Here is a 262,366-nt window from a genome sequence, read left to right as displayed (position 1 = left end):
TGATTTCACCTTCTTTCCTCCTGCCTCAGTTTACAGGATAGCTTATGTTGATATGAAGAATGATCAAAAGAGAATTTAAAATATAATCCCCACCACTAAGTAACTGTATAATATTCAGGAATAGGCAGGAATATTTTCCAGTATCATTCACAAGGACATTAAATGGTGTTTTGTCCCCAGTATTGACCTTTTGGGTGCTCCATTAGTGAGTATCCCAGGTGGACTTGTGAATACTGCAGAATATTGAACAGAAACCAGTTCCTGATATGGAACCCCTGGCAAGACTTACAAACCTGTCATGAGAATTGTTTTCTTTGTTCTCAGTGAGGGTGGATTGTGATATTTGCTCTCAGACAACAGCGCTGAATTGCCATGAGGCAAGAAAAAATCCTTAAACTCGGCTAGTAAAACAGATCCCAAAGGAATACTAAGTAAGTTTGCCGATGACCCTAAACTGGGAGGAGCTGTCAACTCCCTGGAGGGCTGAGAGCCCGCAGGCACTGAAGTATTACACAGCATCCAAAGGGGACACGAGGATGGGGAAGGGTCTGCAGGAGAAGCCGTGTGAGGAGCAGCTGAGGGCACTTGGTCTGTTCAGCCTGGGGAAGAGGAGACTGAGGGGAAACCTCACAGGGGTCTTCGACATCCTTGTTGCCAATCCTCTGAAATTGTTGGGATAAATAAAACTCTCTAACTACGCGTTTTTAGTGTTAGAAAGCAAGGCATTAATTTTATTCAGAGCAGGGGTGTGTATGTAGCTGACCAAAATCCTGCTTGCATATGGACACTTTTTCACCTATTTATACATTTTTGACAGACAAAAGAAATTAATGTTCATTGGTCCTTAATTACATAATTCTCTTTCATTAGTTAGTATCCTACCTCTTATTGATTATTAATTTCTTGCTTTCTATGCTAATTAAGTCCACACTTTTAGTCTTTTTAGTATCTTTTTCCCCTGTAGGGACTTTGCAGCATGTATACTGAATTCTTTGTTAATTCTTTTCTTTATGACATAAAATCTTCTTCCTTCCTTCCTCCTCTTTTCCTTCCTTTTTCCTTCCTTCCTTTTCTTTTCCTTCCTTCCTTCCTTTTTCTCTTCTTCTTCTCTCTTTCTTCCGTCTCTCTTCTTATTTTCTTTTTTCTTTTTCTTTTTCTTTTCTTTCTTTTCTTTTTCTTTTTCTTTTCTTTTTCTTTCTTTTTCTTTTTTCTCTCTTTTTCTTCCTTTCTCTTTTTTCTCTCTTTTCTTTTTCTTTCTTTCCTTTTTCTTTTCCTTTCTCTCTTGCTTCTCTTTTCTATCTCTTTCTCACTTTCTCTGTTTCTCGCTTTCTCTGTTTCTCGTTTCTCTTTCTCTGTTTCTCTTCTTCTCTTTTCTCTATTTCTTGCTGATATGGTTTGAAGCTGGCTCCCTGCCAAGTCTCCAAACCTTACCACAAGAAGTCCTCCCCCCCCAAACCTTAGGGAGAAGAGGGAGGAAAAACAACCAAGAAAGCCCAAAACGAGAGAGAGACAGCTAAAGCAATATATATATATATTTACACTTATATTACAGTTATATACAATTGAATATATACAATTTCACAAGAAAAAGGGAAGGGGGAAGGGAAAAGGAACAAAACCAAAATAAAATATATATATATCCCGATTAGTAGCCCAATATCTAGCAACTAAAAAAATTGGCTAAAAAACTATCTACCTCTCTCCTTGGGACAACAGAAAGTCACACTGGAACGACCGCTGGCAGCCTCCCTCTCCCAAGGTCGACAAGGCCTTACCAGGCCTTGCTCCCCAACCCGACAGACTCAACAGCAGGGAATCTGCACCTCCAAGCAAGGAAAGAGAGCGAAGGCCTTTCCTCCTTTCTTCTTATAGCCTGGCTTACGTAAAAATCGTACGGAATGCTGGGTAAATCTGGACCCTTCCTTGGTTATAAACTGGTCACCAAGGAAGGCCCAGACCAAACTACTACACTCGCTTCCTCTGTTTCTTTCTTCTTTTTCCTTTCTTCTTCTTCTCTTCTTTCATCTTCTTCTCTTCTTCTCTTTCTTCCTTTCTCGTTCTTCTTCTTCTTTCTCTGCTCTTTCTTCTTTCTTCTTTCTTCTTCTCTTCTTTCTTCTTTCTTCTTTCTTCTTCTTCCTCTTCTTCTTCTTCTTTCTCTTCTTCTTTCTTCTCTCTTCTTTCTTCCTTCTCTTCTTCTCTCTTTTTCTCTTTTTCTTCTTTCTCCTTTCTCTTTCTTTTTCCTTCTTCCTTCTTTTCTTCTTCTTCTTTTCTTCTTCTTTCTTCTCTTCTCTTCTTCTTCTTTCTTCTTTTCTTTCTTCTTTTTCTTCTTTCTTTCTTCTTTCTTCTTTCTTCCTTCTTCTCTCTTCTCTCTTCTTTCTTCTTTCTTCTTTCTTTCTTCTCTCTTCTTTCTTCTTTCTTCTTTCTTCTTCTTTCTTCCTTCTTCTCTCTTCTTTCTTCTTTCTTCTTCTTCTTTCTTCTTTCTTCTTTCTTCTTTCTATCTTCTTTTTCTCTCTTCTCTTTCTTCTTTCTTTCTTCTTTTCTTTCTTCTTCTTCTCTCTTCTTTCTTCTTTTTCTTTCTTCTTTCTTCCTTCTCTTTTTCTTTCTTTCTTCTTCTTCTTCTTTCTTCTTTTTCTTCTTCTTTCTTCCTTCTTCCTTCTTCTTTCTTCTTCTTCTTTTCTTCTCTTTCTTCTTCTCTTCCTTCTTCTTCTCTCTTCTCTTTCTTCTTCTTTCTTCTTTTTCTTTCTTCTTTCTTCTTTCTTCTTCTTTTTTCTTCTTTCTTCTTCTTCTTCTTTCTTCTTCTCTTCTTCCTTTCTTCTTTTCTCTCTTCTTCTCTTCTTTTTCTTTCTTCTTTTCTTTCTTCTTTCTCTTTCTTTTTCTTCTTTCTTCTTTCTTTTCTTTCTTCTCTTCTCTCTTTTCTTTCTTTTCTTCTTCTCTCTTTCCTTCTTCTTTTTCTTCTTCTTTTTCTTTCTTCTTCTTTTTCTTCTTTCTTTTTCTTTCTTTTTCTTCTCCTCTTCCTTCTTCTTTTCTTTCTTCTTCCTTCTTTCTTCTTTTCTTTCTTTTTCTTCTCTCTCTCTCTTCTTTCTTTCTTTTTCTTCTTCTTCTTTTTTTTTCTCTTTCTTCTTTTCTTCTTCTTTCTCTTCTCTCTTCTTCTTTCTTCCTTCTTCCTTCTTCTTCTTCTTTCTTCTTTTTCTTCTCTTTCTTCTTTCTTCTTTCTTCTTTCTTCTTCTTCTTTCTTCTTCTTTCTTCTTTTCTTTCTTTTCTCTCCTCTCTCTCTCTTCATTCTTCATTCTTCTACCTCTCCCCTCTCTCTCTCCTCTTTTCTTTCCACTGCCTCCTCTGGGTATCGCGGGCTGCTTTTATAGTGGATCCAGGCAGGACCCTTTGTGATGCCAGAGCTCTCTGAGGTCACAGTGGCCACCCTGATGCATCACAAAGGGGGTCCCACAGGTGCTCCGCAGGAGCCGATCCACCAGAGCTCTCTGAGCCACCGTCATCAGCGAGGTCACAGTGGCCACCCCCGATGCATCACAAAGGGGGTCCCGCGGGTGCTCCCGCAGGAGCCGCCCGCTGCCAGGCTGGATCCCTGATGCGGGCCTAGCTCTGCCAATAAAGCACAGCAAGCTCCATCAGATGAGGGTGTCAATGGTCCCTGGGTCCCTGTGCGCCAGCAGCGACTTGCTTAGGGCCCGCGTCTCTGCTGCCTGGGCTTTCCCTGGCTTGGGAGAGCCCCCTGGACCCACTTGGAAGTGCTCTGCTGGAGATCGGGCCTCTCACAACCGGGGCCCTATGCCGGGAGTGCATCCCTTGGGACCCAGACCGCTCCAAAGCTTTGTCCTTGCTTCACCTGTGCCAAGAGTGACACGCGGGACACGTTTCTGCCAGATCAGCATGTGCAGAGCTAAACTTCCAGTGCCCTTTCTGTTCAAAGCCTTTGGAGGCAAAAGGGGGGCTGGGGTGAGGGGGAATGCCAGTAAATGGGAGCTTAAGTATTCAAGAAAAGAAAGGACCAGAAAAAGACAGCTTCAAATATGAGATAAGTAACAACAACAACAACACAAGGCGTTACCAATTCTGGAACTTTTTCAATAAAAACATGGAACACTAACTTATATAATCTTATAGGAAATAGCCTTAAGTTTTAAATAAACAAGTGACTGTTCAATACTAACATATATATCTTAGAGGAACTCATCTTCCATTTTAAATAAATCTGCAGTCGAACCTGTCAATAGGCAACAAAAGGAGCACATGCTTGAAGGCTCCCTTTGGGACATCGCTCACACTGCTGTGCTTTCCCAGATGAAGGACACACAGAAGCCTGAGGTTCTCAGCATTTAATTTGCCTCAGCCTTTACAGGCAGAGTTTGCTCTCAGGCATCCATGTCTAATGGCAGAGTTTGGAAAAGGCAGGTACTACCCACAGCTGAAGAGGGTGATGCTGGGATCACTTAAGTAAACTGGAAATATACAAATTCATGGGACTAGATGGGATGAAGCTGGGCTAGGCAAAGGAAGAAAACTCTCAGTAGTGAGGATTGTCAGGCACTAGAGCAAGTTGCCAGAAACTGTCTGCAGTTTCTATTCTTGGAGGATTTCAAAAGCCAGCTAAATGAGGCCTTGAGAAACTTTCTGTTTCATTAAGCAGAAGATTGCATGAGATTCCTGCAGAACTCCTTTCCAACTATTTTTCTCTATGATTCTCAATAAGCAACTGAACGTAAACTTAAGATCCCCTGGAGATGTGCCTTAAATTGTGTAACGCTGAATGTAGCATGTTGTAAATGCCACACAGACCCCAAATCACCCATGAGACATGGGAATCTAAAGGAGAGGGTAGCAGTGGTGGTCCAGGGACTGGAGCTTCTAGAGAGGTCTCTAAACTGTGGTTGTGAGGATTAGCAGGGTTTAAACAGTGTTTTCTGCTGCTCCACTCCAATCAGTCACCCTTTAGGTGTGCTGTAGGTGCTCCAGGACTTCCTGTACTGAACCTCCTAGTGCTCACTCAGTGTATTGGTGTCACACTCTCCAAGGATTTCACGACCCAACAGATCACTCAAAGAAATGACCCTAACAGATCTCGCTAACAAGAGTCCTGTGTGGGCTGAGACCTTCCTGAACACTGAGTTAACATCAACATGATCAACTGTGGCAGCTCGCAGTGGATCTGTTCTCGTTTCATGCTGTTGGCAGAACTTACACTAGCAGTAGAGTGGTGAAGTCTTGCCACTTAGGAGTTACCAGCAGACAAGATCTCTGAACATACCTAAGCAGACCTGGGTTTTCTTGTTATGCTTTACCTTGTCCTGAGTGGCTGCTGTCAGATGTGCACAGCTGCTGGTTCAGCAGGTCATACACACAGAAAGGCTACTGTAACCATTTCAGGTTTAATTTAGGTTTAATCAGTGTTCTGGACATGTGAACATTTTTTATTTCAACACTATTTCAGAAAAGTTTTGTTGGAGGCTCCTGAATCCTCTGGAGACTTCTGGTTGGAAGCACAAGCAAATTTTTCCAGGCCTGTAGCAGCAGACAGTGTATCTGAACAAGCAAGACACTTCATCCCCTGCTGACTGAGTACATGGAGCCATGAATGTCCTGGAGCAAAACCCAGAAAATTTCTGAAGCTTCGGTGTGAATGATGAAATCCTGGGGAGTAAAACCCTACAAGAACCAAGCTTAACTTTGCAGTTAGGATGTAACTTTGAACAGCACAAAGTTGCACATACCTATAGCAATGAAAGAGACAATTTAGATCATCTCTTTAAACAGTAGCCCTTCTGCTTGATGTTGAGTCTGAACTATTGTCTGATGACGGTCCAAATGTGAGTCCCATGTATAACCTTTCAGAAGTTGTATGACTCTGGAAAGGTGAGAAAACCCTGCTGAGAGTATGTCTGCATTAAATAATGGGGTTTCTGTGCAATTCTAAGTGTTCATTTCCAATCAGGCCTCAATTGCTGCGTTAATGTCTCTTGGCATGAGTAGAATTAACATAAAATCAGAGAACTATTTATTTTTTTAGTTTTATACTTCCTTTGCACAGTCAGAAACACCTGAGTGTTGTGACTAGAATACCACACAAGAGGGGACATTCTGTTCAAAGAAGGCAAAACTGATGTACAACCACTGAGCAGAGGGTTGTAGCAAAGCAGAGAAATCATGTAAAATCCAGGATTCTAGCTTAATATCAAGAGTAATTTACTGCTTAAGTGATTTACATGTAATACAATAAGCCCTGCAGGATAAGAATTGTGTCAGGGTTGGTTTTTTTTTTTTTTTTATTGGAAAACATCACTGAAAGATTTCTTTCAAAATAACATCACTGTTTCTGGGGAGAGCAAAACAGATGAATTGGCTCTGATTTCTGGATTTCTCCCATTATCTAATTTAAAACAGAACAAAGAAAAAAGGAATCAGTGGAATAGCAACCTCATAGAGCAGAAGAAACATAATTCAAGTGTTAAGAGGACATTTACAAACACCATTATTAATGCCAAAACATTGGTTTATCTTTTCAGTGAGTTCTACATGTCAGTTTTTGTTAGTTACATTTAAGGTCAGAAACTTGTCCATATACTGTATATTGAGAAAATACTTCTCTGTGGTTTCACGTTCTCATCTGAGGTATCATCCAAGCCAAACTCATCCTTTGATGAATTAATATCAATGGAGTCACATGCCAGGAGTGCAGTTCTTTCAGTACTCATCAGTCTAGTATCAAATGGGTATTTAATTGGTCCAGTTTGCAGAACTGACCCCTGGCTCTCACTCAAGCCACCCCCTGCGACACAACATGGGTATTATGGACCTGTTGCATCCTTTTTTCCCCTCACTGTCCCAAGTACCCACAGACCTTCCCATCCAAACTGGTGAGATACATTCAGGTAAAATATGCCACTTGGCTTAGCCCAAATTTTTGTCATGCTTCTGCTTCTCAGTCAGATCAGCCGTTTGTATGTTTTAGTTCACTTGTGCCATCCATAAACTTCCTCTGGGTGTGCAGGGCATGGCTGAAGCCCCCACTTGGGGCCCTGTAAGGGGGCACTGCTGAAGAGACCCTGTGGCTGCAAGGGAGGGAGAGAGAGAAGAGTCCATATGGGTGCTAGTAATCTTGGCTGGGACCTTCATAGCTGTGAGAATGTCGGCAGATGTTGGATATGGAGCACTGCTACTCCCAGTGTACTTGCAAGTGGGTCCCAGCTCCTCAGTGTCACCATCTTGGAGGGACAGAGAGGAGCCCCATAGCTTCTGAAGTCACACGTGCTTTTGCCTTTTGGGGGAAGAAGGACCTTGGCTGGAAACAGCCAGCACAAGACAGCCAATGGAAGGTACTTTCAGTGAACAGCACGAAGTTATTTTGGTCTCACACTGTGCACTACCTTTGCTATTTATCCCGAGTGTCTTTCTAGCACTGTGTTTATTTATACTCACACAGCTATAGCCCCTCAGTGACAATGTCAGTAATTCTCAAGGCAGTGGCATTTGTAGTGGTGAGCAAAAGGCAAGAGCTGGTCCCATCAGTGGCAGGGTGACCAGTGACGAAGGCAGTATGTCACAGACAACTTTGGAATTCTTGGCTTCCTCTCACCTAGAAAAGGAATGGAAAGAGGGAAATGGAGCTCAAAAAGGCAAGATGCAAAGGCATCTCCATAGAGGCTTAGGGGTTTTGCCAAGAGAATTAAAAATGTTTTACAAGGAATCAAGTAGGTTTATAGGAAATCTGGAGATCTATGTATGCCAAGGGCTTCTCATTCTTCCAAGGCAAAGCTGTTAGCACGGCACTTTTTAAAGTTACTTCCTGAGATATCCCAGCTCAACTCACTCAATTCATGCTCTAGTGATGGTATTGCAGATTGGCAAAAGGGAAATTCATTGTGTCCAAAACCTTGTAATTTTACTCGCTTTAGGAAAGAAGTGATTCTGTGAGAGAGCAGATTCAACATACTCAGCTATTAACATCAAAGAAATGAACTGGTTCTTTTGATGACCTTGGAAAAATGCAACTTGATTTGTTTGAGCAGGGCATTTTAAAGGTTTTTAAAAATCCTATTTGATAATATTATGCAATAATCAAGGCACACACAGCATCTGGACCTGCATGTTCTGTTGGCAAGTGTGCCTGCCTGTTCAGAGGGGCACAAATTTCCTGGCACTGATGAGAGTGATACCTCAGGGCTTTTTGAGGATTAAGCCTTGATTCCCTGTACTGACATTCTCCATAAAGGTCAGTTAGCATTTCCCATGTCCGCTGTCAAACTCACTGACACTGAGCCTCTCGCTAAAGATGATTCAGGCCTTGGAACATGCCCTTGACTAAGGAGCTATTTTGGTTTCAGAACCAGCTGTTTCTCTGGTGCAAATGGTCAAAGGAGGGGAGTTTGACAACCTTAGCTGCTTTGCCAGTATATCTGTTTTGGCAAATCCTCCTAGCAGAAGCACAGCTTATATCCACAAGAGAGTGCTTTGAGTGGTAGGTCTGCTTGCTCCCTGTGTGAAGGGATGCAGAGAGGAAGAGGCTGCTTGGCTGACATAACAGTGCCAGTACAAGGCTTTATCTGCCATGACTATGGGTGTTTCTCTTGCAATCATGATGGAAAAGGCTAGTCTGGCAAATCCTTCGAGTGTGGGCCAGGCCTGAGGACTGGCTGTATATTTAGATGTCCTCTACTGTCATTTTCAGTCTGTGTGCTGAAACATCTGTGGGCTTCTCTGTTTGGCATTATCTCCTTGATGTGAGGTCTCTTAAACCACCCTCTCCTTCTCTTGCTGCCCTCCGTGCCTTCCCAATGTGCGAGCTGCAGTGCTGTCAGTCATAGCTTTTCCTTGTAAAACCTGCACCTTCCTCCAGGCAGGTCTGTCCTCCCTCCCTGCTAATGCTCCTGACAGCTCAACAGCAATCCCTGTCCTGCCAGCTCCACTCCATGCCATCTGCGTGGATGAAGCCTCTCCTTCAGCCCCAGGTCAAACCTGTGCTTTGCTTGTGTCTTGGATCAAGTCACATTCATCATCTCCCTTCCTCATGGCCAAAGAAGTCTCTGCCTTTGTCCGTGTCTCTATGTAAGGATACAGGAGAGCCAACCCAAAAAGCAGTAGAGTGCTTTATTAATCATATCTCCATTGTATAGCTGGATAAATTGAGGCCAGCAATATCTGGTGGGTAGCCCAAGGTCATAAAGACAGTCTGTGTCAGAACCTGCATTTATATCCAGCATTTCTGAATCCCAGACCCTTATCTTAGTCATTAGAGCACCTATAACAGCTCTCTGCTACACTTTTCCCTGCATGTACTAATGAATATTTCCCCTTCAATACTGAACACTTTCAGTCATGAACTCTTATTGTATACCCAGATGCAGTGTGACAAATCCATGTTTTCCCTTTACTAAAGCAATGGAAGCATATACTTCTGATGAAATTTGGCTTCAGCTAAAGAACCAGCAAAGTTTTTTCTGTTGCTGCATTTTCCTTAGTTCTTGAAATCAGTGCTGAGACAAGTCCACTTGTGTGACATCTGCTGATAAACTGGGATCATGAATATAAAATCCAGACTTCTTACATCAGTCTGAACATACCAGACATTCTCTAGGTCAGTATTTGGAAAAAGCTATCACAGGCAGCTTATGGGGCAGGAGTGGATTTCATACATATGACTTATACTCTAGTTTTAGCATAGAAATATCTGAAGCATGTATCAGTGACTCATTTGTTAAAATATTGAATCTTGAAGCAAGGAAATTATCTTGCTGACTGTGTTTCTGTACTTTCTAGTATGTGTCATGGAAAAAACTGGCTATCATGCCAGACTACTGCCTCCGAGGAAGGTCATATTCCTTTAGCACCTGTTGATTAACACAATACCTTATTAATTATTAAGCATGATTGAAGCCTCTGTGGGTATTTCCAATAGTTGCTGGAATGCTGAGATAGTGGATATTTACCTGTTCTGGCCTGCTGGGCTGGAAGAACCCAGAAGGAGTCATTTGTTTACATTAAGATTCCATTCTGATGAAGTCTGCCCCAGAAGACTCCACAGCTGGAGGGTGCTATATCTGCTGATCCAGATCAGTGCTGTGCTGCTCTTCCAGACCTCCTCAGGGCTGGCTAGTTTTTGTCATTTTGGTCTCTCAGGACCTTTTCTAGTAAAGAGATAATGCAAAGCCTCTGACACCCAGGAGGAAATGTCAGCTCGGTGGGATTAGGTGACAGTGATGAGGCAAAGTGGCAGTGTTGTGGATGGTGGGAGACTCTGATGGGTCATGGTCTTGTGGCAAATAACAGGTTGAAAACAAAGTATGAGCTAGCCAGTGGAATTATGGAATTAGATGACATCTCCCTAGCCTGGCTTTCTCTCCAAGACCCGTAGTGCAGAGGCAGCTGCACCATGGATCATGGTGCAGGAGGGCAGTCAGGCAGAAGGAAAGGGGACGTGCTGTGGTACCATGGGTACATGCGCTATGAGCTCGTCTGCGAAGGAGTTTGGACGTAAAGGTCTCACCTTCAGGTCACAGGATTGGATGGGTTGGATTGGTCTGATGAAGATATGCAAGGGACCCAGAGTAAGCCATGCCCTTCTGGATGCTACATGTCAGCATCCTCCCCCGTGTCAGCAAAGAAGAGCTCTGCTGACGTGGAGAATACGTGTCTGAAGCCAGTTACATCAGCTCTGCCCCAGCTCCAGGCATGTTGTAGCAGAAACGCAGGATTTCAGCAATGCTGTTCAAGGTTCATGGGCTTTTCAAGAGAATTGTCAATGCAGACCAGTACTGTTTGCACTGCAACTGAGTGAAAAATGTTGTGCACGGAACATAAATCAGCAGGTTAGGATTTTATTTTTGGGCTGAAAATAGAACATTTCTGCCTTGTGATTCCCGGCTTAAACTTTATGTGGACATTGCTCAATTTTTTTTCTCATTATTGCTATAATTTAATTGTGGGATTTAGTCTTTGGAAACAACCAAACAAACTGAAAAAAAAACAATCAACCATCCAGTTCTGTTATTCAAAAGAAAATTTGTTAGCAGGATATGTGCACTTTTAAATTAGAATGTTTATTAGTTGCTCATTTACTCCTTCAACTATGAGAGGAAGCTCTCTCTTGTCTCCCAATCTGCTTCTGTCAGGGAAAGCTGATAATATCTGCTTTTAAACTGCAATTTCTCCTGTTTTCAGCAGACTTGATGGTTGCAAATGAAAAGTGACCACAGAGGGAGTGGCTAAAGTGTCACTGTTGAACAGGTGATGATTATTAGTCATGGTATATATTGGGAAAGGCTCTTCATAATTTTATATGCCATAAAAAAATTTGGTTTTGCTCCGAGTCCACTAAACTGCTGTTTCAGTGGATATTGTTGCAGCTTGCTGCATTACAAAATCCTTGGTCATCTGGATAGTATTTCTGTAGCAGGGGTGAGAAGTCATGGTAGCAGCTCTAAAGCTTTATTAGGAAGAAAGTTCTATGCTTACTGTTTAGCATGGGCTAGACTAGGAAGGGAAGATAGTTTGTTAGAAATGCCAACATTGTAATTTTATTTTTTTTGGACATCTTTTCTACTTACGTAATTTATAAAGCCCCTTTCAGTAGGGGCTTCATGTAAAATATCATAGGCAAAAAATGTATGGGAACATCCTCTTCTAGCTCTCCCTTCCAAAGGAGAACATGGAGTAGTTAAGCTTTACGTTTTCTGAAATGCTGCATGCATGTGGCTGTGGAATTGAACATGCTTAGAGCTCTCAGAAATACTTCTCATGCTGCTATAAAATACACACTTTACTAACAACTTGCATTATTGGCAACATTGTTGTCTACTGTACTCATTTCAAAAATAATGGTTTTGTGTAATTCTCAGCAATATGATACAAACATAACCCCTGTAATGAAAAACTGGTTCAAAAAGGGACTGAAGACCTCATTGTTGGTCGAATACATAATCTGCTGACTGCTCTGTTCAATTTGGGCTGCAGACTGGTAAACTCCTGGGTCAGGTTTTTATAATCTTGGTGTGAGCTGACTGATTGAAGCACAGACAATGGAAGGGCAAGCCAAAGGCTCCAGATCTTACTGGCAATTTGTTTTATCAGATTCCCACTTCTAATTTACTGGAAAAAAATATGTGTTTCACTCATAAGAGTGGGAAGGAAGACTCAAAAACTGTGATTTAATGGGGACATAGTGGTAGTCTGAATCTCCAGCAGCTGGAAACAGAGAGCCAAGAGATGTGAACCAACTGATCTTCCAGGGTAGTGCTAATTCCAGACCATATCCCTCACTCAGACCATCAGTGCTGCGGCTCCCATTTCCCAGTTGGAGGAAGGTGACCTGTAAAATACAGAAGAGAGAGAGATCCCAGCCCTTTCTGAGTAACGCAGAGATGGGCATGGCCACGGTGACAACATTCCCCCCTTTGTGCTACTGAGGTGGCTTTTTTCTGAAGAAATGGCAAGGTTTACTGCTTTGGGGGATGGATCCTGTTTTGCTTGTGGAGGTTAAGAAACTTCCTACCTTGTGGTGAGAGCGGGGAAGGAAAGATGTGGCTTGCACTGCACTAGAATTGTTCTATTTAAAATGTTTTATAATTAAAAAAATTTATGCGTTCGCTGAGATCTAAACTGATTATAAACGTCTCATTTTGAAAACAGTGCAGATTTTAACCCTTTTGATAATTCCAGCAGAAAATATTAATATTTTCTTTTCTTTTTTTTTTTTTGTTTTTTGGTATATTTAGGCTGACTCAAATTATGGTATGAAACAGCTTGATTTAGGTCCAAGCTTTTTTATGGCTGACCCTCTGAAAAATGTATTTGTCTAATTTATTCAAACCAATTCAAGCGAGGAATCTGCCAAATGTCTTGAAAATTCTCCAGTGACAGGAAATTACTATCCTGTGACTTCTCTAAGTCTAATGTTGTTTCTATGTAGTCTGCTCATAGCTTTGGTAGTGGACAACAACTTGTAATATTGACTGATGGTTTCTTTGGCACTGGGTTACTTTGGCATATTTGAGGTACTGGGACTCTCCTGTCAGAAAAGCAGGGCAGTGACACACAGATCATTCAAAGGACAATTCTTTGATGTCTTTATGACCCAAACAGGAGAGAAACTGGCCTCACCCCAGGCCAGCCTGTATTTACCAAGCTGCTTGCGTCCATCATAACTCCCCCGGTTGCTAACGGGCTGTGTGAAAGAGGACACCGTGTTCCCTTACCCTGCTTCCATCCTCTCCTCCATGCTGGCAAAAGCAGAGGCTTGAGTGTGGCTGCAGTGATATTCTCTCTTTCTCTGCAGGTTTCAGGTTGAAGGGGGCCCCTGATGGCCAAAGGACTCGTGACATTAAAAAATACCACACTTTGAGTCTGTGTTGACACATAGGCATTTCATGGTCTTAAATAACACTTGACTGGTATGTTCTTTTTTGACTGCCAGCTTCACTCATTCTGATCATGGCACACTTTGCCTATGAAATGACAATAAAGAGAGTTTGGACTATTGATACCACCTGTTGACAGTAGGATTTTTCATTGTCCTGCTCTCATATAGCTAGTGAACTACTGTTTAAGTGGATGTCTTTTCTCCTAATCCTATTTGTAACTTGTCAGGTATAATTTGTAAATGCTCAACACTATCTTAGGTACTTTACACAGTTTATAATGTTATTTTTAACTGCCTTGGATTACTTCGGTGCAAAGCAGGTGATCAATTATTGTACAGCTGCTTTTCCAAATTTATTCTTCAAAACTAAAGGAGACTCATATTTACTTTTGGCATGCTTCTACAGGTTCCAACTCACTGCTGTGAATTTCTGGCTCATAGTCCAAATCTGGGAAAACAAAAGCAACTATCAGTAGATGTATGGTTGCTTCTGCATTTGAGGTGCAGGTCCATCCAGGTAATGTCCCTGTTTTTTTTCCCTTGCACATCAATATCAACATTTAGTGACAGCTTCATTTCAGGCTATATAGAAAACAGTATTTGCACCAAGTATCACCATCAAGTTTGCACACAAAAATGGCACCTGTAACCAGGCATTTCCTCACTTCAGTTCAATTTTTGCTTAAACAGGCAGTTGGATGACTGGAGAATGGTTCTCTGATGCTGAGTGATGAATCCATTAATGTTTAAATGAACAACACTCAGAATATGAGAACTGCACACAAGTGGAGTTGCATTTTACAGGAATTGCCTGTAAGCATTGCCTGTGCTTGCATCCCTAAGTGATGGAGGGCCTGCAGTTACTCAGTGCAGCATATAACCAATATTTCTTTAAAAAGGGCTTAATCTTAAACAACTTCCTGAACAGATTATTTGTTTTAGAACTGTCTGATTAGCATTGCTACTTACCTGCAGAAAGATTTGCTCTTGTGAAGTGATCCTGCCTGAGAGAAGCTGTAAAACAGCTGTAAAAAAATGCTGAATGACATGAAAGAGGTCATGATGGTGTGATGGGGTCAACACTTCACCACTACCACAAGAACTCAAGATTGCCAACTGAAATGTTTAGGCCATTTTAAACTTTTTTCACTTGCCACCCCAGCTAAAGTGTGATACACCTCAAACCACCAGATGTGGATCTTGAAAGCATACACAGATCAAACCTGGTTAAACAGATAAAAGTCTGCTAGCAGGTATGAGCCTTCAGCTAGTGAATCCTTAAGTTGCAGGTTGCTCGAAGCTAGGAGGCCACATCTATTTTACCATTGCTTACATCTTTCTTAAAAGCACCCACTGATAAGTCATGCATCTTTGAGTGGTGTGTTGGCAGGAGGAGATGTTCAGATCAAAAGAGCTGCTCCCAGCTTCCAGCGGATGAGATACTTCTTTGTATCTTTGTGCTCAAGATCCTTGGATTTTCCCTCTGCTATTTCTTGGCAAATTTTCTAAGTAATAGTATTTGTGCTTTCTGCTGTCCTCCTGTACCAAGAATTGTACCAGGCACAGATTCTGGGAAGCTAAATGGGAAAGCCATGGGGTCTCTGCCACTTACTCAGGGGTCGAGGCTCAGCTGTGAAGTGCTGTCTCTGGACAGGGCTGATGTGATTTAATAGGTGCCAAAACCTTTTCTTCTCAGAATGTTCCCTCAGAAGCTTTTCAATTACCACTTATTGATGAACGTCATGAAAACAATGGGAGGAAATAATTAGAAAAGACCAAAAAAAAAAAAAAAAGAAGAAAAGGGAAACCACATGGAAAATCAGCCTAGTCTTTGGGAGCATTGCAGCTCCTCGACGATTTCATTTCCTGGGTGCCCCCTCGTGTCCATCACTAGCGTAGCGAAACGCGTCTGGACTGACCCCCCCAAAAAAAAAGTATCCACTTGCTATCACCTTATAAGGTTAATTCGTTTCAAAATCCTTTGTCCCCCCCCCCCCCCCATTTAGTACGCCTATGACTTCATCTCTAAAGAATCCATGTGCAAATTTTCAGGTTGAATGGCGTAGTTTATGCCTTTCTGGACAGTCCAAAACCAAAGAAGGATTCCTCTGCTTGTGTTTTGCCCCAAGTTATGTGCACTTTCGAACTTCTCGAGAGATTTCATCCACACTCCTAGGCATGATTTTAAGAGGGAGCAATCCAGCTGAAGGCCAGAGAGCTGAGGATGCTTACATCATCTGATCAAATCAAGGAGTTAAACTTTGTGCCTCTAATTGAAAGTATTTCCCACATGGGCTGGTGTGTTCAGAAGGTTGAATTATGACCAAAAAGCCAGAGAGTCCCTGGCATTTCTGCCACATGAAATTAAAGTATCTGTTTTAAACCATATAGTCATAGAAGAGGATCCATCTGTTGTGGAAGTACAGTAATATGTCATCAGCTTGCTCTAGTATGTTCCCTGCTGTGCTGCTTAGATTTGCAGGAGCAGAATAGGATTCCCTCACGATCCAGTCTGGATTTGTACAGCAGATTTGCATTCTTCCCGCTGTCGGAAGAGCAGTAGAAAAAAATATTCTGATTATCAAGCCAATGAGAACAGTTCCTCTCTTTGAAACCTCAACAACTGAATGCCAAAAATGCACACACATAGGTGGGTTATATTCAGGGTTCTTGGAGGCACAGCAGGAAGGAAATTGGTCAGTCTGGGCTAACAGACATCCTGCTCACCACTTTTTGGCACACTTAGGAGTGAAAATAAGAGGTATTAATTATGACAGTATGTGAAATGGAAAACAGGTCCTTTCCTCCTCTAACTAAAAGGGCAAAATAATGCAGGGAACGGAGCTTGTCAAAGAGAAAATTTAAACAATCAGGTCTTACTCTTAGGCTTCAGTCAATTTACTGAAATGTTATTGTTTCGGTAGCCTATGTGAACTGAGCTCATAGAATCATAAAATCGCAGAATGGTTTGGGTTGGAAGGGACCTTAAAAAATAATCCAGTTCCAAACCCCATTCCATGGGCAGGAACACTTTTCACTAGATCAGGTTGCTCCAAGCCCCATCCAACCTGGCCGTGAACATGTCCAGGAATCGGCATCCACAACTTCTCTGGGCAACCTCTGCCAGTGCTTCACCATCCTCTGAGTAAAGAATTTCTTCCTAATATCTAATCTAAGCCTAATTTTTTTTTTAGTTTGAAGCCCTTCCCCCTTTGTCCTGTCACTATATGCTCTCGTAAATAGTCTTGCTCCATCTTTCTTGTAGGTTTCCCTCAGTTCTGGGTTATTCATTCAGTAGATTCAATGTTATTGGTCAAAAAAAGTTTAGTTAACTCTCTTGCAAGCAAAAAGGGTAAAGAACTTACAGAGGTGAAAAATAACTTACATTTTCTCCGCCAAGAAAATGGTCCTACAGAAATATCTAAGGGGTATGTATATGAAAGCTTTCTGAGCAGGAGGCAAAGGACTGAAGTCTTCAGGACTGGAAATCCATTTTCTTTCACAGCACTAACCTCAACTTATAAGAAGATAAAAATTAAAACACACTTCGTCCTTCATTATGACATTAAATGAGCTTTTCTTTTAGACAGTAGCTTTATATTATGCTCTCACGAGGGCCCTCTGCTGGTCACATTCAAAATGAAACGCTCCGAAACAGCACTAGTACTTTCAAACGGATGTAAAACTTAAGTCCTTGTGGATCAGTACGACATTAGTTTCTATCTAAATAAGGTAAGAAAAAACTTTGTAATGGAAAAGTATTTTAAAACTGCTTGCTGCAGGATTTCTTGTGTTTGTGGCTGGCCTCTGTCAGAGGCTATCAGCAATTGTATGTTTTCCCCTGATATTATCTACAAGGTGTGTAATTTTGTGAGATCGTGTTTGGCTGCTGTGGCACTCATTACCTCACCAGCAGCAGGAGGAACTTCAGGAAGGAAACAAACTCCAGAAGCAGAAGGAATCTGAAGGAAAACCAAAGTTCTTGTTTTCGCAAATACATCCTTGAGACAAGAATAAAAAGAAAGAAGACAACTTTCTTTTATATACTGCCCTTTATATAGTAACATAATCTCCACTACAATAATGCTATTTTCTTTTTGCAAAAGCCCAGAACCTGCAAATTTTAGGCATATGACATATGGTCTGGCCTATGAGATACTCAGCTTTCTGGACGGAACATATATGCTTTAGTATGTGCCCCTAAATGTGCAAGTCATTTTGTGCCAGTATCCGGGTGAGTTCACAGAGATCTGTACCTGATACCTGGCTGCATTCTGAGTCATTTGGTGGAAGACAGATATTGACAGTAGTGAGTTTGTAAGAAGGTGAAAGTTTCTGCTTCTGCATTAATTGTGTATTTCAAAAGCTGACAGATGGAAGTCTGTACAAACATCCAGCTACAGTAGCTATTCTGCTCAGCTTCCTTCCCATCTGTGTTATGGTGCTAATTTACTACATGTGGGTTGAGTGCTAAAGTGAGCAATAACTTGGATGAAAACTGAGTTCTTTGATTCAGGGACTAATACAAATTAGGACACCGACCTGTTGGAGCGAGTCCAGAGGAGGGTAACCAAGATGATGAGAGGGAGGGAGAACCTCTCCTGTGAGGAAAACATTGGGAGAAATGTGATTGTTCAGCCTGGAAACAGACAGCTTTGGGGGTGCCTTCCAGTACTGAAGGGAGGCCTACAGGAAAGATGGAGAGGGACTTTTACAAGAGCATGTAGTGACAGGACAAGGGTAATGGCTTCAAACTGAAAAAAAAGTTGGTTTAGATTAGACATTAGGAAAAAATGCTTTACTCTGAAGGTGGTGAGACACTGCAATAGGGTTGCCCAGAGAAGTGGTTGGATGGCCCCTCCCAGAAAGTGTCCAAAGCCAGGCTGGATCTAGTGTAAGTGTCCTGCCCATGGGCCTGGGCTTGGAACTAGGTGGTCTTTCGTTGTTCTTCCACCCAAACCATTCTGCGATCCTATAATAAACAAAAAAAGCACTAGATTTCAGTGTTGCGACACCTTCACCAGGCAGGGCTCAAGGCTTTGCCGAAACCGATCCCTAGGCCTCACAGAACTTTTAGTTTCAGCATTTCAGAATGACCGACTACATCTGCTTGATCAATTTCACTGATGTCTAGAGGGTTGGCGAGGCATTGGAACGGGTTTCCCCGGAGAACTGTGGCTGCCGCCATACCTGGAAGCGTTGAAGGCCAGGGCTGGGGGCGCTTTGAGCCACCCGGTCCAGCGGAAGGTGGAGGGGGGCTGTTAACCGGGGGCAGGCGGGCGGCACGCGGGCGGCACGGCAACCCCTGAGAGAGACGCGGGCCGGGGCGGGAGCTGAGGGAGAGCCGGCAAGAGGGGCGGGGCGCGGCGGGCGAAGCCTCGCGCGAGCGGGCGGCGGCGGCTCCTCCCCGAGCCGGTGCCGGCGAGCGAGGCCTGCGCCGAGCCCGGGCCGGGCTGTGCCGGGCGGGCCGGCGGGAGGGAGCGGAGGAGAGGAGGCGGCCGGGGCCCGTCCCGGCGCTCCCCCGCAGGATGCCGGGCGGGCGGGTGTGCGGCGCCTGCGGGTGCGCGGAGATCGAGGTGGACGCGGCGCGGGGGGACGCGGGTGTGCACGGGGCTGCGGGTCGGTGCTGAGGACAACATCATCGTGTCCGAGGTGCAGTTCGTGGAGAACAGCGGCGGCGGCCTCCTCCGTGGGGCAGTTCGTGTCACTGGACGGTAAGTGCGGCCGGGAAGGGCCGGGGCGGGGCGGGGGCGGTGTGTGGGGAGGGGGTCTGGAGGCACAGGGAACGGGGTGTGGGGAATGGGGGGGCGGTTTGTGGAGAGAGGGTTGTTGGGGGTCGAGGGGGGGAGAGGGGTTGGGGGACAAGGGGACGTGGCATGAGGGGGTGGGTGCTGTAAGGGGTGCGTGATCAGAGACAGGGTGAGGGGGCTGTGGGCAGTGTGGGGTCAGGTACAGGGTGATGGAGCTGTGGGCAGTGTGGGGTCAGGGACAGGGTGATGGAGCTGTGGGCAGTGTGGGGTCAGGTACAGGGTGATGGAGCTGGTGGGCAGTGCGGGGTCAGGGACAGGGTGAGGGGGCTGTGGGCAATGTGGGGTCAGGGACAGGGTGAGGGGGCTGTGGGCAGTGTGGGGTCAGGGACAGGGTGAGGGGGCTGTGGGCAGTGTGGGGTCAGGGACAGGGGTGATGGAGCTGTGGGCAGTGTGGGGGTCAGGGACAGGGGTGAGCTACCCAATGGAAAAGGACCTGGGTGTGCTGGTTGACAGCAGCTTAACAGGAGGCAGAGTGTGCCCAGGTGGGCAGGGAGGGCCAGTTGGTATCCGGGCTGTACCAGGAATAGTGTGGCCAGCAGGACCAGGGAAATGACCTCAGTGCCCCGTGCTGGGCACTATTCAGGCCCACACCTCAAGTGCTGTGTCCAGTTCTGAGCTCTCCAATTAAGGAAGGACATTGAGGTGCTGGAGCAAATCCAGCAGTGAAGCTGGTGAGGGTCTGGAGCACAAGTCCTACGAGAGCAGGCTGAGGGAACTGGGGCGGTTTAGCCTGGGGGAGAGGAGCTGGGAAAGGGGGTGACCTTAGCACTCTACAACTACCTTGCAGGAGGGTGTAGCCGGGCGGGGCTCAGCCTCTTCTCCAGGCAACAAGTGACAGGATGAGAGGACATAGCCTTAAGCTGGACATAGTCTTAAGCTGTGCTGGGGCCGGTTTAGGTTGGACATTAAGAAGAATTCTTCGCAGAAGGGGTGATTAGACTCTGAATGGGGTTTGCTCTGGGCAGTGGTGGAAGGTCACACCATCCCCAGGGGGGTTTAAAGGAAGGACTGGATGTGGCACTCAGTGCCGTGATCTGCTTGACTGATGGTGTTTGGGTCACAGGTTGGACTCAATGAACTCAAGGTCTTTTTCAGCATAATTGGTTCTGTGATTCTGTGGGGGTCAGGGATAGGGCACAGGGGTGAGGGGGCTGTGGGCAGTGTAGGGCAGGGATGCTGTGCCAGAGGGTGGGGTTATGGGGATGCTGCATGGAGGAGTGTGTGCTGGGAGATAAGGACAATGTGTAGGAGGACAGAGTGCTGTGCAAAGGGATGCAAGGGAAAGACTGTGGAAAAGTGCGTTGTACAAAGGGTGGAAAAGGATGGTGGAACTAGTGCTGCACGAGTGGAATGGGAGAGTTAGTTCATGGATAGGAGGACAGCGTGCTGTGCAAGGTGAGACAGAAATGGGGTAGGGGGAGGCTGAGAAGAATGGGGGAAAAGAGCTGTGCAGGATGGGAGGGATACTCTGGATATGATTGAGTTAGTGCATGAGGGACTGCAGCTCTGCATGATGTGGGGCAGGTGTGTGGGGATGTTTGTGGTTGTGTGTGGAAGGACTGGGTGCACAGGGAATGAGGAGGTAGATGAAATTATTTGGGTAGAGGACAGGAGAGATTGGGGTGTTTAATGGATAGAGGGAATATGTGTAGGCCAGAGTGGTGGAGAAGAAGGAGGCTGGAAGTGAAGGGTCAGGAGTCTCCTTCTGTCAGATGAGTTTGGGGTGTTTGTGTGAATGCCCTGGAGGATAAGACATGGAAGAAGACCCCATGAAGCAGATGTAGTGTTTGAAAGGGGAGACATGGCAAATGGGTATGAGGAGTGTGTATAAGGAGAAAGAAGCATAAGCAAAAGCCTGGGAAAGAACTTAGCAGTGAATCAAGAGGGACTGATGGATTGTATGGCTGTGGGGAAGGAAGAGAAACTGTGTGGAGAATGCAGCACTGCATATTGGAGTTTGGGAGTTTACTGTAGGCTAGGATTTGTCTGATGCCATTCCTGTCTTCCAACTCAGGGTGCTGGCATTATTTTTTTTATAGCTTATAAGCAGCTCTTATATCCCTCACTTTTTCCTGTTGTGATGTGGAGACTACATATTTAAGAGCTTGTACTGCTTTTTCCCTCCCACCCGAAATTATGCAGGACAGATGGCATGCAAACTAGAGCACATTTTGGGATGCCTTTATCCTACCAAAAAAAAATCAAAAGGAAGAGAGAGAGACCTGCACCAGACTGAGGCTTTTTTTCCATCTCTGGATGAATTGCACCGTACTTTGCTAAGTTCCTTAAGGGACCCTTTCCCTTTTGTGTAAGCCTTGAGATGTTGCTGTTGCTAATTTTATTTTTTTTATGGGTAGTAAATTAATGCTTTGATCTTGCATAGCTAGTTAGTTACCTGTTATATGTTACTCTTAAAAAACAAATTCTAGGGGCCCATGAGGAGGGATAATCACCCTAAGGATAGGTGTGTGTTTAAAAGTGAAAATGTAATTGCAGCACACTCTAGCATGGTCGTGGTGGCTTTTTCTGCCTGGCACAAGGTGGTGGCTGCAGGGGCTTCACTGTATGTTCATACTGTGATCTTCTAGCAAGTCCCATGTGCATTGATGTACTTTGGTGAAGTCATATTGTGGAAACTACGAACAGGACTTCCAGAACAATGCTGTTTGTAGATTTGTTAAGTTACTGCAAAGAAGGGGTGAGGTTGAAGCACTATGAGGGTGGTGAGGGACTGCAACAGGTTGCCCAGAGAAGTTGGTGGATGTCCCATCCCTGGGAGTGTGCAAGGCCAGGTTGGATGGGGCCTGGAGCAACCTGATCTGGTGGAAGGTGTCCTGCCCATGACAGGGGTTTGGAAGTAGGTGATCTTTATGGTCCTTCCAACCCAAACCATTCTGTGATTCTATGAGTATAGGCCCTGTTCACACCGTATTTAAGGAAATTAGGATGTGGGTGGCTTATGCTCGTACAATTCTTTATGTTTCAAAACAGATGCTTCTGTTGGAATGTTTATTTTTTTCTTGACTTAAAACTGAGTGATGCAAGCTAGTCTGAAAAGCTGTATTTGTGCTGCAGTAGCAGTGTCTTCATGATGTGTGCTTGTCTATTATGTGCATATGACACAAATGATTTAAGTCCTCAGGAATGGGGAGAAAAGTCCTTTCCTGTGTAAGAAAGACTTAGTATTTCTAAGTGTTGTGCTGGGCAGAGAATTTCCAGAGGAATGTATATTTCTTTTTAAGTCAGAAAAACAGTACTTGGTGAAAGCAACTTTTTCTGGTAAGTTACATCTCTCAGTGACTTCTGTTTACATTAGCAGATTTCCCTCAGAGTTCCCTGTTTTTAACACCTTTTCCTGTCATCTTTGTCAGCTCTTTAGCTCTGTGGCCCTGAGAGATCCCTTGTGTATGAAATGCTTTGGGCTGAGGCTCCTTGGGCTGAGGCTCCTTGGGCTGAGGCTCCTTGGGCTGAGGCTCCTTGGCCTTTGTTCTGGTGATCTCTGGCAGTCCTAATGTGTGGAGCATTTTAAATGACAGAGGTGCCTGGGCTGCTGTTTTGAGCCCCTGGCTCACAGTCAGTAGGGCTGGGTGACTCTGAGAAGGTTTTCTAGGTTTTGCAAAGGATGAGGGATGTCTGGGTTGTCTCTTAGAGGGCTGGAAGTTGAACGGCGCTCTTGGTGTTTGTGGAGTTCAGAGCTTCTTCTTGTGAAACAAGATTCCCCAAATCCTTCCAAGATCCACAACTGCTTCTATTTGTGTGTTAATACATGTTGAATAGTTATAGATGCCTTTATGAATAATTTATTTTCATCTTCATCATAAAGAAATAAAAGGGAATGGAAAGCATGGAGATACTGTTAGTGATTTCTGTTTGTTACACGTAGACAGATCTTTTATTTTGCCAAGTTGCATGTTAAGATTTCAGAATCTTGTATCTGTTTGCTGAAGGAGGAAGAGAGTCCTGCACTTCTCTATATTAATACAAAGTGACCTCTCTAGATCATGCCAAGGCCTTGCTAATAAAGTCCGGCAGAATCACTATAAAACATGTGAAATTCCCTCTTTTTATTCTCTCAGGTTGGAGGAAGATGTGAGATCACAAATTTTCCCAGGCAGTATTTACATTGAGCTGTTATTATTTTGTTATTTGTTTGTTATTGTTATTGTTTTTGCTTTGCTGCTGCGTGAAGATTTGGGAAAACCCAGGCTAGTAAGTGTGCTGGAAAAAGGGTAGAATCATAGAATCATTTAGGTTGGAAAAGACCTTTAAGACTGAGTCCAGTCATTAACCCAGCACTGCCAAATCCACCACTAAACCATGTCCCTGAGTGCCACATCTACATGCACAGATAAGCTGACAGGTAGAAATAGGAAGGACAAGTTAGATATCTGTACAGGTAAATAGAGGGTAACGCTGCTTTTTGGCAAAATGGCTTGCCTTGCAGATCCTTTGGAACTTTCTAAGGAAGTTGGTAAGTGAACAAAAGCAGAGGGTTGGATTTTCAAAGGAAGGTCAGCAAGATCTTCACCAGAAGCTTTTATAGAATCTGAGGCTGTCATGGATAAGGGAAAGTCCATACCCAGCAGAGTGGCTTCTCGTATGATAAGAAATATAGTCTGGAAATAAATAATATGTCTCCTGAAGGAGGTGCCAGTGGAATTCCATGGAATCTGGGCTGATGATCTGGAAAACAGGTGAATGGTGAGTTAATGAAGTTTGCTGGCAACACTAAATTATTTGGGGTAGTAAAGACTTTAGAAGGACCTGTTGTTTTTAGTAGCTAGGAGTAAGATACAGATGGGAACAAGAGCTGCTGGGAGAGGTAGGATTGTTCTTTATTCTACATGCAGGGTGGTTTCTTTTTCTACATCTGGATGGGTGAGGATAACTCCGGAAGGAGATCCCTAGTCTTAATTGACAGCTCTGTAAAAACATTGAGCTGAATGTTCATTCATGGTACAAAAAAAAACCCAACACCAGAGTGGGGAGGGGAATGTTAGGATTTATCAGGAAAAGAGTACAACAGCATGTCCGTACACTGTCACGTATCCACAGCCCTACCTGTGACTGAAGTGCTGTGTGCACTTCTGGTGGGTTTCTCTCTTTTCTCCCCCTTTCTCAAGAAAACCTCTAATAGAACTGGAAAAGATATAGAGAGGACAATGGGGTGATTAAGAGGAGAGCTTCTTCAAGAGCTTCTCAGCTAGAGCGACTGAATAGGCTCAGCCTCTTCAACTGGGAAAGAGATGATTGAATGGGGCCGTAGTAGAGAGTCTGTAAATGCAGTAGAATAACACAGCAAGGATGAGTGGCTGCTCAGTGTCACATAATGCAAAAACTAAGGAATGCTAAGAAATCTAGCAGCCAGCTTATTTCAAAGGTAGTGAGTAGGAGGTTCAGAAGCATTAGGTGGTTTTGTTTGGTTCATTTGGGTTTTTACAGAAAAAAGCTCCATGTGAATCTGAAGTTGTGGATGTTGAAAGTTTATGTGAGTTTAAAATGACTGGGCAGCAGAATAAAATGTGTCATGGCCATTAAAAAAATCCTTGAGCCACAGATCTGTGGAGACTGGAGGTTGTGAGAGAACTATCACAACAAGCTTTCCTCCTGTGTTTTGTGTTCACTTGTAGGGTATGTATATTAATGGACTTTACCTTTCAGAGATAGGATACTGGACTAGATAGTCCCTCCATCTGATCTGGCACAGCTGTTCTTTTGAGTTGTCACAGGAAGATCATGTTCTTTGAGCTTTACAGAGATGCTTTGAGGGTTTTGACCATTCTTTTAACCCGATCTAGGAATCAGGGGACTGGTTGTGTAGCATGAAGTGTAGGTGTCCTTAGGTATTAATATGGGGTTTCTTTAGACTGTATTCTGGAAAGTGGTGAACACAAAACTCATCTGGCTTGACAGTTATATAGATACATTTTTTCCTGAAATGCTTAGTTAATTCTTCTGATCTTGTGAGAAATAGGTAGTAGAGATATTTACAGTTGTGAGAGTCTGTGATGAGGTGTCCAGAGACTGCAAGGTGAAGGTTTAAAGTAAGGTTTCTGAAGTTGCATATGCAATACTGTGTAATAAGGACCATGAAATCTTCCCTGATGGTAGTTGGGGAAAATAAAAGGAGAGAGCATGCTTATAGAAATTCACAGAGAGAGAGAGAGAGGGAGAGAGACGAGAGAGAGAGAGACAGAGAGAGGGAGAGAGACAGAGAGAGGGAGAGAGACAGAGAGGAGAGAGACAGAGAGAGAGAGAGGAGAGGGAGAGAGAGAGAGAGACGGAGGGAGAGAGAGAGAGACGGAGAGAAGAGAGAGAGAGAGGGAGAGAGAGACGGAGGAGAGAACGGAGAGAGAGATACGGAGAGAGAGAGAGACGGAGAGGAGAGAGAGAGACGGAGAGAGACAGAGAGCGAGTGAGAGAGAGAGAGACGACGAGAGAGAGAGAGACGACGAGAGAGAGACGAGACGGAGAGAAGACGGAGAGAGGATAGAGGGCAGAGAGAGAGAGGAGGGGCAGAGAGAGAGAGGGGGCAGAGAGAGAGAGAGAGAGAGGGGGCAGAGAGAGAGAGAGAGGGGGCAGAGAGAGAGAGAGGCAGAGAGATCATTATGATGAGACACATTTTGGAGATGGGCATGACCTGGCTGTCTCAGCATAACACCACCAATGCTCTTCATTGCCGTGGTCTTGGTGGCAGTGTAAAATATGGTTGCAGGTTAGCCTGATCCCACCATTCCTTTTAATGCTGTGTATCTCAAGGAGTGGCAAGTCAGCTCTTCTCGTGAGGTGCCTGTCACTTGCTGGGTCATGAGCTGGTAAGTTCTTTCACTACCAATGGAATGACCTCTTCATGTTCTAGAGGGGATAGCTGTGTATCATCCTGTTGACCTTTTGAGAGGAAAGTCCTCACAAAGCACAACCTAGTGAAAGCTCTGGTAGGTTCTGTGCTGGTCCAGTTAGTTCTGTTTCTTAATTGGGAGTCATCACAGTCAGATAAGAGTACAGCCTCAACACTTAGCCCTAGCTGTGTTACTGTCTTGAAGCTTATAAAGGACCTGCCTTGAGATTGGGTTTCTGGTCTTGCCTGGTTTGACCCCGGATAAGTCAGATACTAGTGGAGAAGGGTTGTCATGCACATTTGAGCTCCAAGGAACTTTGTAAATTGCACACAAAGTGTTTGAGGCGTGTGCTTTTCTTAGCTGAGTCTAGTTTTGAACAATAGCTATTCACTTCATAATTGACAGCCAGTTCAGACCATCTCAAACTAGCCAAAAGAAGTTGTTCTCTGTGACTTCTCACCAAATTTGGAGAGCATTTGAATTAAAATTCCTCATTCTGCTAATTGGAATGAGTGTGCTTTGCTTTTATTTTTCTTCATACCCAAGTTCTTAACAGATGCCTGTCAGTCATAACATTTGAACACATCCCAGCAGGAAGCACAGCAATACAGAGTCTGAGAGGGAGCTACTTTCCCCTCTCTCTGTTATACTGTAATTGCATCCTGGAAGATGGAGTTCCACGGAGCTCTTTGCCAGTTTGCACTGACTTGCTGGCAGCTGCTTTTCTAGAAAGGCAAGCTATGAGTTGAGTGTCTGAAGATGTGGAGTCCTCTGATCACTTTTTCACTGTGTCTGGGTGGGAGTCCCCTGTCTTGTGGTAGTTGTTGGGAGAAACTGTTTTCATAAGTATTTTCCTTGTAGCGGACAGGAGAAAAACCAAATAAGAAGCTGAAGAGAGTGAAAGGAAGAAAGCTGAGCACAGAGCAAACCCTGACAGTCCAGATCTCTCTTCAGGTTTTTGTTTAAAGAAGCTGAGAAAGGTAAAGTCTGGGACTTCTGACACTGATCAAAGGATAAGAAAACAGTCTCACCTGAGAAGGTTGATGTGCCAGCAGTGCAGCAGCAAGCTGGAAGATGTAGCTGAGAAATGCAAGACAAAGAAAAGGCACTGCAAGGAATACTGAGCTTGTGATCCTGACACATACTGTGTCTGGGGAAGCTCAGATTCTTTTGTTCCAGAAATTGCCTTTAAATGCTCAGTAGTAAGTTGAGAAAAACAGCATCTGATAAGTATCTTTGGCATAAACCAGACACTGCTGGCCCTTGCTGTCCCTGACCAGCTTCTCCCTGGGGTTCCCCCAATGCTGCCCATGGCCCTGAGCCCCATCTTGAACTCCAGGGATGTCAGTCCCTACCCCAGAGACTGTGCAGCAGTGCTGTTCTCCAGCTCCCCAGAGCCTTGGGCCCTGTAGAGCCAGGCCCATGTCCTGCCTGGCCTCAGCCCATCCCTGTGGCCCTCCTGGGCCATCCCAGGGCTTTATTTGACCTTGTTCCCCTTGCTGGGCCTGTCCCTGACCCCCACATGCAGGCTGACATCCTGCCTGGCCTCAACCCATCCCTGAACCCACGGAGGTGCTCAGTGCCCTCAGCTCGGCCTGTCCTGCTACAGAGTTCAGTCACATCTCTAGTAAAAATTTAAATCCGAATTATTTTTCAGAAACTTTTGTCTGGTTTTAACTTTGCATGCATCTTGCCCATCCAGCTGCCTGTTTTTACAAAACCAACAGAAACTTTGTAGTTTTGAGGCTGCTGTCCCCCTCTCAGGTTTGTCTGAAACTGGCAGAGATAGCAGAGGTGTGCAGGGCTGCTGTGTGTGCTGTTTTCCCGGGGAAAACAGGATAAAACGTGGAAGTTAGCATAGTGAAATACAGCCCCCACAGTCTGAGGCAACAGAACGGTGGGATGGAGAAGACAAGTTGGTGGAGCTAGGGCCATTTGTCAGCTCCAGATCAGACTTCCAGAATCCTCAAATGCACACTGTGGGAAGCCTCACTAGGAGGGTTATGGAATGACTAGCCTGGCCACCAAAATGGGATTCTTACCCTGCAGGATTTACCCTGCTTTTGGGATCTGAGGTGAATGAACATTATTTGTGTGTCCTTGTGAGACTGGGCAGTGTGACTGTCTTGAAACAGGTTTACTGTTTGCTGGTTGTTTGCTCCGAATTCCTATTTGTTTTGATGGCTTTTGATTTAAAAATATATTATAAACTAAATTAAATGTGCATAATTTTTCTTTAAATGCTAGGCAGGCATTTATTATTCGAGATTTACAATAAGCTGTGTGAATTAAAGTCTTTTAACTTACTGTTACTTAGTGACTAAGCCTGGAGGTTTTAGGGCAGTGACAAACACACAGACATGGTCATAAAAATGGAAGACTGCAGGCAGCATTGAAACTGCAGCACCAAGTCAGGATGATGTAGAGCTTATGGCTCTTGTACAGCAAACATACATTAAGGCTCTCCATCTGCAAGTCTACATGAGTTTGCAATACACTAATTTGAGGCTGATGGGAAGAATGTTGCTTGTGGGAAATTATCTGATTGCTTTTGCACCTAGGGAGAAAGGGAAGTTGTAAACTTAAAGCATGAAGAAGCATTTGTTAAAATTTTTAGTGCAGGAGTAGGCTGCTTCAAATATTTGAATATCAAGAAAAAGTTTCTTTCTGCTAATGTATGATTTTTTTGTTGCAAGTAAATTATAAGCAGCTTATTGCAGTGACCCATTTGTGCTGCCATGAATGCTGAATGTGTACTCTTAGTTTGTAGCATCCTTTGACACTTTTAATGCACCTTTTTATTTAGTAAAGCTGTGTTTCACACGTGCCTATGGAAGATTACTGAAATATTTTATGTACTATTTTATCTTTAAAAACTTCTTCATGCTTTTACATCGAGGCGCTTGAGCTGCACTGACCTCGAGGGCAGAACTTGGTGGGAGTTTGTCTTGATCTAAGTATTTCAGTCTTTTGGGGTTTGTGGAAATGGAAAGTTATGGTCAGCAAACCGGAAAGAAGAGAAAGACTAAATACAGGGAGGAGAAAGGTTGCATAAAATTTGAGCTTAGCTTACTGGTCATTCATCTTCTGTGACTTTTTGTCCTCTAGAACCTTGTTGGACGGACAGTTACTGTCACAGTGGGTGCTTGTGAGACAGTTGGGAAGGAGGATGTGTCAGATTCTGTGCTTTTGTCTACTCAGTTGTTATCTACAATAAAGGATTCTTTTGTATTTTTTAATACTACAAAAGTGGAAGGAGTAAGGGTTATGTTTTTAATTTGTAGTTGTTAATTGGTTTTGATGTAAAATGTATTGATAGACCAAGTCCTGACATTAAATTTGTTTTACAGTGCAGCCTCCAGAAGTCCTGGAGTGGGTTCTGCCAGTAATACAGATGCTGAACTTGAAATGAAAATGCTGGGTACTGAAAAGGGAAAATAAGATTAATACCAGCAAAATTCCTCCTATTTGTGGCCCAGATTTCTAGAGATGACACTAATTCATGGTTAATTTTGAGTTATGCAGAGTAATTTGCAATACAGAAAAAGAAAGTAGAGATATGCTGGATTTCCAGACTTTTTGAAAGATATCTAGAAGAGTATTGCCTGTTTTACTCTGTGTTAGGTTCTCTCATTGCAAAACTAGTTCATAATCATGCTGTGTTGGGAAGGAAGAGGGGAACTTGCATCTAAAATAATTATCTGCTGTTTTAGTGAGATGAACTGAATCAATCTGGCTTTTCTCCTCAAATCCTCCAGGTGGCAGTCGTGTACCAGAGTTAATGTGAGGGTTTTTCTGGCGTTGAGTCTTTCCTTACTGTCCTTGGGATGGCAACAGCTGCTTGCTGAAGTGCCGCAGAGGGTACTGCTGTCAGCTGTGGCAGTGCAGCTGAGCACGTAACTTGGACCCAGACTGGTTTCATAGACTTGTGCAGCCCTAAACTGGGATGTGGTGGACACAACAGTATATTTATCTCTTCAGTTGTTAGTTATGAAAAACCCTTGAAAACAAGCTGTGATGGAGCAGATTTAAAGTTGTCGGTTTAAGCTTATGTGGCAGTGCCTGCAGACCTGTTAGCTTCCCTGTAAAAATGGCTGAGAAAAAAATTATTTCAGTTACAAACTTCTGTGGTTTTGTGCATTCAGAAATCTTTGATCACATCATTTTGCCATTATATATTATATGAATTATAACGGGACATTTACTTACTCTCCTTTTGACTTTTATGGTCTAACTTAAGTAGGAAGCTCTTTAATTTTTTTTATATTAGATTATCTAGTCTTCCCTCATTATGAAACCATTGTGATCCAGTCTGCATTCTTTACCAGACTGAGACTTTATGCTGGGTCTGTAAATAACATGGATTTGGAATTGAAGTTTTCCCCCTACCTTGTGCTGAAGAAAAAACTGGTGGTTTTTGGATTCAGTTTTATGGGGAAGGATTTTGGTAGGATTGGTCCTATCAGACAGCAGAGACTCTTCAGTTCAGGTGGCAGGCTGCTTCATTCCCTGTCTTCACTTTCTCACTTATGTAGAGGAAACAAAATCCGTAATACTGGGACTGTATCTCTTTCTTCTCCAGGTGTTGAATCTGAAACTCCTCATGTCACTACCTGGCAGAAAAGTGCCCTGTAAGCTGCACTTGCCTGAGTGGCTGCTCTTTGCCTCTGCTGTATGGAGGGATGTGATAAGTGCTCTTCCTGTTATGTGTTGTCTTTTTGTTGCTGTTCAAGGTTACCACAGACTTCAAGCTTTGCTTGCGCCTTTTACAGCTTGAGGAGCATTTTTGTAGAGAAGCAGAGTGCTGTGACTTCCTTTTTTAGGAAGTTGGTGGAGCAAAACAGAAATGGCCGAGGTGCCTGTGCTGTGAGGAGCAGCTTGAGGATGGCTGCTCTTGGCTGATGGAGGGACAGTCCCTGTGGAATCATAAAACCATTTAAGTCAGGAAATACCTAAGACCTTTAAGATTATCAAATCCTCTCATTAACCCAGCACTGCCAAGTAGTTCAGCTCCTACGTAATGGGGGTTATGGGCTGGGTCTGGACCTGTTTAGGCTTTGACCAAGTATCATCAAGTTCCCAGGTATGTGATCTGCATCTTCAATTCTCTTCTTCTGTTGTCACTGGGGCACTGTAGCCCACTGAGAGGACTGCAAAAAAATGGAGTAGGTGTACTTTTGAGCTGCCTTACACATCTCTCCACACCTTCTGTTGTCCAGAATTTCATATAAATGTCCAAAGCTAACTAGAAGTGGAGGCTTCAGTTATGCAAAGCTGCAAATCTGAGTTGAGTTTCTAAAAATAATCAGTAGGTGACAATGTACCTCAGTAGATGACAATGTACCTCACGAAGGAGGGTATTTGGGTTGGCTTAGGGAAATGTTAGCGTTAATGCTGAAGATTTGGCAGGCAGTACTTGAAGACACCAAATACTTCTCGGCCATATTTTTATATGTCTTGAAAGCTGAATGTGAAAACCCAAAAGCCTGTTTAATTCGCTTTTGAAGTTGTAGAGGGAAAAATGGAAAAGGTCAAGAAATGTAAAAATTGCAGTTAATCTGGGATGTTAATTTGGTTGTGCCTAGCGATTGCTGTTCCTTTTCTTTGTACTTTTTAAATTACTAGCTTTGTAGGGATTTTTGTCTTTAAATGAATTTGATAATTTCAGTTTTATTTTTAAAAGAGTTTATCTTTTTATTACCCAGCTGAACAGTTATGTTAATGAGTTTGATTTGCATTCTGCTTGTAAGATTAAAGTTGATGGTGAGACTACATAGTCAATGGCAACATTAGTTTGCAGTTCTGAGAGTTTAAGTGCTCAACAGACTAGTTTTCTGTCAGTTTTCAAAGCCAAATGCTAATTAGAGATGTTCAGTCTTTCCAGTTAACTCGCTGAGAAATGGGCACATGAATTCTGATAGCAGAATATGTCTTTCAGAAAGCTCTGCTGGTATCTGCTGCAGTCTCTATTGCTTGGAAAGAAATGACTTTTATGTCTGATGGTATAGCTTGATGTCTAATGAAAAAGAATCTTAAAGAACAAAATTGCTGAAGTCTCAGCTTAATTTCAGTTTGTTTGTATTCTTTGTGGAGTTTAGCTTCTGAGTAAGCTAAATCATTTAGTTATTAGTATTGCTTATCACCACCATAGGATTGTTTTTGTGCAAGCTTTTTTGGTAGTAACAGGGAAACCTGTAAAAGAGCTGTTTTGCCTGTGACAGTCCAAAGCAGTCCAGTATTGTGATGTCTGCAAAGACAGAGGGGATTGGAAAGTGGAGCCCTTGTGCAGAAGAGGGAGCAATGGTGCCTTTGAAACAAACACTGCCTTCCAGCCTGCCCTGTTTGCTCCTGCTCTTCTCCTGCAGTCGGAGTCCTGTACTGATGCTCGAGTGTGTGCTTTCCTGCTCCAAATCAGACTACTGAGGAAGCCTGTGGTAAAGCAAACCTTAAAAGAACAAAAACAGGGAGGGTGGGAGGCAGAATTTCTGAAGAAAGTGAACATAAAACTATTGCCACCATTGATATGATTTTTTTTTCCAAGCGAACCGTTCTTTCTAAATGTACACCAGAAATGTTGTGTGTGCTGTGATGGTTTGGTAACCTCTCTCTGTTTTGCCTCATCAATCTGTTTTCAAGTGTTTGTGGAAATACGAGGCTGTACTTGTAAGAATGCCAAGGAGATGTTGCTGTCTGTAATAGTCAAATACAGAGTTGGGAGAGTTACCTCTGTACCCAGTGAGGAGGTCACTGTTGAATGTTTTTCACTTCTAATTAGGGTGTTGAACTGAAGTACTTATCTGTGGGGCATTTGAGTGAGAGTTTGTTGAAAGGATCTGTTAATGAAGTGAAAGTGAAGTTAGTTTCTCATGTGGAAACCTAATTTAAAGGTTGTATGGAAAAATAAGCTTTGAAGGCTGATAGACAGTAATTCTTGAGGAATGTTAGCTTTTCTGTTCTGGTTTTTCTTTCCTCAATATAGACGTACATTAAGTGTAACTGAGAGGGGACCAGAGCTAAAAAAGTCTGGCAAGTGGGAACAGTTTAGGTCACAGTTTCTTGTAATTTGTATATGCTGTGGAAGTATCTTATTCAGGTGTGTAGGAGAAATGTCCTGAACTGATGTCAAACGCCAGTTCATTCCTCTCTATGTGTCTGTCCCAAAGCCTTCCTAGTTTATTCTGAAGAGCTGGTGTAAGAGGAGAAAACAGCTACAAGAACTTGAGGAAAAGCTGTAGGCATCATAGGCAACAAGATGACTTTTTTCTCTATCCTGAAGAGCAGACTACTTGAATTAAGTAGAAGTCCAATTACTAACAAATTGCTTGTGTTCTATCCTGTGCAATTTAGCTTTTTGGTTGCACTTGCTGCTAAGCTGATAGGTTCGAATATCCTGCTTGAGGTAGCCTGATTGTTTTTTAAAAAACTTTCCTGCTTTAGTGGAGGCTATTTCTGTCCTGGGTAGTTTAATTCCATGTTCTGCAAGATTGGTTTGCATGAGTAGTTCCATTGACTCCCAGCAGACTCTGCATTCAGGCTGCTCAGCATTGGCACAGATGCATAAACCAGCCTCTAGTTTATGCTAATTTACAACTCAGACATCTTTTAGTCTCCAACCTTTCAGGGTGTAAAAGTAGCAGTTCCAGACTTGCAGTTTTTGTAGCCTAAGTGTTGCTCTGTGTGCCTAATGACAAACTGAAGTTATTTTAGAGTAAGTGCTATTTCTGCAGTAGCCAACACAGTTGTTGTTGAATGCTAAACAGGTTTTATGTTCTGTAGTGCCAGTAATTAGCTATTAAAACTCTACACTGAATATTCTTCAGACAAAATATATTAACTAAGTAGTTTTTCATCATTTACTTTGAGAAATATTTTACAGTGTTGATTTTCTTATTCTGCCTAAAATAGGCATCGAGAGATTTTTGTACTTCCTTTGGAGCTGAGATTGGGAGGGCTTATGGAGCCATGTGGTTCTTACAGTATCCCAAGGAAGAAATAATTTGCACAGCATTGGTACTTGAGGTCTTAAGTCCTTTAAGCCCTTCTTAATGTAATTTGACATGTTGTAGATTATACAGATACTGCATATAGTGGCACAATAAGTTTTATTTTAATTAAGCTATTGCCTTTGACATGTTTGGTGTTTTTTTCCCCTAATAGGTGCAGGCAAAACACCGACTTTGGGAGGAGGATTCCACGCCAACCTGGGAAAGGAGTCACGCGCACAAACTCTGCAGAACGGTACTAGCAAGTTTTAGTCTTATTGATATTACCTTCTTTTTATTAATATGATTGATTACAATTAATTTTTAGTTTTGAATGTGACCTTAAAACCTTGGCAGGCCCCTCGTTCAGTGGACAAGTCTGCCTGGTGCTGATTTTACATTGTGCTCTCATTTGGCTGCTCCACCTGATTGATGAGGTCAGGTAGCTGGCTGACAAAGGGTAATGGCACCTGACAATGCTACTGTAGTTTAAAAGGTCTTTTTCAAGGTTGACATGCCCACTGCACCTTTTTATTGTCTGTTAAACCTGTTGTGGCCTTTTATTTTGTCAGTTTTCGGGGTTCTTGAAATGCTTTACACATATTTATCTTTAAGTATAATTCTTCCAATGTTTTTGGTTTTAAGCAGTACAACTGTGAGATAATGCATATATTTATGCACACTTCATAATAATCAGGTGCTTAATATGTGATTGTTGAACAGAGAGAGGAAAAATGGAAAAAAGGTTTCAGTGCACAGACGATATTTAAATAAATATTCTCATTACATGCTTTACGTTTTAATTGAGATCTACATAATCTACACTCTTTAAAGAGAGCTAATAAAACCAGCTTTTATTCCAGAAGCAGAATGGTCTTCCAGTTTCAATTGCTGTTACTCATATCAAGGGACAGGAGTTGTCATTTTTTGGCTAATTAATACTCCTGTCTCATGTCTCTTGGAGATGACAGCTGATGGACTGTCATAGCAAAGTCTCAGAAGCTGACAGGTAATTAACCAGGGATGTAGATGGGTTTTACTGATAAGGTACTCATTTGGGGGGGATATTTTAGAAAAAGGTATTTTCCTAAATTAGTCTCACACTTGCAGCTCAAACACAGAAAATCTTAACTGCTATTATGCCTGCATAAGTATAAAAAATAAGATTGATATTATATCTCCATAGGCATAGACAGGTTAAGATTGATCTTTGTTATTGAATTGTAGTCAGATTGCTTTACTCAGCTTTATTCAGCTGATTTAGATACAGATTGTTTTATATACAGAATGTTTTATTCAGCTGTGTGTAGTGAAGACTACTGAGCCTTGTTTGTTTGGCAGAGTAAAGCTTGCACTTTAGGTGAACTAGTTTCAGTGTCAGGCCCGAAGTTACTATCTCATGAGTTTTAAAAACGCCTGTATAATGTGTGACATATATAAGTAGTGGAATAAAACCACTAAAAAACCTTTTACAGTTAGTGAAGTTTGGTTTTCAATTTAGGCACTTTAATCAAAACTGTAATTTTGCACAGGCATTTTAAAAATAAGTTGGCTTTTTGTGGATAAGGACTGCCCAGTTGTCTTTAATTGTAGAACAGTAAAATGCTGATGGAAGAAAATCTGTCTTCATGCTTCTTGGAGTGTTTGAATCCTTCAAAAGCCCTTTTGGTTATGCTGAAAGGTAATCACAAGTAAAGGCAGTGTAGGCGTTTTTCTGGAATCTAAACACAGCTCCTTTCCTGGATGAGTGTTTGCTGGGGAATATGTCTGAGCATCTTCCTTCCCCACAGCTTTTGTGTGTGGGGCCTCCCTGATCACACACAGTGATTCTGACTTGGCGGAAGTATATCAGCATCATATACAAGAAGTTATACTTGCCTTAAATGGACTTATCTCCCAAACAGTAAAATAATTTCTCTTTTCACTTACACCTCTCTGAGGCTCTTTGCAGGTTTTCTTCTCTTTCTTTTTTTTTTTTTTTTTTTGTGCCTATCCTTTATTTAAGGAGCAAGTATTTGGTCTTTGATTTCTGTAGTCAACCTACATTTGTCATGCTGCCAATCTGTCTCTGGGAAAGTTCTTTTCAGTGAGCTAAGTGATGTTCTTGCTTAGTCCCAGGCATGACAACAGCAACTGATATTTCAGGTAGAGCAATTGGTGTTTGAAAGGCTTTTCTTTCTGCTGCTGTATAATGAGCTGGTTGTCTGCTGCTTTTAATCACACTTTTAGCTTTACATAGCTTTTAATTGCAAATTGAGCTATGGCAGTGAGCTTACAAAATCTCACCCTGTCACTGTGTGCCCATGATCATGTCTTTTTTTTGGGGGAGGGGGTGTGAAATTATGTTAATATCCATTGTGGTTAGACTTCAAAGTGTAGCAAGGTGAATGAACTTACTGTATGTATCTTAGAGGAAAGGTATGGAGTTCTTCATTGAAACTGAAGTGCACTGATAGCTGACTGTACTAAAAATGAGCAGTTATCCTTGGATGGCTATGATGGCTGATCAGAAAAAATTTCTTTATTTGTGAGTGCCACAATGTTGGCATTTCCAGAGTTAACTGAGCTGCAAAAGCACTGCTGAAATGAGCTCCCGTTGGGATGCTGGTACAGCACAGCTCGAGAGCACCTTCAGCTCCTGCGACTCGCTCGCGGCTCCTGCGTCAAGGCTGCCGCTGCCTTCCAGGGGTGTGAGCACACGGTTTTCTCCTGTATACTGCTCCATGCAGGCCATGGCCAAAGGGAAGAGCCAGGCTCTGGGAAGCAGGGGTGGTTGGCGGATGGAAGTCATCCCCAGAGGATTCGAGAGCAGCTGAGAGCGTGTGTGTGGTCTGAGAGCGCTGGCGGGTCTCGCTCTGCGCCTGCTCTGCCTGCCAGCAACCTGCAGGCTTGACGTGGTGGGGGAAGAGTCCAGCAACAGAGCAGGGGCTGGCTGGTTTTTAAAAAACAACCACCCCCCCCTGCCAGCAATCCATCCCCCCACTCCTTCCCCATGTAGTTTGGGCCAAATTCATCCTTACTGTAATGTCTGTGTTTTCCGGGGAGGTGAAAGGGAGGTGATATGGGCTCACTGTCTCTTATTTAATTACCAGTGAAGCAGCTGGGGTTGGCTGAGTGTATGATGCTGCTGTTTTTTGAGGCTTTTAGTGAAAGGATGTTTAGAATTAGATGAAAAACAATTTTTCATTAGAATGCCTAAGGTAATAACTTTATTTATTTTTTTTTCCTGCATTCTAAAGTGAAGAAATGCAGAAATAAAATCTCCCAACAACTGCTCAACAGTTCTGGACTCTTCTAAAACATCATTTTGTGCACTGATGGTTTTATATATAAGTGTGTATATATATATGTGCTGTAAACAGAGCCATGAGCAAATCCTGAAGGTTTTTTAGTTTCCAGGTTTGTGTGAGAGTGTCTTTTATACAGAACTAGTCTCCTTTATCACATGTGCCTTTGCTGTACGTTTCCTCACTATTTATAATGCGGTGGGACACGGCAGTTCATGGTTCCTCCCTTTCTTTGCTGAACCAGCTGATGTTTGTGTGTGTTTGTTTGGGAATTGGCTGCTTACAAAAATGGGAGTCTTGTTTACACTTGCTAAAATATTTATGCAGGAAAGACTTAATACTGTTGTATTTGTTCATAATCAGTTTGATTTTCAGTGTGCAGTACTATGCTAATTGAGTGTGTGAAGCTCCATGAGTTCAACAAGCTCAGGTCCACAAAATGCTTTGTATCTGTGCACATAGAGTTCATTTTTGTAGTAAAACCCTGCACACCCATGAGATTTTTCGGCTTCAACTTTGTTTCAAAGGATTTGGAAAAATAGCTAAATATTGCTGTTTTTTTTGAGAAAGAAGAATTATCAATAAAATATTAGCTCAGAGGGGAGACCCTTTGACAAGACTTCTTCCTCTGTGTCTGGGCCTCTTCAAATTCCTACAGTATTGGTTAATTCTTATGGTTACCTATTGGCCTGATGGGCAGAGTGCTGTCTCTTTAAATCTCATTTTACAGCTCTGTGCTGCATTACATAATCTCTCTAAATAGCCAGTTTATTCTTGTTTCCTTGCAGGCAATCTGCTCTCACTGTATCCGTGTCAGAGTCGTAGTTACAAGGGAGTTGTTCTTGACTTGGAGCTCTGATACTTTCAATAGTCCTCAGTGACCAAAAAGAAAAGGGAGAGGAGAAGGAAGGTCAATGGCATGATTATAACTTGAAAGCTTCAGTTGCAGATATTCAAATTTGGTTTAAACTAAGTTTGAAGATTGCAGCTGCATCTAGCTTAATCCAATTTCTGAACTGTTGTGCTGTGTTTTTAATTATTTCATGAAATGAATGTGTGTTTTCCCTCAGTCCTCTTAAATACCAAAACATAGCTAACAGTATTTTAATGCTAAATGGGAAGACATTTCTGAAGATGTTCTGTAATGCATTTTTGACTGTTTACATTTAAACTATTTTCTTAATTCTTTAACCTGTGTCGTCATCACTAATTTCATAGGTGGTTTATTACAAGTGATTGTGGAGGGCCCTACTTCCTCCCAGAACTACACATCATGAATTAGACCAGGACAATATATTAAATGCGTGAAGAACAGAAGTATCCAGAAGGGAGGAAGAGAAAACGCTGTTTAACAAAACTAAACCAACAAGGGAGGAGAGGATAGTACAATCCTAAAATAATTGAAACTGGAAGAGACCTCTGGAGGTCCACAAAGTGGTGGCTTTGAAGTTGCATTAAGCTGCTCAGGGCCTAGTGCAGCTGAGCTCTGGTGATCCCCAAGGAAGGATATGATACAGTCGCCCTGGACAACCTGTTCTCTAATGGTTGACCACCCTCACTGTGAAGAATTTTTCCCTCATGTCTGGTTAGAACTTACTTTGATGAAATGTGACCCTTGTCCTTTTACTGTGCATCTCTGATGATTCTGGCTCCATCTTTATAACCTTCCACTGCGTAGCTGGAGATACCAGTGAGGCTCCTCCCTCAGCTTTCTTGTCTTAAGACTAATAAGCAAATTCATCTGTCACCTCACACAATGTGCTCCAGTCTCCTAATCATGTTAGTGACTCTCTTCTGGATTTGCTCCAGTATGTCAATGCCCTGTCTTGTGCAGAGGAGTCCTGAACTGGACAAGGTACTCTAAATATAGTCTCAAGTGCTGAACAGGGGATAATAATCACTTATCTTGACCTACTGGTTGCAGTCTTAATAATGTGGCTCCGGGATGAAGTTGACCTTCAGCACTGTGATTGGGTGCTGCTGTGTCATGTTCATCTTTTTGTCCATGAGGAATCTTGATCCTTTTCTGCAAATCTACTTTGTAGCCAAACAGTCCCCAGCCTGTATTGTTGCCCTGCAGTTCTTCTGTCCCAGGTGCAGAAAAATTGCGTTTGTCTTGTTCACAAGGCTTCTGTCAGCTCGTTTCTGCAGCATCTTCAGATTCCTCTGAATAGCAGCTCTGCCCATCAGTGTACTGACCACTGTCCTGATGGGATGTCATCTGCAGGCTGGCAAAGGGAATCTCCTGGCCCATTGTTCATGTTTTTAATGAAGGCATTGAACAGTATTGACCCCAGTATCAATCTCACTTGTAAGTCTGAGGGTGAAAGTCCTGACCACTACCCTTGGAACCACACTGTTTTTTCACCCAAGTTGCAGTTCACCTGTCTAGTCTAGATCTCCTCAGTTTGGCTACCAGGGATAATGACGAGATGGAAGGAGGGAAGAGCTGTGGTTACAGTTTACCTTGACTGCATTCTGGTTGTTATTGCAGGTGGGCACAATCTGCCCCCATTGAATCTGTGCTAGCAGTTCCTAGTAACCTTCTTGCCTTTTGTTTGTCTGGAAATGGTTTCCAGGTAGACTTTTTCCATAGCTTTCCAAGAAACTGAGGGGAGGCTGACTTGCCCCTAGAGTCTTACTTATTTCCCTCTGGAAGAGGAGCCTGATGCTTGCTGCCTTCAAGTCAGAGGGAACTACTTCTGATTCCTGCAACTTTTTAAAGACGGCAAAGACAGCTCTTTTTCACAGCCCCCTTGGCATCCTCAAGTGCATCCCATCCAGTCCAATTAACTTGTGTGTGGAGATTTTTCTTAAGCGAGCCCTTGTTCAGTTTTTCACTGCCACAGAAAATGCTTCATTTCCTCCAAACACACATAAAGACCTGAAAACAAACACTGCAACAGAACACCAAGGAGACTCATGAACTGCTGTAAAGGCAAGCTGCCAGATACCCTGTCTGCTCAACATCCTGCACATCAATATGGAGTGTCCTTTTGCTTTGGGGAGACTCTACTTCTGGCCTCTTTGGCCTTCACAGCAGTACCTCAAGGGGTCTTGCTTACCTCTTCTCTGAGCAAACTGAAGTCTTCCCTTTGAAATCCAGGGTTGTAATTATACCATCCATCTTCCTCACACTCACAGAATCACAGAATATTCTAAATTGGAAGGGACCCACAAGGATCATTGAGTCCAGCCCTGAAGTGACACCTCAAGATCTTGCTCATCTCTGGGTTGCTGCAACCAAGCCTGCCATCAGACTTTACACTCTCCGCTTCTTCCTTTCTAGGGGTGGTAGGTATATAACAGTGCTTCTGCTTGACCTGTTCCTGACATGCCCTGGAAGTCCACTGGATTGCCTGTGCCCCACTATGGTTCTTCTCCTTTTCATTTGGGATGATACTACATGTCTTTTGTGTGTGGATGTGTTTTGTTTTGTTGGGTCCTGGGATTTTTGTTCTTGTTGGTTTTGTTTGGTGATTGTTGTTTGTTTTGTTGGTGATTGTTGTTTGTTTCAAGTACAACCTTTTCCTTTGACAAACGTCTTCATTCTCAACTTACCTTTTCCATCTAGTGCCATGCCATGGCTGGAGCTAGGGTGCCAAAATTTAGATGTCTGTGTGAGCTCTTCATTCTCAACTCCTTTCAGAGTCTCTGCATAGAGACAGACAGATTTAGGGTGTGATTAATTTAATCCGAAAGGAAGTCAAATGACTCATTCTCTGAAGGTCTGTTTCTCTTCACTCACTGAAAGGAAGTCTATATTGACTAAGCTCAGCCACTCATCTCTGAAGATAAGGGTGATGAATCGTAGGCTTTGGTGTCTGCTGGATCACTTTGCATTTGTGGATCTCCTTGTTGACACAGACTTAGCATGGCCAAAACTGAACTAGGAACTGCATCCAACTGCTCTGTCTTTTTGGATGTTAACAAGTTCAAGCTTCTTCCCACTGAGGCCACTCATGGCTTTCCTTCCTCCTGTCTTGTAGATCCACCCTCCCCAGCATCTGCGAAAACATGGATGTGTCCTAGCCATAACACTCACGTATTTGTTTCTTGAATAAGTGTCTCTTGACTTTCATTGCTTTTTCTCTCTGATCAGAACATGCTCCAGAGCCAGGAAAACAAAAGTTGTGACTTGGAATGCTAAACCTCTGGTGCCTTAACCTCTTCATCAAAGGATTTTTGAAGGAATGTTGTTTTCCCATCCTATTTGCCTGTTCACATGCGTGATCGCTGTTACTTATCTCGTAACAGTTCAACAGGGAACTTTCCTGGTGTTACGAGGCTGCTGTGTCTGAGTTCCAGCTTGCTGGAGCACTGTGCTTCTGAGGCTTGTTTGGGTGTCAGTAGGTGTGGGCTTTCCTGTTTCAATGCAGGCTCTGGTAACTCACAGCGGCACAAGCCGCAGCTGACGCTGGAGCCCTTGGTGACTGAACCTTCAGGGTGTCTCAGTGCCTTACTCACCTTTCTCAGAGCTCCAGCTTCCACGGTTTGCAGGCAACTGCACTAATCAGCAAGGACCTGAAGAGACAGGCAAAACACTTATTTAAGGAAAACAAACAAAAAAACCTCAGAGGCAGAAAACCCACTCTTTAGCCAGCATAAGTTACTCCAAGAATTTGGATAAAACCAGAAGATTTTATTTCCTTGCCTGTTTCTGTATTACTGTTGGAGACCCGTGGAGTTTGATTCAGAGGCCTCTGAGGAAGCCTGGATCCTTCTGGTACTTCAGCTTCTCCTTCAGCACATGGAGAATCTCTTCTTTCTTAGATGGCTAATGAGACCCTGTGTTTCATCATCTCCAGTTTTCTTTGTTAAAAGTTCATCAGCTGATCTGGGACAACCTTTTGGTTATACATGGATTAGTTACTCGAGTTGGAATTTGAAAAATTTTATTGTCTTAAGCTTTGTCTGTTGCTAGGGAATGATGAATAAAGTACCTGTTGTGGAGATGCTTTTGATGTGCTGCTTATCCTTACAGGGACAGCATAATGGAAAAGAATCCAAGTCTTCTTTAATGAGATCTGTTACTTTTATAAAGAAGATGATCTGGGATCCTTTAAGTAAAGAGTAGATGATTTGCTGGAGATAATGTAATGGTAGGATTTTGCCCAGAGACTGATTGACAACTTAAAACTTTGAACACAGCATTCCACTGGGTTGAAATACATGAGTCAAGCTTTGCTGGTCTTCCTTACTCTGTTCCTGTGTTTGCTTAGCCAGAAAAGGGAAAAATTAGAAAAGGCATTTCTAAAATTCCTTGAAGGTGTTGATTCAGTCTGTATGTGTATGACTACACCGGGAGATTGTCTGAGGACAGTCTCTGTTGTTTCTTTTAATTTTGAAGATTGTCTCTGAAGTTGAAAAAAAAAATTGCACTCTTGATCAAACGAGTTAACACGATTCCTCTTGTCTTAACTAATAACAAAATATTTGCATGTTCAGCCGCCTTGAATTGGCCTGTTTGTGACTGTGGAGTCAAAGGTGTCTTTCATGATTCCTTTGCTCTGTCTCCTCTCCTGTCTCTGCTCTGTCTCTTGGTTTATTAGCTGTCTGTGGGCAAGAGAACTCTCATACAGGGAAACACAAACCTCTGCTTTGTTTTGTCAAACAAAAGAAGAAATGCCCTCTAAAATTCTGCATGCTTGTGAAATTTCTTGCCCGGATATTGAAGTTTTGACCTGTTGTATCTCAAAATTTCTCCCTGTTGACTTTGACAATTTCTGTGTGACACAGAGTGGGACGATATATATCATGCTTGTGGAATTCACTGATGGAGATTTATTGCCCTACAGCCTTGTGTAGGTAATTGGAAGCTGTCATTTCTCTTGAGAGCAGTTGTTTACTTAAAGACAGTTTATCTAGTGGGCTAATGTTTTTTAAAACATTTGCTTTTTATAGTACCATTCACAAGGAGATGAACTTGGATATTAATGGGTCTATCTTCCTTCTCGTACAGTGTGGCACAAAATAGGCAACTGCCTCTCTTCACCTTCCTCACCCTCTACTAATGTCTATAAATTTCAGTGCTAGTAATCTGCCTCTTCTAACAGGCATATGAATTAAATAATTTTAGCTTTGGAATGCTGTTTGACAAGCTTAAAATATACTCCAGGTAACATAGCTTTGGTTTAAGTTCCATGTAACTGCTGCTCTCTTTTTTGATAGTGAAAAACATGTACGTCACTTATATGGCATAGGACTGCCTTTTAAACATTGAAACATGAGTTTTGAAGTGTTTGTGTCATTTTGTAGGCACCGTGGCTCAAAACTTGAGAGGGAAAAGGTTGTTGTTGCTTTTTAATGCTGTGTTCTCTGATAGTGCCGAGTTCCTTTTCATGTGTCAAAAGTGCCTTCTTGTTTTGCTCTATAAAATAAATTGGAGAGTGATGTGACACTGCAGGGAAGCATTCCCTAAGCCCAAGGGTTTGCAAGTGTGATTTGCTTGTGCAGCTATTGCATTTTTCTTGGGAGATGGCTTTTCTGAAATAATGTCTGCAGCACTAAACTTCTGGACCCTCTGCAGAAGTAACAACAGAAAAAATTCAGTACCTGTGTACCCTGTTTTTATAAGGAGACTGTGATTTATATGCTTTGTTCTCTTTTTGCCTGCACTTTGCAGCAGAACACAAGTTAGTTGTGATCCCATCTCCTCATGGCTGGTCTTGGAGGAACTAGAATGGATCTGTTGTTGTGGGACACGAGTGACATCTGTCAAAATGTGTCTGTGAGAGGATGTGCAGGCACATTGTATTCCTGTTGTAGGGCTGTAAGAGCACCTATCCATGCGCATCTGGCACAGTTTCTGTCACAGGCATCCAGCAGTGGCTGAGGGAGCACTATCAGAACAGTATCAGCAGTGCATGTGATGATGCTTCTCCACAACATTACCACCTCATTCCCTGTGCAGAAGTGCATGTGCAGCTTTGATTGTCCTCTTGCCTTCCCAGGTGTGTGAGGTGTCCTCCCAGATGCACAAGCACACCATCGCAAAAGACTGGCTCCTGCTCGATGCCTTTGCTTGCAGCAGCATTTCCCAGGCAAGCAGACTGCACTGGTGGAACACCCAAATGAAAGGGCAAACAAAAAGAAACACAGGCTTCTGTAAAGGTACGAAGTGTGTGTTCAGTTGGAGGGTTCTGTGCCCAGTACAGCCACACCAGCAAATTTATCAGCAGACTGACCTATGTCAACCCCTTGGTCAAAAGAAGACCACCAAGAACCTCAAAGCCAAACCCTGGTTCCAGCCTGAACAACAGCTCTGTGCACTCACACAAGTGATCCCTGACCTGGGTGATTGGAGTGCTGGGATTTGCTGCCCTCCCAGTACCAGCTCCCTGGAGTCCATTTCCATGATAAGCATCTCCCAACAGCAAAGCCAGTTTGATCCCAGCCTTTCCCATCCCTCAACTTTCCCATTCCCTTCATCCAAATATGCTGCACCTTGGCTTGGGCAATGCATCTGTTTACTGGTACAGTGAAATGATCTGAGTTTCACAAGCAAAATCAAAAATTAAAAAGAACCAACCCTTTTTTTTTTTCTTTTCCTATTTTCCTTTGATCACTTCGCTCCTCCACATGCCACCACAGAGTGGAGGAGGGAATGGATGACGTAGGAATGAGCAGGAGCCTCTTAAACCAGCTTTGTAGCAGAAGAGGCTGAATGCAGGGCTGCGTAGCGAGCTCCTCTCTCTTTTTCTTTTTTTTCTTAGTTTTTTTTTTTTTAACATTTATTTATAACCCACTGTCCCGTTACGTTCAGTCCTGCACAGTCAGAGTGAAAGGAAGGTGTTTTCTGTTCTTTTGGCTTGACTTGCAGTGAGTGGGAAGAAATTTTAGAAATGTTCTGTTCATTGACTGCTGCTGGCAGATGGATGCTCTCCGCTTGAAGTGCCTCAGGCCTTGATATCTTCCATTCTCTCCCCCTCCCTCCTCCCAGCACACACCCCCTCCCTCCTCCCAGCACACACCCCGGAGTGTGCAGCCTGTGCTAATTTAGTCGCAGCTTAAAAAGGAGCGATGAGGAAGAAATGCTCGACTCTCAGAGAATTCTTGTCGCTCGCGACATCTTTAGGGAGAACATTTTCATTTCAGGATCCCTAAGGATTTTTCCAGCAATATGTATTAGGTGTTCTGCGATGCTTTGATGGGGCAGCAGTAAAATTCTTAGTGCATTTCAGGACCAAAATGCTGATTCTGTTTATATGTTAATCGGTTCAGAATATATAGCATACATGACATCCAGTTTGATTTTTTGTTTTTTGAGTATTTTGGTGACTGAGGCTTGGGTGTTTCTGGTTCTGAGGTGGCCTTTCCATCTATGTGGACTACAAAGCAAACCTTTAAGCAATCAGTTTGTTAACCTGGTATGTTAAAACATTTCAACCAATTGCTGTATTTTACTGAACTGGCTGTTCCTATGTCAAGAGCTTTCACCACTTACCATCACTTAGAAGTTGAGTGATGCCAGCTCTGAGGACTTTGATTCAGTTTTTAACAGAAAAATGTTACGATTTTCTGGTTCAAATTTAATGGAAAAAAATGGAAAAAATGGCCAAATTATACACAACTAGGACTAAAATCTGTTGTTCTATGCTGATTACTACGCCTTAACTTAGTGGATAGCTTCAAAATACTGTGCAGCTACAATCACCAGGTGGTGCTGTTGCACACTGCTGAAAACGCCTCTGGAAAATAAGTTTCAATTCTGCCATTACCGTAGTTTTTCAACTTTAATTTCATGGGAGGAGTGGTGAGAAAGATAATTTCTTTCTTTAATCATGTCGTTAAAGTAGAGCCTTTCCTGAGAATTTTGGGTGTGCTCTTCTGATAGCTGCTCAGAGTGGATTTTTAGTTTGTGATCATCTTTGGTGTAGAAATGGTGTATGGGATAATTTAGGAGATTGGATGCTGGGTGTACGGGACAATATCTGAGCTGTAGCCTGAGTCCTTCTTAGGTGCTGAGTTTATGAAGGCTCGCATTAAGTTAGCAAAGGTGAAAGGTTGAAAAGTGATGTCTCTCCATAAGCTGAACATAACCTCTTTCATGAATGTCATGTAATTTAACCTTGCAAGTTTTGAAGAGCAGGAACTCCATCCTACTACAGAAGGACACTCTTTGAAAAAAACCATCCAGGCTCCTAATGCACAGTTTCTTTTCAATGTCTTCAATAAATGTAATGTTTTTCTCTTATTTAGAAAAAAAACTTTAGATCATACATATAAAATGAAGTAACTTTTTTTCTCTCAACAGTTGTAAAGTAATTGGAGTTGTAAAGAAAGTTGCTTTTTTCCCTAAGGCTTTGCAGAACTGGTTGTTTATGGATGAACTGTGGAATGGGAAATCATGAATTTAAAGTTCCAAACTATTCCTTTAGATGAAGATTTTTTTTCCCCCTCTTTGTACTCAAATAATTGAATCATTCTAGACAATAAAGACAGCTAAGTACTCATCTGCTTAGATTAAACCTAGGTACTGTCAACCATGTAGATAGAAATGTAGGAAGTGTAAGTAATTGCAGGAGGGGGAAAGAGTTCTCAAATGCCTACCCCTGCTGAAGGCATTATTATTGCTGTAATTTTAGATGTAATTCCTACATTGAAAGCTTAACACTTGAAAAATGAATGTAATTATTTCCTACATGGAGATTTTTCTGTTAACTTTGTTTTCCAATAGAAATTATAAGCAAATGACACGTAAAAAGTAGAGAGAGAAGTACAGTGTTGTCTTCTCAAACCCAGGCTCCAGGGTGGCAAGGAGTTGGGTTCAGCTTAAACCTGGATTTTTGATCCATGCTGTGTAGACCTGCCCTGGGGGAGCTGTGTTTGCTTGGCATTATTGTTTGGGACCCCAGATATGTACCTAGAAGTTGGCTTTAATCACCAAGATTTAAAGCCTTCATGCTGTTTCAACAAAGGTGTCCCAAACAAACACAGTGTAAATTAAGTGGAAAGGTGATTGATTGCTTAGGTGTTTAAAGTCAGTTCAGAGGATTCTTGTGTTTTCAACCCAAAGAAGCTTCTCTTAAGTTTGAACAATAGAAAAATCAAACACGGATCTTTCTTCAAAGAAAGGTCATTAGCACTGAGTGCAACAACAGAAGTGGCTAATTATATTCAAATGTGTGACTCCCTAAGAACTTATATTATGCTAATGAGCATATAAATGATTTTTTAATAAATCAATTAGGAACAGGATTCTTAGAAGAAAGCTGTATATTCTTCCTTTATATGCCCTAATACCACACAGTTGACTAGTAGTACCTTTGGGTGGTATATTATGAAAAGCATATTATCAAGAAAGCAGTTTAGGATCACAGTTCCAGTTTCTGGAGGAATACACAGAGCTGTGTCTGTAGAATTGCTTCAGATACACAGGAATTATACTCCCACCCTCTCCTTTATGGTCATTCATTAGAGAGGATATATATGAATAGTATTTCCTTTGGACCTTAGATATGCTATTTGATTGCTCATATAAATCAGTATTCAGGGAAAGCATTCTGTGCATTTCTATGGTAGGAATCATGAACTTACTACTTTGCTTTGTAGTCCCTCCGTTTAGGATGAATTTGTGAGAATGGGTCGCTCTGCAGACGTTGGTCATTAGGTCTGGTCTGAGGCTTGAGGGTTTTTTTGGTAACAGTGTAGAGCACAAGGAAGCTGAGGTCACTTGTTTCCTGTCCTTGCAAAATTGATGGATAAGACACAGCCATCTTCAATCTCCGTCCTTTTTAGAAAGCATCACATTATCTTGTCTAAAAGAGAGACATAAACACTGCAGAGTTTCCAGCCACACTCTCATGGGGTAGCACAGGTGCTAAAGCATGGGTAATCATTCTTAGAAGTCATCCCAGTACTTATTTCCAGAGTTTGGCAGAGCCAGTTGATGCATTTCTGGTTCCTTTGGGCACATGTGGATATACATAGAAGCTTAGACGGATGCATAGAAATCCTTTTACATGGGAAAAGACAGTTTATAAATCAGGTTAGGAGATTGATGCCTTTGCTTATGGAATACATATACTATGTGTTTTGAGAGAGGACAAGGACAGCTGTAAACTTCTGCTTTCAAACTCTGTGTAGCATCCTTGTAGCAGAGAAGGACATGGAGCTGATGGAGTGAGCCCAGAGAAGGGCAGGAAGATGCTCAGAGGGCTGGAGCATCTCTGCTGTGGAGACAGGCTGAGAGAGCTGGGCTTGTTAAGCCTGGAGAAGAGAAGACTCTGAGGAGACGTTATAGCACCTTCCAGGCCTAAAAGGGGCTAGAAGGGCAGAGAGGGACTTCTTACAAGGGCATGCAGTGACAGGACAAGGAGGAATGGCTTTCAGCTGAAGGAGGGCAGATTTAGATGAGATATAAGGAAGAAACTCTTTACAGTGAGGATGGTGAGGCACTGACACAGGTTGCCCAAAGAACCTGTGGATGCCACATCCCTGGAAATGCTCAAGGCCAGACTGGACAGGGCTTTGAGCAACCTGGTCTAGTGGACGGTGTTCCTATCCTTGACAGGGGCTTGGAACTAGATGGTTTTTAAGGTCCCTTCCAATCCAAACCATTCTATGACTCCATGATGATTCTACCGCCTCAGACAAAACATAAAAGTTGTGTGTTACTGATGAGCTGCTCTCAAGGTTTGTGGCTGCACTTCCTGCCAGGGCTTGTCTCATTTCTCTTTCTTGCTCTGGCCAATGCCTGTAGAAAACTGACTGCTTTGTCTTTTTTCCTTGGTTTCTGTCTCATCACAAAAGAGCACTGGAAGTTGGTGCGAGGGGTGATGATGGGATGGATGGAAGATGTTGGATTTCCTCTTTCAACTGTCTCTGGCAACTTCATCCTCTGATATTTTACCTGAGTTGTTACAAAAGAAAAAAGTAGATTTCTTCTAAACACAGGAAGATTGGGAAAATACTCTTACAGAAATAAAAATTATGGAAAGTACAGCTCCAGCTGGTCCAGTTGAATCCAGTCTTCAGGCTGAGGGTTTTGTGTGTTCTCTCTGGCTTCTTATCCTACATTTGCTGTGGAGTGAAGAGAGTAAAGCAGACTTTATACAAAAAAGCAGTAAATCACTTAATAGCTCTTAATTTATCATTCCCTCCTCTCTAACTACCAACCTCCATTTTAAATGTGAGGTGAATCCTCAGTATTTGCTAATCCAAATCCATCCTCATTTTCAAAGGTGAGGATGAAGCTGTCTTCCTATCGTCAGCAAATCAGCAACTGTAAATGTGGGAGATTTTAGAGGGGTTGCCTTATTATTCTGAGCCCCATGCAGCTTGCCAAATCCAAGCAGGTGTTATGTTTGCTTACTTCCCTGGCCATGAAAGCTCTGTGAGCACAGGGAAATAGCTAGAAATAAAATTATTGGATGTCAGCAGAAACCTTGTAAATGATTTCATAGCAGTACTAATGTGGGTGTATAGCTTTGCAAATACAGTCCCTTTCCACCTTAAAAAAATATTTCTATATCTAAAGGTTTCTTCTTTTTGGAAGGTGGGAGGTGGGGAAATAATCAGACATATTTAGCTGCATGAAATTTTTGTTTTTAAGCTTAAGTACAGGGAAAATAATTTACAAGGTCGCTTAGTGATACCGTGGGAAAATGTGTATCTTGAGACTATTCAAAGCCATCTCAAAGTAGATTTAGAAACTATGGTTCCTGACATGCACTAGAAGAAAAAAGTACTGCTTCTGGTGCAAGCTGAATCAGTCCTTGAGTGTGTCAAGAAAGAATACCACTTTTCAAGTGATTTTTGGAACAAATCCAGGGTGCTTGTGAGGTGACGTTTGTTGTCTGAGTGGTCTGTGTTATTCCAGCTGGCCCTATACTAAAAGTTAACTCTTGCTTGCTGCCAGCTTCTTTCCTGAGAGCAAATGGGCATCTCTAGCTTTGGTCAAAATAAAGTTGTTAGACATCCTGTGGATCATAAACATACTTCTGTCTCTTTGTGTTCTCTGTCCATGGTGAGTCCACCATGCATTGATGGCAGACTGTCTCCTCAAGGGTAGTTTGCACCCTATTTCATATCTGGGGGAACTGGGAATGGAAATAATGTTCATTTTGCAGGATTGCAGTAGTACTCAGATGCTCCTTTTGCCATTGACTGTAGACAGTTTTCCTCCTGCATGTGTGGGTAGTTTTGTCCCTCAGCTCTGCTCCTTACTTTTTGATCCGACATGTACAACAAATTTCATTCCAACATCTTTGCAGTGTTTGATTCCAGCTTTAAGAAGAAAAGGAGGCTTGACGTTGATCAAGGTCTTTGACATAGAGGAAAGAAAAGCTTTGAGATTGTTTTGAATTTCTGAGAAACTCTGATTTGTTGTGCCAGCTAAGTCAAGTTGTGGGATTGTGGTGACACTGAATGCTAAATACCAAATTTAATATCCTAAGAAAACTTCAGCAGAAGACAAAGAGGAGCATAGAGGAGTGTAAGAGATTACATGGAAGCAAGAATCGAGTTCTTCAAAGGGTACATTTGGAGTGGTTTGTCTCCTCTGCATTGCTCAGCAGAAGTCAAGGGCTGCCACCTGCCTCCGTGGTTCCAAGTGGGGAATTGTGTGTGGTTTTCCCCCTCCTCCAGGCTCACTCTCTCACTGTTAAGCCAAGAAGGATCCTTATGTCAGATATCCATTCCTGATTTAATCTGTAGGAAGCATAAAAGGGAGACGACATAGTAACAGCCACTTCCAACAAGATGCTGTTGAAGTTTGAGTGCTGTGATTTCAAAATGATAACGGGCACCGTTACCAGAGGGTAAAACTGCAGTTGATTTGGGGCCCTCGGAAATATTTGACTGTGCCAAGTTCAGCTTCCCATCTATTAAGAAATGTGAACTCTGGTGTGTCCTGTTGCTATTGTAGCTGCCGGGGCCATGGATGTGTGGAGGTAAGTTTATCTTGCACAAAGCCAGGCAGAATTTCATCAGCCTGTCTGCTTTTCCCAGCACTAGAGTAAAATACAAAAGGTAGGAAGGGCCAGATTATAATTGCTTTTCAGAGGAAAAACAGGGTCCTTGAGGTTGATTAATGTAGCAGTAGAACTTCTGAGGCCTTCAATGAGGAGCTGCTGGTAGCATAAACAGGTCTGAGGCAGGCAGTTGATTGAAGTGTTTGTTTATTTTTGTGGGTCTTAAAAAAGGTCAGTAAATAGAATTTGCTCCGTGGACTCTGCTGAAGCAATATGTTAGTCAGGTTCGAGATGATGCTGATGTTGTGTGATTCCTTAGGGCAGCTTCCTTGATTGCAGCTCCACCAAGTCACAGTAAAAAACCCCTCATTTTGTATTTACGGCACCTGCCTGATTGAAACTCTGAGGCAGGTAGTGTTTTATAGTCAGCTTATTTAGAAAGAAAGAAAAAAAAAGAAGATTCTTCCAAACACTGTCACTAATCAGAAAAATGCAATGAAATTGAGACCTGCCTGTAGTCAGACTTGGGCAATATTAAACTCAGATAGATCATTCTCTCAACTGGTCTCAGAACTATTTCTGGGATATGTTGCAATCAATACTCTTTCTTGTGTTGAACATCAGCATCTGCTCTGTAAGAGCAGTGACAGTATCAGGGGAGAAGAATCCATGTCTCCTTTAATGAGATCCGTTAGGTTGCTGCATGGAAATCGTCACATAAATCCACTGACTTCTGTTTAAGTCTTTAGTCAGTATGTTCTCTGGTAGCTATTTTTCACCATACCATATTACCTAGAGGAAAATGAATTAATAATGCATTTAGTCTTGGATACGTATGTTTAATGGATGATCTCACATCCTATCTGGGAGTCATACTGCACAGAAAAAGCCCTGTTGTAATTGATCTATGAGGTTCAGCACATGAAGAAGAAAAAATGTAATTGTGCTTGCCTGAAATTTTCTTTAACTACTAAGGACTGGCACACTGGAGGCAAGTGGATCATCTAGAAGAGCCAAGGAAGTTGATATCTAAAGATTTGTCTATAGACAAAATTCCTCAGACTTCGAGGTTTTTTTTTTTCTTTTTTTTTTTTTTTTTTGGGTGTGGTTTTTTTGTTTGTTTGTGGGTTTTTGTTTGGTTTTTTTTGTTGATGTTTGGGTTTTGGTTTTTTTTTTTGTTTTTTTTTTGTTGGGATATGCCCTTAATACAATATTTGATTTAGGAAAACTAGAATGGAGTGGTGACTATGGAAAAAAAAAAATTAAGAGGTGGGAGCTTGTGTAGGTGGGTCTTTGCTGGTACAGGGCTGGCTGGTCTGTCTGACTGACAGTGGGTCTGTGGTGATCTGCTGTCAAACTGAGCAGGATGAAGGCTGTTGTACCCAGTCAGCAGAAGTGAATCTTAGGGGAGGAAAGAGTAGGTGGGATTTTTTCCCTTGTTCTGTACACTCAGAATACAGAATGATTCTGTCGTGCAAAGCAGCCTCTCTCTTCAGATTACAGTTTTGTAAAAGTGTAAGAACTCCCTTTAACTGAGTAAATCATCTTAGCCCGTTTTTCTTATATGGGATCACTCCATATCATGCATTTTTCTTGTGTTGTTCCATTCCTGGATTCATATGTTAAGCAGTGGGAGATTCCACCAGTTCCCTTGGGAAACTATTATGAGGTCCAGTGGAGTTTTGTTGTAAGGTCCTGTTAACATAGCACTTATATTTTCCTTTAATTTCATGTTATTAGTCCTTAGGCATGAACTCTTTATGGCTTAAACTTCTGTCATCTTCCAGAAATATACTGATCTTGTGCTCTTCTCTTAACAAATTTGCAGAAGGCTGCAAGTTCAGTCTCTGCGTCTTTAAACACTCTCCCCTGATATCCTAGCTGTGCTCTCCATCTTTAATTCTAGGGTGATCTGGGTTTCTGAGGAGGAGAACAAATCCTAGTGCAAATTCCTTCCTCCCAGAACAGTTGCTGATGGATGACATCCCATACGTAAAACGTAGCCTCATACAAATGGAGGGGACCGCAAGCAAACAGATATTATCCAATGTGTCAAATATTTTCCAAGAGGGCTTCATTGGCTCTCTGGAAATAACATAGATGGCATTGTAATTTTAATTCTTCACTGGAACAGTCTGTACATCTGACTTATATAAATGTTATTGTTTAAAGAAATATAAGGCTGTTCCTGAAAAACGTGTATTCTCTCTTCAAACATAAATCTCCTTCCAACTCTAGGCTGAAGTAGATAGCACGAGAAACTGACTTGATAAATAGCATCACTGATTCACTACATTGTTTAGCTGAGATTTGTGGCAACCTTCACTTAGGGTCAGTTTAAAAAGGAAGGAAATGCAAGGTTGAGGCTGAAGCCCTCTCCAAAATGTCCTCCATCATCTATGGGCAGTACACAGGTGCAATTACTGGGGCAGCCGTAGCTTTGATCTAAACAGGCTGTTTGTGGTGGTAAAGGAGAGCAGCTCTTGTGGGATATCTTTGGCTGATGGACTCAGCTGCCAGGGACAAACTAAGGGCAGAATTTAATTCTTTAGCTGCAGCCCAGATAAAGACTGATGCTGTCTTACCTAACTGCCAGCTTTCTTATCCCTTCTGTATAAAGGAAGAAGTATTTGACCACTCGTCAGCTTCATATAAAAATACCTTAAGTAAGTATTAGCCTAATACAGTCTTTCTTGCTTTTGTAATGGCTCTGTGCCTCTCCCGGCTTGATTTCAATTCTTCTCCCTTTCTGCTTCCATTTTTAGATCATGTTTTATCTCTTATCCCTTTGATTTCTTTAATAACTCCCTCTTTTTCTTCACCTCCTCAACTACTTCTCTCTGCATCCTTTTTCCCTTGATGCCTTCTCGCCATATTTCCATTTTTTGAGATGATTTAAGAAATTTGCCAATTAGATGATATTTATGACATTTTTACTACTGAAATGACAGTGTCATCTTTGATTGCCCTTTGGGTAAGGTCTGGATGGGGAGAGAGTGCACTTTATTATATTTGCATGGAGAACTAGAGGGGAAGGAAAAGAAAAAAAAAAACAAACCCAAAGCCCAAAAAACAAACCCCACAACCAAAATCAGAGTTCCAAAGGAGTTTTGGGCTCACAGGCCTTTTTCTGTCCTCAGGAAGCAGCAGAAACCTTAAGTCAAGTAGAGGCTGAGAGCAGAGTGGGTATTAGCCTCTGTCCACAAGGCCCTTCCTGCCTACACAGTTGGATGATGGAGAGTGGGAAATAACTTACCACAAACAGTTATATTTTTGACAGAACAACTGGCCTGCAGAAGAGCAGGGCTGAACTCTAGGGGAGGATAATTGTTCTGCACGTATCTGAGGACAAGTAAATTCTCAGACATATTATAAAAGGTGAGTATTAAAGGTGGACAAGGAAAAGTAGGAAAAGGATCACATGGATATACAGGGGCCTCTTGGCAGGAAAAGGGAAAGGCTGGACTGGCTTTTATAGCAGGGAATTTGGATTAAACAGGAAGGAGGTTTTCTTGATTTTTTTAAACAATCCTAGTATGTGTGACCTTATCTAACAGTTGCTGCAGTGCAGCTGAGAAGTGGTGATTGTTCAGCTGCAGTAATTCAGTTACTTCTGCTCTTGTCCCTGTCCCTTGGCCTCAGTGGCAGCTCTCTGGCCAAGGGATCCCATCAGCTCCTGCATCCGCCTCGTCCATGTGAAGCACCTCGACTCCCACGGCTCCCGTCTGCTTCCATGGTGTCTGCAAGACTGAAAAATGGCTCCTGTCAGTTTTCACTCTTCTTTGCCTGGTGAGAGCCCAGATCTGCAGGGAAGGCACAAGAACTTGCTGTCAGCGAGCAGATAACACTGTGCTGATTTATATGCTGCTCGCATCTGTAAAGTTTTCCATTGCAGCAGTGGATCCCTTTGTGCTCAGTCTTCATTTTTGTTTTGTTTTAAAGCTTTTGAGAACTTTTACCAATAGGCAGTGGATTTTTTTCCTATATTGTGCTGTATTCGTGAATTTTTCTAGCTGTGTAGATTGATGACAGTTGCTTGCTAGTTAAATGCTTTTTGCTTTGTAAAAGTATGAAATAAGTTCTATCTCTGATAATGCTGCAGGTTTTTAAAACTTTAAAAAAGTGATCTCTTCAAAACTGTCAGATTATGTCATGAGCAAATCTTTTTTTTTTCTTGCAGTGACGTAGAAATTATTTTGGGTGGTTAGAGGTAGTGCTTGGATCAGCAGTAATGCTGTCTGACAGCAGAAATGTTCCATTTTTTGTTGTGACAAGAGTAACAATTGGTAATTGATAAGTGTAGGGGAATAAGCTTTATTTGTATATAGATACAGAAAAATCTCTAAGAATAACTGTCATTTAAAATGTAATTTAAAAAAAAATAAAATCGCTGTCCAAATAATACAGAGGAAGATTAAAGCAAGGCCTAACTAGTGGTGCTTTCAGAAGGAAATCTTGCATGTCCAAAAGCTACCAACCACTACCTGAAAGTTCTTGGTATCTTAAATTTTTCTTTCCAATTCCCTTAATGTCAGACAGGTAAGGATTTTGCCACATTAATCATACATATTCTCACACTTCTTGCCAGTAGTGCAGCTTTCCAGCTGTTTCGACTTTGAAACAGCTGCAAATCTTCTGCGAGTAAAAAAACTCAGTTGACTAAACTTGTGGATACAAAGAAGTCTGTATTTGCTTTCTCCCAAAATTAATCTGAAGCGACCTGAACCGTTCTAATATACACATAACTGAGGAGCATGTTAGCATTTGTTTGAACGGCAGTAAGTCAGACTTCAGTGTGAGCTCGTTGGTATGGGAGGAGCAGCGAGGGCTGGGAGCAGTAGCGGGGAAGGGGGGGAAGTGTAGGGATAGAGTGTACTTTTCTCTTTGACCCATTTAGGCTGCAGTCTCCCATTTGCTTTAAGTCAATCCACGTGTGCTTGGCTGCTGACAGCATTTCTCCTCACCCCAGCCACATTCTGCTGCCGGTAGGGCTTGAGAGGCTGCGTGTTGAGTTATAGGAGGGAACTGGTCCAAATGGAAATTTAACTTAACTTTTTTTGTTGTTTGGATTGATTTTCAGCAGAGCAAATTCCCTCATCTGTATCCGCATGTGGCCATGTAAATGTCGAGTTGGAGGTGGGAACGCTGTCTGCAGGAACAGCCTGGGCTTTAGCTTGACTTAAAACAGTCGTGATCCAATTCCTTCAGATGCTGGTGAATCAACAGATTTGTGGGGTTTTCTTGCTTTTGTTTTTTTTTTTAATGTCAGCATTGACTGTGGTTTTCCAGCATGACATCAGAAGTGAAGTTCAGTAAGGACTTTATGAGCAAGCAGTTCTTTAGCTGTGCTAAAAAGAATAATTGAGCAGGGCTAAGAAACAAGCAAGCTGCTGTCTTAAGGATGATGGGGAGGGAAAGAAAGGTTAGGTGCAGCCCCTGAATAAACTGTATGGCATCTAGTCTGTTGCTGAAGTGGGAGTAGCAGTCAGCTGGATAATGGGAAATGCCACCTGTGAGGGAAGCAGAATTCCAGGAACTGAACACAGAAAGTCAGAGGAACCGCTTACGATGCCAAATTTTTCAGACTGGGTAAGACAAATTAATTCAAATGGCCAGTTGCTGTATATGATAAGAGGCTGTCCATGTGGGAGTGGTGTCATAGAATCGGAGAAAGGAAAACAAGCTTGAGGAGGGGGATGGGGGAAGTTACGTGGGCACTTTGCAGGCCTGCTTTGGCATTAATTAATACCAGGGCCAATTTTGAGGGAACGAGTACTTAAAGAAGTACGGGTAAGTGCTGAGAAGAGATGTTAACAGCAGATTTTCTAGGTGAAAGAAAAGTAGCTTAGTATCAAATATTTAAGAAGTGGTTGGAGCAGTGACCACCATCTGAATTTTTAAGCCATTAATCTTAAAGATGCATGGTCGCTCTCTGTAGCTGAATGGGTGGATGAGCCTTTGACATGCAATGAAGGGGCTTTACCAGGAGAGACAGGGAGCTGCACCTGGTAGATGGGGCGCTCTCATGGGAGGCAAAATGGATGGGTTGGATTGTTGTCAACAGACAGAGAAATTGAATACAGGTCTCTGCACTGAGATAGTCTGGGTCTGGCCCTGCAGAGATAAAGTGGAGGCATCAATCCTTCAGTAAATAGGTCTGGATTAAGTTCTTTATTTCACAAGGTTATTTTTAACACGGATCAGTTTACTGGTTTGGTTTGCTGTCCATTGCCACAAACAAAAGTTGTGCTGGCGCAGCTGGTGGAATATCACAGGAAAAGGGCCTGGAACAGTTTTATTCTGCTGAGATAGCAGGAACAGAGTGTACCCTTGGGCAGTCCCTGGAGCCAGGTCTGCCAGGTGACACAGGCACCAGGATGCATCAGTCGGAGAGGGGCCAAGTGTTCACGGGCTCCAGGTTGCTCTGCCTCGGGACTGGGACATCCCATGGAGGAACAGGGGTGTTCTTGTGTGGAAGAGTCTCAGTCTGGGGTCGTGGGGTGCACCCACAACTAGATGGTGGCAAGATAGGGATTTGGAGCCAGGCTGAAGTTAGGCAGAGCCTGGGCATGAGGCCAGCATGTTCATCACTTTCCTCATGGGCAATTAGGTGTTACTGGGAATAACTCTTAGCTATCCTTGATAAAATTAAAGTAGTTATTGTGCTGGCTCAGCACTGCTGCAATGTCCTGCTGTGCTGCTACTTTTACTGTTCGTTGGCCTTTTTCCTTACAGGCTCACAGGGGTAAAGCTGCTCCTTGCTCCCAGTATTGTGTGTGTGGCTGGAAATGCTCAGTGTGATCCCTGCAGCCATCGCCTTGCTTCCCTTCCTGCCTCCCCACATCGCTTGGGCTTTAAATGTTTTCTTGTCTTTGATCATGGGACTCTGCCCTTGATTAGGCTGCTGGGACCAGCCTTCAGTAAGAGTAGCTCCACTGATGCTCCTGGACTTTCCCTGTTGTGCCTTTGTTTGTTTGTTTTACTGATTTGTAATACAAATAACATAGAAGCCTGGCATGGAGCAAAGAGCAGGAAATTCATTCAGGCTTTGAGCTGGGACTTGCTGAAATTGAAAGATGTGACAAAGAATACAGGGATGCTCACATATAAAAACTGCTCTTTTTTCCCTTTTTCAGGAGCTCTTTTGGGTAGCTTTTTCAAAGAAAGTAAAGGACTGAAAACCCAAATGCAGAATAAAATCTGCACATAAAATTCAGTTGGTAAAGTAATTCAAATGCTGGAAATAAATACCCAAGTGAAAACCATCCAAAATGTTTCCTTTAATAGAATCTAGTGTTTGTTACCATAACAATCATTTTTGCAAAAAAAGGATTAGTGCTGTTAACATGACTCTGTTCCCCGTTTCAGGTAGCGCTCGTTTCCAGGGCCCCTCGAGCAAATCGCAGAAAGGGGGGAAAATCCATATGCCTGGGTTTTGATGATGCAGTTTAGTATCATAATAGCAATTCACTCAAGTTCTGGCTGCATACTGCCTGTTATTCCCCTAGAAACTAATGCTCTGTACCGACAATGCTGCTATGAAATAGCAGCGTCACAGTCTCTGTCAGACTGAGGGAAGGGCTGCAGATGAGCAGGCAGAAGCCAGATAAGAGTAGCATAGAGCTGTAGCTGCTTAACATTACTGACTTTTAAGGGATCCAATAAAAAAGTATGATTCCTCTTCCATAGGGGAAAAGAACAAGATGTTTCTGTAGTAACGACATCATAAAAGAAAGAAAATTGCTCATAAAGAATGGGTCTGATTTTCCCTCTTTTTCTGTTTTGCTTCTATTATAACTTTAGCTGCAGTTTTGCTATCAACTGCCTCTTGTGTAAGCATTTAATGTTACCAAGATATTCTGCAGATCTGTTTTCGTGACAGTGATTTCTGGCCTACACATTTTGTTTTGTAATAACCACTGTTTCCTCTGTCAAAAGAATGGAAATTATCTGAAATAAAAGGATAGTAGCGTTCAGTGGTCCTATCTGAACTTGTCACTTCAGGTCTGCTGTGCCAGTTCAAAGCAGTGAGGTTGGCATCAGATGAGAAGATGATGGTGTTTCTTTCAGCAGGCTGGGAATAGATGGGTAGAAACACTTTTTTTTTTTTTAGTAGGCTTGGAACTAAAAGCTGAAAAGGGTCTTTTGTTTTTTGATGCAGATTCAGGAGCGTGATAAACTTTACTACTTGGTAGCCTGGGAACTTGAATTTGTGTGTTGCTTACAGAAATACAAGCTTCTCTCTCTCTTTCTTTCTCTCTCACTTCTCCCCCTGCCTCCCCCTCCACCTTGATGAGCCTTTGAGAAATAAATGGGAATTGCGTGGTGTGTGTCCTGTACGTCACAAAATTTCTATAGTTTCTAGACTTTTATTCTTATGCTCTTTAGAGAATAATTTATTACTGTTTTACTGGTGAAGGAAGGGGGAGAACTTTTGAAACCTCGCTGCTGAGCTTGTCCTGCCTTTTTAAACAGACACTGTTCCTTGTCCTTTTCCCAAAGACACTTAGACACCACTTTAATGCCATCACTAAATCGCAAGGCACCGTGAAGTGTAAGCTTTGACCTTAAAGGTGCTATTTCCTGTGGTTTAAAAAAAGAATCCCATGACCTGTCAAAAACCTTTAAGGCCCAAAAAGAGGCAACTCATGTTGCAAGTTACTAATAAAAGATTCACCTAATAAGAGATTTGTTTTATCCCTGTATATTTTGTCTTATTTGTTGTACTTTTGCATAGCAGCTTGGAAAAAAATGCAATACCTAGTTCTGGCTGTTCCACACGATGATATTCCATTTTAGTACTGAGAGAGTAGCTGCAAGGTTTTACAGCAGCGTCACATCCAAACTTTTTTAAAAGCTGTTCTACTGGATGAAATGGATAAGGAAGTCAGGAAGCTGTGCTCCTGAGTGTTCTGTAACCCAAAGCATGGCAGGGTTTAAAGGTGTGTTCTTCTCTGTGCAGTAGAAGTTCATTGCAGTTTGTAACACTGCGATGGAATCTGGTGAAAAGCGAGTGGACCAGATTGCTAATAAATTGCATCGTAATGTTGGATATTCCCGCTGTTTTGGCTGAGATCATGGGATCATAAGGCTTGTTGCACCCTTGCAGTGAGCTGGACCGGCTCCCTGCTCACTGGCACCATATGGTCAGACTGGCAGTGAGGGCATCAGCTGGCCGTGGGGGCTGGGTGGAGCCACGCTGGTCATCAGAGCAAAGGCTGGAGGCAGTCGGGAGATAAACAGCAAGTGGAAGGTTATGAAATGCCACCCAGCTAGCGAGGAGCAGTGGGAGTGGGAGGACGTTAAGGGCTGATCGACATAATGCAGTGCTGTAGGTCTGCTGGAGGGAATTGCTCATCTTCCCAGCCCTGGAGCTTGCAGCTGCTCGGCAGCTCCTCCCTGCACTGACCCCAGTGCTGGGGGAGCAGCATCCCAATGCTTAGCAAGGTTTTTGGAAGTTAGGAGGACTTCTCATGTTCAGGACTGGCAGTATGAATGAATATTTGGTCTCTGTTCATGTTTGTCAACAGTAACTGGAGCACTGGATAGATTTGTTTTGATCAGTTGTTTTCGTAAGCCCAGTTCCTCTGTGTATGAACAGCTGCCCTTCAGATACCAACTGATTAAATCACTGTACTTATAGTTAAAGAAAATACTATGGAGATGACTTTTTCAGACCTGGAAATGTCAAATTGGTGAGATTGGCAGAAAAGGTGGGAAGTCACAGAATTACATACTTTTGGGTGTCACCTGACTGGGATGAGGGCAATCTATAGTGGTTTGGTGCCATTCTGCAGTACTGGGGTGACAGCCATCTAGCTGATACCTGCCTTTTCTTGGACTCTGTGAAGTAGCTTCCTGAATCTGGGAGGGAACCAGTAGGAGTGCAAGGTATCTCGTGTTCTCTGTGGAGAAATCTGGAGGCACAATTGCTAATGCTAACTTTTCCAGCTATTTTTTTTGTCAGTGTTACATAAGATGCCAGAAACATAGAATTTCGGTGTCATGTTAAATTCAGGGGGTGGAGGTGGTGATGGGGAAACAACAAAGCTTTTGATCTTTCTTTAGTAAATAGGAGACTGGTTACAGAATGTAAATGTTTATTTTAGATGATGCTGTAAGCAGTACATTTCTTTCTCTCTGCTCACAGATGAGGACAGAACCAAGTTAGTCGTCAAGATGCACGTAATTTTTAGGATGCTTCTTGTCCTGCGTGAAGTTGTTCATTTTGGGAATAAGCAGCAGTGTAACAGTTGTCTTCTTTTTCCACGGACTGTATCACTGACATAATACCACAAAGCAGCTTGAGGGAGTCCTAGCACAGAGAATTAAAGCCTTCACTGGTCTGCTGAGGGTTGAGTAAAACCTTGTAAGAAGTAGCATTTCCTAAGTGGACAAGTACCCTTCTGTGCTCTTAGATCTCTTTTGTCAGTAGACAATGACTGGTCACCCCTAAGGTAATTCTATTTTAAAATATTGATGGTGGATGACGAGCCCAGCTAAAAATGCATAGATTACTCAAACAAGCATACTGTTTACTTAGGATGAATTATGATGAATTAATTATTAATTATATTTCAACATCTGAAATTAAGAAAAGGCTAAATACTCAGAATATTAATGGTAGCTTGGGGATGGGACCAACTCAGTGGTGAAAATAGCTTATGAAAGATATGAATTTCAAGTATCTTCCCTTTTTTCCTCTTATGGTATGCTCTTTGTTTCTGAAGTGCCCTTTGAGGTGGAGCCCTGAATGAGAGCAGTGTTCTGGGAGAGGGATTACCTGGTAATGCGGATGGGCCAGGGGAATGCTGGGGAAGAAAGCTCATGGATGCTTGTCCTGTTCTTACTCTGCATCTCCAGCTCATTGGGCTGTTCTCTCGTGTGCACCAAGAGCTACATCAGCTGCTGCTGTGCTGGTGGCCTGGGAAGCTTCCTCATGTCTCTTCTTGTTTGGTGGCCTGTGCCAACCTGGTCCTTGTGGAGCCAAGTGGGCCTTGCATCCCAGTTCCATCTTTAGCCCAAGAAGCATTCAGGAGTGCACGTGGCTCTTCCTTGGCGTAGGAGCCACTCTTCTACTTATGTTTTTTCAAAAGCTTTACTTAAATGCAAAATTTGGACAACACTTGAAACTGCTGAAATTGTTTCTTGTTATCATCTGCCTTTGTGATTTTTGGGACACTGAATTAGACCATCTTACTCAAAGGGAATGCTGTGTACTGGCTGCTCCAGAGATTCCAATCTGGATCTCACTATGGCTGAGAGAGAGAGACACATAGGCATGTCTGTTTATTTTTTTGAATGGTTGTACATCTGCATGTAGTGCCTGAAATCTACAGATGGCTGTTCTTGGCGTCTCCATCTCAGCAGCCATGCATAGCAAAATACAACCAGATAAAATATGATAAGAGGATGATAGGCTAAAACCAGGTAAAATAGCTTAGGTGATGGGAAGAGGTGATTTTCCATAGCCTCCCTGATGCATGCCGGCCTCTGGGGTGGACTTCTTTGGGAAGTGGTTGATCAGGGAAGCTGCTTTGCTGCCACTGCAAAATGAGTTTTTATTTAGTACTCAAGTGCAATTTTTTCACCCAAATGAGTACAAACTGATTCTTTCTTAGGGACAGAAGAAACAGCATACAGGTTGAGAAATGAAATAAAATTCAGGGGAGGGCAGGTGCTGGTTAGTATCTTAGTTTTAAGAAGGTGTAGTATTTATATTTGAGGCTGGTGAGTGCCAGTCCAGAGCCTGCTGATGGCAATGGAAAAACTATTCACCTAATGGGCTTTGGATTACTCTTGAGTAGCTTACTGTGCCCACACCTCCCTTGGAGAGTGGTGTATCCTTCCTCTGCTCTTACTTCTTCATACAAACATGTTCCACCTGGTTGACCAACGTGCCTTAAAAGAGATCTCAGTGGTGAGTGTGCTGATTTCCACGTGTGCAGGAAGGAGAAGCTGTTCCTTTGTGGCAGCTCCTGTTTGGCCGGAATCCTGCTGACCCCGGCTGCCTGGCTGGAGTCACTCCTTGTTAAAGCCGCGTTGAAGCCGCATCTTTGGCAAGAGGTTGTTTGGAGGTGAAGCATTTTTACCGTGTTATTAGCGATGAAGATGTAGGGATTTGCATGAAATTAAGATGTGTGGTCTGTGCTGGGGCTGGTGGTGTTCTGGTAAGCATCCTGTGGTTGCCATCGCTTTCTGTGAGCGGTGGTGGCTGAGGGCACAGCAGGCATCGTGCCCCCTTCCGCAGAGCTGCTCATGACATCTCTGAAGGGAACAGATGAGTGTTTCCTGTGAATACACGTGCAGAAACATCTGCCCGGCACATTGAATTAAAGGATTTTTCTTGATGTGCTGTCTGACCCCGTATGCTGAGGAACTTGAGTGCTCTGTTTTCCTCATGACTTCCCCCATCTTTTTCTTAACTGTCTTTTCGGCACACTCTTCCCGAAGCTGGAGCTGGACCTTGCTTCCCGCATCTGTCCCAGCAGCTGGACCACTTCCTGCCATGAATCATCCAAAACACACTTTTTTCTTTTTATTGTTTTATTTAAGGGTGAAGGCACATTTGTTCTCCCGAAGCCACAAGCTAATCGAAGTAGTCTGGCAGCCAAGCCTTAAATGAAGGCTGGGGTGTGAAAGTGTTCAGAGGGAGGAAGTGCCCCCCATCAATGGGGGTCATGGGCAACCTTTCCTTGTGGAAACAGAGCTCCTTTCCTTGTGGGCTTGGGTTGTGGTCAGAGGAAGAGCAAACTCCATCACTTCTTGGAGAGCTGCAGCAAAGCGTCTTCTCTATTTGCACGTCAGTGTCAAACAGGCTGGGACCTCTGGCTTTTGGAAGTTCATTGCTACAGCCAAACAAGTGCTAATTGTCAAATGATGTTAAGGGAGGGGGTCATAGTCTTTTGTCTGACAAGTCTTGGCTATGGTTTGGATCCTCTCTGGGGCTGATGTTTGTGGCTTAGTTTTCCGGGGCTCATTGACTGCATGTGTTTCAAGTCTAGCAGTGCAAAACAAGGCTTTTTTTTTTGTTTTTGTCTTGAGAAGCTGAGGCTGAATAGTTCCTGAAACTTGAGAGCTCACTGTATTTCACAAAGAGATGGAATCCGAAATCCTCCTCCTAAGTGTTTTGTCTTTAAAAAAAAAACCAAAACGAACCACCAAGAGACTCCAACCCAAAAGCACATTAACTGCGCAGTTGTTAAGCTTTTCTTTTCCTTGTTAATTTTTCTAGGGAAGCGTCAGATTCACCACCTGGGAAACCAGCTTCAACTCAATCAGCACTGTCTGGATACCGCCTTTAATTTTTTCAAGATGGCTGTGAGCAAACACCTAACCCGGGGGAGGAAGATGACCCACGTAATTGCTGCGTGTCTCTACCTGGTGTGTAGGACAGAAGGAACTCCTCGTATCCTTTCACATTTATAAAACACAAATAAATAAAGGACATAATTTTAGCAAGTCAGCTATCCCAGTTGGACCTTGTTTCAAAATGTGAAGAGGTAAGTGTTTAAGAGCTAACTTGATCACTGCTGTTTTTGTACAATGAAGTGAATGGGAGTGTTTCCTGTGGTTCAAGTACGTTTGTTCCCTTCCTAAATGTACAATACTTAGTATTTAATGCTATAAATGTCACTCTGCCTCCCTTCAGTAACTCTAAATTTCTTCTTTTTCAACATTTTCTTCAAGTATAAAATTGCACTTTCCCTGTGCTTTGCTTGGAATTATTATTTGTGGACTATTTTTTTGTTTATTTTGTTTTTCATTTAAAACCAAATGACAGTTAACCCCAAACATCCTGCAGTGCCAACATCAAAGAACAGAATAGAGTTTCAGTGGGTTTTCCATCAACATATTTGGATTTCCTTCTTTTAATACTTAAAGGAAGGATTTAGAGGTATCACTTCTGTTTTAAAGATGTCTGATAAATTCTGAAATTTGCTCAAGGATCATACAGGAAATCAGTGGCTGAAAGTGGAACTGCACACAGGGCAGATTTGCACACTCCTTGCTCTGCCATCCCTATTTTTGTCCTGGAGAACTTCATTAAAATCCATATAAGCTTTAAATACTGTTGACCATCCAAATTAATTTATTTTATATATTTTTATTTCTTTTATGTTGTGTTTCAGTTCCTGGAATTCAGGGTTTAGTAGCAAATAATTACTTCTGTTGGATGTGGCTCTGGGTGACCAGGTCTAGTGGAAAGTGTCCCTGCCCACGGCAGAGGGTTTGGAATGAGATGATCTTTAAGGTCCCTCTGAACCCAAACCATTCTATCATTTTATCATTCTGTGATAAATATTCTATGAAAAATATTCCATGATTCTGTGTTATTTTAGTTATTTTCTACTTTAAAGCACTATGTGCATATCATCAGTATTCTCTTTGATTCGATGCTTTTTCTAGATTGCTGCTCTCATTCTACATTTTTGCAGTTGGACAGCTTAGCTTTCCTTTTAAGACTGAGATGATTTTTTGGTTGTTTCAAAAACTGTGTTCAGTATTCTATAATTAATGCTTTCTGATAGTGTTGTGGTCATTGCATTTGGGTGTTTAAAAAATGCGGTTTTGCTGGAATAATGGAATTAAAAGGAAGGTTTGCCTGTTACCCTGGTCTTTCCTGATATAAAGTCTCTGTGTGAGTTTTGAACAGTACCACTCCGTCATTACCATAAAGACAGTGTCGATTTTAAAGTATTGCAAATATTTTGGTAATACATTTTTCAGATAACTACCTGAAAGAGGATAGGTTTAGATTAGGTATTAGGAAGAAATTCTTTACTGTGAGGGTGGTGAGGGACTGGCACAGGTTGCCCAGAGAAGCTGTGGATGCCCCATCCCTGGAAGTGTTCAAGGCTGGGCTGGATGGGGCTTTGAGCAGCCTGGTCTAGTGGAAGGTGTCCCTGCCCGTGGCAGGGGGGTTGGAATGGGATGGTCTTTAAGGTCCCTTTCATGTTCTGATTTTTTTTTTTTTTTATGCCCATGTCACATTTTTAAAGTAATTTCTTTATAGTTGTCATTTGATATTACTGAATGATAGCCCAGCCATAATATGCAAATCCATTTCTTCCCACTGATAGTGATAAAACAGCATTTGAAGCAGCGCAGGCTGTAAGAGGCAGATAGGTACCCTGTAATGCACAGCCATCTGTGCAGCAAGTGTGGCTGACATTCCTAGCAAACAAAAACTATTTGATTGGGTTTTATCCTTCTTTTAAGCATTTCAGCATGTATCTAAGTTATGTGCAAGATGTACTGTCTGGTTGACACTTCATAAATACCTAAATTAATTTCCCAGGTTTCTTTGTTAAATGGAGGTAATATCCTGTGTGATACTTCACATTAAATACTAGGAGTAAAGTACGAGTAAGACTGCAAAGACAAGCTCTGTCTTTCTATATGAGTATCAAAAAGTACTCTACCCTCACTTGCATGTGCTGTGCTGCCTGGGAATCAAGAAGTTGAAGTGCATGACCATACGGCTCAATTTTTTTAGTGTTTACTTTTTAAAAAATCCATTAGATAAACTTAATTTTGTAGCTGATATTAAGAATTTAACCATGTCACTTTGAGAGAGGGAGTTGAGTCAGCCTCTGCCTGTGTTCAGCTGTGGGTTTGGGGTTTTTTGTTTTGTTTTCTATCAGTATTTAAAGTCCAGTATAGTTTGAAAAACAAACCCCAAATAAGTTACAGACTCTTGAACATTGAAATATAAGTTCCTTTTTCTGGTATCTTATCCTTTCATGAGAAACTTGAAAACCTGAGGGCTACAGATGCACGTTGCTGACCTTTGAGATTAGAATACATTCAAAGCTCTGTAGATTAACTATGATGATCGTTATCAGCGTATTATATTTGGTCCCAGCTTAATTCTGTCAATAAAGACATGCTACAGGAGGCAGGGGTGACCCCAGGGCCTTTGGGGCAGAGGGACTCAGAGCAGGTGTAGAGGACAGGCACGTGACAAAGTGCTTTAACAAGAATGAAGATGCTTGTTCAGGGTGATAAACTTGCCATTGGTTTTGGTCTTGTGGAGGAGCTTCCAAAGAGAGCTTGAAAAGAGGAGCAATGCACTGTATAACGCTGTACCAAGGATGTGCAGTATTTGTAACAGTTGAAGATTTATATGCACTGCTCAGTAGATATCCTGAGTTTAAAGTATTCGTTGTCATTGTGTTTGTTCTAGAACTCTAACAAAGAAATTTGTGAGAAATTTAGAAAAGGAGGTTAAAGGCTGAAGATTGGAAAATGTATTTTAGAGGAAAGAAGTGACATGGAAGAAATGGCAAAGGGCAGCAGCATCCTCAGAGCTCAGAGACAGCTCACAGGCTTTGGGTGGCCCAGATAAATTGACAGAGTGGCTCGGGAGTCAGAGAGGCAAGAGTTGTAACCTGGGAACAAATTAGTCTCTGAAATAGAAAACATCATGTTTCTTAAAAACCAGTATGGTAGAGGGAGCAAAGAATATATGTGGCCTGGGGAGGTGCAGTGGGATGTAGTCAGGGACCAGAGTGGCAGGAGATGTTGTATTCTTGTGGCAGAACCGAAGGAGTGGGAAGCATTTCCAGAGGGAAAACAGAATTTAATTGTGTCTGCAAGTTCAGTTGGAGGGAGTGATTATCTGCTTATTCTTCTTTTTTTCATAATGTGCATGTCGCCAGCCGGCCTCTGTGAAAATGTGAGGAATATTGTAGCCAAGTCTACTGGTGCAGTATGAATTATGCCTGAATAAACCTCAGCCTGAAATAGGAAAACATTATGTTCTCCTTGGTTCTTGTGCGTTATTTAATTAATGCAAAAATGCAAAATATTCTGGTAACGCAAATTTTTTTGATCTGAAAAAGTGGTTCTGGAACTTGAAGAGACCATAAAAGTTGGTTTATCCGAAGTGCGTCTTTTATTTACAGACCGTTAGAAAGTTTTATATCCATTATTTGAGATGTGAATTGATTTATATCAGTTTATGGTTTTTATTAGTTTATGTGACACAAAACCCCACAATGCAGCAACTTTGGCATAGCTTTTCATTTGCCTTCTTATATTACTTGTCAGTGTTAATGGTTTCGAGGGAGAACGGCTTACAAACCATTAGGTGAACTGGGGAGGTGTTCCATCATTTTGATGAGTTACCTATAAAAACTTTGATTTATTATTCTCTTTCTAGAAAGTGTCTATATTATCAGTGTCAGAAGTAAAGATATAATGAAAAAAATACATCTGAGGGAGATAGTGATTTTTAAAATCCTCAGGTTTGATGGAACCTGTTGAACCTGTTGTCCCCTTCGCAGGGACTGAGCAGTGCTGAGCATTTCCAGTGATGTCTGACTTCATCTGGCACTGCCAGCGCTCCTGGTATTTCAGACTCTGGATTTTAATTTGTTTCTTGGAATAGTAACAGTCCTCAGTTGTTTCTCTTTAATGTTTTGAACAGCTTTTCCACACCTACATATGTTTGAATGGAAACAAAGGGCTCTTTAGCTGGTCCCGCTGTTCCCGAGAGAGAGAACTTGGGAAGAGCCAGGCAGGGTGTTTGAGTGACTTATGGGCTCAGCTGTAACCTGTGGCTGCCCCAGGGTCACTCAGGAACAATGAGAGCCTGGCCAGGATTTTCCAGGTGGGATATCAGTTTGTTTTAATCAAGGAACATTTCATTCTGTTTGTAATCCTTTTACTATACACAACCGTTAAAAAAACTGTACAACTGTCCACTATTCTGTGTAATATTTTCCAGCATTACCACCTGGGGTCTTTTATAGCAGCATTTTACATGGTAAATGTCTTTTATCCCACACATGTGCACCTTTTTTATTTATTTATTATTTTTCTTTGAAGCTCTCTGAAAAATGCACCCTTAGTTGTAAACCAAATCCTGTCTTCTTAGAGCACAGTAAATAAAACCTTTTCCACATGAGTAGAGTCCCTGCAAAGTTCCCTCACCAGCTATCCTGTATAAATATCCCTCTGTTTGCCTCTGGGGGTAAATTCAGGGCAGGTTTCCCCACCACCACTCCCAGTAAAGCTCATCAGTCTCAGTGCTGGAGGGGCTTGCTGAGCCCTTCCCTCCACCTGGGGCTGTGCAGCCTCCTTAGTCTGAGGCTGAGTGACTCAGGTGGTCTTCAATGGCTTTGTGAGGAGTTGAAGGAGAGAGGTGGAATCCTCCCAGGGTCAGGCCAAGGCAGCCAAGTGAGGCCCCTCTTCTGAGCTGCTTGCGAAAGAACATTTCTTCTAAACGTCTAAGAAAAATAACCTTGAATATGGGCGTTGGGAGCAGAAGGCTGTCAGGAGAACGTTTGGTGCCTGGAAGTCTTTCAGATATAAACTTGCTCTGGGTGGGAAAGCAAAAGGCCCTTTTCCTCCCCGGCTTCCTCTGCCCTGTGAACCTCCCTTTTGTTTGAGGGAAGATCATGAAGGCATTGCTGGATCCCAACAGGCAAGAAGGTTTTGGAAAAAAAAAAAGGGCATCTGAATGGGGCAGCACTTTGTTATTTCCTATCTGTCTGCAGTACTTGTACTTTATTGCCAAGCTATTTGAAAGTCTCCTGGTTTAATGTGTTTATTTTCATGTCACAGTAAGGGAAGTTGAGAGTATTTATCTTCATTTCCAGGTGCAGGACTGAGGCTAAGTGACACATTCAGAGTTACCCAGAAAATCTGTGATGGAATAAGGAACTGGTCTCTTTAATCCTTGGTTAGGCAGCAGCTACTGAGCTTTTCTGCTGTGTTGGTCTTTGCAGGAGAAGTTCAGCTAATTCCCTCTCGAGCATTAGGAGGCTCTGTTGGCTGCCATGGTGTCCTGGGCAGCTTTGTATAGCCTTGCCATGAGAACCTTTGGTGGATACATTCTTTGTTTCTCTACTAACACTTCAAGGTCTGTCTTTGCGAGGAAAAGGGCAAGACTTCCTTTTTTATTAGAAATGAAAAATTAGATCTCCAGCAATCTTTTGACCTCCACTAAAACTTCCTGGAGCCAGCAGGCCCTAGTGTTACTGATTAAAAAGTTAACTTTTGAAATGAGGCTTTAATCAAGAAAATTTCAGAGCTGTGGCTAGGGAGGTTAATAAAACCATCTTCTATTTCTCTTTGGTTAAGGACTTTCTCTTTAGTGGCTGACCTTTTACTTTTTTGTCATTAACTACTGTTGCATTGAAAATATGTTGAGTGTGACAAGGAGATAAAAGAATAAAAATGGATTTTAAATTGTGTAGTTAAAATACGTATAATGTTTACTAAGGCAAGTTACTTCGTTTCAATAATTTTGTTTTGGTGTGAGGTAAAGGATGCCAAGATCTTACTTCATACAAAGTTGAACAGAATATATTCAGTTGGAAGGGACCTACAACAATCATCCAGTCCAACTGCTTGACCAATTCAGGAATGACCAAAAGTTGCAGCATGTTGTTAAGGGCAGTGTCCAAATGCCTCTTAGACACTGACAGGCTGGAGGCATCAACCATCTCTTCAGGAAACCTGTTCCAGTGTTTGACCACACTTGAAGTCTTGGAAAAGCATTGTCCACTTAATTTCAAAATGAAGTTTTAAAATTGCTGTGTTTTTGAGTGGATAGATTTTAGCTGGAAGAGTTTCAATCTCTTAATAAAAAATTGCTGCCTTAAATAGGGTGTGGCTGTTGTTGCCCCATGTTATTTGCATCGATTTCCAAAGAGTTAGGTGTTTGGTAATGCTTGGCTTGTGTGATCATTCCTATTTGGTACCACAGGAGAAAATACTGGAGATGCAGGGAAGAGGGCAGCCAGGGACAACAATAGAAATTAAGTTTCTACACCTTAATTTCTCCCCACCACCCCCTCCTCCAGCCAGGGCTGGGATTGCTGGATTTCAACAGCAGGGCTCATGACCTAAAGCCTGCATATCCAGTCTCCCTTTCCATGGAGTGAGGGAGAATCATCTCTTTCCCTCTCAGTAATGCCTTACACATTTTTTCCCTATAAAGCGATACGTATAAAGCAAGTGTGGTGCTGAGAGAATGAGGTGTTTTGTGTTGCCAGTTGGTGGGAAAGTAAATTTTCCTTTCCATGTGCTTGTTGACGTTGTTTGCTCCGTTGCGTGTCCCTTTCTCTTCCCTGCTGCATCCCCTCGCTGCCAGGGCTGCTCCTGGCTGCTGCCCCGTGCTCATGGATGGGTGAGGCAGGAGGACCCGGGGCTGTGTCACTCCCAGGTGTCTCACCTGGCCTCCAGCTGTATTGCAGAAGAGCCTGTGTTTCCCCAGATCCCGTGCCATATCTCAGTCTGCTCTGGATGTCTTTGTAGTGCCTGAAGTGGTGCTGGGGTACTTGAGTGGTTCCACTTGTGTCTGGTGGTTTGCAGTGTCTTCTAAAGAGAATTCTCTCTGGAGTAGAAAATAGCCTGAAGCATTTCAAACTGGTTGTGTGGCCCTGCACCCTGGGGGACAAGGCTGGGGAGATGGTTAGTGGCTGTCAGGTTCTCCTCTTGTCCCTTGCGGGGGAGGGGGAAAGCCATAGACCTTCATTGTGCATGACTCAGATGTGGCAGGAAAACAGTGAGTGTGATTGCTGACTGGTATTATCCTGCAGGGTGCCCTGCTCTGGAAGTCATCGAAGCTTTCCACTGGGAGACTGTAATTTTAATGTGGAGATTCTGTACTTGGGTGATTTTCTTTGTTCCTTTAAGATTCTGAAAATACAAAAGGGGAAGGGAACTTTACATTGTGGTGTGTGTCAACTCAACATCTGACTGTTTAAATCCTTGTGCTAAATGCCCATTATGGATGCTGCAGGGAGGGAGGGGAAAAGCTGCTGTAAGTGCAGTAGTGATAATTGACCCACTTAAGAGAGCTGCTCTAATTTCGCATGTTACAGCATCCTGGAAATTCAGATAAGAATGTTGATCTCTCCAGCTAATAGGATTTCTAAATATATCATCCAAAAGAAGCAGGAGGACTGTAATTTTGTGTGTATGTGTGTGTGTTCAGGCTAATGTTTTGTTTAAGAACTGCACACTCTGAAAATCTGCTTTTCTGTTCACTTGTTACTAACTCAGGATAAAATAGAACTTGACCTCTGGTGCTGGGAAGGGGAGACCTGATCATGCCCCATTGAATTCACTGACGAAATTCTCCCCAGCTTTTGTGTAGAGGGGTGACCAACTTTTTCCTTTCAGGATGTTGGTACCCAGCAGGTGGCTCAAACTGTCAGCTTTTCCATACTGCAGCATTAAACAAAGCATCTGCAGAGATAGAGAGGGGGACAAGGTCACAAGATGGCCTAGCAAGATTACAGATTTTGGCTGGTTTTGATAGCTTTGTTTTTCCTCATTAAAGGGAAATTTTGAACAGTAAAGGTCAAAATAATCCTCTTCTGAAGTCTGTCTGCAGAAATACTTCATTGCTTTGCAGAACAGTGTGTTTCAAGTCTCCGGACAATTCTTTCTCAAAGCACATCGATGGGTATGACTGCTCTGCTCTGCACTGGTATGGCCTCACCTCGAGTCCTGTGTGCAGTTTTGAGTGCCACAATATAAAAAAGATATAAAGCTCTTAGAGAGCGTCCGAAGGAGGGCAACGAGGATGGTGAAGGACGTTGAGGGGAAGCCGTATGAGGAGCGGCTGAGGGCACTTGGTCTGTTCAGCCTGGAAGAGGAGACTGAGGGGAGACCTCACTGCAGTTACAACTTCCTCCTGAGGGGCAGAGGAGGGGCAGGCACTGATCTCTTCTCTGTGGTGACCAGTGACGGGACCCAAGGGAATGCCCTGAACTTGTGTCAGGGGAGGTTTAGGTTGAATGGTAGGGAAAGGTTCTTCACCGAGAGGGTGGTTGGGCACTGGAACAGGGAAGTGGTCACAGCACCAAGCCTGCCAGAGTTCAAGAAGTGTTTGGACAGTGCTCTCAGGCACATGGTGTGACTCTTGGGGTGTCCTGTGCAGGGCCAGATGTTGGACTTCAGTGATCCTTGTGGGTCCCTTCGAACTCAGGATATTCTATGACTGCTGAAAACCCTGGGGTTTGCAGTCAATAGAACTGCTACACCTACACTGTTATAATTCTGGAGATCCTTTGCTCTTGCCCATCATACCTTTCTGTGTTGGGACAAAACCAGGCATTACCCTAACCCTTTGAAATGAAGGGACAGGCCTTACTCTGTAGGCTTCTGGATTGGGTCCACTGAAGCCTTTTTTGCTGTGGGCTTGAATTATACGATGGGTGGGTAGGAGAAGTGTTTATTGTTTGGCAGCCCTGTGCTCCATCACCATGTCGGGCCTTGTGTAACCCAGCAGAAGCATCTGAGCCAGATTTCTAATGCATGCAATAGTGGTCTGTTATTGCATGCATAAAAATAATAATTAATGAAATTAATTGCATGGTCCATCCTCTTAGTCATTAGGTTGCAATTTGGGGTGTCTGAAGTGATGAGACATTCTCATGGCAAAGGTGAAACAAGAAGCAGAAGCGGGGAACTGGAGAGCTACAAAGGCATCAGTAATACCAGATTAAAAATACGAGGGACAGCCCTCAGTGGCAGCACTGAGAGAGGGTGATGCTTGAAACGTGGTGGCAGAGACATGGGGAATAACGATGGGAACAACGTCAGGATGAGTTCTGGGTGATGGATGAGGGGAGGGAAATGTGATGGCACAGAGGCCTCCTTCCAGGGAAATAAGTACAAAGGAGGGATGATAAGGAAGGGATCACACCTCTCATGTCTTTGACCTTCAGCAATCCTTGCATGCTTGTGAAAATAAATATTTAACAATCTTCTTAAAGCTTGTTTGAAAGAGGAAATAATTAGGTTGGCTGTCTGCTTAATATGGAGGTTTATCTGTGCATCTGAATTTTGGGGCTTATGTCAGCAAAACCAGCATTATGACTGGGTGGTGTTTTGGGCTGATGGGAGCTAATATGTTGCTAACACCAGCTAAATAAAAACCAGTGTGGTACAGCCGGTCATTGTGTAGCACATTCTTGCTTTTGTCAGAGGATATGTGGGATATGCTCTGGGATGTGGAGGAGCCGCTTCCCCTTCCTTCCCTGCATCCCCACCCCTCTCTTAAGAAAAGAAAAAAAAAGAAGAAAGAAAAGACAAAAAGCGTTACCTGATGCTTTGTTTAAATAAATCCTGATAGCAAAGATGATGAATTATGCTTGATGTTTTTGATCCAATCACTAAAAATATTCCTGGTTGTAGCCATCACTAATATTTTATGCATTTTAATACTTTAGAAGTCAATTAGAAAATTAAATGCTCTCCTTCATTAAAGTAGAAGATTGTGTATTTGAATTTTAATGCAGTAAGAACACAGCCTTAGAACACAAATTCATATTATTAGATTAATTAAGATCAGTAATGCAAAATAGGGTGAACAAAAGCCAGTGCGTTGAGACCTATAAGCCCTTCTGTGCTTGCTATCTGCAAATATTTTAGCTTGAGGTCTTCACAAATTGTGTCCATGTTCATCATATTCTTAAGTCTTATGCAGCTTTTTCTGTCTTGCAGTTTTTGATGTCATAAGAACAAAGTGAAGGTATATCAGAGAAACAATATTACCCATCAAATTTGTTTTGTAAAATCAGGATTCATTCTCACACCTGGCCTGGCCTCATATCTTGAAAGTGGTCTTGATAGGGATTTCTCACATCCTAATGAAGTATAAGCCTTTTAAATTCTGGTGAAAGTACATCTGAAGAGCTCTCTTATTTTCTTTAGATGTTTCTCACTGGGATTTTGTTTGCATGACGTAGTGTTTGTACACAAACCTCAAACTGGAAATGCTTTTCAATGAGAGATTTTTAGCGTTTTGTAATCTCATGCCAAGTAAAATTGTGAGCTGAGCCTTTTCTAACCTTTTCCCTGTTAGTCTGTCTTTACAGCAAGTCCATGTCCTTCCTCGAAGGCAAAAGAAAATGTCTTTTAAGTTTAACTGCCAGACTGGCTCAGTATTGTTGTAAGTATGAATGATGTAATACTCAATCACATGGTGGTATGTCTGCTATTTTCCTCTCTTTGAGAGAGAGAATAATCTTTCCATCTTATCCAGTTTCAGCAGTCTGGGAAAATAGCAGCCTTAAATGAGACCCAAAACAACCAAAATCTTGATTTCTTCCAGAGCTTTGCTTTTGAAGCCAGATGTTCCCCATGTCTTCTTTATTTTGACTTGCTAATTGGAATTAAGATGTTGAAGATAACGTGTGCTTTGAAGCCTGTGTATTGTGTATTTTATTTAGATTTAATCCTTTAAACATTTGACAATAAAACATAAATTGCGGAGCTCTCATCTTTAGATCAGCTGTAAGCGAATCATTTAAGTTTTCAACATCCTTCCAGTTTGAGAGAAACACAGTAGTCTCAGTGATGTTTTGACTGCATGTGTTGGTAAAGTGCTATGAGATTTGCTAATCAGTATTTTTAAATGGAGATATATAGCTGTTTCTTCAATGAAGGAGCAGCTTGTCTGCCAAAAATAAAGTCTTGGCTTATGCCTTGACAGGGAGTAGAAATTGGAATGCTCTTCAGATTCCTTTTGTATTGGTAAGCAAGGAGGAATAGTGAACAATATATTTTAAGTTGTCATATGTCATGACACAAAGCAAAATTTTGAAAGAGGGAAAATATATAGACTGAAAAAAAAAAGCATTTTAGTGTGAACAAAAAATAGCGTGTAACTTACAATAGGCTATGATCTTTTTAATATGAAGAGAAAACTGCAGGTTTTTATATGCAGTAAAACTGCATATTCAGCAACATGACATTCTGTTAGTACTAACAGAAATGGGAAAGCCTTTATTAAATAAAAACCAGAACCCCAAACATTATCTCTGTCTTATTGTCAGGAAGAATTCTCAATTTATCTGTTTTACAGTATTTTTCCTTCTGCAATTGGTCCTTTTAACTTTTTATTGTTCTTGTAGTGGCCTTGCAGTTTCCAAGGGGAAACAAAGTTGTCATTGTCATTTCAGGTAGTGTAATGTGTGGCACTACTCTGGGACAAACAATGAGCTGGTGTTTCAAGTCAGACTGCAGAAAATTTGAGAGGTTACCTGAACCTGCTTGTTTCTGAGAAAGCACCAGTGTGTCCTCACTTTCCAAGGCTTTTGCCCCCTTCTAGTTGCATTAAAAATACACTTTTTTCTCTTCCCTAATGAATCCATGGCTTCAGAGTAATGAAGTTCTGCCTGTTCAGCTCCAAAGGCTGTGAGATTATAGATGTTTTTCTGTGACTTTTGCTGTTGGACGAAAGAGCTGGGCTGTCTGAATTGAGACCATTTCTTTTGAAATTTGCCATTGAAATTACCACTAGACCATCCTTGACCTCCAGGGAAATGAGGAAAGAAATGTAAAATAATTTTTTGGTCATTACTGAAGAAGTCTTCTTTTAAAGAGACATTGGGAGTTTTCAGCTGCTGCCTCTCACTTGGTACCTGGAATCAGAGAACATTCTATTCTATTCTTGTCTGGAGTTGAAAGTTTGGTTTTCCCACCTGAGTACTGTTAACTTCTGCAGAATCCAGGTTGAATTTTCTTCTCTATTTGAAAATTTTTGGTCCTTAAAGGATCAGTCTTCTAGAGGGTGCACCAGATGGACTGCATCTGTGCTGCAGAGTCCCTCTGAGGGACTCCCAAATCACTGCATTCTTGTCACATCTGGAGGACCCAGTTCATTGCCAATAATTATTTCCAGCGCATATTCAGATTATAGTTTTTCAGTTGAAAAATATTTTTGTCAATGTTCAGCTTAATATTTATTATCATCCACGTAGACTCTAAGCTTTTACTGTGGCAGAGGAAAGCAACTCAAGTATTGACTGCTGCTGTACTCATTCCTCAGACTTTGAATGGGTGGCTTCAGTGTCTGGGCTGTTTCTCACACTCATTCAATGGTGAAACAAGAGAATGCTCCAGTCCTTGGTTTCTGCTGATCATGTTGGCAGCTCTCCCAGCAGAGCTGTGAACTGGTCACTTTTCTCCTGTTTCAGCAGGAGAAGTTGAGAGCACAATCAGGACCCAGGACCGTCGGCTGAGAGGTCAGAACATGAGGACAGCTTCAGAAAAAGAAGCTTCAAAGAAACGTAGCTTGAGAGGAGTGTTTCACTACAACAGTCCTTCCTACTGAGAGGTTCTAGTATGGGAGGAAAGAGAATGCAGAGCATTGTCCACCAGCTATCCAGCAGCCAGAGAAGGCGTGATACATACACCCTTTTCCATGGGGACCTCCACCTCCTTTGTGCAAAAGCTGTTCCTTGCCTGGTCAGTCCCAGCCTGTTCTCTGTTAAGTGTGTGAGGCTTTTCAGGAAGTTCAAAGACAGGTGTTGGCCTGGTTCTCCAACCTTCTGAGATCCCTCAGAGTGGCAGCCCCACCTTCTGACGCAGGACTGCTCCCCCAGATTGTTGCCACCTGCAGAGCTGCCCAGGGAGCCTCTGCCTGGATGCTTTGCTGCTCATGGAGACAGTGCTGACCCCGAGAGACACTTTTAGTTACTCTCTGCTAGTTGGACTTTGTACTATTAGTCACAGCCTTTCAAACCTGGCAGTCCAGCCAATTTTATGCTTGTCTTCTAGACCAGCAAGGCAGGCCATGATGTCTCAACAACTTGGCTTTAGGAGCACTGCTGCAGACCATGCGTTCAGCTTTGCTGAAGTCAAGATGAGCAGCATCCACTGCAGTGCCAGTGGCCCTGAGCTGGTGTTGGTTGGGATGCCACTTTGCACAAGGGTGCAGCTGAACTGTCAGTCCACAGGGCAGTTTTTTTGGCTTGTGCTCTGGATGAAGAATTTCTCTTTGCCCAGAGTCCAGAGTGATCTGTCTTTGTAATGGGCAACACGACAGGTGCTCATTGATTTAATTTAAGGGTTTTTTTAAAGGAGCGGTGACTAAACGCTCTTCCTGACTTGCACAGACCCCAGATTCGCTTCCATAAGGGGAGTTCAAAGCCGAGAGGGTAGTCAGGGCAAGATCCTGCCTGTTCTCCTTTTGAAGCTGTTGTTGCTGTGCAGTCTGAAACGCAAGAGCTGTGGGGCCGGGAGAAAGGCAAACAAGTGGAAGCTTTTGTAGGTGAATGGCCAGGCTTAGAGAGGGTGTATGCCTAGTTCAGTTTCTTCCTCTAAGGATACTCCTGTGTGTTTCCTTTCTTACTAGTATGTTTATTATATATGATTCTATTGACCTGATATGTAAACAGTCGTGGCAGCAGGACTGTAACTCCAATTTGCTTCCTCCCAGCTCAGTCTGCTGGTGATGGAGGTGTAGAATTTATGGCATTTTATGGAGCAGGTTGGTATTGCAATCCTTGTCTTCTGACTGGAGAAACTGAGGCACAGAAGGAAAGCAAAACGACTTGTTTATCCAGTGTTGATATGTTTGTGTCCCATGTGGATCTATACTTCTTACTGTTGCCTCCCATACTGTAGCAGCCCTGTTTTACATATTACTCTTCTTTAATTTTGCTAAGGCACTGGAATGTACTTTTCAAGGTATATTGGCTAAACCCCTTGCAATTTTAAGCTGAAATTGGGAAGAGGAGTGAGTTCTGCAGGCTCACTAGCTCTGGTATTGCCTTGAACTTGTTAGGCAAAATTCTAGGCTGAATTTATAAATCTCAGTGGTGGGAAAAAAGTTATCATTTTTCTTGAAAGCTTTGCAAATATGACACAATCAGTGAACAGCTGTAAACATGAGACTCACAATAGCATTCTCAGTTGTTGTTCAGAACAGAGCTGTATTTTAGGAGCTTGCCATCAGCATACTGGAGAATGTTATTTGCAATTACACTGCTAGGTTACAATAAAACTACTGCAAGACTGTGTGAAAGGCGTCTAAGGAGATCTTTCCCAGCATATCACTGGCAGTTTTTATTTTCCCAGAGGCAGATGATATGTACATCATTACTGGCTTGTTTTTTGCTTTCTCTCATGAAGAATTCCAGCAGCTGAGATAAGTTTACAGCTCCTTAAAAACTGATAATGACAGAGAAGTCTCTGTGCTGTAAGAGAGACGTGAGATAAGTGCTTGCCATTGCTACGGCATTCAAAAGAAGATAATACAGGGATAAAAGTTTAAAATGACACTTCAGGAAAATACCACATTTTCCATCTTGATTAAAGCCATCTAATGAAAGTTGTTAACTTTTAAGAACGTGAGAAATGCCATTTGCAAGTAAATTAGTTTCAGTTTGTTCACTAAGTGATGCTGTGCAGCATTGTTTCGGGATGCTTTGTGAGTTCCTACCTAAGTAAAATAAATATTGACAGTAATGCCAACAGAATTGCAGTATCTGTGACAAGTGAATTGCACCAGATTGCTTACTGAATACCTGAGTTTTCAGTAGGATATTGGTGTATATATTCTGGCCCCTTCCTACCCTCTCTCCCCACACACCTTGCCCCAGTAAAGGGTTTTCCTTTTATTCCTTAAGGATCCTTTCATAAAGATGAGTAACCTATAACAAAGGAGCTGACACTTGCTTTATCTTTTTTTAACAATGAGAATTGATATGTGTATTTACAAAGTGATTTTAGAGCAAATTGGTGCAAAATGTAATTAAGTATTAACCTGAATAAAGGATTTTAAAGTTCTTATAGGAGGAACCTAGGTATATATGTTGGATAATAGAGGCATGAACATTAGGACTGTCATGCTTTAAAGGAAGGGCTCAATCTGTGATATCTCTTGGATCTCTTTTTACTATAAGGAGCTGAGGATGTCTCTCAGCTCTTAAGCTCTTTTTGCATGTTTTGCACAGGGGGACAAATTTCTCTGTTGATTTGCATATCATAAACTCATTAGTTAGAACAGGATGTTGTATTTAGACAGGATGTAGCTTGGGTCTTTCAAAGGCGGGGAGATGGTCTGAAAAATAATTGTTGACCATAAAGTTAAGTTGTCTGCTGAGATATTATAGCTGAAATACATTTGGAAGGTTGTTTCTCTGATCTTTTGGAGACACTTGGGAACCTCAAAGTCAAAATGTGTGTTACAATAGTAAGATAATCAGAATATTTCAGAGCATTTTACTAAGGAAGGGGAAACTGTTGTCTTCATTATAAAAACATGATAAAAGATGGAATGTCTTTTGTCGGGCAGTGGCAAAAATGGAAACAGAAATCCAGTGTCCTGAGGCACAGCTGAGAGTCCCTCTGGGCTATGCCTTTCAGTTTCTTGGGAAAAACAGATTCCCAAAGGGAATCATTTTTTTCCCATCCTTTTGTGTAGATGAAATGCAAAGTGTATCAAATGCCTGTGACTGTATTTTCCCTGTTTAATAGATCATCTCAAAGATTTATTCTCGTAATTGAACTGTCTGAAAAGTTAGCTGCCTTTAAAGCTTCAGATTTGTTGTCTTTCTTCTGTGCAATGCAAGCTCCTCCCTCCACCTGGTTTTTTAGGCTTGTTCAAGGACCAAATTTAATCTTGTTCTATAGACCACTTTTTAAGACATAAATTTGTTTTAACTTTAAAATACAGTATATTATGTCCTTGATGGGGAATGTGTCGTGTTGAGAATTGTATTCATTTTAAGGTATGATGAAATGTCCCTTGCCCTGAAAGGTGTTTAAAATTAGTATTTGATATTTTGAAAGTTAGAAAAGCTATTGCAGTTCTTTTTCTGTTTCTTTTTTTTTAGTTCTTTTTAAGCAAGTATCTTCTCACCCTGCCAATGACAGCTAAAGGCAATATCTCCCTTGTGCATTGCTGGGAAGTAGAAGTGAAGACATGTTTGTATCTTGCATCTTGTCCACAGGTTGGTAAATTCAGACGTGCTAACTCAGTTGCTTCTGTCTGTTCATATCCCAAGATACCTGGGTAACTGTCCAAGGAGGTAATGTGAGTTTTCTACTTCCATATTGTCAAATAAACACTCCTTTGAACACTCTCCCAGTGGTACTTTAAAGTGCATGATGCATTATTCTATAATTTGGTAAAATGCTTTATTAGTAACTCATTTGGGATAAGCTGCTATTTATGAACCATAAGGCAAGCCCAATTTAGATAATATGGCTATATTTAATAAAACCCAATTTCAGTATAAACCCCAAATTTAGTATACCTCTGTGCTGTTATGGCTTATGTAGGTTTCTGCTACAATGAACATGTAGGAATCTTTTTTATATTTAGTGCAGGCATTTCTCAAGGTGAAAGCATGGGTCGAGGATCTTTTAATTCACCTATGCAGCACCTCAGTTTAGCTCCATGTTTTCCCATTCATTTTATTAAAAATATCTAAACCAGACTGCTTTGAGGAGTTCAGCCAGTGTGAAAGTGGCCTGTCATCCTGACTTCCAAACAGTGCTGATAAACTAATCCTGAGAGGCCAGTTTTCAGCTCCGTGCTGCGTTTATGTTCTGTAACAAACACAGGTGATTGGGGAAGCTACTGTGAGTTACTGTAATGCTTTTAAACAAACTTGCTTTGATTACTACAAGAGTAGTAATTAACAGTTTGGTAGCATCTGTAGAAGCGTTGCTCCATCCGTTCCCCGGGAGAGAGCCAGACGCATCCATGGAGCCATTACACCTGCTCTTTTTCCAGTGGAGTGCTGTGGGTGTGAGGCAGGGTGGGAATGCAGAGAGTTCTCCCACCTGCCTGGGTGAGGTTTTCTGATCAGCAGGAATAGACCATCAGGGGCAAAGGTATTCCTGTAGTGCCCCCTTTCAGAATACAGAGCTCCCTTTGGTGCAGTCCAGGTAATGAAATAGGTTCCTGCAGGTGCCCCCGGGCATCTGATACAGAAGGGTTTGTTCTGTCATGGTGTTGGGTGACATGTGCTGAGATGACTCTCTTAAAGGCCTTTGAGAGTGAGAAATTTAACACATCCAATTGTTGTACTTCCCACCAAAGGCCATTAAGGAGTCAGCCACCTCAGAAGGGCAGGGATGCAATTCATTCCTTTTGAAGCCCTATTTTCCCTTAAAACAAAGGCTCTAGTGTCACAGATTTTTTGCTAAACGAGTGACAGTGTTGTACGTGTGTGATATTAGATAATGGCTATGCATGGATAAATCAACTCCACTGATACAGGCAGGAAAGCAGCAGCATCTGAGTTTCTGTGCAAACTCTGCCGTGTCCCAGTGCTGGGACAGCAGCTGCTGCTCTCCCGCCCCAGAAAAGGTCTGCTGAGATAATTCTCCGAGGAGCAAGTGCTAATACCAGTGCATTAGCCTCAGTATGGGTATGAAAGCAAAGATGTAATACTTGGCTTCTGGCATGGGAAATGTAGGACACTGTGTCCACAGATTTGGTTTTATTCTGGTTTAATTGAGCACTGTAATGCTAGTTTTTTCAAAAAGTATAACTGAGTGTTTACTGTGGGTAAAACCAGAGCAGTGCTGTGATGAAGTCTCACACAAGGAACTGTGTATGTACTTAAAACAGCTGTAATCAGTTTTGAAAGATTTTGGGTTACTATAAAGAAGTTACTCTGCAGGCTTTTGTTCCTTATTTGTTTTGAGGTTTGTCTTTCAGATAAGGTAGGTCTTTGTGTTTTGCAGCAAGCTGGGGAAAACTCTGCAAACTTTAAAGAGAAATTTGAGAAGGTGGGATGGGTGACTGAGAGATTGTCTCAGGCTCTAGTTTTGATGAATGCTTTAAGCCAGTGAGAGCTGGCGCGGCTTCAGAAAGAAGTTATCTTGCTTTGCCCTTGCCTGCTCAGTCCTCCCCCAGTCCATCCCCTGCCTTCTATCAGCCCAGGTGTTTGTGCAGTTACATGAGAACTGGGGAGTTAATCCAGCTGAAAACAGGCAAAAAAAAAAGAAAAATATTTTTTTCAGGCAGTTCCTTCGGCTGGTTTGCCACGTTACTGCACAAATGGCAGCCCAGGGAAGGGGGTGGTAATGGACTAGAATCAAACTAGTTAGGGCAGGGATATTTTTCTTTTTTAATTTCTTTACATCTTTCAAAACTCTTCCATTTGGAGTTTTCTGAAAAGGCAGAGTGTCAGGCTCATGACAGTGCTGGTTTTCCTTTGCCACCTCTGAGCAGGCAGTGATTTTCCTCTGCTCCTTGTCTCTCAGCCAGCTGCTTCACGTTTCCAAACGTGTGCACTGCTGCTGGGCTGAATACTGGAGTGTCATCTCAGAATAGTTCTTCCAAATCTGCACCTCTGAGTTCTTGTGAACTTTTCTTTCACTGTTGGTACAAGAGTCATAACCTTTATAGCCTTTGTACACACGAGAGAGAACTGAACTCCTTTACATTTACTTAAATCTTCACCATCAATGTCCTCCTTCCCAGCTGCTTTTTTTTAAGCCTATTTTATTATCAAATGGTCATTCTGTGCAGATATTTGGACTGCAGTTTCATGCCTGCTTGTGTTTTCTGCAGCGATTTTACAATTTATTCTGGTTTCTTTTCCCCTTGCAGCTCGAGCTTTGCTCCTTTCCTGGTGCCTCTCTCCCATTCTCATCTGCCAGCCCTGCTCTTCTTTTAAGTTCTTCCATAGACCTTGCTTCTCCTAGCAACCTCTCTTGTTTTCCCTCACGAGCACTTGTTCAATTTACTGTTCAGGGGACGGGGTCTCTGTTTCTTGTTTGGAGACTTCTTGTTGTTTGAATACAGCCAACTGTTATTTATACACGGCCGCATCATTCAGGTTGAAGATTAACCTCATGTCTCTCACAACTTTTAAATTAATATTTACATTTTCATTCTATGCCTAAATTTTCTTTTCCCTAAGTAAATATACTAACTAGATTATCTTTCAGGAGCTTAGTATGGATATTCTTTGCATATTTTATCCCTTTGATACCCTGAATAATTGCGAGTTGACTGTACAAGCATTTTGAGACAAGAAATGTATTTTTTACTCTTTTTTTTCTTCTGTTGTGTTGCACTGTGTTATAAATTTACATGCAACTATGTAAATACTTGGCAATACCCCACAAAGCAGGTTTTTCACTAGAAGTCAGTAACACCAGGAACATGGCCTAGCCCCAGTCCTTTGAAGAGCATGTTCTCCAAGGGCAGCATTTTCAGAAGGGCTGAACGCTCGCCGCATATTCAGCCAGCCTGGCGTGCTTTTGAAAATGTTCCTCTAAATGGCAGTGACTCTGAAGACAATTATTAAGAAAAGCTGCAGCATTAATTTAGCAAAGACAGAGCTGTACATGCACTGGAGTCTGGAGGCTGAGGTAGCTCGCAGGCGTTGGATCCGTCCCGCCCGACCGGCTGCGGCGCCGGCAGCAGCCCAGTCACCCCGGATTTTGTCTGCAGCTGCTGGAGATAGAGGAGTGGAGAGCTGGTGTCAAAAGGCTAATTCAGGTTTTAGGTGAGCCAGAAAGCCACACCTCTAACCCTTTCAGTTAATGCCATGGAATCAGGCAGGCTGAAGGCAGCCAGAAATGCCTGTCTCCTTTTTTAATCTGCCTGGTGGTTGTACGATGCTGAATTACTGCTGCTAACTTTGTGTTAACTATGAGGATAGGGAGGTTGCATGAGCTGAAAGGGAACTGCTGGAGAAATGTCCTGATAGACCTGGGGAAGGAGTGCAGCACTGCTTTTTGTTCTTAAGTTGGGGATTTTAGAATACAGCATTTAGAATAATATGCTTTTATGAAACACAGCCATGCAGCTGTGTGCAAAGAAGGGAAAAAACCCACAGACCAAAATGCACTTCTTTTTATCATGCGTTAATCTACACATAAATATAATTTTTTTAATAAAATGCATTTGTGTTTAGCAGTTTTATTTACTAAATGCTGTTTTTATTTGTGTACTTAAGTGCAGCCTATGCTACGTGGACTTCTTTGCACAGACAGAATTGGAAACTGGGGAAACTTTGGAAACTGGCTCTGTAGGGTTTAAGCCTCAAGGCAAAGCTTTCTAAAGTTGTCAGAAATGAGTTTTCTACAAAAGAATTGGGTTTTGTCATTATTTTCTAATTGTTTAGTTCAGTGTCATTGGGAAGAGAAACGTTTACTTTAAACAATTAGTATTGTCAGTCAGTTTCAATAATGGATAATTAAAATGGGGAAAGTTTGTAAAGCAGCAGAGGTACAACCATGATAAGTCATAATCATAAATCATGTGATGTATGAGGGAAGGTCGTGAACTGGATGTTGAACTGAAAGGTCAAAAACTGGATTCTGGGCCAGCCAAGTACTGTCACTAGTTTTTCACCCTGGACAGTTTTCACCAGTTCTCTGTCCACCCTCCCTTTTGTGTTATCTCCATGTATTTGTTACTGAAATTCCTTCTGGGAAATTCCCATTTCTTATGTAATTTATCCAGAATCTTAAAACTGAAATTGTAAATATTTCTTTTTATTTAGAACTTGAGAAAATTTTGTTTTAACATCAGAATTATTTTAATTTTTTTTTTGCTTTTCAGCCACCTTTCCTACTAAGCTTTGTTTTTCTGATTGCAGCTAGCTGAATTGCTGTTGTTGAGTACAGAGAGTGAGTTTATGTTTAAATATTTTATATATTTAATGGATCTGCTTTTAGTTTTTGTGAGAAATAGCATTTTAGCTTAAGGTGAAAAAAGGTGACACTTCATTATGGGCAGCAGGGCTCTTATGGATGTCAAATTTCTTCTGAGTGGCTTGCAGTCACGATTCCTTGGCATTAGTTCTCCTTCCATGGTATGGCTGCTTTAAAATAAGTAAAAATGTTCTGAGAGTAACTTATGAAAACTAACTAACTAAAATAAATACTAGACTCTTTGTCTTCTCCCTGCTTCCTATATATGCCTGTGTCTCCCAGATATGACATCCTACATAGTGGAAGAATTTTTACTCAGTAGCTTGAAATAATCTCTTTGAAGGTTTCCTGATTATTGTAGATTGTCAGGCACTAAAATAAAGATTTATATTTTTTAAAATTTATTTTTAGTAGGGGTAACAACTCTATTGGAAATGATAGTTGTTATTTTAGCAGCATCTTCCACAATTTATTCCTGCATCTCTCTATATAACTTTGCAAATGGCAGATTTGCCTCCTGGTAAATGTTGCTATTGAAACAAAAGGTGATTTTGCTGCACATTAGTACTTTAGGATTGCTGGAATATGTAAAATGTAGGTCTGTCTGAAGCACAAATGCATGCTTGTTTTGGTATTTTGGGGTTTAGGTTTCCGGTACTATTCATTTCATCATGAACTTTTGTTTCCTCTGGTGCTGAGAATGAGATCATTATTACTGTGATTCATGGAGCTCTCACATTATCCACAGATTACTGGATTATAAAGGCAGAAAGGGAGCATTCTGGCTACTCAGTCTGACCTCTTGCATCACGTTGGTGAAATGATTCCCTTGAATTTAATATTTTGCTGTAAAGCTTGTAGATTCATCTCATCTTGATTTAGATATTTCTAGTGATGGGCAGTCAGTTGCATACCTTAGTGAAATTTGCTTAAAGAATGAATAGCAAAGGAAAAACAGTTAAAACTGTTAGTGCATTTGCTTTTTCTTTTCCTTTTTTTTTTAATTGGGTGCATTCATAAACTAAATCCCCTTGTGCCCTGTTATTTTGTATGTGTATATTTACAATATCAGTAGCTGTCTATCCCTTTGAGAGCCTTTCCATGTGGGTAGCAGTCTCCATATGTAACATGAACATTGTTTTCTTTCAGCCTCAAAGAAAACATTTATCTTATGATTGTATAATTTTTGAATACATATTAAGTATTATCTGCTGTTTTCAGCTGTTGTTGTACGTTCTCCTGAACTGTTCCAGCTCTGAAAAGGAGTTTGAAAACAACGGCCTGTTTTTACAACCACTTCCTGCTGATAATCGTGCCCACAATATTCATAGTAAAGGCCAACCCAGTGCTACTGCATGACTCAAGTTTCCCCTTTTGATTTAATGTAGCAGCTACACATCTAATCAGGGAGAGAGATTGCTGGAGGCTACCTTAAATGAAATCCAGAAACGCCACATTTTTACTGTGACCTTTGCTTGCAGTTTCAATGGACACTTGAACTAACTTCTCTAAGGAGCAAAGGCACTGTATGTTAAAGCATCTGTGGTGTAGCTCTAAATTGACTCAGAGCTGCCTGAACCCTGCAAGTGAATTTCCCAGCTCCTTAGCTCTGATCTTGTGTCACTGTAAATGCATGCAATGCTTTCTGTTTCTTCTTGGACAAAAAGGTGGGGTTGTTTTCCTTACAGTAATAAAGTCTGAGCACTTGTACTATGTTAATAAGTTTAGATATTCTGCCAAAGTGTGTTTAACAGTTTGAGGGGGATGAAGAATACTCTGCTATACAGGTTTCATGACTGTAACTGAAATGCCTTGGTTAGAAAAGTAGCTCTCTGGCTCACTTTAGATCTGAATTAGCCTTTGGCACTGATGCTCTTTCTGAATCCTCCTCCAGTGACAGCAGCCAGGCTCTAGGACTACTCAGTTGCTCACTTTGGTGCCTCAATAACCTATGAGCTGGTTTTCTTTTGGTGTTTTTGTTTGTTTTTTTTCCTCCTAAATTGTAATGAGGTCTGTCAGATATTTTGTCTCAGTGGTGAAGGTATCTCAGGGTGGGCACAGAATAACCAGACACTTCAAGTCAATAATGAACAATTTTAAGACCTAGAATATTTCTTGAGCACAAAATTGGCATAGTGATTTCTTCCTAGATCTGTTTGATGAGCTGACAATTATTGTGGTTCCTTGGCAATTGCATTGCTAAAAGTCTTTCCTTTTTCTCTCTCTTTACAATTTCGAAAAAAAAGTTGCACTGAATTCAGTATTGCTCTGTGTAGATTTTCAAGCTATATATTTTACAGATGGTTTTTGTTTGCAATTTCTTTACTGTGTTAAAATTTCAGATTACTTTAATCTCTTGCATAATACTACCTATAATGGATTTTCGATTTTTTTTTCAGAGCCATGCTGAGTTTTCAGCTAATTAACTATCCAGCTATGCTGTGGTTTTTAATGCGGGAATTAATTTTCACCAAGTAATATTAACATAATGTATTGAATTTTGTAACAAATTTGGAGTGTATTCTTACAATTTCAAATGCAAAATAAGGGTAGAAATGCTCAAGGATAAAAGTTCTTAGCGAGGAAAATGTTTATGTATAAACTGATTACGCTATCTGAATTACTCTCCTTCCGTGACTGATAATGTTGAGGAGAAATGTGTACTGTATTACTCTGGCATACTTTAAGAAAAACACTCACTAATACTTATGTTACCACAGTAGGTACCAAACTATACTGATGTCCCTGCATTTTATTTAATACTGGACCTCTTAACACTTGCTTCATACACTCAAACTCACGTACAGCCCTGCATACATGTTTTCGTTGCCTGCTTCACTCTCTCTCTCTCTCTCCTTCTCTCATACTTTACCTTGACACTCCTTTTAATAATAAAACCAGAACCCTTTTACAGCATGTGAGCCACACCTGAGCAGCTGATAGGAGATCCGGCATGTGTTCATTAACAGCAGCAAGGAGGCTACCTTTGCACTTTAAGCTTCGTGGTGCTTGGGTTTGGGTTTTTTTTTTCTATTTGGATACTGTTAAGACAATGCATTTATAAGTGTGCTTACTTTCAGTAAAATCTAATGGGAGCTTGTAGTGGTTTGGCTTGCTTTTTAACTATTGTGTGTTCCAAGTGTGCCCATAATGAGTAGTAGATGGTGACCTCATGTTTTGTAGTAGCACAGGATATGATGAAGGGAGTGAAAGCTCAAAGGTAACAGGTGATTTGCTTGGCTGGAGAAGAGAGTAGGCAAAGCAGCTTTCCCTTTCCAGCTCTTTGACAGGTCCTCCTAGAAGAGGGCAAAAGAAACTTATTTCAGTTTTCTTAGTTTGCTCTTCCATCTGTGTTTCTGGAATCCTGGATGATGCTTTATATTCTTAAGTGCAATAAGAGTATTCTATCTTGATGCTACTATTGGGTTATTGTTATCACAGAGTAATACAATGGTTTGGGTTGGAAGGGATCTTCAAGATCATCTCGTTCCAACCCCGTGCCATGGGCAGGGACACCTTCCACCAGACCAGGTTGCTCCAAGCCCCATCCAGCCTGACCTTGAACACTTGGGATGGGACATCCACAGCTTCTCTGGGGAACCTGTTCCATTGCCTCACCGCCCTCCCAGTAAAGAATTTCTTCCTAATATCTAATCTACACCTACTCTCTTTCAGTTTGAGTTCATTCCCCCTTTTCCTGTCAGTACATGCTCTTCTCCATCTTTCCTGGAAGTTCCCTTCAGGTACTGGAAGGTGCAAATTAGGTCACCGTGAAGCTTTCTCTTTTCCAGGCTGAACAATCCCCATTCTCTCAGCCTTTCCTCACAGAAGAGGTGGTCTTTCCCTCTAATCATCTTGGTGAACTAACTCTAATCATCCTCTGAACTCGCTCCATGTCCTTCCTGGGGACCCCAGAGCTGGATGCAGCACTGCAGGTGGGATCTGACCAAAGCAGAGTAGAGGACCCAGTTACCACTGGGTGTCTTTCTTAGGCTGAAGGATATGGTGAGTATTTTAGGTCACATGGAGTGTTGGCTTGTTCCTTGAGACCATCACTTCACATAGCCAACTTGTGCAGTAAATTCAGCAGGTGCTGGCAGGGCTTTTTGGGCAGCCAGACTTTTAACTGGATGTTGGTTGTTAACATAAGTGGTGCGTTGAAGTACCTAACCAATATTTGCTTTCTTTGACAGTTAAACCTGGGTTTAGTTCTTCCCTTTTTTTGGTTTGCTGATGAAATTAGGAAATAGTGTCACATTCAACAAGCATGTATATTCCTTGACTTCTTCACAGACATGTTACTTGACCTCAGTGACCTTCTTCAGGTATTGTACCTTTTTTTTAATTTGACTTTTTTTTTTCAATTGTTAAACTTCGGGATGTTTTAATTTTTCTCTATAAATTCTGAGTGGAAAATCACTGGGTTTGTAAATCTGAGTAATTGTTCAGTAAAATTAAAAGTCAAAAATATTTGCTTGCTTTTATTGCTACCAATAACATACCAAGAGTTAGTATGATCCTTTCAGAGTCACAGTGGCACAGGGTCAGATGTTACATATTTTTAAAACAACAGTTGTTGAAGACAGAAATAACCTTTTTGGTAGGTAATTCTGTGTAAATGGATTCGTGCTCTACAGAAACATGTTTTATAAAATGTATTTTGAGAGAAATACGAACTTGCTCTCTGTGTGGAAATAGAAAGCTCCACTGACATATGTTGCCTTACCCTCATTCTCCCTGTTACAACTGTTTTACATACAATGTGAGTAGGTTAGTTGCATCTATTTTTGTCCTCCCAGCTGTCTTGGTAAATGGCATCCCTCTGAAGACTATTTATTGCTTGCAGCAATCTGCTGGAATTGCAATAATCAAATGAATCTTTAATTCTTAAAATGAGTAACTTTTTTCTCTTTTCTGAACTCTTATTGAATTATTTTGATTACTCACAACCAAATACTGCGTGTGTAGAATGGGAGGTTCATTTCCTTCCAAACACAAGTCATTTTTCATGGTGAGGATTTTGAAATAGAATGATCACAGTAATATGAAGAATAGTCACAGAATGTGAAGAAGAGGTATTGTATCTGTAAGAGATGAAAAAAGAAGTCTTGTCAGCAGGAACAGACAAGAAAGATTGAATGATTTGTCTTTTCCCCTGTGTACATTCCATCCAGAAAAGATGCTGAGATGGGGCATATGAAGACCAAAAGGTTAAAGAGGGGTAACTGAGGAGATGGGAGAGACAGAAGTACACTAGTAGTAGAGAAATTATCAACTCCTGAAAGAGAAAAATCCAAGATTTCAGTATCTTGATCTGCATTTAACTATGTGAAGGCTTTTGATGAGCTCTACTTTATGGCTTCTTCAAGGTGAATCTGAGCAAACAAGAATGTTAACTGTTATTGTTAACTATAGCTAGCCAGAAAGTCCTGTTTAAGAATGCAAAAAGGAGCTTTTCAGGTTCTAGCTTGATTTTCTTTTCTCCCACCCCAAGTCTGTTAAAAAAAAATCAAACAAACAAAAACCCCCAAACAAAACCACAAACCAAACAAAAAAACCACAACAACAAACCAAGCCAAAAATAAATAAAAAAATTAAAATATAAAAAAAACAAACACAAAAAAACCCAAACAGCACCTGGGTGGCAAAACATTTATGGCCCAGGCAGAAAACTTCAGTACATTCTGCTTTAGGTCAGCTTATACCCACAGATTATGTGCCTAAAAAAGAATTAGTTTATTAGAATTAGTTCATTAGGTTGTACTGTTTGACCTTGAAGTGCCTCTTTTTTTCAAGAACAGCTCTCCCATCCTGAAGTTGGGATATGAATGTCATTAAGGAAGAAGAAAAGTTGTGAGCAGTAGTAGTAGTAGCAATGGTTTTATATTTCCAAAATATTTAACTTGTTCAGACTCATCTGTACAAAATATGTCATACTGGTCCAGGTAACTGTTTTTCTTGGTAAAATGAGAAAGGTGTCGATTTTACATCACAAAAAAAATCACATGTGAAAGTCTAAAAAGCTACTGCTGACCTGCACCAAGTCTTGCTTAGCTGCTAATAAGCAAATGTTGAGATTTTTCTTCAGTGTTCTCCTTGATGCAGCTCAGTTACTGTGGGAGGTGAGGGACCTGCAGGGCTGCTCATCATCTGACCACAGGATTTTTTTGAAGAAAGTCACCCAGTGAAGCATCCTTAGGGAGTATCTTCATGGAGGCTACTGACTGAATTACTGAACACCCTGAAATAGGTTTCAGTGGATTTGAGGGGGTAAAGATCATAGAATCATTAAGGGTGGAAAAGACATCTCAGATCACCGAGTCCAACCATCATCCACCACCATGTTCACCACTTAACCATGTCCTCATAACAACCTGTCGTGTATTGTTTCATCTAAAAGCAAAACAGAAAGAAAGCTGCGTAACTCTGGCTACCAGCAAAAAAGATAACTGAAAGCCTGTGGAAAAAGGCCATTTATTGCTGCCTTTTGCCATCTTGCAGCTGGGAACAGTCTTAGCTGTGCCATTCTGCATCACACTTAAGGCACCCTCCACATCAGTGACCTTCAAGCAGTGTCTTGCAAGCACCGGTAGAGCTAAAGCTCTCTGGAGCTCACAACATAGGTATCAGCTAGAAGTAAGAGTAGTATGAAGATCTGAATCTGCTGTTACCTGCAACTCAGTATTTAATGACCTGTTGTATTTGTATTCTTTCTCTCTTGCTGATCTGTTTAGCATTTAAAAAAAAAAAAAAAGGTGTAGAGGAATTCCTAAGCATGACCTCTCAGGCTCTGGTTTGTACTCATTGTACAACCTCTCTTCCTGGCTCTACTGAGTTGGTTTGGGATTTAACATCATTAAAAAAATAAAAAGCTGTCCCCTACAGTGTAATGTGCTTTTAGATAGTATTGTGCTGCTAAAACTTCACATTAGAGGAGCCTAATTTTCACTGTTAATGGCAGTCTGTTTAAGAAGTCTTATCTGTTTTCCTCTTATGCTGATGACTGGGATGTGGGAGTTTGTCTTGTTCCACTGAAGAAGAACTGCATTTCACAGTAGTTTTTGGAGTTTTAACATTGCTGTCACCTTGGGAAAAGCCAAAATGCAGGGTTTTTTGTTTTTTTTTTTTTTGTTTTCTTTTTAAATTGGAAAGGCAATTTCTTTGGTACTTTTTTCTCCTGTTTTATCTTCAGGTGAAATATATCCTATGTCTTGGAAATCTCCTGTTGGAAGTGTTGTCAGATCAGTATGCCTCTGATACATTTGGACTTTAAAGCATGATCTGAAGTGAACTGAAAATGTCCAGACCACTTCCTCGTGCTGAGCAGTCCTGCTGCTTGTTGATTGAGTTGGAAGGACGATCAGTCATCAGTCTCTGACAGGGAAAGTACTTGCTTATATTTTCAGATACTACATTTTACTTGCAAATATAGTCCTTAGAGAGGTCTGTAATCAGGCCTTTTGTTTGCGTTTTTGTTAGTCCAATCTGAGCGACAGGCCTGGCTTGTTTAGGAGAGCTGTGAAGCTTGTCTAGCCTTGGCCAAGTTCTGAACAATTTAGGTTTGTTCCTGTGTTTCAGAGCATCCCATTCCTTGCACCTGGGGAATTATTTGGCTGAAGTTTTACTTTGGTGTGGTGAAACTCTGCCTTTTGCATCCTCAGAAACGGCCGTTTCTTTTTTAGTCTGTTGTTCCACTGTCATGGTCTTTGCAATGTGATCATAAAAGACTTGGGGGAGAGGTGTTGGCAATGCTTTGATCTCCAGTTTCAGCCTAGTAGAATATAATTTCTGGTGTGCCTTGTGGTGTGTCCTGCTGTTAAACAAGGCTGATGCTCACTGACGAGATGTTGGACTCCTGAAGAGCCAGGCTCTTCACAGGAGGGCGCAGCAGGAGAATTATCAGCAACAGACATAATTAATTAAAGTGAGATGATTATCTGATATCAAGAAGTTTTTTCACCATGAGGACAGCCAAGTGGGGAAACAGGTTGCTCAGAACAGTTTTGAAGTCTTTATCCATGAAGGTTCCCAAGATCCAGAGCAACCCGGTGTGTAATGTGGCTGATCCTGCTTGGACCAGGAGGTTGGGCTGGAGACCTGCTGAGATCCATTCCAACCTGAATTACACTACAGCTCTAGGTAAGGGAAGAGGGTGCACAAGAAGTGAAAATCAGTAACTGGTACTTGCTTGGTCTAGTCTTCCTTTGGCCTCTCTTCCACTTCAAACCACAACTCTCATCCCTATTTCTTTATCTTCAGTTTGTCTAGTCAAGTAACAGTACTTTTTTGTCCAGAAGGATTTTTATTGACAGGTTTTTTTGGACACTTGTTTTCATTTATTTCATCTAAAGGCAGCATTGGCCTCCCTCATTCCTCCATGCTTGTTGGAAATCAGTACTTTTTGACTCTCTTGCATAGATAGCATGATAATGGCTTATTGTACTGCTGTGGTGTTGGAGGAAGAACTCTAGGACTGTGATGAGCAAAAGGAGACTCTCCCTTTGGAGTCCCCAGACTGAAGGCAGCTCTTTAAAGCACAGTATGAGAGGAAGCTGCTTAATTTTGATTTGTGTCTCTTTTGAATGACAGCCTGACCAGCTGGGTTTGGTGAATGTTTGTAGTTTTGTGTGTTGCCTTTTGACTGTTCTGATTGCAATATGGATCCAAAAAATAGGAATTTTCAGTTTATTGTATGGAGAAAGGTAAAACAGAGTATTCTTTTAAAGACTCTACTCATTTGCTTCAGTTTTTAATACTCTTTGTTCATTTAAAGTTATTAACATGTTGACTGCATTTGCCTTTATTGCCCCTATGCAAATTGCCATGTTGATTGAGTTAATTTAAACAACCTGGTTGGGACCTTCAGGCATTACTACACTAGAAATGTTAATAATGAATCAAATAACCACAGGTGCCTCTTTCCCCAGCAACAGACACTCTCCTTAAAAACTCATTTGCTTTTCATGCTTGCTTAATTATTTAGGCAAGCAGCCATGGATGTTTCACAGTGTGAATTCTCACTGTGTTCCAACTGCCCGGTCTTTGTCTTTCTAAAAGACAGAATATCTTAACCACTGTCACCATTTGTAATACTTCTCCAGAATGCCACAGTATGGTCTTGAAAAGCCCTTTTGGAAATTGCTTATAGCAAAAGAGTTATTGGTTTATAAATTTATGGAACTTACGGTCAAGCAAAAACTTCTTTCATTCAATGGTGGCAGCTTTATTTTTTTCCACTGCCCAGAAGTTAACGTGACCCAGTAATTGTATGAATGAGAGACTCCCTCTTTCCCAAAGAGAGTTTAAAATTCGGGAAGGTATTAGACTGATGAATTCCTGTGTTACTGGAAACGAGGTATTTGTTGTTATTTCTAGAAGTGGAAGTATATTGGTATTTGTGAAGAGATCAGACATGATGTGAAAGCAAGAGAAAATTATGAAAGGATAAGAGTCCCTCTGGAAGTGTCCCTTTGAAATCTGTCTGATGACTGACAGATGTGAAATGAAAAGGCTGTCTCCAAAAAGTACTGTGAAGGGCAAAGAGCATAACAAGTAGAAGGATCTTGTTGTCAAGATGTAACTGAATAATTGGAAGCCATTCCTTCCCTGAATGCTCCTTTTAATTAACATAATGTGTTTGATAATGAGAGCAGAAATTAACTATTGGTAAAGGACAACATCTTAGCGAACCTTAAGGTCTCTTGTAAAAACAGGTTTTTGCAGTGCCTTGGTGAGCACATACTTTTTGGCTGAAAAATGTCTTCCTGCTGAAGAATCTACTTGTTTTTTTAAAGAAAAACCAACTCAGTGACAGGTCTATATGTATCCCCTCTGACAGAGGTTGACACCCATCTGTTGTATCAGGTGTTGATGCTGAAACCTAGTGATTGCATCAAGTTTAGGAAATTCTAATATCTGATGAAAATTTGCGGAAAAAGAGGAACGTCTTATGAAAGTGCATAAACCATTGTTTCACTTTGACAGTTTTGATTGGGGAGAGTTTGGGGAAATACTGTTTTTCAGTAGGATCCTTTTAAATTAAGGGGGAAAAGAGGCTGAAATTGATGTGATAAGCTCTAAAGCTGCACCAATTCAAGTTTAAGCCAGAGACATCGTTTTAGAAGGGCATTTTTGTTTATTCACCATTCTAAGAACTCATATAAAATTAGGTTTTATAAATGCAAATGTCATATGATTCTAAATTTGGAGCATTAAGCTTTTGATGGATTGGAGTATATGAATTTTTATAAGAAGTTCTTAATGAAGAAAGAACTAGAAATTAAAGTAGGCCTCTAAATTAATTCTCTTAATTTTCTAAGCTTAATGGAGTGCAAAAAACCATACAAATGATGAGAAGTAAAGAGAGGCCCTCTCTACATGCCTATTGTTTATCATATCTCCTCTGTTGCAGGATCTGTGTGTGCACGTAATACTGAAATTAGCAATAGTGGCATAAAATTTTAGAGAAAGAGCAGTCTTCCAGTAAACCCAGAAGTTCTTAAATATCATGTTTTAGCAGCTCAGTGGCATTACAGATTCCTGGGTGAGCCTTATGCCACCTTTAATTTCTCATTTACGAGAAACGTCCCAGAACCTGTCAATATCTGGTCAATTTTTAAAGTTGAGAAGCATATTGTTTGAGAGGGCCTTAAGTTGTTGTTTGTTTTTTTTTCCCTACTGATTTGCCAGGAAAACTAAAAGCAAGTAAATGTTCTTCATTCTTTTTGTGATTTTTTTTTTCCCTAGCATTAGGAATGTGTGAGCTTCATGAGGAAGACCATGTAGAGCATGTAATTCGCTGTATATTTTGCTTTCTTTCTAAATTGGTAGTACCCAGAAACTACAAAGAAATGTGCTTGTGATCAAAAGAAAGAAATTCCCTGATGTACCATTTCTATTTGCATTTATTATTTTGTGCAAATACACTGACTACCCCTTGAAGTCAGTCATAAAACACTGAAGATATGAGTGAAGTGGAAAAGCAGGTTAGATTTAGTGTATTACTTCTCAAATAGACTCTGGATCAGGAGGCTCTTAGGCTAAGGAGAGAAAGATATAAAGTCATTGAGCACATTTATTATGCATTTGTCTTTGCTTTAGATTTAATTTGGCACCCCTTTTGATTGTTAGAACTTCACTTAAAAAAAAAAACCTTCTTCTTTATGCCTCTTCATATTTATTTGTTCTTTATTATTGCATTTACGGAAAGTTTGCCTGGGAGGAGTTTCTTAGAGAGTGACATCGTTTGATGGAGACAAACATCACGTATTTGGATGTCGTGACAAGCAGAAAGATTAGAAGGATAAATACTCATTTTGAGTTTTGGGTTTTTTTTTCTAGACTAAAATGAAAGAACTAGATGAGTTTGTGAAGCCTCTAATGGAAACATCATATCTCCTTGGCTCCACTGAAGTAACGTTATTGATTTGTGCGGTGAAATCGTCCTTGCAGAACACGATCTAAGTGATGAGGTTTAAGATTTATAGTAACTTGGTCGGCCAGCTTAGAAGGCTGAAACTACAGCCAAACCCTCATTCTTTATGTTAATATTTTTTTAGACAAAAGGTCAAAACAAGCCATTTCGAGCTTGCAGTGAGTCTAAAGCCAACTGAAACACTGCAGATACTTTGCTGTAGCCATATCTGTTCTGTCTATGGCTGATGGAAAGTCACACGCTCTCAGACTCCAGTATGAATTGCCAGATTCAGTAGGTGCTTATTTTTCTGTATGAAACTTGGTGACTTATTTCCTAGAAAATATACTTCTTATTCAGAGGTTATATTTTGTTCACATCCTTCCCATAGAATAGTGCTTCTGTGTTGTCTGCTATTTTCAGGAAAAAAAAGGACAGTAAAGTTTAAGGCTGTACTTTTGCGTCTTCTAGGCTGGTCCAACCATTGGTCAGATGCAGCATGGAAGGTATTCACCACTTTTCACTAAATATGGAATGAATTACCATCATATCATATGTACTTGATTGCACAGTCACTTTCAGGGCACGTGATCATTCTGAGGATTTCTTTGAAGTTCTCATTTCTAATTTTTTTTTTTTTTAAATTTGAGAAAAATACATGTCAAGAAGACTTTCACATAAACATTTTGAAGTACTAGGTGCAAATGTATCAGTTGTTTGGGGTTTTATTTTTGTTGTTGTTTAAATATATATATATTTATTTTTGCTAGGTTGGTAGAAGCATATATAAACTTGGGAGGAAAGTCTGCTTTTAAACTAACGTTGGCAAAGCTCTTTGATGAAACCAAAAGAGATTAGTAACAGTTTTTTAGTTCCATAGGCTTGCACCATGTTCCACAGTTCAGTTGGGTAATTGACTGCTTGGTAAATGCCTTTATTATCCAGGCATAGGAAAGAGAGGGGCAGTTCTGTTGTATAAAAGCCATAGAGTATATACTATCCTTAAGAAAAACCCCAAACCTATTTGTTGGGAGTGTAGGAGGATGGAGTTTTTTATACTAACCTTGACCTTTACATATGCCTTGGGGGGGAGCAAGGTGTTCACGGAGCTCTGTGGGAATGTTTGGGACTGATAGGGAACTGGAGTATATCCTGCCTTTCTTGCTGACCACAAAAACACATCTTAAGATAGAGAAAGAAAACTTCCTCAGACTTGTAAAATACAAATGTAGTTGCCTATGCTATAAATTGCAAATCAGAGTATGAAGAGTAACTCCTCCCCTCAGTTTACATCCTCCTGGGTGCAGCACTGAAGGGGAGAGGAGGGGAGCAGAGCTCTCTCCCTGGAGCCTGAGCAGAACTAGTGTGGTTTAAAGCTTTTCTGAATCTATTTTTTTTTATTATTCTTTTTTTATATTCCTAATGTTTTTAATGTGATCTGGGCCAATGTCCAAACAGTAAGAGATGACAAATAACCCTTGGGGCATGCAGAACCACTCCTTGATTTGGTGGAAAGTTTGGCGTGTGCTTATGCAATACTTAATTATCCCACTACAGATGATCTTGCAGAACTGAAATTTGCACTGACTTGTGAGTATTTGCTCAGGTTTTGTAATGTTACAAGATAAATGACACTTTATATATACTGATATTATATTGAAGTCTACTTAATGCCTTATGATTTTAGGTGACAACTGAAAAACTATACTACAGAGCAGCACTGAACCCACTGAAGAACATGATGAGCAACTTTTTTTATTTTTTTCAAGATAAATTTATGCTTTGATTTACAATGCTAATTTGTGCAGATTTTGACAAGCACCAAGTATTATCCTATACCTATGAATATCACTTGTATTACTTCAATTGAATTTTTTTAAAGCGGGTTGTTTAGGATTCCAAAATTGGGGTTTTCTTATTTCCATATAAGTGTTCTATTAAAAACATTTGTGGTTTAAGATTTAAATAATTATTTTTTTTGTCTTTTAATAGGTGAATGTCTATGTGCTGGGAAAAACTTTCCTTCTGTTGGCCAGAGAACTCTGCATAAATGCTCCAGCCATAGGTATTTTTTTTTATGAGTTGACTTTTGACTATTTGAGTGTGGTTTTTGCATGATTACTTGACAAAAATATGTATGTATGAATGTATATATATACATAGTACTGTGTGCTAAATATCCAAGTAGTAACTTTAAAATGAAGCTGGAATCAATCCAGGCAGAAGAGCATTGCTGACTGTAAGAGCCTGTTCTCCTTTATATAAGAGAACAGGCTTTATGTAAGAGGTGTTTTGGAACTAGATGCTATTTTCTTTTGCAAATAATTTTGTTGCTTTTTCTGAGAGTCATTTAGGCCATCCTAAGACAATGGGCTGATGTGTAACAAATTTGTGTGTGTCTGCAAGCTTGCACAGGCCTATCACGCTTCACTTCCACAGATGTAACATTTCATAAACATTTGATAAACATTTGCCAAATTTACTATCTGTCCATCACCTGTAGGTGAGGTGTTCCATGCTCGAAATACAAGTGGCTTGATGGAAAATGAGGAGCAACTTTTTCCAAACATGTGAATAACTTTAATAAGTCAACGCTGAAATCATAATCGTGATAGGAAGGTGGGTTTTAACCTGTCAAAAGGCTAAAAACACTGTTGTCTAGGCTGTGGCTTTTAAGCCAAGGGAATTTGTGCCAATTCCAGTTAAAAGAGTGCGTTTACAGTGAGGTCTTGTGACTCTTATCCACCTCTGTTCAGGAATTATCTTCATGTTATCTTTACCCACTCTTACTCCCACTCTCCTTAATCTGTACTGAGAGAATCAGATGTCTGTGTTGAAGAACAACACACACACACACCCCCTTCAGCTGTACTCAGCTGGCACTGAACTGCTGCCTTTGCAGCAAGAGAACCAGCAGCTCTTGCTGAACATCACCTGTGCAGCTGTTGGCCATCCTGGTGTGCTGGCTTTGTCTGGTAGAAAGTTCTTGTTTTCAATAATTCAGTTCCCTTCTTATTTTTCATTACTTTTTTTTTTTTTTGAGAGAACAGGCAGAATTTGTATTGCAGCTTAGCTTCAAGGTGAAAATTAATGCAGATTAGAAAAAGGCAAACAAGAAATGTTAGCTGTAGAGGTACTTGTTGTACATGGGAAAAATATTGGTTTAGACTGCTGTTTGAGTATTCTTTACAAGGTCATTACAAGAAGAGAGATTTACAGAAACCAGTAGGTATTTCTAATTGGCTCATCTGTAATGATTGTCTGACACTTGAGAAAAAAACACCTACTTTTATCACTCTCTGAGAAAAGGGTACTAGCATAAAATGACTGCTGATAGTGCATGAGACTATGCAGAAGGGGGGGAAGATCCAACAGTTTTTGTTTAAGAGGGCTTATTTCTAATTAGCACTCTTGAGTGAACCCAAAGACCATTTTGCAATTATTTCTCTACTGTCTGCTGCTAAATATTGTAAGGACAGGATGTAAATTTAGACGGTGGCTGCCAGTATTACAGCTCTGGGCTAAATCTGTGATGGAGCCTGTCACTGAATTAAGCTTCATCTGTATGTCTTGACTCTAGCCTTTCAAATGGGGTACAGTTTGGACAGGTGCAAGTGGCAGTGTTGCTGTTTGCTGGGCAGGCTGGAGGTTACTGCAGCTGATGTGTGTGAAGGGGTACTAGAAGCTTTCAAATATAACCACAGGATGATTTTGATCAACTTTGATTATACTGATGGTTCGCCTGTCTTCAGCTTGGGCAACACACAAAAACCCCAAGCTTCCATAAATGTCAGCTCCCCTTTTTTGAAGGGAAATAAAGGCTGCTGATGGATAGTTTAAGTTACCAGGCAAGGGAACCTTTGTATTTGCCATGTGTAAATGCACATGAGGACCAGACCATAATGTCATCATCACCCCTGTTAACTGTACATGAATTAACATACACGAGCCATAAGATCAGCAATGATCAAGTACACAGGATTTAGGGCAAGTAAAAATGTTTTATATTTCACAGATTCTTAAACTGCTCTAGTTTAGAACATTCTGTTTAAGTCAGCAAGTTAGTTATCTATATACAAAATAAATGCACAGTACGTGCAAAATTTAACATTTTTCTGCTTGTTGCAGTCTTAATAATTAAGTCAAATAGCTTATGAATAAATAAAATAAGATTAAATTCAAGAGCATTCCTTCACTTATTTGTATAGCCTGATGTAGCAGATAGGTAAGTAGCGCAACATTCCATACTGCTGCAGAGTTCATAGAAACAGAAAAATCCCTTAATGTGCATCATTGCAGCATTGGAATACAATCAAGGTGAAATGCATCATGCATAGAAAATGAGCTCAGGTATTTGTCCTCCTTGTACTCCGGTTCCATTAGTACTGTCCGAGGAGCACTGGAACTGGAACGTCACTTTCCCGCATTGCACTTCAGTCATTCCCTCTTGTCCAAAGTAACTGAGTTCGTTACCGTCAAGAATAGCACTTACATTGTAAAATGTGTCTTGCTCAACCTGCACAGGGTGTTCAAACCACACAGAGAAGGTGTTGCTGGAGCCGTCAGAGGTAAACTTTGTCAGATTTTGAGCAAGGACAACACCTAAGCGCTTCAGTTCGATTTTGACGCTGTACTCAGCTTTGCCACAGCTCGACCCATACAATCCCAGTCCTGCTATAAATATCCGTTTGTCTACGGCAAACTGAATACTGTCACATCGCCCTCGGTACCTCCACTGATTGCTGCGATACGCAGACGACTGGAACCGATGGCATCGCTGAGGCACGAGTCCTTTTCTCTTTGTCAGTGGAAACTCTAATTTGGGTTTGTTTGCGGCCGTGTACCATAGGAATATGTTGTGAGTTTCCTCAAGGGTGAGGATGTCGGACTGGGCAGCTCCGTTGGCAAACTCTTCCAAAGTCATGGTTGGAATCCGCACCAAGTACAAAGCTTTCCCTAATACATTCCTCTTGTTGCGTGGCGTAACGGGCAGCCCTTGCCTTTTGCATTCAGCCTCTGCCCAGTTGAGAACAGCCTCGAAAACTACCACTTCCTTGGTGTTGAGTGCCTCCCGGGTTACAATGATCTCTAGTGTTTGTTGATCTATCTCACAGAAGCCCTCTGACTTCAGTGCCATTTCTGCCTGAGCATCAATCACTTCCCAGCAGCGCTGCGTCAGCTCTGGCTCCTCGAAGAGCCTGCTCTGAGACAGCAGGACACAAGCGTTCTTCGCTTCTAAGCTGGTCTCCAAAAAATTGACGCAAGCCTTTGCTAGGGCCGGCACGATGTACTTCTTGGCAGCATACAGTGTAGCCAGAACTGTGTCAGCTTCCAGGTCTATTTCATCACTATACATGTATCTAGATGGGGAAAAAAAAAAATAGTTTCTTAGGGAAAAAAAAAAAAGTAGGCCATGAAAATAATCTATAGTCGTCTTTGCTGGCAGTGAATCTGACATTCAGTATTTGTCAGCACATTAAGTAAACAGCAATAAGTGCATATTGCACAATGCCAATTAGGAGATGTATATTTTATAAGCTACTTTGATTTTGTCCATGTAATTAGTAGACTTGTAGAGGCCACTTACTTTAATAGGATTAGAAAGGCTGCAGGTTCCACATCTGGTATATGGATTTCAGATTTGACCTCTGCGAGATCGCCATAAAACATAGCATAGAAGACAGAGCTACCAACTGCCAAAACATACTGGAAAATAAAGAGAGAGAAGCCTCAGTAACATGGATCAGGAACAGCTGAGCGTGCTGGCTTCGCTAAGAGCTACATTTAGGGAAAGTTACAAGCTGCAGTGGAGGCAGAACACTGCCTTAGACTGTTCCCTTTAATTGCAGTGTATGTGAATTACTTCTGGGATTAGACAAGAGCTGTAATTAGAGGGGGGAAAAAAAGTGCAACCTAGTTGTAAAAGCAGAGGTAGAAGGCAATCTGCACAGCAGCATTAAAAAGCCAAAAAATTATCTGCACAAACCTTATGGGCAGGAACTTTCTTGGATGCCCCTGGCGGGCCCACGATGAAGTGAACGTCAGCCATGAGTTCGTTATTGAACATCAGCGCGTTCCTGCAAGCAGGGGAGGGGGGAGAAGCCCCGTTAGCCGCGGGCTGCCCCTCGCCCGGTGCCCCAGCCTCCCGCCGGCTCCAGCCCATCCCTGCCCTCTCGCCCGGCCGGGGCGCAGGTGCACAGGGCGGGCGCCTCTCTCTCTCTCCCGCCCGCCCGGGGAGGGTCCGGCGAGCCTGGCCCTTACCTCTCCCGCAGCGTGGGATGGAAGGATTGCCAGTTGGCGCTCTCCAAGTTGTTGTTGTTGAGGTTTTGGAGCTGGGGCGGCGGGGGCGGCTGGGCGCTCTGCTGGAGCTGCAGGGCGTTCTTCTTGCTGTTGGCAGCGGTGGCGGCGGCGGCGGCGTTGCTGTTTGCAATGTTAGTGTTGGTGCTGGCAGGGTAAAGTTCTGCAGCCATCTTCTTCTTCAGGGACAGGGGCACTATCTCATAGCATCCTGGCACCTTGCCGTTTGACCTCACACTCTTTTTGGACTTCTTTAAGGTCTCTGGAAGCAGAAGAAAAAAAGTCAAACACTTCATGATCCTGCCATTGAGGCAACCAGGGGGCAGTGGCATGAGCAAGAGAACTAACAGATCCCAAATGCGAGTCCCACTATCAGGATATTTTGTACGCTTCTAGATGCAGGGTGGCCTTTGGTTTTTTTTTAGAGTGTGTGCGCGCTCTTTGGTTACCGGCCCGACGCACCTTTCCGGGGGGGAAAGGGGTGATGCTGTGTCGGATCAGTGCCAGCGCTCACCTTGGCTTGCGGGGGTGTCCCAGCCTCCACGGCACTGCCACGACTGCAGCGGGGAACCCGAGCGGGGCCGGCGGACAGTTCCTTCCCCGATGAAAGGGGACAGAAAAATAAAAAAAATCAAAAATGGAGAAAAAAAAAAACAACAACAAAATCCAGCAACAAAACCCCAGGAATCCGGCCGAGGTGGTGGGTCAGGAGCGAAAGTCAATCCACAAATCCTCCGAGTGCAGCAGCCCGGCGAGGGTGAAGCGCAGCCAGCCGCCCGATCTCCGCCGCCAGCGCTCCGCTCCGTCCTTCCCGGCCCGCCGGGGGCACATCCGCGGCGGCCGGGCCGAGCCGAGGCGGCGGCTCGCCTGCAGTCCCGCTCCCGGGCGGCCCCGCCGCCGCTCGCACCAACTTTCCTCCGCTCCCCGCGGCCGCCGCTGTTCCTCCGCGCTCCTCCCACCCGCGCCGGGGGCGCTGCTGCCCGCGGGGGCGGCCCCGGCTCCTGCGCGGCGGGCGGGACGAGGCGCTGCCCCTGGCGCTCCCCTCGCGGTGGGATGCGGCGGGATGCGACGCTGCGCAGCCGAGCTTGGCTCAGCTCGGCTCGGCGCGGCTCTGCCGGGCCCTGCCTCCGCCTCCCGCACTAAGAGGCAGCGGCCACGCCGCGCGTCACGGCCGCCCGCGCCAATGGCGAGCGCGGGGGCGCGGCGGGGAAGAGCCGCCCCCCGCCCGGCACCGCCCCCCGCGCCTACGTGCGCAGCGCCCGGAGCCCTCCGGGAGGGAGCCCCGGGGTGTCTCCGCAGTCGGTCGGTCCCTCGGCACGGCCCCGGTGCCCGCGGTCCGGCCGGAGCGGAGCAGACGCGGAGGGACGCGGGGCAGCGCGGCGGGAGCGCGGCGGGGCGGAGCGGGCGGCCCCGGGTGCTCAGCGCCGTTCTCGAGCGGCCCGGGCGGGGGCGCCGCTGCACCGCGCTCCGCCGGGCGGGGGAGCCGCGCTGTCCCGCCGGGGCCGCCGCCCTGGCCGGCTGCGGGCGCGGGGGGCACGGCCCCGGAGGGGTTACTGAAGCCGAGGGAGGCTGCAGGGGTGTCCTCCGTTTTTCCCGCAGCCGCCGTGCCCCGGCTGTGCGCGCACTCCCGGCCTGGGACCTCCCGCCCGTCCCCCGGGCTGTCGTTCGGCGGGGACTGAACCCCGCACCGTGCCCTTTTCCTGAGAGCGACCAGCAGCGGGACTCGGCTGCTGCTGTTGCGCTCCCGGTTACCTGTTTTGGTGGGGAGCGCTCTTCTAAACGGTGCCCGAGATGCTTTTCTGCGTCCCTGTTAATGTGGCATCAAGGTTCTTTGAAAAGTCCCAGGTTTCAAGTCAGGAATGGGATCAGGAGAGAAGGGAAAGTTTTCAGAGAATCACACGCTCCTTTCTTAAAACATTAAATAAACGTTTTTCTTGTGATCTGCTTCAGGGCCCCCAGCACTCTCTTTGAGGAAAATCAACGAGGTTTTTGCCCGACTTGAACTTGCTCAGCTGAAACCCTACAGAAGGGTTTCAGCCCCAGAGGTCTCCCAAAGCCAAAGGGGACACTCCTGGGAGCAAGGCACCCTCGCTGCACCAGTGCTGGTTTGCCACCTCTGGAAGGAAGCAAGGTGCTTGGGCTTTACAGCGTCTGAAATTATTTATTTTTTTTTTTTCAAATGTTTGCATCCATGCAGGATGTGTTTATGCAAATATAGGCCCTGCCTCGAATTTATATATTTACAGTCCTACTTTTTTTAGCCTTTTTAAGGCTTGTTATTTAAAACCCACCCGCGTATTCATTTTCTGAGTGTTTGGTAGCTTCAGAATTTAAATTAACGATGCGCAATGTCTTGTCAAATGACCTGTGGGCATGAATGCCGGCAGAAATGTTTCAACAGCTACAAACAGCAACTGTGTAAATGCCTCTGATACTCATCTCCAAAGAAAGAGCTGAGTTGCTCCACTCTGCTCTGGAGACCATAGGAGCTGAAGTTGAGCCCTCTCTGGCTAAGAAGAGATGGAAAAGCAAACCAGGCGTTCTTTGTAACATCACACATGTTCCTGTAGTGTATAGAGCAAAGTTTAAATGCCTGTTGAACCCCAGGTTATGTCTTCTGAAAGGGTTTTTATTTGTTGTTGTTGAATTTGGAATTGGTAATTTCTCTTGAACTTTATAAATTCATACTTGTAAGTACAGAACAACTCTCCTTAGAATCATGGGGATTGGTTATTCTATTCTAAACCTTTGATTTTTAGGGCCATCTTTAGAAGGTGACTGCACTCTGGAGTTTCTTCAGTTTTGAGGGAGACATGGTTGAAAGTTCTTGCTTGATAAGTGCTTTCATTTAAATGCTTCTGCGGGGCTGACAGGCATCATCACCTACGGTGTGATCTTGGTAATTATGGATAGCAACAGGGCTTCATTGTTAGAACTTGGTGCTTTGATTAGTTGTAAATCCCTAAGATTTTTCCAGTGTTTCAAGCTGAATTTAGCAGTTTAAGTGCCCACATAGGGGATCAGATGAGGAAATTGAGTTGAGACTAATAGTTAACAATTTACCGTACATCATGGATTTTCGGTCAAGTGATAAAAGGCTGGCAGGAAATGAGAAATTGATATCTCAAGTAAGAGTAAACATGTGTTAAGTGTAGCTTTTACAAGATTGTTTGATAAATTATAAATTGGTTTAGGCAAAGCACAATGCGTGCTGACATATTTTGGTTAGTTTGAAGCTGATAACACTGACGCTTGAAATAAGTTTATACATCTGGAGGCAGATCTGTGGCTGCTGTAAATTGTCATAGCGCTGTTGATGTTAGTTGGGTTCCAGCAATTTATACAGAAGGAGAGTCTGCCTTATTGTCTGTAATAAACAGTGGTTTTGTATTGTTGGAATATGAGTCTGAGAAGGAGCTGGAATTAACTTTGAAGGTTGACTTTTCTTAGGGACTGAGGGTCTTCTGGCAAATGAATTTTTTTTTGAAGCTTAGTTTGTAGTTAGGTTTGAGATGGGGCATGCAAGTTATCTTGTTACTTTGCAGGAGATATTAAAAATTTGGGGTCTAAGTCATGTTCTTATTCTGCAAAAGCTTTTGAAAATGCTTTACTTTGGGTCTGATTTCACTGGTACCAGTAACATTGCTCATATGTCGGAGTCAGCATGTGCAGCCTTGGACGCTGAAAAGTGTATAGGAAAATGTTTGTGTAGTGCTTTAAAGATTTTTTTCTCTACAAAGCAAGAAATTATTTTGTTTGAGCTTAACCAAAAAGGTGCCTCTAAAACTTAGTGGTCAGAGGATCTGGCCCAGCAGCACAGTCTATTTGCTGAGAGGTGGAGCAAGCCGAGCACAGCGGCCTCGCAGTTCTGCCTGAGCACTGCATTTCCTAAATCAAACGTAGGATTAGAAATAATGTTATTACTTTCTGTTGCAGATCCGTGTTTATATATTCCCCGTTTTGCACACATGCTGGAGTTTGGGGATAAGAACCACGAGGTGTCCATGACGGCTCTCAGGCTGCTGCAGAGGATGAAGCGGGACTGGATGCACACCGGGCGCCGGCCCTCCGGGCTCTGCGGGGCAGGTAGGGCATAGGCTGGGTGTGTCACTTCCCCCGCAGCAGGGTGGATGGGAAAGCCTGGAACAGATGAGGACTTTCTCATTTCCTTGGTGATATCCATGCTCTCTGAGTTTTGTGCTGTCAGGCACCTAGAGATTTATATAGGTATTCATCGAAACAGTTTCTGAAACTCAAACTTCATTTTGCCCTTGTTTCTACAGTACTTGCTCAGATCCTTTATAACTTACAGTTTGGATTTTTTTTTTTAAGCTCCTTTCTGGTGCTTTTTCTGCCCCCACTCTGCAGGGTCTAGCTGCTGAAAGGTTTTTTTGTCAGCTAAAACGACACCATTAGTGCAAGCACTTTGATTTGTGTCTTTACATAGAGTCTTATGCAAGAAATGCCCTCTTTGACCTGTTTTGTGAAATTATTTTTCTCTCTTTCTTCATCTTTTTCCAAGATCCATTGCTGTCATGATGCTTGCAGAAAGCCTACTGGTTTGGGAGGGTCAGGTTAAAAGGTAGTAGCTAGTGAGGTCAGAGTAACAAAGGGTGTAGATAGTCACAGAGATCACGTATGCACTTTATTTTATTTAAAAGATCTTACGTGTCTATGCTTGAATGAGAAATAGAGCTCAAACCTTTGGGAACCCAGGGCTATACAATTGTCTTGACATTTCTAGCTGCTTTTTGGTAATAGTACTTGCTTATTGCACATTGCTAAAAATTTGAGTCTAGACTGCATGGGAGAGCAGCCTGCTCTTTGATTCACTACAAGGACTATATCCACACAAGCAGGTAATTTGACTGAACAAACACGGATCAATAGATTGAAGCAGGTGGTGCTGAACCCCTCCATCCATCCATGCAATGTGCAGTTCTCCTGTTGGGCTGTGGACTGGGTTTAGTTTGGTTACCTGGTCTAAATGTCCGTGCCACATGTTGTTTGAAGGACCAGTTGTTAGTTTAGACCCTGATGCTCCCATGAGAAGCACTTTAAAACATATACCAGAAATGGAGCTCTGGTTTAGTTTCCTCTGTAAGGAAGCACTTTGGCCTGCTTAAAACTGCTCTGCACACTGAGCCACTGCACGATGGGTGGGGGTGATGCTTCAAAATGGAGATGGTGCTTTGAATCAGCACACAACAAAACTGCAGCCAGCACTAGTTATCTGTATAGAGGGTCTTCCAGGAGAGCACTTGGGCACCAGCAAGACAGTTGGTAGTGGTGACAGCGGTGAGGAGACCAGCTTAAGCAGATTCAGTGTTTCTCTGAAAGTCTTTTTGTTCAGGGCAGAATTCAGTAAATTCTGCTAAAAAGATGATAACTTTGAAAGTAACGTGATCAATGAAATGTTCTTGTGCTGTAGCTGACCATGGTTTCCCCAAGCATAGAATTTTTGAGGGTGTAATTTGCAATCGGCTTAATTTTATTGGGTAGAAAGCAAAGTTTGTAAGGTCAAGTATTCAAGGAGACAGCTGAGCATAAGCATTTACAGCTCTTTAGCGGAAGGCAGGGACGAAGAGAGGGTATAGTTATCCCACTGTTTTCTGCTTTTGTTCAGTAAATTTTTCTCTTTTTGATATTGACTTTCCCTGCTCATTCTCCAGCTCTGCTGGTGGCAGCAAGAATGCATGATTTCCGACGGACTGTTAAAGAGGTTATCAGGGTGGTCAAGGTTTGTGAATCTACATTAAGGAAAAGGTCAGTGCAGTTTTATTGCTTTTATCTTTCATTTACAGTACTGAACAGTGGTGTAGTCTAAAATGAATGTATATCAGAGAAAACCAGGTTCTGTTCAGAAGTGCCACAAAATAAAATAAGTGCAATGTGTTTCAGCTGGTGATTTTAAAGTACTAACAACTTGTCTCTTATGTAAGGCCTCAAATGCTTAGCAAAGATGGTAAGGAGCACTGTGCCTATTTAACAGGTGAAGAGTTGAAGGCAAAAAACATGCTGTGTCAGAAATGTTAACACTGTTGTCATGTCCTCAGAAAAAATAATTTATTGATTCTCAGAGCTGACAGTCTACCGTGAGATTCTTTTTTTCATTAATTCAGAATCCAGTGATGAAAAATCTTGCACTTTAGCTATTATTGAACTTTTCAGAACATTTTGCTGATATGTTCATTTTTGGTAGTGTTGCAGTGCTAATAAATGGAAGACAGCCCAGTGAGTCTAGTGATAAGTTCAGTGAAGGATCCCCTGAAAGTGGGAATTTTTGAAGTTATCTTTTGTGTGTTTATTTTTTTTAAGATCAAGTAGTATTTTCCATGTTTTAATGATATAAGTAGACACCCACTTCCCCTCATTTTACTTTTGAAAAGTTGTAACATAGTCTTTTCCCATAGGCTAAGTAAAAAAATGACCCAGCCACAAGGACCATGATTTCTGTTGCCCCAAGTTGGAAACTTTTCTGTCACCAGTATTTACTGATGTTTGTTTCACCAAGATCTGTCTTTAGAAAGCTTCCTCTTTCTCTTCACCTCACTGGGATCATCTTAAGCACATCCAACTGAGCCTAATACATATTAATAATATTCACTTCTTAATTCTTGGAAATATTTTCACCTCGGATCTTCATTGGTGGAACTGGAGTGATGCTATTTCTCTTCTATGCACGGGTGGCATAGGGATAAATTGGAAGTGTTCTAAATGCTTTAGGGTACAACTATAATGATGGAGCAGTACAAATACCACATTTTTTCCTCTAGCCAACAGGTCGTGTGTTTTAACTGTGCATTTTGTATGACTATTGAGTTATGCACCACAATCTACTCCGAGGGGCTTTGGTTAAAGAGTTTGTTCTTAGTAAGAAAATAAGCATAATAAATTAGAGTTGGAAGGAAAATTAATTTCAGCAATTGTTTCGAGCGAGAAAATCTTACTTCAGAATTCATGCTTTGAAATGTTTACTCAAGTCAGACACATCAACGAAAATGACAGCGTTATTTACTTTGACAGGGTAAACGTGACAGCTGAATTATTTTCAGGCAGCTATAATTACAACTATTTATCACGAATCTATAAATTTGATTGATGTTTTTCAAATAAGAGCATGCTATATAGTATTTAATGAAGGCAAATAAAAAAAATACCTTTGAATAACTCCTTCTGCACTCCAGTTTTTTTCCTCTTCTTTCAAGAATTCGTCTCAAAATGCCATCAAATAGATGTTGTCGAAATGAGTGAGAACTTGTTTCGCGTTCTTAAAAATTCCTTTACTTCTCAGTTTGATGTACAGTTTTATTTCCTTTTGATTATTGATAGAGTTACTCCTTTTGGTAGAGCTGCTGCTGCTTTGTGTGTTGTGAAAGTGTTGGGTGTAGTTGGGTGAATGCTCATTAATGGACAGCGTTGTTTCATCTCATCAGCTCACTGCTGATGGCTTTGCCCTGACAGCTCTGGAAGTGAAACCAAGCAGGAGGCCAGAGAACACTGACACTTCCAGCCTGCAGGTTCTGCTCTGGGCTGTAATTTAGTTCCCAGTTACCTGTATGGCTCAGACCATCAGAAGCTGGGTTTGCTTTCAGTGCTGACAGACTTCCATGGCAGAAATCTGCAAGGGAAGGGGTGGCCCCACATGATGTGCCTTTTTCTCCTGCCTTGTGGAGGCAGCTCAGGAGCCTGGGGGGGACAGGGCTGCGTGGGTCAGTGGCTTGGCTGAGGATGCTCTTTAGTAAAGCCCTGATTGGGTTTCTGTTTTGGGAAGACCCTTAGCAAGGGGTGGCAACCCTTCCCTCAGAAGGGCTTTCTGGTCTTGGGCAGTGCAGCTGGTGGGGCTGGATTAGTTCACCCTGTTGATCGTCATCAGCTGGAGAGCACCAAGCCCAGGTGCCTGTAAACTGCCTCCTCTTTCACTGCTCTGTGCTGGAGGAGTAGCTCTTAGGAGGAGATTCACAAAAATGTGACGTGTCTTCAGGTCATAAAAATTAATGACCTGATCATAAGGGGAATGTGTTTTGGAAGGAAAAAAGCGACAAAGCATGACTTACGGATACTGTCACTCATCTTCCAATCAAGAGCTCTTAATTTAACCATCTGTTTGGTTAAAAAACAGTGCATGTTTATTTTTAATATGTGTGGATTTTTGGTAGGATTGGTGCAAAAACTTTGTAGTCACTTCACGGGGCCTTCTAGTTTTATGTGTTGAAGCACACAATTAAAATGTAAAGCTTGTTGCTGTTGTTGAAAGCCAACTTATTAAATATTAATAAATGCACTGATAATTCTATCTCATTTCCAGTCTAATTGAAATTATATTAACTTATATATCACTTTATATATTCAAAGTACTGTACAAATATTAACTAATTAGTCAAATTGTTATTTTCTCTGTAATCATCTGTGGAGGTAGGAGAAATTAACTTTTAATAAACCCAACCCTTTTATTTAGTTCAATCCTCGCATTTGTGCCTATGTTCAATGCACCTGTCTTCGCTGCTGCCTTTTTAACCTTTAAATACTCTGCCCCTTCATCTTTTTATTCACCCATTGCATGCTTTCTCTGTATTCTGAATTCTGTCTTATCTGTAGTGAGAATAATTCTTGTGATATTTGTCCATTGTGCATTATCTAATACTGTGTGGCCCTTACGCCTGTTTGAAGATCTTAGGCACTTCTTCAATAGAAATAATAAAAAAAAAAAATCTTATCTTTGTTAACATTTGCATTCTGCTTCTTTGCATAAAAAATACCTCTTCTCAATTCCATAAAGTACTGTCTGCTAAAAAACCTATTTGTGATGAACTTCAGAAGAAGTAAAGCTTCATTTAGTAGAAATTGAAATGAAAGGCCAGAATGAGTTTAAAGGGCTCGTTTTTGAGGTGAATGTTTTTTTCTCACAACAAAATAGCGTTTTTGGGGAAGGAAGACAAGACTTATTATAAAGGAACTCCATATACCAGTTGCAGAAGCTGCAGGGTCTTCCATAAATGGGGTCCTTTGCTCATATCCTGGGGACCCAGCTACAGCTCTTTCAATGACTGCATTGGTAATTTTGTGGTGAAGTTAAAGATTCGTACATAGAGATAAATATATTGCCAGCAGCTTTTCTTTTTCTTTTTTTTTTTTTTTTTTAATTTCTGTGATATGTAGCTGATGTAAACCTCATGTCCGAGCACCCACTCTCAAGCCAGGCAGATGTCTGTGAGAGCAGGCAAAGCGAGGAGGATGTGAGTCTGGGGTCAGGATGGGAAGAGAAGGTAACAGGGAGATGGGTGGCTGTGAGGTTTTGTTTTTGAAAATTCCAAAGTCTTATGAAGGCCAGGACTGAAGGGAAAGATGTGAAGAAGTCGGTGTTGGGCTGTGATTCGTGTACAGCCAAGCTAAAGTTCCGTGAAAGGTATCTGGTGAATCAGTGAGAGCTGGTTACCTGAGGTGTTCAAGCATGGAAGGGCAGAGGATGCTCAGTATGTCACAGCTGTGTAAGGGCTCTTGGTTGAAGTCTGATGTGGAGAGAAGCATTTAGAAAACCAGGAAAGTTATTTCATGTAAAGGAGCTTCTGGTGGTGTCTGCGCTGATCTCCTTTGCTGGCTGCCCCTGTGAAAAGCTAAACTGAGGAATATCTTATGTCTCCAGTTAAATCATTTCAAGTGGCTTACAGATGATTTCTATAAACCTTTCTAGTATGGCGAGTAAAACACAACTCGATCCATGTGGGCTAGTATTGCATACCTTTGTAAGTTGGATTGTCTGGTTTAATGAAAAAAGGTTTTATTTCTGAGGAATCCAATTTCACAGGTAATGTTCCTTTTTATAAAACCAGCTTCTATACAGTTAGTAAGTTAATACTTTAATTAGATTCCTAATATGTTTTAGTACATCATCTTTAAAAATGTGATTTCAAAATTATTGATGACTCTTACTTTTGAAACAGTCATTAACTTATTCGCATTAACTCAGGCTTAGATCTTGTAAACAGTTTTCTCTGTGTTTGACTTTCCTCGTCTGAGCTGCTGTTAAGAAATTAGGCGGCACTATTTTTCTTTTCCAGGAGATTATAGAGTGCTTTTTGACAGACCATTGCAGAGGAACCATGCTAATGAAACAAAATATTAAGGAATGCTAAAGTGTTTTGTTTCCTTAGCATAGTGTGAACACTTGAATCAGGGGGAAAAAACAAAAAGTTCCAGGTGTTTTAGACTGACAGAGTTCTGGGATGACCAGGGAGGTGTGATGGTAGGATTATCCAGATGCTGACAGTGGGCACAAGTGTTAACACAAGTTAATCACATGTGTAAGCATTTGTAGAATTGGGGCTTTAAAAGTTTGGATAATGAATTTGTGACAGTTTTAAATCTCTGTTTTGCTGTGAGCAAGTAACAGAAACTAATTCTAAAGGGTGCTTTTATTTAGTACAGTAAATCTTTAGACGTACCCGTTCTTTAATACATAGAGAAGGATCAGAGAGTTGCCACCAAATGAGTGTCATAAATTATCAGTAAATGGCAGTAAATGACTGTGTGTGTGTGCTCTCAGCCCATTGTAAAAAGAGGTGGTGTGTATTATTGTTGGAAGTTGTTTAAATGTGACAATATTTCTCTTAACATTTGGATTGGGCTGGGAATACAGACTAATTTAGCACAGCTCAGGTGATAAGTTGTAAAACCACAGCAACTAGTTCATATCTTTAGTAATGAGATACTCATTCCTACAGGCTTAAAACTATCTTTTATATTGCCACAAGTACACGTAAAATTGTATATATGCACAGTGATTATATATTAGGAGATTACTCTTCTGTTTATTTACTTACTAGTGGCTCCTGGAAAACTTTTTGTTCTGTCATGTAGGAAGCATTTAATAACTATTTCTGATAGGTGTTCTTTATTAAGTATCACTTTTAGGGTATGTGTTTACAGACTTCCATAAATAGTTTGTGTGTAAACATTAAATAGCTTGGAAAAAAATGAGGAGAGAAGGGTGATGCAATAGACTGTTACATTTGTAATATAAAAATAGTGATGATTTGCCACATCAGTGTGAATTCTGAGCTTCTCTCCTGTGAGTGAGTGCACAGGTTTGGGATGGCAGGCAGCACTTCTGAGTGTTAAGTTAAAACAGTGGGAATACGCTGCAATATTTTCTTACTTCACTAAGACACAAAAGGCAATCCCTTACTTTTCCAGAGTTGGGAATTGAGTTATCAAATTGGCTGATCTATTACTAGAATATTTGTAATTGATATGATAGTTAAGATTATGTAGATATCATGTAAGTTATTACTTATGGTTTTAATTATATTGTTAATTTGGGAAAACTCAGGGGAATATAATTATCACCACCAGCTTATCTTGCAATGAAGTTTTTTCGTGTATTTCTACTGACAGTGTGGCAATATTCAGCTTAGTATTTTTCTATCCCATTAATAAAATACCTTAAATACTTTAAAAAGACCTCTCACAACAGGTAACTTAGAGGCTGACTGCTCCAGCTAAACCTCACATTATGTGTTTAAAAAAACAGTTGTCTCTGAAGTTGTAATTTGTTTGCCCCTCTGTATGGAGACGCAGCACAAGATACCTCCGCTCATGCCACCTCCTTTCTAGAGCTCGATGCTGATTGTGTGTATGTAGGAGGACACCGTGGCTTTTCCTAAATGGCTTCTGTGTAGAGGTCCCTCTTGGACTTTGAACTTGGGCTCCTGAAGCATTTGTGGGTTGGACTCCAAAAGTCTTTGTTCTTCTGTGTGCTTGGTCACACCCCACTGCTGCAGAATTTCAGTTAAACATTAAAACTGAGCACTGAGCTGCACTCAGGAGTCTGTTTTTCCATTGCTGTAGACTGGATCCAGAAGTCTCCACTGGATGGTATCCCTGAAACAAAACAAAGCGAAAAAAAACATTGCTTGTAACTTCAAAATGATTGACCCATTTTCCCTTATTGGGAGTTAAATTAAGTGTGAACAGAATTGGTTTACTGGTTTGTACACAAAAGTGCTTTATCAGAAGCTGAGGTGTGGTTTTGTCTGTAAATGGATGAAACAACAACTGTGGAAACTTTCCTTTGTAAAAAAGGGTTGGGGTTAGAGGCAGATGACACCAGGCTCTGGAAAAACTTTTCTCCCAAAGGAATTTATTTGAAAGAGTTTGCTGTGAGAAACTGTAAGAGGACAGTTTATGCTGGAAGTTAAATCTTAGCCTGAGCTGTAGTGGCTGCCTCTGCTTTGACTATAAATAGAAAATACTTGTCTGCCAAATTTCAGTTTTTAAAGCCCTTTTGAATATGTGCCAAGGAAATAATATCTTAATTTGTATATCTGTTTATTTTCCTCCGTCTGTGCATAACTTGAAGTGGCAACTCTTATTAAGTTTTTTTAGGTTAACAAAAGTGAAAATGAACTTGGATAGTATTTTTATGTGGGACTTAAAAATTAGCCCGTAGCTATTTTTTTGTTTTCATGAGGGCACTCCCTCGCCCCCGACGTTATTGTGTTTATGATTAAGGTTGCGTCAGTTTTTCTTAACTGCTAAATTCACGTTGTCTTGTTTCATGCAGTGCAGACTGCTGCAGCATCAGTTTGTTGCCTTGGTGGGATGTGTCCAAACAGTGGGTAAAATTAAAGAAATGTTTAAAAATATGTAGCCAATGTAAAATGTTGAGGCAGGCAAGTGGTTGGCAAGCGCAGGTGTTTATTTATATGAAGTTAAAAGAGAAAATGTTGAGTGTACAGCTCGCTCTCCCACAGAGGTGATGCTCAAGTTGGGATCCTGACCGTCAGGGCTGGTTCTTAATTTTTGAAGGAAGGCTGGAGCCTTATGGATAAGACCAGAGAGAAGTGTGAAGAAGTAATGTGCTCCTCTAAATTTGGGCTTGCCACTGGCCTGTACCTACACTGTTGTGCTGTCAGCCCTCCCCACTGGGTGGTCAGCTCTTCCCCGTTTGTCTTGGATCAGGACTGAGAAAAGGAGGGCACAGGCACGGGACAGGACGCTGGAGGCCGGGTCAGATGGTTGCACTGTGCTGTGCTGTAGGTTTGAGCTCCTTGGTAGCAAAGATGACATAGCTCTGCCCTGTCCTAGCACAGATGCACTGAAGGTCTTGGGAGAGACCTGTCCTGCTGTTCTGGCTCAGGGTGGAAGCCGGCGCTCAAGCCGGAGCTCGCGCCAGCTGCCTCAGCGGAGGGCTGACATCTGATGGGTGCAGGGTACGTGACGTGAGTCATGACACCGTGGGCAGGAGAGGGACAGACAGAGCCTGAGGTGTCTCAAGCAGACATGCACAAGGTTAAGTGTTGACGCCCACCATGGTCATCTCATCCCCAGCCTGGCTTTATGAGCAACTGGTTTTGCTCCGGGTGTTTCCTTGTCTCCTTGGCATGCGCAGAGGTGGTGCTTTGTTGGGGCTCTGGCAGCTCACCTCGGACTCAAAGCAAGCACGGGATAAACAAACTGTGTGTCTTTGCCAAAGTGCATGTTGGCTTTTAACAGTGGGAGGAGAATAATATTTTAACGAGGCGAGGCTGGTTAGGAGGAAAAGTCTTGCCGAAGCGGGACTACCTGTGAGTGCATGATTCATTCGTGGAGAGATGGATGACTGTTCTTTAATGATGGTGACTGGGAAGATCCATGTTCCTCAAATGATACATGGGTTTGGCATTAAGTGAATCCTGAATTAAAATAATAATAATAACAGTACCCTAGCCTGGTTTTCCCTCTAACCTGATAGATGAGGCTCCCTCCTGAAAGGTGGGTAATGCACGCTGGAAGCCTGTTAATGCTGAGAAAGATTTCTAGTCTTTTAATTAAAAGCTGGGTGCTGCTGCTGCCAACAGCATCCTCCTCTCTTTTCCAATTTGATCTGAAAGAGAGGAGGAGGGGGCTGGTCCCTGGTGCTCTGAGGGAAGGTTTTGGGCTGTCAGTCACTCTCAAGTACATGGCTAATTTGGGGCTTTGTGGAGATGCCTGAACTCCAAAAGCAAGTCTAGTTTTCAGAGGCTTTCTTCTCAGCAGCACTAATCTGGCTGGCATGGGCTGAGCGTGCTGCTTGCTGTTGGAGTGCCTGGCTCTCTCTGAGCATTTCATGGCATGAGATGCCACCTGTGGCCTCTGCTCCAGGAGTGGAATACTTCCAGGCGAAGCATCCTGAAGTGGCAGCATGCCTATGCCCCTCTGTATGGGCTGTCTTGTCTTGTTCCTCAGTTTATAAAAGAAGATATACAGATACTGTTGAGGATATAGGGGGAGAGTGTGGCCCTGTGCTCTTGACTTTGACACTGGCATTGGTTAGAAACTAAATTTATGTCTTAGAGAAAATTCATTTTCAGAAGAACTTTCATTGCAACCAGAGGTAAAGGAAAAAACAACAATTACCTATAGAGGGAGAGAAATGCTGAAAGGTCCTGTACTGGGAGCACTGAATCACCATTTTTAGTTTCCTAGCTTTGCAGATGGAAGCTGTTGTCAGCTTTGCTTCCTCTGGAAGATGGGAATATTCCAACGAGGCAGCTGCAGACCCATCATTGCCGTTTTCCCATGGAAAATGTTGATATTATTAAAAGGGCACTTTCTGTCAGAGAAGCATTCTGCCAGACGTTTCCTGACCTGGCTTTGTATTTAACCTTTTGTCTCACTTTCTCCCATCTGTGAAATGGATGTGCTCATTCTCCTGTATAAAATTCTCCACCTGTATAAAATGCTGGAATTTGTGGATGAAATTATGACCATGCGGTCTTATTTAAGATCAAATTCCTTTGAAAGATTCAGCTGCTTTCATGGCAATTCCCCATGGGGCTAGTCCTATTTCTCACTTAGGTAGGAACTTTTAAATGCAAACCTTAAACAAAGTTTATTATTGTCAAATTATGTGCATTCATCTATTCCATCTGTGTGACGTGCAGATGATTCCTTTATTTTACCACTGCTTCTGTGTGTCCTGGGAAGCTTATTTCTTGTCCCTCCTCCAGTCTGCCAAAGAGATTTTACTTCAACATTTGATTTGCATAAATTAATCAGACTAACATATCAGGAATATTTTTGAGCCTATTCCTAAACTATGATGGCAGGTATTTTGTTTTAGGTGTCTGTTTTGTTGTTGCTGTTGATAACAAAAGCAATGAGAGGGGAGGAATGAGCTGCGTTTCTCGTCTTAGTTTTGTCTACACTTAATTGACCGTAGGGGCTGCAGTGTTTCTGTTCATCAAAAAAAATGTGTGTTACGTACTCTAATAACTCAAAAGCTAATTTGGGATATGAAAAGATACTTTCTTTGCAGGAGATGAAACAATTAGTAGCACTTCAGTTTTAATGTAGTCTGTATTTGAACCAGAGTTGCTGAGGATGACATGTTTATTCTGTAACTTGGCAGTTTGTGAATTTTGTTACTTTTGATGGAGTTCTTAGAGATGTTTTGGTCATGTGCTGTATGCTTTGGTAGGTTGACAGAGTTTGAAGATACACCAACAAGTCAACTAACCATAGATGAGTTTATGAAGATTGACTTGGAAGAAGAATGTGATCCTCCTTCATTTACAGCTGGTCAAAAAAAATTGAAGATACAGCAGGTGAATTCTGAATCGGATACTCTCTGTATTTTTCTCCTCTGTCCTCCTTCTGTGCATTCCTTTTTGAATCAGTTAATACAAAATCCTAACTGACCAGCCTTTGGTAAGGTTTAGTTACATTTATTTCGAGGTTTCTAAGAGAAGGGTGAGCATTAGTGCATATGATACCCATTAACTAAAGATATATATATATAATTTTTTCACCTATATAATTTTTGTTCACTCCTCCGGAGAGACTTGCTCTTTCAGGTATGTTGCTACAAATGTAGCTTTAAACATCCCCCAATGAGGGACTGAAGTATGTCTGCTGCCTTGGCTAAGGAAGTGCAGAGTCACTGCTCTGGTTAGGATTGGGATGGCCGGGTGGCCAAGGACAGGAGCACCAGCTGAGCTGCTGTGTTCCACAGGCCACCAGTGCTTGTGCTTAGCCCACCACCACTGTGCTGGAGATGAGGGCTCAGCACACTCTGCCCATCTGCCCCCGATTTACAGTCACACTAAGCACTGTTACCCCCTTTATCCTTACTTCCCTGCTGCACATTTCCCTTCTTGGGCTTTGACCTCTTATCAAAGAACCCAATCTTTTTGTCCTTACAAAACTGTGACAAGTGAGGTTGTGGCATGGAGGTCTTGAGTAGCTGTTGTAACATCTCCACTTCTCTTTTGCTGCCTGCTCTCTCCCAGCCTGGTCAGCAAGGAGCAGGGTAAAGGTGTAAGGTTTGTAATAGGATCAGAAATTGTGCACTGTTTTTAAGGTGATAGCAGTGGCCAGGAGAAGTGCCATTGCATAGAACTTCTTTTAAATAGATATGAAAACAATAACCCAATTACTTTAATGAGGCTGCTGAGGGGTTTGTGTGGTACAACACCTGCTTCCACAGAGATTAGTTCTTGTGTGGTTTAATTTCTTTACAAAGCATGAACTAAAGCTGGTACCAGAGGAGATTTTACTGCTGTCATAGTAATTTCTTACATTATTGGTTTGTTAGGGTTTTTGTTTGTTCTAAATATGCCATCATGTAGGCGCATCAGTGATGTTCTGAAGAGCCTGCCAGGTGCTGTAGGTCAGAGCTTCACTCTGCCATCACCTGTGTGCTCTGTCTGGTGTGGGCACTCTAGTCACAGTGCTGTCCTTGTGCGTGCTCACATCTACAGGCACAGTGACAGGGTCAGATTGCTGAAGAATGAGGCCTTTTATGTACAGCTTGCCAGAGTGAGGGGTGTTTTTGAAGTATATAGATGGGGGAGATAACATTTGAATTGGTCAGTATTTTGAAACTTGTCTGTCTTATCTGTCTGACACTACAAAGTAATTTCAGTTGTGAATCAAAACCTGCTAAGTGCTTTTAAAATCACCTGCCATTCTCTGTCTCTATATACAGTTCACAAACAGTTGAAAATTGTGCATCTTTTTTTAGTAATTTCACGTTTATTTTGTTTGTTTTCATTTCAGCTTGAGAAGGCATTATCAAAAAAGCTGGAGGATTTTGAAGGTATAAGTTGTGTTTAGTGTAACATATCACTCATTTCTTCAAAATTATATCAGTGATTGCTGAGTTTTATTTTTATTTTAACACCACAGGAGAAATATCGAGCTACCAAGATGAAATAGAGATTGAATTAGAAAACAGTAGACCGAAAGCAAAAGGTGTATTTGCAAATTTCACTAAAGATGGTAAGTCTGTAAAGTCTTATGGCTACTTAAATAGTATTGGGTTCAGATCAGGCAGTCTGAAGTGTATGAACTTTATTGTGATAAATGTGATCGTATATATGCTTGCATAGTACAAAATCTCTTTTGCATAGGGTTTCTCTCTGCCAAATACTTAGTTCATAGTTCAGCCTTCAAAACAACTGCGTTGTGACAGTTCATTAATGGTTTCAGTTGTTTTTCTTTCCTGGTGCAGTATAATCTTGGCACTGCCACCTGAGAATGTTTCTTTTCATCACTGAAGGTGCAATGGACCAGTATCTAGACCCTTCTGTTGCCAAATTCTCCAGTTGACTTCCCATATGGAAAGGATTTTTGCAGGTTGAACTGGCTATTTTTAATTTGTAATTATACTAGGAAATAGCTGACTTCTCTCACAAAGCCCTTTCGCCTAATTTGATAAGACAATGCTTTTATTTTAAATGTTGATTGTAGTCACAAAAATGCATTTTGATAGTCAAGGTAATGAATTTGAAGAGCGTCTGGGAACTCCATGTATTCATATGTTGGACTAAAATATTGTGTATTTTGTCTGCAGATTTCCTCTAAAGATTTTTATTCTTTAAGTGAGCACCTCTCTATTTATTTCATTTCTGTAGCAGATGGTATGCAATGATCTGTTGGGGTTTTTTTTCCCCTGCAGATTCTATAGAAGATAATGCCTCTAGCATACTTGGAGAGGAGGAGGCAGAAGATGAGGAACTGGAAGCAGCTGCTAATCACTTAAACAAGGACTTTTATAATGAACTTCATGAGAAGGATAGAGTTAAAAAAAATGAAGAAGGGGAATGCAGAAATGGAAATGAAACTCTTGTAAGACCACCTGCACTGGAATCCTTGCTCGGCCCACTCCCCACTGCCGCTAGTCTTGGCATAACAGAGTCCATAAAAGAGTGCATATCCACTAAGGACCAAGAGCCTGGTGAGTAGGAGTTCAGTTCAGCTCGGAGCAGAAACTGGACACAAGCAGCCACTTGTGGGTTTGTTGTGTAATTTCCCTGTATCCTGTTGGTTACTGTGGCAGCAATTCTGTGAATCAATGTAACATTGGGGTACAACAGCTGTGAGGCTGGATGGGACGAGTGGTCTTGGTTGTTGATGTGGGTTGATGTGGTTGTTGACATCTGCTTCTCTGGAAGCTGCAGGAAAATCTGGAGTGCCTCATTATTTTCTGAAGCCTGAGAATGTGTATCTCTTGGTTAAGTCGATTTGCAGTCATATGATAGCTGATGGGCATATTTCAAGCCATGAAGTCTCAATTAGGAAATTGGAGGAAGCGGATCCCTGTAAATATGACTGGAAATTAAAACCCAAGTACGAGAATTTTAGATCAAGGCAGACTTTCTCAGGAGACATTTTACTGTGCAGTCTGTTTCTGATTGAGAATCTTTGCAAATGGCAAACATTTAAAATATTTGCGAGAGGAAATAACTGGTTGTATGCTTTTTTCTTTGATATGGACTTTGGTGTGTGTTGTGCTAGTTCTGCTCCATTTTTCTTAAAACCTTCAGATTTGTCTGTATCATACAGCTCTGTATAGCACAGGACTGATGAACCAAAGAAGCCAGTTTTGCCACAGCCATTAAAGCAGCCAGTACTGCAAACAGCCAGTCATCCATCCAGGCAGGTTTGTTTGCTTTTTCGCATGTGTTCTTGAACTTTATGGAGATGGCATTTTTTTTAATTCCTTTTGCATCCTAGTGACTCCGAAAACAGAGCATATCTAAAGGGCATTTTACTCTTTTCTTTATCAGAGTTAATTTTTCCATCATAAGACACACCCATCCAAATCTGTTTTGTCAGCTTACTTGGGGGTCAGTGCAACAGAACATTTTGTTATCCAAACTGTTCTGATGCTGATTTCTGCTCAACAGCACCAACTTGTAATAATGTAATCCCTGCCTGAACACATTCAGATTCTTATTATGTTAGTGTTCACTCTCCAGAAATGTAGAGGGTTGATTGCACGTTTGTATTTTGTACAAAGAAAATCATATACGAAGAGTTGAGTGGTTTTGGTTTTGTTTTAATTACGATTAAGAAAACGGATGGCTTGTGGGTCATCTTTCTCCGGGAAATCAGCGGTTTGTGTCAAAGAGAGGTCAGTCATGGCTAGAAGCTGTTGTTGTCTGGCTACCCACTGACCTGTAAAAAGGAGTTCCCCATGATGGACATTTCTCAGCTGGCATTGCTATTGACCATTTTAATGGACAGGCTGAGGATTGAGTTTAAAGATCAAACTAAGCTGGCATAGCCAGGTAGGTTCCTTTGAGTCGGGCTTCAGGCAGGTGGGCAGGAGAGTGCAGGGCTGCTCGTGCTATGGCTTGTCTGTATTTGCTGTTTGTTTTCTTGCAAAAGTGAAGCATGTGCCAAATGAACTGAATTTCGAAACCAAGCAGGTTTCAGTATGTTCACTCTCTTTCAGTGCATCTGAGAAAGCACTGTGGGTGTTTGAACAAGTACTTGTTTTCTTAACATGTTCTGAAGTTCATATGCAAAATTACTGTTTTGCTTTCATTTTGATTGTAGATCCTGCCACAAACTTTGTTGGATTTTGGGTGGTTTTTCTTGGTTTGGGGGAAGGGTGTTTGGGGTTTTATTTGTGGGTTTCTTTATGGTTTGCTTTTGGTTGCCTTTTTTTTCCCCAATGACTCTGTTATTTATTTTAACAATTTAAAAGTTTCGTGTTAAGTCCAATTCACTTTGGTTATGCCTGTGCTGCAGGATAGTTGTGATGGGTGCAGTTCCCAGTCTCCAAGCCCTTGCCATGGAGTGCCTGTGTGGTGTGGGTGCATCCTAGTGGTGTCTACATCATCCCCCTGAGGACCTGGTTTCCTTCGGGAAGTTGTCTGTATTTAGGAGCAGCAGTGGAGCTTTAATGTCTTTCAGGTGCCTGGGAACTAGGTCTAGCAGAGAGGATGAGAAAGCACATCTGGCTTGCAGTTGGCATGTCGTTAGGGTGAATAAAGAAAACCTCTTGTTAAGATGCCTCTCATTGGTTACCTGTGCATTGTTGCTCTGAACCCTGATGAAAACCAGCGTAGATGATTCTGGCACCTCAGGCAGTGATGTCTTGAGTTCTGCCTCATAGTTCTGAGAAATCTGGGAAGGATTTGTACCTGGAGGTAGCATGTTCTTCTATCAGACCAACTGGTATAGTTGTAAAAATCAGACAGCTTGCAGGTTGGTGGGCCCTTCTTTAAACATGAAAAAGAAATGGCAGTTTTCAAAACTAAATACAGAATGAAAGCAGTTGCTCAGAGTTTAATTTGAGATGGCACAGTTACAGATCATCTTGAAACAAAAGTAGTTGGTACCTGTGGAGGGAGGAGGAAAAACTCACAAAATTTTCTGCATTTATCCTGTGTATTTGAATTTACAGTTTATACTGTGAATTTCAGCCGGCCACAGCCTTTCTGTGGTAGTTTGTGTTCCAAGATCTAAGTCCACTGGAAAACGGAGAATGTTGTTGCTACACTGAACCCTTTTGGTGATGTTCCGGTCCTTCTCCACAGCTAAGTCATTAACCAGGAATCTTTCCCTTCCCTCAGCCCTCTCCAGCCCTGAGTCATCTTCCTCTGCATGGTTCAGGTTGGGCAGGAGACTTTACCAGGATGATTTTGTATCTACTGCTGGACTCCACATGTCGTTGGATGGGTGTATTATGTCCAGTCAGTTCAGTGGTTGGAAATGGCCAGCCTGGTGCTCTGTGGTGAGGAGGCCCAGCAAACCCTCGTGGTGATGCAGGTGGCTCTTAAATAGGAGCTCAGCAAACAGGTGCAGTATGTGCCATGTTCGGCCTCCTTAAATGCAGGTTGTCTCTCCTCCTCTCTGTAATGATCTCTCTTCCTCAAGAAAAACTCTGCTGTATGTACCTCCTACAAAGTCTTCTCATTTGGCTTTGGCACGTGATAATTCAGTTTATAATTGGCTGCATCAGCTGCACCTTTGTGCTGTGGTGGCTGCAGCAACAGCAGAAGGTTTCTCACAAAGTGCTTTTGCAGATAAGACTTAGTGCAGAGCCCAAGTATTAAGAAAAAATTAGTGTATTTTTGCTCCACTTACAGTTGGTATTTGGGTAGTGTGAGCTTGTCCATATGAATGTTTTATGGAAAGCACAGTATTTTAGCAAATTTGCATTACAAAGACAGCATGTAAGGTACCGGGTTAATGAGTCTGAGGCAGTAAAGTGCTTAGAATAAACACTACATTTCGCTGTTTTTCCCTACAAAGTGTGTTAATTTGCAGAAACTTTAAGCTGAAAAATGTTTGAGTTTTTACAAACTACTTCTTTCTTCTTCTTCATGATAAATGTGCTTTATGGTGAGATCTCAGTTTCAGAGGTGGAGATCAGATACATCAGTTGGTCCATTTTCCTGGCTGTGCAGCATCCCAGCATCCTCACCACCACTTTTTGATTCTGCAGTTCCCCAAAGCAGTGCACCTTTTCTCTTAGAAGACTGTCACAGTCAAATATCATGAAGTTTGTTCCCAAGAAATAACATTCTTTGGTGTAAGATTTCCCTCTGCAATTTATTTTTATGTCCCTTTTATACCACTTCAAATACTTTATCATCTTTCTTTGTATTTCTGTCATTCTGATGTTTGCTGGCTGTCACTCTGTCCTACCCACATTGGGCTGGACACTGCCAGTTCATCTCTTATTGCCACATGAAGGAAAAGTGAGGAAGGTCTGGTAATAACAGAGATAAAGGCAAAATACAGTATGTACACAGACTGTCTTTATGTAACTTCCCCTTCGCAATCTAGTGCTTGAGGCCTGATTTATGTTTTGTTTTGAATCAAATTTCACATGTAGTTGTTTAAGGCAGTAGTTTCAAGTGCTGTATGTGAGGTGGGTGGCAACATGCTCCTGCACGTCCTCATAAAAGTAAGCGGCTTTTGCAGTGAGAAATCGCCGTGCATGTACCATCTTGTGCTTGGTTAGGCACCCAGCGAGCTGCATTCGCTGCTAATTTCACAAAGAATACATGAGAAAGGTTCACAATTAGCAGTTTGCTCATTTATTGCTCCTTGTATTTACGCCTCCATTACTGCTGCAAGCATGATCTGGCAGGGGCTGAGGTTGAAGGATATTGCCATTGATTTCTGTGGGTGTTAAAGGCCCCATGCAGGCCGTGTTCATTGATCGGGCAGTCGTCGTCCCTGTGTACAGGGGCTGTTCAGCTTCTTTCTCAAGGAGGATTTGAAAAGTGGCTAAAAGTGATCTGATACGAGGTGGGGACAGGCTCGTCCTTCCAGGTCTTACCTGTCTTCTGGATTTCATCCCCTGCAGCTGCCAGCTCCCACTTCATACCCTCTCCTGGCCTTGGGGCTTCTCCAGTCCTCCCATGAGCAGATTCACCTCCCTCACTCAGCAAGGGAAAATGGTTGTGTGTGTGAACCCCCTTCTTTGTTTTGGAAGCAACAGATGACCAGTGCCAGCAGCACTGCAGGCAGGGAAGTTTGCAGAAACGTGACGTTCTGCAGGGTCTGAGGTGCTGTGGAAGGATGCTCAGGGGCCTGCAGGCTAAAGGTGGCTGGAGAATGGCTGTTGAGGGATGCATGTGCCAAGGAGAGTTGTTCACCTTGTCTGGGATTCCAGCATGGATTGGGGCATGGTGAGCAGCAGGGTCCCTGCTGTCACCATTACTGCTCCATCAATGGTTGGGTGTTGAACTTCTCTTTGTACTGATCTCTTCTTCCAGCATCCTCCTTTCTTCCTCAAATTATGTCTGAATATATCACTGCCTTGTTCCAGTACTTGAAGGGTGGCTACAGAGAGGATGGAAACTCCATTTTTACAAGGGGTCACATGGAAAAGACAAGGGGTAATGGGTACGGGTTACTCCCAGGGAGATTTGGATGGGAGAGAAGAAATTTTTTCACAATGAGATCATCCATTTGATTAATCTCCCCAAGGAAGTGGTGGATTCCCCAACTTTGGAGACTTTTAAGATTTGACTGGACAGGGTGCTGGGCCATCTTGTCTAGACCATGAAAGGTTGGACCAGATGATCCTTACAGTCCCTTCCAACCTGGTATTCTTTGATTCTGTGATATAATCAGTAGAGAGAACACTATAAAACTCTATTACATCATAATTGCTGCATACATGAGAAACAAAGCTCCTGAGTTGAGCACTAATTGTGTTGCATATTCAAAAGACACCTGGTGATCAGCACAAGAGTGCATGTCCCCATCCTGATCAGTCTTCTTCTGGCCTCTGGCCTCAACGCCGCAGTTGCTTCGGTGGTTGTAAGCCCCACCTCTGGAAATGAGCCGTGTGCGGGACCTGCTCGGTGCCGCCTTCCTTGTGCCATGCCTCCCGAGCACTTGGAGGGTTTGATCTTTGTCTCCCTGTGCCGTTTGCTGATTGGAAAATATCTTCTGTGGCAGGACTAGCCCTGTCCCGATTTCGAGATCTGAACAATAAAAACCTTGGTACAAGCTAATCTTCCTACTCTGGCCTCCATATGCCTGTGTTTGGCAGCCTTGACGGGCTGTATCCCTGATTGAGCCTTCATTACGCCGTTAATGAGATGTGAAGAGCTTGTTGCAGCCAGAGCAGTAATATGAGACCACCAGCTGCTTTGAGTGCAGTTTTTTGATACCTGAAGTCTTGGGTATGAATTACAGATGACAGGATTTTCTTACTTGACTATGTATGTCACTCACACACAAGTACTGTGTGTGCATGTCTTCCTCCAAAATCTGAGTGCAGGTTTTTTCAAGCAGGATCTTTGCATTTCATTAAAGGATAGGAATGCTATAAATTCGTTCCATATTCATGCCGTAACTAGGAAGGTTAAGGGATGAAAACTAATCATCGAGTTTGGCTGAAAGATTTCCAAACAAATCTGGAGAGGGGTTTTGGAGAGAAACCTGCAGTTTGTTAGAGCCATCAGGGAGATAAATTCGAGTGAAAGCATAAGCTGAATCATGTGAGTACATTTTTATAGCATTTATGGACATTTTAGGAACTTTCCAAAGGACTGGGTTATCGATATGGGCACTCCTTATAGAAAAATGTGTGTGGTTTATGTCAGAAGTGTTGGTCGAAAAGAACTGCCCCAGAGTAATGGATGCTGGGGTTGGGAAAAGGTGCTGGAAAGTGGGGTTCAGGTTCCTGAGCCAAGTGAAGAACATCCATCTTTTAAACCTTACTTGGCCATGTCACCTGTGAATCAATGCCCTTAGCCCATGACTGTCCTGTTATCCCCCTGTTATCCCAGCTGTTTTAGGGGAGAAAGTCTCCTTCTTCTTATTTTTTTGCTTCTTAAAATTCTGTTCTAGAATAGGAAACACTTTAAAAACTTGAAAGCTTTTCCAGGGTTGGAGGTTTTTTTTTTTGCCTGTGTCATTCTGACTGCAGCGGGCAACGTGTCTTTTCTGTCTTGAATTTCTCTGATAAAAGCAATGGTGGAAAATGAGCTTTATTTTCGGTTTGAGTAGTGTAAAAGCCTTACATTGCTCTTTGATGAGTCTAACCAGCCGCTTAAGGCCTCATCCTCCCTTGCTTGAGGAAAAAAAAAAGGCAAAAAGGTGCTTTTTACACTCACTACTTCAGCTGGCTGCTGCCTGCGGGCTCTTTGGAGAAGGAGGTGGCAGCAGGGCTGTGTCTCCAGCTTGGAGACCTGTGGCCCGGGGAAGAGGTTGAACATGTGGAACAGGGGCCCTGGTGTGTCATTCTGTGTGTTGATAATTGACATGTATGTGCTTGCGACATCGATCCTGCTTTTTAGTGGAGCAAGGAGAAGCAGTGAGCCACAGCTGGGTTTTATGCATTGTTTTCCATTGTATTGAGGGGAAGTCCAGGTCTGCTGTCATCTGCTCCAGCACAGCTGCTCCCCTGAGCAAACAGGGAGAAGAGGAGAAGCTCACCTGGGGATTTAGAAATGGACCTTTTCTCGTACTTAAATAGTGGAATTGCAAAAGCAGTTGTTCCCCAAATACTAAGGGAGGGTCGTGTTTCATGGTTGACTTAGATGCCTCAGGATTTGTAGGTGCCAATCTAAGGTTTTCCTTCTGTTGGGGCTTCTTTTCAAGATTTTCTCCTCTCTGCACTCCCTAGCATCTGAAAAGCTGCTGGTTCTCTGCGTGGGAGGTACTTTCAGGGGCATTTATAATTGCTTCTGCCTTTCTGCGGGTCAGTTCTTAAGGAATCTATGGAAACATAACCATCTAAGGGATCACTGTCCTGCTCTTTAACCTTGGTGGAAATAGAATCATAGAATAGTTTGGGTTGGGAGGAACCTTTAAAGGCTATCTGGTTCAACCACCCTGCAATGAGCAGCGACATCAACTACATCAGAGCCCCCAACCCTGACCTTGAACGTTTCTAGGAATAGAACATCCACCTCTCTGGGCAACCTGCACCAATGTTTTGCCACGCTCAGTCTCGTAGACTGCGGATTAAAACAAGATTTAGGGAGGTGATGTTCAGAGGGATGACACAGACACCTACAGGCACTCAGGAAACCTGGCTAAAAAACCTCTCTGCTAGTATGAGAATTATATGATCCTTTTCTGCACCTGCCAGAACTGGAGCCCATTAACACTCATGGTTATTTGGTTAAGTGGCCAGTTTGCAGGAGAAACTGCCCTGCCCTTCTGCCAAAAAGGAAGAAAAGTCACCAAAAAAACTCAAGTGAAAACTGGAATTGTTCTTTAGAGAACTGTGGAAAGTGAAATGTGTGGAGGCTACAGAGAGGATGTTAAATTTGCACAGAAAGCTGACTGCTGAAGAGGATGTTATCTGAGCAATTCATCACAGTATCTGAAATGTCAGGAGGGTTCAGTTCAGGGAATCTCCGTGGTCTCAGTTGTTATTGAGAATAAAGACTTATTAACCCAGGTCAAGGAGCCACCAAACATGCCCTTGGAAGAAGGAAATACAGCACGGAGAGATTTGCAAGGCTTAGCTACTTTGGGTTTAACACGATGGGTAATAAATCCATGTGTGGGTGCTGTGGTGGATCCCTACCCCTTGAGTTTGTCTGAAAAAGCTAAAATAATCCTCCATTTAGTTCTTCATTTTCTTGTGATACAGGTTCAGCTGGTAAAGGCAGTACCTGGAAACTGAAAATCCACCGAAGTAAACCCTTTAAATGGAGTGCTGTTTCTACAAGGTTTTAATGTCTTTGTGCAGCAGTTGTGTTGTTTTGCTTTTGTTCAGTAGCTTTGAATTTAGTTTGAAAAACTAATTCCTATATCCTCTTAAGGATTAACTTCATCACACCCCTACACACTTCATCTGTTTTTGTTTGTTGGTCTTAAATCCATGGGACTGTCACAGCAGGCAAGATGCACAGGCTGGACTGTGACTTGTGTAGATGACCCTTGTAATTAGGGATTTCAGCTGTGGCACTACGGACTGGTGATGAAAACAGTCGTGAGTTTAGCCTTGTATAATTGTAGTTTGACATTTTTGGTTTGCTAAATGCTTTTGTAACTAAAAGGGAGGTATTATCCAATAGAAGAAGGATATTAATGTTGACACTGTTGGCAATTAAAAACAATTTTGGAAACTGAGTTTTGCTACTCCCGATTGCTTTTGAAACAATTTGTTTTTCAGTGTTACTTTAGGATTGGTTCATTTATTAGGTCTTTTTTCTTGTGTGACAATGAGATAATTGCTATTTATTTTTTATCTTGCAAGCAATTATAATTAAAGCAGCCAAATATAGATTCTGCTTTGACCTGGAATCAGAGTGACCTGTCAACATGAGGCTACTGTAGTCTTCAGCTTTTCAATTTAATTTTATTTCATAGGCACTCACCAGAATGCATTCAGTAGGGCTGAAAAAATTGTGGTTAGAGTTTTCAGTGTTCATTAATTACAGTGGTGCAGAGCTGTAGAAACAAACAGATAAGAACAACTTTGGGTTGGCTATTAATAGCAAAAATTGTGATCCTTTATCTAGGGCTGGGTGGACTGTGTTGGGCCAGTGTCCGAAGCGGCCAGAGGAGGAGATGCTGGCAGGCTGCCAAGGGAGGGGTAACTGCAAATTAGGGGAAAATTGCAAAGAATTGACTCGAGGGAGTTTCTGCAGCCAAGTTTTGCTAAAAGGAAGCAGAAAGTATTTTATTTTTAAAGTTAGCCGTTTAAGGTAAGGCTCAGCTTTCATGTTGAAACGTATGTGTGCACCTAAGATTGTAGAAGTTGTTTTCTGTGATGAAAGACCTGGACATCTACAACTGTGTTGTAGGACTAATAAGGGAATGAATGTGAAATGAGATTGTGTAAATAATGCTGTTAAGTAGTACCCGGAAAGAAATTCAGAGCAAGGAACAAGGCTTTTGAGGCAGGTATAAACGCAGAAGCCAGAAGTAAACAGCTGTGCAGTGGGTGGAAGGATAGCATTTTTCAGCAAATGCACTACTTAAATGCCATGTTTGATTTAGTTATGGTGGGGAAGCCACTGTGTGCTCACAGATGGGAAGGAACTAAACAGTGCTCTGTGACCAAATCCTGAACACTAACATAGGATCAAGGCAAATGACTTTGGTCACTGGACAGTGATTTTGGAAGTTATGCTTAATGGTCCTTATTAATTTCCTCGTAAAGGTGAAAAAATGCAAATCTACAATACCATTGAAGTCATGTATTGAAATGCCCCTATCAACATGAAATGGTGTCACCAGTGGAGGTATTTTATTCTGGCAGTATTTTTCATTAAATAACACATACTTCAGTGAGAACTTGCTTTTCCATGAAGTCCCTCTCTGCACTTCCAAGCTGGAGTTTTTTGCACTTAGTGGGAGTGCTGTGTTTGTGTCTCACGACTCTGTAGCTGCTGCAGGACTAAGGCAAAGCTCCTGTGCCAAGTTCTTTCCTTCCCAAGAGCAAAGATAAAATCCCCGGTTTATAATGCACTTTTTGGGTTTGGCCTCCAGTTTTAGGGTGGAGCAGGTGTGTCAGGATGTGATGTTGTGGGTGCTGTTGGTTGAGGTTAAGAAGTGTCTTGCCTTCCTGGCTCATCCCCCTCCTACCTGCTGGCATCGGCCTCCCTCACCTGGGTCTGTCAGAAGTGTCACAGGCTCGTGCAGGCTTTTTTAATAATGCCTTTTTTAATACTTTTGATGGATGTGTGTTAGGGAATGATGCCTTGGCAGGTACAGTGGCAGCTGAGAGGGAGGTGGTACCTCCAGCAAATGGAAGGGGCACAGGGCTGAGTCAGGGGTGCAGAGACCAGCTCCCCTGTTCAGCTAGGGTTGGAGCAGCACTTCAGAGCATGTCTTTGCAGCAGCAAAGAACATGTATTTTGGAGGCTGAGCATGTCATTCGTGCTTGTGCTGAGGTACCAGTGCTGGAAAGCTTTTACAATCCATCGGTGACCTGGGATGGGCAGTTTCAGATATGCTGTTGCCCAAGGTCACTTTATAGTGCAGGATCTCTGTAGAGAGTAAGGTTGATGCTTGGAAGTTCAGCTCCAGAAATGCAACACTTAGAAATCTGGGAGCAATGAAGAAGTTTGGTTTAACAAGGTGGGGAGGGAGTTCAAAAAGGTATGCTGAATTCTCTCCTGAAAAAACCTGCTTTTAAATTTAAAGTTTATTGCTTTGTCTTGACTTTCAGAAAGCCTGCATGAAACTTCCTTGCCTTTGAAAGCTTGATAGAAACTCTTGAAGTACTTTGACTGAAACAGAAAATTTAATAGTGAGGCATTTTGAACACAGAGCGATGTTTGTGGGCAAGTAATTTAAACAGGTAGTAATATGAAACAGTGTTGCACTTGAAAGGCTACAACTGGTGTACACACACAAATGGGCAGGAATATCACTGGGAGCAATAAAATCTAGGGATGCTTCATACTGCTTTCATTGCAAACGATTTTTATAGTATGGCCTGTGAAGCAATTGAAATGCAGAGAGCTGGCACATCACTAGATTGATAATTCCTCCTGCTATTTACAGCTTATTCTCAGTACAGATGTCCCCAATTCTTTATCACATTAAAGTTTCTTGTCTGCTTCTATTCCATGCCTGCCTCAAACGTAACATTTTTCAAAATTGTCCCTCCAATTTATTTTTTTCCCCTCTTTAAAAGTTTATATCAGATGAAACCTAACTGCTAGTTTTTATCCCAGGGTTTACACTTAAATTTTTAACAAGCCCATTTTTAAGATCAGTCTTCTTTGAGAGAGCACTTGGCTGATCCATCAATAATTATGTAGCAATAAAGCAACTGTGTAAAAATGGCACCTTTGTGCCAAACAGATTGGTTTGCAGAGCCACTGATAAAGATGAATGTTTATTACAATTTACTACTCTTGGTTCTGCAGATGCAATATAGCTATTTTCTTTTTGGCTTATGTGTCAAAAAAAGTAATTTCCAATTGTAGAATGTTTATGGTAATAAGGATGTATAACTTGGGAGAGCCCAGACTGACTTTCAAATACCAGCGTGAGTTTGCAATGGTGGTAATTTAGAAAAAAAATAAAGAACATTTTTTTTTCGCCTTTTTTTTGTTTATTTCTTGTTTTATTTCTTTGCTTAACAAAATTTTTAAGCAATCACTGGGACAGAACACACAGGGAACCCTACAGTGTCATTTAGTTACTCTTCTGAATTAATTGTTATTATATTAATTGTTGGTTCTTCAAAATTTGGCAAGCTTCCTCATTCTCCTTGCTGCATCCAAAGATTTCTACTGTTAATTTTACTACAATATGAAGAAAAATGTAATATCTAAAATTAACACGACAGCCGGATATTGTTGTTCTTGTTTCCTTTCTTTTCTTTCCTTTTTTTTTTTTTTTTTTGAAAGTGCCAGCACAATTAAGGCTGTGATTTAGATGACTTGTAGTGTTCAAATCTGTCCTCTTCTTTCAGACAAAATGCAGAATAACATAGTGTGTAAGTTTTTATGGCCAGTAGATGCGCAGTCAGTTCGGTCAGCCAAGCTAAGCTGGTTGGTTGCAGTGTCACCGCAGTGATGAAATCATCTCTTGGTAGCAGCTGAGAAACACCTTGAGAATTAAACTTTTGTGGATGCAGATGTTGGGATCCCTGCCTCCTCAGCATTCAGCATGGCCCCTGGGTGCTCCTTCACTGGATTTCCCCAGGCTGGTGCCGGGGCACGGATGTCTTGGCACAACCACACTGGCTGCCTGTCAGTGGTGTCTGAGCTATAAGGTGCTTTCAACGACTTGCAAACCTCTTCTGGACAAGGGCCAAAATTCCCTGTGAGAAGTAGTGACTTGGCCTTATCTTGGGTGTGTTGTGCCCAGTTTGGAGGGAGAGGTGCAGTTGGTCCTGCTCCCTAAAGGCCCTGGAGTGGCAGAACTCCAGCTTCATCCCCTCAGTCCCTGCGGGCGATGGCAGAGCTGAGGTGTCCACGTGCCTGGTTCTCCTCGGCAGGAATGAGGAGCTCTCTTCCACAGACCAGTTTGCTGCCCCAGCCCTCAAGTCTTTGAGGCAATTTGTAGCTACGTCAGCAAACTCTTTCAACCCACATCATTCATTTCAGTTCGCATTCACTGACAGTAATGTTCCTTTGCTTGGCTTCGTTTTAGCATTTAATGATTTTTATGTTGGTTTTGATGGCGTGAAGGGAATTGCATGGGAGTGTTTTGTCTGGACTTTAGATTCTCTGCTTTATCTTGCTAGTAAGATTCAAAATCTTGCTCCTTCAGGAGACAGGGCCTCTGTGCACCTTGCAAGCTCTTCCCTCATCAGTCCCTTCTGTCAGCCCATTATCCTGGGCTTATTTCACTTCACAGATAATGATACTAAAATCTGCTGTGGAAAGTGTTTACCTAGTTAAAACTAGCATAAAGAACAATACATCTCTTCTTATCTAAAGAAATAAAAGAAAAGAAATAAAGTATGAGTAAACACCTATTCTATATAAAAGGGCAGCAGATCTGAATTTTAAATCATGGTCTGCTGGGCTGCATTTCGTCTTGTAATGAAATACTAAAAAGTTATCCAGAGCTTATTTTCAGAAGATAACTTTGGTTTAGTTAATTCAAAATAAACTTTCCGAATTTCAGATAATATTACATGTGATGCTGAATGTGTTTAAATGAATTGGTACGTGAAATGCACATCCCTGTCTCCCAGTGGGCTGGGGACACATAGTCATTTTTCTGAGAACTGGTGCCATAACACAGTATGTTATGGTGAACCTAGATTAAGGCCCATGGGAAAGCATCATTATTCAGTTAATTAAAGAAAAACAACTTTGATTCTGTGCCATATGCTGTACAATAAAATGGGTACATGGCAGAAAGAGCCATGAATCCTTTCAGTGTATGTGAGACTGAGCCATGATTTGTGACTTTGCTCTTGCCTCTGCAATACTGTGTTAAGTAGAGACCTCTGTATTTAAATAAAAAGTTAATTGCATGTGGATGTGGGACCTTATATTTTCCAGTGCACTGCTTGAAATGCTTACTTGGTTTTCAAGACTTACTAAAATCTTTCCAAAGTCTTCATTTCCCTTTGCATCTAATCAACATTTAAGCAGAGTCCTTTGTGTGCCTGTAATCTGGAGAAGATGGGCAGACTGGGGAGAAATTGTAAACTCAGCAGTACACAACTTATCTAAAATGACATATGAAGTATAGTCCTGTTAGTATATAAACTTTATATACAAGTCAGATGTTGAGATTAATCATAAGGACAGGTTGCACAAGCAGATGGCTGGCCTTTCTGATAGCCATTAGCTTGAAAGGCTGGCTTTGAAACTGGCTCTCTTCTCTACAGGTGAATTGTGCTGCAGGGCTTTGTTGGGAAAAGGTTATTTCTCCAGCTCCACCTAAACCTCCTGTGCACAGAAGTGCTGTATTCCACCATTCCTGGAGAATAAGACAAATTATTCTCCACAACTTTCTTCTTTTGGAGAGTTGTGGTGTCAGAGGGCATTCCAGTGCTGTAGTGATGGATCTCAGGCATATGGAGTGCAAATGCTAATTGTGCTGTGCTTATGGATCAGTCTGTCCAAATGCCAAGGCTTCGGGGCCTCGGAGGTGCTGCAGGCAAAACGTTAAAATCCTTCTCCACTGTCTACTGTGCATCTGGGAAAAGGTGCATTGCAGTCCCTAAAACATCAGGGAAGAGGAGGAGGAGGTGGAGGAGGTGAAGGACAGAGTCCACGCACATCCTCTCCAGGAGTTTGCTGTGGTACCTGTACTTCCTACGGCAGCTTGTGCTGCAGTTTGGCCAGGTGACCAAGGAAGCTTGCCATGCTCCACTTGCACCTGGAGCCACCCAAGCAATGCCTATACTTTGGATTGTAGAGATCCTAATATGCTTCACATATATGTGCCTGAATGGACACAAAGCTGCCTTGGTCCCTGGGGCAGGGCTCCTACAAGAGCTCTGTTGGGGCCAGGTCAAGATAGAGAAGTGCTTCATCCACCTATGTGTTTCTCAGCCATTGGCATGGCAAGAGACAAAAAGATGATGCTTCATCTAACAAGAAATTGCTCAATCTGTGTGATTTTTATTTAAAAACGTGGTCTGTGCTGGCTGCAGACATCTGTTACCTAATGGTCTGATGCTCTTAACACAGATCTGCATTTCTGTAGCTGCCTCCTTTTAAGAATTCAAACCAAATATCTCCTAGTTCCACGTTTGTAAACCCCAGCTGGTGATCCTGATCACCAAACCAGTCAGGATCTTATGTGTCATCTCTCTCTGCTTCATGCCTCTGATAGTCCTGGTGGCATGAAACCCTGCCTGATACCTGCTCTGAGTCCAGCCCCCATCCATCTCAGAGGCTTTTCTTTTGGGTCAGGTTCCCACCTACCTGCTTGGTTTTCAAAGCTTTTGCTTTTGACAGGGGAGCTTTCTGCTCTTGCCTGTTATTCTAATGTAGTAATAACAAATAATAAGAACAAACTTTTACCTTCTCTTTCCTCTCCCCATATCTCTAATTCCCCACTTGCTATTTCTTATTAGCAATGAAGGAAGGAAGAAGCTGGGTAACAAAATTAGAAATTTCTTACCTGATAATTTTCTTTCAGTTAACAGCTTCTCACCATCCAGCCCACCTGGACAGTGTGGTAAATGCCCAGGGTACATATTGATTTTTTTTCCTCTAAATAAAGACTCAGGTATATAATTTCATACATTATATTGTGATGTGATGTTGTCTGAATGCTAATAATTGTCTGCTGAAGCATTTCTGTAGTCCAGGTGGCTTCTGCTGTCTGATGCTGAGCTTGTCACCAGATCTACCATAGACCAGCTCTGAACCTCAGAGAAGGGAGTCCACCCAGCTTTACTGAGAGATGGTAAGGGTGACTAGGAGAAAGTTTTAAGTGGAAAGTTCATTCCACTTACTTGCTCCTCTGGGTGAGTTATTCTGGTAGACTGTTTTTAATGTGGAGCAGCTCTTTGATCCAGGCCACAGTGCTGGAAGGAAGAGAAAGACTGTTGCTTTAATGGGAGAGCTGACACAGACCAGGTTAACAGGGAAGTGAGTCTGTGGCCTCTGAATGCCCAGCACTGACCCATGTGCCTGTCCTGCAGGTGGGGAGCTGGGGATGGGGGTGAGTGTGGTAACTGATGTGGCAAGAGACATGTCAGAGTTAGGCTGGGCTCTGGTTTGCATTTCCTTGTGATGGTTCAACCATTTGTGCTTCTGCTAAAGGAAAATTGCTCTAATTTTTGGGCCATCATCTGAGCCAACCATGACTTTTCAGTGGTGTCCTAGGAATGTAAGTTAACTTTGCTTTTGAGTTCCAGTCAGTCAAATTAGCCTTAAAATGTTATATTTCAAGCCTCCTCATTTTTTTCCTGTGTCTTTGTAGCTTAAAAACTGTCTGTGTATATTCCAAAGTGTCACATAATCATGGAATGGTTTGGGTTTGAAGGGAACCTTAAAGATCATCTAGTTCCAAATCCCCTGCCATGGGCTGGAACACCACCCACTAGATTAGGTTGTATATGTTGTGTATTTATATGGCTGTATACATTAAAAAATTTTCCCTGGTGGGACAGAAATGGATTCACAGTTTAAAAAACATAGATAAAAATAATCCAAGCAAAATTCTTGGATTTGCTTTTGAGTTCTCTGTAGTGCAGAGCTCACCGTTGTGTTTTAGTTGATGTGGGGCACAGGAATAGATTTACTTCTCAATAAAACATATGTCCTTCTTCTGGGGTGGCTGAGTGCTGGCCAGGCTTGCAGGGACAGACAGCAGAGCATTTAGTGCCCACGGCAAGACCTGGCTGCTTCACCAGCGAGCTGCAGAAATGATGCTTCAGCACTTAAACATTAAACCAGCTGTTCCCTTTACTGCTGGCTCGGGTGTAAAGTGCTCTTGCTGTTTTACATAGTGGTCTGGCAGAATGGAGAAAGTGAGCTGGAGTGGGATCTGAGCCTGGCTGCTTTTGCTGTCGGCTCTCCAGGGTGTTGGACAGCCCCTGCCCTCTGCAAGAGATAACGGCAGCAAGCTCTGCCCTTGTGGGGTTTGGAGAGGGGAACTGATTAAGATGCTGATGAGTTCTTCCCCTTGGCCTCTCCCTTTATATAAACTGTTACTCTTGGATCCCCCTGCACAGATTTTAAAAAAACACAGAAAATACAGGCCAGAAGGCACCAAAAAGAAGGAAGGATGGGGGAAGGGAAAGGGGGAAAAAGATGCCAAGAACAGCATAAAAGGCAAAAGAGGAAAATGCAGCAGGGAATTGGTGATCAGCTGGAAAAGAGCAATGAGTAGGGGAAGTCTGTCTTCATAGTCTCCATTTTAAAAAGTTTTAAGTCCATAACTGCTCAGGCAGGAGGGAATAAATGTGTGATCACGGGCTGAGATGTGAGTGTGTGGCACCTTTGGCAGGAGCACCATGGTCGGTCTCGTCATTCCCAGATGCAGAAGTCACAAGGTGGAGAAGACTTGTGTCTCTGCCTGGGAGGTTGTACCACTTCTGGGCTTTGGCGCTGACAAATGGCATAGTTAGTGTGTTTTTGAGTGAATATTGGTCAGTTGATCATTGATAGTTACTAGTTTCATCAGTAAAAAATAGCTTTTTTGATCCTGTTCAGAGCAGCTGTCCTCTGACCCCTCAGTCATGGCAGCAGGGTTGTGAGCTCAAAAAGGAACAACAAGCTGCATCAAGTATGTTGCATAAATCATGCTCTTTTTCATTGTTTTCCAAAGGTGTTTGTGGGACACATGTTATTCGAGAAGAGGAACCTTTGTTGCTGGTTTTCAGGGCAGTGTCAAGGTGTTCTTCAGTTCAAGAGCTTAATGTTCAGCTGTATTTATTTTGGGAGGCTGAAAGGGTTTTTTCTTAAGGGCTTTTTATATTGCTGTGTAGTTCAATGAACATGAGCTTACCTTTTCAAAGAAAACTCTTCAGAATCAGAAAGGCTTTCTTTATTGCTGGACTGTTTTTGTACTACCTGCTTTAAAAATATATATATTGCAGGGAGGATTTCTGGAAAGAATGGAGAGATTAACTGTTTTTCTGATGCTTCAAGTTTAAGTTAATAAGTTTCCATGTCTGTTAGACGAGTGGTCTAAAGGTATAACATTTAACTGGATATGAAATATGTGAATGTGGTTAGGTTAGATCCTCTGTGGCCTGTGAGGTGAAACAATAGCATTTGTTTCACTATGGATGTGCTCTGAGGAAAGCAGCAGGGTTGGTGGTTTGGGGGTATTTTTTCCGAAGTGGAAATTTAATTTATAAAAAATATGTTCAAAATCTAATAAAAGTTTTGTGAGAGACGATTGACTGCAGGAAAAGCTTTTCTCATAATTCACTCCCATATATCATTAAGCACACAAATTTGAAATTCTGTTCCTGTGACGGGGTAATTGTTCTGCGACTGCCGTATGATGGCGGCTGATGCGGGAGGGCTGTCGGGTGTCAGTCAGCTCCTGCAGGACACATGTAGCACCTGAAGCTTGAGTCTCAGTGTGAGGAAATAGGCTCAGGCTCTTAATAAAGATGGGTTTGTAGTTCTGCACTGTGTTAAGGCCTGATCTTGTAGGAAAATCTCCTTCTGCCTACAGCAACGGGGATGAGCCCAATGCAGTGAGTGCAAACCAGCTGGAGCTGCTCCCAGCTCTTAATTTGCTTTGCTTTGTTAGAGGGTCCTGTTTTCCATAGACAGGAGTGAGGAAATAGGTGATGAGTTTGTACATCCCTGCTTTTGACCTTGCACAGCCACAGTAGTAGAGTATGTGGAATTTCTTTGTTTTAATTAAATCATACCTTTTTCCTCTCTGCCCTTCATTTGCACCCATTTGGGCTTTGTCTCTCTACACTTTTTATAGTCCAAGTATGAGGAGCTGGCCAGTGGGCACTTTGCAGAGCCAAGGCTGTGTGCCCTGGCACTGCCAGGCAGCCTGGCGCCGGCCAGCAATGCTTCCCACCATCCCTCATCAGCAGGAATGAATGTTTCTGGGAAGACGGGGCCTCGCTCTGCATGGTGTGGTGTGTTTGCTTTCTCTGAGGAACTAGCAGGCTGGAAACTTGGCTTTGGCTGGAGAGGACCCCTTAACCTTGTCTTGGCAGAAGGAAATAATAAAGTGACAGACTTCATTTGTCTTTATGCTGTATGTGTGGCCTCATGTGGTCCGTACACCATCGGACTAAATCCTGGTGTTGATTTGGCACTTTGAAGGAGTAGGCTGTAATTTTCAAGGTGGCTTCAGATACAATAAAATAAAAACCATTTTCACTTAAATACAAGCATATACGTCATGTGTTTTGTGACCTTATTTTGTCAGTAAGTGTAGTCAATTTTGCCCTGTCCTTATGTGTTGTTTTTGTGGAATACTTCTGCTATGACGGCACACGATGATGCTGCCGGAAGTGAGCGGGGGGAACAGGAGCCCTCTGCAGCCATGGGGTGCATGCTGTGGGATGGGAGCATGGCGGGGAGGGCTGGCATTGCACAAAGAAGTGCCTTCTCTGGAGCAGTGAGGTTGGCAACAGCTTAAAACTGCCAAGATAGCCTCCCAGCCTGCTCCGGAGAGAGGCTCCTAGCCCCATATTAATAAAACTCACAGTGTTACCTGCTCGTACGGCCCCACGGACTGTGCTCATGTCTTGGTGCAGGGTGTGTTCATTTGCACACCATCGATCCTCGTACTTCATCCTGCACTGCTGCTGCTGCAGCATTTTCACATCCATTTCTCTTCCCTCCCTGATCCCTACTGCACTGCGTCTCCCTGGCGCCGCTGCCACTCCCCTCCCAGTTACCCACTTTTAATGACTGTACTCTTCACACCCCTCGGTAAATCAGTTATTTTCCCTTCCAGATGGGTTCATGTCCCCTCTGATCAGCTAATCAATTATATTCTGGCACAGTTGTGCAGTGCCTTTTTTGATGCTAAGCTACCGCTTTCCTTCCCTTCGCACTCCTTGCAGCTCCCAAAGTGGCACAGGCACTGCTCATCAGTTTGGGCTGCTAAAGTATTTCTGCCCCATTGGATCCCTGTGAGGATCTGCAGGAGCTTTCTGTGGCTCCTGTTGGGTTTAATCCCTCTCTGTAGAGCAACAATCAATCCCACTGTTTCTGATACACTTGTTGCTTAAGTGTTTTTGTAGCTGAAAAAGCATCTCCCAACTCTTTTCAGGGTTTGTTGTGCTCTAGCCCCAAAGTATTCCTTGAATACTGGGAGTACTTAGCATCTGGTGCTGTGCTGAATAGGTGGAAGGGTTCTTTGTTTCAAGTCTTTTGGCTATGAAATGGTGCGATGAAGGGATATTTGCTGCATAGGACCAGAGCACCAAGTGCCTTCTATTATATCTGCTCTGGAGGATTTCCTGGGAAGTGTTCAGCCTCCATTTCTGTCTGTAAGGAAATCCTCTTATCTGGGCAGAGCAATAAATAGTACTGCCTCCTGTAATAGAAACAGAAAAACACATTCTTCACGTGGCTGTTTTTAAAAATGTGGGGTTTAAAATATATCGGCTGGAATGATTCTTCTGTAATAAATCCCCGTAATAGTGTGCTGTGTATACATTTAACTAGCTGCACAGAGGTAGGGGAGTGGGGGAGACGGTGTGTTAAAAGAGGGTTTAGTGTGCATTTAGTAATGACAAGAACAGTAAATAATCCTACAGGTTTACAAACCTAATCCCCAGTGTCTGATTGTAGCCCTCGCGTCTACTGGAGTCACTTGGAAAGACATTAAAAGGCTGTAAAGAGAGGGCTTTGGGGGAGAGTTTATTTTTTAATATTTGGGGAGCTGGCTGGGGTGATTGATGGTTTTAAGTGTAATGAATGGGGCTGATTCAGTACCTTGAATGAAAGCTCTGGAAGTGCCCGTCCTCCTCCTCTTGCTACAGAGATGTTGGGTGAGGATGGAGTATGCTGGTCCTCGCTGTCTTGCTTTGCACTCTTCGTGATGGTCCTTTCATTTAACAACTGGATTTGTAGGGGAGGGTGGGAGGGGTGTTGTTTTTAATACCCAACTTATTTTTTTGCCCGTGCCCTGCAGTAAAGTGGTTGTTTTCCTTAACAGAAGAAATCTGCGATGTCTCAGAGCTGTGCCACGTGATGCTACTGCTTTTAAATAAGCTTTTAAGAGGCTGGACCAGATGTTGGCCACATCTGTGTTTTCATTTCGTCGAACGTTTCATTTTGACCCTTTTATTAAAAGAGAAAATGATCATTTAGATATTGTTTTGAGAAGTTTAGCAGCTGGGAAGATTTTTCTGGTATATAAAAAAGCAAGGGGTTTAGTTTCCATGCCCTGCAGTGAGCTGGTATAGCATCAAGCAGACGGATATTTGTGACAGGTAGGGTCTACTCCTGTTGGAAACGATTGCCATGGAAATTTTCGTATCAAAATTGATGTGTTCTGTTTTGAATTGGCGTTCTGTAACACAACAATTTTTTTTTTCCTCAGCTAAAGCATTAAACTAAGGATTCGAAGGCACCTTCTCTTCTGAAAAACCCATTTAATGAATGCCTATCGCTTTGGCAGGAAAAAGGACAACTTGCAGGCAGAGGGATATCCTGCAATTACTCCCTCCGCTGCTGTTATAGGGTCTAAGAAATGCTTATTACATGTAACTTCTGGATTCTTCTCTACAATTTACCAGTTGGAGAATGAGTTTTCCATCCCTGTTGCTAATTGATGCAATGAGAAAAACTGGCACCTAATTCGGTAACAAGTTATATTTGAAATGACAAGTGAAATTGTTCATGGTGCCTGAAATTACATCATTTTCAGTCTGGCACGTTAGGGCTGTGTAAGGGAACAGACACCTACTGTACTGTGACACATTAAATTTTAAACCTCTGATCCAAAAATATAGCAGGGTATAGGAAGAGCAAGGTGTATAATGATGAAAAGCAGTGGCAGCTTGGTTTCAGTGGGATATATAGGATGCTTTGGCAGTTTTTATAACAAATAATATTGGGATCAATTTTATGTGAAGTTGAGCAGTGAGTTGAGTAGTTCTGTCACCACTTCCAAATTTTGGTTTTCTAACCTACGATTTTCAGAACTTAATAATGATTTTCCAGGTTGGCTCCCTTTTTCTTTGTCCTTAATTCCAAACCTGTGCAGAGGGTGTGGACAGCTCAGTTTACCTGGTGCAATGAATATGGAAGAAAAATAAATCCTGTATTTGCGCAGGTAAACCAAACTGAGAATTGGGATCTCAGCTCCGGCAGGAGAGATGTGCAGTGCTATTTTCCAGAATAACCTGCACTCCTGTGGGTGATCCCTCTCCACACTTTGCATGATTATGCTTTTAAAAAAAAAAATTCCAGTGAATTATATTAAAAGGTGGCAAACCACAGGTGTGTATTGTCACCTTGCTTTTCCTTTCTGTCCTTCCAAGCCAGGGAGTGCTTGGCCATGTCCTGTGGTTGCATCCCAGCCTGGCTGGTAGTGGGGTGCCTGCATGAGGAGCTGCTGGCACTGCTGCAGAAAGTTCTGCTCTTACTGCACTATGTAGAGATCACACCAGAAGAAAAGCATATGTACTGATCAATTATATAGTTGTTATAAAATCTTTCACACTTTTAAAGTATTTTGGGGGAAAAAGGTTGTAAAGTAAATCTGGTGCCTGGGACTAACGTGCAATTAATTTCTAAGTGTAACAGCAATGAGAAATATTCCTTAAGGCCTTTTCGGTCATATTAGCACCACATTATCTGAATTGGTAAAGTTGGTATTGCATTTGTGAGACAATCTCAGGAAAAATCCAAGTATAGTGTTATGGAGGGCTGGATCACCTTTCCTGTGAGAAAAGGCTGAGAGAATTGAGATTGTTCAGCCTGGAGGAGAAGGCTTCAGGTGAGCTAAATGTGGCCTTTCAGTACCTAAAGGGGCTACAAGAGAGCTGGAGAGGGACTTTTTACAAGGGCCTGGAGTGACAGGACAGTGAGGCATGGCTTTAAACTGATAGAGGTTTGAGATTGGATATTAGAAAGAAATTCTTTACTTTGAGGGTAGTGAAACACTGGAACAGGTTACCCAAAGGAGCTGTGGATGCCCTATCCCTGGAAGTGTTCAAGGCCAGGCTGGATGGGGCTTTGAGCAGCCTGTTCCAGTGGAAGGTGTCTCTGCCCGTGGCAAGGGTTTGGAATGAGATGGTCTTAAAGGTCCCTTCCAACCCAAACCACTCTGTGATTTTCTCATTCTATGATTCTATGCTGTTCCTTATGACATGGCATTTTTTTGGAGGTCAAACCCATTTGCTTATGACTTAGTGTGGAAAGTTTAAAACTTTCTGTTGGTTGTTTAAGGTGGATTTTGAAAAGACATTTGTAAGCGCTCGGTGTCTGATACCAGTCAATGTCTGTTGAGTTGAGCATCCAGACCCTTTGCACCACCTCAGGAAGCTCAGCCTCTATCCCTTCATGTTTTGGTTGGATTCACAGCCCTGTGATTTCATGTACTTCAGGCACCTGGTTTAAACTCCTGAGTTTTGCTAAGCAGAGCATCGTTTGCATCTTCTGGGAGTGCTTGTATTTCCAACCTTTGCTTGTTTTACCATTTAGCTGCCATTGGGTGCTGTTGGATCAAAGAACTGCTGCTGCCATCCCCCTCCATCGGTCTAGAGCTGTGCAGGAGCACCAGGCTGGGGAATCAAACCATTCAAAGATCTTGGTTTGTGGGAAGACACATCACCAGTACTGGGGAGTAGGAATTGTGAAGATACCAAGCTGATCTGCACCATTTTGGTTTTAATTTGTTATTGCAGGTTGTTGAAACTTAATTTGTTTACCTTTTTTTTCTGCAAGTAAACTGGTTAGGTCATCTCTTGTTTGATCTTTATTAGATGTAGTGGAGATGACCAAGAAGATTGCTTCATTCCCCGGCATAAGTCTTTGTTGAATAATTTGTTTTCTTCTCTACCTGGATACATTAATAGCCTATTACTACAGTATTCTAATGTGATGTGGAAAATCAGGTTTTGCTGCTGTACACTGTACCAGTCCCAAATTAGGCCTCAGTTCTGTGCTATTATGCTTTTTAATGGACAGAATATTTAAAAATTTGTTTTCAGAAGTCTTAATAACTCCCAAACTACCAAAATTGCAGTGAAATTGTAATTACAGAAAGTGGAGAAGAAAGCCATCATGTGACTGTCGGCATGATGTGTTATTCAGTGGTCAGCACTGCTTCTCTGAAAACAGAAGATATTTTCTAAGTCATAATTTATGGAAAAATTACTGACCTATAGGATCTGACAGATAAATTCTTGTTACGTTGAAAGAAAAATGGTCATCTTTTAAAATGGTTTCGTCAGCTTCCTGCTGAACATTTGTAGCTGTAAATTAAAATGGGGGGAAAAAAGATGACTGGAAGTCTCTGGCAGATTTTTAGCACTGAAGAAGACTGTGCCGATTCCCGAATTTCAAATTAATTCAGCGTGGTGAATTTGTGCGAGCGTGTACCTCCATGCTGAAAGTACTCAGCAACACATTAAACCTCCTGGATGAAGGTGGAAGGATGCAAATCTCTGAAGGACAATCCTGAAGTGTTACATTGCTATGGAACTTGAGTTGTGATGAATTTTGAGCAAACACGTGGCTGATTAAGATGTGTTCTTTTCTGTAGGTGAGAATACAGGAGATGGCGAATTAGATCTGAGTGGAATCGACGACAGTGAAATAGATCGGGTAAGGTGCCCTCTTATCCCAAGTGTCTCTGCATCTGGATATCTGGGAAAGACAAAATGGTTCTTACCTGGTTTATCCTCTCCCTTCAGCTGCCTCTTCTCTGTGATCTGTAGAGGGGTTTGAGTGATTTCAGTGATCTGAGAGCAAAACTGATGCTCATGCAAACGCATGAATTTGTTGTTCCTTGCCCAAGTTATATATAAATACACATATATGGGACTGCTGCTGCTGCTTGCTCTTAGCATTCTGGAATAATTAAGTTTTAGAATGTCTTTTATTCTAAAGGAGGACTTTTAAAAGTTTGGTGGAGCTCTAAATTCATTATTTAATTAGATATATTTAAGAAGATTATTAGATAGCTATATTTAATAAGATTATTTAATAAGATACATTCAGCATAGGAGGCTGCCATGGAAACCAAACTGTAAAACCAGCATGTACAGCTTCTGTGTCCTTCCAAAGATTTCTGTAATGTTTTCTGGATATATTATTCTTTGTGTGGCAGCAAAAAACACCCGTTACCATATAACCTGAGCAGGACAGACACATAACTGTGGAAAATGGCTTGTTGGATGCCACAAAGCAGGTCAGTGCTTGGACAAATGACAGTCCAGTTCTCCTGATGCTGAGCCTGATGCCCTCTTCAGCCACCACTCTGGTTTACAGTGTCATTGGAACAGATAATGGCAATGCTAAAAACTCCTTTTGGGGTGCAAAGTCATTGAGAGTGATGAGGTTGCACAGGGGTTACTGGTCTCTAAAACGTTGCTGGTGATGAATTGACTGTAGCTGTGAAGTGGGACTTGCTGGGTTGGGCTTCAGTGTCTCATGATTGGAGTGGATGCGGAATGGAGGGAGTGGGAATGCTAAAGTTTTCCACTACAGCCAGTCCGTAATTTAAACAATCACAGGGGAAGAACAAGCACATTTTCTCCTCTTCCTAGGCTCTGTGATGAGGTCATAACTCTGCTTTTATGACTTCATGTTCATTTCTATGGCAATAGACTGTAATACTGTGAGCCCAAGATTATGAACTCTCTGAAAGCCTAAGCAGGATGAATAACTGAGCTAGGAAGAAGTGGGTTTTACTATTATGATCCACTTTTAATAGAAGCAGATGAAAGAGTAAAAATATTGGTCTTATAAACCAGGACTTGCACAGCCATTTGCTCGCCTTGTTTGCCCTCCCTTGTTTGCAGGAAGGACTCCTGCCTGCATTAGTTTAATTTGACTAGTTATTTTTCTTGTGAAATCCTAGATGTACATTTTACTTGGAGAAAATCTCAAATGTTCAGGCCCAAAAGATGGAGAAATCTCAAATTGTTTTCTTGCACTTAAACATCGTTTTACAAGTCTTGGGTGCACTGCTTAAGATTAAAGTGTCTTGTTCATGACGGATGGCCTAATTTGTCTTTGTTCTGCAGAAACTCTTCACTCCCAAACAGCATTGACTTTTGTTTCATTGATATTTGAGCTAAATACTGGGTTAATTTTTACGTTTAAGTAATTTACAATTAAGTAATTGCTACCTATCTCTTTATTTATTTCTGTGATTCATCTGAGTAGTCCTAGATGCGTTTTACAGCTCCATTCTCACTAATGATGTTACTGAGACTAAGTAGAGTTAACTGCAAATAAGCCTGGATGTGGTTACTGAACCCAACTCTCTAAAATCCAGAGGACTAACACTCCAGCAATCTAAGCTGGTTTCCTTCACACAGATGTGGCCATTGAACTAATAATCTCAGTAACTCTGCCTAAACCTTGGCAGAAACCTACCCAGAAGACACATGTTTCTGTTTTGGTTGCACAGGGCAATGGTTCCCACTCTGTTTTGAATTACAGACCACCATCAACACACAGAATTACTTGCAGACAACCATACTGTCATAATAACCTCTCGTATCATCTGAAAAAGATCATAAACCCAGGATCGTTTTTGGTTAATTACAGACCATGTACAATGAGTCCTGGATGGTTTTTGGTCACCCCATCATAGTTTGGAAACCAGGCACTGGTTTTTGAAAACAGGTTGTTGCTTTTGCCAGCTTTAGAAGTTACTAGAACTGCTCTCTGATTGCCACATCTCACTCATGTTTTCTTTTATTAATGTATTTTTAAAAATGGAATATGAATTGACCTTGGCAGTGGTTTTTCAGTTCAGTTTTGCTTTATGGTTCCCGATTTGATTTCTGAAAGTAGATAAACTTGTTTTGTCTTTTAGTATATACTTAACGAAGCAGAAGCTCAGATAAAAGCAGAGCTGTGGATGAAAGAAAATGCAGATTATTTGAAGGAACAAAAAGGTAAGTATGTAGTACTGAAATTCTCCTTTTGGCTGGTGTTGCTGAAATATGCAGTCTGTATAATCTTCATGCTGGTTACCCTTTTGTCATCTTTCAGAAAAGGAAGCAAGAATAGCAAAAGAGAAAGAACTTGGGATTTATAAGGAACACAAGGTATTAAACTGTGCGTTAATTGTGTCTGTTTGAAAATGTTCTGGAAATTCATGACATCTGCTGATCAGCTCCCTGTAGGATTATGGGCATACTGGTACAGGTCACCACTGAACGAGCAAAAGCTATTGTATCTCTAGCTGTTATTGAATTACAAAGCTATATTTTTTCAGGTGGTGAGTAAAACGCTTTCTTGCCCAAAATTTTATTTTTAAATTGCTATTATGAGAAAATTCTGTGCATGTCAAAGTCAGAGCTAGCTCTTTGCATTTATGATTGCTGTTCTAATTGCTTGCTTATTAAAATACAGGTCTTAAGACATGCCTAATTTTTTTTTTAACCTGTGCATGGGGAATTTGTTTGTACTTGCCATAACTTCAGTGGCTTTCTTTGCTCTTACAATAATGATTTCTTTATGAAGAACTGAACAGATCCTTGTTGCAGTCACTTGAAGGACTATTTTGTTCTACCTTTCATAAAGAATGCGACAGTTATGTTAACAAATGGCATGTCCTGTCTCCATGTTTAGCAGTTTAAACAGCCTAATTGGCCATATATTCATGATTTACAGCATTAGTATTTTGTGTAATTGAGCAAGTGACAAGTCAAATCGTCCACATGCAACTAAAATCTATGTTAGTTTTTAGTGCATATATCCTCTATCTTTTTTTCCAACTAATGCGAAAGGCAGAGTTTCCTGCTTCCCTTAGGTATTTCAACAATAAAAACAAAACCAGACAATGAAACACTGTTTTATGCTTCAGAGTTTCTCATTCATCCTGAGCTCATGCAGACGTGGCAGTCTACCAGCAATTTTCAAAATTGTATAACTCGTTGGCACCGCCAAGTAGCCCAAACACCCACTTTTTTGTTCGGACAACACAGGAGTTTTTCTCTAACCCTGTATTGTTTCTGACAGCTCGAGTAGAACTTGATTAATGTGGTGCTTTCCAGTTTCAAGGTAGCACTTGACCCATGTAGGTAAACAGAGGGGCTATTATCCATTAAAAAATAAATCTCCTGCAGAGCTTGGTGTTAAAACCTTCCTTTGAAAAGGAAAATGCCAAATGAGAAGCAGAGATTCTGGGGTGGTTTTTTTTCTTTCGTACCTACCCAGGCATGGGACATGGCTGGAAATGTTCTCCGGTGTCATTTCTCGTTGCCTGGCTCTGCGCAGCGTCAGCCCCCGCAGCCCGTGCCTGGGAAAGGCACTTGTCGGTGACGTTGCCGCAGTGCCCCCGTGCCTGCAGCCTCCTGCTTCCCTGTCCCTCGGTGTTAATGCCAGTCCATGCTTAGAAAGCTGCTGCTCGTGTTCTTGGCCTTTTCCAGTGAGGAGGAGGAGTTGGGTAGATGCTTTCCCACGCTGCTTTCTGACTTGATATAAACCAGCGTTGCAGCTTCGATGCAGAGTTGTCAGTGCTTGGGGGAGTCGTGACCCAGCTTCACTCTAAAGGCAGTTTTAGCAGGGGAAATTCTTTATTTCCATGGTGGGTAATGCTATCAGGGTCCCTATTCCTGTAACAGGAGTTCACTCCTGCCCCCCCCCTTTTTTTTTTTTTCATGCATGAGAAATGGCCCATCCTTCTTCTCTGGCAGCATTGCAGATACTAAGTAAAGAATTTGTAATACACTGGGCATTTGGCAAAAAAGCAAACATTTATCTCTCAGAGAAAAGAAACGCTTTGGTCCCCTTGAGTGGCAGGAGAGGGAGCGCTGGCTTAGCCTGGGCATGTCACCTGCATCCCCACCTCAGCAGCACCTGAGCCAGGACTGCTGCCCTGTAACTTGCCCCTCTGCTTCATGGAAACTTTGTTTGTATCTACATCACTAATTTTATATTTTAATTAAGCCAAAGAAATCTGCAAAGAAGCGGGAGCCAATTCAAGCCAGCACAGCAGGAGAGGCAATTGAAAAGATGTTAGAACAGAAGAAAATCTCAAGTAAAATTAATTATAATGTGCTAAGGGACCTGAACAGCAAAGGAAGTAACACAACAAAGAAAGAGGATGACAACACTGATGACAGCCCCAACACCAAGAAGCTGTCAAGAAGAAAATCTATTGCCAATAGGAATATAGCCAACCCTGTAAACAGTGTGGGAAAAAGGTACTGCAATTGTTCATTTATATCTCTGTCTGTGAGACTGTCTATGTATCTTTCTGAGCCAGACAATGTAGGGACTGAAACATTTGTTTGAGGCTGAAATAATGTTGGGGCTCTGTTTTTATTTATTTTGCCTGCAGTGTCATGGCGACACCTTATTTATAGTTCAGGTTTCAGAGGTCTGCTTTGGTGTGGAGTTAATCATCCTGAAGCCAAAAAAAAAAAGAAAAAATGGAAATTCATAAATGTAAATCATTAAGTCAGGGACACGTTTTCTTCATAAAATCCTGACATTTGCTGTCCTTCCTTTAAGTTGTCTGTATCAGCTGATGCAACACTAAATGTTCGAAAGCTTTGGCTTTTTGCTTGATTTGAAAAATACAGTTCCCATCTGTTTTGACAGCTAGCTGCTTTGATTAGCTTTTATTTTAGTTTTTCTCCAAACTTTTGGTGTTAATTGATGACACAGATATAAAGCTTTACAGTAAATATGCTTGTTGGTTTTCTCGTCTCCATTCAAAATATTTTATAGTGCCATGAAAGCTCCTGTTTTAATGAGTAAAATATTCAGCTTGCTGGGCAGATTTGTAGTGTGCTGTAAAGTGTATAAGGAGATTGATGTGTCCAGTCTTCAATATTCGACTATTTCATCTGTCCTAAGTTTATGAAATCACATTGATCTTCATTTGAATCATTTTGATGTATAGTAATTTATTACTTAGATGTTACTTATTTATTTGCTGCCTAAAAGATAACATTTTTTTTGCTTCCAGAATTATAGGCCAAACTCCACTAGGAAATTTTGGTATTTAATTCTGAAATATAAATTGATGTCTTTGCACTGTAGTTCAGATTTAGGCACGTGTTGCAAATGGGTAAAGGACCAGGGAGGGCAGGAGGGCAACCACCTCCAGGGTGTGAGAAATAAAGAAAGAATGGGATATGTGGGATACCTGAAAATATGAAGCTGGGAGGGATTGTAAGTCTCTCAGAAGCTAAGCAAAATAAGGATTAGTAAACCTAACTCCTTATTTTGACTTCACAGCAAGGCCAGAGACACAGGCTTCAGTTTTGGCTGAGAAGCCAAATGCCAAAGCCACTGGCCCCACTGTGACCAGGATACAGGTTTTTGCAGTGTACCAGATATATTTTCTTCTTTATTCTCTGTTTTTGTCTTCATCCTTGTTCAGCTTCTCACTCTCCATATCAATAGCTTTGCTTTCCAGTTCTTATCACACTGTGGATTTTAGTCTCTATAGTTGCTGCTCAGTGGTGGTGCATGATCCAAGCATGTAAGTTTTCCACTAGTCAAGGACAGGGAAGATGCATTGGGGATTACCTTAACAGCATTTGACTTATGCTTTATTTTCAGTTTACAGGTATTAATGAGTGGTATTTCTGGCATTTCTAGGAAACTGTGGCTAATTCTGTTGTCAGAAATGCAGTGCTGGATGGGAAATAGGGGCCGGGCAGGATCCTGGTTGCATTTCAGAGCTCAGCAGTGACATCCATCTCGAGCTGCTTCGCCACATCCCAACCTTGTCACTTCTGAGGTTTACAGAAATGCTGGGCCCTTGGAACTCCTGTTGAAGTCGGCATGTTAAACTCTTAACAGGTGTTAAACGCCTTGGAAAATCATGCCATAAATATTTAATTTAACAGTGGTGCAACTTGAAAAGGTTTCTAAATAAATACAAATCAGTATTTTCCAAAAGCAGCTAATAAAACGTGTTTATTTTTCCTCTTGAGAGCCTAAAGTACGTCCTTAAGATGCATAACAGAGTTTCCTGATGATGATTAGCAGATCTCGGATACAATGAATTTTGCAGCAGAACACTTCAGAGGAGGTTGAGGATATATGCAGATAAGTGAGTTAAGAAGATTTTGCACTCCTGAAGTAGGCAGTGTTCATGCTTAAATGTTATCAAGGACTTGGCAAACATTAGTTTGGGGGTTTTTTTACAATTAAAGATTTATTACATACTTTTGATTTTTTTGCTAGTAATCTAAATGCCATGCCTTTTAAATGGCATGCATAAATTTGTGTGTTCTGCATTGTTCTTACATGGTGAGCCTTCATCACCTTTGTTCAGCATTGTTCCTCTGAGAAGTGAATGGCTAAATATTTTCCCAGGGATACAAAAATCATGGTAATTTATGTGCAATTAATAGTAATAAAACCCCTGAACTTTGATCATTAGAATAATGAGTGAAGTACCTGATGTATATTTTTCCATGAGCCATTTACAGAGAAAAAAATCGATGATTTGGGTTGCAAGGGACCCTGAAGATCATCTCTAGTTTTGATGTGTAGTGATTTCCAGTCCTGCGTGTTTACCTCTATATATCTTAAATATTTAGTAAGCTGCAATGAATAACAGGCTTTGAGCTGGTCATTTAGTTTATCAGAGTTGTAGTCTGATTTTGAGGAGTTCTTGTTTTAGTCCTGATCCCAGTTAGAAGGTGCCAGTACAAGGAGTACCAAGTTACAGGATAGGAAAAGAATACTCATTCTTGGTGATGAAAGCAGCACTTCTGTAAAGGTATAAAATTAGGAAAGTGTATTTTTTATATAGAGAGATAAATAAATATCTTTATTGCTTTCCATTTGCAAGCCATTTTATGTGCCACACAAGGTTTGGGCAGATGATGCAGTCAGGTTTGTCACATGTCTTAGAATCATCTTCATATGCAGTGTGTAGCAGCCTGGAAATATGAAGTTCATCTTCATGTCCATCTCTCTAATTATCCCTTGCTATAAAATACTCTGTGTTGTTACTTCCACACAGAGGACTTTAGATATCCATAAAAAATTGGTTACCCCAACCAGACATGGTGCAATATCTGGGTGGATTTCTTTTTTTAATATAACGTAAAGTAGCAGTTACAGTGTTCATCAGTTAAAATATTGGAAAAGCATTTGTTTCCTGATGTGATAATGATAAGCAAATTTTACAGTCTTGTAAAAAGTTGTTGATTTGCAAGAAATTTATAAAGAGCTGGAATGCTAGGCATGGTCCCAGGAGCAAGCTTAAACTGGATAAGTCTTTCAGTTGGTGGCCCTTTTATTAGAGCTTTGTTGCTACTGTAATCACTTAATGGTTATTTGGATTCCAAAGGCGATATAGTTTTACCTACATCATATTTCATAAAAAAATCCTGATTTTGAAATCTAAGAAATGTTTGATATTTTCTGCAGTTTTGTTAGGAAGGTACTTTCAAATAATTCTTCCAAAGATCATACAGGTTTCTCCTGTTTAGGTGGGTAGATATTATGGACATCAGTATTTTCAGAAGCAAACTGGGGTTTTGAAATGAACTTTTTGAGCTTTAGAAGAAGCTGTGCTTTCCTCAGACACGTCTCTCAGAATTAAACTGGGGCTATACTTATTTTATCTGTCAAGATGGCAGAAGACTAGTAATGATAATGTAAGTAATTTTAGGAAATTTTATGTTGTGTAAATGTATTTCATTCCATTTCTTAATGCATTTTCGTTCCAGTGAGTGTCACGACGGGTGCTTCATTCGCAAAAGCCTTTTCATTCTCAGTGTGTTGAAGATGTGGCACAGTGTATGTTACCATAATAGATGTTTCAACTCTGATTTCAATTACCAGTTGCACAGTTTATCTTCACTAATGTCTTCTGTGCATATGAAGCATAAGAATAATATGTTGAACTCTGAGAAAAGAACAATAGCCACTTCAAGCTACTTAAAATCTCAACTACAATTAGAGCTGTGCCATGCACTGGAGCACTTCAAGTTCAATAAAAAGGGTTTTTAGGACTGGAAGCTTTCGGTTAGAAGCTTAATAATTTATTTTATATTTACTTGAGCTGAATCTTACAACATTACATGTAAAGTGAAATGTGTTGTACCAAGAAAATGTGGGAACAAGAAAGCTTTCAAGTCACTACTTTTAAGAAATTTTAAGCCTGTTTCTTGCTATGTACTTGAAACTGGTAATGATATCAGAAAAGACAGGATCTATTATCAGGGGACTAAATATGTCAGGTTAATCTCCTGAAGAATTTACCTTGGAAGAAATGAAGTAGGACTGTTGAAGCACAGTGGAATCCGCTGTAATGAAACAAGGTTGTTCTGAATGGAACCGTACGAACATATAATTGCCACCCAAATCATGCCTGCTATGAGTATGACAAAAGCCCTTGGAGGAGATCTCAGATCTCATTAGATTTAGAAATTCACCTCCAGATTGTCTCCATGCTCTCACTTGTATTGGCTGACTTTCCGTTTTGCTAGTACACATTGGTGCATGGCTCCACCTGTGCTTTAGAGCCATGGGATCTGGGTGTTGGGAACCGTGCGCCTTCAGCACCAGGGACTTGTTCTGCTGCTCAAGTTCCTGCTCCAGGATGCACTTTTTCATTTAACATCTGCTCCAGCTACATTTTTATTGACTTTTCAAATGGGTGTCACAACTCAAAAAATCTCCCTTTTTATTAGAGAGAATGTATGCGATGCTTTTCTACAGCCTAACATTCAGCATCTCATTTACCCTGATAAATTACTTGCTGCTTTCTTGGCTCTAACTGGAACCACATTTCCCTGGAGGGGAAAATATGGGCAGAAGACTAATTTTGGTGCTTTGGAGGAGCCTGACAATGCCACGCTGCCGAGGGAGCCTGGGGAAACAGTAAAGGGCCTTCAGCTGGCTCCCCCAGCTTCCATCCTTGTTTATAGTTGACCCTTTCTGGTGTCCAGGATACTCCTCAAGGTAGGAGATTGTTTTGATGTCATTGGCTTTGCCAGATTAGTTTTGGTGACAGTGTAGCAGGAAGGGGACATAACCCAAAACAAATTTTGGTGAACAGTGCTGTTAGTTTGTTTTATATTACTAGAGTGGTGTTTGTGGAGGGGAGGAGGTTCAGCTCACGTTTTCCACATTACTCAGGTCAATCCAAAACAGCACAAAACAAAGCTCAGCTTGAATAATCTGAGGGATTCCTGGTGTCTTCAAAACCTTTGTATTGGTTAGACCCAAGTGATTATTAAGGTTAGAGCACTTTTGATTCACTATAGCAAGAAGAGAGTTGTTGGTTCAGAATCTTTTTTGTTAGGAAAAATGATATTGGGATAATAGTTTAAAAATTTGGGAATGGGTATCTTAAAAGTTCCTCAACTGCAGCTGGTGCAGTGGAGTGTGATGGGCTGATGGATGTCTGCAGCCAGTCCTACAGGTTGGCAATTTGTGATGAAGCAGAGCTTCTGAAGGGGGACAGATCCCTGTGTTAGAATCTTATAATCATGAAGGTTGTAAGAGACCTTTAAGGTCATCCAGTCCAACTGTCGTGTTTGATGGATATGAAGCTTTGAGAGAGAGTCTTTTCCATGCTCACTTTGGTGGTATGCATTCTCTGTGCAAATTGGCCTTTTGAGATGGGATCTTTTATATGCTTTAATTTTCCACCATATATTTTTATTTCTCAGAAGTGCCTTCAGCTCTTTGTCTAATTTACTTTTGATATCCTATTTTTCTCTCTCTACTTTGAAGTCTGTTACAGGGTTTGGAATTCATGTGTATTTACTCTGAGATAATAATTTTTATTTCTTGTCTCGTGCTGCTTTAGGCCTTCTCTTTATATGTGACTAAAGTGCTAACACCAATTTCCCAGCTGGAATAAAATTCCTTATGGAACATACTGGGAATAGTTGCTGAGATGGTAGTTAGGAGTTTCTTCTATAGCTTAATTATTATTTGGTTGGTATTTTTGGAGTTTCCTCTGGAAACAATCTCTTGTTGGCTACAGGATTCAGACTAGACTGTGATTCCTGGGTATGAATGTTCATGTGGTGGGAGCCTTCCTGTGGAGTGTGTGGAGTCAGCTTTTGGTTTGAATATTGTGTACGTGGTGAATACATTTTCTAACCACTTTGACATAACTGTTTTCTTATGTGATCTGCTCTTTGAGAGTTTCTTAGGAGTGTAATTTTATGTGTGTTTTTGCTTTGCTGTGGTATATAATCATTTAAATCAAAGGTTAATCAAAATGATTAGTCATTTTGAACAGGAAAACGGTGACATTTGATAAGTACCTCCACTTCAAATAAATCTTACCAGTATTTTCCAGTCTTGTAACTTTTAGAGGGACAGGCTCGTACAAATTATGTTTAGTATTTTATTTACAAAAAGCAAAGCCAAGAAAAAATGAATTCAAGGCTTCCAAGGTTCTGCTTTTCAAGTCATGCATCTCCTTATTAAAGTTAGCTGTTTTGGGGGAGAGCTTCCCGAATGACCTTGAAAGGAGCTGACACATGCATTTACTTGTTCACAGTTGATTTGAGGAGTGGATCTGCTAAAGCCTGTAGTGTTGTAACCTGGCTAATGCTGTGGGTTGCTGCTGTTCCTATGAGCTAAGAAGCCTTTTGTAATAAAGAGATAAATCAGAGGCAAGAATGGGAAAGAAATGGATCTGACCCAACATGTTTTAAAACGAGCGTGTGGGAGTTTTAACTTCTGAACACTGAACTGTGATGACCAGCAGCCTTTCCTTCTTCAGTAAGTGAGGGCACAGGAGGAAAAAGACATTGCTTCTGCATATAACACCACATCCCAGAGAGGATGTGAAGTTAAGCAAATGCCACTGAGAGACTGGGGAGGCAGGAACCAGCACATGATCCAGGGCATGATGTGGCACGTTATCCCTTTGCCCTCAAATTAATTTCTCTTAATACAGAGATAGGACAGAAAAATGGGGAAAGAATTAATTTTTTTTTCCCCAAAAAAATCCAAACCAAAAAACCCACAACAGTTCCCCAAACGTGCCCCTCCAGAAGCTGGCAGGTGTTTGTCAGGATTGGATGTTTATTCTGATTACTCAAGCTATTTTGAAGATCAGTTCCCCTGATACAATAGCATTTTTATTTCACATCTGTCGGCCTTGATACCCCTGAAAATACATCTGCATTAAACTCTGAAACATGTATGGATAGTGTTTTGAATGGCTGTGCTCTGCACCATTGGGAAAGGAGCTCCTCTCCAGCCATTGTCTGGCACAGCTTGCATCCCCAGCCTGCTGCAGGAGCTGCTTCTGCCACTCGTTCCATTATCATTCCAGCAGTAATTCCAGCATCTCAGACTTTTTTGTCAAGCAGCATTGGTTCTTTAGGGTGAGGGTACTAAAAAATCTCATTCCTTCATCTCTCAATCCTTTCCTTCCTTCTGCAGGAGGTGAATTCATTTCCCCCTGTTCTGCCAGTGAGACAAGAGAAACAAAATTAAAGATTTTCTAGCTTGTTGTATTACTAAAATGGAGTATTCTTCCTATAAAATTCCTGTTTGGGATTCAGTAGTTTCTGAATATTGGAATAACATGCCAGAATTTCAGTATGACAATTAACTCACCTGTATCTTCACTCTCTAAAATATAATTGGAGAAAAATGCCCCTGGATACCTTAATGATAGAGGAAATAATGTAAAAAAGTATTCTTGATGTGACCTTTACCGATTTTTTTAAGTTCAGTGATGCCGCAAATCATCTCCAGTTGTACATCATTGGTTAAGAGCTTTCCAATTTTATAGTAAAGATTTTTAATGTTGTCAGGATTTAGTTTAGTGTAAGGATAAGGGAGCATGGTCTGCTGGGACTGCAGAGGAGTGTTCCTGAGGTATCATTTATTGGGACTTACGAGAGCCTTTGAGAAAGAGAAAGAGAGAGAGAGAAACCCTTTAAGATTGAGTGAGGACACATCTAGGGTTGTGTGTGTTTCAGCAATAACAAGCATCTGCCAAATCCAGTTTTTGGTTCCATTTTCCCCAAACTGTTAGAATGCCTTCAATTTAAAACTAAAAAGGCATTGATCCGGCTCGACCTCGTGGCCCAGACCCAGGTCAAGTCTCCTTATTTTTACAGCAGCCTTCTTGTTTGTTTAATATAAATTGGTTATTGCTTTTCTGCCTCCCACTCAAGAAAATCATCTCCTTGTCGGATTCCTGGGGAGGTCGACTGGGCAGCACAAAAATGCGGAGGGGATTTTGGTGACTGAAATAATTTTGTCGTGTGTTTTAAGACCAAAAAAGAGCAATTTCAGCCCAGAAGATAATTTTGTGTGACAGTTGGATTGCTAGCTCCTTGTTTATCTATGTTCCCATTTTCAGGTTGGTTATAAGAAAAGTCTCTGCGAGCTTTTTTTCTTCCAAATTGCACCCAGTGCCTCTAATGGGAGACTTAATGTAAATATGTATATGCAGTCTCCTGAACTTTATAGCGTGTTAGCAAAACCAGTTATATGTGTTGTGGGGGTGAGGGGAGTGGGAAGAAGCAAAAAAATTGGAAGTGTGATATGTCTTGTTATCAAACCCTGGAGGTGCATGTCCTGCTGTCATGGCTGAGGGGGCTGCAGCACTGTGAAATGCTCGTTCTCAGTCTGTAGATTTTTCTGATTTATTTTTCTTTTTTTCCTTTTTTTTTTTTTTCACGGGTGGAAAATGCTTGGTTTCTGAATTGATTTTCCTTTTACCCTTTTCCCAGCAGGATCTTCTTGTTGATCTTCACAGTGTACGTCTGCTCATTTTTCTAGTATAAACCAACTCTGATGTGTTTTAGATTTGCCAGCTGAGTTGAGTCTTCAGCGAATATTTGTAAAATGTTGAAGGAAAATGAACAAAACAAACAAAAAGTTAACTTTTCCTCACTGCAGTATGGCATACATTATTTTACCAAGGCTAATACCCAAGCTGGGAGAGCAGTCACATTAAGCTTCTTGTTCCTTGCTGTGTGCAGGCACTTCCAGACTCGATGGCTGGCAGCCATTGTGTGGTTCTGAGTGCAGTTCTTTCACCATAGCTGGGTAAAGTACTGGAAAGTTACAGCAGTTTGTTGCAAAACTTGAAGTACTTTTTGTTCACATAATATTTAGCAGGATCTACATAATTAGTTTTAAAATTGGCCAGTGCGCTGTAACTTAGTCATTTATGTAAGTGCTGTTCCATTACCCAGTGATGCTTCTGGTGCACTCACTGACTTCAATTTTACCTTGCTGCGGTTGTTACTAAATATAGGATGAAACATTCTGAGATAACTTCTAAATGTGGTCTTGGAAGATATATGCAGCAAATTTAACTTTTTCTTCTGTTGTTGAATTTGCAATTTATTGTGAGTCAGAAATCTCTGCCCAGCATTTTCCCCTTCCTCTAGTGCAACATTGAACAAACCCATTGCTGTGTTTAGGATATGCAGGAACCAAGGACACTTCCTGACCTGCTCTAGAGCAGCTCATACTCTTCTCTCCTACAGACCTCTTCCTTGTGACCTACAAAGTATGATGGGAGGAAACCACTAACTTTTACATGCATTTTACTCTCCCCCCATGTTTCACACTTGTATAGAAACTTGTGCTGCCACAGAGGTCGAATAGGAAGGTACAGAGTACAGCATCTATGGACCTCAGGAACTGCCATCCATCTCCCAAGTGCACATGCAAGTGGAGAACCTCTTGCCCTGAGCACTTTTCCAAGGCATTGCTTGGCTCAGCAGCTCTCAAAACCTAGACAATTTGAAATCTTTCCGTCAAGCAGGACTGTGATAGCTGGGAAGGATACAGTGAGACTATTACAGCCCAAGTGACGTGGTGCAATAGACTTGAAATTTTTGTTGATCCTCAGAGGTGAGTGTAACCTTGCTGAACTGGAGCACTGGAAGATGCTTGGACATGGAGAGCACTCTCAGGCCACATACAGAATAGCAGTGCCAGACGTGTACTCAGTAGTCTGTCATCTCTTTATTCAGAAACAGGTTTAGATGTGGTATTTATGTGAAAGAAATATATGCTGTTACAGCACAGTGTTCTTTAAAGAAGTTATCACCATATTTAATCTGAGTGGTTTGAGATACTTAATCTGAAGTATGAAGGACATGCATACAGATTTGGAAGTGGAATGAAGTGGCTGATATATTTATTTTGTAAGGTTATCTTTGCCTGTCTACAGGGGTAACATAGTAGTTTTAATAGAAAAATGGCTTTGCACACTTCTGCAATGATTTTATCATGGAGCAATAAAGAAACAAAATAATTTGGAATCATAACTGAAACCTCTTTTGCTCAAGTTTAGTGAGATAATCGTCAGATTAAAGCTGTAGTTGAATCAGTCAGTCATCTGATGAATTAATAACGGAGGTTAAAGTCAACAGTGAATCAATTTGTTAGATGAACAGAAGCAAGACAGAAATCAGGGTAGTTGAAAACATATGACTGGCTATTACAAGGCAACATTGGCTGCTGCCTGGTTCGTGGAGACAGAGATGGGACCAGAGTCCAGTCTGGGCTTCAGTAAGTCAATGCAAGGGTTAATTCTGTGCCTGAAGGTGGCACAGAATTAATTAATTGAAGGTGGTTTAGACACTTGTTCTTTTTCTGCCAAATGAACTGTGTGCAAGCAATATTGGCTTAAAAAAAATGCTATGCAAATATAGCACGACTTAGACATGTTTGCACTTTATTCATACCTGTTGAAATATTACAGAGAAAAAATGATGGGAACAGAGCTGAAGAAAGGTGAACTGCTTTGTGTAGGTTGTTTGTGGAACAAGGTGGGTGGGAGAGCAGCTTGGGTTGTTTATATCACTGATGGCTGCCTACTGTGGGCTTTCTGTGGGAATTCATGTTAGGCTGAACCTCCTGAGCCCACTCCTCCTCCTTCTCCACCTCTGGACAGTGTCTGGGAGATTAGGATCATTAATGGCTCTGGATGATGTGGCAGTGCAAAAAACCTACTGTTTGCCAAGTGTTTATTCGTTGCCACACCTCTTCAAACCATCTAAATGCAGTGGTGAATTAAGAGCTTGCTTTCCCTACAACCTGATCCAGTCTAATTGTGATGTTGAGCTTTGAGCAATCTGGAATATAAAAAATAGTTGGGCCTTACTATCAGATTACATAAGTCAGAACATAAACGTTCCAAAAGTACAAGAGAGAAGCTTGCTGAGAAAGCTTTAGTCTCATCATGGGAAAAGTTCAGAGTATATATACCTTAAATTTTCATAAATCCCTGTAGGAATAGAACTACTTTTTATCCATGCATTCCTATTTTTATTTTCCTGTTATTTCTGAAAATATTTTTGTTCCTTTTCAAGAGCAAAGCATTGGGGTAATGAAAGCATTTGGTTTAACTGGATTTCATACATTGATCTTATGTGGCTCAGAGAGACTGTGTCATACATTTCATGAAAATAAACCTAAATACCAATACATAAACTCTAGAAGCATGAAATGACAATACTTAATTCTGTTATATTATAAAAAAAAAGCAGTGGGGGAGGGGAAGCCTTTCAGGGCAGAAAGACAAAGAAAGGGCTAATTAAGGATTTAAAGCCACTGAGGTTTGGTTGAAGGGGGGGTTTTGCAACCAGTGAACTGAGTCGAATGTAAAGTGTGGTGTGTGTAAGCCAAAAGGAATCATAAATTCTGTGTGATGCAAAATAACTTCATAGCAAGTGACTGACTAGCTAGAGAGGTCTTGGATGGAAGGGAAAGGTTTCTATAAAAATAAACTTCATCTCACTGACCTTTGCTGACCCTGGCTGCCTCTCTCTTAATCTAACCTGAAGAGATTAGAAAAACTCTAAACATCAAAAGGAACCGTAGAGCTATTGTCTCCCTGAGTCCCATTGTGTTCAGGAGTGATTTCCCAGGAAGCAGCAGCCTGCTTCTGCTCCAGAGCCTTCCCCTGCTGGCACCAACAATGTGGCCCTGGCTGTAGGTCAGGCTGCCCATCTCAAACCCTGCCTTGGAAAAACAACCCACCACCCTTGACATGATGGATGGGAAACCCGACTCCGGGATTCGTTTGCCCAAACTTGTTTGGAAGATTTGCTGGGTTTACTGAGTCAACATTTTTCAGGTACTTCCTGTGCTTTATTCAGGAGTGGATAAATAACTCTCATTTTGTTCAGCCACAGACAACGCAGATGTAATCAAATCACATCAAAAGTTTGTCTTTCAATGTGGTTGAATCCTCAGCTTCTGGATTTTTTTAATATATATATTCTTATATGTGTATATATATATGTCTGTATATATATAAAACCACAAGTTTTACAGAAAAATTTCTTTAAATGGCTGTTGGAGGAAAATGCAGGTTTCATGCATTTATTTCTACCTCACGGGGAGAACTGACAACATTTCTGAGATCCGATGATTACTAGGCTGTAGTTTTCTGCTAACTTTGGGTCACAATTTAAAATTACTCCTTAAAGCATAAGGAAGTCTTAAATTATGAAGCAGTAGGAAATCCTGAGATCCGAGGCATTGAGTGGGCTTGCAGTATAGTATATATTCATTATTTTGTTGCTACTTCAGTAGCTCACAGGTATTAAGCACAGCATTACATTAACTTTTTAGTGAAGTCCAGACACTAGAAAACTCAAGTTTTATGGTTCAGCGTTTACTGATAGGATTTGCAACAAGGGAAGTCCAGACTTCAGATGGTTTTTACAGAGTGCTTGTGAGAGGCCAGCCACAGGAACAGATGCATTTTTGTCTAAATTACTTTCTCTCTCTTTCCAATTTCTGTATCTTCTGATTTAATTTTAAAATCCATTTTAAAGCAAATGAAATAGCTAAGGCTTTTTCTAGCACAGTAATCAAGACCTTTAATACCCTACCTCTCTGCACGCCACAGTTTCAAGAGCTGATGTTTATGGTGCTGTTGCCTGTGCTGGGCAAGGTGTTTGTCTACACTGTGGGAGATGTAGTGGAGCAGGGGGTACCCATTTCAGGCTCTACTTTCAAGTAATTTTAAAAGTTGAAGAAGATTTTCAGGCTTTTACTGTAAGACTTATCTTTTCCTAAAGCACACTCAGCAACAGAGCTCCTCTCGCCTCTGTGCTCTGCTCCACATCGCAGCTACAGAGATATCTGGCCAGCTTCCAGTTTAAATTCACTTAATAGGGTAAATCTGAAATGATTTAAACACTCTCAATTTACCACCATAACCAAAAGGGTCAAAGCCAGGAGCTGTAGAAGCACTGTTATTCGAGAGAATTTTTTAAAGAGGAATTTAGACGTAGCTGCTTTAAAAATGTCGTTAAGATGAGATAGGGAATGCTTTAGGTAAGTGATTTCAGCCGCCCAAATCTTCTATTAATGGATCACCTTAAGATTTTCTCTACTGTAACATACTTGGGGCTGGAGTTTGTCCCACTGACCTCTGTGGACTTCATTTCGTGCTCTCAAACAGTGGAGCAATATGTTTTTTGGTGTGTGTACAGGCACTGCACAGATTGGTGAGGCTCAGTCCCTAACGAGGCAGATTGTTGACTGAATGGATGTACTCAGGCTTTGTGTATGCTTTTGGGAAGGAATGGTAAAACAATCTACTTTAAAACATCTGAATTTTTACCAGTTTATGCTACAGCTTTCCCTGATGAGTAACTAAAGATGCAGTCCATGCTATTGCTGCAAATAACTTCCTTTTTTCTTTTGGGACACTTTTTTTTAGATGGGCATCACCCTTGTGTTTAATGATCTTGTTTTTCTTCAGCTCTTAGCAAGTGTATCTCAATGTTATTTGTTGTCTTTTTGTCTAACTTAGGCTCCTAAGTATGGTTTTGACTGCAGTCCTCTCAAAATCTAGAGAAAGAACCTTTCATTTTGCATGAAGAGGAGAAAATTGCTGTGTTTTTCTTTTCCCTAGAACTTCAAAAGCACACAAAAAAAAGTATTAAATAGGAGAATGGAGAAAAATAATTCAGAAACGTTGAAAGGTGCTCACTGATTAAACTGTAGGGAACATTCACGTGTCTGCCACTTGGTCTCCTGAAGATCAATACTATGAGACTAATCTATGATGCTACAGCAGTCTACAATAATTCTAACGTATTATCTTTCAGAGTATTATTACTGGAATAAAAATTGTTGGGTTTAAATCTTGAAGATATTGGGATACTCATCCTGGCATTCATTATTTCATAAAATGGATCCACAGTGTTCTCTGTGTGCAGACACAGTTCGATATTCTTTCACAATGATATTGAAGGATGATCATGCTGTTCCAGTGATCCTGTCCAGCACAGTTACACTTGGATGGGGATGTAAAAAAAAAAAAGGCAAGGAAAAAACCCAAGCAAAATGTGGCTGCTTCATATCTACTGCTCAGCATTACAGAGGTGTTATGTCTCAGCTGAGTGATGAGGGGAAAACGAAGGAGTGTCTGTGCCGGCACGATTTTTCTCACTGAGAGCTGCGAAACCAGCTTGAAACTTTTTTGTGTTGATTTTCAGTCTTTGTCCATTAGATACTGCGAGTTTATAATTTGGTGAGGAGGGAGAAGCATCTTAGTGATGTATTTATTGCTGTACTGACAGACAAGTATGAAGTTCGGGCTAATTATAATTTCCTGGGTCTCCGTAAATGGATTTGAAATTACTTGTTTGCTCTGGTGCTGGAGTAACTTTTGTCATTTATTCTTTTTTCTTTCAAGCAACTGAATCCCATATTGCCTCTCAATTGGGAAATATTAGATTTCCTTTAACTAATCCTAGAGACTTGGTTTTGCAATTACATTTTGAAACACTGATGGACAATTGTCAGTGGAAGCAAAAAGACAGTATTTGTACTGGAGCTGAATTTGGAAGTCTTTGTTAAAAATATGGTTGTAAAGCAACCTGTGCCATGAGCAGCAGAAGTAGCGAAGTCTAATTTTCTACCAGTTGCCATCTCTTTTCCCTTGATCATTCCCTTCCTTCCCTGAAGCAAGAGCCCCAGCTCTCCACTGTGAGCCCTTCCTGCAAGCAGAGATGGGTTTTCTGGTACGAGGCACATAGCTGTCAGTCAGCTGGTACCTGTGTGGGACATGGTCAACTCCTTCCCCTTTGGTGAGGGAGCTCTTTTGAATCTCCTCTTCCTACTTCCAGTTTTCATGAAGGGCACAGGAACTTGGTTATCTTTGTGACTTTCACCTCTGTGGGACTTTGTGGCCACTGGGTGTTTGGAGGGGTTGGTGTGGAGTGAATGAGAGATTGATGGGCCGTCAGCATATTGCATAGTTATCCTTTTATAGTTATCTGTTCCACACAGTGGAGCGTGCACCCTGTGTGTGGGGGCAAAGACTTGAAAATAAGGAGTGAATTTCTGTTATGTAGTAGCTGATTTTTGGGGGTTGGACCAGATGACCTTTAAAGGTCCCATGCAACCCAAACTATTCTATGATTCAATTATTTAATTGGACTTTTAGAGCTTTTAGTCAAAGTTGCCCAATAGCAATAATCAGTACGTAGATGTGATACATTTTAATAACTTTGCTTGTACCAAACAAAGGGAGTTTGTCATAACACGAGTCGCTTATTGATGACACGGTTGTCTGTGATTGATTAGAAGTGGCAGATTTATTTCAGCTTCAACTCTTTCCATTAGCATTCCTATCGACCATCTGGCAGTGGAAAACCTCACTTGTGAGATAGACTAGGATCTCGTTAAAAAAATTACAAGATTTCTTGGGGCCTTTTTTTTGCCAGTGTCCTGATGAGCAGAAAGTTGTCACTTTTAGTGACAGTTCTTGTTGCCTGAAAGGGTTGAGACTGATGCTGGGTCAGCCTGTGGCTTGTTTTTAATGGTTTTTAATTATTGCCTTGATTGCAGCAAGCATTTAGTTAATGGTTACACAAGTATCATTTTGTGGGCTTTGTAGTTCTTCCATAGCCTTCAGTTGTTGGTTAGAATGAGAAAGATCAACTTGCTGCTTAAGTGGGAGGAGCAGAGCAAACAACTTTTTTCAAAATGGTATCTACAGAAAACTACAACTTTCCCTGAATTACTCAATTATGAGAATGTTGTATCATAATCAAAATCATTTGACTGTGTTTAAGATGCCCTAATCAAAATCATTTAAAGATGATGTACAAGGAGGGATGCTGAAGGGGCAAAAAATAAATTCTAAATGAATTGTGATGTTCCTAAGTGTGAAGTTGCCTATATGTCCATTAAATGGTAGATACATGTGCTGATATGAGAGAAATATGGAACTGGCATGAATGGGCAACGACACCTGAGGACATTTAGTGAAGCTTCTCCAACAGTCCAGTAAATTACATCACAACCTGAAGTGCAACAGCTGCTCTGGCACCACCATCTCTTTATGAGTAATAGTGTATCAAGGCAGTCTTTGGTAAACAGCTTTACAGGGCTTTTCTGCTGCAGTGTCTTGCACTTGGAACTGTAATTCTGGCTCTGCAGCATCCCCTGCTCCCCAGAAATACAGTCATTCAAAATAAAGACATGAAAACTTATGGCAAGGGCCCCTTCCTTCTTATTTTACAGGTGACATTCTGAAGACTGATGTTATCTGTGTGTTGCAGAGAGGTGAGTTTCGGACAGAGAAAAAATATTCTATGTGAGTTTCCCCTTATCTGCAGGGTTTGTTTAAAACTATGCTTTGATGTCATTGTTAACCATACTTTTTTTGAGTGGGGGAGCTTTGGCAGAAGTGTTTCCGTTTCTCAAGAGTGTGATAGATTTCTGTCCAGGATCTCCAGAGCTTGACCTTGGGGTCTATAAATGTTTTAAATGGTTCCATGGGTTTTTCAAGGTTGTGGCTTGTTGAGCCGTAATGCACAAGGGACTTCTCCCTAAATGGGCTCTGCATTGCACTTAGGCTCACACAAACATTGCAGCAAGTGAAGGTGTTAAAAAATATGCATGAAGGTCAAAGTGACAGGTCTTATTAGGAGATTACTGGCAATAGTTTTCTTGAAGAGTAATCTCCTAACAATTTATTCTCAATTTTGAACTTGATTTTGGAAATAGTGTTGAGGCAGCATTGAGATTACAAAGATGGTAGTTACATGCGTAATATTTAGCATTAGAAAGGAGATGGATCCCTTCTGGTTCTATTTTGCATTATTAGTAATGTTTATGCTGGGGAAGTATGCAATTTCTGAAAATGAAATGTTTTTGGACAGTTAGCAGAGATTATCTGAAACACATACATAATGTATAGTGTAATTCTTTTGAAGGTCTTCTCTGATACCCTTTTTTTAGTCTGAAGGAAGGTAACATTGGAGTAAAAAGGGGGAGGAAATTTATTCAGCCACTTGAAGGCATTCTGTGGAACATTAAGATTTGTTTGGTTTTAAGTGTTTCTCAAAAAGTGCTTCTCTTGTCCGCTATTAATTGTGCCATCACATCTGTGAAAGATCATTATCATATTCTTTTATCCAGACACGTGTCAAAGCTTTACTCACTTCCAACCATCTGTAGACTATTTGATACAAATGCTTCAAAAATTGAGCTAATAGCCAAGGCACCATCCCTGTATCTGAAAGTTTCTTAAATTTCGTCACCCGCAGGTTTTTTTTGTCCTACTTACTACACTTTCTTTCCAAAACAATGCCTTTTGGCAGCTCCTGTTGTATTCATACCGTTGCTTTGGATAACGGGCCAGACTTACGCACACCACCATCTCAGTGCACTCTTCTAGATCCTTTGCCAGTTGTCTGCTTGAACGCCATCTGTTCCTGGCAAGGAGTTACCTTCAAATACCTAACAAAACAGGTCATGGGAAAAACCAGAGTCTTCCAGGAGCTAATGGTGATAACACACCCTGACTCTCTAACGCCGTTAGCATTTTCCTCATAGCACTTCAGGAAACTTGCTCTATTTAGGCAGATTCTCTTACCCCAAGATCTTTCCTTTAGAGGAGCAGTACCAACGCCTGCCCAGGCAAAAAGTGAGGAGGGTGCTAACTTGCAAGAAGATGTTTTGTGGAAAGCTTGAACAATGCATGAAATTCAGTCCTACCCCATAATGAGCTGGAGAACTGTGCTAATGAAATCTGCAGGAGACAATAAAGTGAGTCATGCAGCAAAGACAGCTGAAAAAGGCCCTGCAAAGTAGTACCACTAAGGAAAAAAATATAACTGAGAGCAGGAAATAAAGAGCATCTTGGAAAACATCCAGCCTAATGCATCCAAAGAAATACAATCTGAAACGCAGACATACGTGGGAGCAGAAGCTGTAAAAGCCATAAGGCTGAAAAAGATAGAGAGATAGTGGACTGCAAATTAGATATGAGGCTCTACAAAAGGACCAATTTGGGCCACGCGTTGGAAGAGCAGCATGTGACAGATTAGGGAGGCATTAGGCCTGTCTTGGAGAACCATTCACTTCTGCAGATGAGAGAATGGGATTCATTAGGGTGGTTTCAGCAGGAAACAACATAGTGATGATGATCTGGAGGAAATGCTGAAGCACCATCCACGGTGTGGTGTTCAGAGCCTGCTTATGGGGGAGTGTGCAAGCTTCTGGAGCATAGATGAGGGAAACAGCAGCATATGGCATGGCAGAGCTGGGATGCAGATGAGGAAAAGGCTGATTTCAGTTGGACAGCAGAAGGAGTGTTTCGGTGGTGATAAGGTTGGGTATGCGTGTTTGAAGACGGCGTAGTCAAAATACGGGTTCAAGACCAAATACTGAAGTGAAATAAGATCTTTATCTCTTTTTGGATCTGTTATCTGATTAGGTAAAGTCTGAATTTCTTCCTTTAGGCACTCATGAACTTGAAGAAAGAGATAAAATGGTGATGGTGAAGCATTTGCTCACTTCCAGGGGTCCTCTCCTCACCATAACTATGTGAAAGCAGAGGGTGCTGCATGTCCTGGTCACTATTGGGTGAGAGAGGAGGATGAGGATGCCAGGCTGGCCCAGTTTCATCTCCCTCTGTGGGAGTCAGCATCCGCAGTTTCTTTTTGCTGGCTAATAACACAAGTAGAAGTGCAAAATGGTTTGAAAACATCTTGAAAGAAGTTTGTAGATCACCAGGGCTGGTTTGTTTCTCCTGCAGGAGTGGGGCTGTCAGATGCTCCTTGGGATGGGGGCAGCTGAGAGCTCCTGCCTGCGATCCAGGTGTGAAGGGGGCTGTTTTGACCTCTCTCCACCATTGCTCCTGTTGACCCTGTTAAAGTGGGTTTAGTCCGAAAGAAACAAATCATCAACTAAATATTTCCCCACTCTGGTGGCTGTTGTCATAGATGGTCTACCATTTTAAGTAGGAACGGTTGCTTTGAGCTTTTTTTAGGTTTTTTTTAGTACAGCAAACAGAAGGGAAAACTAAAATCTGATTTACTGTGATCCTGGATGCAGGTCAGTTGTTCATGTTGAAAGGGTTATATGAAAACAGGTTGTGTGGAAGCTTTGAAAGTGGTCCAGCTTGCTGCTTAGTAGTACTGCATTTTGCAGAGCCTGATTATTCAAATTCCTTTTTCTAATGTTAGCATTAATTCCCTTATAGCAGTATTATAAAGTTGCTTATTTCACAGTCCTTTTAAATGTGGTAGCCTGGCTGTAAGCAGAGCAGGCAACTTATCAGCTCAGCAGCCACTGCTGCTTGCCAGTATTGGATGTTTGGTAAATGCTTGGAGTCAACCCTGAGAGTTTACGGGCATTGGCTCGTGTTTCCTTTGCTCTGTATTTCACTGCACTGTTAAAATCTGGAGTACTAAAACCCTGCTAAATTTAGAGAGAAGAGGGAATCTGTGAATGCCCACAAAAAATGCACCTCCTGGCCAGCGAGAGCTGGAGCTGGCTGAGGTGTGAGGGGGGGGCTGGGGTTTGGGGGTGAGTCTGCAGACATACCCCAGCAATGGTTCTGTGGGTGTGAAATGAGCCCAAAGGTACTTTATGACTTTGTTGGAGAAGTGGAGAGGGAGTAAAAGAGCCTCCAAAACAGCACTTTGAATAGCTCGAGGTGGTTGGGTTTTTTTCTCCTTTCAAATGGTTTTATTTTATTATATCTGACACCAGTCAAGGAGAGAGGAAACTCTTTAACCTTAATGCAAATAAAACAGTAGTGCTTTGGAAAAAAAAATCTGTTTGCTTTGTACCTCTAGGCCGACGGTTGTGACAGATCAGAGAATTTAACAATAAAATTACCCATTATTCGGGTTTTTTTCTTAATCTGTTTAGCTGTAACAATCTGTTTGAAGCCTGATTTTTACTTAGGAGGAATAAAAAAATTACCTACAGCAATAAATTAATCTGTTTGTCATGCTGTTTGTCTGTCTGTCTATCCCCTAAAGACTTGAAGATGTTGGTTTTTATTTCTATACTGTTACTGAAAATCAATTGTGACATTTTCTGTTTAGGCTGCTAAAGGTTTTGGCAGATAGAACATGGATTTTGTCTTTTGATGGTGAATTTAATTCAGCATTTATTGTGAAGTCCTCGTGTCTTTAAATGTGTGGTGATAGACAACCTCCCAATATGCTAAACTCCACCAAGTCTCTTCTGTAGGTCTGCTATGCAAAAAGAACTGGGACTTGTTTCATCTGTTTTTAATAAATGTGAGCCTTGTGCGCTGTTTATGTCAGAACTAAAGCCAACTTTGAATTGTAGTTTGCAATGCAGAGTCTAACTTTTTAGCTCTTGCTGCTAAAGACACCTACTCAGGATGTCGTTACCCTTTAAAAAAGGTGAGGGCCTTGTGCATCACTTTATCTGAACTGTGATGGGTGAGTGAAAACCGGTCTGCAAAAGTGCTGATCATGTAAGAGGGCACAGAGTTGGACCTGCTTGCTGGCCAAGGTGGATTCCAGCATTTGGGAGCAATCGTCTGTGATTGGGTCTGTCGTGCTGTTGCTAATGCAGGGGTGAGTCTGATGGTGTCCTCTTCTGATGGGAAATCAGAGGAGCTGGGTTTGGTGGGTCAGGCATCAGCGTCAGCCTGGCATCTCCGGCATCATCTTGGAGAATTGGTTTAGGTGATATCTCCAGGAGAGTGTTTGGTGATCCCAAGCTCCCGAGCCTGTGCTCTGGGCTCCCTGGGAGCTGTAACACCCTGCAGGTGTGATTTTGTGTCTGAACTAATGTGCAGTAACTACTGACAGCTGTTAATGGGGGCCGCAGAGGTGTCGCAGGGAGCAGCGCATGGCAGGCGGGGGGGGGGGGCTGTTCCAGTGTGGTTTTGCCAAACACACTTGTGCTACCAGGAGGGCTGGTGGGCCTGGAGCCCAGGGCATGACTGCAGGGACAGCACTCACTCAGTGACTTCTCCAAACTGCTTTGTTGAGAGATGAGAGAAATCTGCTCCCAGGCTCTCTGCATGGTGCTGCCATTTGGTACAAACACCACATCACTCGTATGTTGTCTCTGAAGTGTGTTTTTTCACTTTTATCCTGTGAGATGGATGGGGAATTTGAATGTTGGGACTGCTTGCACAGGCATCAGAATTCAGTGGGAAGATGTAGAGGCAGTAAATAAGTTTGATATTGGATGGATCAACTTTTGCCAGTGCTGGCAATTGTTTTTAGCGCCTTTGTGTGAAGTGGGCTCATAGTAGAAACATGTATTTTTTTTAATGAGGTTTATGCTGTTTTCTTGTTCTTCTGTTAAGATCTTCTAATAAAGCATTAATACTCAGAAGCCTAGAGGTAACAAGAACCTTAGAGGAGCTGCAGCTGTGGTTTCCCCATTGAGGCCAGGCAAATGTAACACTTTTGAACTTACACATTCTTGCTCTAAGAATGACTGAAAGTTCATGTCAAAGGATCATAAATTGCTACAAATTAATTTCCAAATATGACTCTATCATGCATGTGTTTAAATCTGATTCAGTTCCTTTAAAGCAGTTTACTCTGAAAACCGTTTTCCATAAAAACATGCACAGTAAAAAGTGTTTATGTTGCAATATAGCATTTAAATTGCATTTTAAAAAGCCCACCACAACAAAAAGCCCTCTTTGAATGGTTATTTATTTACTGTTACATTTTACTAACCAATTGAGCAAAGTAATCCAGAGAACTGTGATGTCATGCTAAAAACCCAAGTGGTAGGTTGCCAAGTATTGATGTTCTCACGATACTCTGTAGACACAAAAAACTAAGGCAAAGTGGAACGATGCTGTAGTGCTGATAAAAGAAATACAGTGTATGGAGATTAAACAGCTGAAAGGCAGGCGTGTCTTACAAGTAAGTCTGTGCAGACTGTTGTCTCCCTGGGGCCAAGCACGTTTTAGGCATTTGCTGCATATTTTGACCAAGTAGAGAATGTAGGAAATCTTAAATTTACACATTCAAGACTAAAGTTTGTTAAAAAAAAAAAGAGGAGAGGGTGTCGCTGGTTTTTTTTTTTAATTAAGTGATTTTTTTCTTAAACTGATGCTTCAGAAATGCCTTTAGAGAGCAGAATGAGTGTGGTGATGAAAAAGAGCATAAGCAACTTGCTCATTAGACGCAGTTAAAGCCAAGTTGATCATTGACACAAATCTGCATTATTTTCCCAGCGTGGCATTTGGTAACAACGTTTCCTGGGTGTGCTTTTGTTTCAGTTGACATATGCTTGAATGGCCAAGCGAGTTGGCAAATTTTGTGCTGCTGGTCTTTGAAGTTGTGACTTCGGCCCAAACAGCCTCCTCTTTGTGTGCAGCGGGGAGCCCCTTGGCTTTGGAGAGGGTGTGTGCAGCACAAAGCCTGGAAAGGGCCTGCACATACCGAGTCTCACAATGCTTCTTAGCACTTAACTTTAAGTAGCTCAGGTCTTACAGGAATATCGGTTTCTTTGCTGTGAATTTTTAATGCAGGGGGTTAAAGTTCAAAATAAAATAAAAAAAAAAAAGGGCAGAAGATTAACCCGAAAGTACATTTTTTTATTGATCTTCAAACACAGGTTAGTACTTAGAAGGATTTGAACTACAGTGGGAATTTACTGTCTTCTCTGTTCAATACAATTATTTCGCAACGGGGTTTGAATGCAAGCTCTGCTAGGTACAAAGGAAGAAGTAAGGATTTACTTGAGATGGATAGTGTTTGTTTCATGTTTTAGTCATTGTCACTGGACTTGTATTAAAACCTATTATATATCCAAAATTGTCTGAGAAACTTGACAGAATACAGTGACAAAATGTGAATGATAGGATAGGAAGGAGGACTATTATATAAATAAGGTATTGTTTAAATATCTATTTATTGTAGTATTTGCACATTTCATGGTCAGTTGAACTCCTTTTCTGTTCACAGCCCATGCCTTGGTAATTATGGTGGGAGTGTAGCTTGCACAGCATGTATGTGACTCCCTCTCAGATGGAGCAGCACAGTGCTGAAGGGCAATCCCATCCTTTCAGTATTTCTGTGCACACAAAGTTGAGGATGTGCATGAGCAGTTTCTGAATGGAGCCTTGTAGCTGCAGTAATTTTTAATGTACCTTCCATAGCTACAGTGAAATGTAGGAAAGGCTGTTCTTCAGCAGCAGGAATCGCTTGCCTGGCTTTTACACTGGCCTTTCTCAGAAGCTACATTTTTTTTGGCTGAAGAACCGTGCACCAGGGGCCACAATTTCTTGGAAGAGTTGAATAAAAAACCGAGGTGGAGTAAGGATTTTTAAAGAGATCTTGTCACATGGGTTTTGCTGTGTTTTGTTTTGACAAGGAGTGACTGATCCCAATTACTGAAATTTCAGTCATCTGAGTGTTTAAGGTTGGAGTCGGTTTTCCACCCATCCAGGTGAGGACTCGGCACACAGGAGACACTGGGAGCCATCTGGGTGGACTGGGAGCCATCTGGGTGGACTGTAAGCCAAGGTCAGGGAAACATCTTCCCAGCTGAACTCAGTGGCTTCGTGTTGTCCCTCAGATCTGCCGGCTGACCTGCTTGTGCAAGTGCCCTTTAGCTGGTTGCGAAAACTGCAGCAGTTTCAAAGGGTGATAGTTAGCAAAGGTCCCCTTAGGCTGACCTGGCTTGTTTCAGCTGAGCCAGATTAGGGACTGGTGGCCCCAGCAGAGCTGCCCCCTGTTCACCAGCCCCACACAGCCAGCTGTGGGCAGGTTTGATCCAATTGATCCAGTTAAACCGGCACGAGAGGCTGTGAGAGGCACCTCCCCTGCAGTTAGAGAGAGGTTTCTATTGGATAATTTCTGTCTGTTAACACTGATTGAAGCTGTATTGAAGCAAAACACTATCAAATAAGTCTGCTTTACACATAGGATCCCCTACAAAGCTCACCTGCCTTCATCACAGACATGCAGCATGGAGCTTACACAGGTCACCAGAGAAGATGATGCTGTCTGCTCCCAGCATCAGAAGTAGTGTTCTCCTTTCTAGAAAGCAGTTGCACATGTTGTGCACAGATTTTAAAATAGTAATTAATATTGTTTTCCTTCCTAACATTTCCATTTGAAATTTTCTTTCCATAAGGAATTGTGGCTGCATTCTTATACTCATCTCTTTATCTGTACCAAATGCACTGTGAAGGAGACAGGACTTGTATAACATGAAGGGCTTCTGTGACCCAGTTCAGCGGTTCATTGGTACATTACAGTGTGTGTGAGCAAGCACCCACAGTGTGTGGCAATGCATATTTTAAGCTTATGTCATATTCAGTGGTAAACAGCCTTTTTCCCAGTGATTTGTACTGGTTTTGCACTTCATTATCCATGCATACTTATGCCCAAGTAGAGATTGCCAGGCAAGCAGCTTCCAAGGTTGGAATAAAGCACAGTTCACTTTTTGTACCTTTCTTAAGTCAATAGAAGTTGGATCCAAAGATGTGAGAGAGCTGTATGAACTTGAAGTTTTACAGTAACTTTGTCTTGGAGGAAGATTCTTCCCACAGAGCATCCTGTTGGGTTTTTGGGATGGGATGTGGGATTAACCTCATGTTAACTTTGAAAGAAGCTGTACAGGTTAATGTATGCATGTTCACAGTGTATGCTGCCATCTGACCAGTTCATGCACTGGATGCAGGCTCATTTTGCCTGATGCTGAAATGGTACAGTTTTGTCTCTCTCAAGTTCTGTGGTTCCTTTTGTACAACATCTCCAGGTGAGGTGAGAACAGGTATCCCACAGTGTACTTGTAAGGAGCAGGGAGGCTGGTTGCAGGCACAGAGGACATCTCAGCATCTCTGGCAGTGAAGGGAGGAAGACCTGATGGACCGGTCCTGCTCCTTCATTAGGGAGCCCAGTTTACACAAGACAGAAAGTACTCAGGTGGTTTACACAGCAATCACATGCCAGCCTGACTTCAGCCATCAACAGAGCATCGCTGTGGTTATTAGCCAAGGATTTCCATAATGTGTGTCTCTACAAGCTGTAATTAAAGCCAAGCCTGCCCCTAGCTAATTACAAGCTTGCTTAGAAGTATAGTTTATATAAAGCTTTTAAAACTTTAAATGGGGAAGATACACATCCAACAGGCATAATAAGAATGACGCCTTATTTTCAAAATGAAATTTATAGGCTTTGGTGTCTGTTTCTCCCTCCCTTTACAGTTTTCTACGGGCTGTTTTTTGCATCCTCATTCATAGTTTTTGCCCAAGTTTCACCAACATCAAACCAGTGATTTTTTTACTTCAGAGTGTTTTTGTTCTCTCTGCCGAAAGAGTAAACCAGATGTTAAAAGGCCTTTGAGCTTTATATTTGGGAAGACTTAATAAATAATACTTATATCTCTCATAAAAAGAAGATAAGGAGTTCTGAAACACTTGTAGTTGTTGAACACATCACTGCAAGGTCTACATAAATAATGATCCCTCTGTGGAGAGTTGCTCTGTGTCACTTAGGCAGTGCTGCACCTGCACATCTTCAGCTCAGTCTCTTAGGAATAAAACGATGCTGGCAGTGTAACCCCCTGAGAGCCTGAAGCAGCAATGTGGGCAGGGTTCAGTGATGAAACAGGCTGTGAATATGACACGAGGTTTTAGGATGGGCTGGCGTGGACATGGGTCTAACACAACCTGGTGGTTGCTGCAGCACCATGAGTCCAGCACTATATCGGCCAAGGCCACTCTCTGGGATGACTCTGGGGTGACTCTATGGTAAAGGCACAGCCAGATGGTGCTGATGTGGTCACCATTGCCCTTCCGAGGCATTCTCTTTGGATTTTCCTATTTACTTGCAATCTTCCTTTCCCTGCTCTCAGATCATAGTGCGGCCTAGGGGCAGGAGGAGATGCAGCACCGCTTGCTCTCTCATAAATAAACGATATCGCAAAAGGAAAGGGAACACAGTGGAACCTGCAGCACTTGTGCACTTGGCTTTGACACCTTTGGAACAAGGGGATGCTCACATAGCCTCCATCACACAGCTCTTTGGGGAAAAAAAGTGGGGTACCTAACCCAATGTATGGCTGAGTAAAGTGTGAGATAGCTCCTGCATCCATTCCCTGTCCTCACTTCTCTCTGGCCGTTTTTGAATTTGGTATTCAGTTTGATTATTCAGGTCAGATCAGATTTAGGTCAGTTGTGATGGATTTTTTCCAAATCCAGTTCCCTTGATTCCTACTGTAAACGCTTACCAGATGACACGATGTGAAGCTGGAACAGACTCGAGCTGTGTGATGACCGAATAAAATCTCAGTGGGAACCACTTCCACGTTCCTGAGATTAGTTTCTCATGTAATAAATTCTGTATCCAAAATTGTATCAAATACTTCTCTGACAAGAGTGAGTTTTTTTTCCTAACGGACAAATCCCAGCAGAGCTATTTATAAGAAGCCTCTCTGTTGTGTTTGCACTCACATGCCTGTTACTCAGACCTACACTGAAGAACAAATTTAAGTAAAAACTTCTCCGTGTCCTTGCCTGTGCTTTTGAACTGACCCTGTTTGGTCTAGTCTGAGATCCCTCACTACATTTTTTTGCTGTTGTTCCGTTGGTAAGAGTTGCCATAGCAAACCACCATTAAAGGCCTCTCCCTGAAGGAATAATCTGGATTTATTTGGTGACACCTTTTCTCTGCAGACCGTTTCAACTGCTTTGTTCTGCCTGATCCTCTCCTGGCTGGGAGGGGTGGGGAGGAGTGATCCAAGAGGGTGCCATGCTCATGCTCCATGCTAACACCTGCAGAACCTGTGCGACAGGGAGTAGCCGTGGTGGCGAGTGCCTGGGTGGCAAGTGGGGGAGTCCTTTGGCTTGGGAGGAGGAGGCCAACCCGTTTCTCAAACGCAAATCCAGGCACGGGAAAAGCTGCTTGAGTTGTTTTTTTTAAATATTAAATTTAGAGCTGTGTTCTTTCACTGTTAGTTCTCAAAATGAAACCAGACATCATCCAGAAGTTCTTACTTAACCAACCTACAGCTTCTTCTCCTGCTGCAGCCTCTTTATTCATTTCCTGACACAGTACAGGGAATCTTTGACACCAGACTTCCCTGAGTTGTGTCCTGGCTCACGTATTGCTACATGTAAATCTCTTCTGCATTAAGTCAGACAGATGAGACCTGTGCTTTCAGTTTTGAAAAGTCCTAGTGTACATGGGGCACAGGGGAGAGCAGGTTTTTCCTTGTGTGTCTTCTCAGTGGCTGCAAAACCCACGTTAAATCATCTTTCTGCCATTCGGCTGCTTGATTAGATGTTCTGTGCATACCTCAAAATATGTGATGTTTTAAAGCAAGATTTGCTATTTAAATAAGAGGTTTGCCATAATTGGCTGTTATAAATTACAAGCGAGAAGGAATGATTTATTGCTTATAATTAGAAATGAGTTACGAAGGGGAATGTTGGTAATCATAAAATAAAGCTTAGAATACATTGATTTCCAGATGGCTGCCAGTGAAATTGCTCTTTAATGTATAGTAGACCCGACACAAGGGGAACAAAAATCATTCATCCATCTTTATTCCTTGATGGATTATCTGTATGAATCTATAGTTACCTGAATTTTGAAATACTAGTTTTGGCTGCATAATCAGATGAGAGAAACTGATTTTGCACGATGGTGTTTGCTGTTGCAGGGTGGTGGAAAAGGTGAGTTAGTATTTTACCTGGCGTGGTTTTTGTCCTTTTAATGTCAACAGGGAAGATCCAACGATTGATCTGGTATCACCTTTGGGTATAACAACCTCAGTGAATTGTTCTCAGAGACTACAAGTTACTAAGGTGTTTTTCTTTTTATCTTTTGCCTCATTTGAAGTTTTCGTGAGGTTGAGATTGATCAAAACACTTGTCCAAAACCAAGTATCTGTAATCCCCCTTGCTTGAGTCTAGAAAAATGCATTTGCACCAGAAAAAACCAGCAGTGCTACTGCTGAGAGCTTTTCAATAGCATAATCCTTCTGTTGAGATGATAATGTGTTCATTTAACTTTTAAACTTTCATTTCTGTTACTATAGTTTCAAGCACGATTTTAAAATTATTTATATTTGCCTTGTCTGCTAATAATGGTTCTTTCTGCTGTAACAGATGCATTCTGCACTGTTGCCATTTGAAAGACGGCGCTACAGGATAGTGAAGACATAAGGATTGTCACCACATGAGTTATCTCACGCCCATGTTTTAAAAGTGACACTGCCATTAGACTTGCTTAACTGAGACCATTATGATTACTCATTTACCTTCATTAAAATGCTTCATAGCTTCCTTATTTTAAGTAGCTTTTCTCAGCAAGGTGCAGATTTGCCTTGCTGCCATCATTTCATCTGGAAAAATTTCCATGGTGAAAGGAACAGCATATATTCAGCTAATACTTTCCTGACCTGTGGAGAGATGAGCTCATCAGTATCTTTATTGACAAACCCAGGAAAAAGGTGTGTCAACCAGAAATATTAGATCAGTCAGCTTTTCTTGTCCTGGAGCAATTGTAATTTCCCATGGTCTGCAGCAATTTCCTTTAGAAGCAGATATGTGCAGAGATTGTTTGGGATCTGCTGCAGGAGCATAATTTTATTTGCTCCCAATAAGGTCGCCTTAGATGTCATTCTTTTCATTTTTGCTGTTGAAAATCCGTCGGTTTAGTCAGTGGGAAGAACAGCAAGCTGCTATTTTACAGCATCTAATTGAGGACCAAGTCAAGTGCTGCAGCTATGCAGAAAAATATTACCTGCTCTGAGTTGGGTTATTGAAGACAGATGTCATGGCCTCTGCCCCTCTCTGAAAAGCCTGAAATAGGTGTTTAGCTCATGATACGTTAGCAAAGTTCCTGCTTTTCTAAAGCCTGTTGGTGACTGACGTAGGTGCTTAGTTCTTCACTGGTAAATATATCCTGTAGTAAATGGTAGAGATTCTTACTTTTTGCCAGTTTCCTCCTGCAGGTTTTGGTCCCTCAGTGCTTAGGCCCAGGTGTTTGCTGGAAGGGGCCGATCTCATTAGCACTGAAGATGTTCTCAGTACTGCGTTGTCTGATGCTGCACTGATGAAAGCAGAGCTCCTCTGATCCAGCATGAAAGAGGACTGAATGAGAATCAGAAGTGGGAACAATTTCTCATTTCACTCTAGTTTTTGTTGTCACTTCGACTTTGCTCTTTTCCTACTTGAAATGACTCTTTCCATAGTGTTGCTTGCTTGAAAACAGGAGGAAGGCACTGAAGCTTGGTGGAGTTCATGCAGGCATGTTGGAGCAGAGTTAGCAGTAACTGGCTTAACTGCCTGTTAGAATCCAGAAAGGTTCAGACCCTGCCTGCTGTTCCACCAGACACATCTGTACAGCTGGCAGCACTGGGGTGAGCCATTTCCAAAGGGAGGTCGCTGTGTGTGAGCTGAGCTCATTGCAGTGTGGACGTGCCCTTCATCTGGAGTCTTTTTATGGTCGTTGGTTGTGGTCTCTGCAATCCTGTCATTTGAGGGAGGGGTTCAGGGAAATTCCTTGGGGCTTTTACAGTGCTGGTGAGCTGGGCTGGGTGAAGGGCTGGTCAGGCTGGTCTTTAGAAAGCCAAAATTACCTGCTTGCCTCACGTTCAGGTACATGCTGTGAGCATCTGAGATGTTTTGTCATTGTGCAGAACATGAAGTCATATTTGGAATTCTGAGGTGGCACAGTGCACTCTTACCCACCACCCCCTGTCCTCTTGGTGTCATGCTGCTATTCATGGGTGTCACAGCCATGGCCTTGGCCACGTGCCTCCGCTTCCTCTTGAGCAGAAGGAATGGCTCTTGTGAGCACCTGGCCCTCAGCCGGAAGCAGATGTAGAAAACAGTGGGATCCACAGCTGGATGTGCAAACCTTGAAGTGCTCCAGAGTTGTGGTCATCATTGCAGTCTCTGTTTTGCCCTCTGGAAAAGAGCAGTGGTCTGAGTCCAGGAGGGTCACCCCTTTGTCCTGACCTATTGGCAGAAGAGTGAGTCGGTGTCTCCTGTTTCTGTTGTGTTTCCAAGAAGAGCATTAAACCCTTGCATAGAGGTAATTCCCAGCTTTCCGGTAAGGATAACAATGACGGTACCTAATTAAAGGGCACTCTTAGCCTGGGTAAACATTTATATTAATTTCCTTCTCACACAGATGTCTGGTAAACTGACCTCCTGAGGCAGAACCATCTGGCTTCAGGTGGGAGGAGGATCTCGGCCGTGGTGGAGAACCTGACTAGTCTCTTGCCGAGTTGTTTCTCAATGGCTTTTTCTCTTGTGCACATGAAAGGCCTGTGTGTGGATATATAGGTTTCATGGGCAGTTGTCTTGGATGACCTGCATAATTACACTGCAGGCTTGTGGCTCTGGGCTCTATTCTATCTGTGCTTTCCATCGTGTATTCTGGGACCATCCGTGTATAAAATTAGTATGGGTGGTAAGCAGCAATAAGATGTTCCCTACTTGGATGGATTAAATTAAAATTCGGTAAGAAACAGAGCTGTGATTGAGTTTCCAAATTACTTGCAGGATTGCACTGAGGAGATTGTTATGGTATTGTCAAACTTTTTTGTGGGCGAACAGCCTGATGCAAGTGAGGTGGGTTTATTACCTCGCAGTGCTCTTTCTGCTTTATGTACTGTGCTGTGTAATCTTTTGTTATTAAATAATAAACAAAATAAAAGCAGTTGTTTGTCACAGCCAGCTTGTTTTTCTGAGAATTTGCTCACTTTGAAAGTTCAGTCTGTGTGATCTCCAGCCCTGTCAGGAGCTATTACACTGAATCTTCTTTTAAATTGTTAAGCTGGAGGACAAATCCAAGTGTTATCGTGCACATCTCGACTGAGAGCAGAGCAGATTCTGCGGGGAGCAGCCTCTGATGCCTTGTACCGTGCCATTAGTTTTTGTCACAAACATGTCAAGATAATCTGCTTCCAGTGTTATGTGTGTTGGCTGACATGAGCATTAGTAGATCTGCATAATTTTTGAAGTAGTTTGAAGTGTGGATATAACACTTGGGGCTGTGTGAAATCTTTTTTATCCCCCTTTTATGAATCACATTGCTGTTCAGAAAGTTGCTTGTTCTCTTGCTTCCTCCCACAAGGTACTGTATTAATTTGCAAAGTTCATAAGCAAAGTGGCCCAAACTAGAAATCATCATAAATAGTGAACAATGACTGACACACTTGGGAACACCAGGAGCCCCATTACTTCCCAGTCACAACTTTGCATTTTAAATAGATGCTGTTGCCATTTCAGCATACATGGAATTGTATCTTAGTGTAAGATATTATTATTTATGGAACTTGGGAACCCTTAATTCAGTCTGGACTTCAGTGGAAGTATCTTTCTTGTGCGTGTGTGTTCCTTTGTAGCCTTTTAGAGATGAGTTTGGGTCATGCACAGTAGAAGTTGGATAAGATACTTCAGTTGCTTGATTTTCAAGGTGATTTTTTGAGAATTAATATGCAAGCCTATCCCAGCCTCAAAATCAGTCATGCTCTTCCATGAAGACACGTTTTTCCACTCTCTGAGGTGCAGCCAGACAGCAGAAGGAGTCCATATCTGTAGCCATGGCAGCCAGTAATTTATTGCTCCATATGGCTGGTGTGGCAGCAGCTGCTCTGGTTTAAGGAGGTCAGGACATCAAGGCTTTTAAGAAACAAAACAACACCCCAAGTATAAAACCTTCCTAAATAGTTTTGTACAGTAATAGTAGGGCTCTCCACAGACATAAGGAGAGCCAAGGGAGTTATATATTTAGAACTTTTGTAACTATAATTGGAATCAAAGCCATTTTTTCAGTGGGGAAATAAGGTTTTGTCTCTGTTTGAGGTGGTTTTACCTTTTCCCAGTTGCCATGGCTAGTGTTTGTAGGCAGCGGATAGTATGGAGGTGCAGTGAGCTGGGGTGTTCCACCCAGGTGGGGAGTGACCCCTCTGGATCTGCACTGCAGATCATCCATGGCAGGATCCACCTTTCTGCTTTGGGATGCATTTTGTACTACACTGAGAGAGAAACTGTATTGCTCAAATCAGACAGCAGTGCTGTGTTTGTACTAATGAAGTGAAGATGTACAGGTTGTGAGCAGCTCTCATGGAACAGAAATACAGCTTTAATTTCAGTTTGGGTGTGAGAGTCCCTCACTGCTGAGAAATTGTACAGAAGGGCTCTTGGATTTAGCACTAAAGTTTTTGCAAATAGGCTTTTCATAAGCCTGAATCTTTTTATTTTCATTAGGGGACCATTTTAATTAAAATGAAACTGGAATGTTTACTCTTTGCTTCCTATAGCTATGATTGTTTTCTTCACTGTGTGAGCACATGTATAATTTGCTCTAAAAGAAACGTCAGCAGTTTCTGATTACTTTGTGAGTCTTACTCAACAGCTTGATTTTAATTGGGGGGAGGAAATATTTTCAGGGTGCTCCAGGGAGGTCTGATGTCTTTGGGTAGCAGGAGAGAATAGGTGCTATCTTTGGTATAATGTTAATTGCAATAATCACAACTACTGGTTTAAAATAAAAAGTCCTTAATTTCTTTTCAGTCATGTCAATGAAATATAACCTGTTTGGTAATTAGAATCCTTCAGCTGTGTAACCTTTTGTCTTTGCTGCATCCATATATTTGTAAGCATCTAAACAGAGTGATTTTTGGAAAACAGTGATTGAAAGTAGTTAGGTAGTCTCAGATTTCTGGAATTAAGGAAGAAATTTTTTTATGATGAGAGTGGTGAAACACTGGCACAGGTTGCCCAGAGAGGTGGTGGATGCCCCATCCCTGGAAACACTCAAGGACAGATTAGATGCAACTCTAAGCAACCTGATCTATTTGAAAATGTCCCTGCTCATTGCAGAGGGTTGGACTAGATGCCCTTTAAAGGTGAATACTCTACAGTTCAGGTTAGATAAAGGAAAGAGAAGCCAGGCAAGTAAGGAGGAGTGCATCCATGCCCTCAAAAACATTCTCTCTAAGCTCAGAAGTCCACTAGGATTTTTAATAGATATCTATGTGGGTCAAGAGCATCTTTTTCTTGACATCTTTGACGATTATGAAATATGACAAGAAGTATCTGTAACAGAATAATGTGTTCTGGATTCTTCAGTGGCACAGCTCCTGAAACATTCCCTTGGCACCTTGAACTGGTTGAGTTACTGAAATGCCTTTCTGGTCCTGCAGAGTGTTTCAGAGATGACCAGTTTCTGAACCTTTTTGGAGCTTAGCCAGTATCTTGTGTCTTCTCCATCAGAGATAATGATCTGAGTCTCCCCTGCTCATTCTCTGGGGTTTTGTTTCCTCCTGCTGATTATTTGAAAATAAATAAATAAGTAGGAAAACAACTGGTTTCTGTGTGTTAACAAGGAGGAATGACTAAGAGAAAAATGAGAGGAAAGTACTGCTTATCATAAAAGACTGTATCTCTGGAGACATAAATTGGTATTCATTAAGTTGTTTGCCTAGACTTAGTTAAAAGACGTGCTTGAGGAGCTGTCTGAGCAGTGTTTCAGTAGAAAGCAAGTCATCCTCTTCGTGACTAGATACATCTAGATGAGGAGGAGAGACCAGAAAGTAACAATAAATGATGGATTGAGAACAGCCTTCATGGCAGTAAGGAGACAACAGACTATGAAATGTTTTTCAGAAGTAATAATATTTAACACTTAGCTGTAAAGGAACACTGATCTATCTTTTCTCCCCAGATATGCAGGTCTTTTTCATATCTGATGCAGAATTTTAAAAAATGTTTATATTCAATTTCTGTCATTTTCATTCAAGGTATGCAGAGTCCCCTTGGTTTTGATGATTTCTGTAGCTGGAGGTTAAAATTTTGCCTGTGGTGATTATGCTATCCTCCATGTATAATCTTACTGGTGTCCCCTCTGTATCATCAGATACAGGAAAGCAGTTTCAGAGCAGTGCTAGGCAATCAGAGTGTGGCTCAGTTTTGCCACGTCTGCATTCTTCCAAAAAAATCAGTTTTCTTTTGACTTTTGTAATAAGTGACAAACCCATCTATTTCAAAGACCTTGGAGATAGGCTGGGGCTGCAGTTTGAGATGAGGTTTTGCTGCTGTGCTTGTTGACTGGCATCTTTTCTTATTATCTTGAACTGGGGCAGACACTGCCAAGGGAATGTGTGTATTAATTATTGTGGAGTCTGAGGCTCTCTGCTCTTTATCTTAAATCATTAAAAAAGTAATTGTGCAACATAACACTAGCAAAGTGCTTTCACTGTTTGGAGAGTGAATACTCTGTGTCAAACTCTTGGGCATGGTGCAGCTTTTCTAATGTTCGCTGTTTTTTTCTTTCCTTCTTTTCAGATTAAGACCTTTGATTTCAACTCAGCTTGCTAAAAAGCCTGCCACTGAAGAGGTAGGTAAAGTCCAGCACTTCTCCCAGTGCAACAGGTTGAGTTTGGAAATTCCTGTAAGCTGTTCTCAGCCTGGCTCTGGTTATGTGGTAGATATGGGTAAAAGAATTGAGAGTCTTGTCTCTCTGATCAGACCAGGAGTTGGTTATTGTGAACACTGTGAAGCTGAGGTTGCTTGTTTTCTAACCCAGATTTGCTCTTACTTATCCATCAGTAGCATTAGCACAGCCTCATAATGCTTAGTTAGACAGAAAAAGAAAGAGAAGACTCCCTGCAAGAATCTAAAAAGGTCCATATCAAATAAATAGGCAGGAGGAGTAGGAGAGGGCAGAGCTTGTGTCTGTTTCTCAGCACTTGGAGTGTCCCCACAGAGAAGGGGGATGACACAAAATACCACTTTTGTGCAGCCAAACCTGACCCCAGGGGAGGGCTGGGCTTCTGTGGGAGACTAGTGAGAAAAGACAGCTTACCCTCTACAGCATGGCTTACTCTTTGCTTTGTTTGTTTGTTTGTTTGTCTCATTTGAAAATGTAATAGTGCCGCAGGAAAGTCTGTACTAGTAACTAGTAACTAATCCGTCCACCCCCAGAAGCCCTCCTTGGGTGGCTTTGTGCACCTGCATTTTCTCCTGAAGGGATTGTGATTAAATCGGATGGTGACACCAGATAACAACAATACCTGCTTTCTTTCATTATTATTTTCACCTTGTACAGAGTATTCATAGGCATTTTGTGTACAGTAAATTGTCTATTGTATGCCTAAACATTCAGTATACCAAAGGTATATTTGTCCCTCTTCTTTTTCCCCCTGAACATGTGATGCTGACACCCTTCTGAAAGTGAACCAGTTCCCTTGGGTTGTTTAACATCTTTAACAATTGCCCACCCGTAAAGCTAAGTGCCAAACTCCAGTCCAGGATGTCTGGAAGTGAATTCAGGAAGTTCTATTTAAAGGTGTTGTTTGACTGCCTTATTTTTAAAATGACTGAAACCCATTGATTTTCAGAAACAGTTTGATATCCTGCCTAGGGAAATACATTTTCACTTCTTATTCTATGCTCATTAGAAAACTCTGCACATTTTTAGAAGTACAGCAGCCTGGAAGTGGACATGATAATTAGAAGAAGGTCACATTTTAATTAGCATGGTGCAATTTTAAAAAATAATGACTCAATTGTATCTCCTTTATATTCACCACTTTTTCAGAGCAGATGGATACTTTTAAGCATATAAATTGATGTATATTATGATGCTGATTGGTCTCAAAATGTTATGTCTATTTCTGCTTATACTGAGGTGGACTCAATTGGATCACTCTAGAGGCAAAGGCAGTGGAAGGAAATATAAACTGGAGGGAAGTTCCTATAAATAATATGATTAATTTGTGCATTAAAAAATCATGAAAACCTGTCTTCGACTGATCCGAATATCTAAATACTTGATTTTCTATTAAAATTAATGGGTGTCTTTTGCCCTATTAATGAGCTATTGGAGCAAACCCTTAGGTGACTTTGAAAAACTCAGGCAGATTCTTTAGGTTGACTGTCATGGTATATGACAAGTTCAGAACAGCTTTGATGTTTGAATAATTAGACTATCAACTTTCTGGTACGGGGATTTTCTCTTATGGTGTATCTCTAAAGTGCCTGGAGTTACAGGGATTCTGGGAGTTACTGCATCCCAAGTAAATACATTTATAAATAAATAAATAAATAAAAATAAATTACAGCACTGAATCAGAACTTGCTGCCAATGGAACTGAAGAAGATGCAGCAGTACGTAGTTGTGCACTGTAACTTAAAACCTAAAGCACTGTAGGACTTTTCTCATGGTTGGGACCAGAGAAGTTGGGGTTTTCTGGTCTCCTTTGGACCATTCATTTTTAGAAACACCTCACCACTGTCCTTCCCAAGGAAGTGGTCCCAGTCTTTCCCGTCTTTCCTAGTAGGGGAGATGACTCTCAGTGCTGGTAACTGCTGACTAGTGACAGGTACTCTTAATATTCCCTTTTCAAAATTCTTAATGTCACAAGCAGCATTAATGGTTAATCTTTAATATTCTTCAAGTTGCCACTAATGGACTGGCTTTTTTTGCCACAGGCTCTAGTGTACAACCCCAAATAGTCCAAGTATGGAATGGAGGTAAAAAGTGCCCTGTTACAGAGCTGATGGAGATAAAGCTCGTCTGATGTTTCTTCCCTGGATGAGAGAAGGAGGTGGAGCCCTAGACTGAGCACACCATGAAAATGAGAGCTCCAGAAAGACCAGAGCCTGGGCCATGCTGGGGCAGACCATGTTGCTGGTTCCTGCCCCATTCTCAGATCTCTCCTTAGTGAACCAAAGATAGTATTACCTTCTCCAAATTCACCTCTATCCCCTTGTGGTGTTGCCCTTTCTCTCCCTCTGTGCTGTGTCCTGCCTCACCTTGGAGCAGCTGGGTCGGTGCACGTACGGAACGGGTCCCATCAATGAAAGATTCCCAAGTTATTGTTTGGAGATCATTATTCTGATGAATTTCATAGATAATGTTAGAGGTGCCAGCCTGTATTATCAACTGAGTGCTCTGCCATCACATTAAGTGCTGTCTACAGAGTGCTATTTGTTCCACAGCTCATTGCGCCGCCAAATAAATCCAACCAGAGCTGTCAAAACTAATACATGTTGGTTTTTTTCTGATTTGAAGGGTACATTTTTGCTATCATTAAATTGTCAATAACGTTGTTATTGTGTAATAGGCCTGATGTGAGTTGAGTACACTGAGGAAGAGATTGTAAGTTTTCCCACAGAGCTCTACTGAGGAGCCTTCACTCCCAAATTTTGCCTTCCTTTGTGGTTGCAAGAGGATCTTTGTTCTGCTTTTACTGTTGCTGGATATTTCAGTTGCCTGGGTCTGGACTATGTAAAAACTAGGTGGTTTTGCCTCACTTTTGTTCAGACTTTCATTAGAACAGCTGAACCTCTAGCACTAGACAAAGACTTCCATCTCTCTCGTCACTGTCATTTGGAAGCTTCTCTATTACCTTCTCTTGTTTTTTGCAGGTGACATTTCCAAATGCACAGGCAGAAGCCCCTGCTGTAGAAAAACCAGCAGCTGTGCTCGTGGAGAGTGGCCCAGTAGCTTACAACCCTGATGAAGAGGTGGAGGAGGAAGAGGTAGAAGAAGATGATGACCACTGCATGAGCGCCTTGCAGTTAATGGGAGGAAATGGTGAGCTGGGATGCTGCCTAAGTTACCATCTCCTGGTGCTGTGGGCTTCGTTCTTGCAGGGCTGAGGACAGACAGGGTTCTCCTAATTGTCCCTGTCCTAGGGCTTCTGCTGCCTTTTCAGCATTGCCCATTCCTGTGGGAAAGCCCCAAATTAGCCTTGTCCAAAACCTGACCTTCTTAGAGACTGCTGAGAAAACTTTGCATCTTGAGCTCCAGGCTAAGAGGGCTTCTCAAGAACAAACTGAAGTTATGTGTTTTTCAAAATTAGGTTTATTAATGTGGATCTGAGAAGTTATGGGGTCAGTAACCCCTCTGTTGGCAGTGTCTGGGGCTGGTTGCCCCCTGAGCTGAGCCACCCTGCTCCTGCTGCCTCCTCAGTGGAGGCTGCAGTGATGTCCAGATTGTCCATGAGCCTTGGGGACAGGTCTGTCCAGCTCAAATCCAGCTCAAATCATCACACTCCATTCCTGGGAAAGTGTTAGGAGGAAGTAGTTGTTCACCAAGTGTAGGAATGGCATTGGTAGCACACAGTGTGCTGTATGGTACACAGATGTGTGCTAATTTCTTTGGGTTACCCAGCAAAGCCTCTCAGTTAATTAGATTTCTTTGCTGGCAGGAAAAGGCAGTATCCTCTCCGCTGCGGTTTTTCCTAGCTGGACACATCCATATTTATCCTTTATTAAAAGCTTCCCCTTAGAAGTTAAGCTTTGAAAATACACAAAATTATTTTTAAAATGAGAGCTGCTAATTATGGGTTGTGAAGACTCAAGATGGGAATAAGTTCCCTACTGAAATGTTATTTGCCGCAAAAATCTTCCCAGCACTATTCAGTCAGCTTCATGGACAATATGTATACATTTCACAAAAGTGTCTGTTGCTTTTAAATTGATTTCTCCACTGGAAAATAATTGCTGAACTGTAGGAAAAACAGTTTGTTGCCTGCATTTATTATTAGAATAATGTTCCCAAGAAAAGGCACCCATGTGGGGGAGGGTGAGTCTATGTTTATTAATAAATCCTCCACAAAAATAGAATAAAGGTCACTGAGCTTTTTTTCTTTGTAAATGTTACTATTTTTAAACCATTCTGAGAACATTCCAGTACTCCCTGTCTGATCTGGACAACAGCTGAAAAATCAGAGTTAAAACATAAAAATAAAAAGGAAAGGAGTATTCCCAGAATTTGAATGCAGGTGTGCAGAGCTCTGTCAGCACAACAAGTAACTCTTTCCAAACTGCTTTCTCCATGGATTTTAGACCTGTCTACCTGGAATAACAGCACAAAATACAGATGGTGAAATTCACCCATTCTACACAAATTATTGTAGATTACACTTAATTTTGCTTCCGAGCATCTGCTTGACTCTTTGGATGAGATGTTGCCCTCTACTGAATTTGGAATGTAAAGGTTAATTTTCCTCAGTGCTCATATGTAATAGTTATCCACAGGTTTGACTACACAACAGAAAATACCTGGTTTGCTGCATTCAGAGGCACACAGAAGGGAACCAGTGCATAAGAAACACACAGACCTGCCTTCTGACGCACAATGCACAGTCATTGCACTCAGCATTGTTTAAGAAAACAAAACTGGATAAAAAAATCTGGGCAAAATTTTAAGTTGTTTCTCTAGAATTAAGTAGATACGGGAGATCCAAGTCAGATGCATTGGTCAGGATTTGTTCCAGGACTCCTTTGATGTTGATGGGAACTCTGAGCTATCTCTGAACCCTTGCAGTTTCAGTTTATAAATCCATGAATAATATAAACAAACCAGCTTTTTCCTTGGTGCCTATGTCTAGTGAAAAACATGCCTACTTTGTAAATGTATGCTGCTGCCAGGTTACTTGTGTACTTGTTACAGGTACTGTGTGCCAGGTTACTTGTGACAATCAGGCTTGACCATTTTAGCCTCTCAATTAAACCAAGTATTTCACATATCCATGTGGCAAGTATTCCTAAATGAGCGTCCAGTGACGCATGAGAAGAGATATTTACTGATGGATTCTAAAACAATTTTATTTCATTGAGGGAAGTACATGCAAGAACTTTTTATTTAGCCCTAGGAAAATAGCTGATTTTTAAAATGCTTGCTTAAGATAAAACTTACCATCTAGTTACAAAGAAGGAAAACAACCTTAAAGAAGCAATACTTTTATTGTGTCTTCCGTCAGCCTGGGATATTTGCATGTTTATATGCCTTTGTCTTTGTGTGTTTCAGATTATGGCTGTGATATGGATGAGGATGATGGCTATTAGCTCCATTTACTTCTAAAGGACATGGACCATGTCTTGTTCTCAGCAAATCTTCGGTTCTTCAAGCTGTGTGAATAGTGAAAGAAGCTGTCTGTGGTCAGCAAATGTAATCGAACAATCCTTACTTTTGTAAACGCGAATTTGAGGTTGGCATTGACTGGTCAGTTTACATTGACCCATAACCCAGCAATAACCAGTTTGGGTTTGTACTTGAATTTATTTTTATTTTGGTGGATCACAGTTGGAGGATGAAAATTAATGAGAGTAATGTTTCCAGAGAACAAAAGGAAAAAGACTAAACAGACTGTGTGTAAAGCCTGTGTGGCTGAAAGCAACACATCTCTTATGTATGTGGCTGCTTTTAGGCATGCTGCTCAAAGGGAGCAGACTGAAGGACAGAGAGGAGGACAGGTGAAAACAAGAAACCTGCCTGTTGATTATTTGAGTACAGTAGCATTACTTGTCTCATAATGCTACAACTGACAGAAAGAAATGTTTCCAACCTGTATTGTGGATGTGACCCTGTTACTGTATATGGCTCCCTCACCCAATCCTATCAAAAATTAATGACAAGTTATATATTTGCAGAGCAGTATTGGTTTCTCTGAAAGAGAGTAAATGCTTCTTTATATTAATCAATTCATAGATTTCTTGAAAGATATGACAATAGATGGCAATGTTGGCAGAGAAGAATCATCTTCCACTGCGAGTCCAGTGCAGTTTATGTGGAAGGAGGCAAAAGACCTGGGTGAGGCAAGAAGTGTAGTGAGCAAGCAGGAGATGATGCCATGCCATGCTCTATGGAACTGCTCTTGCCTGACTGAGTTAGAGTGAAGGTCTGCTCCCAAGAGCTGCCTGTCTGTAAAACCAGTTGAAAGAAAGAGAAAGCTGAGCTTTTTAATAAATAAGCCAGCATCTGCTTTGACTGAATTTAATTTAATGTAATTTGCTTAACATTCTGTGGGTAAATTAAAGGTCACTGTGCAGCAGTCTGACTTTCATGGCTCAAATCCCACCCTTGAACAGTCGTTGCTATGTGAATAAAGCTGGAGCTGCAGCCCTGTGTGCCCTGAAATGTCAGCAGTCAGGGCCTTCTCCTACAGACAGATCAGTTCCCGCAATGCCATGAGAGCAGGGATTGGGGGTGGAGCCCCTATGGTCAGATCCCACCCTGGTACCTCTGACCTGCCTTCCCCTGGCACTGCTGGGTCCGAGTCTCATGGCTCTGTGGGAAATGCAGTGCACTCTGGATCAGGCTCTTGATGACTGCAGCTACAGGGCCCGAGATGTTTTCCTCTCTCTCCCTTATCTAGTGACAATCGTGAAAACTGCAGCGCTGCAGGCTTGTCTTACACCACAGAAAGATGGTTTTTTATCTTACCAGCATGGTTTCTGTTCAGTTGTGTCTCCTGGTCAGCTCATCCTTCCTACCCTTTTTGAGAAGCACTCATCACTAGAGCACCACCCATCCTCCTGCTATGGAGGGTGGATCGTGGCAGGAAGAGAAGCTGCCTCAGGAAGCTCTCTAGCTACTTCCAGACAGGATGATGATGGTGCTCATACCTGTGGTCATCACCAAAGAGGGGAAGGGCCACACAGCCTTCCATACTTCCATACTTCTCTCCCTCTTGGTAGCATGCTTAAGATGGATCATGTAAGTCGAGCAAGAGCAAGTGCTTTTCTTAGAAGCAGACTTGGTATTATTTGGCTGGTAAATGTAGTTTGGTGGGTCAGCTGTATCTGGGAGGAATTTTTGAGCCCTGTATGGGAGTATTTCTGCAATGACTTCTTAAAAACAGAGCTTGATAACAAAAACGATGTAGTGAGGCTAATGGGAAGAAGAGCTCTTCTGAACCAGATGCCAGTTACTTAATTTGCAGCACTTCAGTGGAAAGAAGAAATTCCATGTAATTCTAAGGAGAAAAGGTGGCATTTTCACCAAAAAGCTATAGATTTTTTTCTGATACTTTATAAATACTGCACAGAAACTGATATTGGGGAGATAAACCTTTCTACCTCTCTTTTATCTACACCGTAAAATAAAAATCATGCTATATAGCAGACAGTTTTTTAAAAAGTTGCTTGTTTTATCAAAGTTCATGCTCTGCAGGTCTTTGAGACCGTTGAGTTTTATCGTTTGGATTTGAATTAACCTGCCATAGCACTGCTACAAATACCCATACTCTCAGTATATTCTCAAGGCTTGGGTTTTATTCCAAGGTACACAGTATTCTCTATGCAGGAAATAAACATGCATAAATAAACATGTGTATGACTCATGTAGGTCGAGTGCTTTTCTCAAATGCAAGATGTTGGCTCTTAAAGAAACCGCTAAGCTGATTTCTTTGTTGCTGAGGGTCTTCTGGTTTGTTCCCCCAAATACTAAACCTGCTGCCAGTGCAGCGATGTAATTTGAGAGCTGAGAGTCCACCCAAATAACTGCTGCTGGTAAATTTGAATTTCAGTAGTACATTGTGTTTCTGAGAACATTGTTTTGTGCACTGCAAGTAGAGGGTTGCAGTTTTTGAATGCTCTCACATGATTTGATTAGGAAAGGCTATCAGGTAGTCTGCTAGAAGGGCGCTTGGAGAGCAGGGGGAAAAAAAGACCTACAATTCCATAGCATCTCAGTATTGCTGGTGAAGTTAATGGCATGGTTTCTGTACAGGATTCCTAAGGAAAGGATATTGGATAGGCAGACTTCACGCTGAGCTTCTTAAGCTATAGTGGTTATGTACATTTTTAATTTATTGGTGACTTACTGGGATTTTTATAATGTTCATTCCTTCTTGATTTAACTAAGCTCAGGAAACGTAAACAGATTAGAACATGCTAGTTTCTGTTTTTATAGCTAGTCATTAAAATGTAAAAAGATTAACACTGCATTAACTCTGTTTACTACTGTTGATGTATCTGGACAATTTTGTTGTGTATAAGTAAGCCTGAATTCACTTGGAGTAATTTGGACCCTGCTTTTCTCAGGATTCTGATTATAATGTAAAGAGCTTATAAGGCTCCAGCATTTGTTGTTCTTAGATCATCTTATTTGAACCCACACAAGCTGTGTATCATCAGGTTTGTTGCATAAAGCATTTCTCTTGCTGCAAGTCACTTTGCTTGACAGGCAAAACCCTCCAGCTGTTGCATTCAGCTTGTCAGCCATGCAGCCTTTTAACACTCTTGTACTGTGGGAGTAAAAACTAAAATAAGGAAAATAATGGGCTTCTTCACTGTGGTGAGTGCATTTTCAGTGTCTTAATCATCTGTGACATTTCTTTAAAATCACTGTGTTCAGTACAGCAACTTTTAAATGGTGCCAGACAGCCTTGTCTTGAGGGTTAAACATGTTTGTCAAAAAAAGTTCTTGCCATCCTCATGACTTGTTTGTGTTCTTTTGGATTGCATTGAAACTCCAGTTGCAGATGTGTACAGTTAGCGCAGAGTTTGCCTAATAAATGTTCTGTTTCTTATTTTTGTGTTGAATTCTTGTATTTGGTTCAGTTAGTGCCAAGGAAATGAAACCTGTTTGATGTAAGCATATGTACCATCCTTACACAACCACACGAGCCATGTTAACCTTTTTTACTGTAATATATTTGCTGTAAATAAAGAGTAAAACCCTTATGTAGCCCATCTCTTTTGATGCTCTCCTGCTAATTTCTGATTTTTCTGTCTTCATTCTTATGAACGTTCAGTTTTTATTGCTGCATGATTGGTTGATAGTGGCCAAAATCTGTCATTCAGAGCTTTCTTTTGTCTCTAAAAGGGAAGACACAGCTAATCAGGCAAGTGTTTTTTACAAGATACTGTTCCACTGATAGATGTAGATACTTTCTGTAAAGTGCATAACATTAACGAGGTTATTCCACTAAGCTGTATAATTAACTGACTGTGAGAACAATATATGATGTGTGTGTTTAGTGGAACTGTTCATGTGCTTGTTTCTGAAAGTTGTATCATGATAACTAAGGTGTGTGCTGAGTTAAAAATCATGTTATTTTATCAACATCTGGTAGCCACAGTCTGGAGACCAAAATCCGGATCTGCCCTTTGTGCACATGGGTGTTTGCTCCTTCTGATTTTTTGTAGAAGGGGAGATACTGTTGGATCCTAAGGAGTGTCTCCTGCAGTTTTAGCACATAGTAGGACGATGAACAGTAGTTTTGATAAGGCAGTATGTGTCATCCAGCATTCCACTGGGTTCCCATAACATTATCAAGGCACATTTTGCCCTCATTGACATTGAGATGTTTTTATCTTAACTTCCTTTCAGCTGTTCCAACCCTTTCCACTGGGAATGGGAAACTTCTCCAGCAACGTCCATCACTGATGCTCCTCTCACTGATAACATCTAAGCTGTTAGAAAGTACTGACCACCTTGGCCTCGTGTTTTCTGCTCTTCCCAAGCTGCACAGCTTTTGGCTTTGTCCTGTAGTTTTTCTCTTCCCTACCCCACCAGGCTTTCATAACCAAAACTATTCTGTCCCCCCCCCAGCTGCATTCATCAAATACGGCTCCTTTAATGGTCCCTGAAGTTAAATAATGCTAATAAAGCCAAAATCTTGGCAAGGCTTTATATTAGCTTCATTTGTCACCAGTAGATCATAGCACACTTGGTCTTAGGTTCATGTTTTGTAATGCAGAAAAGGCTGTTACAGCCTTCTATTCCCGTCACATCTGTAAGAAGAGTTACAGGATATTAATCAGTGTTTTTTATGCCCACCCCAAGGCCTGGCAGTGGCCTGGGTGAGTGGTTGTTCTTTAGTAAAAGGAGTTAAGCACACAAGAAAGGAGCCTGGATGACAATTCATGACTAACAGCATAACAAATTTACTTGGTGAGTTCCTTCATCATAATTGTTTTTTTCTTATGGGGCCTGTTGTGCATTCTCATGGAAATGAGGGAGGCACACACAGTTCATAAAAATGCAAAATGAAATTCCCATCTTGCCATGTGACTCCAGGAGCACAGGATTTAACAACTTCTAGTCTAAACCATACATTTGTTATTGTGTGAGAGGGCAGTAAATGGCACAGTACTGGGCACTGGGGTGGCAGTCACTGTATATCCATTTCTCTTGCCAAATTGCAACAAGAATGCTTTCTCACTGCTCTTAGTGCTCTTAGTAAAGTTTCTCAATTCTTCAAAAGCAGGAAAATACAGCAAATTGAAGGAATTTGAACAAAGCAGTGAAAAGAAACAGCACCAACACTGTGCTTGCCAGGTAATTTTTCTTCGGTGCTCTTCTGTGGGAAAAATAAAAGGTATTTGTATGCAGAGACTAAGAGGGGCAAAAGCTGCATCTTGGCAGCAGTAGAGGTGAGGCAGCATTGTCCATTTTCCACATAAGAATTACAGACTCCTTCTGTTTCATGGTATATCCTGCACAATCTTCACCATTTGTAGACTGGGCAGTCCACTGGAGGGTAGGACACCAAGTCAGGTGAGAAAGAGGAGATGGTGAAGTTTCATTGTTTCTCTTTAGTAAAAAAAAAATGAGATTGATTAATTAATTAGAATGGGTTTGAGGGCTGTAGTTTGGTGTTGAGGAGAAAAACGAACTGCATTGAGAAAACTAGAAAGATGAGGGAATAGTCTTTGTAATGTGTGTTGGACTGTGCAAGAGGCAGTGAGCACAGGAATGGACCAAGGATAATATTGGCATCTGTGGAAACATAGCTGGTCTCACAGCTGCATTAAAAATTGAAGTCTTTGGCCATGGTGTTGTTTCTGACGTGCCTCTCCTTTTGTTGGGTCAAGATGTGATTTCCAACCCTGCCCTGAGGTGCTGCTGCCCCAGCTCTGGTTAGTGGATAGAGCATTCCCTGCCCATGGCCTGGGTTTCTCACTTTGTGCAGATGCTTCCTGCCCCCCACCCATAGCTGCTCATTCCTGAAGAAGAATCTGAGAATTTTGGAGAAAAAAAAGCGCCACGTGCTCATTTCTCAGCTCTGCCTTTTTATAACCCTGACAGGGAACGGGCTCCCCTGCTGCCCGCACAGCCTCGTGTACCACCTTGCTGTGGAGCAGGGGCACATGTTGGAGGATGGCACACACAGCTGGTGGGGTGGCTGGCAGGAGTTCTCTGGCCCCTGTCCTCCTTTTGGGTGAGGGTCTCCTGAGTCTGCCGTTCTTGTAGAAGTGCTGATCCTGGTCTTTGTTAAATACCCTTGGGCCCATAAGCATTTCGGAACAAACATTTTAGAATGAAAGTCCCATGCAATGAATGTGACCTGTACCCTAAGCAGGTGTCTGTTTGCAGTCAGGGATCACATAAAAACACAAACAACTAATAGGAAGGTGATGTGAGAATATCTGTGGTAGATATTGACAGTGGCTGCGAGTTGGTGCAGTTCCTGTGACGCCTCATCAGGCAGTAAGAGCTTTGCTGGTTTATGTCAGTCAAGGATCTGTGCCATTAACAACAGTCTCTAGAAGTGGTAGCAGTAGTGTAAGAAGGGATAAAAGTGCTCTGTGATAACACTGTGGTATGTCACCCAAAGCCACTTCTTACTCTATTTGTCAAGCACAACTTACTGCCTTGCCTAATGAACCAGCAAAGAGGCGTTACCAATTCTGCTGCTTTTAAAATAAATGAGACAACGGAGCTTCAGTGGTGATAGAGCTGCAGCATGTGGCGCATGGTACATTCCTCTTCAGCTCTGCTTGGGGATGGCTGCAGCTGTCAGAACTTTCTAGGTGGTCTGACATGGACCTGTTGTAATTGAATAATGGTTCTGCAGCGCAGCATTGTGTCTGGGAAACAGGATAAATTCTTGTATCTGCTTTGATTCCTGCCCATATTCTGGGAGCTCACCGAAGGAGAGTCCAACACACACCAGCACAATTCAGGTAAGATTCATGGGTTGGCACAGGGTGAAATACAGCTAAAACAAATAATTTCAAAACTAGTCACTGTTTTCAAGCAAACTCTTACACAAGGCCACTGGGAAATTTTTAGATACTGCTGCATGCTGCACTAAATCAGCAGGACCTACCGTAAGCTCTGAGGTCTCCAACAGCAAATCAGCACGATGTGAATCATTGTGTTTTCTTTCTGGACCGTCGGGCACCATGAGGAACAGCCCGAGTGTATTTTCTGCCTGCGGTAAGATGAAGGATCTTTCATCTTGTTCATCTTCCCTGTATAATTTATGTTGGTTCAGAGTTGCTGGCTGCACTGCATTAATAAAATGCCATCTGAAACACTTTTGGCCAGTGCTCTTGGCACATGTGCAAGTGTAGACCTGATCTCCCCTGGCCTCTTGGTAAGCGAAAGGTCTCTATCAGCAGCCAACCCTTGCAAAGCTGCCCAGCACAGTTCCCAGGTATTGCCACTGCTTGTGGCTGTAACACTGATTGAAAGGAGCCCCACCTCAGGTGAGAGATGATAATGCATCAATTAGGAGATTATATTTGTCCCAGCCTGCCTCACCTGTGAGTGGGGAGAAGCAGTTGCGCTAATCACTCTGCAGAGGGGTAGTTTGGGGGTCCCAAGGGCTGTGTTCAGTCCAGGGATCAGTCCCATCTATTAATCCACCTTTACCACAGCAGGTATGAAGCTCAGAAGGAGATAAGAAATGGAGGCCATCTGTGACCCCTCAGGTGAAGATCAGCAGTAGGCAGGATGAAGACATGGCTACTGTAGGATTTAGCTGAGATTTGGAAGGTAGGATTTAGCTGAGATTTGGAAGGAAGGCTGTGGCTCTTCCAGTGTCATTTCAAGCCTACTTTCCCAGCCAGGCTTAGCTGTCATTAAATTCTTGGGTATATCTTAGGTTGATTGGGCCATAGGGTGGCTTGCCATCCAAGAAAGTGCTTTTGGGGGGGTTGGAGTGGGGGGTGTTTGTGTGTGTTTTTAAGTTACTCCCTCTACTGCCATAAGTTGCAAGGACCTTGTTGGGGATTGCAGCTTTCCTTCCAAGCATCGTCCTCAGTGCTCAGCCGGAGTAAGCAATGACTACTGAGGAGCAGAGACATTAAATGAGACAAAAAGAGGGGGAAAGCAGCACAGGCAGAGAATTATGGTGAAACTTGGAGCATGAAAATATCAGTTGCTCCAGGTAACAGAGCTGGGGATGTCTCACATCAGTAGTGGAGAAGCAAACAACAAACACAGTGGAGGAGACCTGGTCTATTAAACTGTGACCTGAAATTTCCCCTCTTTTCACCCCTGAGATGGGTTCTGTGTCTGCTAATGCTGCAAAGGAGGGGTGGTAAAATGATCTCAGATGGCTCCCCCACAACTTCCCTTGTTCTTCACCATTAACTGCTCACATGGGCGTGACGCCGAACTTGTTCACCCCCTGTTAGTGATTATAACTTAGTCACAGACAGATCCTGCACAGCTCTGTGACTCTGCAGGCAAAAGGAGTAGGATGTAATGGCAACAGCTCCTTTTCCTGGAAAGAGCAGTGCTGTTCCTCAGCGTTTCGCCCATGCCTTTGCTCTGAGTCTGGCTGCTTTGCTGTCCCTGATGATCTCACCAAGATAATTCCCGATTTCTTGTACAGTTTCATCTGGGCCACTTAAGGAAGTGAACGTGGGAGCTGAGGGAATCTTGAACCACCAAGGGATTTTGGCAATTACACATAGAACTTTAGCATCTGTGTTGTCTGCCCTTCTCTGTAATGTAGCAGTCACTGGTATTTTTGAAAGAGAAGGATGCTGACAAATAGTTTTCTGGAAGTGCTGCTCCCAGTTGCTGTGTGTTAGGCACCCTTACAAATACGGTGAGATCAGTGCAGAATGCAGCAACAATGCAGCCACAGCAGCATCCAGGAGTGCCAAAAAAAGAAGCCATAAAGAGGAAAAGAGTCCTTTTGTCTGATGGTGCAACATGTGAGAAAGGGCTGAGCTGGGTGCATGGTACAGGCAGTCTGGTTTAACTGGAAAGCAGGAGTGACAGCTACTTCCCTACCAACTCTGGAGGAGAGTTCAGGGACAGGAGTGGGTTTTGCTTCTGGATGGCAGCTCCTGAAAACTTTGGGCTGCATCCTTGGCTGGTGCAGCCCTTGGTGCTCAGCAAGACAGTCTGGTGCCAGAGAGAGTCACCCTTATGGCTGAGTGAAAGTCCTGCCTTGTGGTCACCTCATGTACCAGCAGAAGGGTAAATGCCTCTAGAGGAAGCAAAGTTACCCGCTGGAATCCCTGCCATCTGTAATAAATATTTGAGGTGTCAAAAGCTAACCAAGTGGACTGGAGTTGGACATGAAAATTAAATCTGACTTTTTGTAAATTGAAAACGCTGTGATATCAGCAATGTTGCAGTGTCTGGGAGCAGTTTGTGTAAAAATGTGGATGCATTTAGGAATTACAGTATTTGTACAAGAAACGTTCAGGGAGCTCAAGTATTCAGTATCTTTAATTAGCCGTGGGAGTGAACATCATCAGCTTTCTGGAAGAACAGCAGATTGTTGCCATTCTGTCTTTCTAAATACATGTCCTGTTTTCCCCTTAGTATATTTCATTATAAAGTAAAATATTAAAGCCTTAAAAAGTCTTTATTAGCTAGCAGATGGTTTTGCAAGTCATTTTAATGAGATGAACAAAACTTTAATACCAGACATTTAAAGTTGTATTTAGACAGACTATTGCCTTTGGAAAAATCTCGTGAATGTTTTCCCCATGTTTTTGGTGGGACTTGGCACCAGGTTATGTATTAGGAAATAGAAGGGGATGATTTACACCAACTGGTTCCCTCACGAGAGTGGTTTTACATCAGTGTAGCATCGTTGAGTTCCACAGTCACGCCGTGATTTACACAGGTGCAAGGGGAGAGGGAAATGTCATTAACTTGATGCAGTTCAGGAGAAATATTACATTTCTCATATATTCACCTCATTCTGTTGCTGCCATCAAGAAATTTTTTTGGGAAGCTTACAGGCAGCCCTCTGGCAGGCAGGACAGCAGTGTGCCAACTCCTTCTGGACATCTCTTTCTGGATCTCAGTAACATGTGGGGATATGAAAAATAAGGTGGGAGAGCCTTGAGATCCTGTCCGTGTGGGACAGCCCTGTGAAACTCGGCTTTCTTATTCTATGCTTGCTAAATTTCCTGAGGCATAAGATGCTGAAAGCAGGTAGGAACATCGTTGTCAAAAAAACCCCTTTCAGGACCTTGATGGTTCTTCCAGTCCTGTATTTCTCTCTTGAGCAATCGGTGCCAAGTTCTTTGGAGGTGTGAGCTGTCTTGTGTGAATATACCCACATCCATAACACCCAATCTGTGACAAGGAGGGTTCATATCCCTTTAAATATGCAAGTTCTTGTTTGTGTTATTCTTATGTGAGCAGTTGCTGACTTTTGGACCTGCTTCCTCCAAGGGTTTGTTTTGGCTGTGCGGGGTCTTGGCCTCATGGGAGCAGGGAGAGGGGAGCGTGTGGTGATTCATTTGCACAGCCAGAGGATTGACTGTCCCTGTGCATATTAAGAGATGAATCACGCTTCACAAAAGCAATGAAAATGCCTACTAAATGAATAATTGCCTGGCTACCTCCTTAGCCTGTCCAACCCTTTGTTCCTCCCCTGGACCGCTGACCCTGTTACACCTGGCCAAGCTTCAGTGTCAGCTTTTTGCACTGTTGGAGACCTTTGTCCTTCTGGTTTTTCTAGATCTGGCTGATCTAATCTCAAAAGCTCTTTTTCAAATTTGGAAAAACCTTGCAGCTATACACAGGTCCTAAAGGAAAGCCTTCCCTTTTCTCTCCAGAGACAGAGTGTGTAGGATCAGCTACACACCAGTGAGAAATAACATGCTGTAATTTAGTGAGGAGCTCTGGTGTTGGACTTGTTAGAAATGCCCTCACTGGTGTATCGGAGGGAAAACAGGAACATTTGCTGGGATATTAACACTCAGCAGAGACCCTCTCTACTCGTGAGCTCCAAGGACAATAACAGCTGCTCTGAAAAGCCCTACGAGTGCCAAAGACTTGATGTGAAGAAATTTCCATCTTTTCCATTGTAAGAAGAAGTATGCTTCCCTGCCCCACTGCTCAGGAGGAGCTTGGAAAGGGGTGAACTGCCCTTCAGGATCCCAGTAGTGAAGGCGTCTCTTTATCAAGGGAAGCAGCAGCTCTGCATCTTCTCTCCTGCTTTAATATTAAGTAGCAAATAGGAGGTATCTGTTGTCTTTTTGTCACCATCCCTACAGTCATCTCCATTAGCTCCTGGGCTACCCTTTGGTAACACAGACCCTTGTCATGTTCTGCTGCATTCTCTGTCCAACAGTGGATATTTCCGTGGAGGCCTGTCCTGAAAGAAAGGTCACTTGCCAAGCGAAACACAATTCCTCCATTTGCCAGGGACAGTCAAGATGCCTCTGTGCCCCCAGTGGCAGAGGCACTGCGTGATACGGACATCTCTGCAGGCACATGCCCTTCCTGCAGTCATGGGGCTGACAAGTAGCAAATTGCCATCCACAGTGCTGTGATTCCTGCAGAATGGAAGTCAGCCTGCTCTTGCCAGTTCTGCCACGCTCAGCATGGCAAAGGTTTCAGTACCCAGCTCCTCTCCTCTGAAGTTACAACACTGACTTGTGTGGTGACCAAGGGGACTTAGGGGCAAGACAGACCCCTGCCATTTCAGATGGGTGAAAAAAGACCTTTGCAATTGGGAAGGTTTCCATGCCAGGTTGTTCTGGGAACAGGCAGACCCACCTCTCCATGGTCACACAAAAATATACAGGGATTCACTTATTTTCTTTCTCTGTTTTGACTGTGTACCTTTGCTGTGGCCTTCCAGATTTGACTTCCAAATTCACCATTCTGTGCTCCCAGTGCCAGCCATGCCCACAGAAATACATACAGACATGTACTCTGCAGAGCCCTAGACTCTCTAGGAACATTTTGCTTCATTCAAAGCCATCATCTTCGCTTGATGATTCCCTGGGCTGCCTGTTGCTCTCCACTGAATATGAAGGAGCTGCTGGTGAGCTGTTGGGACAGAATGTCAGTCTTGTAGGCACCAGGAGTGAGGTGAGGTGAGGTGAGGAAATCCCATTCCCACCTGTCTCAGCCTTCCTTTATAGTCCTAATTGCTCTGAGGAACAAGAAGCTTGAGTGCCTCCCTTCTGCTATTAACCAGCCACTGTGTGCCACTAAACAAAACAAAAGAGCTTTTAATGTATAGCCAGGCTGACTAGGCATCATAAAATGTTGCACCATAAATATCTTAGATTAATAATTTGTTTATTTTCCCCTTCACAACAGGCAGCGGGAGCGTTCGTGGAGCTGCTAAGCTAAATTTGGCATTTAGAATGTGCTCATGCGACAGGCATCACAAAAACTTTGTGAGGAATGAAGACAATGTGAAATGTCTGAAGCACATGCAGAATAAATTGCAGCTGGCCCGTTTGCCCCGCACATTTATTGATGCTGCTGCTAGCTTCTTTCTCTGGCAGTTCCCACACTGCAACTTCATTACTGGAGCTGTGTCACGTCCTGGTTGCCTGTGCTTGTTTAATTGGGGCTCCATCAATGAAATCTGAAGTTCATGTGTGCGAAGTTAAGATGCATCCTGAGTGCTGTGGGTTTCCTCCTGTCCCTGGCTCGCTGCTGTGGTGCCTGTGTCCATGTGCTGTGAGTGGGACTCATCAGAATCCCTCCAGAAAGATTCACAGGATGCTCTGGGAATCCCTCCAGAAGCAACTGCTCCACCCTCCTCTGGAGCTCTTCTGACCCAGAGTCACAGTGACCGTGAACTCTCTCCACCCTCTAAAACTGAAGTGCATTTTGGATCGAGTCTCTTTCCCAAGAGAGCACATGGGTTACAGCATCATATGGAGCTGGAGATGAAACTCCTGCCTGCTACTGTCCCTGAAGATGCCAGTGCACCCCCAGCAGTGGAGGTGTCTGGTGTTTCTCACAGGGTGGGGAAGGCAGAAGCCCAGTGACAACTCCCTTCACACCTGGGCTCAGCATCATCTGTGTCCATGTAGATGTTCGTGCCAACCACGTGTGTGGACAAGGTCATGTGTAAATGAAGTTTCACCTAAAATATCTCATTGTTTTCAGGCACACCAGTGAGGTTGGGAAGGGAATGGGGAATTTGTGCCTTTCCCTGGGGCAGGGAGTCACTAAAGGGCAGGGCAGGTATGTGAGGGTCTAGGAGGCACTTGTGTCCCACAGAGAACAAGCTCTCCTTATTTTAGTTGAGCAAAAGGGCAGGACATCTCCTGGGCAGCAAGAATGGGCTGAATTTCTGGGCAAAAGATCAAATTCTTCAGGTCCCCTGGAAGGCTTCAAAGCTGGGCTATGGGCACATGTGGAAGGTTCTCCTTTTTGCTGGAGAGGTTTGCCATGGCGTTAGCTGGCAGGGGTGGTTTGAGGCACAGGGTGGCTGCGTGACTGGGAGCAAGAGAGATGGTTCCCTTGGCACAGTGGGGATGCTAGATGCAAATATTCTTTTGTTTAATTTCTCCCTGTTTTTTTACAAACACTTGTGATAGTGGTGCTTGTTTCACAGGGGCTGAGGAACTATGTGCTGCTGTTGGCATTTTACTTCACCCAACTCGTGTGAGCCAAGTGTGATTTAAAGCTTCCATGTGACCCTGTTGCTGTTCTCCCCCAGGAGCTGGGCAAGCCCGTGAGCAGGGCACTGGGGCATGAATCCCAGTGCAACACCTTCCCAGTGCCCCATTCTGGTCCCAGGAGTAAAGGAGAATCTCTGTGGGTTGTGTCAGAGCTCTTACTCCAGGTTTGTGAGAGGCCATTGGCAAAGTCAAGGAAAACAAAAGAAGTTCAGTTCCTCCCAAAACAGCTCTCTGGAAGAGCTGTATGTGTGATGGTGAGTTTGAGTTGCCATGTCTGTGCCTGTGGAGAGTAGAGGTAAGTGTGAGCTGCCCTGGAACACGGCAGGCAGGTGCACCTGGAGGAGCCCTGGCCATGGATGGATGGACAGCATCCAAGTTAACCAAAGGCATGGAAATCTGTAGGGAGACACATCCCAGACCTTTGTGTCACGTGGGAGCTATCATCATCCTGTGCTTTGTTTTTACATGGTTGTTGGGGTTAGAGACATTTCCCTGTTGTTTATGACTGCTCAATAATACGGGAAAACAGGAGTCTATTCTCTCTGGAAGGACAAATAGTCCCATCCAACTTGTATAGCATGTTAATATTTCATTTAAAATTCATGTGTGCATTTGTTTATGAAGTGAGGCGAACACATTAGAGCCTTGTCAAGACTGTCATCTGGGTCTCCCTATACATGCAACCCATACTTTGCCCCTGCAGCCAATGACCCTAATTCCAACATCCCCTTTCCTCCTTCCTCTCCTCCCCACGCTTCCACGTGGGGAACATTTTCTCCTTTGCTTCGCCCAGCTATTTAAAATACAGAATGCAGCGTGCCTGGATTGACTCTGAGACTCATCACTGACTGCTGCAAAACTGGGGCTGTGGATGTGCTGCTGCGGGAGAAGAGCCCCAGTTTTCCAGTGGAGCTCCTGTTCCCAGAGAGTTCAACTGGAGAGGCAGCCAGAGAAGGATACAGAAGTCCAGGGACATTGCCTGCTGCTGGGTATGAGGATCTGCAGAAAAGCAGCTGGCATTTTTGCTGCCCCCAGCTAAATGTGTTTGGATAGATACAGACTGCATTTCTAAATGGGCAGTTTTTATCCACTCTTTAACACTAAACTCAGGCCCAGGGCGAAGCTGCGGTGGAAATTCCCGTGGGAATTAGTGTGGAGCCAGAATGGGAGTCTTAAAGCTCCTTATACTGTCTAGAGCAGCACTGGAAGAGGATGGTATGTCAGCCTTAAACTGAAATTTCCTGTAATTTGTCAGTTTTCACAATTCTACAATTATTAAAATGAGAATTTTCTCTGGTTTTTTTTCCTTTGCATTTGCTGGATGCCATGAATCAGAAAGTGGCTGGAACAGTTATCATGCTCCAATGTAATTTGATTCTCTTCCCCCACCCCCTTAGTATTTGATGAGAAACCTTTGTATTTTCATGCTTTAATACAATCTGGCACATAATTACAAATGACTCATAGATAATCTTGGTCATGGAGCTCTCTGAAATTAGATGATAATTTAGCCTGGAATTTCTGTAGAAAGAATGAAGGAAAAGACAATTATAATTATTCTAATCAAGATATCTTTTTCTTTGCCTGGGGTATTGCTCTGTGAACTGCCAGAAGCCTGAAAGTATTTAGACCATTTCTGCTGCTCGCTGTTTCCCAGGCAAACAGTGCTGGGCACCGCGTGGCTTCATCGCTGTGCAATTCCCAAAAGTGCTACTGAGAGAGAGGAGAAGATGAAATGTGCGGGGGCAGAACCTGAGAACTGAGTGCTCCTGGGGTGTGAGCAGAACAGCCACCAAAAAGCAATGGGTCAGGAGCTTTGTGCAAACCCAGGGGCATACTACTGCAAGGGACTGAGCCCTGCACAGCAGCCAAGGGACATTTTGTGACACCCACCACCGGTCCCTACACCGTGGATAGAGGCACTAGAGCTGGCAGGAATGAGGGCTGGGTGTTCCCATTCACGTCACTGGATCTTGTGCATCTTCCCTGCCTCAGCTTTGATGCTGGTTTAGATGCTTCCAGTCAAGCCCTGGACTGTGGGAACTGGGCTGTGAGGACAGTTCAACAAAGCCAAGTGTGAGGTCCTGCACCTGGCTCCGGGCCATCCCAAGCCCAGACACACACAGGGCAAAGAAAGAATTGAGAGCAGCCCTGAGAAAAAAAGATTTGTGGGTGTTGGTGGTTGAGAAGCTCAAAAAGAGCTGACAATGTGCACTCAGCCCAGAAATCCAGCCGTGTCCCAGGCTGCATCACGAACAGGGTGAGGGAGGTGACTCTGCCCCTCTGCTCTACTCTTGTGAGACCCCACCTGGAGTCATCCAGCTCTGGGGTTCCCAGCACAAGGAGGACATGGACCTGTTGGAAAGAGTCCAAAGGAGAGCCACAAAGATGCTCAGAGGGCTGGAGCACTTCTCCTGTAAGGAAAGGCTGAGAGAGCTGGGGTTGTTCAGCCTGGAGAGGAGAAGGCTCCAGGGAAATCTTGACTACCTAAGGGGGCTACAAGAGGGACTTTGGACAAGGTCATGGAGTGACAGGACAATGGGGAATGGTTTAAACAGAAAGAGGGTAGATTTAGATTAGATTAAGAAGAAATTCTTGACTGTGAGGCTGTGGAGGCACTGGGAAAGGTTGCCTAGAGAAGTTTTGGATGCCCCATCCCTGGAAGTGTTCAAGGTCAGGTTGTATGAGCCTTTGAGCAACCTGGTATGGTGGAAGGTGTCTCTGCCCATGGCAGGGGTTTTGGAACTAGATGATCTTATGGTCCCTTCCAACTCAAACCATCCTATCACTGTATGACAGAACCACCTCACACAACAGAAATAGTGTCCTTATCCTCACTGGATATCCCCATTGCCTGGCCCATTTACAGAAGGGTTGTCTGGCTCATGAGATGCTGAGCAAGAGTCACCATGAGGTACAGCACCAAAGGGGGAGGAGTTGGTTGTGTGAGACTGACCTTGGCCTGTGTGTGTGTCTACTAGATCTCATGTCCTGGTCACTCCTGTAATGTGGACGTAAATGCAAGTAAATTGGTAGGAAAATAGAGCATTTATCTTAGGAGAGACTCAGAAGAGTGTGTTTTGTCTCACCCAGCAAAGGCAAAGAGGGGATCTGAGTTCAATCTAAAAATACTTCAAAGGGGCAGGCACTAGGGAAAAGAGAAAGCAAAAAACCCAAGGTTGCATGAGAATAAATAAGAATAAATTAACCATGAAGTAATCTAGGCTGAAAACTGGAAGGTTTGTTGGTATTCTGGGGAGTTTCTCCTGGTTTTATGTTCTGTTTATTCGGGAGAGGGAGATAAAGGCTGTTCCCTTCCTCCCAGAGGATGAGTCTGGAATGTAATGGCCAACATGTTCATGCCAACATCTCTGACTGTCCTGCTGCTGATTGCTTCTGGCAGCAACATAAAATGAATGTGCTTATGAACGATCTGAGCCCTGCCCTGCACCCCTGATGGGCAGCATTCCCCTTCCACCCCACCTCCAGGGCTGCCTGGGGCTGGCTCCTGGTAGTGTCTTAAACAGGGTCAAGTACTGGTGAGGCAAAACCTCTCCTGGTTAGAAACCAAGGAATGTTGGGCTGACAGAAAAGCCAATTAAACAAAACAGAACAATGTCATGTGAAGAGGGATGTGATTGTGCTGATTTTCGTGATCACTGTCGGTGTTCAATCAAAACAAATATAGTTTTTAAACCTGCGCTGGGTACAGGTTTCTCAGCCAGCTGTCCTCACTTAGAGCAGCATTTGGTCTCAACAACCATCCCACAGGTTAAACGTGAGCCTTGCCTTGGTTGTGGGCCCAACAGAGAGGCGAGGGCTGGTGGGGTGACCTGTGAATGCACTGAGCACATCTCCCTCCCCTTGCGCTGTGGGTGCCAAGTGCTGCTTGCACACATGAAACTGTGTGTTAACAGCTGAAATCTCACCTCATTTTTTTTCCCTACACCTTTTAGATCCTGTCCTTTTCCCTGCCAACTCTTTTTCCACCTACCACCTCCCAGCACACATCATATTGCAGTGTCACACTGATCACTTGGCGAAAGGACCCGCTGATGAGGACTGGCCAAAAGTCTCCTTAAAAAGAACTTGACCAATTTTGCGTTTATTTCTTTTTTTAAGGAAAACTCTCCCTTGCTTCCTAAGTTACGATAGCATTTCCAGAGTGGTGTGTGCCAAGGTGCCCTGACAGCGGAGCTGACAAACAAAGGCAAGATGAGGTGCTGTGTCCAGGCAAGGATAAAAGGTAGGAAGGCAAATGTGCTGTGGAAGCCACTCTGAGGCCAGGAAGGTGATAACATTTAGCTAATTCTCTTCGCCAAGCCACCATCTGATTTTGCAGATGTGTCCCAAGCTTTGATTCAAATCCTGCCAGTGGTCTCCCTCCCTGTGCTGCCACAGGCTCTGAGAGAGATGAGGGCAAAGGGGATTTGCTGTAATGAAAAAAACAAGAGTTTCCCAACTTGCATTAAGATTCTCCCCCCAAAATGGGGTTATCTTCCATTCCTAGGAGCTCAGGTTCTTGGGGAGAAGCCATCCTCTTCCCAGTCTTGATGCACTGAGATAGCATCTTCCTGCTGTGCCAGCTCAGTTTGTGCCTGCAAAACAGTTGAGCCTGAATGTTTACCCCTGTTGTAGGATTATGCAGGCAGCACTGTTATCCTGATGGACCTCATCCCTTCACCCCCAGGAAAGCAGCCAGCTGAGGCTCAGGTGGCTGGGGGGAGGTGTTTTATCCTTCTTTTGCCATGATGCTGTGCTGCCAGCAAGTGGGATAGTGCTGGCCTTGGGCTGGGGCAGCACAGAGCCTGAAGGAAGAGAAACAGTGGCAGGTTCGTGTTTCTCCCTCCATATTTATTAACGACACACACTGGGCAGGCTGTGAGGGTGGGAGGGTGATATATAGGGAGGCTCTGCCGTATGGATGAGGTGTGGATGAGCTGGGCTCCCCTCAGGACACTGCTCTGCTGTGGGTAGTTTGCAGCACACCTGAGAGCATGGTGGGGCAGGGTGCTGGCAGGGCTGATGGGCAGTGCTGCCAGGTACACTATGCCAAATAAACACCTTCTCCATCCACAATGCAAAATCAACATCTTCTTGTAGGAGGAGCAAAATTTAAGAGGGCTGGGGGGCTCCCTGGGGCTCAGGGTTCAGGTTCCAACTCTGTGGCTGCAGAATTCTCAAGGAGTTGTTTTTTTCATTCTCTTTGCAGAAGAAGCAGGTGAGAGCACCCTGTTCCTTGCTGCCCAAGTCCTAGAGCAGTACAGCAAGGATGCTGCTGGTGCCACGCCAGTTTTTGGGCACAAGGGCTGTGTGGAGGGGTTCTGACCCTGTTCTGTGGGGAGGAGTGGAACAGACAAAGCTGGAAACCTTGTTCTCTTTCATGCCCACCTGGACTTTGCTGAACTGTGCCAGAGCAGGTACGTGAGCAAAACCTGGTGGTTCCTGCTTTCAGGGTGATGATGGGCTAGAAAGACTGGAGCTGGAGCTGGAGCACCTCTCCTATGAGGAAGGGCTGAGAGAGGGAAGAGAAGGCTCTGCAGAGACTTTATAGCACTTTCCAGTACCTAGAAAAGGAGAGCTGCAGAGGGACTTTTTACAAGGGCATGGGGTGACAGGACAAAGGGGAATGGCTTCAAGCTGAAGGAGGGTAGGTTTAGATTAGATATTAAGAAGAAATTCTTGATTGTGTGGGTGGTGAGACTCTGCAACAAGTTGCCCAGAGAAGCTGTGGATGCCCCATCTCTGGAAGTGTTCAAAGCCAGGCTGGATGGGACCCAGAGCAACCTGATCTAGGGGAAGATGTCCCTGGCCACACCAAGGGGGTTGGCACTAGAAGATCTTTAAGTTTCCTTCCACCACAAACCATGTTATGATTCTCTGATTCTTTGATGTACCTTTTTTTTACGTGCCTGAAAACCCTCATTAACTCAGCAATAGCATGAACAAACTGCTTTGCTGGAAAGCAGCGAGAGGAGGGCCTGCTCTGCCAGGGGTTTCTTGGGGCTGTCCCACTTCCTGAAACCTGTCAGAGTTGGGTTTTAAGATGATGTAGGAGTAACAGGAGACTAAAGTCTCTGATAGATGCAAAAATAGCAAGATCAGAGAAAAATGCGATTGGATTTGGAGCAGCTGCTGGGAAACAGATTCTTTGCAATAAACTGAAATGCTCTTAGCACTTGATGTTTGTGCACTACAGTGAAAACACCCCTGGTATAGTAGGTTTATTTTAACTACAGAGGACAGAACCTGTCAAATGAATGCACAGCTCCTGATTTGATCTAGCTCATTTTCATGTGTGTGTTTTTTCTGCTCCTTGGCAGCTCCTGTAGGGCTTGTTGAGTCTGATTTACTTGTGCTTTTGGAAGGTGGGCTTTATGTGAATTGAGTCTGATTTACTTGTGCTTTTGGAAGGTGGGCTTTATGTGAAGCCACCGCTTCTGATCCCCATGTGGAGATGCATTGTCAGACAGGATGGAAGAATAAGCAGGGAGATGATGGATGTTCAGATTTGCCAGCTGAGCTAAAACACTGAAGGGGGAAAAAATTTTTAAGAAAGCAGTTCTAAACATTTTGTTTGATCTCAATCCAGATATCTGATTTCACTTCAGATAAACTGTGTATTTTGTAATATTTATTAAACACCATTGCCACCCCAAATATAAGTTACATTTAATGCACATTTGCTCTAGTATATATAGTAAGGGACTGTATGTAAACCTAATCAAACTTCCCCATCAGTCAATCCTTCCAGCTCCCTTTTGCTTTATCCAGTCTGACACGCATCTGTGAACTCTTTGGGTTTGTCTGAATCTGCATTTTCAATTACATAAGCTCTGAACAAAGAGTCTCCCTCCCGCACTGGAGAAACCTGCTCTACTTCCTCTGCCCCCAATACCACCAGCTGCCCCTGCCCCTCTCCTGCCTTTTGTTGGCAGCTGGGAAGTCTTTGCATCACTCCTTTAGTCCAGTGGCAATTTCAGAGTGTAAAATAAGAAAGCACTGTTCTGTATTGATGCACTTGGTGTTGCAGCCAGGGCTTTACGGTGCTCCCCGCTCCTGGCTGTGCTCATGTCTCTGCAGGCATAGCTTCTACCTGTTCTCCTGCTGATTTCTGAAGGAGAAAATTAATAGGCATGAAGCCAACAGCTTTACAGAGGTGGGACTTCGCGACAGAAAGGGACTTTGGCGGTGCTGTGAAAGGAAAATTATTTCTATACAATTTAACATGAATCAATGTCTTTTGAAGATGAAAAAAAAACACACCACAACAAAACACCACCTGAGGAGCAAAAAAGAAAATGTGTTTGCTTTTAACATGTTGGTGGTCGTGCTGCTTGGTAGTGGATTGCTGGAGACTGATGTCATCTTTGCCCAGGCTGGAAGTGACCCACATCTTTGCTGGTGGAGGGATCTGAGCAGAAGCAGGGCTAGAGGGGCTTCTGTAGACATGGCCAAGTGTAAGGACCACTTGGTCCCAGGCTGGCTGCCCTATACTTACATTGTCTGGTTTGAGATGCTTTCTAGAGCGGTGTGGAAAAGGGGGAGTAGCTGGTCATCTCTTTCCTCTTTGTCTGAAGGCAGCACCACCTTTACTTCAGAGGCCCCAAGAAAACTTCTCCCATGTATAACTCTTCCCTCTGTGGTGCCTCAGGAAAATGTTTGGACATGTGCATGTGCTCAGCTCACCATGCATGGATTTGGCAGTGAAGCCTGTTGGTGGGGAAAAAGTTTTGCCACACTGTGGACCCAACTCCATCATGTGCAGTGGGCAAATCCACCAAGTGTCCATCTTGCTCAGCCCTTCTGTTAACCTCAAATTCCTGTAATTAATCGGCTTTTCTTATGAAAAACTTACCCAGAACACGGCAAGCCATGAACAAGAAGGTGATTGCTCATAGATATATATATGAATTGCTGAACTGGTACCAACCAAATAACAAATGTGATTGTGCCAAATGTTCCTACCACAGACAGAAGCTACAGTGGTTTGAGGAGCACAGTAATTCAGCCAGCAGGTGCCTAACTGCAAAATTAATGTTTGATTCTTGATGCCGTATTTATTTTGAGGTGCCACCTTCATTTTAGTTTCCCCTGTACCTACCAGCTCGAGGATGACTGGGGACAGAGGAGGTGACTCTCACTCAGTGCACAGAACCATAACAGCCTCTTGCAGCATCATCCAGGGATCTTGGGAAGCACCGTGGAGGCACATGGTCCTGAGACTCCAGGACCAGATGCTGAGGGATGAATTCCAGAGGGAAGACATCTTGGCTGGGCACATGCAGTATGTTCACAGGCAGAGAAAGATTTTCTTTTAAATTTGATTTATGATAAGTGGAGAAAGGGCGGGACTTCCCAAAGCAGCTAAGGGAATTAGGTGCCTGATTCCCATTGATTTCCCCCTGACAGAGATTAATGCACTGTTTTCCACTTTGCGATGTACCCAGATGCGTTGGCAGGGGAGGATAATATATCAATCAGTGAGTCATATGTCTGCTTGCTAACTCTGATGAACGCCAGAAGGATATTTTACATTGCGCTCTGGGTCGGGCTTTTGTCTGCTAATCCTATTCTGGGTTTGTGTTGTGTTGGTTGTTTTTCCTTTTGGTGATTGCAAGGTGTGTTTGCAGGAGTTTCTGGGACACTGCACCAACGGTGGGCAAGGCTGATTCGTGGAGTGGCTTTTTTGTGGGGTGAGGCAGCAGCAGGTTTTAGAGAGGGGAAAATCTCCAGTTCGTTTTCATTTCCCCAAATTCACAAGAATCGCAGGAAGAATAATTGGTCTAAACGATATTTTCCAACCACCTTGGGCGCTTTGCTGAGGCTGCATTTGCATGACAGAGCTTTTTATTTTCCACCTTCTGATACTCAGCAGGAGAGGGACATTATTGTCACTAGAATATTCCCGATTCAGTGAAATTTGAGTGGGCTAATTAAATAATGTGAAAACCTTGCCAAAGCCCAACAGTTTTGTGTGAAAGGAAACGGCACGGCATCCCCTCTCTTTATTTAAATGGGAGGAGAGGAAATGTGTGAGTCTAATGAACTCTATAAGTTCCTGTGGCTTATTCTGAGCAAAGCAACCTTTAGCACTATTTGCATTATTAATATCCCAGATGGGCAAACTGGCTGATACTTGACACCAAATAGAAATCCCATGGAAAAACTTTATTAACGTCTTCCTGCTGTCTTCTTGAGATTCATCCTCAATATCAGGGAATGAACACTGCTCCTTGGAAATGTGCTGGAAATGGTGAGCACTTTCTGTATGTATTATTTTCATATTCTGTTTGTTTAAGGACTGGAAGTTTTGGCCTTGGAAGTTAATACCCAGCTCCCATTCATGACAGTTGACTTTGGATGAGGCATGTATTGCTCCAGGTCTTTTTAGAGAGGGATGTGAACTTCCATCTTGGCAGAAGGAAGAAACCAGACCTCTGTTCCTGTCAGCGCACCACACTTTTTTGGTTTTTAGGGAAATTCAAAGTATTTTCACACTCCTCCATGTCTCTGCTACCTCTGCAAACCCTTCCTGCTTACCAGGTGCCATTGTGGGAGTGATGGTTTAACCAGGGTCCCTGGGGGCTCAGCTGGGACACATCTAGATGTGACAGAAACAGGGACATGTCAGGGACAGATCACCACGCTCTCTCCTCTGCCCTGGCAATGACTGAGGGTTTTATTGAAACTTTGAGCACTGAATCTCTGACAAGATCCAGGTTAAAAATATCCTTCTTGGATACATGATCTTTTAACCACAGGTTAAAACTGGATCAAACTTGGGATGATTTCAGTGGATCCATTTGCAACTGGAGCTGTGGGATCAGCTGGGAAGGAAGAACTTAGGAAACTGGACTTGCTGCCAAACCTGGGGGTTCCTGAATCTTCAATCCCTCAGCTGTAGCAGAGCTGTCTCCTCATCAGAGCAGGCACAGGAGGCCCAAAACACACCTTGTCTGAGGGGCTACATTTTAGTCTGCAACCTGAGGATGCTGCTGTTCTCCTTGCCCATCCTTCATCCATCCAGGTGACTGAGATGGTAAATCCAGGGGATTAAATGTGTATTAGCACAGGAGGTGCCTATGGACTTGTGTGGAGCATCTAGAAACACTGTTATGCCTAGGCAGGAAGTATAAGAGAAACCTCAAGAACAAATTTACCAATAGCTAGTGGGGATCCCAAGCTTTCCCAGAGGGGAGATGTGGGATCAGCCCACCTCCTGCTGTGTCAGGTAGCCCTATGGAGAAACAATGTCTCTTGCTCTCCAGATCTTTGGATTAGGAGCCTGACAGGTTAGATCTGCACTAGGAAGATGTCTCATGGGTTGGTGGTTTGTTTTTTTTTTTTTCCTGTACAACATGTGAGATGTGGTGAGAAGAAATGCTCAAATTGTTTTGTGCCCAGATTGCTACTACAAGTGAATGCCTGAGGCTGAATGTTTCTGAGTGATTTCACTGTCCAGTCAGGACTGTTGATTCTGCTCCATCAGGTGCTGGCAGCTTGCTGGATGTGCTAAGAATTGCTGGGCTTTTAAAAGGCCTTTAATACATAGTCTGCCCTTGCCAGCGCTCTGAGTAACTCCGTTAGGCCCTCAAAAGGTCAGACAGAGCTTGGAAGTGTCTTAAAATATTTGTCCCAAAATCTTTGCTGGAATAACAGCTGCTCTTTTGGTTTCTGTGCAAGAAGCCTCTGTAGCTGCCTGTCAGCCCATCCGAGATCCTTGGCTGCAAATAATGCGTGTGTACTTGCTTTTAAATGAGTGAATAATATTGTTAAAGCCAACAAGGACATCCATGTGTCTGGCATTTGGTTTGTTTCATGCTCTACTTTCAGTTAGGGTTTGATGTTTAGCAGCTCTTGCAAACTCATCCCTGCTCCTGTGTCTGCTCCAAGCCCCCGTGCCCTGCGTGGGCATTCCCTGGTCAGCTGTACATCCCTCCCTCCCTCCCTCACTCTGCCTACATCATGGTCCCCCTCTGCCTTCCTTGCTGCAGGAGTGTTTCATGCAGCACAAGGGAAGAGTGAGCATCACCCGTGCCATTCCCCAGCTCCAGTCAGTGGCCACATAATTCAGAGGCCAGAGAATGGATGATGGTGCAAATGCGATCAGACGGGAGGCGACGAACTGAAGAGAAGCATTATTAAAACTGCAGCAGCTGCAGGTTGAGCTGTGCATGAAAGTTTGCTGGGGTCCTGCTTCTGGCCTCCTCCTGAACCTGGCAGCAGCTCTGTGCTGTGTGTGCAAACCCACAGCAGGTGATACACAGTCCTTGACATCACCTGCAACAATGATTTCTTGCATAACCCACCCTAGGAAGGTGCCTGTGCTCCCATGCTACAGAAGGGGCAAAGAAGTCCTTGCAGTCTCTGCCAGTCTGATCACTTGACTCTGGACACAAAATCAACTCAAACATAGTCAGAGGCTGAAGGAAAACTTTGTGTCCTGAAGCTGCCTTCTCTGCTGGGCCAATCCTCATCCACCCATTTTATGTGCTTTCTGCTGTCTGCTTTTATCTGGCACACAGCTTTGCTGAGCAAGAGTGTCCTCAGTCATTCCTAATCAGCAGCCTCCCCAATCACGTCTAGATAAATAGAAGTGTAACATATGCCCCAAATGGCAGAAGAACTGGAAAACTTCAGTGACTAATCACTGTGAGAGTGTGCATCACAGCCACCAGAGCCATTTCTGCTAAGCTCAGGCTAAAAATCTCAGGGCAGATGCTATTTATGTTGTACAGCACTTCAGAGGCAGCACTGCAAGAAAGTAGATAGAAATGAAGGTCAGACCAGGCCTTTTAAACACTACATTACTTAAATGGCTTTTCCTGCCTCAGCTGTCCTGCTCCAAGATTAGCCCAGCTCCAAACTAGGAGGGTTTTTTCCCTGCTGCAGTAAATCACACACGTCTTTCAGTGTTAGTTCTGAGGATGGAAGATGCAGAACTATCCTGTACGTTTGCAAACAAATGCTCAAGCTGAATGCTTGGCTGGGACATCCCTTCTGAAATAGTTGACGATTACAACATCTCCCCAAATTGCATCAAACCTTTGATCTTTTTGGTATTTGAAAAAAACCAGCAACTCATTTTCTAAATTGCTGTCAAGTCTTTAATTTTTTAGATACCTAAAGCTGATGTGAACACACCCATGTCTATAGCATAACCTTGGCTTCTCTGAATTTATGAGAAGCTTGGTGAAATTTGAATGATTGAGTTGCTAAAATAACTTTCGATGTAATTACCATGCATTGCCTTTCCCGGTGCTGGGGAAATTGGATAATTGAAGTTCAGGTGACGGAGGTTACACGGCTCTTTGTAAAAGCACAGAGTGTCCACTGTACCTCTTTGAAGAAACCTCATTAAAATCAGCAGAGCAGCATGTGAAAACACTACGTAGTTCGTGGTTTAGGAATGCTTCTGGTCTTCTCTTGTAATTTTTTTCTGCTGGACTGGCTGGAAAACTGGCTGGGTGCTTGTGAATGAGGGTTGGGTTGCAGAGGATGCTGCATTCAGTGCAGTCCCGGGATGCTGCACTGCCTGTCTGGAGTGTTTGCACCTCCTGACACTTTGCAGGGGCAGAGACCAGACTCTGCATTTTCAAAGCAAGTGTAAACCCAGATTTAGCACCCTATGGGTTACAGATTTAATCCAGTATAACAGAGAGCAGCATGTGGCCCATACTTCAGAGCTATCAGTGGTTCTCGTGTAATAAGGCAGTGGCACAGACCTGAATGCCTCAGAAACCATCTTTTCCTGACTATGACCCCACCCTGACAACTGTGTGCCACAAGAATGCCTGTGCCCTGGGTTAAAACTGCACTTACCAACAGATAACTCAGCACTTTCGTAGCGTTTGTAATTTGAGTGGCTTGTAAAGGCCTCCCTGTACCAAAACGAATATGTCCTTGACCTATTGCTATTTAAGTAGATTGCTAGATTATAAATTTAGTCATTTTTCCTATGCTACTTTGAAGAGCTGTAAAAAGAGCCATCCCTCCATCAGCTGAGCGAGACACCCCATAGATCTTTGTTCCAGACTCTCAGCAAACTCAAGAAAATATCTCTGCTTCACCTGTATTTGTTCCACACTTTTAACTTTTCTTTGGAAACAGAATTTCTAGAGGCTTTTTAAGACACTCGAGACGCTTGCCTGTGCCCAGCTGCTGTATCCTGAGAGGAGCTGGGCAAGGCAGGAGGCATCAGTTCTCCCTTTTACTGGGTATCAGAGGAGTGAAAAATCTTTTTTGGGTCAGAACAAAATAGGATGTCCACGTGAACACAAGGGAACTGTGCAAATGGTGGATTTCTGTTTTTTTCATTCATTGGCCAAACTGTGAAGAAAGCCCAGGTTAGATCAATTCAAACTACATTTTTTTTAAAGTATTTTTGCAAGGTGAAATATTAAGCAAAATATTTTGTTTTACTGAGAACATAAAGTCTGACTGCTCAGATACTTGACTTTGTTATTTTTTCATTATGAAGTTTGAAACAAAGCCATGTATTTCATGCCTGAATTTCCAAGAATTCCACTCCCCTCATTTGTATTTTTTTTAATTTGGAGCATACCCAAGAAGTTCAGTCCAAGCTAATAAAATCTGACCATCTTGAAAACTTCATTTCTTAGTAAATTCCTTTTGCACTTTAATATTCCTGGCTGGTTTTCCTACATGGAGTACCCAATCTGATGCCCCCAGGTCTTGCCTCTGGCACCATGCCCCGTGTGAAAGCTGTGGGTGAACTGACATTTGTATTGTCAAGCGTGACTTTTGCCTGAAGAGTGGCAGGTCCTTCAGGATGGTCTCCTGTGACAACTCAGGGCAGCCTCCCAGAGACCAGGAATTTTCTGAGCAACAGAAGGACTAAAAAGTGTTGGGGAAGGTCAGACTTTTAGGCTCTGATCTACATAACCATCATAGTGAAAAGTCTGCGTGTTGCACAGCATCCAAGCTGTAGCACAGTATCCTATTTTGCCAGCTGTGATATCAGATCCAAATAAAAAAAAAATAAAATAAAAATAGAAGAGCTTAAGTCCCAACTCAGATGTTACTCAAGGAGTTGATTCAACTCAGCCCTAGCTAGAGCACTACTTAAATGTATTTCCAGCCTTTTGCACATGCTTATGCTTACTTAAACTGGATCTAAGCACGCCCCTGAAAATGCTTATGTGTTTTCCAGAGCTTAGTTTGTTGCCATCCAAAATGTTCCTATGAAAGCTTTTGACTCCTTGGGTAAAGAGAATGAGGAATGAGCCCAGTGCACAGTTTCCAGAAAAGTAAAAACTATAGTTAAATAAAATGATAATAATTGGATTTATCTCATCTAAATACTGAAATCTCCTGTCTGTATGTGGGTGAAACAATTTCTTTCATCTTTGCATAAAACCAAGAAGTTAAAAAAATGAGAAGGTATAAACATATCCTTCAGCAGCAAGTGCTGTATTGAATTGGCAATTCTTCTGCAGCTGAAGGGAAAAAGATGTTGAATATTACTATATTGTAGTGTACACATTAGTAGAATATTATACAAAAACAGTGTTCATTGTTCTGCATTAAATAGAGGTATATATGCATTTAAATAGGCACATAATAACTTGGGTTTATTACACCAATATTTTATTTATCTATCACAAGCTTATTTTCACTGCTGACAAATATTTTCTGTGTAGTTTGAAACTCAAAAGAAATAGTCACATGCAGTCATTAATGTTTAAAGTCACAGGATATTATTTAGTGTAGTGCTAGTTATATTATACATTATGCATTAAATACTTTTTGGTGGTACACTTATTAAATACAAATTGAGGCAAACCAATCCCTCAGTGGGAACAGACCTGCCAAATAACTATTTTCTTTTTACTTTCAATCTGACATACAAATGAAGATCTGGATTTCAAAGCTGGTGCTGTTTTTACCCCCCTCTCTCTGTTTTCAGTGTGGATTTCCAGGGCTATGGGGACTTGTTAAGGAAAGATCAAACATAATATATATATGTATTAATGCATGAAACAGATATATTTACCTCACTGGGGCATTGAGAATTAATTAGTTGCTGATTAGAAAGTGGTGGAAAACGAAAACTACTGTCTAAGCACGCGACGCTATTTTTCCTTTGAATTCACAGCTGAAAATGAAGCCAGTCGGAGACGGTGCCATGGGATGTGTCTGCAGTGCTCAGGGTCTGGGCTCAGCCCGGGTGCAGCCCCAGCTCAGCCTGGCAGCAGTGGGATGCTCGGCACGGTTTATCTGATGAATCTGTGAAAAACGCTGCTCGGTGTGAACACTTAAGGAAGCCCGTCCCTGCCGCCATCCTCTGGCTGTGTCGCAGGTGACCCGGAGCTTGGCGGGGGAGTGTCTTCTCTATGTTAAGTCCATGGGGTTGCTTGGTTGTCTGAGCATGGGAACAGCCCCAGGATCCCACAGCCCCCTGGATCCCCCATGCCTGGATCCGCTTTACACCAGAGGACAGTCAGAGCAGAGCAAACATGAGCGAGTGGTTCCCCTCAACATCCTCCAGCCCATACCAGTGTCTGGCTCAGGGACTTCCCAAGCCTGACGTGGTGTCTGTGTGGTTAACCATCCCCAGATTAATCTTCTGTGGACATACAATCTTCCCATGAAGCCAGGTAAACCCTCAGCATCCCCAGGGCAATGGTGCCACAAGCTTCCAGAGGTCTGGGTTTTGGGGTTTTTTTGAGAAAACCCTCTTTTTTCTTTGTTTTTAACCTGCCACCCACTAGTTCGATGCCATCTTGTTCTTGTGCTGTGGAAGGCAGTCAGACATCAGTCCCTGTTCACCCTCTCCATATGACTCCTGAGCTTATGTACCCTTATCACATCTCCCCTGTCATTCAACTCCCAACGTGAGAAGCAAGTCAAATCCTGTTTAGCTGTTTCTTGTGTGGGTTAATTTTCCTGAAATCTCTCTAAGGACAAGGCCCATTGAGCCAGTGCCGAGAGATGGAGAGCTTGGTAAAAATAAAGTTACAAACTGTGAGTTTTTCTGCAATGCTTTTGGGAAGGCAAGAGCTCTCATCACACTGGGAGGGGAAGGGGAGGCACCAGGAGATGGGCTTAGAAAGGAGATTTTCATAGCAAGATCAGTGTATTGAATTACTGCTCCTGTGTGAATTTTTGTTTCTGAATTCTGTGGCAGGTATTAGTACATTGGGATTGTAATTAGGAGTCAGGACAACCAGGGGTTTTATGTATGTGTCTTTTGTTATTTAAATCCTCTACATATAGTCAAAGCAAGCTCAGGAGCTGCCTGCACTGGCTTTGCAGCTCACGTCCAACCCCAGCAAAACCCATTGAATTATGGAGACTCTTGGGTCTCCCAGCTGTCACAGCCCTCTGCTACAACAAGAGAAGCAGAAAAGCCTCTCTACAACCTCTGGGACTCAGTTCAGCAAACGTGATTTGGGTTTTCCTGGAGGATGTGGTTGTGATGGGTTGGGTCCCAGGTATCCAGTGCATCCCCATGGGCAGAGGCAGCACGTCTCAGACCATCTCTAAGGGGCAGAGAATGTTGCAAAATCTGAAAAAAAAATCAAGTAAATAAAGTAAAACAATAGACTGTGATGGTTTTGCGGGATTAGAAACCCATTTCTTAGTCAGCCTTTAACTGCCAGTGCCAGTGCCCCAGACATTGTACTTGGATGCAAACTGGAAGCAGGACTTTGAGAAACACAGCACGAAAGGGTGTCCTGTGTTCCCCTCCTGCCCACAAGACTTCAGCTGAAGTGCAGGGGTGTTGCCATCAGCCCCTCAGAGCAGCTGTAGCTGAGCACAGTTTTTCAGCCCTTGCAGAAGCAGCCGGGCACTGCAGCAATGGCCAGCCCTGGCCACGGCCTGGCTTCTCCTTGCCTGTGTGCTGAAAACACAACACACTAAAAAGACATTTGACAGAGCCGTGTTGAGGCATGCTCTCAACTCCACTGGAGTTCCTTGACACAACATTTTCCCTTCCCCTGGGGAGATATAAAAGCATCCATCCGCTCGTGCCATGTGGGCTGGGGATCGCTGCGGGAAAGCATGTACATGTGTGCAGCTCCAGGCACAGGCTGTCAGGGTACTCACGTGCTGTCATTTGCACAGGGCTCCATACATTTTGGCCAGGACCCTCACACAAGCAGCATCACTCAATATTGTTTTTTCTGCTTTGGCAGTAGACGGAATGAGCAGCAACTAATTCCCTATTTTCCTGAAAGCAGACCAAGCCTCAGTGCCCGAAACTCTCATTAAACAAGCAGATTTACTGCCTTCTACTTTCCTATAGATTTTGCATTAGCCTCTTATCTGCTGTGCCTCCCACAGCAGGCGGGATGAGTCCGCTCCCCATCCGGGTGGCAAATAGTGTCCAACTTAAAGCACATTTACTGGGCACGATGCCTGGCACGTGGTACCAACCACTGCCTTTAACAATATGTGAGGATACAAGTTGTAGCAAACATTTTGTCATTACAAAGGCAAACCTTCAGACCTTAGGCTCATTTTATCCAAATCTGTCACGGACTTCAGCTCTGGCTGCATGTAATTAAAAAGCTACAAGAGAGGACAGGCAAGTAAGTGGATGGGCAGGAGCAGAGACCAACAGGGTGACTGCTGAGACAACCAAGATGAATATGGAAAAAACAGGAAACAACATTAAAAATAGCACCAGCTTTTAGAGCCACAGGTTATTCCGTGAGCTCTGTGGAAACTGAAGGACATTATACCTCTGCAGGGAGGGTCATAAATCCATTACAACTGTATGAAAACAGGGGCCAAAAGGCACTAAAATGTTTTTTCTCTGCCACTTCAGCCCCCTATCACAAGGAAAGGGGATGAATGGTGAATAGTTTCTGCCAGACAGTGGGATGAGGTGATGGGAGGGAGCTCAGGAGAGGTGGGTTTGCTGGGCCAGCTCCCAATTAAAACACTGCTGTGATCGCTCCAGCAGTGGTAGAGGCAGAAACATGCATGGATGCCTGTGATGGGCTGGGCAGTGGAGCAGTGAAGGCAGTGCTGTCTGGCTCCAGCTTCTCTCCTGGGAGAGGGTATGGACAGGGTGGTGGCTCCTGCCTGCTGGCCTGGCAGCTGCCTGTTGTGCCTACAGCCTCACTTGACCCCGCCAAGAGAGAACTAAAATTCAGTCTCTTTCTGTCCATTGGGAAGAAACCATGGGAAAACAGCAACGCTGCGAGTCAGAAAAGAGTCTGTTTACATCTTTGGTAGAATGGATGAAAGCATCCAACCGGCCCTGTTTATTTTAGCAAATGTCTTATGGATCGTGAGGAATTTTCATTAAAGTGCTATTTCAAAATTTTCTTCTCCTCCTTCTGAATTAGGGGAGAGTGCAAAGCCAAGGAGACCCTCCCGAGACCTACCGTGGAGTGTCTAACAGGGTAATTAACCCACGTTCTCTGAGAAACTCTCCTTCAAGTCTCACAACTTCAAAGAAAAACCCCACAGTACCTCCGGCTGCAGGGTGTCCGTGTCTTGCTGTCTGACATTTGATGCAAAGGGGATTCATTCTCCCACATCCAAGCTGAAATTCCCCAGGTACTAATCAGCAATCTCACATTTTCAGCTTGAAATGATTTGTGTGGAAACCATTAGATGCTAGGAAGTGGGGTGTATAAGCGAGTTCTCTCTCTCAGCCTTTCCAAAGAGGAAGTAATTTTTTATTTTCATTCCTTGCCTGCTGACGTTTAAGATGTTTGCCCCCAAATTTTAAGCTGTAGAAGGAACTGGAGCACCCTATGCTTCAGTATTGTTAGAAACAAAATCTGGCTGTTGACTATTTTTGTGTTGTGTTAGACCTGAGGTTCCGTGCTGAGATATCTTCTCTAGTGGAAATTAAATAACATACAGTTGCCCCTGTCTACAAGGCTCATTAATGTCTGTCAGTTCTGACCATTATATCCACTTAAAATACCACTGGGAGAGCTTATTGGGATTCTTCTGATATACTATTGCTCCAAAAGTCAATCAAAAACCAATCTAGTGCACTTAAGGCTTTTACTGCTTTGCTGAAGACAATCTCCCAGTATCAGCTAATCTGCACAGCCTGCTCCGATAGCCCAATGATTTTTAAGGGCATGTGAGAAGAGATTACCTCCCTGTTTGCAAATGAGAATAATGGCTCGCTTTCTGTGGGCTGTGGGTGTGCGATCAGAGGTGACAAATGCAATTACTCCTCCTTCTCCAAGCGGAGGGTGGCAAACCCCCACAGTGCATGGTGCTTGTTTGGACTGTGTCATAAAATCAGTGGAGAGCTGCGTGGTGGGAGGAAGCCATCAGTGGGATCGCTGGTCGGGGAGGCGAGCGGCAGGCAGTGGAGCTGAGTTATTTCCCCAGGGTGCTGGTATGTGAAGCAGACTCCAGCGTGGGAGGGGAAAGGTTTGTTTTCAGAGCAGCTAATAGTCCCAAAGGGTCCGGAGGCCCCGCGCATCGCTTTGCTCTGCGGTACCGGCAGGGAAACAGGGAAAGGGAGGCACCGCTGCGCTGCAAGGGTGCGTGGAGAGGTACAGCCTGCGAGAGCAGGGGGGCAGGGATAGGCTCCCCGAGCAGACTGAGAGTGATGCCTCCTGCAAATGGACAGCTGGGCAGCCACAGCACTGTCCGGCTAGAGTGCCAGAAGTGTTAAAAAGATATTGTGTCCCTAAAGAAGGTCTGGGAACTTCTAGGACACTCAGGGGTGGAGCAGCACCCTCCCCATCACAAAGGTGGGGAAACATAGGCACAAAACAATTCAGCAATTAGCACAGATAGTTTGGAGCAAACCAAAGAAGAGGGTAGAGGGATCCTTGCTCCCTGTCCTGCTTTAATGAACACAGTGTCTCTTTGCTCCCTCAATTTAAGTTTCATTTCTACACTTCTCAAGACATGCAGTGTCATTGAGGGTTGTGTGGTGGAAGTTAGTGTCAGCCTGGCTTTCACCTGATACAGAAAGCTTCCACAGATCCTCCCTCCATCCATAACCCAGGTACTCCAGCACTGCTGGTGCTCTCACTCACCCTGATGGGCTCACTGCCTTTGAGGAGAGACAGCCCATGCTCTGTGCCCTTTCCCTTCTTGCCCTCTCCTAAAGCCAGGGCTCTTCTGTGCCAAAACTCCCAACTCAAGCATCAATTTATGCATATTTCTTGCATAACTGAGGTATTCTCTGGACAACTGTACAGAGTTGTACAGAGCTGTACAGTTGTATGCAGTGTACACAGTTGTACACTTCTGAACAGAAGGCAGATTTCCCCAAGTACAGCTCACACTGAGACAGAGAATTGCAGTGGTAGGACTTAGGACAACCTAAGCATCAGTCTTCTATGGATATAGCAGCAGTGTGTTGTCTTTTGGTCACTGGAACTGATGAGTGTCCTTCACAAATTCCTTGAGACTCCTTGAGGTTCAGATATGCTCCTCTCTTCTGTACTTCCTGCCAGAGTTTTCCTGATCAATGTAAGATACTTCTTCCTTTCCTGAGCCCTGTTCTTACAATTTTCAAGCTGTGTTGTATGTTTACTCTTTTAGCACACTTAGTGTTCTTTGAATGTGCTAGGGAGCTGGTGACTTCCTATGAAGTTCCAGGACCCCATTTTTAACGCTCAGGGCTTAATCTCCCAGTTTCTGTTTCTCTTTCCCTCAGGTGAATCTGGAATCACCCTCTGTTCGCTCCATCTGGAGTTTCCTTGCCATAGGGGAGAGGAAGGCACAGAATACAAACTGCTCCAGACCTCCCTGTGCTCTCCTTCAGAATCCTTCCCTGAATGCTGGCAGAGATGGGCTGCAAGAGACCACACAATATTCTGGGACCATTCACCTTTCCTGCTCCTTGCTTTCCCCAGAAGTTTGTTGAGTAATATTTCTTTTTGATGCTTTAACTATCAGTCTGAACATCAGGCTACTTTTTTTTCTAATTCCATTCTGGACATACTTTTGTAAAACCACATATGTCACATTACAGAGATATTAAATGCGTGGTCTTTTGTGATATTTAAGTGTAATACTATTCCGGAAGCACATGAAAGAGATAATTGTACCACAGACAGTTAAATGAGAAATGTGATTCCTAATTTGAATAACATCTCTCAGCCCTTGTAGAGGTTTTTACTTACTCTGGGATGCACCATCGCAGCAGTCCCGACAGCAACCACGGGTGAACAGATGCAGCCCAGCCAGCACTTGCAGTTCATCGATGGGGCTCTGTTGCCTTCAGCAGAGAAAACAGAGCAACCGAGGTTCCTCCCTTCCTCCCTAGCCTGGAGGAAAGAGTCTGTGTCTGAAGCTAGCAAAGGGGGACACTAATCACTTCTGTCCTGCTGATTACTCAAAAGCAGAGGCTGACTTTCTAAGCTTGCGATTTCGCTCGTCCCTGCACAGACACAGCTTCTGACAGCATGGCAGAGTTTGATGTGTTTATCCTCAGCTCCCTGGGATGCAGAGGAGCATGTTCTCCTCTTCTCCTTCTGTTTTATGGATGAGAAGTGGAGCACAGATGCTAAAGCTCAGCCTGGCTGTCTTGAAAACAGCCATCAAAAAAATCCACAGTGGAGAAAGGAGCCTGTCACCAAGTGTCTCTTCTCTATGCAGAGAAGCCCAGCAGCACTGGCCAATAGGGCCACCAGGAAAGGCCCCAGGTGGGTCTGGGAATGCATCTCTATGCCTGGGCAGCCCCACACTGCTCAGAGATCACCTACCTGTAGTTCATGTCCCAACTGCTCCCATCTGGTCCCTCAATCTAGGGTAGGTAATGACCTCGTTACCTCCTTTTACCATCTAAAGCACATTGAAACACAGAATCACAGAATATGCTGAGTTGGAAGGGACCCACAAGGATCACTGAGTTCAAATCCTGGCTCTGCACAGGACACCCCAAGAATCCCACCATGTGCCTGAGAGCACAGTCACTTCATTACCTCTGTCAGGCTTAGTGCTGTGACCACTGCCCTGGGGAGCCTGGGGTGTCCAACCACCCTCTGGATGAAGATAATTTTTTTAATATCCAACCTAAACCTTTCCTGACACAACTTCAGACCTTTCCCTCCAGTTCTGTCGCTGGTCACCAAAGAGAAGGGATCAGTGCCTGCCCTAACGAGGAAGTTGTAACTACGATGAGATCTCCCCTCAGTCTCCTCTTCTCCAGGTTGAAAACACCAAGTGATCTTTGCTGCTCCTCATACAGCTTCCCCTCAAGGCTCTTCACCATCCTTGGGGCTCTCCTTTGGACACTAATAGCTTAGTGTCTTTTTTACATTGCAGTGACCAAAACTGCACATGATGCTGCAGAGGAAAGTGATGCCACTGCTCTGTGCACGATGTAGGCAAGTCCAGCTCTTGTAAATGCTTAACAAGGCTTAACTGGGTGGTCACATGTTGAGTTTGAACTGCTAAAGCCTGTTTGCAGTTGAAAACTCAAATAGTGTAAAAATTGTAAAGTGACTCTTAGAATGACTAACATGACATCTATATAGACTTCAGGAGACATTTTCTACCCTTTTCATACCCAATCACAGATTAATTCATCAGTTTGATAAAACAAAAAGTAATTAATATATTTCTGTCATGTATCCCCTTGCAGTCAGAAAGATAAAATATTCACAAGAGAGGTGGCTTGGAAACACGAATTTGATGAAGATGATTTAAAAAGAAAGAAACTTTAATTAAAGTCTAGAAAGGTCATTGAGTCCTACCATCAGATAATGGTGAAATTATAAAACAGATGGCAAATGTCCCCAAGAAGAAGAGAAGCAGTGGTCTGGAAAAAAGGAAAGAGCTACTGTTAACAAAGTAAAACTCAACTCAGCACAGGCACATTGCTTTAACAGCCTGGAGAGCAGGGAGAAGTGCTCAAACAATTTGGATTTGAACTAGACTTTTTGACTGCTATTAAAAATATTTAACTTACAGAGAAAAACATTGTATTTAGGTTTGTCTCAGTCATTTCACTGATTTCTCTTTTCAAGTGCAGTGTGGCAGAGGAAGATCCTCTGGTGTCTCCAGAGAAAGCAAAACTGAGTTAATTTGAAACGTCATTCCAGATTCAAACTAAAGGTGAGGACCAATGGACCCAGATATTCCCAGGTCACTTCAGAGCTGAAACTGAGTCAAAAGGTCCTGTTGGCAACAGGCATCTGTGTGTCTTAATCCCATGCTGAATCCACACTGCTGTGTGTGCTTGGGAAGGGCTGTGGACTGGACTGTGGTACAGTTATCCCAGGCTTGGACCCCATGGCAATAGAAGCTGTAAACACTCACAGGGTACTTCTGTGCTCCTGCTGTGGCCATTCAGTCTAGCTACAGCTGGAAATGGAAATAGAAAAGATGCAGTGGCGGAAGTTTTAAATCAAGCTGTCAGTCTGGCTGCATATTTTGGTGGACTTGTACTGTTTCCTGACCCAGCCTGTAACGTTGCTGCCAAAAGGGAAGAGAATAAAAACCAGCATCATCACTCTGCAATGGTATCAATGTGTGCAGCTGGGACCAGACCTACCTCAAAAGAGATATACAAATCCAGAAATGCTGCAGAGATGAGAGGAGGTTTGGAGTGGCTTCCTTGTGGACATGCCCCTGGCTAGAGAGGGTTCTTGGGCTTGAGTGACAGTCTGGGAGACACAGACCATCAACTGTCCTCCAAGGATGGGACAGAGTGCATGCAACATCAGAAGCAGAGGAACAAGGAATAATTCATCATTCACTCACTTTTTTCTCTCTAATTCTGTATAAAGCACTAGGAGCTTGCACCCATATGGTGTAAGTAAACCACCCTGGTTTGTCACCTGGCTCATAGCTTCAGTGGAACTCATCACCAGGTGTTCCCAAAAGAGATGGAGAAACAGAAGAGAGTCTGTTGGAGTTTGCTAACATCAGGCATGCTGGTTTGGGCTCAGGAAGTTTTCAATTTGAAAATTTTGGGAGCTAGCAGAGCTTTCTGAGGAGGTTTTTTTCCTACTCTTCCCTAGGTGTCTGCTATGGGCTGATAGATTTTGGAAACAGGACATCAGGTGAGATGGACTCATGGTATAACCCAATAAGGCTATTCTTAAAATGTTATGTTTTCACCTAGGTTAAAGCTTCCCACGTCCCCACTTCTACTCTGACCCCAAGGCCTTAACAGCATCCACAAATCATAAAGGCAAAGGCTAGAAGGAACAGCAGGAGCTCATCTGTCCACTCTCTTGGTCCTTGGCAGGGGCACTTTGGCCTGACTTGTTCCTGGTAGATGTGTCTGTCTATCCAAAGAAATCAGGACCATCTCTCCAATGTTTCTGGTTAGTGCTTTGTCCTGAGCATTAGTAAGTGTTTTACACTCTCAGACCTAAACACATCATGCTACAGTCTTCATCTTCGTTCTGTCCACAGGGGTCATGAAGACCAGGGCATGACACCTCAAACTAACCTTCACCTGTAACCAGAAACCTTTTACATCTTGGATGATGGTCGAAGACAAGAATAGGAAAGTCAAGCAGATGAGGAAGCCATAAGACCATAGTGAATGTATAATTTTTGGCTGAAAAACAGAGATGTCCAGCTTGTCCCATGGCTTAGCATGTTGTAGGACCTGGTATAATGCAATATTTGTGGGAAGGAATTGTGTAGCATCTGTGGCAGCATGGTGCTATGAAGGTCCAGTATCCTTGCTGTCTGTTTTTGAGGGAAATAAGGAATTTTCAAAAAAACCCTCAGAAAACCTGGAATATTTTTAGTCACTTTATCCACATCACTGTGATTGCTGTCCTGTTCAGTGTGGGTTGTCACATGCTGCTTCCCCAGAAATCCCACTGATGCTCCTGGAGCATTGCTCAGGTCTCAATGCTAGGGAAGGCCAAGCTCAGGGTTGCTCATGCAACCCTAATTCACCATGATATCATCCTCACTTACGCTGTCACAATCTATTTCTTACACTAAGACCTGTCTCTGCTAATGCAGTGGAGGGATGGTGCTCACTTACTGAGCAGCTATTGCAGACACTTTGCTCCTTATTGCTCCACACACAGCCCCAGGCAGGAGCTACTGTGTTGGCCTTAAGCTCTCTTGTGTTTTTCTTGTGCCCATTGCTGCCAGGTGAGTAATGGAGAGCTGAAGAGACATTAAGAGCAGAGGTTTGCAAGTACCTGCCTGCAGTGCACCTGATTTGTCAGAGCACCTCACCTCTTACAGCACCCACATGTCCTGTGGAACCCAGGTGGGTTCAGCCCTCATCACCAGTACACCTCTGGGGACTGAGCCATGCTGAGCACATCACCAGTGGTGGGAGAGGGAAGTGGGGGGGCTACACTGTGATTCCAGCTAAAACAAATGGATTTCACTTCTCTTCCCAGCCTTTATGCATCTTTCTAACCTTGCAGACAGAGAAGGCAGTAAATGCTCTCCTTTGCTGCTTGGCATTGACTCACACCTCAAGCATGTTTGTTATGGTGTGCAGTGCTGCTGTGGAGGAAATGTCAAGTGGCTACGTAATGAAACATGCCAACAAAATATATATGTACCAAACGACTTCCCAGGGTCTCATGCTTCACAAACTGAACAGTAGGGCACTTTGCAAAGGCATCTCATTGATTTCAGCAGAGGATGGGTTTCTCTCATCATCTGAGTCAGCCTTGATGTTGCTGACTATCAAACAGCATCCTTGGCACCTGTCTCAGGCTCCCAGCAGGGATATGTGTGATTTGAAGTGATGGTCTCAGACATTTAAATCACAGATCCTTCTCCCACATTGTAGATAAAAGCAGGTGAAGACAGGCAAAACTAAGCTGTGACACATGCTACCTGTCAGGGTGGGCTGAGGGAGAGAATCCGGGTTCTGTCCCCAGTTATCCACAAAGCTCCTCTACCTGGTATAGCCCCTCCTGAAGCAGAGCTGGCTGAGCAGGTTGTTCCATACTTAAAACATTAACAAAGAGAAACAGCATTTTTCAAGTATATAACAGACTGTAAACTGGCAGATGAGCCCTACACCCCATACAGGACTCCTGCTAACTGTGGCTGGGTGGGCATCACCTCTACCACTGCAGTAGAATTGTTCTGTGAACTTCAGCTGGTGTCTGGTTCACCAAATGGTGTTCAAATGTCATCAGGCAAGCTCTGCATCCTCTGACCCAGCACCCTCTCTCCTTTCAGCCATCTCTGTGCTTCAGCATTGATTCTTTATCATAGCAAACTGAAAGACCAAACCAATTTTAATGTGCAGTGTTTTATTTGTATAACTTATGTAGGAAAGATCAAAGGTGGGCTGATAGGGCTGCTCTTTTCCCTAATGTCTTTAGCATCGCTTCGGCCAGTCGAGATATTAAAGGCGGATGACAGCATAGACCAAATTCTCGTGGTTATCTTTTGGGCACACATTGGATGAACTGAGGCAGACAGAAACCAGATCTACATACCTCTTTCTTTTCTCTTTTTGAAGGAAAACCCTGCTCCCAGAGAACAGGGATCTAACACACCAGAGCTTGAACAATTTTTTTGTTTTGTTTTCTGTAGCAATTAGTTGAGTTTCCTTTGGTTTGTCTTTTATCTGTTATCGCATGTCTACTACGTTTTCCAGAAAGTTTCTTTGATTTACAGTACATTACAGATTCTAAAGGAAATAACTTCCCTTCCTTTTGCCTATTTAAATTGGTTAATGTGTTTAAAAATTTTCTCCTCCTGCCAAAGGCAGTATAAAAGAAGGGCTTTTGCAGTGGTGTCCTTGGGGCAACTCACTGCTTTCATGTACGTACCCAAGTGTGCACAGTTTTCCTCCATCACTTATTCCATCATCAGAAATGGGTGGTTTAGTTACATTTCTTTGTTAAAAAAAAAAAAAAGAAATTTGAAAGCTTTTGCTTAAGGGTTCTTTTTGTCGTTTTAAGCCATGGCTAATGCTCTTAAAGCAAAACAAAACTTTCTGTTACTGAATTCTAAAACACAACTCTTAATTCAGAATTAGACCTAAGGAGGTGGTGTCAGAATTTTTGAGATTTTGAGGAAGGAAAGTTGAAAATGAGCACATTTTTGCAAATTCCCCTTCATCCCCTTTGCAGACCCCCTTCCTGTGATAGAAGCAATGGAAACCTAATTTGCATATTTCAGGACACTCAAAGTGGTCTTCAACTTAAAACAGTTGTTTCACTGTAAATGAACGACACCTGTTGTTTAAGACAGACACTTACACACACAAAAAAAAATAGGAGGACACCCTTCTGCAGGTGTTCACACCTGTAACACGTTTCCCAGTTCAAGTGATTCATCTCCAACAGAGCAGGAGAATGTCACGATATTTGTCCCAGATAGGATGGGGGAGTCATCCCAAGGGCCATTTGCATCCCAAAGTGACTGATTTCAGTTGGGTCCGGCTCAGTCAAGAGGCATTTGTGAGCATTAGCATATGTGCATGCTCGGAGGCACAGCTGAGCTGGTAGTTTGCGTGTTGCTGTGACAAAGGATGCAGAAAGGCTTCACACCGAGGGCTGCATAGCACCTGCCCAGGTAGAACAGAGCAGCTTATCCTTCAGTAGTTAAATGACTTGCTAATGGCTTTCGAGCACAGGAGATGGCTGCACCTGGGCGCCCAACTGCATATTTACATTTCCAAAGAGAGCAGAGGTCTCCCCAGCCCCGAGGGAACATTGTCGAAATCGCCTCCTGTTGGAGGGGGATCAGTGTATCCTTGGTGCAGCTACTAAGGGAGCTTGAGTTTAAGGGGAAGCAACTCCTGCACCAACCCTGATTATTTTTTTCATCCGTGTGAATGCAAACTGAGAGTGCAGAAATGCATCCTGTGAGCAAACCCCTGGTGAGGTAAGTTGTTGACTGTTGACTTTTCCTGTTGGTTTTGACCTTGCAACAATCCTATGAAATGACCTTTATCTTCCTTTTTTTTTTTTTTTTTTGATGGGTATCTCTATGAACCGTTGAAATGTTATGGTCTACTTTGGAACACTTGTTTTTTTGTTAAGACTTCAGTTTAACCTGGCTTGTGTTAAGTGATGACCTAAACCCAGGGTGTTCATTTCTATGGTGCAGTGAACTCTCTCACACCGTGCATTAATCCGGACTGGCAGCGCTCCGAACCAGACGTATTTGGTGAGATGTGCAGATGAACTTTTAGGCAGCAGGAGCAGAGCATGTTTGAATCCCAAGGGATTTGAATAAATCTGCAACAGGGGTACAAATACATGCAAACAGAGAAAAGTAGATGAAGTGTAATCTTTGTCACACACACACAGGGTGAATGCCAAATAAATACCAAGTAAATACACTTATGTCCAGAAAGAGTACAGTGTGTTGCCAAAAGAAGCAATGCATTTTTATCTGGATACATGGGATGTATAGTTATGTCATTACAACATACTTATCACCAGCTGGATGTGATAGATAGCCATATAAGTACATCTTGTTTATTAACTCATCCTTATGGTATAAGGCCATATAAACACAATGTATTCATAGCCACATAAAATCTCTCCTACTTATCAGCTCATCATCTCGCTTCCTATCTCAGCAGAAAATGTCTTCTCTCTTACTGAAACTTCTTGGCTTACACTTCTTATTTAGATGAATGATTCTGCCCTTTATCTTCCCAGATGCGATGTGGGGATAGCGCCTGCATGAAAATGCTTGGCACAAAACCGACCAGAGAAAACAAGTCTAGGAGGGTCTTTGTGAAGTTTTGGTGTTGATTCCCTTGCTATGAGCAAGGACTGGCAATGCCTGTGCCATACTTGTGGAAATTTCATCACTCCCCTGACAACTGTTCCGTAAGAGAAGAGCAGCAGAGCAAAGCTAGCCGGGATCCATCCCACCACCCCCAGCGAGGGATTAGGGCAGGGTGGGGGGTGCAGGCAACCCCATGCCCAGGGCATCAGGCACCTCCATGTCTGCAACTTCAAGACAGCAGTGTTAAAGCAGGGACAGCAGTCCATTTTTACTCTTTATTTTGATCTCTCCTTGCTTCTGGTAGTGCCAAGAGTGCCTAAAGGAAAGCTTGTCTACACTTGTACGTGGAGATGTACTGAAATGTTGGTTTTTTTCATTGCAATAGCAAGTTGTGAAAGTGCTAACACTGAAGGCTATCTGACTGCAAGAGATTTGTCACAGTCACCTTTTTAATATCAGTGCCTGTTTTCAAGCCCTTTCTGAAGTTGTGTTGACGCCAATATCCCCATTCTGTAGTGGGAAAACTGAGGCAAGGGAACTTGCTGAGGTCTCAGACCAGGTCCAGTAACAGTATGAGATTTAAGTTTTCTGAGTCATTGTGGTACCAAATAAACAGCACACAGAGTAGCTGATTCAGATGAAAGATGCTTGTCTACTTTATTGATTTACACAATCGTCTGTGACCCTGATGCTGTAGGACAGATGAGGCTGTTACTACTTCATAATAAGGAGATATTACAAAAGCTTTATCATGCTCATTTTGGTCTGATCCCTTACTCAGGAGCATCTGAGCCAGAGGTAATTTGTAATTTGTTCCTCCCAGGCAAATTATCATTAAAATCTTTTCATCTTGTTCTTTCCTGTTAGGAGTTATGGATATGCACTATATTTCTTAGAAAATCTGTTCTGAAACATTTTCAGAGAATTTAATCCCTTCCACCCCATCTTTAACCTGCTTTCCTAGAGGAATGAGGCATTTACAATTGCAGGAGCTATCCACCCACAGTCTCTTTATCTTCCTCTTGACCTTTAAAAAGGGTGAGCCCCTCAGTTGATTCCAACTATAGCTGACAGAGGGATAGAGATCTCAAAGATACTCGTTCCTGGGAGTTTTTGTGGAACTGACAGCAGGAGGAAGCCCTGGAGGGACCACGACCAGAGAGTCCAGCATGACCTTCCTGGGTGTGGACAGATATGGGAGCACCTGAAGTATCCTGGGTGTGTTGCAAAGGGATATATCAAAACTGAAGGCACACAAGAAAGCAAACCAACAGTGGTTCTGCTCTTTTGAACTACTTTGTTCCCTCCCTCAACTCTCCCATGGCACCTCTCTGAGAATGATGAACTCCAGTTGTCTGAGGAAGGGATTAGGGAAATCCAAGCCAACCAGGAATGTGCTCTACGTTTCTGGCCATCTTATGGAGACTTCACTGTGTCACATTGGAGGGATGTGAAGGAGAACCAAAACCTGCATGCTCTGGGCACTCAGGATTTTCCTTCCCAGTGATGTCATGTCTCTTCTGTGTTGCAAGTCACTGGGACTTGGTTGGCTTCAGCAGAGCCTCTGGGTGAGGAAGCCTTCCATCTCCAGCCCAGAGGGCTCATGTGATACTAGTTGTTAATTCTTTTGCTGGTCTGATTTGCAGGACTGATTGCAGCTCCTGGGGAGGGACCAGCTGGGAAGTGAGATAACATGATACACATACACCCCAACTACATGGAGCCATGGTCACGAATAAGATCTCTGGTGTGCAAGGGTCTATCTTATCTCATCCTATGTTCAGCACCATGCTTTCCTGGGAGGCACTGAGGTGTAGCTAACCTTTGGCACATGCAAGTTTTCCACTCCTGGATGAGGGTGGACAGTTTTTTGTGGGTCACACACTGATTTGTTTTTATTAAAAAAATAGGAGAAGCAGCAGGGAAAGGCTCTTAGTCCTGGGCTGTTCCTTGAGCAGTGTAGGAAGGCAGCTGCCTTTCACTAAGGAAAGCCTTGGTGAAGTCTGGAAGAGCACAGTGCAGCTGAGAGGACCTGGGCTCACAGGGAAACATGGAGGAGCTTTCAGCTCATCCCCTGGTCCCTCCAGCATGTGTGTGGTGCATTACTGGGTGCTGAGAAGGTAATGGTCCCAGAGAGAAACTGATACACCTGCAGAGCAAAGATGCAGTGCTCTTAAACTTACTGCTTGAATTACACCTACTCAGCCTCCCCATTTTGCTTTCTTCTTTTTTTTTTTCCTACTTTTTTTTTTCTTTTTTTTTTCTACCCAGGCACTTCCATGACATGAAAGCCCAGTAAGTGACACTCAGCAGCCATTAACTATTTTAATATGGACTTTTCTGAGGAAGCCAAAAAAATAAAAGCTTCTTCCAAGGTCATTAGCCGACAATTGCAGCCTGCTTCAAAATTGCCTGCACTCTGCTAATTGGTCTACCAGACCTGTTCATTTGTTAATTTGATGCCATTAGGTTACTGGCACATCTCTGCTGCGGACAGAATAAGACAAGGACTGAGGAAGCTGTTTTGGTCTTTTTCTTTGGATGCTTTGAGAGCACCTGAGGTAGAGCAAAGATGCTCTATGCCTGCTGGGGGGACCATCCTCAGGGGCAGTAGGACACTGGAGAGACACTCTGGGCTGGGTGTCACCCCTGCTGGGTGGTATAAAACCTGGACTGTGGGGTGAAGGGGATAGGTTGAATGAATAAATTGCTTTAGGTTGAGGGAATAGCTCAACATTAAAGCAATTATTGTAATTACTTAGATTGGCCCCAAATTGGCTAGTTTCGAATCTGCAAAGTGATAGAAAAAAGGTGTTTCAGGTTTAAATGGATGCTTTATTTGACCAAAAATGAGTCCTATAAATAAGAGTGAAAGGTTGGACACACAGAATATGTGCTAATACCTGTCATGACCCTCTCCTCTCCAAACACAACCTGGGACGAGGATTCAGATCTCAGTCACTGACCCTCCAAAAGGGTGCTTTGGAATTGGGCTGCTTTCCATTTCTCCTATCATTTGTGTGAAACAAGAATGGGCAGCGGGGTGAAGAGGCAGATCGGGTCTTTTCTCAGCCTGGTGAGGCCAAGCTCAGGAGGAAAACACCGATCACAGTTATGTGGGGATACCCTGCTGTGCCCACCCCTGGGCATGCCCTATGGCCAGATGACTGGGCTGTTTCTGGAGAAGGAAGACCTTTGATTTCAAGAGGGATTGGATTCGAACTGAGACTGATGCCTGAGATGCTACACCAGAAGAGACACCAGTGCTGTGTCTCAATCTGTAAAAAGTGCCAAATGCCCTGAAACTATTTATACATTTAAGAGTACTCAGTAAGTACAACCCAAACTGTTTCAGGTTGGCTGAATCAGGATCTTTTAGCAGCTTCATTGTATACTTGAAAAAAAAAAGCTCTTCCCCATATCAGATCTGCCTCCTCCAGCCTGTGACACTGCTGTTCCAAGCAGAAAGGCAGCTCATCTACAAACTGGTGCTACTGGTTGATGGTATCTCCGTGTCAAGGACCTGCTTGTTTTGTCAAATGGCAGCTGTAATTTCTCTGGTGTGGAGAAGGAAAGTGAATATAGCTCAGATGATGCACAGAGCTGCCAGGAAAGGGCTCAGCTTCAGCTCCCCGAGCTGTCTTAAGTGTTTTGGGAGCTGTATCAAGGTCAGCCTGGGCTTTGTCCCCAACTGTCCAGCAGTTCTGCCTCACTCTGGTAGTGATCCCTTACTTCTGTGCCCTATGAACATCCCTAGGATGTACAGTGTTGATCACCCCATGGGGCTGCTTATCAGCCCCTTTGCATCTTTCACCTTTATCCTTCATCCTCAGCCTTCCTTTGTATCCTTCATCCCGAAGAGACCAGGAACAACTCAAACTCTAAACTTGTTGCCTTAAAAGCACCTATTACTTTCCAAACAGCATTTCTAGGCCCTGTAGTTCACTGCCACACATACAAATTGTTCCCAGTGCTCCGTTCCAGCAGCAGCAGGGTCTGAGATGAAGGGTTAACATCCAGGTGTGAGTGTGCAAACCTCCCCTCCTTCTTCTCCATGAAGGGCCTTACTAATGGCAGCCTGAGTGGAAAAGGGTATCTTATCAGCAAGACCAAAGCCAACAATGTAAAAATCCAACTTTAGAGCAGTTTTGCTGGTTTTGAATTATGTATAAGAATTATTCCTGTTGTTACAAGGTCGGTCTCAGGTCCTGGCTCTCACAGGCTGGACTTTGCTACCAAATGCTGGTGCTTCTTTCACCCCACAGTCCTAATGAAACACTGTTTTTGAATGTGATCTAGCTGCTGGGCACACTGATTGAAGCAAATCCCAGGAGCGCCATGCCAGGGTGGAAAGCAAAGAGGACATTCAATCCTGCCTCAGACCACTTCTCTTGTCAGGGCTAAGTCTGTCTCCATGTTTGGAAAGCTGGGAGTGGGGAAGTGGTCAAGCACCCCTTGGGGGACTTGGCTTTGAGTGGGTAACCTGTGTTTCAGTGGTGTTGGATGAAGGAAATCAAGCAAAAGCTTGTGTAATTCTCCCTAGGCTGGGGCTTTCACCAGCCCAACTACCCTGGTCACAAATCACACCTCATTGTACCTGACAGTCACAGCTAGGCTGGAAAAACCTTGTCATCCTGACCCAGTGTCAGGAGCTGGAGGGTTTAGCAGGCTCTTCTTTGCTGTGTTTTGAGACTTTCTTAAGAAAACACTTTCCTTCCGTGGGTGATTTCACAAGTTGGGAGAAAAGCAGCTGTTGGTGGTTCACAGCTCAGATTTCCCTGAGAAGTGTAAAGTCTCAGCTGGACACCACGATGATAGATTTTATAGATTTCCCCCCTCCCTCCACATCCAGAAAGCAGCTAAACCCAACACTGAGCTACAGTGCGTTTCTCTGTGTTTAACTTCTCCTTGAGATAATCCATTTGCCTCTGTTCTTTGAAAACTTACTGAATAAGCCACTTGTTTCACACCAGTGGGGAAATAACACTTTGGGGGCCCCTTTTGTGCCTGTCTTATATATAACAGAAGCGTGGAGTTTTATAAAGTCTAATAAATACCCAGCTCTGCCAGATGTTAGCTTTCCTTTTTTTTTTTTTAATATTCCTTTTTTTCTTTTTTTTTAATATTCCTTTTTTTTCCTTTTCTTTCCTTATTTTTTTTAAATATTCCTTTTTTTCTTTTTTTTTTAATATTCCTTTTTTTCTTTTCTTTCCTTTTTTTTTTTTTTCCCCTACTAGAAAGGAGGTCGGAATTTGAGTTCCAGACTTCGGCTGACTGCAAGTAAAATGGGACTGTTTATAAGAGACATGTTGTGACAGTGCAAATTATCACATTTTAGATGGTGTTAAATATAGAAATGCCACTTAAGAGGGGATGCATTTTGTTCGGTGTCTGATATTTGTCTCGTCAAGACACCCTCATGAGATGGTTTCTGTTTATTATCTTCCCACCTTTTCACTCTATTATTCTGCTCTGTCTGCTGACAATGGTTAATGAAGAAGTTATAGCCTTTTTCTGTGTTTCATGGTGCTTGAGCAACAGGGGCAGGTCATTGCATGGCTTGTGAGGGCTGACTCCAAATGAGCCTGTGGTGGGGAAATTCCCACTTGCACTTATCCTCCCTGGGATAAACCTCTGGATTAAATGCAGAGAGCAGAGGTGGGTGAAAAGGCCATGCTAATACACAGCCCTGTGTTGCCATCCAGGGCTGAGGGGCTGAAGGGTCTGCAGGAGGCAGGCGGAGAGGCTGGAGAGGCAGCCCAAGTCAGGAAAACCAGAGTGAGGAAGAAAAACATTTCCCTTAGACTGGAACAGACAAAATTCACAGGAGTGAATGGTTTTGAAGTTTGTTCAGTTATTTTGGCTAAACCTAGCTCGTTGATGGCTCTATTTCCTTCTCCCCATGGAAAAGCATGTGTTTGATCTCATTTATTAAATTAAAAAGTGTCATTTTCTATGGTGTATGCTCTCTACTGCTCCTCAAGAGTGGTAATTGCATGGAAACTTCCATGGTTTATACCTAAAGGAATCTTAATTTTAATACATACAAAATTACACCTATTTAAGCCTCATTTAGTAAGAAGCAATGCAGTTTTCCATCAAACACCTCTCCAAACAGAAGCTGGTTTTGCACTTAAAAGTGGATTCTCAGTTGTAACTTTATCTTCCCCACCTTGGTCTCAGCTCCATTAAACTTAATCACCATCATATACTACTACCCCTTCAGTTAGTTAATGAAAAATAGTTTTCTGAAAAGGTAAAGTATTATAATTAAGGGCTCTGTACATCCACAATAGCTTTTGTGCCTTCCACCTTTTTTCATTTTTAAAATTGGTTCATTCTGTGCAGAGCAACAGGCCAGAAATGCTTATGAGACAAAAGTAATTCTGCTCAGACAATGAGAAAAATAATCACGTAGGATTACATGGCCACAGATAAAATTTTGCAAGAAGTTCTTGTCCCTGCCATGTATCATCAGACAGATCTGATAAAACTCCTAAGTAGACCATTGTTGCCCAATAAGTTAACAGCAGTGTTACTTCTATTCAGAGACTTATGCATGACGGGGAAACTGGTCTGGCCAGAGAGCCCAGCCTGTGGTGGAGAACAGGTCCATCCCTCCATCCACAGCACCCCAGGGCATGCCAGCAGTTCAGAGAGGTGACAGTTCAGGCCCAGCTGAGCTAAAGTGACATAATTTGTTTGATTATTCACAATACCAGTTTGCTTTGTCAAAATTACTATTTTTTCCTCCTATACATTGAATTAACTTTGTACTCTCTTCCTCATCCCCTAAATTAAAACAAGTCCTGCATGGAGAATTTCTGATCTGTGCTAATAAAAATACGCTCTAGTGTATGTTCTTATGATGCACATCGAGCTATATAAATATAGATGATTTGTAGCTATACAAAAATAAAGCGGGATTTTCAAAAGCGGTCTAACTACTTCCAGCCTCAACTAGTTGGAGTAAAAGAGTGGAGAGTTTATAATTAAATTCACTGGGAGCTGTGCTAGTCCCCTGCTGAGTGCTTTTAAACATTCCTCTCCTTAGACTCTACTGGGAGAGAAATATACTGTATTTATAGCCATCTTGTTTCAATATAAACATGTCAAACTGTAAATCTCAGACACAGAGATGGGATCAAGCTGAAAAATTCAAATCCAGATTTCTGATGTTCTTTATTTCAGATTAGCTCCATTCTGGGCTTTGGGTTTGAGGATCTGGGGCTGGGTTTTCGTTTAGGTCCAGCTTCCCTACTCGCACTCAGGGTTGACTCTCAGACCCCATGTCCCAGTGCGCTCCAGTTATATCTCATGAACTGGATTAGCTCCCAGTTTCTCTCAAGTCCATGGTGTTTTCTTGGAGTGAAATACCCTTTGTGTTTCACCACATGTGTCCCTGATAACCTTGTTTCCATTCAGAAGAGGATTACAGATTTCCTCTACAGTGGGAGCAGCGTGTACCTGCCTTTGGTTTCACATTTTTGTTCCGTGTGTTTTTCCTTCCATGCCCTGTGCTGAAAAGAGCCTAATAATACAACAGCAACAACAGAAATAGCATCGTGGCTATTATTAGCATTGCACAGGTTTCTTGCTGGGGACAGATGAGTCTGTGAAATTGGCCCAGTGCCCCAGGACAGGCACCGCTCCTGACTCCTTGGGCTCCTCGGATGGGAGGCGGAGGTTGGAGAAACACAAAGTAAAGCCCAACGAACTTTGGCTAATTTGGGAAGAGACAGCAGCTATTGGTGTGTTGACAATCCCATGCTTGTTTAAGCGGTAGATCCGAGGGAGAAAGTGGGGGGGGAGGAAAATGTTTCCATAACGACACGTGAATGCTGTTCAGTGAGGTGCCGGTGTGTGTTCACCGCACTCGCATCTCCTAAAAAGGTGTGCGTGCTCTGCAGATGTTTTCTCGGAGCGGGAGATGTCCTAATAAGCAGGTACATTGTTCCACATGTTTAATCATGAACGGCAGTGAATGGCTGCTTCAGTTCTCCTGACTCTGTATTCTTCCCTCTTGACCTTTTCCTTTCCTAGCCTGTCACAAACGAGAAATGATTATTAAGGGAAATTAAAAAAAAAAAATTAAAAAAAAAAGGAAAAAGAAAGTAAGGAAAAGGGAGACTTGGGAACATAAAGGAGAGTGGAAGTGTGTTATGTAGTATTTGTTTTCTCTGCTGCCATTTTATTGCTTTTCTGGGAGCGCTGCCAGAAAAATGGCGAGTAGCACTTTAATTAAAGAAGGCTCTGTGTGCACTCCAGCTGTTCCTCATGTGACCGGCCTGTCTGTGGGCAAAGCAAAGGATGCTCCCGCCAGCTCACCCAGATCAATGCTAACCCAATTCCCGGCCACATACTGCCGAGTGTTCGTGCAGACCTGCGGCGTTTAGGGCACCGTCTGCGAGCCAGACGTTCAGCGCCCTGTCCTGTTCCTGGTATCCTCACGGATCTGAAGGCAGAATCTGGCAGCGGCACTGCTGGGAGTGCAGGAGTGTGTGGAGGGAGGTGGAGCTCCACTTAAAACGTTTTCTGTGCCTGTGGCAGACTGTGCTGCCTGGGAGGAAGGGCATTTTGGGGTTGGTGGTGGAAGATTGGGCCCCCATGGAAGTTTCTGGGAAAGCAGAAATTGGCTGTGAATGAGTATGAATAATTTCTCAGCAGTAACCTAGATTTGAGATGCCCTAGGCTCAGGGAAGACCACTGCATCTATCGATCTATCCATCTATCCATCTATCCATCTATCTGTCTATCTATCTATCTATCTATCTTTTATTTTTCTGAGTTTGGAGAAAAACAATTTCAGCCGGAAAAGAAGAGTCCAGCTATGCCAATGCACCTAAACTGAAAAACTGAGCTGTGCGTCTGGAAGGTGCTCTATGGATTCATCAGCAATGTTAAAAAAATACTAATAAAGCAAAGCTGCATAACAGGATGGAAATTTTTGTGATGACCCAATGACAGCAACTTATAGCTTATGCATGCTGAAGCTGTGTTTCTTGTGAAACTGTCCTCTGAACCTAGTTCCTTGTGGGAGAAGATGTTTACTGTGGCGATGTAGGCTATATAATTCCTTAAGACAATAGGTTGGACTGAGTTCTTATTTTTGCTACAGGGCCCCTTTGCAGCCCTCTGCCAGTGTGAAGGGCACAAAGATGAATGTGATGTTGTTTGTGCCCACTGTAAGGCCATTCTCCAGTGCCAGGCAGGCGTAAAGGGGCCTCTCTGTAAGCGAGAGTGTCATAAAACCCTGTGCAATAAAACCCCGAGCTTTTGTCGCAGCAGCTCAGTGGCACTGCTGCCATCGCAAATGTCACTTCTGACGTACTAATTCAGGTGCGACATGAAACACCCAAGTGTAACCTGAAGTGTCCCACAGCTGAAGCATTTTATTGTTCTTTCACACACCTCACCCACCAGTAACACGAAGCCGCTTCCTCCCACAATAGTGTGGAGCCGAGTCTCCTGCATTGACCTGCATGAGACCTTTTTTTGGGAGCTTTCCAACCCTTTTCCTTTCATAGCCTGAGAATTGCTCCTTCTGTATTTGTCTGTCTCCCCACACACCTAGGTCTATTCACATGGTTTATGGCAGTGGAGCTGAATTGGTACAATACATTGAGGAGATTTGAGACCAAGCTATTGTATTTCTGAAAATCAGCCTCAGAGTGGTGGGGACAGGCTGTATTTCCTCCCCTTTTCAGCAGAAAGGGGAAACAGAGGCAAAACCTGATAGAGGGGAGATGTTATCTGGATGTGACAGAAATGAAGTGGTTTAGATGGAGTACAGGTGTGCAGGTGGGAGATTGGAGCTCTACCTTGTATGCTCTGTGGAACCTTAATGTGTTTGCAGAAGGCCTCACAGTATCTGAACAAGTGGTAATGCATGTGTGTTTACAGTGAAACCCAAATGATCTGTAGGCCCTCTCTTTGCACACCCACCAGGCTGTCATTGTCTAGTTTTGGGTCCCATCAAATACAGCAGTATGTTTTCCTCAGATATGGAAATACGTATGTGGGCCCTGCTGTTAGTGTCCCCAGGTCTGGCCATGGTCATCTCCTCTGCTCGTGAGCTGACTGCTCTTGTCAGCTCTGCTGTCTCCTCTGCTCTTGTCTGGAAGTCTGAGGAGTGCAGGGCCTTTTCCTTTCATACTCAAATGCCGATCTCCTTTCCGTGACACCACCTGTTCCTTTGCACCCCAACTCACTTCTCTGAAGTGATTTATCTGTTTTCTGCAGTCCAGTTTCTCTTTGAGTGATGCTTGTTATGGGACTCTCATTTCTCTGGTGCTGCCTTTCAGCTAAATACCAGATTGTTTCTTCCATCCATGCAAGTTTCCTTTACAAGAAAACTCATAAATTATTTTCTGTTCCCTAGACTTTATTTTTTGGCTTGCTAGGCAGTTTACCTTCTCTTCACATACATCTGAGTGAACTTCGTTTGTCCTGGCTGCTTTGAAGTACAGGCTCAGAAGCAGCAGCAACTTCATGATCTAAAAATGATCTGGGCAGAATTGGTGCTTATACAGGAGGCCCTTTGCTGTTCTGTGCATCAGGTGCTGGGGAATAGTATAACAAAGACTTTCTTCTTGTACAATAACACAAGTTCCTTATTAGCAGAATTATTTCCACAATGTATCTGGAGAAGGCAGTTGTTCTGCCCTGGTTTGCTTCTAATGCTTCTCACAAGGTTTTTTTCTGTTCTGCAACTTTCCCTATTAGAAGCAGCCTAATGTATCTTTTGGCAATATATATTTATTTATTTCTGGTACAAGACACTGTTGATTTGCTGGAGGCAGTGGTTGCCAGTATGCTGGCCACCCTAAGGGCACAGCTTTTACTGTCTGTTGTGGTCTAGCAGGCGCCCTTATCCCTCAGTACACCTGGCTTTGAACTAAGGTTGTGTCATCTTTGAATCATCCCTATTGGCAGGAGATCTGCTCCCAGTGCCTGTCTGCCTCTGTTGGCTGGTGTTGCCTCTTGATGTTCCTCCTTTAACTCCTTGACATCTAGACAGAAGCAGACGAGGATTTTTCTTGGTCCAAGTCTGTTCCTGTTGCCATCCTTGTAAGCTTTGCTCACTGCTGTGACAGCCCCATCTCCAGGCTGCCCTGAGTTGTACCTATTTCATAGGATGTGGTGGTTCCCACCACAAACTAGGTGCTATCTTTTGCCATTTCTTCACAGAACATTTGATGACCAGATGAAGACGTGCCCTACACCACAGTGGTCTCTGGCCTCTGGCATTTGTTATAGCTGCTCAGCTTGGCACTCTCCTACCTCTTTTTCCATAATCTTCTGGGCTAAGGCAAACTACCCTGCACAGGAAACACAAACTTGGTTTTTGGACTTGTAAATCAGTTTTCCATGCCTGCATGTCTTTTTCCAGTGGAAACAGGGGTGTTGTAGGCAGTTGGTTAAATAAGTTTCATTTCAACACAAGGTCAGGATGCAGCCAAGGTACATACACAGCTTGGTGCTCCAGCACTCCCTGTCCTGCTAAAATAGCAGGGAGGGAGAGTTTTTGGGACTGAGAGGTTGGGAAGAAGGGCATTTGGGGTGGAGAAAAAAAATTGTAGGCAGAGATGACCCCAATTCAAATCTGCTTGTCTGACTGATGCTGTTTAAAGCCCTTCCAGGTAGGATCATGGCTGTAGCTTGCTGAGGGCATGTCTGCATTGGATGAATGGAACTCACCAGGTGCCTTTGAGCAGGATGACATGGCTGTTTGGCTTGGGGCTGCACAGCAGCATTAGCCTGGTCCTGCAAGTGGGATAGACGGGTCATGCTGAGGGCCAGGACCTGGTCGATATGGAAACTGTTCTGCCTGGTGCTACTTTGTTCCCATAAGGAGCAGGGGTCTCAGTATGGGGCTGTACTTCACTGCACAACGTAGCCCTCACACTCATCCTTGATGATCCTCCAGACCAACTCCTACCACTGTGGGTCCCATAGAAACTAAACTGGCAACGTCTGATGATGTGTGTATGGAGCAGGAACCAGCTGGGATGGCCACATAAAGCAGAAAGAGCAGCTACTTCTGGTGTTCCTGGATCCAAAATGAGAGGCACTCATTGGCCAACCATTGGACACGTTGGCAAAATCAAAATTGGATCTAGCGCCAGCTCTAAATGAAATCAGTGTAGAGCTTGGTCTCTGCTCAATTCTGTGTGCATTGAAACATGCCTGATGTTTTGGTACTAACATGCTGACCATCATAAATACGAGTAACTGTTTTGGACACAGCTTACAGAAGCTGCTGAGTGACTTCCTGCCCAGGAATGGTGATGCTGCATCGTGATGTGGTTCATGAAACCCCACACCTGGCAGGCCATCAAAGCCCATAAAATGTTACTTTATCTGTAGGACAATAACACCTTTCTCAAGCAGGACAAAGAAGCTGGCTGGCTTCCCATGTAGAAACTTTTTTGGATACTTGTGAAGTGCTAGCAGGATACAGGATCTTTGCCTGTCCATGCTTTGAGTGCAGTGCAAATGAGTATGGCCAGAGTTTCTCCTGTGTTACCACTGCTGATGGGCTCGAGGAAGCTACACTGGGACCAGAGTAGTGGGGAACAGTTGGTGTGTTCAGGCTGAAGTGCTTTAGGGAGTGAATGGAGCTGATAACATAGGAAGTGCCTTAAAGCTTTTTCAAAAACTGAATTAAGTCCGCTGGTCTGGATAGGTGTATGATGTTATTATCAGTTGTTTTTCTTAACACAGTTAGGAATTGGTGGTGTCAGGTGCAGTTCAGAGTTTGCAGTCTAAATACAGGAGTAGCAACAGCAGGCAGGTAAGACAGGTGAAGCAGCAGATGGAATCAGTGCCATGATGCCAGGCTGTGGTGGCACATCAGCAGAAGCTTATGAATGATTCAGGTTCTTGGAGGTATTATGGCAAAGGGGAATCTGAAGGATCAGCTTAGCTCACAAAGTAAGATGTGGAAAGCATCAGGATGCTTGTCTGAAAGTGTGGCTGTGGAAAAATTGTATCTCAGGCTGAGCTCTAAAGAGGTGACCTCTTGGCCCAGGGATAATAGATAGTGGGGAGAGTGGGTGGAGGAGAAAAAGAAGTGGCCTGTGTTGGAGTCGGTACTTTAGGGTGAGTTTTTTAGGGCACAGGGATGCAAACTGTGGGTCTCTGCAGTGGCATTCAGAGTGGCTCTGAAGGGGAGAGGATTGCATTTGTGAGTGATTGAAGAGATGATGCTGCAGTAATCAAGAAACTGAGAATTTGGCCAGGCTTTTGGCTGTTGAGAATGACTGAAAAGTCTAAGTAGCGGTATTTGGACTGAACCTGGAAGGTTTAGCTTGGTGGTGGTGATCCTGGGGGAGGCTATAGCTGGAAATGCCACTGGAATGGTGATCCTGCTGGGCTCTGACATGGAAAGAAGAGGGAGGCTAGAGTCTGTCTCAGTGACAAGGTCCAGGCTCACAGTTGAGAGCTGTGTAGTCTCACAGTGCATGGCTTTGTTTGAGCAGGTCCAGAGTCAGGGTTGAACCAGGAGCTACCTACATGGAAGGGATGGCTGAACTTGTGTCTGGGATGGGAGTGGTGTTGGAGGCAGTGGGAGAAGACAGCATTAAGAGCAAAACCCATCAGGGTCTTCTCATCAGGGAAAAAGAGAGGTGAGTGGGATCTTCAGAGAGATTGTGAGGGAGGTATGAGCAGAAACAGGACAGAAGAGTAGCATGGAAGCCAAAGGAAAATTAATCCTCGGGAAGGTGAGATGTCTGAGTGAGGATGTAGGGAATGCAAGGAGACTGGAGTCAGAGAGCTGGATTTGAGATCATGAAGACAGTTGTCTGGAAACCAGGCACTCTCTTTGGCCAGAAATATTGGTTTCTGTATGTCTGCTTTTGATCTCACTATGAACATTAGTAAAATATTTCCATTTTTCTGGCAAAGTGGATGTCCCTAGACCATGCAGCTGCTCGGTGAAAGCAGCTTTGTTATCAGGATGGTGGCCAACATTGTAATGACATTATACAGCTGTTTGGGGCCCTGCAGTTTTGCCTGCGCTCATCACCTGCTTTCGAACTGGTCCCAGTCCTCATTGCTGACCTACTGGAAACCTCTGCCTCGCACCAAGCTAGTGTTTATCACACTGGAGAGGTTTTGAATAAAACAATTCTTGTTCCAGGGGACTTGAATGTTTTGACAAAACCGTGGTCTCATCCCAAAATCTCCAAGCAGCTTCAGCCATCGATGACTTTGACATCTGTGCTCTGAACTGAGCACAAGGAGAAGATGCCGTATTTCTTTAGTTGGTGCCAGGCTATTGTGATGGCTGATGCAATGTTTTGGCAGCTAAACTGTAACAATGAAGGTTTGTGCTGTAGGACCCAGTTCTAGCAGGAGTTTTAAGGCCTCAATATTTTTTTTAAAAAGGCCTCACTGAATGGGAAAACAGCCAAACCATAGTACATAACCTCTGAGCACTCCAGGAGTATTTTCGTAGCAGCTGGATGAGGAATGAGTTGATAGAGACAGAGCAGGGGGAGTTCGAAGCGCAGCCCCTCTGATCATTTTTCAACATGCTGGATTGTCCCTGCACTCCCTTGGCAGGAAACCCAAACCATGCTGCTCCACCTCTCCTTGGCCACCTCCCCAGTGGAGCTGCCGGTCTCCGTGTGCCGGGGCACAGGGTGCGAGGGAGAGGTGTTTACACTCCTCATCCAGTGGGAAGGCTGGGAGCTTCAGACTGTAATGTGATAACAGGTTTGCCCCCATCACTCACTCCTACTGCTACTAATAGAGCAACAGAGGGAAATTCTTCAGGCGTGTGGGATCTCTCAGCTGTGAAAAAACCACCATTCTGGTCTTCCCCACTTCTTTGTTCAAGTCAGCGGCTGAACTGCTACTCATAATACACAGATTAATGCCAGGTAGCTAACAGAGAAAATAGAGAGGGTACACTGAATATATCAGGCCCAGGCTTCCAAGGAGGCCGAAAAGAGAGGGCTGCAAAGTCTCACCCCTCCATTATCGCTGCCTGGTGTGGCTGCATGGCCTGGGACAGGAGTGTGACAGGGAGGAAAATCCCCATCCCAGCAGAGCCTCATCTCCCCAGCAGCAAGGAAATAACCTCCCAAATACATAGTGCACTGGCCATGGTGCATGAGTTTGCTAGTGTTCTACTTTTCTGGCAGCCAACAAACTTGTTTTCATGGTTTTCAGTCTTGGGTTTGGTAGCACAGGTGGCGCTACAGTGGCCTGGCAAAGTGGGTTTAGATGACCCCAGTGTGTGGTACCTTCTTCCTTAGTAAACCCACTGGCAGATGAATTTCCTGAACCAGTAAATTCAAGTGAGCACCTGCCCCAGTTAAGGTTAGACCCAGCTTCCAGCCAGATACTGTACACACACTGCCCTGCTACAGCAAGATGTGGTGGAGCAGGCTGGAAATAGGAGTGACTTACCACACGCTGTGTGGTTCATCAGTGCTGGAGCCATGGCAGAAAGCATTTGTTCCCAAGTGCTTCCGTGTCCTCTGCTCACCCACACTGCCTTCTGTGCTCGACTTAGATGCAGATGTTCTGTTTACGTTCCAGTTTGTCATCCAAAAGCTTTGAGATTTTCTTACTCCTCTGAGGCCAGCAGACATGGGTGGCGGCTGAAGGCTGTCCTTTTGCTGGCTATTTTGGCCATGTGAAGTTACTTTGGAGGGTCCCTCCTTGCTGTAAAAACAGCTTAATGAGTTTGCCTTGTTCTTTGCTAGGTTTTTGGTCTCACTGACACACTCAAAGGACTACTTTGGTGGTCTGGGAGGTGTTACTGTGCTGGAGAGGGGAAGCCACAGATGCGGTCTGACAGAGAGAGACCGCTCATTTCGGCAAGCCCTGCTTTCCTGTGTGCTTGGGGACCCATGAAGTTCCCCAGATCAGCCCATCTGGGTAGGGGGCCACACTGGAAGGGGGAGACACCCCTCTGTGGTATTTCTGGCTGCAGCACCCCAAGGAGAAGTGCTGAATAAATGTGCGTGTCTGCTTGTGCGTCCATTTTAATCACTCTTTAAATGTGCAGCTGCTCTCCGTAGCAAAGAGTTGTATGAGAGTAATGGGGTGACCCCAGTTCCCCTTTTGCTCCTGCAAAACCTGTTCATATTCTCTCTCGTGACTAAGCTACTGCAGAAGAGACTTTTCCTTTCTCACTCTCTTTTTCACTTTGTAACGAGAAGAACAGTCTTTCATTGTTAGATTTTAAAATAATCCTCTTCTGTCAGAGTCCGACTCCTACATCCAGCAGCACTGGCTGGACCCTGTACCAGAAAACTGTGTGAATGAGGTGATGCATGTCTGACCACCCGTTGCTTTTCCTCTCAGTTTCCCAGGAATTGCTGTAAAGCCATTCCCTACTGCTGTGGCCAGTAGAGTAATGTAAGGGAGGGTCTGGCTTCCAGGACATTGAACGATGTGCAGTACCCAAACTGGGGAGGATTTTGGACAAAGTCTTAAAGGAAAAGTCTTGGTAGGGATTTTCAGGGAAGAGTCTGCTGCCAAGGAGAGCGGCACCAGCCCGAAGCCGGGGCTGTTCCCCAGCCCTTTGTTCCTCCGGGTGGTCAGCTTCCTCCGCCCAGCACAGCACAAAGAGCCTTTGGGAACTGGCCCAAAACTGAGGAGTGGCAAAATGCAGTTAGTTCCCCTGCTTTTGTAAAAAGCACGTCTGGCTGCCAAGGGAAGTTTCCGTATCCTGCTGCCTTGTGTTCACTGGGGCTCGTCTGGGACCCGCTGTGCCTCCAAGTCCTCGGGCTGCGACGGGAGTCTGGGAGCTTTGCTCCTTCCTTTGTGCACGGGTGGAGAAGACAACAGTCAAGTGTTTTCAGCTTTTCTGACTGACTTGTGCTTATTACAAAGCTGGCTGCCTCGGCCAGTTTTCTGACGTGGGTTGTGTGTCCTCAGGACATTTGCTTTACTTCTGCCTGGGACTGAGCTTGTTCTGGAGACAGGGCCTGGTTGGAAACTTGGGGATGATGCTAAAAAGATGGCTGTGGGTTTGAGAATGCCTTTCAAGAAAGACCTGGCCTGGGGCAGGGGGCTGTGTGAGTTGCCTTGCTTAGTAAGCAAATGCAGTGGGGGGAAACCATTAACTCCTAAGGACACTAGAGACAGCCACCTGCTTTGGGGCACCCTGGCTTGAATAAATTGCAAAGTTTTGGCAATAAAATAACCTTTTTTATCAGGCGAGATGGATTCTTTGGTCCAGATCCTTTCCTTGTGGTTAATCTCGTGGAGAAGGAGTTTTGCTGCCAAGCAGAGCACAGTATCAGGACAAACCATAGCAAAGGCTTTGTAAAAGGGAACTAAAGAAAAAGACTGGAGATACATGAGATCAAATGACAGTGTTTGTTGGGAATTACTGTCATGTGGAGAAAATTTTCGCAGATTGGTGCAATTAGCTGATATCAAGATGGTGTTTAAGCTGTAAAAACCATCCACAGTGATGCAATGGGCAGAGGATTGTGAGAATGAAAGCAGGCTGTCATTAAAATGAAGATGCAATTACAGGAGGTGTTTTAATTTGAGTTTATACAGTGTGACAATTTGTAGACAAAAGATTCCTACATTGGGAAAATTTGGGGCTTTGGCTTTTGTTAATTCTCTGATTAGACAGGGACTTCAGTGTGAGTTCATGTACTGGAGCACTACAGCCTAAGGCTGTCTTCTACAAACACACCTTTCAGGCCATACAGACAAGACCTGGGCCCATTAGACTGGAGCAGCTGCAGGCAGCTATCATACTGGATCAGCCAAAGATAGCACAAGCACACTTAATCTTGCATGGGTGCATAATAGGAATAAGTGAAAATTTGCCATTTGTTTGACAAGAGCTTCCCCCAGTCTGGGGATCACTCCGCTCGATGGTCACGTTTCATACAGAAAGAAGCCAGAGCACGCAGAGAAACTCTGAAATGTGTTATGTGTTTGATATGAAAAGCATGTGAGACTTTTCTCTGTTTTCTGGGGGGAATTAATATAATAGAGCTGTCACCTTTCATCAGTCAAATTTGGTGGCAGCTGAGCTCAGGGACGGTAGCAGAGGGGAGGGAGTGTGAAAGGTGTGGAGAGAACTGTAATTTGCATCACAGAGAGGAAGGGATTTTTCTGTGCATCTCGAGGAGAAATGAAGGACTGTTCTTTGGGGTTTGCTTCTGTCAGACACCCTGACAGATTTTGGGCTGGGCTGAGCCCGCTAGGGTGGGCACAGAAAGCGTCTGGGTGTGCAGCAGAAGTTGCTGCCAAAGGAAGCCAAATCCTTCTTTTGGAGATACTGTCAGGGTTATTTAGAGGTAGGTTTAAAATGTGCTGCTCTTTTCCCTGCAGTGAGGAATACCTCTGTCTGAACTCTTCCCGGAGGATAGGCTACACTGCTGAGTGGGAGGGAAACATCCCTGTCTGAGCCCTCATCTGAGTGCGTCTGAAATGCAGTGGAGCTGACACAGTTTAGCAAACTAAGGGGCACTCTAGTGCAGGATTTGGTATTCTATGTAGTTAATGTCCTATATACAATTTCACAATCTGTATATTCAGGATTTTGTATTGAATATGTTTATGTATAGTGTTTAGCACTCTAACATTTGCTCTTACTTGCTGCAGTCATAATTTTGCTAGATACTGTGTGCCCCTGCTACTGCTAGCCCAAGTCTTGACATTATCAGTGTACAAGCATGTCCTGGGCAAGGATGAATACCATGAGGTCTCACAAGGGGCCATACAGGTAAAAGACTCTGAGCAACTCTCCAGAGATTATACCTTCTCAGGACCTGGCCATGGCACTGCCTGGCAGTCCCAGCTGAACATTTGGAGGGGTCGTGTGTGGGATTTTGGACTTGGTTGCTGCCCTACTTGCCCCTGTGGAGCTCACAGCACTGGAGCTGCTGCTCTGAGATACGTTTCTCTTGGGTAGATTTTATATTGGCTCAGTCTTGGCATCTCTGAGGCTCCTGGGATGGAACAGCCACAGCTTGCTGCAGGCATAAACCTGTGGTTCTCCTAATGGCTGCCCCCAAGGCTTTTGGCTGTGCTTGGCAGTGTGGAAACCACCTGCAGTTCTCAGGACACAACAAGCATCTTTCTGTCCCTCTACAAGTGCTTCTCTTACCCACACAGCAGCAAACCTGAGTGATCTGAGAAAAGCATGCAACTGATTGGAATTAACAGGAAAGTGGAGAGAGCAAGTGTGCTGTTTTCTTCCTACATTTTTTGGGGAGATGTCTGAAACATTGGGACATTCTTCCAATGAATGATATAATTAACAAGAGTTAAGTTAGCTCTCGTTATTAGTGTATACCTTGAGAAGGAGGAGCTTGAACAATTCTATTAAAGCTGCACAACTGTAAATAGAGCTTAAGACAGAGAACTGGATCTGCCCACTTTTACATGCCACAGGTTTCTGTCATCCCTGGGACACATCCTGAGGTCCTTGGGTTTTTCTTTTAGGAAGCGTTTACCTATGCAAAGTCTCAAGCTTTTTCCATAGAAAGTTGTACAGGGAGAATCAGAATGGAAATTGGGTGCAGACCAAGAGATCTGTTTTCTCACTCCCGAGCCCTTTGAGTGATGTGATATGATGGGGAACGGGCCTCTGTGTCAGCCTTACACAGGCTAACTGGTTTCACCTGCACATGGGGCTAAAAAAGGGAGAGAGGTGGGAGATAAAGGTTTTGGTGAGGGGGTGGCTGGGTGGCACAGTATCACTCCAGACAGGAAACCCAAGACCTGTCTTTTCCTTTCCCCTCCTTTTTCTCTCTTGCTACTTTAATTACTTAATTACAGCATCTTAAACACTACACAAGTTTTTTGGGATATGGGCTGGTTTTATGTATGCTATTGTAAACTGTACAGTGCCTGGCACAGAAGGGCTCAGAACCTGACAAATCCTTGGCCCCCAGGATGGATTTTTGAGATATCCCCCTTTGGTATGTGGACTGTCCCAGTGGCAGGAACCCCTTGTGTCAGAGAGAAAATGCTGCCTGTTTTTATACTGTTGAATTCCTTGGCCCTGCATTTTTAATTGTTCATTTTCTTGGACAAGGTTCCATCCCCTTCTCCCAGTATAAGGCATTATTCACAAGCTCCCATTCCCTCCTCCCTGTGCAAGGTGTCCTCCACAAAGCTCTGAGCAGAAATCCAATTTCCCATCTCCTAAACAACCAGCTTTGACCAAGTATTTTCTTGGCATTCACACACTGAATAAGAAAATACCATGGTTTGTAAGGTGCTTGTTTGAGTGAACCACACTGTGAGCAAGGGGCAGCCGCTGGGTCTCAGACTGCAGCTGGGAATTCTCCTAATAAAAAATTTTACTTCAGTGAAAAAACTGAAACTTGGAGATCTTTTTATTTGAAGCATTTCACCATCCCATCCTTCCACTCCCTGCAATTTTCAGCTGAGATAACCAAAGTCTCTGAGGTATATTGTGTTCAGAGTGACCTTCAGTCAACTGGCGCCGTGACCTTAGTGCCGTGCCCAAAGCAGATCTCTCTGCGCCTGCCAATATAACCAGGAGTCTGCTATGTGGAGCAGAAGGTGTTGCTTCTTGGTGGACCTGGCAGTTGGCTTGAAACCTCCTGTTCAGTTTGAATTTCAATCTGGCGCTGAATGTGATTTTTTTTGCCTGGTTTATAAATGGATAAGTTCCTTCAGTTTCTGATTTTGTCTGGTAGGCATTTTTATACCTTGCACATTTGCAAAGGCTGGCTTTCTTATAGACCGCCCTTATCCTGATATTTCAGTCGGTATTTTTGATTCATGGTTGCACAAAAAAATATATGTTATTCAGGACAGGGCACTGGCAGAACTTGTGACATGATTTAGGAGCATTTGATGATCTCTTAGCTATTTAACCTGAAGAAGATGTTAAGCCTGTCCTCCCACCACTGTATATGACATAAATGAAAAACTGGGGAAAAAAAAGCAGCTAGAGATCCACTCTTCTTCAGATGGCTAATGTACATGAAAAGGATTTCGTATTATGTATTTGCATAAATAAAGACAGCATTACTAGTAGGTAGTACCTGGCTGGCATTTGCATCTGTCAAGCCTAAATGAGAGTAGGGTGTTTGTGAAATGGTATGATTTAACATGCCAGTCTTTTCTCAGCTGTCATCTATTTCAGAAATTTCAAATTTTTCTAAATTATGCTTATTTTTCCTTCTTGCCTGGCCTCATAGTGGGGAAAAACTTTACTGGAATAAACAAATAGGTAATTTTAGTAAAATGCTGGTTGTAGGGGGGGAAAAAGGTGAAGGCTGAACAAAGTAACTGCTGTAACTCAATGAAATATTGACATGGATAAGTGAAAGAAGGAATAAAAGAGATGGAGAACATGTGATTATCCAGCAGCCCAAATGTGCAGTGTTAACAAAACTTTTGTGGTGAGGGATGGTTAGCAATTGGCTTGGTTGTCAGGATGGAGAGCAATTGCTCAGCTTGCTGGGAAGCCTCATTGCTCAGGTGATGGAGCGAGTATTCTGTATTTATTCAACAGCCTTCCTGTGAGCCAGGGAATAGGGTCCTAGTGTCAGGCTTGGGCAGAGAGACTGGCAAGTTCTCTTCCAATCCTGAAACAGAGTTTCTTCTAACAGCTGATTCTGCATGGTGGAAGCCAGGGTGTGTGCTGCCGTTGCACACAGTTACTTAATCATTTGTCCTTCAGGAGAGAATGGCAACTCCCAGCCAACTGGAAGAATTTTCTTATGATTATTCCAGATTTTTCCTTCTCAAACCTAGCTGTTATCAGTTTCCACTACTCTCCACTTGTTTTCTCCTTGTCTTCTTCCCTTCTCTGCCTTGTACTGGGTTAGATCTTTCTCCATGTCACACCTGACTGGTGCTAGCACAGGTTCTTTCTCCAGGGAAGCTGTATGCATCTGGTAAGAGTGCTGCTGCTAAAAGCTGTGGACAGTAAACATTAAGCAGAAATTAGTGTGACCTGAGCTCTTTGCAGTGTCACAATAACAGAAAACTGGATAGTGTGCAATTCCCCCTGGTGGATTTGCTGCAGTCACTTGGTGTGGGTGAGACAAGGATGAGAGTGAGCTTTTGGTGACTAATTGTACTTCCTCAAGGGCCTAGACTTTTCTTGGAGGTCTTTCTCAAGGCTATACTCATCCAAGGAACTCCTGGCAGCTTCTCAGACAGCTCACCTGTCTGGCTTCTTATCAGCCTGCTGAGCCATGAATCTCAGGTGGGATTAAACACCCCACCAGCCTAAGGAGGTGCTGGCCCCAGTCACCAAGGTTCAAAGACATTGATTCACACTTGAGGATTGTGATGTACTTTTCAGAGGTACCGGCCTTTGAAGATGCAGCAACAATGGATTTTAAACTGTTTCTAAGGAATAGGTGAGAGAGAAACCATGCCAGTTTTAATCTGCAGCAGCTACAGTTTCATTGCTGGGTGCCAGACTAGCAGCTGGAGAATGCTGGGGAGCATGTTGTGCTTTGATGTTTCCAAATTGAGGTCCTGGGGGATTTCACTGTAACCAAAAATGTTTGAAGTGCTGGCCTCTTGCCACAGTTTGGAATGAAGAATGTTTCTGAAAACCTTCACAGTTCTGTATGGAACTGGAGTGTGTTTTTCCCGTGCAGTCTCATGCAGGACTGAGACGGATGTACTGTGGAATTGTATTACTGTCTTAGGACATCTCTAATTCATAACCCAAGGGCAACAGCAAAATGCTAAGGACTAGATTTTCCGGATGTAACACTAACTGGATATCTCATTCTTATTATCTTGGAGAAAAGGAATATCCAGTAGTTCCCATTGCTAAAGTGCAATGTAATTTCCAATCCCTGGATCTTTATAAAGTGGAAGAGCTATAAAAGTTCAGTTTGTGTATATACATCTCTGCTTCCGTACACACAAAAAGCCCTGCAGAAAGCAATGCTTTTGTTTTTTTAATAAGGCAGTAATGTGTCTCCTCAGTTGAAGTGGCTGTAAAAGGTAAAACACAGAATGTAAAGCATTAGATTAATTGTATTTAGCATGTTTCTAATTCTGGCCTGAAAGGAATTAGTGTAACAGCTGAGGGGAAAAATAGCAGTGCTGTTTTGTTGTTCTTCAGTGATAATTCAAATATAAATTATTCACATCCATTAGAAAACTGTGGGTTCTGGAACTCATGAAATATTATCAGAGAGGCAGCTGTGTCATCTGTTGGTGTTGGTTTGTCTTTATTTGGCAAGGCTCAGTGGGACCTTGTCCATACACTTTATAAAGAGTCATAGAATCATAGAATCAGCTGGGTTGGAAAAGACCTCTGAGATCAAGTCCAACCCTTGATCCAACACCGCCGTGGTTACCAGACCATGGCACTAAGTGCCACATCCAGTCTCATCTTAAAAACCTCCGGGGATAGAGAATCCACCACTTCCCTGGGCAGCCCATTCCAATGCCTGATTACCCTCTCTATAAAGAATTTCTTCCTAATATCTAACCTAAACCTCCCTTGGCACAACTTGAGACCATGCCCTCTTGTCTTGCTGATAGTTGCCTGGGAGAAGAGACCAACCCCCACCTGGCTACAACCTCCTGTCAGGGAGTTGTAGAGAGTGATGAGGTCTCCCCTGGGCCTCCTCTATTCCAGGCTGAACAACCCCAGCTCCCTCAGCCTCTCCTCATAGGACTTTTGTTTGAGTCCCTTCACCAGCCTTGTTGCACTTCTCCGGACCTGCTCCAGCACCTCCACATCCTTCCTGAACTGACGGGCTCAGAAGCCCCATGAATGGAGAGCTTTTTTTTTCCCCTCCCTCTCTTCACAGCTCCTTACTGTGCTTTTCCTTCTCACCTTCATTCTAGGTCTGTGCCTGCATTTATCTTGTAGAGCTCTCACACAAGTCCCCGAGAAGCTTTCGGCCAAGAAGCGGGTTAGAGTCAGTCCTGCAGTAGACAATTAGTCTCTTCTGGCAATACCCTAATTAATCCTGTTATTAGGCTTTGCCCACTAATTGCTATAGGAGAGGTCTGGCCCTAATAAAAGCCACCCCTTTGGCGTGGTGCCTCCGCTGTACCCGCTGGCCCGGGTGGAGGAGCGGCAGGCGCTCTGGACGGAGTTGTGTGCGCAGGAATTTGCCTTCGCGCTGCTCCGCTGGCCGCCCCCGCAGATGGCAGCCCATGAGGAGTAATGGAGCGCGAAGCTCCTTCCTGGATGTCTGGGCTATTTGATTCGGGGGCCAGCACCACGCCGTGTTTGCTCAGTGAGGCGTCCCAGTCTTCAGGTGCACGATGCGCCACCGCAGACTGCTGTGGATAAAAGGCTTTAGATTAAAAGCCTTGATCACCTCCCCGTTAATGCTTCACGCCAACGGGGCTTTTAAAAGATTGTCTTGATGATAAAACGAGTGACCTTCAGATCCAAGAGTTTCAGAAGTGCCAACTATGCCCTCCCATTAGATTGTTATTACCGGTTATAATGTCGTGCTATAAATTGTATAAGACTAGGTGTAGCACTGAGACTGAGTTAATTCATTCTCCCCAGTCCCCATCTCACTGGGACCGTGTTTCCCTTTGTGCTCACTGAACAACAGTTCACACCTTCACAGTTTCCTGCACTTCACCCTGAATTTTTCTCCTCAGCATTTTTTCAGTTGGGTAGAGTGCTTCATCATCCAAAGAGCATGCTTCAATTTTCATGCTAAAAGCAACTGCCAGCCTCATGTAGGTGGTGCCGGGTGCCATCAGCCAGATGCAGATTGTTTTCCCTGATGCTGCAAAAAATGGGAGAGCATTCTCTAAACAAGGGCAGGAGGGAGAGAAGAGGACAAACTTGAAATAAGTGACTGTAACAGTGCTTTTGTATTTCAAATTGCGTGCCAAACAGGAACCTCTTGTTTTTCAGGAGCTACATGTCCTTGAATTGGCTGGTACTCACCTCTCTTGCTGAGTTGTTCCTGCTGAATCACACAACCTCACCTGGAGGGGCCCTGAAACTTTCATGAACTAAATGCAGTTTGTGCACCAATCAAGTCTGAAAAGCCTGTTTGCTGCTTATGTTGTGGGCACATTTCGAAAGAACCAGCAGTAGAAATACTGGATGACTAGTAGTTATCATTAATTTTTCCTTCCCTGGTTGTTTTGTACAGGCTTCTGCTTTTCAGTCCTCTGTCAGAGCCTGCTTCTGCATTCCTTCCCCGGGTGGGTACATATGGATTAGGTGAGTGCTGCAGCAAGTAATGGTGACCACTGGCAATGGCTGTATTCAGGTTATGCATCTCAGTTGCTGGGCATGAAGCTCTTCACGCTTTTCTGGCTGTGTGTATCAGACTCTGCTTTGCTGGGTGGCTTTAGAGCAGCCACAAATTGTAAAATTTCAGGAGGCACAGAGTGTTCTCAGCATCTCTCCAAAAGCTCTCAGCACCGTGTAGTGTTGTTCAATCTCATTACTTCTGCCCCCAGTATTAGATTGAAACCAATAAGGCTTTACCCTTGCCTTAACAGCATCCCAAATGTGCTTGGTCCAGCTGGCAGTTTATAGCTCAGGATTTGCCTTGGATATGGTATTTCCAGCCAAGGGTTAGTCCTGTGGTCCTTATTCCATACCAGTTGAACCCTTGGATGTGAGATGCCTACAAGGCATCTTTTTACCTCTCTGGAAACATGCTATTTTAGACCAAGGAAGTTGCCTGTGGACAATAATGGAATTGATACACAGAAGGCGAAAATCCTCGAGAAATGGTTTTTCAGTCCAAAGGAATGACTCTTCCACTCCTACTTGCTTGTTAACTCTGGGTCAATGGGAATGCTACAGACCAGGGGAACCCACTGTGGGATTGCTCATGAGATAAGGCTGACGGGGTTTGGTCCAGCTTTTGTATCCCATCTCTCTGCTGGTCTTTGCAGCTCACCTTTCTCACTGCATTTATGTCTGAGCTTTATGGGTTTTCAGAATGATTTCTGGAGCTCTTTCAGATCAATACACAGTAGAGGTCCCTCTCTGGAGGGCATGTTCTGACATGATATTACCCTGTCATCAGTTCTTTTCTCAGTTTATAGCTCTCCTTAATATTTAAATGGGTTTCTTGCTGCAGTGCTTGTGCCCCGTTTACCCAAATAATCTATAACTCAATGACTTCTAAATCCACTTCACAAGTTGTTATATTCATTATAAATGAGTTGTAGTGCAACCTGCATCTCAAGTAGATATTCTCATCTGGAGGTCTGTGCTGAGATCCAGCATGAGCAGCGAATATATTAAACCCATAAAACCCCCAAGACATACCGTACCATACAAAACGAGCTCTAACTACAGGCTTTATTCCTCCTTATCGCTTATATTCACCAGCCATTGAATGAAAATGTATTACACACACAGACACACACACACCAGGCAGCTGTTCACACAGTCACAGCACCTTGTGCAGCTCCTACCACGGTTTTGCAAGGGGCTGGCAGCTGTAGCAAGGCTGCTTGGAGATGGCTGAGACTGCAGGTCTCTGTAAGTAGCTGTGTGAATCTGAGTGCTTGTGCAGGAGGGACCCAGTGCAGCAGCAATAGAGGGACCAACATCTCATGTTTGGCTTCAAGCCTGTGAGTGGTCTCACTGATTTCAGTGGCACCAGGCCCCCTGGCTGCTTTTTCCCAGTTGAAGAGGCAGCTTGGTGTTGACTGGCCAAGGATTCAGACATGCCTCTGTGTCTTTGGGGGCTTTATTATTGTCACAGGCAGCTTTATCTGCCCAAAGGCTTTGTCTGGTAGGGTCTTAGCTACTTTTTAATCTCAAATCCTGGCTGATTGCTGTGCTAAAGCCAGCTTCACTCCCAAAACGCTGTCTATCTGACAACCCTGCAGAGATGTTGCTCTGAGATTTTTAACTTCCTTTTTAACTCCTTTTTTTTTTTTTTATCATCATAGAGTAGTAGATTTAAAAGGGATTTGAAAAAAAAGGAAATCTGGAGTTTGGAAGAGACTCCATGCCCCATTCTGACAACGAATGCAGGAGAAATATTAGAACTTGGCAATATTCCTTTGCTTGTAAAATCTGATAGATTTAGATTTGACTGGTTTGCCTTGGATTGAGGAGGAATATTATTAGTGCATGAAATTCAATGAGCTCTGATGCTATTTAAAAAGTCCTAATGAGAAGGGTGCTTTTGTGTCAAATTCTATTGTTTTTTTATTTCCTTTTCTGCCTTCCGTATTTGAAGAGCTCTAAAAATATTTTTAACAGCTATGGAGGGAAATAGACTTTTGTTTGAGAGACCTGGGGGAGGAGGGGAGTCTGGGGGGAAGGCTTTGGAATTGATTTGGTTGGTAGCTTTTACTGTATGTATGTGTTCTCCTGTGAACCATTAAATTGGGGAGTTACAGCTTGGGTTACAGCTGGTGCTAACTGTGATCTGAATTTACTGACTGGCTTCTTTGTCTTTCCAATCAAGAGTCATTGTCTTTTCTGTCTGTTGAGACTTTTGTGTGATTTACGGGAAACTGTAAGTTTAAAGGACAAAGAATTGAGATTATCAGTTTGTATAGTGGTGGTTTTTCTTAATGATCTTTTGATTAAATGCAATATTCCTGTCCATAAGACTTGGTAAGTACTTGTGCATTTCGGTTTTGTTTGGATACACAATTTCTGAAAAATTTAGTGTAAGGAAAAAAAATCCATGAGGTGAAAAAAAAAAGTCTAAAATGGTATTTTTTGATCCAGATAAAAATATTTAGTTTGTTGAACCGAACTGAAGCATCTTTTTTCGAACATTGTTGAATTGGGCCTGCGCAAACTTGGCTCCTTTACTGTTATTTCTGCTTTGACTGGGTTTTGTCCTACAGAGGCATCATAGGAGATACATTCCTGGTATGAAGCCCAACCCACAAAAAGGATAAGAGCAATGAACTCACAAACATCCATTTGCAGTAGGCATCAAGGACCATAATCTGATGCAGTTATGCCAAACAGCATCGAAGCAAGCTGTTTCTAATGATGTTAAAATAAGATCTTTCATGGTTTAAATAATATTTGAACTTAAATTCTGAAAAGGACTTTGATATTTTAGCTTTTTCTCCAGCTTAGAGAGAAAAACAAACAACAAATGATCAGAATCCACTGTGGAATATTAAATCTGATTTTATTGTTTTGTTTTAATAGTACACATACAAGCAAAATTAGTCAAGACCTCCTGCTTCAGATTTATATCTTATTCTATTTTATGACTTCTTATTAAAAAAATATTTTAAATTGTTTCTGCTCCAAAGCTAGATAGGTCCCTGCACAGAAAGCCCTAGGACAAGGAACTCCAAAAATACTGTTTCCTTCATTCTCACTAGCCTCTTAAAACCTAGTACATATTTTATGCCAACAGACAGAACAGCCTTTTTCTGACTGCAGTAAATCTGATGACAATTTACTTTATAGGAAGTCTTATGTAATGCACTGTTTATCTCCTGGGTAGAATTTCTTTTTGATTTCTGACTTAGTTGGAAACAGAAACAGTTACTCCTGCAGCACAGAAAGCTGCTCCTTCTGCAAGTGCTCCCACCCCTGTGTTTGCCTGTCTTGCTTCTGCTGCACTGCATGGATGGGAGATAACACTCTTTTTCAAAAGCTTCTACAACAGCCAAAAGCTGGGTTTTATGGTAGATTTCAGTTGCTAGATCTGGTGTGCAGATTTAGCCAAACCACCCAGAAGACTGGAAGTATTCCAGTTTGCACCTTCCCAAAGGCTGTCTGGGCTGGGTCCCAGGACAAGAAGATGCACTGCTTCAGCCCTTCCTGAAAACTTCACCTTGTGGCCCAGAAGCTGTTTGCTCAGCTAAATCTTTCCTGGAATAAAGCAAAAATGTGTCTGAATCATGAGGCCTGACTTGCACAGAACCCAGCCAGGTCACTGGTGGGGCTGGTGTGGCCTCGCCTGTTACCTCCAGGAGTGAAGGAAGCTCAGCAACTTGCAGAATGCAGCCATTATAAAATCTCCTGAGACACGGCTCATGGCATCATGCAAAGTATCAGAGATCAGCAAATAATTATGGCTAATTATGCCCAACAGTGGTTTCAAATCCATTGCTTATTTTCTGTTTTCAGATGTTCTGCTCTCGTTTCCCAAAGCAGAAGTTGTAAGACACCTTGCGAAAGGCAGTTCTTGCAGTGTAGTGTCTCTTACCCTTTGAAAGATAAAGTCCCATAAATCCTGCACAAGAGCCTGGTCTTTGCAATCATCTAGTCCAGGCTACAGACCTAAGAAAGAAAAAATAATCAGCTCAGTCTGTGGATGCCTCATCCCCGGAATTAATTGTTCAGGTTTTCATCATTATCTCTTGGCTCATTTGCAGCTACTTTTTTCCAAGTTGATTTAAGAGAAAGCTAAAAAAAGAAGCTTTCATCGCAGTATCAAACATATTTCTGCATACATTGAAAAAAAATACCTCTCTATATATTTCAAGGATCCACTATTTTTCTATTAACTGTGTGACATCTGCATATTGGCACAGGTTTCATGCCACGGCTTTTCTCACGGGACTATACCACTGTTCTATCACTGGCACAGACAATATTCTGGGGTTACTGGTGCACAAGGGCAGTGTTATATTAAGTGCAACATATGCTAGAAATCAGGAATGGAAATGCCTCATCATTGCAGTAAGATCACTAAGCCAAGGCTTAGTTAGCAGCTGGGACTCAGTATAAAAATAGTAAACCTGGGTGAGAAGGGCTCATTGGAGGAAAAAAAAGGCAATAAAATAAGCAGGAACTTCTAATTTTAATTTTCAAAACTGACTAGGGAAAACATTTGTGCACAGATTTTTTCATCAACATAGAAGAAATGAACCCCCAAAATGAGGCTGCTGAAATCACCAATGAAAAATCTCAAGGGTTTTGGCTGACAGTTCGTGTTCTCTTTTGAAGTGGTTGTTCTTTTTCAGTTAAAAATGGAAAATTTCAAGGAAAGAAGATGCCTTTTTTTAAAATCTGCCTTCCATCAAAATCTCAAGTAAAAGCAGAAAAGGGAACACTGAGATAAAACTACACATTTTCAAGGGTTTTTTGATTTTTTTGTTTGTTTTTTTGCATAATTATTTGTAGAGCATATTACTAATACTTTAGGCTTTTTTTCCCCCTCCTTTTTTTTTTTTTATCTTGGTGAAAAGGGTAAATCTATTCCAGAAGAATATCTTATAAATATGTGTTACATCACAAAGCAAAACATCTTCCCTGGCCCTGAAATAACTGTAGATACTCTGGGAATCTAGGGATAGGGACTGAACTGCACTG

The 262,366-nt window shown here is 42.7% G+C and overlaps 3 protein-coding genes and 2 long non-coding RNA genes across 7 annotated transcripts in view; 3 read left to right on the top strand and 2 right to left on the bottom strand.

The window, feature by feature from the left end:
• Window positions 1-3,587, top strand: part of HSPA2 (heat shock protein family A (Hsp70) member 2) — a 4,911-nt gene extending 1,324 nt beyond the window's left edge. Inside the window, exon 2 of the mRNA XM_032691294.1 lies at window positions 3,363-3,587. Coding sequence (XP_032547185.1) covers window positions 3,363-3,587 — 225 coding nt within the window. The remainder of the gene's footprint in view (window positions 1-3,362) is intronic.
• A 1,789-nt stretch (window positions 3,588-5,376) lies between these two features.
• LOC116789023 lies at window positions 5,377-8,485 on the bottom strand. Its single transcript, XR_004357854.1, has 5 exons — window positions 8,387-8,485; window positions 7,432-7,588; window positions 6,219-6,382; window positions 5,727-5,860; window positions 5,377-5,595 (listed from the first exon to the last, which is right to left on the bottom strand). It is a non-coding gene; the product is annotated as an uncharacterized LOC116789023 (long non-coding RNA).
• LOC116789024 lies at window positions 7,618-10,694 on the top strand. Its single transcript, XR_004357855.1, has 3 exons — window positions 7,618-7,703; window positions 9,471-9,586; window positions 10,502-10,694. It is a non-coding gene; the product is annotated as an uncharacterized LOC116789024 (long non-coding RNA).
• An 8,204-nt stretch (window positions 10,695-18,898) lies between these two features.
• Window positions 18,899-193,648, top strand: BRF1 (BRF1 RNA polymerase III transcription initiation factor subunit). Of its 2 annotated transcripts, none has more exons than XM_032689975.1 (18): window positions 18,899-19,080; window positions 34,173-34,253; window positions 64,435-64,608; window positions 89,880-89,911; window positions 98,992-99,064; window positions 107,233-107,382; window positions 108,969-109,062; window positions 118,736-118,862; window positions 120,316-120,355; window positions 120,445-120,537; window positions 121,217-121,495; window positions 145,573-145,634; window positions 147,859-147,940; window positions 148,038-148,093; window positions 149,940-150,196; window positions 184,510-184,561; window positions 187,597-187,765; window positions 189,986-193,648. In XM_032689975.1, exons 3-18 carry the CDS (start codon window positions 64,515-64,517, stop codon window positions 190,021-190,023), a joined length of 1,698 nt encoding a protein of 565 aa, XP_032545866.1. In that variant the 5' UTR covers window positions 18,899-19,080; window positions 34,173-34,253; window positions 64,435-64,514; the 3' UTR covers window positions 190,024-193,648. The 2 variants fall into 2 exon arrangements, with proteins under 2 accessions (XP_032545866.1, XP_032545867.1); XM_032689976.1 differs by lacking the exons at window positions 18,899-19,080; window positions 34,173-34,253 and adding exons at window positions 48,066-48,071; window positions 48,814-48,816 and having other exon boundaries at window positions 189,986-190,805.
• On the bottom strand, window positions 100,981-104,342 carry BTBD6 (BTB domain containing 6). 2 transcript variants are annotated; one of them, XM_032689979.1, is made up of 5 exons: window positions 103,811-104,342; window positions 103,261-103,558; window positions 102,986-103,076; window positions 102,587-102,705; window positions 100,981-102,359 (listed from the first exon to the last, which is right to left on the bottom strand). In XM_032689979.1, exons 2-5 carry the CDS (start codon window positions 103,467-103,469, stop codon window positions 101,327-101,329), a joined length of 1,452 nt encoding a protein of 483 aa, XP_032545870.1. In that variant the 5' UTR covers window positions 103,470-103,558; window positions 103,811-104,342; the 3' UTR covers window positions 100,981-101,326. The 2 variants fall into 2 exon arrangements, with proteins under 2 accessions (XP_032545870.1, XP_032545869.1); XM_032689978.1 differs by lacking the exon at window positions 103,811-104,342 and having other exon boundaries at window positions 103,261-103,803.
• Window positions 193,649-262,366: the final 68,718 nt, after the last annotated feature.

This window comes from Chiroxiphia lanceolata, chromosome 6 (genome assembly GCF_009829145.1).
Source record: "Chiroxiphia lanceolata isolate bChiLan1 chromosome 6, bChiLan1.pri, whole genome shotgun sequence".
Lineage (NCBI taxonomy): Eukaryota > Metazoa > Chordata > Aves > Passeriformes > Pipridae > Chiroxiphia > Chiroxiphia lanceolata.
Note: the sequence above shows the minus strand (reverse complement) of the source record. Positions and strands in the feature narration are given on the sequence as shown.

Coding starts and splice junctions, on each gene's coding strand:
- BRF1 (XM_032689975.1), top strand. CDS start 64,515: ATGGCTGTGAGCAAACACCTAACCCGGGGGAGGAAGATGACCCACGTA. Junction 118,863..120,315: donor AAAAATTGAAGATACAGCAG/GTGAATTCTGAA, acceptor TTTTCATTTCAG/CTTGAGAAGGCATTATCAAA. Junction 147,941..148,037: donor TTATTTGAAGGAACAAAAAG/GTAAGTATGTAG, acceptor GTCATCTTTCAG/AAAAGGAAGCAAGAATAGCA.
- BTBD6 (XM_032689978.1), bottom strand. CDS start 103,628: ATGCCACTGCCCCCTGGTTGCCTCAATGGCAGGATCATGAAGTGTTTG. Junction 103,077..103,260: donor CATCCCACGCTGCGGGAGAG/GTAAGGGCCAGG, acceptor CCCTGCTTGCAG/GAACGCGCTGATGTTCAATA. Junction 102,360..102,586: donor GCCTTTCTAATCCTATTAAA/GTAAGTGGCCTC, acceptor TTCCCCATCTAG/ATACATGTATAGTGATGAAA.